The sequence below is a fragment of the Triturus cristatus genome, chromosome 4_2 (genome assembly GCF_964204655.1).
Source record: "Triturus cristatus chromosome 4_2, aTriCri1.1, whole genome shotgun sequence".
Taxonomy (NCBI): domain Eukaryota; kingdom Metazoa; phylum Chordata; class Amphibia; order Caudata; family Salamandridae; genus Triturus; species Triturus cristatus.
In genome coordinates this window covers 959,107,583-959,395,940 of record NC_140586.1, presented here as the reverse complement: position 1 = coordinate 959,395,940, position 288,358 = coordinate 959,107,583, and the positions used below count along the sequence as shown (strand labels likewise).

General features: G+C 48.5%; 1 protein-coding gene across 1 annotated transcript; it reads left to right on the top strand.

The window, feature by feature from the left end:
- The first annotated feature begins 70,655 nt into the window (after positions 1-70,655).
- On the top strand, positions 70,656-273,828 carry LOC146839119 (uncharacterized). Its single transcript, XM_085603120.1, has 7 exons — positions 70,656-70,821; positions 89,481-89,607; positions 101,261-101,371; positions 140,838-140,939; positions 163,731-163,832; positions 207,649-207,759; positions 264,409-273,828. The coding sequence occupies exons 1-7, from the start codon at positions 70,780-70,782 to the stop codon at positions 265,086-265,088; spliced, it is 1,275 nt and encodes a 424-aa protein (XP_085459246.1). The 5' UTR covers positions 70,656-70,779; the 3' UTR covers positions 265,089-273,828.
- The last annotated feature ends 14,530 nt before the right edge of the window (positions 273,829-288,358 follow it).

Here is a 288,358-nt window from a genome sequence, read left to right as displayed (position 1 = left end):
TCTTTTATCGTCTCTTCACTGTCTTTTTCTTTGTTCTTTCCTTGTTCTTTCCTGGAAGATTGTGCTCCTTGTTCAGTTTCTGAGTCTGAACTGGTATCAGAAATCTATAACCTTCTCCTCAGGAAACTACTTCTGGGGACAAAAGTTAAACTTGGTTCTGTTTCCCCCCTTTCAGGGTTTTCTTTGTCTTTTGGCTCTCCGTCATCTGACTCAGTACTGGATTCTGATTCATTAAAATACTCATTTTCTGTGCTGTCTACTGGATTTGGAATTCTCAAAGTATGACTTGCATGGATCCAGTTCTTCAATCCAGCACACTTCACAGCTGTTGTTGTGGTCAAGATGACTTGTCTTGGTTTTCCCCACCTGGGAACCAAACAGTTTCTTCTTCTGTGGACTTTTATCCTTACCCAGTTCCCTGGGCTTAGATCATGGGCTGGCTTCTTTTCAAGGGTGGTGGCATCCACTCCAACCTGATGAAACACAGAATGAACTGCGTCAGCCAGGCTTTTACAGTATTCCAACACCATGTCATCAGTTATAGTCATCAGCTTGTTGACTGGTATAAACACGTGGCGCATGGCTCGTCCCATGATGATTTCATGAAGACTTAACCCTGTAGTTCTGTCTGGAATTGATCTAATAGTCATGAGTACCAGAGGCAAGACATCAGGCCATTTCATACCTGTGGCTAAACACATTTTCCCTATCCTGTTTTTGATAGTACCATTCATCTGTTCCACCACACCAGAAGCCTCTGGTCGGTAGGCAAATGTCGTTTTTGTTGTACATTCAATGCTTCACAAATCAATTTTATGATCTCATTATGAAAATGTCCTCCTTGGTCTGATTCAATTGTCACCGGGAACCCAAATCTAGGGATAAATTCCCTCAAAAGTAATTTTGCCACTGTGATTCCATCATTTGTTCTTGTTGGGAATGCTTCCACCCATCAAGAAAACAAACAGACCATGACTAGAACATACCTCAACCTGTTACAGGGAGGCATCTCAATGAAATCTACTTGCATTCTGGTAAAAGGCCCTCCTTCTCGACCTATTGTTCCTAAACTCACTACTGTCTTTCTTCCTGGATTGTATTGCTGACACATTAGGCATCTCTGACAAAGACTTTCTGCTACAAGTCTGAACTTTGCATTGTACCAGGTTTGTTTAAAGGACCTGATCATAGCGTCTCGCCCTATGTGTCCCTGTCCATGATACATCCGTGCCATGGCAGACATCATGCTATCAGGCATGACTGGTCTTCCATCTCGATAAACCCACACATGATCTTTCTCTCTTGGTGCACATCCTGATTTTACCCACTGCTTCATTTCCTCCTCTCCTGCTTCTTCGTGCAATTTTCTCACTTCTTCCCACGTTCCCACAGTGTTAGTAAACATCAAAGAGCAAAAAAATAACCTCTTTTTCCTTAGCCCGATTAATTGAATTCTGATGTTGTGCACAATATTGTGCCATGTCCTTCGCAAATTAATTTCCAGTAGCGATATAATCACCACTGCGACTATGGGCAGCACACTTTACAACAGCCAATTGCCTAGGCAGCTGTATCACCTCAAGCAACTTTCCAACCTCTTCAGCATTCTTAATGGGAGTTCCACTTGAGGTTAAGAATCCTCTCTGCAGCCATATCTGGCCGAAGTCGTGGACAACTCCATAGCCATACTGGCTATCAGTTATCACAGTCACTCTCACACTTTTCCCAATCTTGCATGCTCTTGTCAAAGCAACAAGTTCAGGTACTTGGGCCGATTTTACTCCTTTCAAATAGGATGCTTCCATTACTGCTGCAACTGTGCATACCGCATATTCTGCACTTAACACTCCATCATCTGTCCTCAAACAAGATCCATCAACAAACATAACAAAATCACTTTCTGGTAAAGGTTCATCTTTTATGTCAGGTCGTGGTTTTGTACAGAAATCAAGTACATCCAAACAGTCATGATCTGCTTCATCTCTTACTTCCACATTCTCTGCATTAGGCAATAATGTTGAAGGATTCACATTCAAGCATCTCACAAGACTTACATTTGTTGCACCTAATATGACCTTTTCATACTTAGTCAGCCGACTATGTGTCATATACTGAGTACGACTCCTTGTTAAAAGGATCGCCACATCATGAGGTACAAACACTTTCACAGGATATCCCATCACAATTCCCTCACTCTGTTCCAAACTTCAACATGTTGCAGTAACTGCTTTCAGACAACCAGGTAGGGCTACAGTTACTGGGTCCAACATTTATGAAAAATATGCAATTGGTCTCCTCAGTTTTCCATGCTTCTGTACTAGAACAGAGAGTGCACATCCATTTCTCTAACTGCAATACAACTCAAATTCTTTCTCATAATCAGGCATACCCAATGCAGGTGCTTCACACAACCCATCTCTCAATCTTTTGAATGCTGCCAATTCCTCTTTGTTCAAATCAATGGGATCTTTCACATCACTTCTTGTCAGTCGTACCAAATGTTTTGCGATCAACGAAAAATTGCTGATCCTTTGACGACAATATCCAACCATTCCCAGAAACATTCTCACTTCTCTTTGGGTCATAGGTGGACTCATTCTTTTTATGATCCTGATTCTGTCTATTGTTATTCTTCTCAGTCCTTTTTCAATGTTATGTCCTAAAGATTGTACTTCTTACTTGCAAAATTGTAATTTTGATGGTGACACTTTTAGTCCTCCATCTGCCAAATGATTCAGCAAGGCTATCGTGTCTACCTCACAAGCTTCACGGGTTTTCGATGCCACAAGTAGGTCATCGATGTATTGAACTAACACTGAATTTTCTGGCATTTCTAGATTTTCCAAGGACTTCTTCAACAGCTGATTAAATATTGAGGGGCTTTCTGTATACCCCTGTGGAATTCGGCACCAAGCCAAAATACGCTCACCGAAATGAAATGCAAAAATTTGCAAAGGAATGGAAAAGAAAGCATGGCATAGATCAATCACTGTATACCATTCTGCGTCATGGGGAATCTGATATAAAATCACAGATGGATTCGGTACAATGGGACAGCAAGACACAACAATTTTGTTTATCTTTCTAAGATCTTGTACTATTCTGAACTTCCCACTAGGCTTTTGCAGTTCCATTATTGGTGAATTACATGGACTACACATTATTTCTCTCAAAATACCTTGTTTTATCATTTTTTCAATCACAGGAGTCACTCCTTCAATTATTTCAGGTGTCAATTTATATTGTGGGACATTTGGATAACTTACTCCTTCTTTTACTGTTATTTTTACTGGATCTACATTTCTCATTAATCCTACATCTTCTCCGGTGAAATCCCAAACTTCTGCTTTAACAGATTGTTTTAATTCTTTAGGTAATTCGTCAGGGTTAAATACAGCATAGGTTTCAGTAACCTCCTTCTCCCTGTTTGCCATTGTCATTTTATACAGCACATCATCATCTGGTGTTTCAAATGCTATTCCATCTGGGGTACAAAATAAAGTGCAGTTCATCTTGCACAACAAATCTCTACCTAACAAATTCACAGGACTGGTGTCGAACACGACAAAGCGGTGCATTTCAGAAAATTTCCCTATGCTAACTTTCACTGGATCTGTAAGGTAAGTTTTAATCTGCCTGTTGGATACACCAACTACTTGGATCGTTTCATCCGAGAGAGGAAGATTCTTAACATCAGCTGATCTAACAGTTGATTGAGTAGCACCAGTATTAACTAGGAAAGTAATATTTTCATTATTAACTTTTCCATCTACAAATGGGCCTGTCTGGTCTACTTCTAGAGTTGCGCCAAGTACGCACTCTTCTTCCTCCCTTCGGCACCGTCAATAACCCTCTTCTGAATCACTCTCATCGCGTTGCAGCCAATACTGCGAAGCAGCGCTAGTGCGCGGCGGTTTATTTACCTGTTCGCCGTTGTAGAATCCCGTTTTATTACTATACTTCTGGGAATTTTTGCTCTGTGGAAAAGGTGGTTTTGGCACCTGATTCTGTTGTGTTACAACCTGCTGCTGTTGATGCGGTTGACCACTCACCTCATTCTGCACCTGTGGATTCAATGATGCATTTTCATCGTTATTACTCGGAGGAAATTTACACTCGGATTTCCAATGCCCTATCCTACCGCAATTATGACACGGAAATTTCTTCTTAGCTTCCTCTATATTTCCTTTACCTTTCCCAGGATTACATTTTTGTCTTGATCCTGTATTATTCGCTTGTTCTGCTAATTGAGCTTCCTGTCTTTCCGCTACCTTTACTTGTGCCCACATAGCCTTTTCTTTCAATTTCCGCTGTTTTGCTTCAATCTCATCACTGAAATATTTAGCATGTCTCAGTACTTCGTCTATTTTCTTATTTTGCCAGTCTACGGTATGCTGTTTTATCATCTCACTAATTTCTGGACGAAGACCATATACAAACCTGTATACAAACCTGTATACAAAATGACTTGGATCCTTTTCACTCAGATTTTCGTCCCCACTAAATTGTTTAAAGGCCAAAATTAACCTCTCATAATATGCATGTATTGACTCTTTACTTAAGTGTCGCGACATACTTATGTCACACTGAATTGGGCTTATCCTATATATCTGACATGATCAGAATTCAACCTATACTTTTGTGGCATAGGGTATGGACGACAAGGGAGTGTGTTATGAATCGGGCTATCCTACAGGATGTTTTAACCCTGGATAATGTGGGTAGATCTGATTGGCTAATTTATGTCAAAAACTTTATGGTTAATATTGGATGCCAACAATATTATGAAGACCCACTTTCAATGGTTAGCATATCTAGAAACCTATTGTCTAAGCTATGTATGGAATACCTCGAAGACATAAGAAGACAAGAGGAAGCGAAGAAAAAGTCAGTAACTTTGCACCTCTGTCTGTTAACTCTTTCCAAAATACAGCCCTACTTAACTTTGCCGTTGTCTAATTATGATAAATTTCTCTTGACTCGTTTTAGATTAAATATTATGTTTAGACTCCTGACCTTCCCAGTAATGAACTTATGGTCGTTTAATCTGCCCCTCTGTCCGTGTGATGACTCATCGTTCCAATCAGATATTCATATTTTATTTTTCTGTAAATTCTATACTCTACCTCGTAGGCAGTTCATTATACCATTTCTCAAAGAACTGAAAATGAATAAATGTCGTCCAGCTTTCTTTCAACGAATGGATACTGTTCTAACTGTTACCGTAATTTTAAGCTTTTTTAAAAATGTTTTTAAACTTCGATTGGGCTTGGATGAAATATAATATGTCCCGTTGTTTTTCTTTTTAACATTTTCCCTGTGTAAATTTGTAATCTGATGTTGTTGCTGTCATGGTTTTTGTTTTTTAAACCGAATAAAGTTTTTCTTGATCTTGATCTTGACTCTTTACTTTCCTGATGTGTTCTGTCAATTTTTACCCAATCTGTCTCTTTAGGAGGTACTTTGTTTTTCAGAAACGCAATAACCTGTTCGTATTTCTTCATTACCTCGGGGTCTGGAGCCCCTGTTTTTGGATCCCTTGGGTATTCTTGGGTCGGCCAATCTATCATGATTTTGCACTCTGTCCATAGATCTGCTGGTACTATTATGTCAAACAGGCTGTATAGATCAATCCACAATACCTTTGACAATTTTACAAATCTGTCCACCTGTCTATACCACTCGACGGGTTTTTCACGTAGTCGAGGGAAGTCATTTGTAAATGACAAAATATCTTGCCTAGTCAATGGGACATGTACATATCCTCCTCCTGGAATTTCTCTCATAGGGCATTCTGTCACGACCTTCTCTTTTTCTCTAACAGGGAAAGCTGAAAGGTTTTATCTGAAACATCATCTCGTTTTCGATACCATTTACTCTTCCATTTGTCCACATCTCCCCACTTTGTCAACAAAATAATTATTTCCTTAATCTGACTCATTCGTCCTGTGGTATTCATATTATCAATGTCCTTTTCAGTGAAATCTACTCGATATGGTTTCTGTAGGGCTTTTACCTTTTCAATATCTATACCCATTTCATTTGCCACTTCTTCTAATCTTTCATGGAGACTTTTTGCTCTCCACGTTATGCTTTTACACAGAAATAACAACTCCTCATCTTGGTAGGTTTTTAACTTCTCCGTAGGGATAGTTCCTACTATTAACTCTTCCAGTACCATTCGTAGTTTGGCCACATCTATTGACTGAGATTCTTTGTCTTTCTTCTGCAAACTTCTCAACCATTCACTTAATTCCTCTGTAGATGGCCCTACTGACTTCTCTACATTTTCTTGTCCAAAATCCTTTTGTGTTTCTAATATTCCACTGTTGTTATACGCCTTTCTGCACAATTCTGGCCTACAAACGGATTATTTGAAACATTTGGTTCAATCATACTTATTGTCTGTCTCCAAGGATTATCATTTTGACTCAGTCTTGGTTGTTCAACCTGTTTATTGCTTTTATAAGGGACCGTCAAACAATGTTCGCTATCTTTCTGTTTATCAAAAATAGGCATTACTGGACCTATCGTTACTGGAACCGTTACAGATTCCAGATTTCTGGTCATTTCTCTTATTTTCTCTGTTAATTCTAGGGTTGTCTTTGCTAGTTCTGCTGAATTTTCATCATTTATTTTACCTCCGGACTTCTTCTCTACCTCTCTAATGGAATTGTTTTTTCCCAAATCTTGGAACTCTGGTTCCGATTTTATGATTCGTACAGTTTCTTTCATTGGGGCACTTCTGGTTCTGACCGATATGGGGGTGGATTTTTATAGAACATGTCATCAAGAACATCATCCTCTGATTCATTCACTCCATACCCTCTCGATTCCACATTATGTCCCTTTTCTACGCATTTTCTTCCTTCATTTTCTACTGCAGTTCTTACGGGAAACAAACCCTCAGTCATACTCGCATTCTGCCACCTTCTCATTTTATCATCATGATTCTCATGTCCATATGACCTTCCAAACATGTACCTATACCTTCCGCCACTTCTCTGTCTTTCTCGGTTGTGCATTTCATCTTCCCATTCTGTCAATGCTTCAAATTGTGTCGGTCTAGGTCTTGGTTCTAAATTCATCATTTTCTCTCTTAAATTTCTCAAAACTGCCAAATTAAATGAACCATGTTCTGGAAAAGCCCACACTCCGTCTTTTTCAGTATACTTGACCCAATTGTCTAACCAAATACAGGTGTGATATCCATATTTCGCAACCATAAAGGATGCAGGGGTTTTCGGTGGAGGAAGTAACTGTCCTTCCCTAGTTACAATCGGTTTGTCCTTCTTAAACCACTTTTTAATTTTACCAAACCATGACTTTTTCTCCTTTTATGGTGGATCGTAATACATTTTCCTGTCTTCCGTGTATCGCTAGTCTCTCCTTACAACTATACCGCTATTCTGTCCAATCGTAGCGCGACTCACACTAACGCACCAATCCGGAGCGTCTACGTCACCCTGTGCTTCTCCACTCCTAGTACGGCGTACACTAACGCACCAATCTGGAGCGTTCTACGTTTCCGACTGACTGGCCAATCCCAGCGCCGTCGTTCTGACATCAGCAGCCGCTGCCGCAGCTCCTGCTCCTGTCTACCTCTCCTTTACAAAATCCGATAAGTTTTGTTTCAAATTTACAATTCTGTTAGTAACAACATAAAAACACCACCATTGTCCGCTTCGCTAACCAAGGAATAGCAATAGACCTTTCTCACGAGAATTCGGTTTTTCCCGAGAGCAGCGCTTACCTCTGCCCTACTATGGAATCGTTACTTCCGTTGATAAAGTAGCACATCCCTCTACCTTACCCTTCTAACATGCATTAGCTAACCATTTCTCTAGAATCAAGACACATAGTTGGAGACCCAATGCTCCTGAGAAATAAAACTAGAGTTTCACAATTAATCCGAATGCCTTCACATTCACGCACTTTCACACGAGAAAATGTAGTACATTCACACAGAATCCTGTCTTTCCCGAGAACAGCGAACAGTCTGTCCTACTACAGAATTATGACATACGTTAACAAAGTAACACTTCCCTCAAGCTCAGAGAACACCTGTTACCTTTCCAGTGATAAGCGTTATCGGAATGCCATTTAGACTCCTGGTACCTAAGACCAAAATTTCACAGGTGACCTTCGCTATCATACACACTTCTCTCACACAGAAAATGTCTCTAATGGCAACACACGATGATGTAACCGAATTGAACCCAGACAATGCGTCGTGCGACTTCAATCGTTACACGTTTCTCCCTGTGTACCTACAGGGCAACAACAATTCCATCTTTCCCGAGAGCAGCGCTTACCTCTGCTCTACTATGGAACCGTTACAAACTTCCGACTTCCTATGGTTCTATTTTCTGGTATGACGAGCAGTGTGCGACCTACTTTGTTTATGTATTTAAGCTCCCTCGAGCGATTTGGGCTGACGAGCCTTGGTTCCGCAACTGCGCGCCGTGAGAGGTATTTTACCTTTAATATTTTGCCAGTCTACTTGGCACCCCACATACCTACCTGCTCCCTGCTGACGAGAGGCAATTACCTCGAAACACGTGTCCAGGGATGACATTATAGTGACATACTCGTGGCATAGGCGTACTCACCGTTGCTACTACATTATCCAGAGTTCTATGGGGCTATTTGCTGGTATGATGAGCAGTGTGCGACCTACTTTGTTTATGTATTTAAGCTCCCTCGAGCGATTTGGGCTGACGAGCCTTGGTTCCGCACCTGCGCGCCGTGAGAGGTATTTTACCTTTAATATTTTGGCAGTCTACTTGGCACCCCACATACCTACCTGCTCCCTGCTGACGAGAGGCAATTACCTCGAAACACGTGTCCAGGGATGGCATTATAGTGACATACTCGTGGCATAGGTGTACTCACTGTTGCTACTACATTATCCAGAGTTCTATGGGGCTATTTGCTGGTATGACGAGCAGTGTGCGACCTACTTTGTTTATGTATTTAAGCTCCCTCGAGCGATTTGGGCTGACGAGCCTTGGTTCCGCACCTGCGCGCCGTGAGAGGTATTTTACCTTTAATATTTTGGCAGTCTACTTGGCACCCCACATACCTACCTGCTCCCTGCTGACGAGAGACAATTACCTTGAAACACGTGTCCAGTGATGGCATTATAGTGACATACTCGTGGCATAGGCGTACTCACCGTTGCTACTACATTATCCAGAGTTCTATGGGGCTATTTGCTGGTATGACGAGCAGTGTGTGACCTACTTTGTTTATGTATTTAAGCTCCCTCGAGCGATTTGGGCTGACGAGCCTTGGTTCCGCACCTGCGCGCCGTGAGAGGTATTTTACCTTTAATATTTTGCCAGTCTACTTGGCACCCCACATACCTACCTGCTCCCTGCTGACGAGAGGCAATTACCTCGAAACACGTGTCCAGGGATGACATTATAGTGACATACTCGTGGCATAGGCGTACTCACCGTTGCTACTACATTATCCAGAGTTCTATGGGGCTATTTGCTGGTATGATGAGCAGTGTGCGACCTACTTTGTTTATGTATTTAAGCTCCCTCGAGCGATTTGGGCTGACGAGCCTTGGTTCCGCACCTGCGCGCCGTGAGAGGTATTTTACCTTTAATATTTTGGCAGTCTACTTGGCACCCCACATACCTACCTGCTCCCTGCTGACGAGAGGCAATTACCTCGAAACACGTGTCCAGGGATGGCATTATAGTGACATACTCGTGGCATAGGTGTACTCACCGTTGCTACTACATTATCCAGAGTTCTATGGGGCTATTTGCTGGAATGACGAGCAGTGTGCGACCTACTTTGTTTATGTATTTAAGCTCCCTCGAGCGATTTGGGCTGACGAGCCTTGGTTCCGCACCTGCGCGCCGTGAGAGGTATTTTACCTTTAATATTTTGGCAGTCTACTTGGCACCCCACATACCTACCTGCTCCCTGCTGACGAGAGGCAATTACCTTGAAACACGTGTCCAGTGATGGCATTATAGTGACATACTCGTGGCATAGGCGTACTCACCGTTGCTACTACATTATCCAGAGTTCTATGGGGCTATTTGCTGGTATGACGAGCAGTGTGCGACCTACTTTGTTTATGTATTTAAGCTCCCTCGAGCGATTTGGGCTGACGAGCCTTGGTTCCGCACCTGCGCGCCGTGAGAGGTATTTTACCTTTAATATTTTGGCAGTCTACTTGGCACCCCACATACCTACCTGCTCCCTGCTGACGAGAGGCAATTACCTCGAAACACGTGTCCAGGGATGGCATTATAGTGACATACTCGTGGCATAGGCGTACTCACCGTTGCTACTACATTATCCAGAGTTCTATGGGGCTATTTGCTGGTATGACGAGCAGTGTGCGACCTACTTTGTTTATGTATTTAAGCTCCCTCGAGTGATTTGGGCTGACGAGCCTTGGTTCCGCACCTGCGCGCCGTGAGAGGTATTTTACCTTTAATATTTTGGCAGTCTACTTGGCACCCCACATACCTACCTGCTCCCTGCTGACGAGAGGCAATTACCTCGAAACACGTGTCCAGGGATGGCATTATAGTGACATACTCGTGGCATAGGCGTACTCACCGTTGCTACTACATTATCCAGAGTTCTATGGGGCTATTTTCTGGTATGACGAGCAGTGTGCGACCTACTTTGTTTATGTATTTAAGCTCCCTCGAGCGATTTGGGCTGACGAGACTTGGTTCCGCACCTGCGCGCCGTGAGAGGTATTTTACCTTTAATATTTTGGCAGTCTACTTGGCACCCCACATACCTACCTGCTCCCTGCTGACGAGAGGCAATTACCTCGAAACACGTGTCCAGGGATGGCATTATAGTGACATACTCGTGGCATAGGCGTACTCACCGTTGCTACTACATTATCCAGAGTTCTATGGGGCTATTTGCTGGTATGACGAGCAGTGTGCGACCTACTTTGTTTATGTATTTAAGCTCCCTCGAGCGATTTGGGCTGACGAGCCTTGGTTCCGCACCTGCGCGCCGTGAGAGGTATTTTACCTTTAATATTTTGGCAGTCTACTTGGCACCCCACATACCTACCTGCTCCCTGCTGACGAGAGGCAATTACCTCGAAACACGTGTCCAGGGATGGCATTATAGTGACATACTCGTGGCATAGGTGTACTCACCGTTGCTACTACATTATCCAGAGTTCTATGGGGCTATTTGCTGGTATGACGAGCAGTGTGCGACCTACTTTGTTTATGTATTTAAGCTCCCTCGAGCGATTTGGGCTGACGAGCCTTGGTTCCGCACCTGCGCGCCGTGAGAGGTATTTTACCTTTAATATTTTGGCAGTCTACTTGGCACCCCACATACCTACCTGCTCCCTGCTGACGAGAGGCAATTACCTCGAAACACGTGTCCAGTGATGGCATTATAGTGACATACTCGTGGCATAGGCGTACTCACCGTTGCTACTACATTATCCAGAGTTCTATGGGGCTATTTGCTGGTATGACGAGCAGTGTGTGACCTACTTTGTTTATGTATTTAAGCTCCCTCGAGCGATTTGGGCTGACGAGCCTTGGTTCCGCACCTGCGCACCGTGAGAGGTATTTTACCTTTAATATTTTGGCAGTCTACTTGGCACCCCACATACCTACCTGCTCCCTGCTAACGAGAGGTAATTACCTCGAAACACGTGTCCAGGGATGGCATTATAGTGACATACTCGTGGCATAGGCGTACTCACCGTTGCTACTACATTATCCAGAGTTCTATGGGGCTATTTGCTGGTATGACGAGCAGTGTGCGACCTACTTTGTTTATGTATTTAAGCTCCCTCGAGCGATTTGGGCTGATGAGCCTTGGTTCCGCACCTGCGCGCCGTGAGAGGTATTTTACCTTTAATATTTTGGCAGTCTACTTGGCACCCCACATACCTACCTGCTCCCTGCTGACGAGAGGCAATTACCTCGAAACACGTGTCCAGGGATGCATTATAGTGACATACTCGTGGCATAGGCGTACTCACCGTTGCTACTACATTATCCAGAGTTCTATGGGGCTATTTGCTGGTATGACGAGCAGTGTGCGACCTACTTTGTTTATGTATTTAAGCTCCCTCGAGCGATTTGGGCTGACGAGCCTTGGTTCCGCACCTGCGCACCGTGAGAGGTATTTTACCTTTAATATTTTGGCAGTCTACTTGGCACCCCACATACCTACCTGCTCCCTGCTGATGAGAGGCAATTACCTCGAAACACGTGTCCAGGGATGGCATTATAGTGACATACTCGTGGCATAGGCGTACTCACCGTTGCTACTACATTATCCAGAGTTCTATGGGGCTATTTGCTGGTATGACGAGCAGTGTGCGACCTACTTTGTTTATGTATTTAAGCTCCCTCGAGCGATTTGGGCTGACGAGCCTTGGTTCCGCACCTGCGCGCCGTGAGAGGTATTTTACCTTTAATATTTTGGCAGTCTACTTGGCACCCCACATACCTACCTGCTCCCTGCTGACGAGAGGCAATTACCTCGAAACACGTGTCCAGGGATGGCATTATAGTGACATACTCGTGGCATAGGCGTACTCACCGTTGCTACTACATTATCCAGAGTTCTATGGGGCTATTTGCTGGTATGACGAGCAGTGTGCGACCTACTTTGTTTATGTATTTAAGCTCCCTCGAGTGATTTGGGCTGACGAGCCTTGGTTCCGCACCTGCGCGCCGTGAGAGGTATTTTACCTTTAATATTTTGGCAGTCTACTTGGCACCCCACATACCTACCTGCTCCCTGCTGACGAGAGGCAATTACCTCGAAACACGTGTCCAGGGATGGCATTATAGTGACATACTCGTGGCATAGGCGTACTCACCGTTGCTACTACATTATCCAGAGTTCTATGGGGCTATTTTCTGGTATGACGAGCAGTGTGCGACCTACTTTGTTTATGTATTTAAGCTCCCTCGAGCGATTTGGGCTGACGAGACTTGGTTCCGCACCTGCGCGCCGTGAGAGGTATTTTACCTTTAATATTTTGGCAGTCTACTTGGCACCCCACATACCTACCTGCTCCCTGCTGACGAGAGGCAATTACCTCGAAACACGTGTCCAGGGATGGCATTATAGTGACATACTCGTGGCATAGGCGTACTCACCGTTGCTACTACATTATCCAGAGTTCTATGGGGCTATTTGCTGGTATGACGAGCAGTGTGCGACCTACTTTGTTTATGTATTTAAGCTCCCTCGAGCGATTTGGGCTGACGAGCCTTGGTTCCGCACCTGCGCGCCGTGAGAGGTATTTTACCTTTAATATTTTGGCAGTCTACTTGGCACCCCACATACCTACCTGCTCCCTGCTGACGAGAGGCAATTACCTCGAAACACGTGTCCAGGGATGGCATTATAGTGACATACTCGTGGCATAGGTGTACTCACCGTTGCTACTACATTATCCAGAGTTCTATGGGGCTATTTGCTGGTATGACGAGCAGTGTGCGACCTACTTTGTTTATGTATTTAAGCTCCCTCGAGCGATTTGGGCTGACGAGCCTTGGTTCCGCACCTGCGCGCCGTGAGAGGTATTTTACCTTTAATATTTTGGCAGTCTACTTGGCACCCCACATACCTACCTGCTCCCTGCTGACGAGAGGCAATTACCTCGAAACACGTGTCCAGTGATGGCATTATAGTGACATACTCGTGGCATAGGCGTACTCACCGTTGCTACTACATTATCCAGAGTTCTATGGGGCTATTTGCTGGTATGACGAGCAGTGTGTGACCTACTTTGTTTATGTATTTAAGCTCCCTCGAGCGATTTGGGCTGACGAGCCTTGGTTCCGCACCTGCGCACCGTGAGAGGTATTTTACCTTTAATATTTTGGCAGTCTACTTGGCACCCCACATACCTACCTGCTCCCTGCTAACGAGAGGTAATTACCTCGAAACACGTGTCCAGGGATGGCATTATAGTGACATACTCGTGGCATAGGCGTACTCACCGTTGCTACTACATTATCCAGAGTTCTATGGGGCTATTTGCTGGTATGACGAGCAGTGTGCGACCTACTTTGTTTATGTATTTAAGCTCCCTCGAGCGATTTGGGCTGATGAGCCTTGGTTCCGCACCTGCGCGCCGTGAGAGGTATTTTACCTTTAATATTTTGGCAGTCTACTTGGCACCCCACATACCTACCTGCTCCCTGCTGACGAGAGGCAATTACCTCGAAACACGTGTCCAGGGATGCATTATAGTGACATACTCGTGGCATAGGCGTACTCACCGTTGCTACTACATTATCCAGAGTTCTATGGGGCTATTTGCTGGTATGACGAGCAGTGTGCGACCTACTTTGTTTATGTATTTAAGCTCCCTCGAGCGATTTGGGCTGACGAGCCTTGGTTCCGCACCTGCGCACCGTGAGAGGTATTTTACCTTTAATATTTTGGCAGTCTACTTGGCACCCCACATACCTACCTGCTCCCTGCTGATGAGAGGCAATTACCTCGAAACACGTGTCCAGGGATGGCATTATAGTGACATACTCGTGGCATAGGCGTACTCACCGTTGCTACTACATTATCCAGAGTTCTATGGGGCTATTTGCTGGTATGACGAGCAGTGTGCGACCTACTTTGTTTATGTATTTAAGCTCCCTCGAGCGATTTGGGCTGACGAGCCTTGGTTCCGCACCTGCGCGCCGTGAGAGGTATTTTACCTTTAATATTTTGGCAGTCTACTTGGCACCCCACATACCTACCTGCTCCCTGCTGACGAGAGGCAATTACCTCGAAACACGTGTCCAGGGATGGCATTATAGTGACATACTCGTGGCATAGGCGTACTCACCGTTGCTACTACATTATCCAGAGTTCTATGGGGCTATTTGCTGGTATGACGAGCAGTGTGCGACCTACTTTGATTACGTTAGATTAAGTCATTGCACTTGCTGGTTCCGGTTTTAAAGACAGTTCTTTGTTTTGTAGTCCTGGCAACTCTCCCAGTACGACCTTGGTTGGTACACCTTTTCTGGGGTCAGGACGAGGCCATTGTTGCTGGCGGTGGCGCAGGCGCTCTTCACCCAAAACCTTGTGGGACTGTAGCAGTCACGTCGTGTGTCTCAGTCGGCCATCTTTACGAAGGCCCAAATGGTCAACTTAAGTAAAACAAACACAAAAACGTAATTAAAACATTGAAATGACTAATAAAATGTTAAACCCTCACTAATTCCCCTATGTGTAAGTAATTATCTAGCATAATAGCGACATTTAAAGCGTTTATATTCACCCAGTGATGTCATCTGGTGCAACTTACAATTACATCGCAAAAGCAACATATATCATGCAATATTCTAATTTTCTACCATTAGTATGCGTACATATATTAGTATACAATTAATTTAGCCATGCAAAATGCAAACCCTACGTGTAATTCTTTTGTTAATATTATTGGTGAGTTATCACTTCAAACGGATTAATAATATTACCATTAATTGATTATTCGGATTAATATAAACATGTAGAATGGGGGGGGTATACAAAATTTTGTACTACCCGCTCCAGCACTACGTCCCAAATAGTCATATGTGGTAAAAAAAAAAACAGTGCTAGGATGTGCTGCATGAAAAGCTATCACGCTGTTTGTCGCTGAAATCACTTGAAATGAGCGTCTCGGCCAATTCAAAATGGCCGGCATGACTCGTCAGGGAAAAGCAATCGATAGCTACATAAGCGCAACCGATCCGTGTGTGAATAGCTTTGGGGTGGCTGTGCTGTTGAAAATAAGCAACATCGATCTCCCCCCATCCTTCCTGCCTGCTTCTGCATAAGCTGCTGTCGGGTTACAGCACTAAAGGCAGGCAGGAGAGAGACTGAAGCTACGCCGACAATACCTCCCCCACCGAAATGGGAGGCAGCTTGAGTTGGCACAACATAACACACCTGCCAAACACAATACAAGAATAGGTTAGACAGCACTATAAGCACTAATGTGCCCGAAAATATTCACTTTGTGAGGTAAAAATGAATAAAGAAGAATAAGCCCATCTGAGGCTGCATGGGAGAAGCAAAGTAAGAGGACTAGCGAATGATGAGGTCTGTTACGTACGTTTGTGAACATTATGATTGGTTGAAGACTATGGTGAGTTCAAAAGAGTATATACACCCATAAAAGGTGTAAATATGTAGTATTGATTTATTGGAACATCCAAGCACCTCCACAGCAAGATCCAGCTGACAACAAACACTGCTTGGAATTTTGAGTATTATATGAACAACAACAAAGCTTAACAAATAGCACACAAGATAATAACATTGCTGTTAGAGAGATCATACAGGTAAGCATAACAAGCGCTGTAATGGAATGTGAATATTGAACAATGCCAGAACGAACACATTGCCCATAGTATAGCTTACTACAAAGACACAGTTGTGATCGTTATGGTTCATTAAACTGCTCACATGTTATGGTTTTACATTGTTGACATGGGATATGTAGTGTTTTTTGTTTTGCTACTGTGAAAAAGGTGAAGAGCGTCTAAAGCATAATAAAATCATTTCTAGCTGACACGTAAAGAATTTTCAATTCTATTAAGGATACGGAGGCCAGGATTATGCTTCTCTTTCTTTACGGAGTAAAAACACAGCTGGCAATTAAACAATTGAAAACTTTAAACCACATATCCGATGAGCCCCAACAGCCCAATGTCTCATCCAGTCATAAGGGCCACGTCTCCCTATGTATATCGTTAACATGAAAGTCCTTCCTCTTTCTTTGCGAACATCAACACAAGGCCTCCATCTTGAGTCCAACAAAACCTTTGGCGAACACTAAAATGCCCCACTTCAGGGGTAGATCCACCTCAATAGACGAAGATAAACTCCCTTCAGAGCCATTCGATCGACCAGTGACTCCTCTGTCAGCTTCTTGTGAATTTATTATCTGTTCCTGATGAAAGAAATATCAAGAATAATATTGAGTCCCTTAAAGGCAGCATGCACATACTCATCCCATGAATGCCTTATGAGTCTCTGTCATTCCTTATTGATTGCAATGTGCGTGAATAATGTGTCTGATTTGCTACCAATGAATTTTTTGTTCTCTATAAAATCTACTAAACTTTATCATCAAAAACAAACGTCAGCATACACAATCTTGGGTGGGAAAGTTCACATTGAATAAATAGTAATGAAGCAGTGCATTTCAGGCAATAGCAATAACATTTTTAAATAACACATATAACGTAAACGGAGTTTAATTTCCGAGTGTGGGATAATCTCGCCTTCGTGTCCTTAATAGAATTGAGATTTGTTTCTTTATCCTATGTCAGGACCGAAGGCTTTGGATAATGCTAGTTTAAAGTTGAGCCACCACCATACTAGATGCAAAATCCACAATAGGTTTATGATAAAATACCTAAACGGTGGAATCAGAAGACCAATCCACCGCAGCCATAATGTCCTCTAAATGAGAACCAGTAAAAAAGGCATTAGAGGTCATTGCCTGCATACAGAATTCGCCCCAAACAGGGATACATTAATTCCAGCCTCTGCCAACATCTACTTAGCCCAGCAGGCCAAAGTGCCAGATGCAACCAGGAGGAAAGTTTCTGTAGCAAAATGAGCAGTTGATCCGCGAAATCTCTCCGACACTCATGGGTACACTCCACATAAGACTTAAGACATTTAACCACACATACATTTTTTGGGATTATGAGGGAAAGTGGGGTAACTAACAGAACTTGATGCAGTTTTAGTCCATCTGGAAATAGAGAAAGACACCCCAGAGGGAGTAACTACTCTACCTGCTAAATCCAGATCCCTCACATCCGAAACACGTCTACATGAAATGAGACAGAAGAAGCTTCAGCTTCACAAACAACTGTTTGAGAGAGAGATCTTCATTTGAGGGCCAAGTTCTGAAAAAGCGCAAAACTATGTCAACATCCCATAACATTGAATATTTCGGCTGAGGGGGTCGAACCAACTGAATACCCCTAAACAATTTGCAGACCAGAGGAAGTTCACCCACTGGTTTGCCGCCCAGATGTGGATGTCTGGTGGAAATAGCAGAATGGAAGTTGTTCATCCTCCAATAAGATAAACCCTGACTACCAAAGCCAAATAAGAAATTCACAATCGGGGGAGGAGCCTAGCGCGCAACCAAGATGGCCGCGTAGGTGCGAGGCTCCCGAGGACCTCCGCAACCTCCCACGTTTATCCTGTCTTCATCCTGAATCGGTTGAGGGGACTGTGTCGGTGAGCCTGAGCCGAGGTGGTACCCGTTTTCCGTTTTCGAATCGGACCCCGGGTGCGGGGTGAGCACCGACTGAAGTTTGCGGCCCACTTCTCTCCTGACCCCGGATTCGAGTTTGGGGGTGACCCAGTGGCGAAGTGAACAACAACGGCGGGCTGGGCCTGGCGAGTCGCGTACCCCACACTTTCACTTTCGCTTTTGAGTCCCCTTGCCATCATCGCAAGTGGGATTACGGCGCTGTTTTGTGTGGGGGTGGCCTCGCTCTGCCGTCCTGGGGTGACCCCCGGGGCTCTCGGCCTTAATTGCTTGCTCTCCACTGCGTGGCTGGTGAGGGTGCGAGACACACGACGATGGCCACGAAGCAGGATGGGGATCGGTTGAAGGCCAAGTCGACCCGGCGTGGCACCGCACATCAGGCCAACATCATGGACCGCTACACCCTCCCGAAGGGGTCTCCCGGCGGATCGCACAAGTCCTCCGAGTGCCCCCCGGATGCCCCGGATTTGCCTACGGATCTGACTTTGCAGGACGTCATGGGCGCCATTGCTGAGATGAAGACCTCAGTGGGCCAGCAATTCGACACCTTGGCACACAAACTCGACGCGGTCCTTATCGATGTCAACCTTGTCAGAGCCGATCTCTCTAAGACAAATGACCGGGTCGATTCTTTGGCCCACACCGCGTCGGGCCTCACGACTGAGGTAGCGGCCCTTCAGACGGAGATGCACCGGCTCCGTCAGGCAAGTGCGCTCATGGATCGGCGCCTGGAGGACTCCGAAAGCAGGGCCCGGAGGAATAATATTCGCATTATCGGAGTGCCCGAGGGACGGGAGGAGTCGGCGGCGGATCTCTTTGTGGAGGACCTGATCTCTACCCATCTCCAGCCTCGAGGACTGAGTAAATTCTTTGCGGTGGAGAGGGCCCATAGAGTTCCCGGTGGCAGGCCGAAGGTCGGAGCTCCTCCGCGGCCTCTTATTGCCCGTATTTTCAACTTTCGGGACAGGGATGCGATTGTGCAAGCTTCTAGACTGCAAGGGCCGATTAAGCTGGAGAACATGGAGGTGAACTTTTATCCTGATTTTACGCAGGCGGTCCAGAAGCAGAGACTGAGTTTCCTGGGCGTCAAGCGGCGGCTTCGAAGCATGAACTTAAAATACGCCATGCTCTTCCCGGCCAGGCTGCGGGTGGAGGCGGATGGTCGCACTCACTTTTTTGACCGTCCTGAAACGGCCGGGGACTGGTTGGACACTTTGTCTGGAGGACATGGTCGGGATGGGGGGGGGCGACGGGAGGAGAGTGCCCACCGGACCGGGTCTGAGGTACTGACACGGGGGCTCGCCCCGGATGATGCCACTTTCGGCCCAGCTTAGGGTCTTTTGACTGTTGTGTCTCGTTTCCCCTCCATTGGGGGTGGTGCGGGGTCTCGAGGAGGTTCTCCTTCCTCCTCTAGGGGGTCTTAGTAGTTTAATTTATATAGGGGCGACAGGCACACTGCAAGTTGGGGGGGCTGTTTGGGCTCATGCAGGGGTGCAGGGAGGGGGGAGTTTTGTTGGGGCTGTTAGGTTGGGGTTGGGTATTGTTTATTTGTACCACAAGGCAGAAGTATTGTTATGCTATTTCTAAAGTGCTCTCTGGGGGGAGATTGATCGATTTCGGCTGTGATGGGGGTAGGGGACTGAGTCTTTTGTCCTGGAATGTTAATGGACTGGGGGACAGGATAAAACGGGGGGTGGTCCTGCAGTTTTTAAAACGAATTTCACCCGATATAGTATTTCTGCAGGAAACACACCTCATTGGCAACTCCTTTCGTGCCATGAACAGACGGGGCTATCGCCTTATAGCCCACTCGGGCTTCACGTCTGGTTCGAGGGGTGTGGGCATTATGGTTAAAACCTCGCTCCCGTTGGAAGTTGATGAGGTGCTCCATGATGACAGGGGACGATATACGGCTCTGGTGGGTAGATTGGAGGGTAGAGTGATTGTTTTCGTCTCTGTTTATGTCCCGCCAGGGTTGCAAACAACGACTTTTGCTGATCTGGGGTGCCTCCTCCTTGGCCTTCCGGAGGGGATTCTAGTGGTTGGGGGGGATTTTAACGCTGTAGTTTCCGGGACTGAGGATCGTCACCCTCCCAGGGATCTCCCCCGTGCCCAAACTTGGTTATCCGGCCTCTTGGATACCTTGGGGCTGGTGGATTGTTGGCAGCTGAAACACCCTACGCAGATACATTACACCTTTCATTCCGGGGCTCATGGCAGTCTTTCGAGGCTTGATTATGTCCTGATGCCAGTGGCACAGGCGGGGAGGGTTGGGGAGGTACGACATTTGGCGCGGGGTATTTCAGACCACTCCCCGCTCCTGTTGCACTTCGACATTGTCCCGAGGGGGGAGGGGAGGGTGGTCCCGATTAATCCCTGGTACCTGCGTGACCCCACAATTCGCGCAGACTTGGTTAAATCTCTTGAGCGATATTTTGAAGACAATGTGGGGTCTGTGTCGTCTGCGGTCTCTCTGTGGGAGGCGTTTAAGACGGTACTCCGGGGGGAGGCCCTATCCCTCATTTCCCATTCCCGGAGGCGCGAGCGGGAGGAGGTGACCCGTATTGAAACTGAGATAACTGAGTTGGAGGGTGATCTGGAGTGTGGGGTGACGGATGATAAATTGCATGCTCTCCGACTCAAGCAGGCGGACTACAAGGCCCTCGTCACGGAGGCAGCCAGGGGCCTCAGTAGAGAGCAACAGGGGAGACTATATGATGTGGGTGATAAGGCTGGTAAACTGATTGCGTGGCTGGATAAAAAGGAGAGAGCGAGTCGAGTTGTCCCGTCGATTTAGAAATTGGATGGTGTGTGTGTCACTGAACCAGGAGAAATTGTTGATTGCTTCGCAGAATATTTCCGTGGGGTGTATTCCCCGGTATCTTCCCGCTCGGAAGAGGATTCCCATGCCCTGCTTAAAGACATTGCGCTGCCTTCCCTTTCGGAGGAGGATAAAGTGTTGTTGGACGCGACCCCGACATCCGAGGAGATTGCCCTCGCCATACGTTCGGTCGCCTCCGGCAAGGCCATGGGTCCTAATGGCCTTCCCATCGAATTGTACAAGCTGCGACCGGATACGCTGGCGCCACATCTCCGTGCTATGTTCCTCGCGGCCCGTTCGGCGGGTTCCCTCCCGCTGGACCAGCGTCTGGCCACTATCGTGGTTATTCATAAGGAGGGGAGGCCGCGGGATCGGGTCACGTCTTACAGGCCCATTTCTCTGTTGAATGCGGAGCCCAAAATTCTCGCCAAGGTGCTGGCTAATCGGCTGGTTAGCGTGGTGTGCGATCTGATTCACCAGGACCAGTCCGGCTTTATCCCTCATCGCAACACCGCGCTTAATCTGCGGCATTTGCATGGGGTGCTCGCACGGGTCCCGTTCATACGAGAGCCGGCCATTTTGGCATCCTTGGACGCCACTATGGCGTTCGACACGCTTGAGTGGCCATATATTTGGGCGACGCTGGCTAAGTTTGGTTTTGGCCCGGGATTCATTGGTTGGGTGAAACTGTTATACTCCGGACCGCTGGCGCAGGTGGCGGTAAACGGTAGAGTGTCGGCTCCGTTTGAGCTGGGCAGGGGCACGCGGCTCCTCTTCGCGCTTGCCTTGGAGCCCCTGGCGGAGTGGCTGCGGTGGCATCCTTCTATTCGTGGTCTCCGATGGACCCCCGAGTATGAGGATCGCGTATCCCTTTACGCGGACGATATTCTTTTATACCTCGCTTCCCCGCGTAAATCGCTGATTGTGCTAGTGGATGTTTTGCATTCATTTGGCCGCAATTCCGGCTTAGTCATCAACTGGGCTAAATCCTGTGTGTATGTCCTCTCCGGGGAGGCTCCTATCCTTCCGCGGGGTTGTCCTATCCGGGTCGCTCCGCAGGGATTTAAGTACCTGGGTATCTTTATTACCCTGGACGCTGAGGCCCGATATAAACAGAACTTGCTCCCCCCCCTCCAGCGCCTGAAGGAGGACGTGGCGCGTTGGAGGCGCTTGCCGCTCTCACCGCTCGGTCGTGCGGCATTGTTTAAGATGATGTCGCTGCCACGTTTCCGATACGCTTTACAGAACACGATGGACGTTGTCCCGGCGCGCTACTTTCGCGAGGTGGAGGGTCTGCAGCGACACCTGTTCTGGGAGGGGAGGCCGCGTATCGCCCTTGCGTAACTGACGCTCCCGTGGTACGACGGGGGGGTCGCCCTCCCAGACATCAAACGGTATTACTGGGCCTCCCAGCTGGCTGCGATAAACCACGGCCTTTATGGGCCCGCTCTTAACCCGGCCTTTGAAATGGATAAACTGTTACTGCCGGGTGGTGACTATAATCGTGCGCTTTATTCTAGATCGCTCGACGCACGTCTGACGGGCCCTACGCGGGTCGCGGTACGGGTGCGGCACGCGGCGAACTTGGCGATGGGGTGGAAAGATCGGTTGACCCGGGCGACGCCACTGTATGCATCTGAGCGGCTGGGCTCCCTGTGGACCTCGAAAGGCTTTGAGAAGTGGGACATGATAGGCATCAGCAAGGTGGGCGATCTCTGGATGAGGGGGGGATTCAAAACGTTCGAGGTGCTGCAGATGGAATTCCAGTTGCAGGATAGGGAGTACTTTCGATATATACAGGTCCGTCACGCGTTGTGCTCCGTATTCTCGGATGTTGCCTCCATCCCGGAGTACTCCCCTCTGGAAGATAGAGTGCTAGATGGGCATGTACCGGTTGGCACGATTTCATTGATTTACAAAAAGCTCATCAACGATCGCTCGGGACTGCTGACTAGCCTTCGTGAGGCGTGGGTCGTCGAGGGATTGGAGCTGGATGACGAAGACTGGGTGTCTGCGGTGGCCTCCCCGAAAGAGGTGGCCATACCGGCCCGCCTTCGCTTCGTCCAGCTCAAAATACTCCATAGGGTCTATGTCACGGGGCCGGGTCTGATGCGTATGGGATATGCCGTGGATGGGTTGTGTAAGCATGGGTGTGGTTCTTTAGGGACCTTCTTCCATATTCTGTGGGAATGCCCGGAGGTGGCGCGATTCTGGCGTGGTGTGCATGCGGTGTTGCAGGCGGTCACGCATGTGACGCTGCTTCCCGAGGCGAGGAGATGTCTGCTGAATGTGTGGGAGCCGACTGACTACTCAGCGCCGCAGACGTGGTGGGTGACTCTGAGATATATGGTAGCCAAGCGTGACATAGCGCAATTGTGGGGCTCCCAGAGGTCGCCAACGGTCTCGGCGTGGAAGGACAACATGGATTGGTGTATGTTTCGGGTAAAGGTAGTGTATGTTGCGAGAGGTAAGCCTGGGAAATGGGTGAAAGTGTGGTGCCCCTGGAACTCCTACCGTGGCGGAATTTGTACCCCGCCACTGACGCCTGAGCTGGCACTGGCCCCGTCTCCCTAGTCTGCTTGTCGCCTTGGTTCTGGGAACTGAGTCCACTTTGTTTCCGCCCCGGCCCTCCCCCCCCCGCTATTCCTGTGGATCGGTAGGGTCCTCCCCAGGGGAGCTCGTACTGCTGCTTTGACTTTTGCTGCCTTGTGGATTTGTTTGTTGTTTCTTATATAAAAATGGAACCGCCATTTGGGGGGTCCGGACGGTGTGGCCGCCAACGCTTCTTTCAACTCCTGTGATCTCTCTCACGCTGCAGAGTGTGTTTACTAACTGTATTTTATGCTCTTACCGTTTGCTAGCGGCCGGCCCGAAGGTTGTAGGCCCATCTTTGTATATCTTTTGCATTCTGTAATAAAGGTTTCAAAAAAAAAAAAAAGAAATTCACAATCATATGGAGATCCACCCAGAGGGATCCACACTCTGCCCAAGACTGTTACAAGAATAACATAGCTTCTTACAAAACTCCTGCCACTTGCCAGCGTCACTGGAAAGTCTCCACACCATGAGGGATAAGCGCTTCTGACTCACCAATGAGACCCATCAGGTCAGCGAGAAGATTCGAGAAGGAGAGAATCTGCACTGGTGGCGCGTAAGACAGTGCCATCGCTACAGGAAACCAAGACTGGGCCTTCCAACAAGGGGTCACTAGGATCAACTTCGCTGCCTGCCAGCTCACCTGACAAAGTACTCTTTGGAGCTTAGAAAAGTGGAGGAACCCATACAGAAGACCCATCAACCAATATTGGGGAAAGGCATCTGAGCTGGATGCAATGGGATTCAGCCTCTACCAGTTGAGCCCAAATCCTCCATGATATAGTTGGAGAAGCAAAGGATCTCCTTAACTCTTTCTTGATACACATCCGTTTCTTTAACAGCAACTGGAGTTGGGCCTTGATATAGTCCACCTGAAAACCTAAGAATTCTAAGGTCTGGGAAGGAATTGTGATTGATTTCTCATGGTTGATGACAAACCCTAGATTGTGAAGAAGCTGGATTGACCAAGAGAGACTCAAACAACTGGTCACCTCACCAACCCTCTCAGAAAGACACTCGCTCGACCCTATCTTCTCAGCAAGCAACAACATCTCTATTAGCCACACCTCCGAGCCACTTTGAACAGACCACCACTGTGTCCACTTCGCCTTCACCAAACCCACCATATGCCACCACGCCCACTGCTATCCCCGCAGAAGCTGGAACAAGGTCACCGAAGACCAGCTCACCACCTCCCTCAGCAAAACCTTACCACCGACATCCACCGACGCCTCAGGACGCAGCCTCCACTGTTGGATCTCCAACTGCGCCAACACACTGGCTCACCCCAGGAAACACTCAGGCAAGCAGCCCTCCAAGAAAGCCAGCTGGGTCTCTCCTGCCCTCCAAGAGTCCAGGCGCACCTGCAGACAGCTCGAGAAAAAATGGAGGTGCAGCAAGATCAAGCAGACCATGCAGCCTTCAAAGCGGCTGTCACCACACACCACCACCTCATCAGAACAAAGAAAGCAGCCATACATGAATGCATCAACGCCAATGCACAAAACAGCAAAGAACTCATCACTGTGGTCAAAGAATTTGTCAAACCCAGCACAGAGACAGCAGACACTCCCCCTCTCAAGACCTCTGCAACAACTTTGCCACCTTCTTCCACCACAAGATCAAGGAGATCTACGACATCTTTGCAACCCAAGATCCACCCACCTCACCTGCAACCACAACACCCAATGACTCCAGACCCTTGCAGACTCTGCATAAATGGACCACCCTCACCTCAAACAACACCCTCAGGATCATGAAGTGCATCCACTCCAGAGCCCCCTCACATCCCTGCCCTCACCTCATCTTCAACAGTGCCAGCACCTCCATCGCACCTGAACTCTGCCACACCATCAACTACTCCATCGAGTCCACCTCCTTCCCTGAAGACTGGAAACACACAGAGATCAATCCCCTGCTGAAGAAACCCTCTGTCAAACTGACAGAGTCCAAGAACTACAGACCCATCTCTCTGCTCGCCTTCCCAGCCAAAGTCATTCAGAAGGCCATCAACGCCCAACTCACCGAGTTAATCTAAACAAACCACATCCTGGACCTCTCCCAATCGGGCTTCAGAAGCAACCACAGCACCAAGACCGCTCTCCTCGTCGCTACAGATGACATCCTCACCCTCCTCAACTGAGGCAAGACTACAGCACTGATCCTCCTGGACTTCTTGGCTGCCTTTGATACCGTGTCCCACAACACCCTTTACGCAAGACTCCACGACGCTGGCATCCGCGACAAAGCCATAGAATGGATCTGCTTCTTCCTTATCGGCCAAACACAGAGTCAGACTTCTAATCAGAACCCACAGAGGTCAGCTGCGGAGTGCCTCAGGGATCTTCCCTGAGCCCCACCCCCCTCTTCAACACTTCTACATGGCCCCGCTTGCAGCCAGCGTCAGAAGCCACGGACTCAACATCGTCTCTTACACTGAACACACCCAGCTTATTCGCTCCCTCACAGATGAACCCACAGCCACCAAGAGCAACTTCCACAACGGGGTGAAGGCGGTTGTCACCTGGATGAAGGACAGCTGCCTCAAGCTCAACTCAGACAAGACCAAAATCCTTATCTTGAGCTCCACCCCCCTCCGCCTACGATGACTCCCTCCTGGTGGCCCGCAGCGTGTTTACAACCCCACCCCCCACCACACCCACGGACAACGCAAGAAACCGCAGCATCATCTGGAACTCCTCGCTCTCAATGACCTGCCAAATCAACACCATCTTGTCCTCCTGCTTCTTCATACTCTGTTTGCTTCAGAAGATCTACGTGAAAAGCATCATCATTGGGTCCTTTCAAGTGCTTTCCTCCACCTTGAGGGACACGTACTGGTGATTACAGTAGTGATCAGAAATAGTGAACGTGTGAATCAAGTGAGTTTAAAGATTCCCTCCATCTCTCAATGATATATTTTATTCTAATGGAGATGGGGCAAGGGTTAAAAAATAGGGCGGTGCGTATCTAGAAGGGCTACTGTTCCATAGCACCTACTTTATAAACGTGGGTGGTCGGTGGCCGACATGTTTCAGCCCCTGCGGTGCCCAAACGGGTGCACGTGACCAAAATGATGGTGTGCGTGGGTAAACTGTTTCACTTACCCTTCTTCTCAGATGTTATGGGTCTAAAGTACCTATAACTTGGGAGAGCAAAAGGAAAAGAAAAAGGAAAAAAGACCAAGTGACAGGATATCACGTTAATTAAACACGAAACATGATCTGTAATGATCAAAATCTGTCTTAAAAAGATGCTGTAGTATTAGCTGATTTATTCTGGAGCCTGTAGTGAGAAAGAGTTGGAAAACACACTATATAGAGCTGTTGGTCCGGGTCATTATCTTGAAATCCTGAGGCTATTGTCTAGGGATACCCGTAGATTGATAGTCTTTGGTACTTCTCGTTTTTTATATGCTGTGTAGATTAGGCGGGGAAAGTTAATGCTCTGGTTTCCTCTTGTGTATGTACGATTCTGTATTAACAGGGAAACGAACTGCTGTATCTTGTATACCGAAAAAAATGTTTGATTGATTTTATCTAATGGTTGTATTCCTTTTTTATGGATTCTGTGTTGTGATGTACTTTTTTGAATCTCTAGATTGTAATAAAAGTTTTAAATGAAAAATGAAATGATCCCGGATTTCTACCAGAGGGGGTGTGGATTGACCAGCTACTCCCAATGTTGCTATGGTTAAGTTTACAATATGCACGGTATTGCAAGGCCTGGAAAAGAACTTATGTGAGTGCCCGGGGGATTTCTACCAAGGGGGAGTGCGGATTGGCCAGCTTCTCCCTCTGTGGATAAAGTTAAGGGAGCAATATGCGTGGTGTTGCAAGGACTGGGAAGGAACTGGTGTGTGTGCCCAGGGGAAACAGTCTAGAAAAGAAGGCGTGCTGCTAGATGGTGCCCTTTGTTATTCGAGGTTCTGGCAATGCGGACTAATGGACTGGCAAATACAGAGGAGGACGGGCATCTGCAGGGCCAATCAGAGACGATTAATTCTCGAGGGAAATAAAGTAAACTAAAACGTGCTCACTCGGCAATGCGCGTGATTGTTAAACCTTCACACAAAGCCGCCAAAGTGCCTGCTCCCGTAATGTGCAGTGTAAGGACAGCGTGATGCTGATCAGCGACAATAAACCTTCTGAAAACATGCACGCTCGTTTTTAAAATACCGTACACTTCTGCTCGTGCGCGTCCTCGTGGGTCCTACATGTAGTGTCCTGCGGGACACATTCTAGTGTTCCGCATGAAGCTGTACTTCCAGCCACTCCTTTGAGGGCTTGACACACTGCACCCCCACACCCATCCATCACGGGTGCCACGAGTGACGTGGCCCCGTCAATAAAAGGGCCCGAGTGCACGTGCTCATGGCCAGTTACTGCACCAGACAGTCCAGTGTCCGTATCAGTTATTCACCCGCCATGTGGGCCTGAGGCCCAACTTTACACTGGCGACGAAGTGGGTCTTATCCCACGCGTGTGACTGCTGCCGCCTCCTGGTTCTTCGGGGAAGAAGTGTCGCCTGCAACCCCTGAGCACGCGCCCGCCAGTCTGCCCCTACGTCCGCCCCCATGCTGACCGGGCGACTGCCCATCATACTGGCTGGCATGGCGGCGACCATTCGGCGGCGGAAAGGGGGCTGCTAAAGCCAGCACCAGGTTCGAGCCGACCGCATGTGCTACAATCGGCACCGCAGGAGGCGAGGTGCTAAAAGCACCACCCGCCCGTGGAGTGATAATTGCGACCATCCCGGGGGTGACAGAAGCCTGGAGCCACCCTGCAACGCTGCCCCCGGTGCCTGCTATCACCCGGACAGTATGAGCTGACAGCCAGCAGTGCGTAACAGAGGCCCATACCCCATACCTGTTAAAGCGCGAGGAAGCTCCTTGCCCGCCGCCACTGCCCCAGCTGATAGAGACATGTCGCCGGTGGTGAGAGCGCGGCAGCGGCTCTAGCGTCCTCCGGGGCCCGCGATTGCAAGGCGGACTGCCGCGGCTGACAGAGTCGCGCACCAGCGCCACCTAACTGCCGGAAGCAGCAATGCGTCTGATCCAGAAAAGAGCACAGCGCACCAGCAAGCAGCACCCTCCATGCGCCCACCTCTCTGGATGCCCACCATGTCGGTAACGCTACCGCTGCATCCAGCATTGAGGGACGCGCTGCCTAGCGGTTGAAAACATACACTGCACCGTAGGGCAGCACAGCGCCACCCGGTAGCCGCATATAGGCGCCAGATCGGCACGGGCACATTACAAGCAGAGGAGACCCACAGTGTCCAGAAGCAGGCAAATGAGGCCCAGACCCTCCAACACGGCACTACCCCCTGGTGTTTGTAGGTGGGACCACACCCTCCTGCAGATACGTGAAGCAGGCTCTAAGGCACGCTCAAGGTCCGCAAAGACATATTGCCCTGACAGGAGCTCCCAGCCTAGGCCTCCACACCACAGGGAGCAGCTGTGTCCGCTGGACCATCGGATTCTCACCAGCCACGCACATCCTGTGGCTGCCACCTGAGAGCATCACCCCTACACCTACCTGCGCTGCGCCACACCGCCAAGGACTCTGCAAAGCCCTGAGGAGTATCAAGGAGAGGAGATCCTAAGTCGAGACAGAGTAGCGTGGGGGACAGTGAGGCACGGCACAGGAACATGCCACCAGGATAGCAAGCCCCGAGAAAAGTACGGGAAGTGTGGTAAATATTTCGTTACCGGTACTATTTTTTATGCGGTAAAGTCTATTAAGAATAACTCAGTAAATATAAGAGGCAGAATCCGTGGTATTAGAGGTTTTAAAAGGCTTTATTCCTATACAAAGGAATACAATTCGAATTGTAGGCATTCTATTCCATCACCACGAAAGTTCAGGAAGGAAGGGCATATATTATTGACAGATAAGCAGTTTTATAGAAAATGCATTACAGTGAAACAGATGCAAGAGGCGTAACAGCTGATAATACAGATAAACTGTGCATACGTAACTAATAGAGGCGTATACATGGGTGTAACTAAAATACGTCATTAAACATGATGTCACAAGTGGGTGGATCCACAGAAGAATCCTGCAATGTCAGCAGAAATATTTGGCAGAGATGCGCGCGCAGCCGCATGACGTGTGATTGACGTGCAACTAGAGGGTGAAGGGGACTTGACATTTAGCTCTACATGTGGAGACAGAAGTCTGGGGTTCATGTCAACCTAATCCCAAATCATATCTAATATCCTATGTTTAAAGAACTGTGTTATCCAAAAGGAAAGGTCTCTAGGATAGAATCTATTCTATACTGACTGTTAGTGCGTGTACAAGCGTCTAAGTGTCTACATGAGATGCGAGGGGGTAGGAATATTCCATGGTAACGGGGCTATGAATTACTTGCATGAGGACAGCGAGGCCTGGCCCTTTGCACGGTAGCTGGAGGAATGTTTACCTAAACTACTAGACAGGAATGCATCGGATGAGGAGCGGAGGAGATAATCTTGAAGGTGAAATACAGTTTTTGGCAGGCGATAGGCTGGATCAGGCACCGTTAGCCGCGCAGGGAGTAGGACAAAGTTCATGGATACAGATGCAGGCTCAGACTGGAGCTTTCAGAGGCAGAAGGCAGGAAAAGGCTTGATGACAGAATTCAGGGCCTACTCGCCTGAATCTGTAAAATGTGGAAAGTGAACCACATAAAGTCGGTGGCCTTTCATACTTAGGAATGGAATATCTGACCCATTCATGGCGGATCTGAAAGAGGACATGTTGACGGTGGACGCACATATATTTGCGTCTTCAAAACTGGAGCAGGAGGGAACATACATGTACTTATAGCATGTACATGGAGCCGTTGGGGTCTACGATAGGGGACATAACTGATCACAAAATTCATATTTCCTCATTCCCTCCTTGTCCCCTACGGACCCTCAGGAGATATCGATCTTCATCAATCCATCGATCTGTTCATATAGCATCATTTGTTCTTCTTTCTTCTTCCGGGATCTTGAATGAAAACGTGGATGTGGGATACACGATGTGGCACACAGACCACAAATCGCTGGCCCGCATTGTAGACATAAGCAGCAACTGGATAGTATGAGAAAGCCAATACCTAGGAAGGATAGGATTCTCCATCCCCAGGCTGACAACACGCCCCAGAACCAACCGGACCAAGTCCAGGTGCCTGGACTCTGGTGTATCTGGCTTATAATCTTATGAAGGCGGGTTATGGCTTTATATACTGACGGCGAATTTTCTGGTATGAAAATGCAACAACTTGATCCGATGACCCTACAAGCTCCGCCCCTATCGGCCAGGATGACGTCAAGGACAAGACGATTTTGAAGCACAACAATCCGCATAGCAGACTGCTCTTCTGTTAAATTGCCTAAAGCGGAAATAGTCTCGTTCACTACTGCTTCAAGGGTTCTGGTTAATCTACGTATCAGCTTACTATTAGTGACTGTACCTATATAGGAAAGAATCCTTTATTGAAATCTGTGTATTTTTCCCATGCTGTTTCAGTGTAATCGACAATTGGGAGATCTCTCTGTTGTCTATTGTGTACTAAATGGGTATTTCTATGATAATCAGGAGGAGCTAGGAAAACAGGTGGCAGAAGGAATGCTATGTAACAAGTACCATCCCAATCTAGAGGTAGACATATATATGCGGTCTGGCCACATATGAAGTAGGAATGATGGGAAGCTCTAAATGTAGACTTGCCTTGATCACTGAATTTTATTACAGTGGTGCATTTACTATGGCCCATGTGTATGGAACCATTCTTTCTTATACATAATTCCCCTTTTACTGGGAATACTGACATGGCGGGCAAGATTGGTGTAGCTTCAGATTCAACGTTCAGGATCATGAGGTTAAGTGTAAAATTACCTAATCCATATACTTCATTTTCTAGATCAGTTCCTGTTCTTTTGGGGAGTCCCTCCTTGTTAGGGTAGCAGACTTTAAGTAAAACTAGGTTCAGGTTTCCCCAAACCCAGTTGTCTTGATAAACTGCGGAATTTGAATCTAGGGAATTAATCAAACTAAACCATGCTCCACAGGAGCCATTGTGTGTGAACGGATAGGGAAAGAGGGGCAAAACTCCTTTATAGTTCTGATAGGGAGGGAGTCGGCCACATATCCAACAATTTGTGGCATTGCTGGTCTGATGGGAATGATGTAACATACTAATGAATGTGTTGTTGCGCAGCGCAAATCTATAGGACAACTCATGCGGAGGTAATTCACTAAAAGAATGTTCTGCAGTTACATTGTAAGCACGCTTAAGAATGGGGTAATACATATGCAATAGTATGCTAAAAATAATGATCAGAAGACTTAGAAAAAACAAAATTAATAATGTTACTGTGCAGTGACTACGAAGTGATTTACAATACACATGCTTTTTGAGCTGCATCTGATGATTTCTTTCTCTATTCCGGTCTAGAGGATACATGTCAGAGACAAATTCAACCGATTCACCTTGGAGAGGACTTAAACAATCAAATTGTCTGACTTACTAGACCTCAATTTTAGTTTATAAAGTTCTGGTTTTGATTTCTCAACCAAGGGGAGCTTTGAGTCTGTCTGTGAGGGAATACAGTGTTGAGTATTCACACTGGATGGTAGTCCATAAAATTTCTTGATATGACTCGAGTGCAACCACCCTTTGCGACCCTCAATCTTCACGGCAGTCCTTGTAGTCAGTAGAACCAACTTAGGCGACTTCCACCTAGGATCCAGTTGGGTCTTCCGGTCGAAATTCCTGACCAAAACCAGGTCACCAGGAACCACGTCATGGGGCTTCCCCTCAGTATTATCGGGAAAAGCTGCGGTTACCTGTGAACGACAAGATTGTAGTGCAGACATCAAGGAAGCCAGGTAATCTGTCAGCATATTACAGTCAACATCAGTTATTTTGCGAGGTATAGGCGTCCCCCACATATTTGGTGGTCTACCGAAGATCACCTCGTACGGGGATAGCCCAGTTCGAGAATGTGCTACCATTCTCATGTAAAAGAGTGCAACTGGTAAGGCTACTATCCAGTCGACACCTTTTTCCCTACATATTTTGGACAATCTAATTTTCAGAGTTTGATTATGGCGTTCCACGAGACCTGCGGCCTCGGGATGCCGGACACAGTGGAATTTCCATTGGTAGCCTAACAAAAGGGAAACGTGTTTCATTAGTTCGGATGAGAACGGCTGGCCGTTATCTGAGTAGACAACACGTGGTAAACCGTACCGTGGGAAGAATTCTCGAACTAACTGTTTGGCAGTAGTCGGAGCAGTGTAATCTGAAACCGGGTATGCTTCTGTCCAACGGGAAAGAGCACAGACAACTACGAGAACATATTTGAATCCTCGACATCGTTCCATCTGGATATAATCCATCTGGAGGACTTCAAAAGCATGATCGGGAGGTTGAAATCCACCCTGCTCTACGGGGATGCTTTTACCTGGATTAAACTGACAACATATCATACAGGTACGAACTTTTTGTTTAGCTGCTGCTCGCAAGTGTTTGTTGAACCAAATGTGTTGAATGCTGTCTAGCATAGCTTTTTCTCCTAGGTGCGCTGGACTATGTATTGTGTTAATGATGACTTGAACCATAGAGTCGGGAAGAAACCATATAGATTTTTCCTTCGTCATCCATCCTTGATCCGTTTGGATCCCTCCTAATTCAGTCCATTTCTTTATTTCTTCTGGTGTAGCATGTGTCTGTATGTCAATTACATCAAGGGCGGGATCCTTAACGGTCATGCAATGTGTTAGTGTCGGAACTATTGTCTTTGTCATGTCAGTTGTGAGAGTCTGATTCTGAGCAGTCTGTTTAGCTGTTCTGTCAGCTAGGTCATTACCCTGAGAAATAATATCGGTAACTTTTGTATGGGCTTTGCATTTCATAATCGATATTGCAGTAGGTAGATGAATTGCGTCTAATAGGGCTTGAATGAGGGGTCCGTGTTGGATGTGGGCACCGTGAGAAGTTAAATAACCTCTCTCTTGCCATAGTACGCCGAAGTCATGGACGACTCCGAATGCATAACGTGAATCTGTGTATATGTTGACTTTCTTATTTTTGGCTTGAATACAGGCTTGTGTCAGAGCGATGAGCTCTGCTGCTTGAGCTGACAAAGTGTTAATACAATTTGTTTCAATGACTTCAGTGTCTGTTGTGACTGCGTAAGCGGCCACTAACTCTCCTGTACTTGTTCTCATACATGACCCATCTACATACAATGTCAAGTCTGGATCTGACAAAGGGATATCTGTCAAGTCTTGTCTGGGTTTCGTCGTGATAGTAATGACTTCGACACAATCATGTGCCAATGGATCTGTTCCGCCCACTGGTAACAGTGTGGCAGGATTTAACGTATTGCAACGTCTGATTTCTATGTGTGGCTGAAATAATGTCAGTTCGTAACCGGTGAGTCTCGCTATAGTCAAGTGTTGTGTTTGTGTGCGGTTCAAGAGAACCTCTAATGCATGTGGTACTTGTACTGTCAATTGATGTCCTAACACTATGGCATCGCTTTGTCTGATTGCTAAAGCTGTTGCTGCCACCGATTTCAGGCACGCAGGAAGAGCCTGAGCTACTGGATCTAATGTACTAGAGAAATAAGCACATGGTTTGTGTGATCCTGCTTGTTCCTGAGTGAGTACTGACAAGGCAGTACCTTCGCGTTCTGTAACAAAGAGTGTAAACTGTTTGCTGTAACATGGTGTTGCTAAAACAGGTGCTTGGCATAAAGCTTTCTTTAAGCTTTCAAAGGCGTGTGTATGTTCTTGAGTCCAAGGGAGGACAGTCGATGTGGCTGCCTCCTGTGTTGTCAACTGGATGAGTGGTTTTGCTAGAAATGCATATTGAGGGATCCACTGCCTACAGTATGAAGTGAGGCCTATAAAAGCCCGTACCTCCTTTTGTGTCTTGGGTGGTGGCATGTTAGCGATTAACTGGATGCGGTCGGGTGTAAGCTGCCTTCCCTCCTTGGACAGCGAGTGCCCAAGGTAAACAACTCGCTGGACACAGAATTGCAGCTTAGAAGGGGACACCTTGTGCCCCTTGTCGGCCAGAAATTTCAAAACCGTCAGTGACGCTTTTTCACATTCAGGTTCGCTTCGAGCGGTGATCAGCAGATCATCGACATATTGAAGCAAGACAGTGTTAACTGGCATGTGGATACTGTCAAGTTCTCGTTTCAGTGCTTGGCTATAGATGCTGGGGCTTTCTGTAAATCCTTGAGGTGCGCGTGTGAATTTAAAACTTCGTCCATTTAAACTGAACCCGAACAAGTATTGACTTTCCGGATCTATTGGGACGCTAAAGAAAGCATTCTTGAGATCGATTACAGTGAAGAACGTTGCTTCTGAGTCAATAGCTGTTAGTAATGAAGAGATATCTGGGACCACAGGGTATTGTGGTACAATACATTTATTTAATTCGCGCAGATCAATAACTAATCGATATACTGGTGGTGTCTTTGGATCCGTTCTTTTAAGAATCGGAATTATCGGGGAATTACATACATTGGAGTCTGTTTCGACAACCACTCCTTGTGCAATGAGCTCGTCAATGATTTGCAGCAAAGCCACAACAGCATCGGGTGGTAACTTATATTGTCGTATTCGTGGTAGTATTACTCCTGTTTTTAGTGTGACACGATATGGTGTAACATTCATGCAACCAACATCAGTGGGGCCTTGTGCCCATAAATGTGTAGGTAAATTCTGCAGTCGGTGATCCATGTCTCTGGACACATAGTGACCTTTAAAATCATGTAAAAATAGTCGTACTCCTTCCGGAGAACAACATATTATAGCTCCTAGAGCTTTCAATGTTTTTATACCTAACAAGTTTTCTGGACATGATTTAGTAAGCAATAAATCTGTAGTACGTGTCAATGGACCAATCGTAAGTGGAAGAGGTTGTGTTACGTCATTTATTATAGGTTTTCCTGAGAATCCAAGGGAAATATTTTGTGAGCCTGAGAGGGGTGCCCCTGGAACTTCACTGCGTCTTATAGTTGTTCTGCTTGCCCCTGTATCAAGTAAAAACTTTCTGTCTTCCCCTAATAGTTCACTATGTACATAAGGTCCCTCTTGGTCTACAGGAACCTCAATAAGGGGTAAGCCAACTTCCCTCTCTAGACTATGTCATGTATATCGCTGATAATTGGGATAATCTGCTTGTGCATACTGATACATCTGTTGTGTTGTTGCTTGTGTTGCAGCCATAGGCTGCGCTTGTGGTGGTGCTATGGTCTGTTGTGGAGCTCCCTGTTGCGGAGCTAGTTGTTGCGGAGCTAACCTAGGTTGTGCATGCTGAGGGATTTGTTGTTGATTCTGATCCTGTCTAGGTGGACGTGGTCTCTCCTGGGTTTTACCTGTAGCAATATTATGTTTCAGGACTGGACAATCGTGTATATAATGACCTGGTTGTTTACAATAATTGCATGTCCCTTTTGTAGGACCTGCGGAATCACCTTTATGATGACCATCGGCTGGAACTGACTGAGCAACAAGCATTTTCATTTTTGTATCTTTCATACGTCTTTGTTCGTGTTCTTGTTCTTCTCTAATTCTATTGTGATGATATTGTAACATCTGTAACATCTGTGATGGGGTATTACCTTGCCAGGTACTTTCGAATTTCAATACTCTATTCTTAACTTGTAGCAGAGAATTTTCAACTAATTTTGTCACAAACAGATGTGGATATGACTCACTACTGGCTTTTATACCACTATTTATACCAAAACATTTTTCAAATCGGGAATAGAAATCACTAGTGTCTTCATCTGGTTTTTGTTTACAGGCTGATATTGCACCCCAGTCTTCCTTTTTCGTAGTTAATAAACGTGGCAGTACCTGTACTAGTAGCCCTGCTAGTGCTGTAGTCTTTTCCCCAAGCCCTGATCCTGCAGCTCGGGCCTTTTCTTCGTTTTCTAATGCTGTCCAATCTATCTTTTGGTCTCCCACCTCCCATTCCTTTTCTTTGAGTTTCTCATAAACACCGGAGGGTAATAGGACTTTTAATATTTTCATAATATCGGGGTAGGTATACTCTCCCATGAGTAACATGTCCTTTATTTCACGGTGGAAACCTGCTGGGTCCTTGTCATGGCTGGGTACTACTTTCTTCATTTCTAATAATTCCAGTTTAGTTATAGGCGTGTACACAAACACGCGTGTAAAGTTATTACCGTCACCTCTGATTGGGTGTACTTCGCGTAACGGGTTCTGTCTATCTATATGATACATTTTTCTTCCCCTGATGGGAACTGGAACGTGTTCTGGGCATACGAAATTTAAATATTGGTTTCGGAATTCTAGAATTTCTTTAATCAAATCAGTACTTGACCCTCTCCATATATTCGTGAGCAGTTCTGTCAATATGTCAGGTAAGGGTCCTGGATCGGAGTGTTGGCTTTTATATAATATAAGGAGGTGTTGAATCATGTATATACTAGCTAAACGCTGTTCGTATGGGTCAAGATTCAGAAACGTGTGTGCAAGTACATCATCATTGTATTCGCTGGGACTGTCAGCCCATTGTACTGCTGACCTAGCTAATTCTTGTTCGTCCATGGAATCGAGCATATGGTACCCCCTTCGATCTCGGAGTAATTTATCAGCGGCTTGGAATAGATGTTCGGGGGATTTTGTATTTAACATAGGATTTGGAAAATGTCTATTATATTCTGGACGTACTGGACGTATCGGGTCGTTAAAGTCTCTAGTATTATTATGGGGTCTTCCTCTACCTACATAAGCTATTGTTTCGACTTGTTCTGATTCTTGCTCCTCCTCCTCTTCTGATTCTACTCTGTCTGTTTCTCGTCTTTCTTTATGTATTCGTTCTACTTCCTTGCGGATCTTTCGACTCATGGCGATTATACACGCCTGTCTATCGTGTTTCTCTTCTGATATGTTCTGACCCCATTTGACAAGTCTTTGCATGGTATCGTGATCTGCCCCGGGCCTGTCTTGATTCCTAATTACACAATTTATGAAAAAACGTAGTAGTTGTCTTTGGACATCCACTTTCTGATATTCCATAGCTTCGTTAATACTTTCTGGACCTCGCCCTGTTTGGACAAAGCGATATATTTCGTCTAGGTGTTCACCCATTCCTGGTATCGTCATTAAATATAATGTAGCTCGTCTTATACGTAGTGATGATATGAGCAATTTATCCTGTCTACCTGGTACTGGGTCGTATCTACAATCCACAAGCTGTTCTTTAAACATGTCGGATGTCGCTAATTGGGGTGTACGTTGGAGTGCTAAATCTCTAAGGGTCTGTTTATTTCGCGGCGGGGTGGCAAACATGTCTGTCGTACCTCCTGTAGCACCATCTGAGGCGCTAGGCACGAAAGGATTCGTTGGACGTAGGATAGAGATTGTAGATGCAGGAAAAACTGCAGAAACGGACGGACCTGTGGGAACTTGTGTAGGAGTTTGTAGTTGCGGGGATACAGACGGATGCTCTTGGTGTTGAACACCATCGGCAAGCGGTATGTGCGGTATGGCATTAGCATACTCGGGAGCTACGTCATCTAAATAGGAGGAAAGGAAAACGTCCTTTGCTGTTTTGGGATATGTTTTGGGATGTGCTTTTATCGGGAGTAATGGAGGAGTTAAATCTTTTGGTATTTCCGGGGTAGCCTTAGGTAACCCTTCGGCCAGAAGAGGATACATACCATTCATAAGAGTGTTTCTTTGTCTATCTATTTGTTCTGATTTTACTCGGGTACCTTCCTCAAGTAATAGATTTTCTCGAGTTTTATTTGAATTCTCTCTACCTTTCTCTTCCTGTCTGAGTGCTTTTTCTGTACGTCGGTATGATTCTTTACGCCATAATTCAATGGCATCTTTCTGTGACTGTCTGGCTTTCTTTTTCCATAATTCTTCTTCTACTCTCATGATGCAATCTGCATCCCAGGTCCCCGCTGCGGGCCATCTCTGATTCTCTGGTAATTCTTTGGTGTAGTCCACCCATAAATCAAGAAATAATACGGCATCTAGACCATGCTTATGATACATAAAGTATCCTGGAGTATCCCTAGGTGGAATGGGAACAGCTTCTTCGAGTACACCTTTTCTAGTTTTGATCTGTCTTAGTTTCGAAAAGAGCGGCATTTTTAGATCTTGTTTCTAGAACACACTTTATACGATGAACACAATAATGAACAGTCATTCACACCACAATGTATAGAACGTATTAAAACATTTAACATTTAACAGTTTTAACGAACAATGATAACTAATAGAAAACTAGTTACTGACATAATACTGACACTAGATAATATTTATTTATATGCAAGACATACTATATATACTGCTAAACAGTACAGATACACTGCTGAAACAGTGCAGACCGGACTTGTGTACCCAAACCCGTCTTGACCGGCACAGACTATGTGCACGTTAAATGCCTCCCCGGTAATGGTACTCACCGGGTAGCTCGGAACGGAAAGCCTCGGAACGGAACTGAAACTGGACCGGACTGGACTCGACTCGACTGGACTCGGAACTTCGGAACCTGGTGGGCCTCTGTATACCTCGGATCTTGCTCTCTCAGCTAGGCTCTGGTCGGGATACTTCTCACTTCTCACCGCCTCGTCTGGGTGTTGATCGCAGCCTCAGTCACCCCCGCTCGGCCGGAGGGAGATACAGGAAATCCTGCGGGTACGCGTTTTTGTCCGTTCAGCTGTGGCAGGAGACCGGGCCTGCAACGCACCGCCGGCGCGTGAGATGAGAAAGTGTCCCTATTCGGGCGCCAATTTATGTGGTAAATATTTCGTTACCGGTACTATTTTTTATGCGGTAAAGTCTATTAAGAATAACTCAGTAGGGAGCCCAATGATTATAACGCGGCTCAGACTCGGTGGGCGGCCCTGGGATACATGATTGCCAAGAGGGATATTGCGCAGCTTTGGGGCTCCCAGCGGCCACCCACCGTGTCAGTATGGAAGGAGAACATGGACTGGTGTATGTTCAGGGAGAAGACTGTGTATGTGGCCCGCGGTAAACCCGGGGCATGGGGTAGAATTTGGGGGCAATGGAACGCGTATCGTGGGGGTATCTGTACGCCCCCCCTAGTGGTCACCGATATTGCCTTGTCCCCCTGACCCTTGATGGTTCCTTGCAACTGGTTGTAATAATCGAATATAGATGTTCCTCTCCCGTTACCCCCCCCCCGATCTTTCAGTACTCCCTCCTGTTGATAGCTAATTGAAGATTTGGAGTAAAGTCCCCCGGATGTAGCCTGACCCACGCTTTTTGCCCTTATGCCTCGCCTTTTGTTTTTAGTTGTTATTTATGTTAAATGTATGTCTCCTGCTTCTTTCGAGCTATCCTGAGCCATTTACGGGGCTGGGCCCCAGGAGTCGCCTACTGCCTTAACTAATGTACGATCCTTTCTGAATCTAGCGGCCGGCCCTGGTGGTTGTAGGCCCATGCTTGTAACTGACTTATTGTTTCAATAAAAAATTTTAAAAAAAAAAAAAAAAAAAAAAAAGAATAACTCAGTAAATATAAGAGGCAGAATCCGTGGTATTAGAGGTTTTAAAAGGCTTTATTCCTATACAAAGGAATACAATTCGAATTGTAGGCATTCTATTCCATCACCACGAAAGTTCAGGAAGGAAGGGCATATATTATTGACAGATAAGCAGTTTTATAGAAAATGCATTACAGTGAAACAGATGCAAGAGGCGTAACAGCTGATAATACAGATAAACTGTGCATACGTAACTAATAGAGGCGTATACATGGGTGTAACTAAAATACGTCATTAAACATGATGTCACAAGTGGGTGGATCCACAGAAGAATCCTGCAATGTCAGCAGAAATATTTGGCAGAGATGCGCGCGCAGCCGCATGACGTGTGATTGACGTGCAACTAGAGGGTGAAGGGGACTTGACATTTAGCTCTACATGTGGAGACAGAAGTCTGGGGTTCATGTCAACCTAATCCCACATCATATCTAATATCCTATGTTTAAAGAACTGTGTTATCCAAAAGGAAAGGTCTCTAGGATAGAATCTATTCTATACTGACTGTTAGTGCGTGTACAAGCGTCTAAGTGTCTACATGAGATGCGAGGGGGTAGGAATATTCCATGGTAACGGGGCTATGAATTACTTGCATGAGGACAGCGAGGCCTGGCCCTTTGCACGGTAGCTGGAGGAATGTTTACCTAAACTACTAGACAGGAATGCATCGGATGAGGAGCGGAGGAGATAATCTTGAAGGTGAAATACAGTTTTTGGCAGGCGATAGGCTGGATCAGGCACCGTTAGCCGCGCAGGGAGTAGGACAAAGTTCATGGATACAGATGCAGGCTCAGACTGGAGCTTTCAGAGGCAGAAGGCAGGAAAAGGCTTGATGACAGAATTCAGGGCCTACTCGCCTGAATCTGTAAAATGTGGAAAGTGAACCACATAAAGTCGGTGGCCTTTCATACTTAGGAATGGAATATCTGACCCATTCATGGCGGATCTGAAAGAGGACATGTTGACGGTGGACGCACATATATTTGCGTCTTCAAAACTGGAGCAGGAGGGAACATACATGTACTTATAGCATGTACATGGAGCCGTTGGGGTCTACGATAGGGGACATAACTGATCACAAAATTCATATTTCCTCAGAAGGCGGGGTGCGGTGCGCGCCACCACAGCAGGCTGCCCACGCCTACCTGCAACTGGGAGAGTAACAAGAGAACCCCTACCTCGCCACCGGCAGGTCACCACAGGAACTACCGCCACTCCCACATCCAGAAGCACCTGGAGGCCCCTCAGCGTGCAACAGGAGAAAGGCTGTCAGTGCCCCAGTGAAAAGGACCTGTGCCATCTAGTAGCCACACACACAGCACACCAGGACCTCCACCCTTTACGGCGCCTGCGAAATGGGAGCAGTAGCAGTATGTGCGAATCCCAGAAAACAGCAACAGCGTCACCTGGCGGCCCCCCAGAAGTAACGTGCTGAGGAAAAGACGTACTACCTGGCCAGAGCAGGCAGCCAGCTGTAACCCGCAACCGTCAATCCAAGCGCCACTATAGACTGAAGGAGAAGCCACGACACCCCACTACCCTGCCAGAAGCGGCAGGATCAGCAAGAGGAGTTCGCAAAGTGATCTTTCCAAGAGGTCTGCATCAGCGTATCCAAAGACCGGTCCAGCAGGCTGACTGCCCACCGCGACCGACGTCAGCAGACCAGTAACAAGCAGCACTGCACTACACCCTACAAGCGAAAGCAGCAAGGAAACCCATCAAGGATCGGCAAATGCCCACCATAGCAGGAGCGCTACGGTGGACTCTGCGCTGCCACGAGACACCAGCAGGCGGAACAGACTGCAACGTCTCAAAGGAGCTGTCCCCCCCTCGACAGCACTAGAAACGAATAGTGCAGAACATGCACCACAGGTGGCTGCCCAACGCTTCCTCCAGGAAGACTGCCTGCCCACGCACAGTTGCTGAGACAGACTGCATTAGGCACTGCAAGTTGGGCCCTCAAAGAAGAAAGCCCATGGAGTGGCCCTCGGCACCCTGCAAGTGAGCCCAGCAGGGACACCATCGAAGACAGTAAAGTCTCCAGGTAGCCGCCACACTCAAGAGCCCCAAGGTGCTCCAAGCTACACCAGTGCAAACCAGCATCATATAGGCAAGAGCCCCACCGGCCACCTCTGCAAAGTACGGGGGGGAGACTGACAAACCACGCAAGGAGCTAGAAGAAACTCAGAGCTATACATAGACAGCCACCACTAGCAAGAACGGACGACCAGCTAAGACAGCGAAGTCTCAAGGGAAGTTGCCCCCAGCAATAACGCAAGGACGACTAGTGCAGGGCACACACCACACGCGGCTGCCCAACGCCACTGCCAGTGAAAAGGTTGCATCACCCACCCCTACTTGTGAACAGGCACAACCGCCAACCACACCACAGGCACCCCAAGTGCCATAAGACAGCGTCCAAGAAGGAGACATCTCAACAAAGAAACACAGCTGAACGCAGCACAGAGAGCGACCACGTCTCCACTGCACCAGCGAAGCCCCGCAGTGGGCCGAAAGCAACACAGGGTCCTCCTCAACACTGCCTCAAGATGGAGTCGGTGGTGACCCACGACAGGCAAGAGAGGAGTCGCACTTGCAGCAGCCCGAAAGCTACACAGTGTCCTCCTCAACACTGCCTCAAGATGGAGTCGGCGGTGACCCACGACAGGCAAGAGAGGAGTCGCACTGCAGCGACCCAAAAGCGACACAGTGTCCTCCTCAACACTGCCTCAAGATGGAGTCGGCGGTGACCCACGGCAGGCAAGAGAGGAGTCGCACATACCACGTGGCAGGCCGCCACAGCAACAGGTGCTCCAGCACCAGCGACACGCGACTGGACGTCACGTCGCCTAGCAAGCAAGGAGTGCGCCGGAGCGAAGGCAGAAGCCGGTGCCATGACAGCACCGCCTCGAGGTCTAAGCGCAACACCCTCGATGAAAGAAGAGTGACAGCCCTGTCACCCTGAAATCAGATAAACACAGGTGGGCTGAACAGACCAGAAAAGGGAGAAGACCGGGGACTCACAGCAAGCCAAGAGCACACCCGGACATACCAGGCAGCCACCAAGGCGGACTGACGTCCCTGGATACAGCTCCACAGGTGAACCGAACATAAGCCGCAGCAAGCACAAACTGCGTCTCATCCCCACGCTTCCCCAGGCGACCGTCCATCCCTAAGCGTCGACAGTCTGAGTCAAGTGGCATCCCTGCTCCTGTCCGTAGATGCCACGGGTGAAGATCAGCTCTGAGTGTCCGTCCTCACACCGCCTCAAGACGGAGTCGGCAGTGGCCCCAAGCCAGGCAAGAGAGGATCCACACACACTACGTGTTAAGCCGCCACAGACATTCAACATCAGCAAGGCGGAGGCACGTGGCTGCCCAGGTCCATCCTGACATCCAAACTCCCCCAGCAAGTCACCACCACCTGTCATTCCGACTCACCACGTGGCTGGCACCCGCCATCACGCCAGCCATCAGCACATGCGTCAAACACCACTCCCTGAGTACCGATGGACTGGAGTCCGAAACCGTTGCCACACAAGCCGACTAAAAGGAACCAGAAGCCACCTGTGAACCTGGTCTACACCGGAACCGCGGCAGCGAGTGCAAGTCTTGACCAAGACTCATCCACCCGTGAGGGTTGTGCATGCGACCAAGCAACGGCTCCTCGGCGGTCCTGCAGCTGCCCCCAGACGGCACACAAGCAGCGGCTCCAGCGCAGCCTTCCTACAGTCCCGCAGCAACCCCGACGACGGGCCTCCCCAGGCGGGAGAGTGAGGAGAGACATTGCCCCACTGACCGGTTACCGGTCCCAGCCAAGTAGTTCAACAGGAACAGTCGGTCCGGCAACACCTCTGTGAACTCTCACGTGAGACTCCATCCATGGTCACGACGCAGCACACTAAAAGGAACTGTTAGAACTCACCACAGACCATCACCGACATCAGCAAAATGGAAACCGTGTAAGACAGCAAGACATGTCATCGTCCGTGAACTGACGGTATGCAGCGGATGTCTCCACGCCAGCGGTCGTGTCCTGAACCCCTCAGGTTAAACTACGAGTGCCTGCCGAGAAGGTCCTGCTGCAAGCCAAGTCACCAGATCCTGTCTGACGTCATCCTGCCACCTGACTCAGAAGACTGATGGACCCTGTGGTATTTAGATAACTGTTTGTTTTGTCCCCACAGGTTGGACTGACGTTTTGTTTGTTCCTAAATAAAGTTGGGGAGGAATGTAATGTCCTGCGGGACACATTCTAGTGTTTCGCAGGAAGCTGTACTTCCAGCCACTCCCTTGAGGGCTGGACACACTGCACCCGACACCCATCCATCACGGGTGCCATGAGTGACGTGGCCCCGTCAATAAAAGGGCCCGAGTGCACGTGCTTGTGGCCAGTTACTGCACCAGACAGTCCAGTGTCCGTATCAGTTATTCACCCGCCATGTGGGCCTGAGGCCCAACTTTACACTGCAGAGGCCCCCCCACTTACTGCAGAACGAGGCACCGAGAGGTGTTTGAATAAACAGCGCTGCTGAGCGTTCCTGTTAATGACCCCCCTATTGATGGAAAATACCTATGGGAGTCAAGGCCTACTCCGTCTGCCGGGCACTGGCGTGACAAAACTCGAGGGGGTCTCGCTGCAAGGCACGTGGAGGGGGCCCCTCTGGGCTCAATCAGGATCTCTGCAGCCAGAGTGCTGTGCTGAGGGGGCCCCCCCCCGCACCGTGTGGGCTGCGGGGGACTGTGTTACGCCCCTGCCACCAGGGTCTCTCAGGCCTCTGCAGGACCCACGAGGAGGACGCACAATAGCAGATTCGTAAGGTATTTAAAAACTATCTGCATGTTTTCATGTGTGTCTCAGGAGAGCAGTCGCCACAGGAAGATGGCCTGGATGGATGACGACAGGAGTCCCACAATCCTGGCTAACTGCCGGAAGGAGATTTTGTCCCACCTCAGGGCATTTCTGAGTTCCTTCTGTATCTTGGAGACCGTGGATGCTGGGATGCTCAGGGATTCCGTGGCTGAGCCGATGAGAAACCCCAGGAAGGTCATCTGTAGGGCTGATAGCTGTTTAGATTTCGGCTCATTAATTACAAAGCCCAGCTCCTGGAGGAGCTCAATAGATGTTCGGATGGCACCTGAGTTGTGATTGAGACTGGTCCACGAGAAGGATGTCGTCCAGATAGATGATCATCCATTGCCCCCTCATGAGCAGGGTCGTAGCAGCTTGGTAAAGCACCATTGGGCCTATGAGAGGCTGAAGGTGAGAGTCCAAAACCCGTAAACTTGTCCCCTCCAAGAGAATTGGAGAATTCTCAGATGAGGTGGGTAGATGGGAACCAAGAGGCAGGCGTCCTTGAGGTCCTGCCTGACTATTCAGTCCCCTGTTAGAAAGATGTCTCTTGGAAGTCAGATGTCCTCCATACTGAAGTGACGGTAGACTAGCCACTTGTTGAATTTCCTCAAGTTTATGACCACCCTGAAGCTCTTGTCCTTCTTCTCTACGAGGAATAGGTTGCTCAAGAACCCATCCGGGTGTAGTACTGACCTGTAAATTGTGCCTTTTTCCAGAAGCTCTGCCTCTTCTGAATCTGTCAGATTAATCTCCTCAGTTGAGAAGAACAGAGGCCTCGGGCGAACCACTTGAACTAGAGATCCACGGAACTCTATGTGATCGCCCCAGAAAGTTTGAAGGACCCACGCGCCTGTGGTACTCTTGTCCCAATTGAGAGCATACTTTAGGAATTTACCCCCTAGATTTTGAGGGAAGAGAGGATATTGCTTTCTGAAATATCCTCCGCTGCCGGCTCAGTTTCCCTTTCCTCTGCCTGTGCCCTTGTTGGGGTAAGGTTCAGCAAGGTTGGCAGGGCAAGATTTGCATCTTATTTTCTTTATGGAATAATTCCAGTCACACAATGGTTCACTTTATAAGGTGTTTATAATGTCGCTCTATCATTAGAGTGAAAGAACAGCAAACACGTGTTTCACCCCTTTACATGGCCATCCGGCCTGGGGCTTCCTAAGGGCGTTTTAAAGTTAAATGCCGATGGATCCGTCTCTGTCTGCGGTTCCTGAATTACTCTTAAAGGGCTCTAATATATCGGGCCTAATGTCGTATCTGCAAGGTCTTCCTGTTGGAGTAGAAGGGTCCCTCCCGACCATCGTTCTAGCCATTATTCCTCTTGAACTGTCCTCTAGATGGGCCTTGTTGGTACGATTGGCTGGAGGAGCGGCCCCTGCCTCGTCCGGCCCCTGCAAAAACCTTCCTGGGAAAGATTTAAAAATATTAATACAGTGATCACGCACATTACACAATCTGAGACTAAATTGGCATCAACCCATTTTTTGACTAGGAAACACAACAAGAAATCTCTACACATTGCTAAACTCTTGTCAAAGCAATGAAGAAAATACATCGTGAGAGAAAATAACTTTTATAATAACATACAGTAAACACATTTCCAAATCATCTTACAATATTGATTTGAACATGATAGTAGTGCGGGGGTATTTGATACTTCCTGTTATTCAGAATATCCATGTTCTAACTAATCATACACAAGATACGATATATTCCCTGTAATCCAGATATTTGGCAGGGTAGGCATATTGTGATATGACATGGGTGGGATAATCCTCGCCTCCTTAATAGAATTAAAACTTTCCTTTATGAGAGCTAGTAAATAGTCCTTCTATGTCAGGACCGGAGGTGAGGATTACCACCAAGGAAGCGGCATCGTATATAGGTTTGAAGTAAAACCTTTTGAAGGTGGACTCTGAGCCTCAATCCGCAACACTCATAATGTCCTCCAGTCTGCCGCCAACCTGTACGGCCTTTGAAGCCATAGCCCCCCTGGCTGAGTGGGCCTAAAAAGGTGAGTATTGATCCTAGCCTCTGCCATAATCCATTTTACCCACCTGGCAATGGAGGTAGAAGAAACGGCCTTGAACAGCTTCTTAATGACAATCAACAGTTGTTTCTCACACGGCGTTCTTACCTTCGCCATCATCTCCTCGTAAGCCTTTAGGCATCAAACCACACAGCGTGTTGGAGAACCCTCAAAAGACGGGTAAGTTACTTTCCTGGTATTAGTTTTGGCCCTTCGTGAAATAGCGAAGGTAGCCCCTTCCGGGGAAAAAGCCCTTGCTGTGATGTCCAATTCCCTGATATCGGAAAAACTCTCTTGCAAGAGATGAGATACAGTAAAATGGCCTATTTTGCGGAAAGATCTTTTGTAGACAGCTACTGATTATCCTGCCAGCCTCTTAAGGGGCACAGTACCAGGTTAACATCCCATAAGCCAGAATACCTATGTTCTGAGGGTCGTGCCATTCTGATACCATTTAGAAGTTTACAGACCCCAGGGATTCTCCCACCGGGACATTGTTGATGGAGGGGTGTCCCACTGAAATCGCTGATTTGAACGAATTTACTGTACAATAAGTGAGCCCCGAGGAAACTCAAGATGTCTGTACTTGCATCCCTTGGGATTCAGGTGTATCTCCATCACCAACTAACCCATCTTCTCCAGGCCGACCTGTATCGCTTGGTTGTCCCTCGGACCCATGATTTCGGGATGAGTCTCTCAGCTTCACCCGAAAGTCTGCCGTACTGCCAACGTCGCCTGAAATCCCCCATGCCATGAGATCGAGGTGCCCTTGCAACACCAGAGGATCTGGACGGCCGTTGGGGTCCTGAAGGATCCCAGGAAATGATGGACATTGTACCGGCTCCATCCACAATAGCTCCAGAAGGGAGGGGAACCAAGACTGAGATTTCCATATCGGAGTCACCAGTACCAATAAAGCTCCCTGATTCCGGACTTGAGCCGCCACTCTGAGGATCAGAAGAAACGGAGGAAACGCATAGGCTTGACCTGCTGTCCAGTCCTGCAGGAAGGCATCCACAGCCAATGCACCCGGGTCTGGTCTCGAACTGACGTACCGAGGAATCTGGGCATTCAGACGTGTTGCAAACAAGTCCACACAGCAGGGACACCACCAGTCCATCAATGCCTGAAAGGTCACTGGGTCCATTTGCCAGTCGCTGGAAACCATGAAGTGCCTGGAATTCCAGTCTGCCACTGAGTTCAGAGAGCCTGGAAGATATTCTGCTGCCACGAAATTTGACGTTGGAGGCAGATGTGCCAAAAGTCCTTGGCCAGTTCCATTAATGCTCTTGATTAGGTACCCCTATCTGATTAATGTATTGGACCACTATAGTATTTAAGCCTATAGTGACCCAAAAACTCAGCTGCGCGCAGTTCCCCAAGCGGGGAGTGTACTTGCTTGTGACTGGTCACAGTGATTTTCAGCACCGGGTGTTTGTCCTGCGCTGGAAAATCACCATGAACGTCATCATGCGCAGTGCAAGAAGGCGCTGCTTCTTTTCTGCCGCTCGCGTAGATTTTTTACCTGAGCGGCAACTTTCTCAAGGCAAACAGAATGTTTTGCAACACGAGCGGTTGCGACTCCCCGTGACCGCCCGCATTGAGAAATATGACTGCCTGTGTTGAGAAATCTCATCAGGAGGAGGATTTTTCTTGCTCGTAATCGCCAAGTTGGCTTTGGGGAGTGTGAGTGGGCAAAAATCTCACTAGGAGGTGCATTTTCCCCGCTCGCGCTCGCCAACTTGATATTGGGGAGCATGAGCGAGGAAAAAAACTATGCTCCGCTATGCCGAGCGAAGTTTTTCGTAACTCTGCATGCTCCGCAGAGCGCAGAGTATGGAAAACTCTGCAAACTGAGTTCACTGCCCGGGCTTAATCGTATTGTCCATTTGCAGGAGGACCCGGCAGGCGACCTTGTCCTTTGTCAGTGATCGAATTGCGAAGGATCCCGAAAGCAGCTCCAGGCAGTTGATATGTAAGTTCAACTCTTCCTCCATCCATCTTCCTCCCATGGTGATTGAACCACATCTGGCACCCCAGCCCTGGCGGCTGGCACCCGACTCTATACCAAGACCGGGAGGGTTCTGAAGATCGCTCATCCATTCCATGCCTCCGTATGGTGTATCCGCCAGTGTAGTTCCGCTCTGGCCCGCCAGTCAGGGTCATGAGTTGTGAGTATGTAAGGCCCCTTCAGAGGTGAGCCACTTTCAAACTCTGTAAAGCTCTGTAATGGAGTGGCCTTGGAAAGTTGGCTTGAATCGATGAAGATAATAAGCCACGTATCCTGGCCAACTGTCTGAGGGAGATCCTGTCCCATCTCAGAAGCTTGGATAACTCCTTCTTGATCTTGTGGATCTTCAATTCTGGGAGACACTGCGTGGCTGAGGTGAAGTTTATGCAAAATCCCAAGAAATTCATGGTTTGAGAATTGATGATGAATCCCAGATCCTGAAGGAGCACAATAGTCGTGTTCAAGTGTGACAACAGTTGGGTGGTGACTGATTCATCAGAAGGATGTGGTTGAGGTTATATTCTGTCTGATGCCTTTCATCCTTAGTGACTCCACCACTGGTCTGAGGAGTTTTGTGAAGCACCAAGGTACAGAGGACAGGTCGAAAGGGAACGATCGGATTTCAAAGATCTGGCCTCTCCACTTGAATTGTAGAAAACGGCACTGAGGGGAGAAAATAAGGACCATGAGGTATACATTCTTGAGGTCTGGACGCACCAACCAGTCATTCTGCAGTAAGAGATCATTCAGAAGGTGTATGCCCTTCATCTTGAAGTGACAGTAAACGGGCCACTAGTTGAAGTCTCCTAGGATTATCACCAGGGGAAAGCTCTTGTCCTTTTTCTCTACTTCAAAAAGATTGCTGAGAAAGCCCCAAGGGTGCAATACTGGTGAGCAGATCCTGTACCTCTGCATCAATCAGTCCCATATCCTGTTCCGAAACAAATGGACGTGGTCTAGTCAATCAGACCGGAGTTCCCTAGAACTCTATGTGATATCCCTGTACTGTTTGTAGGATCCACAGATCCATTATGATTTCTGCCCACCTGTGTGAAAACAATCTTAGCCTCCCCCTAACCTTTGAGGGAAAGAAAGGATACTGATTACCGTTGAAACCTCTGGAAGCGTTAGCCCCCTCACTTCTGGCATTGGTTGGCTCTGCCGTTTCGCCTCCCCTATTGGGGTAAAAGGTCCCTTGCCGGTGGTCGTTCGGCCCGTTGTTCCAGCGGGCTTGAGCTCTGTAGGTGCCTGGCTGGAAAGAACTGCTGAAAGAGCGACCCCTGCCTCATCCAGCCCCGGTGAAAAACTTCCCCTGAAAAATCTTCTTCATCGATGTCTGAACTTTGTCCAGCACCGAGAAGGTGGCAAGAAACATCCCCAGTTCTTTTACAAAGAGTTTTCCGAATAAATTGTCTTTATCCATTGCTCCCGTTTCTGTCAATAAGGAACGTCGTCTCTCTGCCGACAGGGCACAGTTGGCATTGCCCAACAGTCATCTCGCCCTCTGTGCCCAGCCTGCCACTATGTCTGTGGGAAGGAGGTTCCCTGAGTGTTTCTTCTGTTCTGACAGTTTGATCATTTTTGTCAATGGGCCTTCAACGTCAAGCAATTAGTCTTGACACACTCTCCAGGAGCAGTCGATACCCATCCTAGGGTCTTTCATATATTTTGCAAAGAAAGTGCACAGCTTTGGATCTATGTCTGGGTTGGACGCCTTTTCTCCTCCCAAAGCTAGTCTAGAGCAATCTGCCCAAAGGCGGCCTCGAACCTCCTTATTTAGGGGCTGGCAAATTTTACTGGCCACATAATATGCCACCTTTTGATCTTGGAGCCAGACCTCGGGTGGTAAATACCTTCGGGCTCAAACATGTTGATCAAGATGAAATCCCCTTCCAAAGATTCAAAATCCTGTCCATCGTTAGAGAACCCTGCATCGTCCGTGTCACCCCCCTGTCGACCACCCCCGATCGTGGAACCTTTCTTCAGGGTCGAAATTTGGTACTCTTAACACACAAAGGAGAGGAGGAGGTAAGCCACAGTATGCCCTCCTTGAAGACGCAACCAACGCAAATAGGAAGATTACAAGGTCCAGTATTACTACTTAAGGGATGTGGAATTGCTATAGCTCGACGCCCAGGGCATATTGTTTGGGGTCAAGGGCAACACGTTTTCATGTGTATTTAGTTGCAGAACCACATTATGGCTCAGGGAAGGCCACTGTCTGCAGATAAGGTAATATTTTTGTCCATATGTTAATGCTGTTCATACTTTTGTCTATAATTCATTAATGCAAAGCCTTCATTATTAGGGTGAGCGCTCTAAGTAAATGTTGTAAGGTCTAACTGCACTACTGACAGTGGTTCAAGTTTAGCAATATGAGGCTATGTATAATGCTGCCAGAATGCTATCTGATTTGATGCAAATATTTGCAGAAGCTTGAAAGTAAGCTTGATGATTCTTTGCTTCCAAAATAAAATATTCATAAAAAAACCTGAAAGCAGGAAAAAAATATTTAGCTAAACTACTGTAAAACGTCAGGTACCATTCCTTTGCAGCCTCATTTAGTAACATGTGTTGATGCATGCTAGTATTTCCCAAAAATATTCATAATGGAATATCAGTGTAACCAGTTTCAATAAGATTGTGGGAAACAAAAACAAACAAGCATTGGCAAAGCCAGTCGGTCTGAAATTGGTGGTCAGCTTTTTAGTTTTGTCAATGTGTGACTTGTTTTGGCATGGTTTTTGTAAAACCTTATTGGTGTGGGAGCTGCTGGGCCCTCACCATTATAACAAACCTTGGCAAAAGCAAAATGAAATTGGGTCTCAAAAAGCACACACTGCCGCAGTAGTTACTGGCACTGAACAGAACCACTTTGTGTGCTGATATGCTCCTTGTGAAAGAGCAGAATGCTGTCACTCACAGTGGAGCCAGCCGATAAAAGAGTGAGAGAGACAGAGTTTTAATAAACGCAAAAGGTCATGGTCAACGACCAAATTAGGGGCCCAATTATTAAAGAAAGTCTCAAAAGTCCACCCATGGTATATGTCCTTGCGTTAAGTGCACCTATACGGCTTTCATGAATTCCCAAGAATTTACAGAAGTAGGACAAGAAACAGTACTCCCAGAAAATATTTGTGAACTACATTTTAGCATGAGCAAATGTGCATGTGTAGATTTGCTCGTGCAAAAATCTGAGTATTTGCAAGTTCACTTTCCCTCCAACCACTTTTTTCCCAACTGGAAGGAGATTTACGTCTGCCATTGTCAGGAGTAAATTTCCAACATTTCTCAGTATGGGAAATGAATAGAGAAGAGTTGTTGAAAACCCTTAAAACATGAAAGTTAGTAGGTTTGCAGAGACTCAAAAGGGCATTCTAACCCTGGAACTATTGCTTACCACTACCTTTTTTTTTGTTTTAGGTTTTTGATATAGGACGAACTAGATCCGAAGATATCGGGTATCAGAGCGCTTTACATAGCACCAGTTTCGTTACCCATTCATCTTTTTGTCAGGCACAGGGAGATTAAGTGATTTGCCCAGAATCACAGGATGTTGAGAGTCGTTGCTGAGACTTGAACCCGGTTCCCCAGCTTCGACATCGACCACTCTAGCCGTAAGGCTACATCCTCTCCACTTCAGCCCCGGTATGTAGATCTGCAGAAACGTGGCAACATAAGGGGACTGCAAGTATTCAAACACTGCTATGGTATGAGCCCTGGCATAATCAGAGAGGCTATATCAGAGCTCTTATATAATGAAATTGCTGCCATAATTTGTCGACACACCACATGGCACCAAAGGGACAAATGAATTTTGTTACAGGACAAGTAGATTTATGAAGCAACCTGCCCCATGGACAAGTAGATATTTTATTAAATTCCACACCCCTGCAATAGCTAACAAATCAAGGTATGCTCCCAAACCGGTTTCCCTTCAATGTGGGGGTGTCCTGCCGAAAATGCAGAACAGAAATTATTGACCATCCTGTAGGCCTTTTCCCTACTGGCGATATCTGAAAGAAAGTTCACAATCATATGTATACTGGATCCCATGGGATCCACGTGTCGTTCGCCACACCAACAAACCCATCTACGCCAAGCCGATTCATATTGTTTGTGCATAGTGGGAGCCCAGGATTGTGACAAAACAGTGCGTCTTGCGAAACTCCGGACTTGCCACGGTCTTTGGAAAGTCTCCAGGCCAAGAGAGACAAGAGGCCCTGCACCACCAAAGGATGTGGACGGCGCACCGGATCCTGTAATATCTCTGGAAATGACAGAAGACATACCGAGGGAGCACAAGTCAATGTCAACATTACCGGAAACCATGACTGTGCTTTCCAAAATGGGGTGATCAATATTAATACCGCCCCCTGTCGGCAGACTTGTGCCAACACCCTCTGAATCATGGCGAACAGGGGAAAGGCATACAGCGTGCCCGTCGTCCATGTTTGTAAAAATGTGTCTGAGTTGCGCACTTGAGGATCCAGTTGCCAACTGTAGAACTGGGGCAATTGCGTATTCAGCCGTGACACAAATAGATCTATCGAACATGGACCCCATTTCTGATTAAATTGCTGAAACATGCTGGGGTGCAGTCTCCAATCGCTGGAATCCCGTAGAAATCGGGAGTTCCAATGCGCTATCACATTAGAGCTGCCCGGAAGATATTCCACCGTCATGGAGATCTGGTGTTGAAGACAGTAATGCAAAAAATCTTTGGCTATCTCTGCCAACAGTCGCAATCTTGTGCCCCCCCAATCGACTGATGTATCTCACAGCTGACACATTGTCCAGGTGTAGGAGAATGCAACAACTCGATTTCTGAGGCGATAGAGTTCGAATTCCAAAGGAACCCGCTAGGAGCTCCAGACAATTGATATGTAATTGCAGTTCTGCTGGAGACCATCTGCCTCCCGTTTCCATTGATCCTCATCAGGCACTCCAGCCCAAGCAGCTGGCATCCGATTCTATCACCACCTCCGGGCATGATGCAAAAATGGCCCTGGCATTCCAAGCATCCATATGCTCCAGCCACCAGGAATTGTCCGTTCTGTCTTCATCTGATAGTGAAATCTGTTCTGAGTAATTCAGACCTTTGCGCAAATGCATGATCTTTAGTTGCTGCAGCGCCTGGTAATGCAGGGGCCCTGGAAAAATCGCCTGAATAGATGATGCTAGGAGACCTACCAGGTGAACCAATATCCTCAATGACATAGTCTGAGAGGCAAGCGCTCTCCTTAACTCCTTCTTGATAGCTACCCTCTTGTTCAGAGGAAGGAGTATTTGTGTTAATATTGAATTCACCTGAAACCCCAGGAATTCCATCAATTGCCCTGGAATCAGGATCGATTTGTCTGAATTGATGACAAAACCCAGGTCCTGAAGGAGCTGTATCGTCCAAGATAAATGAAGTAGCATCAGGTCTTGGCTCTGTGCCATAATCAGGACATCGTCCAAATAGATAATCAGGCGAACCCCTCTCTCTCTCAGATATTGTACCACTGGTTTCAGTAACTTGGTGAAACACTAAGGGGCGGAGAAGAGACTGAAGGGCATGGCTCTGAACTCGAACCATCAATGTTGCCATTGGAACTGGAGAAACCTCCGATGAGGACGAAAAATAGGAACTGCTAAGTACGAGTCTTTTAAATCGAGGCGCACCGTCCAATCTTTTTCCGATAACAGGTCCCTCAACAAATGTATGCCCTCCATTGTGAAGTGACGATACACTATCCAAGAGTTGAATTCTCTGAGGTTTAGGACCAAACGGAAACCCTGAACTTTCTTTGGCACCAGAAAAATTGTGCTGACAAAACCGTGTGGGTGAGGACTTGACTCAACAATCCTCCCTTTTTTCAATAAAGCTGTCACCTTGTCGTCTATGAAAGACCTCTCTTTTCTGGAAAAATTTAAAGGATAAAGGTGACCAATTTGTTTTGGGGTGAAGTAAAACTCGAGATGAAAACCCTGCCCCGTTTGGAGTGCCCAAGGGTCTTGCGTTATTGTCTCTCAATTCTGAAGAAACAACCCAATTCTTCCTCCCACAGACACCACTTCGGGTTGAATAAGCCTTACCTGCATAAGAGGTCTCGCCGGCGTCGTTGTTGTTGCCGCCTCAATAACCTCCTCAATTTTGTCTGCCTCTTCCACCTCTGTTGCGAGTGGGATAGAAGTTTGATCTGGTCTGTACCCCTCAACCTCTGGAGGCCTGGTAGTATCCTCGGCTGGTCGCTTGACCCCTAACGCCCTCGGCCCTGGTAAAAAAGGCCACTATGGAACACCTTCTTGATTGAAGTTTGGGCCTTACCTAAGGCTGAAAAGGTGGCTAGATACTTTCCTAAGTCATAGACAAATTTGTCGCCGAACAAAAGCCCATTAGCTAAGGAACTTGCCTCCGTAGAAGCCAGCTCTACTAATTGAGGATCAATTCTCATCAAAAAGGATTTCCTGCGTTCGGTAGATAGAGCGCAGTTGGCATTTCCAAGGAAGTATAAAGCTCTCTGCGCCCACTCCAGAATCTCCGTTAGGTCCAAATTAGCACTTGATTCCTTAGCCCTCACTGTTAAATCTAAAATCTTTGTTAGTGGGCCTGTCACGTATAGCAATTTGTCTTGGCACCCTTTCCAAGCTCTATCTAATCCCTTCTTTGGGTCTTTTGCGAACTTCTTTAGAAAAGTCATCATATTCGGATCTAACTCTGGGGTATCAGTAATCTTTTCCAGTAGGGAAGGTCTAGGGCATTCCGATCGTAGAGTGTTGTGCACCTCGCGCTCAAACCTTGCCTCATGTTTTCTTGAACATAATGTGCTACCTCTGCACATGGCACCCACTCAATGGACCTTGGGTGTATAATATTCTTCAGGTTGAATAAGAGGTTTTTATCAGAGGTCTGTGGATTAAGGAAATGGGACATCTTCTTGTGTTGTGACACCGAACGCGTTTTCTTCATGTCTTTATCGGAGTCTGATATGTCATATGTTGATGAGGGAGTGTCATCTACAGCTCCCAGACTAGACTGAGAAGGGTTGTCTCGAGAACCCGATGGGAATGAACTCCCATATCCGTAGTCCATAAGGATCGATGACGCAACCTGTGATAACACCTCTGCTGACGAACTGAAAGCAGGTCTCTCTCTTGCCAAGCTCTGATCACCCAGAAGCAAACTCTGGGCTGGGGACTCTCCCCATGGGACTCTCAGGGCACGTTTCCCATAGTTCTTTAGGGATTTCGTAAAGGGTTGTAAAGCTCTAATCAATGCTCCATTGACTGAGTCTTGAACATGATTGTCAAGGGCTTCCACAGCTGCTCCTCCATTTGGTGCTCGTAAGGCACCTCCTCATTCTCAGCGTATTCATTGAATCGTTAAACTCATCAACCTCTTCGGCGTCTTGCTACAGGAGGTGTGGCGGAGGTTCAGGGGAAGAGTAACCCAGGGGTGAATAGACTGTCCCAGGCCTAAAGCCTCAAGTCAGCAGGCTCTTTAATATACTAATGTTTGAACTTGCCTGCACCATTTAATTAATATCAGTGGAGGGAGCCACTCCAACTCTTCTAGGGCAGAGCCCTATGTATTTCCGCCCCATCCAGCGTTCGCAGGGACGAGGAGACCTTCGCAGCAAGGTGCAGCCGGATGAGTCGATCGGAGGAAGATTCTCTCTCCGATCGGCTATCTGTGCATGCGCATGTCGCGTAGAAATAGAAAGGGGCTGCTCTCCTGAAGACACGATCCAGCGTCCGTCCCGCTCCACATCAGGGAACTGACTATTGTGCCCCAACGCGCCCTCATGCAAATCCACAATCAATATGGCTTTTGATCAGCACAATACCAAAAATCACCGCTTTAAAACATTGCGTAACCAATAAATAATGTAAATGATGATGTACTTATCTTGCTGCTGTAGCAGCAAAGAAAGAGGACGATCTCTGGGGACACTGAGTTATATGCCCTATGGGGAGAGAGGTGATTGGTGGAGACAGGGCACGAAGTGGCCGAGTGTGTCTCCCATTTGTATTGCCCCCCTGACCCTTAAATATTATTGTAGGCCTACCTGCATGTTCCCGACCCTGCCACAGCTGGGACACGACACTGGCGACGAGGGGGGCCGAGACCCTCACTTTGCACCACTGCAGTCGCCTCCGCTGCCTAACCGGCGTGTCCTGAGGCCCCGCGCGGTTCGCCTAAAAGGCCCGCAGTAGATCCTGCAGAGTCTGTAGTGCAGCGTTTGTGTCAGCCATCAAGGGTGAGTGCTACCCCAGGTGCCCGGCTGCCACACACAGACGCCCAGCAACGCACTAAGCCCTCTCCCGTCTCTGCAAACCTGGCCTGCACGCTCGTATGACCGCACCACCTGCTGGTCAACTCCGTCCACCGCGGGGGAGAAGCAGCCCAGTGAGTCGGCGGCCCCACCTGGAGAGTGCATGAACGCCCTTGGAAGGTGAGCGGCAGCAGCTGAAGAGGCCCGCTAAGCTCGTGGGCTCAGCGGAAGCATATGTGGTGCCTGGAGTGCACTGAAGGGGAAAAAAAAGAGAAAATAACACCAGCACAAGAGTGAGTGAGAAGAAAAGTGGATAATTAAATAAATAAAGGGGACACTGAGTGAAGGCATCAGCAGGGACAGTGAACACCCCGTCATACACAAAAAAAAGGAGAGTAACAGACAAGGAAGATACAGACAGGGAAAAAGCCAAGGGAGCAAAAGGAAGGACACCATCCACCAGAAGCATGGCTGATGACGACCAGGCACAAGCCCAACATAGAGCCCCAGTACAACACGCGCTCACTGGAGTGCTGCCACCTTTCAGTGAGCTGGAAGACCCGGCGACAGCATACCCAAGGTGGAAGATCTGGATAGAACGGCTAAACAACTACTTTGTAGCCACAAGGGAGACTGACGGGGCAGTGAAAAGGCTGTTGCTCCTCCACTATGCCGGACACGAAATATTCAAGTTGTTCAAACTCCTGCCAAACACAGGCATCGCCACAGACTACGATGCTGCGGTTGCGGCTCTAAATTCACATTTCGCTCCCCAACACAACCCTGATTTTGAACGATTCAAGCTGCGTCAGGCACGCCAATAGGAAGGGTGGTCGATCAACGCAGTCTATGCTCGCCTGCGCAAGCTGGCCAGCACATACACTGTGTATGATCAGCCGAAGGAAATAAGGGCCCAGATCATCCAAGGGTGCCGGGACAAGACCCTAAGAGGCCTCATCTTGCGCCAACCACAAATCGCCCTAGAGGATATCCTCATAGTGGTGAGGACTCACGACCTGTCCCCTGCAAGAGCACGCGAGTTGGACCAGGCCCTCACGAAGACACAGGAAAGACCAGAGAACATCAAAACGGAGCGTACTGACGCTCTCTGATCAAAGACGTGGAGTGACACACCCAAGAAAACAAGCCCTGAAATGTCCAAGACACGATGCGGATACTGTGGGCATGATCCACATGCGGCAAAGGACTGCCCTGTGCAAGGCAAAACCTGCGCAAATTGTGGGATTCCCAACCACTTCGCAGAGGCGTTTAGGAGATGAAACTGAGCCTGAGACACCAGAGGACGAAGGCCATCCTCACGAGCAGTGTGACAGCTATCCATAGCAGACCCCACACAGCGGGAAGAACCACCCTGAACCAGCCGAAGATACCAAGGGCCGGAAGACTTGTCTACAGAGGAAGATGAAGTGGAGACATACCTCATCTCGTTCACCGGAGAACTCAAGCACCACAGAAGACCGCAACCCACATGCGTAGCCAGGATTGCAGGATCGGAGATGAAAGCGATCATTGACACAGGGGCGTCCGTTAAGGTGATGGCTCTCCAGCAGTACCGGCACCTCCAACCTCGACCACCAATCAACCCGTCCCGGACCAAGATATTCGCCTATGGGAGCCAAACCTCACTGCTACTGAGAGGAAAGATATCCGTCCCGGTCAGGTCGTAAGACCAGGAAGTCATAACTATCATCCATGTCATAGACTGTGAAGACCTTGGTCTGGTATCATTTACCAGGAGTGTCCAAGCGCATCAAGTCAACGAGATACTGGACCAGTTCAAGGAACTCTTCCAAGGACTAGGACACATTAAGTGTGACCCCGTCAAACTAGACATTGACAAGACTATCACCCCCGTGGCACTATGACATCGACAAGTCCCTTTCCAAGTAAGGCCCCTTGTGGAACAAGAACTTGAAAAGTTTGAAAGCAAGGGGTGACCGAGAAGGTCTCGGGCACGACGCCATGGGTGTCCCCGATGGTCATCGTGGAGAAGCCAAAACAGCTGGGAGCTATAAGCCTCTGCATCGATATGAGGCTACCAACCGAGCAATCAAGAGCAAACGCCACATAACACTGACCATGGACGACATAATTGCAGATGTCAACGGATCGAGGTGGTTTTCAAAAATAGATCTTAACGCCAGGTATCACCAACTGCCCTCGGCGGAAGAAAGCTGTTACATTACAACTTTCAGGACCCACCTAGGCTTGCGTCGTTACAAACGACTGAACTTTGGAATATCCTCGGCCACAGAGGTGTTCCAGAACACCATCCGCGAGATGTTGTCTGGATTGCCCGGGGAGATAAACGTCAGCTACGACATCCTGATCCACTCCGCCACTGCTACTGACCATCACAGACATCCGAGGAACACCCTGTGTCGCCTCAGTGAACATGGCACGACACTCCACAAGGAAAAGTGTTTGTTCTTTCAACCATCTCTAGAGTTCTTCAGATACGAGTTCAACCAGGAGGGTATCCAACTGGAACAGAAGAAGGTGCAGGCCATCCGCAACGCCCCAGCTCCAACCATGCCCACCGAAGTGAGGAGTTTTCTTGGCATGGCAACCTATTGCGTGAGGTTCACCCCTGATCTTGCATCCCGCTCCGAGCCGCTGAGGGCTCTCACAAAAGTGGATGTCAAATGGAACTGGGGACGGCGGGAAGAGGAGGCACTTGAGAGCATCCAGGACACACTGCTAGGAGAAGCCACACTCGCCCGGCGAAGCGCACAGAATTACTGGTGGACGCCAGTCTGGTGGGGCTGGGAGCTGTGCTCGCCCAGGAACAGGAGCCAGGCCGGTGGGCAGCTCTGTAATTTGCCAGCAAATCCCTGACCCCCACTGAAGCAAGGTACGCTCAAATCGAGCGAGAGGCGCTCGCGATAAAATGGGCCTGCAATAATTTCCATCTGTACCTGACGGGCCAGCCATTGACAGTGGTGACAGACCACCGACTCTAGTTCCCCTTTTCAAAGGGTTTGCCCCTAACCTGCCTCCCCTAATTGGCCGTACAACTCCAACCCTACCAGATGGAGGTAGTCTACCGACCTGGGGCGAAGACCCAGCTGACTTCCTGTCCCGACACCCATCCCCCAGGGAAGAGACGGATGACCTTGAGGGGTCAGAACAGTACATAAGAATGATTTCTGTTGCGGCATGCCCCCAGGTGATGGAGCTCAAAGACATCAAGAAACACGCTGAGCAAGACCCAATATACACCCGGACTCTTCAAGCAGTCCAAGAAGGGTTATGGAAGACATACCTCCAGTGAGCTAACACGTGGGCGCCGGAGGATCGGGAAGAACTGACAAAAATATGGAGGGTGCAGAGCGAAATGAGCGCCACGTCAAAGGGAATACTCCTGCGAGGCCCGCGACTGGTAATACCTCAAGCTCTGCAGCAACGAGCAACTCAACTGGCCCATGGGGGTCACCAAGGAGTGACAAAAATTAAAGCACGAATGAGAGCAAATGTCTGGTTTCCAGAACTCGAAACAATGGTTGAGGACCTAGTATGTCACTGCCATGCCTGTCAGATGGCAAGCGCACCCGAGCGGCCGACCCCTATAATCACAGAGACCCCTATAATCACAGAAGAGGCCTGCACCATCCCGTGGTCGAAAATAAGCATAGATTTTGGGAGCTTCCCTGGAGGGAAGCACACGCTCGTCCTCATAGATGCGTACTCCAAGTACCCCATAGTGGAACCAGTCTCGTCGACTGCCTTGGCTCAGGTGCCACCTGTCCTGGAGAAAGTGTTTGCCACATTTGAGTTCCCGACTGAGATCCGAAGTGACAACGGACCTCCGTTTTAGGGGACGGAATTTGCCACATTCCTCAATCAGCACGGGATCCATCAACCTCGAATCACCCCACAATGGCCCCAAGCTAATGGAGACATGGAACGGTTCATGAGGACATTGAATAAAGTGCTATGCATTGCCTGTGTGGAACAAGCGGATCCCGAACAGAGTCTCCTCGAGTTTGAGAGAATACAGGAGTACCCCACACTGCACGATGCTCCGGATCCCCTGGGCCCTCAAGTTCAAAGGGCCGCGGAGAGACCGGATCACTACAGGCCCGAGGTGGACACCCCCGCCTCATGACATCCAGGAAACCTAAGCGAGGCGAGAACGGCAGAATCACCAAGCGGGTGTCTGACGCCGCGTCACACCCAGGTCACTTTGGCCAGGAACAACAGTCATACACAAAGAGCGCCGGCCCGGAGGGAAGTTTCAGACCGACAATGAACCAGGCACCTGGACAGTAGTTACCAATAATGGCACCATAGTCACCACCCGGAAAGGGAGCGAGGAAATATCTCGGAATATCTCCTGGTTTAAAGAGGTTCCGTCAGTGTCCTCAGAACTTGCCAAGCCCTGACAGGGGCACCCCATGCCGAATGGAAGAAGAGACCAACAACTCAAATTCTTCTCCATCAGAGGTGCTGCTTCCCGATTCGTTGACAAATGTGCCGCCGCTAGGTCAACCATCCATCTGAGATCACCAACATCGCTACAGCCGGCGACTCAATACCCGACACAGTCGACACCTTCAGAACTTTGCGTGTTGAACTCTCAAAGACTATAATAATAATCCACATTTGTAAAGCGCAAACAATCACCCGTAAGGGTCTCTAGGCGCTGGGGGCCGTCGGGAAGATTAAGCAAGCTATTGCCCAGAGGCACATGGTGCTGGGCTAATCTGCCACCGGCACCGGGGATCGAACCGTGATCCCCAGATTACGGAGTCAGTCGCCCTGGCCGCGACGCCACACCTCTTCCCTGGACTGATGCCAGGGCACCACCAGTGGTGGTTGGACTTTTTTCGAAGCCGAGTTAAAACATCCAAGTTGGGGAGGGATGTAATGGTCAGCGGTCCTGTGCTCCGGCCAGCATGCCTAATGTTATGTGCACATCATCCGCAGGCCAGGCGTGGCCTGCGGGGTAGAATAAAAGGGGAGGACCCGCACGTGGGTCTACTCCCCAGACAAAGTGGCCGAGTGTGTCTCCCATTTGTATTGCCTCCCTGACCCTTAAATGTTGTTGTAGGCCTACCTGCATGTTCCCAACCCTGACACGGCTGGGACAGGACATAAATGTCAGTAAAGAAAAGAGAAGCAGAATAAAAAAAATGTTGCTAGCATTCGCGCCAAGAATTTTCAATTCTATTAAGGACATGGAGGCGAGGATTATGCTTGCTTTCTTTTTACAGCAGCCAATAAAAACATTTTTTACATATTGAAAAACTACATTCCCAGAATGCTTAGAGTAACAACACCAATAACCATAGAGACTAGTCCTATAAATGACTCTCTTCCCCTGAGCACTTCCTCTTTCTTTGCCCAACGAGCAGTGTCCAAGACTCAATTGTCCAAGTCCAAACAACAGCTAGAATTTGCCAAACATCAACAAGAATGTTGTAAACAGGACCGCCGGCCTCGTTGACAAAGACTGTAGAGAACCTTCTCCGAAGTCCAAAGCGAGTGTTCATTCGCCTTTCTGTTCTGCACCTAAAATAAAAATCATACTCGTAATAACTGAAATAGACCTATGTCTCAGGGCGGGAAAACATGACAGTTATCATCAATAAATGCAATTTGGGTGGGATAATCCACGCCTCCAAGTCCTTAATAGAATTGAAAATTCTTGGCGCGAATGCTAGCAAATTTTTTATTCTATTACAGGACCGGAGGCTTCAGATTATGCTAGTTTAATGCTTATCTAGAACCACAGAAGCAACATCGCCCACAGGTTTATAATAGAATTGCTTGACTGTAGAGCTAGACGACCAATCAGCTGCTCTCATTATATCATGTATACTGGTAACTAACATAAAAGATTTTGAGGCCATAGCACCTCTCACAGAGTGCGCTCCAAATAATTCTGTGTCATTGCCTGCCTCTGACATTACATATCTGAGCCACCTGGCAGTTGTAGCAGATGTAACAGGCTTAAAAGGTTTCTGCAAAGCAATCAGCAATCGTGAACAACTGACTGGTCTAAAAGGACGGGTACAGTCTTCATATACCTTGAGACAGTTCACTACATGTAGTTTATCATTCAATGGAAAGACATTGTAGTTAATGGACTTGGAAAAACTTTTAGTGCGAGCTGTAATCATAAAAGACACTCCTTCAGGAGAAAATATCCTACCTTCTGAATCCAAAACTCTAACATCAGAGACACGGTGACATGCAGATAAACAGAGGAGCATAGCTAGCATAGCAGACAATTGTTTTCTTGAGAGTAATTCATTATTAGGCCAATTTTTAAACAAATTTAACACTTTAGACACATCCCATAAAGAAGAATACTTAGCCTTAGGTGGATTCGCTACACGTATTCCTTTTAAGAGTTTACAAACCACCGGATGCATACCCACTGGTCTCCCATCTATGTGTGCATGTCCAGCAGAGATGGCTGATCGGAGTATCGTTTTCTGGTAGAGGGATCCCAGGCTTGTTGGATGAAGCTTGAAGCTTCCTCCGAAAGTCCTGGCAGCGACCACTGCTGCCTGAAAGCCCCCAGGCCATCAGGGAAAGCTGCCCCTCGAGAACTAGAGGGTGCAATTCTCCCTGAGGGCCCTGGAGCATCATAGAGAAACACGGAAGGAGGAGAGGAAAGTCGCATGTCAGCTCCAGCAGGACTGGAAACCAAGGTTGAGACTTCCAGACCGGTGTGTTCAGAACAATCTCTGCTGATTGTAGACAAATGTGATTCGCCACCCTGGGTATCACGACATAAGGGGGAAACACATAATTGAGATTCTTCGACCAGTCCTGCGTGAAGGTATCCGTAACTCTCGCCAGAGGATCTCGTCTCCAACTCAAAAATGACTCCAACTGACGATTCAGTCTAGATGCAAAGAGGTCTATGTGGCACGGACCCCAAATCGACTGAGCCATTTGGAAGAGCGACGGAGAGAGCCTCCAGTCGTTGTATTCCTTCAAATGACGGGAGTTCCAATCTGCTATCATATTGTCTCGACCCGGAAGGTATTTCGCTATTACTGTTATTTGGTGAGCTAGGCAGTAATGCCAGAAGTCCTTGGCGATCTCCGCCAACATCGGGGATCTGGTACCCCCCAGTTTGTTTATATATCTCACCGCGGAGATGTTGTCCATTGTAAGAGTATGCAACAAGATACCTTCCTGGGAGAGAGTGTGTGAATTGCCAGGAGCTCGAGACAATTGATGTGTAACTTCAACTCCTGGAGTGAGCATCTGCCCCCCGTGGTAATCTCCCCACAACGAGCGCCCCAACCCGACCGGCTGGCATCGGATTCTATGATTATCTCCGGGCGAAATCCGAAGATTGCTCGACCGTTCCAGGCATCTACATGGGCTAACCACCATTTGATCTCTTCTCGGACTTCGTCCGTTAGAGGAACCTGATCCGAATATGAGAGACCCTTTTGGAGATGCTGGATCTTGAGACGTTGAAGGGCCCGGTAATGCAACGGCCACGGAAAGATTGCTTGTATGGATGAGGCTAACAGGCCTACTAACCGCGCAATTGCCCATAATGACATAAGCTGTGTGTCTAGAGTCTTCTGCAATTCCTTCTTCAGATCTCTCAGCTTCTGTTTGGGGAGCTGGAGTTGGGCCGTCTGAGAGTTGATTACAAACTCCAAAAACTCCAGTGATTGCACTGGAACCAGAATAGATTTGGTCTTGTTTATTACAAACCCCAGGTTCTCTAACAGTGTCATTGTCATCTGTATATGTTGATTTGCTAGGAGAGCAGAGGGCGCCATTATCAGGATATTGTCTAGATAAATTATCAGACGAATACCCTGCTCCCGGAGATGTGAGACCACCGGTTTCATCAACTTGCTGAAGCACCAGGGAGCCGAGCAAAGACCGACAAGCAGGACCAAATATTCTAGATGCCTGACTCGCCATTGGAACTGCAAGAACCGCCGGTGAGGGGGAAAAATTGGAACCGTGAAGTATGCGTCTTTGAGATCTAGGCGGACCATCCAGTCTCCCTGCCTCAAAATATCCATCAAATGATGGATCCCCTCCATCTTGAAGTGTCTGTACAGGACAAAAAATTGAAGTCTTTCAGATTTAGAACGAGCCTGTAACCCCCGCCTCTCTTCTGGACTAGGAAGATGTTGCTGCAGAACCCCACTGGTTTGTCGTTGCAATAGGCCACCGCGCGTTTCTGCAGCAAGTCTTCTATTTCTTGAACTATAAAAAGTCCGACTTGTTGGGAAAAAGATAGAGCGCGGAAAGACACTCTGCGTGGGTGTTTGAAAGAAATCTATGCCGAACCCTTGTACCGTCTGTAGTACCCAGGCATCCTGAGTAATGACTAACCAATCGTGTAGGAAGTGTCAAACACGACCCCCCCAGAGGACATAGAAATAGAAACATATGTCTCACCTGCTGTAATTTGGGGTTGGAAATTCCCCCTCTGTCCTCCACGGTGGTATCTGCGACGGCTGTAGCGACTTGTGGGGTAAAATGTGCCGCCTCTGGTGGAGTCCTGAAAGTCTCCTCTCCCACAGCCGTATTCTCCTCCAGGAGGGCCCTGATAGTACTGGCGCCCTGGCGAGTGGCCCCTGCCTCGCCCAACCTGACCAAAAAGGCCCGTTTGGAAAACACGTTTGATATTGGCCTGGGCCTTATCCAGAGAGGTGAATGTCCCAACGTATTTGGAGACGTCCTTGAGGAACTTATCACAAACAACATTCCTTCCGCCAAGGGGCCTGGCTCCGCCGACGCCAATTCCGTTAGGTTATTGTCCATTCGCATAAGGAGGGACTTTCTGCTTTTGGAGGAAATGGCACAGTTTGCTTTTCCTAAGAAACAGATGGCGCGCAGTGTCCATCCCGCGAGAATGTCCGGATCAATAGGGGCCCCAGTGTCCTTGGCTACCAAAGCCATCTCCAAAATATTTGCCAGGGGACCAGCAGTATCCAAGAGTTTATCCTGGCGCCCGCGCCAGGCACGGTCAATGCCCTTCTTGGGCTCCTTCGCAAATTTCTTTTAAAAGTTTAGCATATTTGGATCTATGACAGACGTATCTGCCATCCTGTCCGGTACGTCTGGACGGGGGCATTCTGACCGTAATCTGTTCCGAACCTCCCTATCAAAACTGCGCCTCAGGTTTTGGTGCAAATAATCTGCCACCTCTGGTGGAGGGGCCCAATCCAAAAATCGTGGGTGGATAATGTCTTGCGGATTGAAATCAAAGGGAGTTGCGGCTTTGTAAAGGGAAGATTGGGAATCAATAGGCACCCTCTAAGCTTTCTTCTTTTTAGGAGACGCCGTATGCCCCGTCGAATCCGTATCTGTGTCCGTGTCGGTGTTGTAAGCTGTCTTAGAAGACGACGGAACAGGGTCCGGGGTTCCAGAATACTGGTGATCCCCCACAGCAGGCGAAGGTAATTTGGTCAAGGCCTGCGTGTGTGACCAGCTTGACGCCTTGGCTTTCAACACAGCTTTTGCCTCTGAGGACCCCAAGGCTGAATTCGCCCGCTCCTGAGGAAGCATTCTATGTCTCTATTCAAACTTCTCAAGCCGCGTGATGATAGGCTTAAGGGTGGCTGCCAGAGCCTTGTTTACCGTCTGAGGGACCGCCACCTCTACCGCTATATTAACGGACTGATGCACTGATGCGTCTAAGGCATCAACAAGGTTGTCTTTCAGGAGGGGTGCATGTTCCTCCTCGTAATACCCGTATTCATCCTCCTAGAATTAGGCCCAGTCTTCCATCGCAAGTTAGTACACTGCGAGTTAGACAGAGAATGCCAAGGCCAAGCCTTGGAATCAGTCAAGGGGGAGCAACCCTTCGTGCAATGAACAACTTTGGTAAACTGCTCCTCAGCAAAGCTGTAGTCAACGATTATAGCAGCCCACTAGAGGGCGTCAGGAGCCAATTTATATTAAATAATCCTGCACGCGGCTTGGGCCTTCTTGAATGAGCAGCCTAGGAAAGGCGTCAGGTACAGAAGTGGAAACGACAACCAGCACTCCGAACCACGTATAAAAATAGCACGGAGCGAGGAGGAAACGAAACGAGATTGGGTGTCGCATAGCCCAAATGAAGCCCAAAAGCAGCCCAATTGGGCTACGTGATGCTTGGTTCACAGAATAATGCGGGCCCGTATGAGGAAAGGCACCGCGGCCGCAGAATAAGCTTGCGGTCAAATTTGCCCAGGATACAGGTACCCGGTCGGGAGGAGTTGCGTCAGTGAAGCGTTCGCCAAAGTTCGATCACCTGGCACGCTAGTACTGCAGCGTCGCTGCCGCGAGGCAGTCACCTTAAAAATAGAATCGCGCACAGTAACTAAATACATACAGTATTTACGGCAAAAGCGATCAGTGAATAATCATTCTTAGCAAATAGAAAAACACAATATCAACAATCAAGGGATTTAGTGAGGCACTTAATTATATGTCAGGACCGGAGGCTCCGATTATGCTTCTCATTTTCTTTGCTTTATTACAGCAGCCAATATAAAACAATCTTTTTTATTCAACACATTATAGTAAACCACAAATCCCATGAGCACCTTGTACTCTACAACCATAGAGACTGAGCCCATATAATGTTCAACCGAGGCACACACGTCCTCTTTCTTTGCTGCTCCGCAGCCAGTTAAGTGCCTCTCCCTTACTACTTTGGTTGCTCTAGTGGTGTATGGGTTGGGGGCACCGTGCTGTATTTGGCACATTTATGTGTATGTTAGATGCTCTTTGATGCGCTGTGTTGTGTGTTTGATGGTGCATGTGGCGCTTGGTATCGCGGGCTCGCGTACCTGAAGCTGGTGGTACCCTGAAGCTTGTGGTACTCGCAGCTCCGAGCCTGCTCGTCCGCTTTTCCCTTCAGGGCCGCCTCCTTTCGGGGGCGCGATCGGAAGGGAGAGCGTCAGCATCCCCGGCCGGGCGCGAGTCACCCGGGTCTTTGAAAAAGTGGAGCGGGAGTTTGGGGCTCAAAAGACGACGAACTGTTGCATCCTGTTGCGGATGGACAACGTATCGGCGGTTCGATATTTGAACAAGCTGGGAGGTACGAGGTCCCGTATTCTAGCGGAAATTGCCAAGGATTTTTGGCACTACTGTCTGCAACACAGACTGTCGGTGGTAGCGGAGTATCTCCCGAGGCGCAAGAACGAGGTGGCCGATTGGCACTCCCATTACCTACAGGATTACAGCGACTGGTGGTTACACCCTCGAGTTTTCCGGATGCTGAACCTCCCTATGGGGTCCTTGTCAGTTGGACCTATTTGCGTCACATCTGAACAAACAACTTCCGGAGTTCTACAGCTGGCATCCAGATCCGGAGGCTCTGGCCTCGGATGCGTTTCTTCAGACATGGCCGCAAGTCCTTTGTTATGCGTTCCCGCCTTTTGTCATGATCACCAGGGTCCTGGCCCAAACCAGGCGACAACGGGCGGAACTGGTGTTAGTAACACCTTTGTGGAGAGCGCAGGCATGGTTCCCGATGGTGTTGGGAATGTCTTGTGCTGTATCGGTCCTCCTCCCTCAGAGATGGAATCTGTTGCTGGATCCTCACAAGACCCCTCACCCTCTAATGGACGCGGGTCAATTGCCACTAGTGGCGTGGCGAGTTTCCGGGACAGATGGCGCGTCCCTGGCCTTTCGGCGGACGCTGCTGAATTCATCAAACAAGCATGGTCATCTAATACCCACAAGCGGTATTCGTCAGCATGGAACAAATGGTGTAGCTGGTGTGTTCGACGGGATATCGATCTCACTACAGCAGATGTCTCCATGGTAATGAATTTCCTAGCCTCTTTGGCTTCCTCTGGCTCTGTGTATAGGACAGTCAATAACTTTTGGTCAGCGATTTCGGCAGGGCATACTCAGTTTGAGGGCAAACCTGTGGGGGAGCATCCCTTGGTTTGTAAATTACTTAGAGGTATTAGGATGGTCAAACCACCATGTCCAAAATATTCATTCCTGTTGGACGTGTCAGTGGTTCTCCGGTTCTTAGAATCTTGACCTACGAACAAGTATCTATTGCGTAAGCAGCGTTCAGCCAAGATGGCTATGCTTTTATGTCTAGTCTCTTGCAAAAGAGTTTCCGACATCAGAGCTTTAGACCTGGCTGGTCGTCGATTCTCCCCGGAAGGGGTCACTTTTAATATTTCTAGATGCACCAAATGTAATTCTACCTCGGTGTCTTATCCAATGTTCCCAGAGAACCGCAAGTTATGTGTGGTGCAATGACTAAAAGCGTACGAGGTAAGTACCTCTGAATTTCGTTCTGATATGCAAGGTCAACTGTTTATTGCATTGCAAAAGCCTTTCAGGCCAGTGACTCCAGCTACCTTAGCAAGATGGGTGCGTTGGCTTATGAATGAAGCAGGCATTGATATATCTAAATTTGGTGCCCATTCTGTTCGGGGCGCAATGGCCTCTAAATCCTTTTCATTGGGAGTAAGCCTCTCTGACATCATGAATATGGCCGACTGGTCAACGGAATCTACATTTAAATCTTTCTATTACAAACCTATTGTGGATGTGGCATAAGTGGTGGTGGCTCAGCTTTAAACAAGCATAATCATAGCCTCCGGTCCTGACATAGAATTAAAAATTTGCGAACATTCGTGACAAGAATTTTCAATTCTATTAAGGACAACAGAGGCGAGGATTATCCCACCCGGCAGTTCTGGTTTTATCTATGTGATTCATAAATGTGAAAGTACGATTAATGTATGTTTTACGCTCTAATGATATTATGTTGGTTATTTTTCTTTACCCCCCTATTGCATGATTTGCTGTTGGCACATAGTTCGGGGATGACCGTTATTACGGGTTTTTTCTTCTTTTGTTTCAGATTCAAATGGCAAGTGAGGCTCGCTCATGTTGGCTTCAGTCTATCACGGAGAGTGATCCTCTTGCACAAAGGTGGTGTTTCCTCACCAGAGTTATCGAACAGAGCCTGGTCCGTCGTATCCCAAGTTTCCCTGTTGGTCTTCGGGATTTTTGGTACTTCTAAAGTTGTTTCATCACGGTCTGCGTGCAAGGAAGCGCTAAGTGGACAATGTTGGACTATATTAACCTGTTGCAGTTTCGCAAAGAAAGAGGACGTGTGTGCCTCGGTTAGACATTATATGGGCTCAGTCTCTATGGTTGTAGAGTACAAGGTGCTCATGGGATTTAAGGTTTACTATAATGTGTTGAATAAAAAAGATCGTTTTTTATTGGCTGCTGTAATAAAGCAAGGAAAATGAGAAGCTGACAGTGAAGGCTGCAGACACCGACCCTGAGACCCTTCACTCAGAGGCTTCTGAGGACAGCTGCGAACTGTGACCGGTCCCGAGCTGATCTCTGCCCCGGGGCTCAGAGGAGGAGCTGTGTGCCACCATGAGAGGCAGGAGAGAGCTGTGCCAGCAGGCCCCAGGGGAGGTGAGTGCACAGTGTAGGGTGCAGGAGGGTGGATGGGGAAGAGAGAGCTGTGCCAGCAGGCCCCAGGGGAGGTGAGTGCCCTGTGGAGGGTGCAGGAGGATGGGTGGGGAAGAGAGAGCTGTGCCAGCAGGCCCCAGGGGAGGTGAGTGCCCTGTGGAGGGTGCAGGAGGATGGGTGGGGAAGAGAGAGCTGTGCCAGCAGGCCCCAGGGGAGGTGAGTGCACTGTGGAGGGTGCAGGAGGATGGGTGGGGAAGAGAGAGCTGTGCCAGCAGGCCCCAGGGGAGGTGAGTGCACTGTGGAGGGTGCAGGAGGATGGGTGGGGAAGAGAGAGCTGTGCCAGCCGGCCCCAGGGGAGGTGAGTGCACAGTGTAGGGTGCAGGAGGATGGATGGGGAAGAGAGAGCTGTGCCAGCAGGCCTCAGAGGAGGTGAGTGCACTGTGGAGGGTGCAGGAGGATGTGTGGGGAAGAGAGCTGTGCCAGCAGGCCCCAGGGGAGGTGAGTGCAGCAGGATGGGTGGAGAGGAGAGAGCTATGCCAGCAGGCCCCAGGGGAGGTGAGTGCCCTGTGTAGGGTGCAGGAGGATGGGTGGGGAAGAGAGAGCTGTGCCAGCAGGCCCCAGGGGAGGTGAGTGCACTGTGGAGGGTGCAGGAGGATGGGTGGGGAAGAGAGAGCTGTGCCAGCAGGCCCCAGGGGAGGTGAGTGCAGCAGGATGGGTGGAGAGGAGAGAGCTGTGCCAGCAGGCCCCAGGGGAGGTGAGTGCAGCAGGATGGGTGGAGAGGAGAGAGCTGTGCCAGCAGGCCCCAGGGGAGGTGAGTGCCCTGTGGAGGGTGCAGGAGGATGGGTGGGGAAGAGAGAGCTGTGCCAGCAGGCCCCAGGGGAGGTGAGTGCACTGTGGAGGGTGCAGGAGGATGGGTGGGGAAGAGAGAGCTGTGCCAGCAGGCCCCAGGGGAGGTGAGTGCAGCAGGATGGATGGGGAAGAGAGAGCTGTGCCAGCAGACCCCAGGGGAGGTGAGTGCACTGTGGACGTTGCAGGAGGATGGGTGGGGAAGAGAGAGCTGTGCCAGCAGGCCCCAGGGGAGGTGAGTGCACTGTGGACGGTGCAGGAGGATGGGTGGGGAAGAGAGAGCTGTGCCAGCAGGTCCCAGGGGAGGTGAGTGCACTGTGGAGGGTGCAGGAGGATGGGTGGGGAATAGAGAGCTGTGCCAGCAGGCCTCAGAGGAGGTGAGTGCACTGTGGAGGGTGCAGGAGGATGGGTGGGGAAGAGAGCTGTGCCAGCAGGCCTCAGAGGAGGTGAGTGCACTGTGGAGGGTGCAGGAGGATGGGTGGGGAATAGAGAGCTGTGCCAGCAGGCCTCAGAGGAGGTGAGTGCACTGTGGAGGGTGCAGGAGGATGAGTGGGGAAGAGAGCTGTGCCAGCAGGCCGCAGGAGAGGTGAGTGCACTGTGGAGGGTGCAGGAGGATGGGTGGGGAAGAGAGAGATGTGCCAGCAGGCCTCGGAGGAGGAGAGTGCACTGTGGAGGGTGCAGGAGGATGGGTGGGGAAGAGAGAGAAGAGCCAGCAGGCCCCAGGGGAGGTGAGTGCACTGTGGAGGGTGCAGGAGGATGGGTGGGGAAGAGGGAGTTGTGCCAGAGGCTCCAAGGGAGGTGAGTGCAGCAGGATGGGTGGGGAAGAGAGAGCTATGCCAGCATGCCCCAGGGGAGGTGAGTGCACTGTGGACGGTGCAGGAGGATGGGTGGGGAAGAGAGAGCTGTGGCAGCAGGTCCCAGGGGAGGTGAGTACACTGTGGAGGGTGCAGGAGGATGGGTGGGGAATAGAGAGCTGTGCCAGCAGGCCTCAGAGGAGGTGAGTGCACTGTGGAGGGTGCAGGAGGATGGGTGGGGAAGAGAGCTGTGCCAGTAGGCCTCAGAGGAGGTGAGTGCACTGTGGAGGGTGCAGGAGGATGGGTGGGGAATAGAGAGCTGTGCCAGCAGGCCTCAGAGGAGGTGAGTGCACTGTGGAGGGTGCAGGAGGATGGGTGGGGAATAGAGAGCTGTGCCAGCAGGCCTCAGAGGAGGTGAGTGCACTGTGGAGGGTGCAGGAGGATGGGTGGGGAAGAGAGCTGTGCCAGCAGGCCGCAGGAGAGGTGAGTGCACTGTGGAGGGTGCAGGAGGATGGGTGGGGAATAGAGAGCTGTGCCAGCAGGCCTCAGAGGAGGTGAGTGCACTGTGGAGGGTGCAGGAGGATGGGTGGGGAAGAGAGCTGTGCCAGCAGGCCTCAGAGGAGGTGAGTGCACTGTGGAGGGTGCAGGAGGATGGGTGGGGAATAGAGAGCTGTGCCAGCAGGCCTCAGAGGAGGTGAGTGCACTGTGGAGGGTGCAGGAGGATGGGTGGGGAAGAGAGCTGTGCCAGCAGGCCGCAGGAGAGGTGAGTGCACTGTGGAGGGTGCAGGAGGATGGGTGGGGAAGAGAGAGATGTGCCATCAGGCCTCGGAGGAGGAGAGTGCACTGTGGAGGGTGCAGGAGGATGGGTGGGGAAGAGAGAGCTGTGCCAGCAGGCCCCAGGGGAGGTGAGTGCACTGTGGAGGGTGCAGGAGGATGGGTGGGGAAGAGAGAGCTGTGCCAGAGGCTCCAAGGGAGGTGAGTGCAGCAGGATGGGTGGGGAAGAGAGAGCTGTGCCAGCATGCCCCAGGGGAGGTGAGTGCACTGTGGAGGGTGCAGGAGGATGGGTGGGGAAGAGAGAGATGTGCCAGAGGCCCCAGGGGAGGCGATTGCACTGTGGAGGGTGCAGGAGGATGGGTGGGGAAGAGAGAGAGATGTGCCAGAGGCCCCAGGGGAGACGAGTGCAGCAGAATGGGTGGGATCGAGAGAACGGTGTCAGCAGGGCTCAGTGGAGGTGAGTGCACTGTGGAGGGTGCAGGAGGATGGGTGGGGAATAGAGAGCTGTGCCAGCAGGCCTCAGAGGAGGTGAGTGCACTGTGGAGGGTGCAGGAGGATGTGTGGGGAAGAGAGCTGTGCCAGCAGGCCCCAGGGGAGGTGAGTGCAGCAGGATGGATGGAGAGGAGAGAGCTGTGCCAGCAGGCCCCAGGGGAGGTGAGTGCACTGTGGAGGGTGCAGGAGGACGGCCCTTGTGTAGAGGAGAGAGCTGTGTCAGCAGGCCTCAGTGGAGGTGAGTGCACTGTGGAGGGGTGCAGTAAGATGGGCCTTGTGGAGAGGAGAGAGCTGTGCCACCAGGCCTCAGCTGAGGTGTGTGCCCTGTGAAATGGGTACAGGAGGATGCACACTCGTACACACTGAGCATTGTGGAGAGGAGAGAGCTGGGCCAGCAAGCCTCAGAGGAAGAGAGTGCACAGTGAAGGGGCGCCGGAGCATGCACACTCATGTACACTGGGCCTTGCGGATAGTAGAGAGCTGTTGCAGCAGGCCTTGGAAGAGGTGAGTGCACTGTGGAGGGGTGCAGGAAGATGGGCCTTGTGGATAGGAATGAGCTGTATCGCCAGGCCTCGCCTAAGGTGAGTGCACGGTGAAGGGGTGCAGGAGAATGAGCCTTGTGGAGAGGAGAGAGCTGTGCCGCCAGGCCTCAGCTGATGTGAGTGCACTGTGAAGGGGTACAGGAGGATGCACACTCGTACACAGTGAGCATTGTGGAGAGGAGAGAGCTGGCCAGCAGGCCTCAGCTGAGGTGAGTGAACTGTGAAGGGGTGCAGGAGGATGTACACTTGTGCCTACTGGGCCTTGTGGATAGGAGTGAGCTGTATCACCAGGCCTCAGCTGAGGTGAGTGCACTGTGAAGGGGTGCCGGTGGATGCACACTCATGCATACTGGGCCTTGTGGATAGGAGAGAGCTGTATCACCAGGCCTCAGCTGAGGTGAGTGCACTGTGAAGGGGTGCAGGAGGATGTACACTTGTGCAAACTGGGCCTTGTGGATAGGAGAGAGCTGTATCACCAGGCCTCAGCTGAGGTGAGTGCACTGTGAAGGGGTGCAGGTGGATGCACACTCGTGCATACTGGATCTTGTGGATAGGAGAGAGCTGTATCACCAGGCCTCAGCTGAGGTGAGTGCACTGTGAAGGGGTGCAGGTGGATGCACACTCGTGCATACTGGGCCTTGTGGATAGGAGAGAGCTGTATCACCAGGCCTCAGCTGAGGTGACTGCACTGTGAAGGGGTGCAGGAGGATGTACACTTGTGCAAACTGGGCCTTGTGGATAGGAGAGAGCTGTATCACCAGGCCTCAGCTGAGGTGAGTGCACTGTGAAGGGTGCAGGTGGATGCACACTCGTGCATACTGGATCTTGTGGATAGGAGAGAGCTGTATCACCTGGCCTCAGAGGAGGTGAGTGCAATGTGCCTTTCACACCTGTTTTGGAAGGGTGTTCTGGGAAATACTATCAGTCTCCCTTTAAGACATTCTCTGTCAGCGTTTGTACACCTGTACAGAACATTCTGTGTCTTGTAATTCAAGAAGATTTTCTTTCTGACAGTGGTTAAACAAATGTGCAGGACACTTCTCTGTGTGATAATTCCATAAGTCTTTCATTAGGACATACTCTGCCAAGTGTTCATGGAGCTAGACAGGACTTTTCTGTATGATGTTACCACCAGAATCACTTTAGACATTCCTCTGCTACTGTTTATACAGCTGTACAGGACACATTGTGTCTGGTGATTCAAACAGTCTCTGTTTAGGGAATTCTCAGCCAGTGTTTACACAGATGTGCAGGACACCTCTGTGTGATAACGCCAGCAGTCTCAGCCAGTGTTTACACAGATGTGCAGGACACCTCTGTGTGATAACGCCAGCAGTCTCAGCCAGTGTTTACACAGATGTGCAGGACACCTCTGTGTGATAACGCCAGCAGTCTCGGCCAGTGTTTACACAGAAGTGCAGGACACCTCTGTGTGATAACGCCAGCAGTCTCAGCCAGTGTTTACACAGATGTGCAGGACACCTCTGTGTGATAACGCCAGCAGTCTCAGCCAGTGTTTACACAGATGTGCAGGACACCTCTGTGTGATAACGCCAGCAGTCTCAGGCAGTGTTTATACTTCTCAGTGTTTACAGACTCCCTGTGTGATAACGCCAGCAGTCTCCCTTTAGAGCATTCTCTGCCAGTGTTTACACTTCTCTGTGTGATAATTCCAGCAATCTCCCTTTAGGACATTCTCAGCCAGTGTTTACAGACTCCCTGTGTCATAACACCACAATCTCCCTTTAGAACAATTTCCGCCAGTGTTTACACATCTCTGTGTGATAACGCTAGCTATCTCCCTTTAGGACATTATCAGCCAGTTTTTACAGACTCTCTGTGTGATAACGCCAGCAGTCTCCCTTTAGACCATGCTCTGCCAGTGTTTATACATCTCTGTGTGATAACGTCAGCAATCTTCCTTTAGAACATTCTCATCCAGTATTTACACATGTCTGTGGGATAACGCCAGCAGTCTCCCTTTCGGACATTCTTAGCCAGTGCTTACAGACTCCCGGTTTGATATCACCAGCAACCTCCCTTTTGAACATTCTCAGCCAGTGTTTATACATCTCTGTGTGATAACGCTAGCTATCTCCCTTTAGGACATTACCAGCCAGTGTTTACAGACTCCCTGTGTGACAACGCCAGCAGTCTCCCTTTAGAACATTCACAGACAGTATTTACACATCTCTGTGTGATAACACCAGCTATCACCCTTTAGGACATTATTGGCCAGTGTTTACAGACTCCCTGTGTGATAACGCCAGCAGTCTCCCTTTAGACCATGCTCTGCCAGTGTTTACACATCTCTGTGTGATAACAGCAGCAATCTCCCTTTAGAACATTCTCAGCCAGTGTTTACACATCTCCGTGTGATAACACCAGCAGTCTCCCTTTAGAACATTCTCAGCCAGTGTTTACACATCTCTGTGTGATAACACCAGCTATCTCCCTTCAGGACAGTCTCAGCCAGTGTTTACACAGCTGTGCAGGACACCTCTCTGTGTTAACACCGGTAATCTCATTTTAGGACATTCTCTGCCAGTGTTTACACAGCTGTGCAGGATGTGTCTGTGTGGTAACATCAGCAGTCTCCCTTTAGGACATTCTCTGCTACTGTTTACAGAGCTATGCAGAACACCTCTCTGTGTGGTAACATCAGCAATCTCCCTTGACAACATTCTCAGCCACTGTTTACACAGCAGGACACCTCTCTGTGTGATAACTCCAGCAGTCTCCCTTTACAACATTCTCAGCCAGTGTTTACACATCTCTGTGTGATAACACCAGCAGTCTCCCTTTAGAACATTCTCAGCCAGTGTTTACACATCTCTGTGTGATAACACCAGCTATCTCCCGTTAGGACATTCTCAGCCAGTGTTTACAGACTACCTGTGTGATAACACCAGCAATCTCTCTGTAGAACATTCTCAGCTAGTGTCTACACATCTCTGTGTGATAAGGTCGTCAGTCTCCCTTTAGAACATTCTCTGGCAGTTTTAACTCATCTCTGTTTGATAACACCAGCAATATCTCTTTAGAACATTCTCTGCCAGTGTTTACACATCTCTGTGTGATAACGCCAGCAGTCTCCCTTTACAACATTCTCAGCCAGTGTTTACACATCTCTGTGTGATAACACCAGCTGTCTCCCTTTAGGACATCCTCAGCCAGTGATTACAGACTCCCTGTGTGATAACACCAGCAATCTCCCTTTAGGCCACTGTCAGCCAGTATTTACATAGCTGTGCAGTACACCTCTCTGTGTGGTAACATCAGCAATCTCACTTTAGGCCACTGTCAGCCAGTGTTTACCTAGTTGTGCAGGACACTCTCTGTGTGATAATGCCAGCGAACTCCGTTTAGGACATTCTCAGCCAGTCTTTACACATCTCTGTGTGATAGCACCAGCAATCTCCCGTTAGGACATTCTCAGCCAGTGTTTACACTTCTCTGTGTGATAACGACAGCTATCTCCCGTTAGGACATACTCAGTCAGTGTTTACATATCTCTGTGTGATAACACCAGCAATCTCCCTTTAGGACATTCTCAGCCAGTGTTTACACTTCTCTGTGTGATAACACCAGCTATCTCCCGTTAGGACATTCTCAGCCAGTGTTTACACATCTCTGTGTGTATCTACTGACAATGCGGCCACGCACAGGCTGAACCTCAGCAGGGCAACAACATACACATCACCATAAATCTCCTGGCAATGCGGCTACCCACAGGCTGAACCTCAGCAGGGCAACAACATACACATCACCTTAAATCTCCTGGCAGTGTGGCCATGCACAGGCTGAACCTCAGCAGGGCAACAAGGCTCACATCACCTTAAATCTCCTGGCAATGCGGCCACGCACAGGCTGAACCTCAGCAGGGCAACAAGGCTTTCATCACCTTAAATCTCCTGGAAATGCGACCACGCACAGGCTGAACCTCAGCAGGGTAACAAGGCTCACATCACCTTAAATCTCCTGGCAATGCGGCCACGCACAGGCTGAACCTCAGCAGGGCAACAAGGCTTTCATCACCTTAAATCTCCTGGAAATGTGACCACACACAGGCTGAACCTCAGCAGGGCAACAAGGCTTTCATCACCTCAAATCTCCTGGAAATGCGACCACGCACAGGCTGAACCTCAGCAGGGTAACCAGGCTCACATCACCTTAAATCTCCTGGCAATGCAGACATGCACAAGCTGAACCTCAGCAGGGCAACAAGGCACACATCACCTTAAATCTCCTGGCAATGCGGCCACGCACAGGCTGAACCTCAGCAGGGCAACAACGTACACATCACCTTAAATCTCCTGGCAATGCGAACACGCACAGGCTGAACCTCAGCAGGGCAACAAGGCACACATCACCTTAAATCTCCTGGCAATGCGGCCACGCACAGGCTGAACCTCAGCAGGACAACAAGGCACACATAACCTTAAATCTCCTGGAAATGCGACCACGCACAGGCTGAACCTCAGCAGGGCAACAACATACACATCACCATAAATCTCCTGCAATGCGGCCACGCACAGGCTGAACCTCAGCAGGGCAACAAGGCACACATAACCTTAAATCTCCTGGTAATGCGGCCACGCACAGGCTGAACCTCAGCAGGACAACAAGGCACACATAACCTTAAATCTCCTGGAAATGCGACCACGCACAGGCTGAACCTCAGCAGGGCAACAACATACACATCACCATAAATCTCCTGCAATGCGGCCACGCACAGGCTGAACCTCAGCAGGGCAACAAGGCTTTCATCACCTTAAATCTCCTGGAAATGCGGCCACGCACAGGCTGAACCTCAGCAGGGCAACTAGACACACATCACCTTAAATCTCCTGGCAATGCGGCCACACACAGGCTGAACCTCAGCAGGGCAACAAGGCTTTCATCACCTTAAATCTCCTGGAAATGCGGCCACGCACAGGCTGAACCTCAGCAGGGCAATTAGACACACATCAACTTAAATCTCCTGGCAATGCGGCCACCCACAGCCTGAACCTCAGCAGGGCAACAAGGCTTTCATCACCTTAAATCTCCTGGAAATGCGGCCACGCACAGGCTGAACCTCAGCAGGGCAACTAGGCACACATCACCTTAAATCTCCTGGAAATGTGACCACGCACAGGCTGAACCTCAGCAGGGTAACCAGGCTCACATCACCTTAAATCTCCTGGCAGTGCGGCCACACACAGGCTGAACCTCAGCAGGGCAACAAGGCTCACATCACCTTAAATCTCCTGGCAATGCGGCCGCACACAGGCTGATCCTCAGCAGGGCAACAACATACACATCACCATAAATCTACTGACAATGCGGCCACACACAGGCTGAACCTAAGCAGGGCAACAAGGCACACATCACCTTAAATCTCCTGGCAATGCGGCCACACACAGGCTGAACCTAAGCAGGGCAACAAGGCTTTCATCACCTTAAATCTCCTGGAAATGCGGCCACGCACAGGCTGAACCTCAGCAGGGCAACTAGACACACATCACCTTAAACCTCCTGGCAATGCGGCCACGCACAGGCTGAACCTAAGCAGGGCAACAAGGCACACATCACCATAAATCTCCTGGCAATGCAGACATGCACAAGCTGAACCTCAGCAGGGCAACAAGTCTTTCATCACCTTAAATCTCCTGGAAATGCGGCCACGCACAGGCTGAACCTCAGCAGGGCAACTAGACACACATCACCTTAAATCTCCTGGCAATGCGGCCACGCACAGGCTGAACCTCAGCAGGGCAACAAGGCTTTCATCACCTTAAATCTCCTGGAAATGCGGCCACGCACAGGCTGAACCTAAGCAGGGCAACAAGGCACGCATCACCTTAAATCTCCTGGCAATGCGGCCACACACAGGCTGAACCTCAGCAGGGCAACAAGGCTTTCATCACCTTAAATCTCCTGGAAATGTGACCACGCACAGGCTGAACCTCAGCAGGGTAACCAGGCTCACATCACCTTAAATCTCCTGGCAGTGCGGCCACACACAGGCTGAACCTCAGCAGGGCAACAAGGCTCACATCACCTTAAATCTCCTGGCAATGCGGCCGCACACAGGCTGATCCTCAGCAGGGCAACAACATACACATCACCATAAATCTACTGACAATGCGGCCACGCACAGGCTGACCCTCAGCAGGGCAACAACGTACACATCACCATAAATCTCCTGGCAATGCAGACATGCACAAGCTGAACCTCAGCAGGGCAACAAGGCTTTCATCACCTTAAATCTCCTGGAAATGCGGCCACGCACAGGCTGAACCTCAGCAGGGCAACTAGACACACATCACCTTAAATCTCCTGGCAATGCGGCCACGCACAGGCTGAACCTCAGCAGGGCAACAAGGCTCCCATCACCTTAAATTTCCTGGAAATGCGGCCACGCACAGGCTGAACCTCAGCAGGGCAACTAGACACACATCACCTTAAATCCCCTGGCAATGCGGCCACCCACAGCCTGAACCTCAGCAGGGCAACAAGGCTTTCATCACCTTAAATCTCCTGGAAATGCGGCCACGCACAGGCTGAACCTCAGCAGGGCCACAAGGCACACATAACCTTAAATCTCCTGGCAATGCGGACACGCACAGGCTGAACCTCAGCAGGGCAACAAGGCTCCCATCACCTTAAATTTCCTGACAATGCGTCCACGCACAGGCTGAACCTCAGCAGGGAAACAAGGCTCACATCACCTTAAATCTCCTGTCTATGCGGCCACGCACAGGCTGCACCTCAGCAGGATAACAAGGCTCCCATCACCTTAAATCTTCTGGCAATGCGGACACGCACAGGCTGCACCTTAGCAGGACAACAAGGCTCACATCACCTTAAATCTCCTGGCAATGCGGCCACGCACAGGCTGAACCTCAGTAGGGCAACAAGGCTTTCATCACCTTAAATCTCCTGGAAATGCGACCACGCACAGGTAGAACCTCAGCAGGGCAACTAGGCACACATCACCTTAAATCTGGCAATGTGGTTTGGTACCGGCACAATTCTTCAAGGCGTGATGGCTGACTTTAAGCCACAATTCTTTTAGGCTCAATGCCTGATTTCAAACCTCTATCGTTCTGGTCATGGCAGCTATGTTCAAGCAGTGCTTCGTATGGGTACAATGGCTGTACGGGCCCTACAGAGTCAATTCACAGTCCTGACTGGACTTTGGTGATCTTCGGATTGAGTTGTAACAGCAGGAACCGCTGGTGAATATAGGGTACACAGCTGGCTCTCCAGGGTGATGCTGCACTTCACTCCTCCTGGATAGCCCCTGCTCCTGAAGGTTTGGCAGACTCTTTCATCGTCTCAGCACCTGTGCTAAGCTGAACGTCAGGTAGACACCATCTCTGGTTACACAGCAGTCTTCTGAGTACTTCGCAGAGCACTCCCTTCATTGGTCTTAGAGAACATGAAACGAAGAACAAAGCAGAAGCTGATAGGAAATATATATCCACTGTGCACTTTCAGAACCTCTTTGGTGTGATCCTCTTTCTAAATGTGCTTTCTAGGTTTCTGTCCAGAAACAGCCTTTTTGTAGGGCGGGGTTTCTCCAGCCTGGGGCAGCCACAACATAGGAAGAAAGAGGTGTGAGATTTGTATACCTGCCTGTCATGGAAACTGAAAGAGTGATGAGGGAAAGACAACAGGCTGACCTCACCAAAGAGCCCCCTTCATCGTGCACAACAGAGTCTGCAGTCCCACGTTTACCCATGCCATCTACCAGATAGGGTGGTTCAGGAAGACCGATTAGCAGCCCCTGACTCCATAAACCTTTTACAGGGACATGATGTCCTCTTCCCTCACTTCAGTTTCTAGGTCTCCTCCCTTGAGCTGCAGGACTGTCAGTAATACACCTCCACGGACTGGGAAGACAACCATACCTCCCCTCCCTCTTATACAGCTGATCAAGCTTGGGGGGGGTTGAAAATGGATCCCACAAGCCTTTCATTCTCTGGTTCACTCACACACGATGTATGTACCACACAGGCTACATACACAGACACACACAGCATACAGTTGGGATGTTAGCTCTGGGAGCGGGGGAAGTACATGGAAGTGGAACTTTACACAAGTGGGCCTGTAGGCCTCCACTCATTTGCCACAGATAAACAAGCATTGGCAGAGCCTGGAGGTCTCGCGTACGAGCAAGCTGTTGGCTTTGTCAATGTTATTTAGTCATGTTGTATAGCAGCATTAGATGGGCAGCATGACTGAAAAAAAAACAAAAAACACTGTGACATGGGCATGGCTGGCTGCATCGTATCACTTGGCTGGCGAGGGAGGGCTTGGGCAACACAGAGGGAGCGGAAGGATGTCTGGGGAGAGCAACACGGACAGCTGAAGGGGTGGGAAAAAAGTGCTGGCCACATCGTAGTGCTTTTTTATTATTGTGGGATGGGAGGCAACCCAAAGAGAGGGAGAGGCAGCACTGGAGGGAGGGTGAGTTAAAGGACAACACGGACAACGGAAGGTGTGAACGAGGGACTAGGAGAAAGGAGGAATGAAGGGTGGGGTTCAGCAACAACAGATAACAGTAGGAGGGAGGGTTGGCGAGGGTAAGCAACAACACTGACAGCAACAGGGAGGGGTGGGTGGTAGCAAGGAACAACAGAAGAGGGACGGTGGGTGAGGGTAAGCAACAACACTTACAACAACAGGGGGGTGGGGGGGATCAAGGAGCAACGGAAGGGGGAGGGTGGGTGAGGGCAAGCAACAACACTGACAACAACAGAAAGGGTGGGGCGAATGTGGCAAAGTAACTAGGGAAGGAGGGGGATTGGGTGGGGGCAAGCAACACAGACAAGGGAGGGAAGGAGACAGTGGGGGAGATGTGCACGAGGGTGGCATCTGAAAAAGATGCACTCTGATAGAGTGCTCAAACACACAAAAAGAAGTAGCACCTAAAAAATGAGCAGTGGAAAGACACGTGTAATGCATCCATGCTCTGAGAAAGTGAAAACACACAGAGGAAGAGGGCCTATGGCAGCTGAGCAAAATAAATGCAAATGAGAGTGACAAGGAAGCTAGCTATTGGTAAGCAATGGACGGGCTGTAAGGCCACTGATCAAAAACAAAAGGCCTCGAAGAGCAGAGCACGCGTTGTCTAGAAAATATGTTAAAAAGATCTAGTCACAACTATTAGGCCTTGAAAAATCTGAAAAGGTTTACCAAACCTGCTGGTCTAGTGACATGAATAATCTACTCAACCTAACCGTAATGCGCTTGACCCATAAAGTCATCTCAAAATAGTATGATTCTAGGCAAATATTTTATGGCACGAGTTGCCTTTTTCTTCATTATCAAATACAAGAGCTCCTTTAAACATGTGACTTCTGCATGTCTGCTGTACAAAACGCTTTTTTTTATTTGATAGACTATATTTTTGCCCCATGTATAAACAAAATGGAGCCCTCATACAGGGTGCTCTTGACCCCTGACTTAGCTCTTAGTTCACTAATAGCATTGCCATCGGAGTGGACCAAGAACGTCTCTCAGTTCATATTTAAAAACTCTCACTTTCAATAAATATGTTTCAACAAACTTTGCTACGCATATGCATTTTTACTTATAAAACAAATGATAATGTGTGAAAATTGGGTTTCAGGAAATACTTGTAATTTGCACATCACCAAATAAAATATTTTGATTTGTTTTGATCATATTAAAATGTTTGTTTACATCTCACTACAAAATTGCAAATAAGTGTTTTCCTGACTTCTGAAATATATATTGAAACATTTGTACAGTTCATTTGCAAGCTGTTTAAATGTTATAAAAACCTCTAACCTTCCAGTCAGAGAAAGAAAAGTAAATACCGAACTACAGGATTAAAAAAAGCAGCAACTTGTCAGAAAATATAAGCTGGCATTTGACCTCTGTCTTTGCACGCACAGCAAATGTGACAAGATAAAAACAAGATTTGAAGGCCTTTTCACTGTTCATTCACTTTCTAGATGAACAGAACACCTGTTCTTTGCCAGCTTGAGCTCTCTACCCAGACTACGTCACGAGGCCCTAATAATAGTGCGCCCTGATAAAAACGGACTCGCCATAACGCGTGGCACGTAGATTTGTCGCTGCCTGGCTATAAGAGTCCTAAGATACGGTTCTATGCCACCACCGTTATACATGCTACCTTCATGGCAGTCTACGGTCTGCCAACGAGCGTTAGTTTGGTGAACTCTTCCAGGTGCAGGACCTCTCTCATGTCAAGGGACACGCCTAGGCATCTGTGCACACACTAGATTTGCAGGAAACTATTGCCACAGCCAAAAACCAGGATGCCATGTACACATAGTTGGTCACCAGCTGGGCAACAGGTCTCGCACAGCTTTGCATCTGGTTAATGTGGCTTAATTGAGTACGCCAAGGAAAAGACAGTCTGGGCCCAAGAAAACCACACCCACAGAGCATCAATGTCTCCCATTTAGAAGGAAAGGAGGCCTTACCCGCAGAGCATCAGTGTCTCCCATTTAGAAGAAGGAAAGGAAGCCACACCCGCAGAGCATCATTGTGTCTCCCATGTAGAAGAAGGAAAGGAAGCCACACCCGCAGAGCATCACTGTGTCCCCCGTGTAGAAGAAGGAAAGGAAGCCACAGCCGCAGAGCATCATTGTGTCTCCCATGTAGAAGACGGAAAGGAAGCCACACCCGCAGAGCGTCATTCTGTCTCACATGTAGAAGACGGAAAGGAAGCCACAGTCGCAGAGCATCATTGTGTCTCCCATGTAGAAGACGGAAAGGAAGCCACACCCGCAGAGCATCATTGTGGCTCCCGTGTAGAAGAAGGAAAGGAAGCCACACCTGCAGAGCGTCATTCTGTCTCCCATGTAGAAGAAAGAAAGGAAGCCACACCCGCAGAGCGTCATTCTGTCTCACATGTAGAAGACGGAAAGGAAGTCACACCCGCAGAGCATCCTTGTGTCTCCCATGTAGAAGAAGGAAAGGAAGCCACACCCGCAGAGCGTCACTGTGTCTCCCATGTAGAAGAAGGAAAGGAAGCCACACCCGCAGAGCATCACTGTGTCCCCCGTGTAGAAGAAGGAAAGGAAGCCACAGCCGCAGAGCATCATTGTGTCTCCCATGTAGAAGACGGAAAGGAAGTCACACCCGCAGAGCATCATTGTGTCTACCGTGTAGAAGAAGGAAAGGAAGCCACACCCGCAGAGCATCATTGTGGCTCCCGTGTAGAAGAAGGAAAGGAAGCCACACCTGCAGAGCGTCATTCTGTCTCCCATGTAGAAGAAAGAAAGGAAGCTACACCCGCAGAGCGTCATTCTGTCTCACATGTAGAAGACGGAAAGGAAGCCACAGTCGCAGAGCATCATTGTGTCTCCCATGTAGAAGACGGAAAGGAAGCCACACCCGCAGAGCATCATTGTGGCTCCCGTGTAGAAGAAGGAAAGGAAGCCACACCTGCAGAGCGTCATTCTGTCTCCCATGTAGAAGAAAGAAAGGAAGCCACACCCGCAGAGCGTCATTCTGTCTCACATGTAGAAGACGGAAAGGAAGTCACACCCGCAGAGCATCCTTGTGTCTCCCATGTAGAAGACGGAAAGGAAGTCACACCCGCAGAGCATCATTGTGTCTACCGTGTAAAAGAAGGAAAGGAAGCCACACCCGCAGAGCATCATTGTGGCTACCGTGTGGAAGAAGAAGGAAAGGAAGCCACAGCCGCAGAGCGTCATTCTGTCTCCCATGTAGAAGAAGGAAAGGAAGCTCCAACTGCAGAGCATCACTGTGTCTCCCATGTAGAAGACGGAAAGGAAGCCACGCCAGCAGAGCATCATTGTGTCTCCCATGTAGAAGACGGAAAGGAAGCCACGCCAGCAGAGCATCATTGTGTCTCCAAAGTAGAAGAAGGATAGGAAGCCACACCCGCAGAGCGTCATTCTGTCTCCCATGTAGAAGAAGGAAAGGAAGCCAAACCCGCAGAGCGTCATTCTGTCTCCCATGTAGAAGACAGAAAGGAAGTCACACCCGCAGAGCATCATTGTGTCTACCGTGTAAAAGAAGGAAAGGAAGCCACACCCGCAGAGCATCATTGTGGCTCCCGTGTAGAAAAAGGAAAGGAAGCCACAGCCGCAGAGCATCATTATGTCTCCCGTGTAGAAGAAGGAAAGGAAGCCACAGCCGCAGAGCATCAGTGTCTCCCATTTAGAAAAAGGAAAGGAAGCCACACCCGCAGAGCATCATTGTTTCTCCCATGTAGAAGAAGGAAAAGAAGCCACACCCACAGAGCATCACTGTGTCCCCCATGTAGAAGAAGGAAAGGAAGCCCCACCTGCAGAGCATCACTGTGTCGCCCGTGTAGAAGAAGGAAAGGAAGCCACACCCGCAGAGCATCACTGTGTCTCCCGTGTAGAAGAAGGAAAGGAAACCCCACCTGCAGATCATCACTGTGTTCCCGTGTAGAAGAAGGGAAGGAAGCTTCACCCGCAGAGCATCAGTGTCTCCCATTTAGAAGAAGGGAAGGAAGCCACACCCGCATAGCATCAGTGTCTTCCATTTAGAAGAAGGAAAGGAAGCCACACCCGTAGATCATCACTGTGTCCCCCGTGTAGAAGAAGGAAAGGAAGCCACACCCGCAGAGCATCATTGTGGCTCCCGTGTAGAAAAAGGAAAGGAAGCCACAGCCGCAGAGCATCATTCTGTCTCCCGTGTAGAAGAAGTAAAGGAAGCCACACCCGCAGAGCATCATTGTGGCTCCCGTGTAGAAGAAGGAAAGGAAGCCACACCTGGAGAGCGTCATTCTGTCTCCCATGTAGAAGAAAGAAAGGAAGCCACACCCGCAGAGCGTCATTCTGTCTCACATGTAGAAGACAGAAAGGAAGCCACAGTCGCAGAGCATCATTGTGTCTCCCATGTAGAAGACGGAAAGGAAGCCACACCCGCAGAGCATCATTGTGGCTCCCGTGTAGAAGAAGGAAAGGAAGCCACACCTGCAGAGCGTCATTCTGTCTCCCATGTAGAAGAAAGAAAGGAAGCCACACCCGCAGAGCGTCATTCTGTCTCACATGTAGAAGACGGAAAGGAAGTCACACCCGCAGAGCATCCTTGTGTCTCCCATGTAGAAGACGGAAAGGAAGTCACACCCGCAGAGCATCATTGTGTCTACCGTGTAAAAGAAGGAAAGGAAGCCACACCCGCAGAGCATCATTGTGGCTACCGTGTGGAAGAAGAAGGAAAGGAAGCCACAGCCGCAGAGCGTCATTCTGTCTCCCATGTAGAAGTAGGAAAGGAAGCCACACCCGCAGAGCGTCATTCTGTCTCCCATGTAGAAGAAGGAAAGGAAGCCCCACCTGCAGAGCATCATTGTGTCTCCCATGTAGAAGACGGAAAGAAAGCCACGCCCACAGAGCATCATTGTGTCTCCCATGTAGAAGACGGAAAGGAAGCCACGCCAGCAGAGCATCATTGTGTCTCCAATGTAGAAGAAGGATAGGAAGCCACACCCGCAGAGCGTCATTCTGTCTCCCATGTAGAAGAAGGAAAGGAAGCCAAACCCGCAGAGCGTCATTCTGTCTCCCATGTAGAAGACAGAAAGGAAGTCACACCCGCAGAGCATCATTGTGTCTACCGTGTAGAAGAAGGAAAGGAAGCCACACCCGCAACGCATCATTGTGGCTCCCGTGTAGAAAAAGGAAAGGAAGCCACAGCCGCAGAGCATCATTATGTCTCCCGTGTAGAAGAAGGAAAGGAAGCCACAGCCGCAGAGCATCAGTGTCTCCCATTTAGAAAAAGGAAAGGAAGCCACACCCGCAGAGCATCATTGTTTCTCCCATGTAGAAGAAGGAAAGGAAGCCACACCCGCAGAGCATCACTGTGTCTCCCGTGTAGAAGAAGGAAAGGAAACCCCACCCGCAGAGCATCACTGTGTCGCCCGTGTAGAAGAAGGAAAGGAAGCCACACCCGCAGAGCATCACTGTGTCTCCCGTGTAGAAGAAGGAAAGGAAACCCCACCCGCAGAGCATTACTGTGTCTCCCGTGTAGAAGAAGGAAAGGAAGCCACACCCGCAGAGCGTCATTCTGTCTCCCGTGTAGAAGAAGGAAAGGAAGCCACCCCCGCAGAGCATCATTGTGTCTCTTGTGTAGAAGGAAAGGAAACCACACCCGCAGAGCATCACTGTGTCTCTCGTGTAGAAGAAGGAAAGGAAGCCACACCCGCAGAGCATCACTGTGTCTCTCGTGTCGAAGAAGGAAAGGAAGCCACACCAGCAGAGCATCATTCTGTCTCCCATTTAGAAGGAGCGTTTTCTCAAGTGCCTTCTGATCCAATATAGGAATAGTTTCTTTAAAAAGCTGGCTGCTTGTGGAATACTGCTGTCGTTTGCTACAGCCTTGTCCAGAAATGCATTCCAATCACAGCTTTACCGTTCCCATTTTTCCTCTTTTAGCTGCTGGTGAGCAGCCCTCCGTAACTTCGGCTGACATATGGGTTGGGAGTGGGAGTCTCATGGTGCTCTGGTATCGTCCTGTTATTTATTGGCAAGTGGTTGAACTGGTGACTTAGTTCATCGACTTTACACTGTCTGCAAGACATCTGTGTGGAAGAACAAAGGTGTGCTCTAGCCTCAAACCTCTCTCGTTCTGTTGACTAAGCGGCCCATGCCATGTTTAATCCCAATATATAATCCTCGAATGTTAGTCCTTTAAGGAGGAAGGGCCCAATACTTTCCACCGAGGCCACTCTGGCTACTTGACCATCACCGAGAGCCACTTCTTCTTCACTGTTCTTTCAGCGAGGTTTGTGGAATGTAAATGCCGCATACATATTTATTTAAAATGTGGTCAGAAAGAATGGGGAATAGCTAAAACAGCTAAAGAAGCTTTAAAAATATAAAATCATTACCCGTATTGGAGTAGTGTTTCTTTCCAGTAATTATGTGATTGTGATTTACTGGACATTTGTTTGTGATGTGAAGGGATTCCAAAATGTTCTAAAATGAGGTTCTGTTTGCTGAATACTTGTGTAGTCCTGTGTTCTGTTTTAAGTGGTTCTGGATCTCTCAAGTTACCGCTGACGGGCTGAAGGCCTTAATCTGGACTTGGAGATGCTTCAAAGTGGGGCAGTACGGTCTTCTTTTGGTATCTTTTGAAACTGCGAAGACTTGCAAACGCTAGTCTGTGTGACAGAAATATCCTACCTATGGTGTGCTAGACTGAACTCTGTGCTCTGATCCTTCTCTTCCAGGCCCCGCTGACGTTCTGCGATGTCGCCGCTTGTTTCTCTGACGAGGAGTGGGAGCTGCTCCAGCGCTGGCAGAAGGAGCTCTACAAGAAGGTCATGAAGGAGATCCAGCTGGCCTTCAGCTCTCTGGGTGAGATGACGCGGGCACGCTTAGGGTACCAGTAGGTACTGTACGAAGGTCATGAAGGAGATCCAGCTGGCCTTCAGCTCTCTGGGTGAGATGACGCGGGCACGCTTAGGGTACCAGTAGGTACTGTACGAAGGTCATGAAGGAGATCCAGCTGGCCTTCAGCTCTCTGGGTGAGATGACGCGGGCACGCTTAGGGTACCAGTAGGTACTGTACGAAAGTCATGAAGGAGATCCATCTGGCCTTCAGCTCTCTGGGTGAGATGACGCTGGCACGCTTAGGGTACCGGTAGATACTGTACGAAGGTCATGAAGGAGATCCACCTGGCCTTCAGCTCTCTGGGTGAGATGACGCTGGCACGCTTAGGGTACCAGTAGGTACTGTACGAATGTCATGAAGGAGATCCAGCTGGCCTTCAGCTCTCTGGGTGAGATGACGCGGGCACGCTTAGGGTACCAGTGTGTCCTGTACGAAGAGCCCTGCCCAAGATGTGCGGACATTCTGTGTTTTTCATAAGAATAGTTTACTTTATCCTCTGTCATCATTCTGTTTCATGGATTCACCGTTTATCATATTTAGATGAGGTGTATCCAGACTTCTTTTACATAGTTAAGCCAAAGATCTGGCATGGCTCTTGCCCTCGTTGACCTACGTACTTAGAAATCTCAAAAGAAATGGCCCTCAAGACCTGGCTGTTTGTTTAAGCCTCTGGGGCCTGCAAGCGCCTGGATTCCCTATCGGGTGATTAGCCGCGCTTTATAAATCCTGATTGATTGATTGAAATATATTTCCTTTTCTATGGGCTAACCTGGGGCTAAATTGATTCATATTCCAACACTTTGTGAAAGTCTTACCAGTTGCAGCAGGTTAGTGTCCTGCCTCCTCAAAGGAGCTTGCCACAATGTTTGCTCAGCTTGCTTATTTCCTTCTGTTCCTCCCTGGACGATGCAGACTGCACACCCAGCCGCTTGTGCTTTCTGCTGCTGTGCTGTCACCTGTATGTAGTGAAGCAAGAGATGAGCCGCGAGGGGGTCTTTGATATCCCCAGCACCTCCACCGCCTGTCTGACCCTTCCAGCTCCAGCATGCCCTTGTCCTTCCAAGGGTCATATCCGAGTGCCCCTACTCCTGATCAACAGGTGTTCATTCTTCTATCACCTGAGCTTGAGCCGCCCATCACCCCATTCGCATCTTCGCCCCACTGCCTGCCCAGCTTTGCCTTCTCCCACTCATATGTTGCCCCACCCCACTTCTTCACTGATGGGAGCACACCTCTGGACCATGTAATGGGTGTCAGCCTAAGAAAGTGACCCGCTTCTTACTTTGTCACCCGTGTTTGATCAGCCACGTTCATCTAGCAAGAAAAGGTTAATAACTAATGAGCATTTTAATGATGCAGGAACTAGACTGTGCTGCTTCTATTTGGACACAACATCACACGTGATTATCGCTGTAAGAGAAGCACCTGCCACCTTTGTTTAAGGACCTTTCTTTGCTAAGCACTTTTACTGACCCCCTGAGCCATTTCTGCATACTAGCCTAACCTACACCCCCATATAACTACTCTTATCAGGAAAAACCTTACACTTGTAAATCCTTTCACTTACGAACAGGTTCATCCCTCAATGGAGTGATCTTCCTCAAAAGTAAATCCCTCCATTGCGGAGCTGAATGAGCGAGTCAGGGAGGGAACGCCCAAAAGCAGAGGCTCTGGAGCTCGTTGGTGTTATAAACCTTTTTCAGATGTATTTCTACTATGAGCGTGGTAGAAAGTGAACACCCACAGAACTGGTGGTGTGGAATAGAGGAGGTTTCTCTAGCATGAAAAATAATTTTCCCAGTGAGAAAACAAACACTCAAATGAATAATATAAAATACACAGCTATGAAAAGGCAATTGCCTCTCTCTATATGCTATTTAGCGTAATGTACAGTTAAGCTTACAGAAATTACTCTCTGTGGAAACATTCTTAAGACTGTCCCATAATTGCTCTTTGAAAGCCTTGTGAATCCTATTCGTTTGTTAATCTTCATCGTTGTAAGATAGTAAAACTATGGATGCAGATTTCTACATGGTTTTGTAAATCCAGCCTCAGTTCTTTACAGTGTGCCTGTCTGTTAGCTAGCACTTGTAGAGCAAACCTCATTGTGGGAAATAAATATATCCCTGTGAAACATACTGTTTACAGTGTCAAACCTAAGTGTCCATGGGACTTTAGTGCTAACAGTTTAGTGAGTCTTGTAGTAAGGTTCTGTGGTGGCTAGCAGCTTCTCAAACTGTGCTTGCATTCTCATCAACCCAAACCATCAAGTCAATAGGTTCTAGAACCACTAACATGCTCCTGCCCTGGTTTGTTTCATGTGGCTTGTGTGAGAAAGTGGCGCTGTATATACTGTTCCCAAATAGGTACAGGGTGTACACAGTCCACAGTCCCCAGAGGTTTGGCAGAGGCTAAAGTTAGATATAACCTTACTCTCTAAAGTGGTAGCTTGGTCGAGCAGTAAGGCAGTATCGGTGGACAGTGTAAAGCATTTGTTGTACACACTCAGTCAGCAAAATGGTTTCACACACTCAATAACTGAACTCTAGGCCAATGGTTTATATAAAAAATATATGTTTGTTTTATTTTAGAACCGACAATAGGTATTAAAATATACTTTCTCAGAATGAGATGCTTTGTATAAATACTTTTGCAATATGCAATTGGCTTTTGTAGAAAGTTACAAGTTGTTGCAATAGCCAACACAATTTTAAACACAATAATGCATTGAGTTCAATGGAAGTTTCAAGTTATTTGCAATAGATTACTTTCAGGATTACTTTTGTGATTCCAGGACTGGATCCTAGATTCAGTCCTGGGACAGTTCTTAGAAACAAGTGATAAAAGTCAACTTAGTTACTACTAGGATTTTTAAGTAATATTTTGCTATTTTAAAAGTTGCCAGGAGAAATTTCATAGAAAACAGTCAATGATTCCCTATGGAAGAAAATTCAAGTTGCAGGTAGAGTATGTTCTCGTTACTTTTGTAGTCCAGTACTGGGTGCCTAGACTCAGTACTGGGACCTTTATTCAAAACAGTTAAGTAATTACGTTTTCAGAATTTGTACGATTTTTAAAGAATATTTAAAGTTTGCAGAAATCAACACTTAAGAAGAAATTTCACAGAAAAACAGTCAATGATTTCCTATGGAAGAAAATTGGGTTACTGGTAAGTACAGTTGTGAATATTTTTCAGAGTCAGTGCTGGGCACCAAGATCCAGCACTGAGAGCTCACCTAATAGCAGGTGAGTATTTTCGTTTTCGTTACTCGGCTGATTTTTGGTGAATATTTTAAGTTTTGAAAACTCCACACTTTGAAATTTCAGAAGAAACCAGTCAATGTTACCCTATGGAGAAAATTGAGTTATCGGCTTTAAGGTAAGTACCCGACTGGCAGAGTTAAGGTTCTGGGCATAGACTCCGGGGTCTCCCAGGGTCAGGTAGGTACAGTTGTTACACCCTCAGCGGCACAGGGGCAGCCGGGTGCAGAGAGAGTTAGGCCCAATGTTATCCTCTGGGAGGCAGGGGGGCCTTGGATGGTGGCTGCTGACTAGCAGGTCACGCGGCTGTGGGAGCTGGGCTCCTGGTCACTTGCTCAGGGCAAATGGGGAAGTAGATGGGTGTAGAGGTTACACTGTCAGGGCCACTTGGGCGGCTGGGTGCAGGGTGCTTTTGAGCCTTCGGGCGCTCAATTGATTTCAATGGGAAAGCTCCGGTTTAGAAAAAGACTGCAAGCTCGGGGACGAAGATTCTTCAGGTGCCACCACCACTTCGACAGGTAAGTTGGGTAGTTGGAGGATAGGTAGGTACCCCGGAGTTGGACACAGGGGGCCACAGGGCGCCGGGGTGCCTTTTGGTGTCGGGAAATCTTACCCTCTGTTGATCGCGGTTGGGGGGGTACCTAGTTCTGAGGCTGCAGGCGTCGTCCGGAGCATCGAGGGAAGTCCTTGGGTGCCGGACTCGGGGTCACAGTCGCCGTGGGGTCGTCCTCGTGGTCTTTGTTCACTCCGGCACAGGCCAGGCTTGGCGGGTGCAGAGTATGAAGGGTTCGCGGTTCCGGGCTGATGCCAGGGGTTAGAAGCAGATTTTGAGTAGAGGCTCTACTCATGGGAGTACCAGGTGCTCAGAGCCAAAAGGTAGCCAGGTCCTCCGGGGTTTGTGAGGTTGCTGGCCACAAGAGGTGCCGGGTTGTAGCAGGTTTGAGGGTCGACAGGCCGGTAGGGCTGGGGCCAAAGAAATTGGTGTCTTCCTCTTCTTAGCAGCTGCAGGGCAGGTCTTCTTTCTTCTTGCTCTTCTTTGTATTTCGGAATCTGGAATCTGGGGAAGGAAGGTTCGGGGTGCCCCTAAATACTAGATTCAGGGGCGTTACAGGTAGGCGAAGGGCAGGGACCAATGGGTCCCTGTCCTGGGGTGGGTACACCCCCTATTCTGCCACTCTCCTGTGGGAGGGGGGCAGTAGCCTAGTCCTGATTGGGTAGGGCCTCCCATCTTCAAGATGGCGAGTGCCCGGAGATGTGCTTCACCTCGCCTCCCCCACCTGAGGGCCGGGTTTGGCAGGCTGGCACATCCCCTGTCCTTATTTGGGGTTTCCGGCCAAGCTTCCCGCCAGAGTGGGGGTTGCAAGTGGCCTGGGGAAGCTCACAGAGGCGGCATGCCTTTGAAGCGTCCCCCTGCCCATCCTGGGGGAGGAGATCTAGCACCTCGCCCAGGATGTGCATTGTTGCAGGCCCAGGAGAGCAGGGGCTCTCCTACCCAGGGGTCCAGCAACATGTCTGCTGTGTGGCAGCCTAGGCAGCTTCTCAGACCAGACGTGGATTGTAGGTTAGGTTTCAGGGGGCATCTCTAAGATGCCCTCTGTGGAGCTTGGTACATTAAATCCCACACTGGCATCAGTGTGGGTTTAATGTGCTGAGCAGTTTGATACCAAACTTCTCAGTCTTCAGTGTTGCCATTATGGTGCTGTGGAGTTCGTGTTTGACAAGCTTCCAGCACCATGTACTCTTAAATGGCAGCACTGCACGTACAGGGCCCAGGAATGGACCTGGGTACTGTAGGGGCACAGGGCTCACGCTCCTGTGCCCACACCACTGGCATAGGGCACCCAGCTAGAGGGGTGGCTGACGTATGCCAGGGCAGTGTAGGTTGTGGGCATGGCACACAGGGATGTGTGCCATGTCGACTCTCTGTTTTGTCCTGTACCCAGACACTCAGCCTGCAAGGGTAGTGTGTGTGTGTTATGGTACAGGGCCTCTAAGTGTGGCACAATGAGTGCTGCAGCCCATAGAGGCCTTCCCTGGTCACAAGGCCCTGGGTACCTAGGGTACCATTTACCAGGGGCTGACATGTGGCCAGGGTTTGCCAATTTGGGTTGGAGGTTTTGGTTTAGGGAAGGAATATAGGCCCTGGGCACCTGATTGGCAGGAGCCCAGGGCACACTCAGTCAAAGTACAGTCAGCAATTCAGCAAAAAGTGGGGGCATACCATGCAAGAAAGATGGCACTTTCTGACAGCTTGCTACTATTTCTCTTCTCTTTTAAAGAGGCCAGGTTGGGGTGTCAAGATGGCTATGTGAGTAATCCAGTTCGCCCAGCCATTGACTAGCAGCACCCCAAAAGACAGCTGACCCCCTCACACACTCACCACTGAAATACTTAGAGACCCCAGAAGCATTGGAGAACACAAGCAAAGGACCGCTCACTCGTGCATGAGATGGGAGTAGATTGCTGGAGCGGCCTGCACCACTGAGTCTGAAAAGGGCGGCCGCAGAGCTTGCCGCAGGAGAGACGCACTGCAGTTACAAAATAGAGAGTGACACCAGCCGGGATCTCTCAGTAGGGGGCTCACTCCTCTCTACTTCAATCTTGAGCCCTCCAAGGGAAAGGGGGCCTGCTCGAGGTGAGCCTGACATCCCTTTGGTGCAGACGTCTCATGTCAAACATCTCCTGTCAGACATCTGCTGGTAAAAACATATCCAAACCACAAGACAAGCGATGAATCTGACTCTTTCCAGGAGATACTGGAGAACCTGGCAGCTCAGCCCCCCTTCAGTGTGAGAAACATCATATTGGTTACTTGGGTATTAAAATAACACAAAAGGTGAACGACCTGATGGAGTGAAACATCAGCCTGCTACTGCAGAACACGGGAAAGATCTGCAGTCATGTCACGCCAGGGGCTATCCTGGCTGGGTTGGAGAGCATCAGTAAAGATGACAACCCTCCTAGAGTCCTGTACCTATCCATATAATCCTACTCCCACTCCTTCGTACGAAATACAATTTAGAATTGGTGACTTTATTTGTGATAGGAAGGGTTCCAGACAGACGCCGCTTCTATATGCCCACCGAAACATGCAGGACTAAGAGTCCCACATACCCAAGACACCTGAGGTAGGTTGTTTTGTTTGTTTGTAGCCCTGAGGAAGTCAGTGGTGACTGTACCATGAGACGAAACACGAGTTGGCTACTTGTTTGACCACCTTGGTCTGTCCAGACTTGTGGATATACATCAGCTGAATAAAGGAGCTCGCTGTACTGAGGAGTTCCTAAGAATGGACTTTCATTCAATTTTGATGCTCAGGAATCTGTGTATTTAGATAAGCAGTGGTGCTTTGTGGACCGGATAATCTATGGCATTGGAAGGTACCAGGGCTTGTAAGGAAGCACGGAACCTGGGGATTATATCCTTCATCAGTCACCAGAACCACCCCAAGAGTGTGGCATGAAATAGCAGTTAAGGAAGGGCTTGATGATGTTCCCTTCACCTCTCATCCAATAGTCAACAAGGGCAAGAGACAGAACATTCAAAGCCTGGACAAACATGAGGTACATCAGAATTTGTGACCTCTTTGGTGGAGGAAAATCAAAGATTTCAATTCACATGCAGATCCTAGCGATCCTAGCGGTCCTAGCGGTGGACCTCTATGTCATTAGCAGATTTGGAACTGGGTAATAGAGCCAGAAATTCACCAGGTGCCACCCATACCCGGACAGACTTGGAGAAGTGCCTTTTACTAAAAAAAGACATGAGGAGCTGGTGTTTAACAGCTACAAAATCCAATCAGAGACAAGCAGGAGATACCAATCTCCCGGCAACTCAGATGGGAAAAAGAAATAAGACACGCTTTCTCCGACAGCGACTGGAGATATATACATGTTGGAGCTCTAACACCACTCAAATAAACACACATAACAAAACAGCTTCAAACCTAATTAGCTATTCATATCGCTCTCCAGTTAACCTTCATGAATGGAATTCAAGAACCTCGAACAAATGCTGGGGGGTTGCGACTCAGCAGGGAACTTGATTTATTTGCTACAGACTTGCACAAAAACTCAGATCTGGTGGGGAAAAGTTCTCAACACGACTGACAAACTCTTTCAAAACAAAATTACCAGACTTTCCACATATATGATGCTAGGCTAACTGGAAAAAATACTTTCCTCTTACTGTCCCACAGGGATAAGCAAATCTCGCTGGCATTACTATCAGAGAATAATATGGCGATAGCACAGTAGGGGGGAAGAAAATGCCCTCAACGCAGGATTGGCTGCATAGGTTACAGCATAATTTGGCAAGGGTAAAAATAGCACTCACTCTCTCTTATGCCACTGTATGCTTGTACGCTCTCTGACAACCCTTCCTAGACTATCCGTATTGTTCAGGTCAGGTCAAATAACTTTATTTCGGCCACCAGGGCCATAAAAGTACCAACAGAATTAAAATAAACAATAATAAATAGAAACATAGTTAAACAATGTACAAACAATTGCTAATTTAAAAAACAGATTACAACAATTAAAACAGTCATTTACAAAACATGCATATAGATAAAACAGCAAAGTGGCACAGAGTAAATAATACAAACAATTTCAGACAACTACAGGGAGGGAAAGCACATCCCTTCTGATCACCCACATAGCACCCACAAATTTGGCAACAGCTGGACGGCAGTCTGCCCTGAGAATGCGAAGTGCAGCAGAGTTGTTGCGTACACTTAGCCGCCTGCATATGGGAGCTAGCCAGCTCCTACGGGCGGAGGCATAGGCTGAACACACAAAACATGTGTGGAACATTCTCCTCGGCAGAACTACGGGTCAGTCACAGAGTCTTCCCCCCCCCCCAACTCGTATGTAAGTCCTCACAAATACTGAAAACAGTAGCCACACAAAGTCCCAGTTAAGGCAGAAAAGTCCCAGGCCTCTTTGAATATAGAGAGACACAAATGACGCTCAATAACGATGCACAAACAGTCCATTTCATCAGGAATCAACATTTCCCTCAGGCATAATATATTGGGTTTTTAGGTCTCTCCTAGCGACGCAGCGCGAAAGCGCTGTCGCTAGTGAGATCTATTGTTACTGACTTGCTTCGGAAGGGAGACAGGAGATGTGCACGCGCAGGCCGGAACACGCACGTACAGACACGCAATGTGCACATCTCCTGTCCCCTACTCCGTAGGCGTGCACATCTCCTATCCCCGCATGAACACAGCGCGCCATGGCTTGCTTTCACTTTCCCCCTCCCCCAGACGCATAGCATGCTACTTCACGGGAACTCACTGCGCGCTGCACACGCGCTTGTTCTCTTTGGGGGCACGAAAGTCAGAACACACTTATACCCGATACCGGCTGCTGGCTTGTGACTTGAAGGGCGGGCTGGCCAACTCCAGAGCTGCAGCTGCAAACCGAGCTGTGTAATCCCTGGAGGCAAGGCCCTAGCAGCCGGGCGACACAGAATCATAGTAGGAAACAACTGTTACAACCCGGATGACACAGACGTATGGGCAGCGCTACAGGAAGGAGCCATAACATCGCCATATTAATGTGCTGAGACCCATGCTACTGACAATTACAGGCATGTAAATGTCACTCTACTCCCTTGCAAGTAGAATAAGAGGGGACTAAACAGAGGAGGACTACTGAGCTTTCCTTATACTCCCAACAGCGGATTGAAGACCAGAAGTCCAGGCAGAGACCAAAGGAACTAAAGCTGGGTGAGGGACAAAAGCAGGACACAGGCTGTTGAGCCCGCCACACTGACTATCCAGGAAAAGAAACACAGCGTAAACTGATTACTCATAGGGGCGACAGTGTATAGAATAGTGCCTGTAGAACGCCAAGGGTCTTCTCAATCACTAAAATAAAGGATGCCAACTAAAGCAGAGAGGACAGACAGAAAAGAAACCAAGATGGCGACAGATTTGAAACCCGATAATAAATACCTATGCTTTGGGTACGGGTAGTCTGACACTCACCTGGGGCTTGCAACCGGGCGTCACACTTTCTCCTCCCGGCCCAGGTGGGGCATCGGAGTCCGCCCCACCCGCCACAACCCCTAGGTCCCGGCGCCCGCCAACTTTAGTCCTGCTTCTTCTGTGAAGACTGCTGGTCACACTGGCATTTCCTACCCAGGGGAGGGGCAAGCAGCGGGGGTGCTCCAGGCCAGACAATACGTGGTGACAGGAAAAGATGTGAACTGGATTGGTGGGGGGCCAGGCTGCACCGTCGCGCAGCCTCACGGGGGCGATACGGGCACCATGAGCGTCAAGGCCACCCGAGAGAAGCAATACTGGAGGGGAAGGCGCGCGCGCGAGACGCATTGAAGCGCGCGCCTGGCCGGGGAGGTGGGTCTCTTGCAGCCAGACTCGGTGTACTGCCCGGAGGTGGGACCGGCGCGCGCTCGTACAGCGGCCGGAGCCTGCATGTTTCCCTTCCAAGCCAGAGAAAACCGGGAAGGAGGGGCCTCCTGGGGTCCCGATCTGTACTGGGGTGAATGTATGACATTGTTCTGAATTCTGTCCATCAACTGTTGTTTCTGCATTTGTCACCCCGAGTGGGACGGGTATGCTCAGACGTGAGTCCCGTGCTCTCCATGCCACTGGAATCAAGCTATCCTGGCTGATGAGGGCTGAAAGCCCGAAACCGGTCCTAGGATGCTTGTTTCCAGTCCAGGGAGGAGCTGGCTTGGCAGTTCGGGCTGGACTGTTCCCATGGGGCCCAGGGTCAAGACTGATTTGCATATGGCTAGGTTCAAACTGGAATGGCATGGTGAGAAAAAAAACGATGGATTTAGGCCCAGATCCCTGTACTGGGGTGAATGTATGACATTGTTCTGCATTCTGTCCATCAACTGTTGTTTTTGCACCTGCAAAGGAATATTCAGATGGCTGTAGTTTCCTTAAGGAAACGATCCGAACACCACCGTGACCCGCCTTCCCCCGTTACAGATGTCGCAGAGAATACCAACCCCTTAAGCAAGGTTAAACAAAAAGCAGGGACCCTATTATGCGTGTCACAAAAGAATGCTAGGATTCTCTCATTTTAACCATTCTGGTGTCGCAGAGAACAGTAATCTTCCTCATATGTGAGGCTCACAAACAGTGCATCATTTTGTCACATATCACGGAAAATAGAATCAGCCCCCATAATATACCCCGCTGCCTTGGAACTGATAAGAAAATGATTGTGCCCTTTTAAGAACAAGCATTTGCAATGCAATAGGTCTCGCATTTACGCGAGTTTGACCTATTGGCATTGTAAATGACAATAGCTTTTATTTATGTTTCAAAAACCAAAACATAAATAAAAGGCAATATCATTTACAATAAAAATAGCTCAAACTCTCATAAATGTGAGGCCTATTGCATTGCAAATGCTTGTTATTTATACCAACTCCTAAAATGACTTTTTGACTCGATACCAAATAGCTGTTCAGAAGGGCCGTGCTGTAATTGTCCCTCACAAATACTGATTCCGTACGAGATGTATTAATGTTTTGTAACAAATCATTGCAAAACATCGAAAAATGACTCCTGAGGTTGGATGGAAATGTATTCTCAAAAGGGAAGTAGTCCCCTTGGAACCCTTTCTTGTTTATGATTGTGAAATAAAAGTTTGTTTAGTAGTAGGCAGTAGTCCATCGGAGGACTAAAAACTCTCAAACATATTTAGTTCACACTAAAACCTTCTTTTTTTAAACACTGCAGTTCCAGAGGTGATCACAGACATGGTGGTTTGCTGACCCTACCAGTGCTCCATCCCTGTGATGGCCACCTATCGGAGTGAGTCGCAATTTTCAGTCTATTCAATAATAAACGTTCATGAGTCGGATTGCGACCCACTCCAAATTAGAATTTAGCAAACTGGCCTAGTTGTATATTAGTCGGTTCACTGCATTCTTTACTGGTCGTAAAAATACTGGTCTCAGCTTTGTGATTAGTAAGCCAGGCCCTTAAGTCAGCCGCTTCTCTCTAGCATCTGAAGGTGGGAGTTGGTGGCCTTGAACGCTAGTGGGCCCACCTTGTGTGTGCTTTCTCTGACTTTGGGTTGGCAGATGTTTAAGAAATGACTGCAGCTAAGGTTAGATGGCAGGATGCGCTGTGGTGCCAGATTATTAACGCTGGCAGAGTTGGCCGGTAGCGTCGCTAACCTAGGGACTGGCCCAGGAAGTACAGTTTGTGGCCTGTACTTTCTTCCCCCCCTTTATCACATCACCCGTGGTACATTTCTTTTCATTATACTTTGGAAACCTTCGAGTTCCTTCATAGCAATGCTTCTGTTGTATTTTGGCGCTTCACAAAAGCATGAACTATTAATATTTTTATTTCCATTACAGGCCCCCTGATCGCCAATTCTGTTTTTTCATTAAGACCAAGGGAAAAAGAAGACTTGTGCTCTAAAGATTTTGAAGATGTAGAGAAAATCATCAATGTTGACCTGCCCACAAGTGAGTAGCAAAGAAAGAAACTTTGTGGTCTTTAAGAAATAGTTCATTTTATTTTCTATGGATCTCAGCGTTTTGTCTACATGAATTGTGGCACCTACCAAATCGACAAAGTGGCAAGAAATGGGATGGGCAGAATTTTGACAACTTTGCATCACTGTGGATGCAGCTTTTGTGAACACACTTCTGTTGGCATGGATGGGTGGTTTTCATTATCCTCCCTCTCACCTGCTGATGTTAATGTTTAGCACCTGTTGGTGCAATCCCTCTGCCCAAGTGCACATTCTTGTTCATTGTTCCGATGTGTGCAGTAAGAGCATGCCTCCCTTTGTTGTTCTATGTGCATTCACCGTCTACTGCGTTGTGACCATGGCTCGCTCTCTCTGTTACGCTGCGAGTGTGCCTCCCCTTGCTGGTCTGTGCGCATGCCTCCCTCTGCTGGTCTGTGCGCATGCCACCCTCTGCTGGTCTGTGCGCATGCCACCCTCTGCTGGTCTGTGCGCATGCCATCCTCTGCTGGTCTGTGCACATGCCACCCTCTGCTGGTCTGTGCGCATGCCACCCTCTGCTGGTCTATGCGCATGCCTCCCCCTGCTGGTCCGTGCGCATGCCTCCCTCTGCTGGTCTGTGCCCCCCCATGCTGGTCTGTGCACACGCCCCCCCTCGCTGGTCTGTGCACATGCCCCCCATGCTGGTCTGTGCATACTGTGCATATGCCTCTCCCTGCTGGTCTGTGCGCATGCCTCCCCTGCTGGTCTGTGCACATGCCTCTCTCTGCTGGTCTGTGCGCGTGCCTCCCTCTGCTGGTCTGTGCCCCCCCCATGCTGGTCTGTGCACACGCCCCTCCTCGCTGGTCTGTGCACATGCCCCCCATGCTGGTCTGTGCATATGCCACCCTCTGCTGGTCTGTGCGCATGCCACCCTCTGCTGGTCTGTGCGCATGCCACCCTCAGCTGGTCTGTGCGCATGCCACCCTCTGCTGGTCTGTGCGCATGCCTCCCCCTGCTGGTCTGTGCGCGTGCCTCCCTCTGCTGGTCTGTGCCCCCCCCCCATGCTGGTCTGTGCACACGCCCCCCCTCGCTGGTCTGTGCATATGCCTCCCCTGCTGGTCTGTGCGCATGCCTCCCCTGCTGGTCTGTGCACATGCCTCTCTCTGCTGGTCTGTGCGCATGTTCATTGTTCCGATGTGTGCAGTAAGAGCATGCCTCCCTTTGTTGTTCTATGTGCATTCACCGTCTACTGCGTTGTGACCATGGCTCGCTCTCTCTGTTACGCTGCGAGTGTGCCTCCCCTTGCTGGTCTGTGCGCATGCCTCCCTCTGCTGGTCTGTGCGCATGCCACCCTCTGCTGGTCTGTGCACATGCCACCCTCTGCTGGTCTGTGCGCATGCCACCCTCTGCTGGTCTATGCGCATGCCTCCCCCTGCTGGTCCGTGCGCATGCCTCCCTCTGCTGGTCTGTGCCCCCCCATGCTGGTCTGTGCACACGCCCCCCCTCGCTGGTCTGTGCACATGCCCCCCATGCTGGTCTGTGCATACTGTGCATATGCCTCTCCCTGCTGGTCTGTGCGCATGCCTCCCCTGCTGGTCTGTGCACATGCCTCTCTCTGCTGGTCTGTGCGCGTGCCTCCCTCTGCTGGTCTGTGCCCCCCCCATGCTGGTCTGTGCACACGCCCCTCCTCGCTGGTCTGTGCACATGCCCCCCATGCTGGTCTGTGCATATGCCACCCTCTGCTGGTCTGTGCGCATGCCACCCTCTGCTGGTCTGTGCGCATGCCACCCTCAGCTGGTCTGTGCGCATGCCACCCTCAGCTGGTCTGTGCGCATGCCACCCTCTGCTGGTCTGTGCGCATGCCTCCCCCTGCTGGTCTGTGCGCGTGCCTCCCTCTGCTGGTCTGTGCCCCCCCCCATGCTGGTCTGTGCACACGCCCCCCCTCGCTGGTCTGTGCATATGCCTCCCCTGCTGGTCTGTGCGCATGCCTCCCCTGCTGGTCTGTGCACATGCCTCTCTCTGCTGGTCTGTGCGCATGCCTCTCTCTGCTGGTCTGTGCGCATGCCTCTCTCTGCTGGTCTGTGCACATGCCTCTCTCTGCTGGTCTGTGCGCATACCTCCCCCTGCTGGTCTGTGTGCATGCCTACCTGATTTTTATTTTCAAAAAACATATTTTATTGAGTTTTGAAGCATAAACACATCAGCAAGAAATTGTACTTGCACTACTCCGCACACCGTTTTCACCCACCCCTCCATGTACATAGGTCGTATCACATTAAACAATTTCACGCCTCCAGATAGTTTTGAAAGACCATAGTAGTCCCCCTATTTGCCCCAAATCTTGGCAAAGGGACGGAGACAGCCCCATGCAACGCAAATCAGTTGCTCCTGCTTGGCACACCGTCCATATCAGTACTCCATTCTGACATTGTTGGGGTTTTTGGCATCTCCACTTGCATGCGCTGTCTCCTTTTGCAATCACAGTTACTAGGCCCACAAGCATTCAATCCCCCCGGCCTCCCCGAATCTCATCTAAAAGACCCAGCAGTGCCAGTTTTGGCTTCAATATAATCGTCCTGTCCAACACTAGAGATAAAGACTGAGCTGTGCGCCTCCAATAATGTGCCACAGGCGGACATTGACACAGGTCGTGCAGTTGTATCAGTCGCAGGCATGTTGGTATAGCGATCTCGCTGGAGGCCATGCAGACCTCGCACCATTCAGCATCCTCTAAATCCTCCGCCCACTGCTCCCATCGGTGTTGGAGCGTTTCAAGAGTCTCTGGGGTATTACACAACAAAGAGCGGTAGATCTGAGCAATGCCACCCAGGCGGCCCATCAGCAGCTTCGCCTCCAGTCGGCTGAACTCACGCAGTGCATTAAACTCAGCACGGTATACAGTGAGTGCATGTCCTAGTTGCAGATACTATGGAATTGCATATGTGAGAATGTAAAGGTTAACTGAAGATCTTGAAATTAACATATGCGTGACCTGCTCCATACATCTCCCAGTGTTGCAACCCTGATCAAGACCCAGCCCCGGAAGCCCTCCAGCCGCACCGTATGACTAAGCCTTCGACCACTCCATGGAGGTGTTTGTTGGGTTAACTTCTTGTCCCAGCCTATTAACCTGTTGGCCGCCCTTCCGGTGAGAAAGATCGTCTTGGTGACTACTATAGTCCGATGGGATGGGACGGTCATATAAGGAGTTCGTCACGTTATTGAGCTCAAGGTGGGCGAGCTCAAGTTGGTATGTTGGGTCGCTCCAACCCCGTTCATCCAGTCACTTATCACTAGGAGCTGGGACAACCAATAATATAATTAGATATTCGCCGCCCCAGCCCTCCACCTTAAACCCATCTGCGGCATTTTTCAAAGGTGATATGGGGAGGCAGACCCCCTCAGAGAAACGAGCGGAAGAGTGCCGTGAACTCAGCGGACCATGGGTTAGGGTTGTAGAGCAGAAAGTTCCTCAATATGTTTAGGAAACGTGGGACAATCATCCTTTTAATGAGTGCAGCCCGTCCCAGTCTGTTCAGGAAGGGGGGTTTGGTAGTAATGGGGTGAGATTCAAGTTGCGGTTAAGCAATGGTACATGGCAATATGTTCACCCAAGTATTTAAATCTGAGGTGGCGACCAGAATGTCTGATTGCCAGGAGAATGTGATGTCACAGCGCCCCGGAAAAAGGAGCAATTGTGTTGCTTTATATGGAGGCCAGAGGCCTCTTCATACACCCTAAGAATGCCCAGCACTCCAGGGCCAGATTCTCGAGGATTTGCCAGGAAAACAAGAACATCGTCCGCATATAGCGTGAGCCTGTCCTCCCGCTCTTCAATCCAGTCCCACCCCCTCACCCGGAAGTCGCAGTGTATAATTCTGTCCAAAGGTTCTATGGCCCGAGCAAAAAGGAGAGGGAAGAGAGGGCACCCCTGTCTAGTACCGCGTTTAATTGGGAAGGTACAAGACAGTACTCCAGTTGTTGACGTATGGAGTCGGGCATATCGGTGGGTATTTAAAATCTCTAGGTGTGAAATACAGGTTTCAAGCTCCATGATGTGGCAGAGTTTGTCTCATTCTGCATGTTTGAGGAATGTTTTGGCCACACTCTAAAGCGTGGCTTTATCAACCGCCCACACAGTACCCATTTTATCGACCAATCTTGTATTCATCTCGAAGTACACAAACCGGCCATCAGTAAGGAACCAGGCTTTTAGTAGCCAGAGTGGTTGTTTACATAGCCTAAGGGGTCCCCATGTAAAGCATAAGTAGTGAGTGATCTAAGATCCCACGCAGAAGAATGTCTGCAGTTGTCCTGTGTGTCACATCAGTTTCAGGAAGGAAAAGGCGATCAATGCAGGAGAGGGGTATGGTAGCTTCGGATGTGTGTGTATATGATGGTGCCAAATGCGCCAGGCATCACACACAACCATGGAGTCACTCCAAAAAGCAAATCCCTGGGACAGCATTTGGCAGTGCCCTGATGGAGGATCCGAGACATCTAGGTCAGGATTCAGAGTTGCGTTGAAATACCCTCCCTCCCCCACCCCCCCTCCTACAGAATCACCACCTCTGACGGCAGGTTGGCGAGCACTTAGGTGAGTTCAGCAAGGGTCTGTTTCTCACATTGTGGGGGAACATAAATACTAAACATGTTGTGAGGCTTCCCTTAGAGTGTCCCGACCACCCCAATATAGCAGCTGTGACGGTCCTGGATGACCAGTGTGACTACTAAGGGGGAACATCTGTGGAACAACCTGACCTCTCTGTCGCCGTGATTATATCCAGAGTGAAAGACATGATTGTATCTGAATCTGCAGAACAAAGGCCAGTTAGAGCCCATGAGATGGGTGCTTTGTTACACTCGGTAAGTGTCCCTTGGTGAAGCGAAGCGCAGCCGTATGTTTGGCAGTGGTGGGTGTGCTTGTGTACATAAAGGTCGACCAAATAAGAATTCATACAAAACAAAAACAATCCATCCCCCCGACCGATAACACCCACCAGCTGCACTTCCAGCCCAGAAGCATCTGCCGCCCCAACATCCTCAACAACAAACATAGTATACATTGTAGGGTATTCGAGGTAAACCTCCTCCAAAACAGGATCAGATGTCAGCATTTATAAAGCGTCCTGATCCCAGGGCCAGCAGCCAGATGTGAGATTGGTCTAGAAACATTTTATGAGTGTTGCTATCCTCTCTCCGGGGACCCAAAGCCGCCAGCAGTCTCAGCATGTACGAAGTCTAAGTCCTCAATGGGAGGCTGGACAGCAGGGTATCTCTCCCCTCCTCAACTGGAACCTTCAGGTTCGATATCTGAGAATTTGGTTGAACGTTTGTATGAGCTCCGTCCATGTATGGATTTGGTTCGTTGGCGAGGTAGGGGCGGCGCTCATGTGACAGTAGGCGGCTCTGGACCATCTCCAGAGGCCGCACTAGGAGGATTTTTACATGCAAGTGCCCTTTTCTCTGCCACCCATTCCCAGGCCTTCGCCGGTGTGTGAAAAAAGTAGGTACAACATTGGAAGATCATTCTTAGTTTCACGCCCTCAAACGATTTACGTTGTTACTGTACTGCCCTCGTGTAATTCGGGAAGATCATAATAGGGGTTGACTGAAATGTGATCTTCCCCTGGGTACACATGTGGCGTATAATGATATCCCTGTCCCTGTAGTTTTGGATTCTTGCTATGATGGGCTGCGGCGGTTCACCCGGTGGGGGTCTTTGAAAAAGGGCTCGGTGACCTTGCTCCACCACAATCCAGGGGAAAAGAACCCCACCTGGAACGCAGGACATGATACAAGTTTCTATATTAAGGGCAGGAAAGGGGGATTCAGCTTTTTCCAGGAACCCCAGAAGGCAACGGTTGTTCCACCTAGAGTGGTTCTGCATCTTATGCCCTTGCCTCCAGAATGCGGGTTGTGGTGGTCAGTGCAGCCACTTTCAACTTTAGGTTGCCAGTATCATCTTTGATATTAGAGACTCCGCTCTCCACCTCGGTGACCCTCCCTGCTACATTTCGGAGATCTTGGTAAAGAAGAGCAACATCCATTCTTACCTCACCAATCTTTGTTTAAAGCGCTTTGCAGGAGGTCTGGATGTCCTAATGAATTTGTGCCACATCTGTTACGCATCAGTGCTTAGTGTCTGTGGGGGCAGGAACCCTGCTGTCTTGCAGACTCGGGGACCCGTGTGAAGTATATCAGTCTTTGGTTTGGCATCCAGCAAGGGGCCCTTGTCTTTCTCCATGGCAGCCACACACAGCGCCATGTTGCCTGGCTATACGACCGCTGCCACCTTTCCAACGCTGCTCCAAAGTGTCAAGCGAGGGTCAGCAGCTGAAGGCCCAAGAGAGGGGTGCACCACACATCCGCTGCGCTGATTAGGACCTCAAGTGCCAGTCCATACCTCCAGGATTATTCCGGATTGCGGAGGAGGTCCGGGAGCGATCTCAAATTGCGTCCACCATCTTGGCTGTGTTCGCCACGCCCCCCTTCCTGATCTTTTTGTATGTGGGGAAAAAAATCAAGGCCACTCTAAGTGGTAGGAGAACAGATTCATGCACTGAGGGGACAGGCATTGATAATAAATATCTCAACAAAACCCTTGTCCAAAATTCAAATGGAAGTTCTAAATAGACGCCTAACCTTCTGCCCCTACATGAGATTGGTTTCACAGGGCCCAGGACTGACGCACTTAAATTTGTAAGAAAATTAAAACTACTCAATGTTTCGCCACACAGACTGACAAAAAACATGAATTATATTATTTCATTGTCTAAACTCCGTGGAAATTATATTTCGGATCTTGAAGCAATTGGCAACAAGTAGTGAAACATTAACTCTGGATGAGAGAGGTGCGGCGTTGGGAGCAGATGCTCAGCATTCTGAGCCAAAAACAGACGCGGAGAGCTCCGCGGAGGAGAATATACTATGATGTGAAACGATGGGCTCTGTCACTGACACAACAGCAAGGGAGCGGACTTCAACCTACAGCTGCCAATGGGCAGCAAAATCAACATATTCCATGAGTTAGGAGGACGATCAATGTGATCAAAGGATGGAAGTATTCTGAAAATCGAAATTTGAATGCCTCTGAATGGAAGGAACTGGAGGCACTCAAAAATGATGAAACTCTAATGATTAAGCCCGCGGACAAAGGGGGTAATGTTGCCAAAAGGGACAAGAAAAAATGTGTACAAGAAGCACACTGTTAGTTAAAAAATGGTAATCATTATGAGAAATGAAAACTAACCCACTTGAGGAATTAAAAAAAAACTATTTCATGGCATGCCAACTATCGGGAGCAACATGGCCTATTGGAGTTTGTGTACCTTAAAGTATATAATCCTGTTATTCACACAATTTACTTCCTCCTGAAAATTCAGAAGGATCTGGAGCATACACCAGGAAGACCTAATATGAGTTCCGTTGGCTCCTTCTTAGAAAATGGATTTAAAGACAATTTTCTCATTGAATTTGTGCCAATGCTACCATTATACATTAGAAGTTCCTCTGATTTCCTGCTGAAGATTCACAACATACCTTGTGAGAGTAGTTATCTGATGGTTACTCTTGATGTTGTATCATTTTACACGTCAGTACGACACAAATGGGGCATCAAAGCCTGCCGGCATTTTTTGGAAGAAAGATCGATCAGTCTTCTACAAAACACACATGTTTTTGTAAATGTAAAGCTTTTGTTTGGAGCACAAAATCTTATGTATGACAACTCTCTCTACCTTCATAGGCAAGGCACAGCCATGGGCATCTCCTTTGGCCCAACTTGTGCAAATCTTTTCATGTACAAGTGGAAGAGGAATGTGGCCTGGGCGGAGCATAACCAGGACAAGATGCTACATGTAGTGTTTTGGTTGAATTGTTTAGATGACCTATTCTTTATCTAGGACAACACTGAATCTTCACTGAAAGATCATATTAGGAGGTTAAATAGCGGTGACTACAACATCAGATTAAAAAGCAACATGAGCAGGGATACTATGGACTCATTTAATGTTACATTGTTTATCGGTAATGGAGAATTGTGCACAAAGATTCATCGAAAAGCAACGGCTAGCAACTGTATTCTGCATGCTAACAGTGGGCATCTGAAGGCTGTCACATGGAACATTCCTTATGGGACGCTTCTCAGATGAGGACTATTGAAATAGAGGCTGAGGGGGTGATAAGTCGTTTTAGATCTAGAGTTATGTTGCAGCGGTTTTGGAGGATCCACTGGTCAGAGCTTGAACACAAAATAGAGTAATCCCACTGCTGTCAACAATGGAAAAAGCAACAAGGGGCCGCTTAATAGGCAAAGATGTGTGCAGATTCATAACAGAGTTTTCAACTTGTAATCAGAAAGTCCGAGATGGTTTCACCAATCACTGGAACCTCCTCAGAAGTGATGAACATCTGAATGAAGTCATTGACGCATATCACCAAATCAGTTATTGGAAAACAGCTTCACGTGGAGAAATTTTTACCTCTAGTCACATGAATTCGGGTGTGACGAGAGGGACTCAGAGGAGGGCGGAGAATGAAGAGGAAGGAGTTTGGGGATGAACTTCATGTAAGGCTTGTTCAAAGGGTGTAATTCTGAAACAATACACCACTTTTAAGGAGTAAAGAAAAATATCGCAAAACGGATTACATGTCAGACTGATTGTGTGGTATATGTCTTGAAATGTGAATGTCAAGGACGTTATATGGGCAGCACAACAAATAAACTGAAGCTGAGAATCCTGCAGCATTTAAGGGCGGTCAAAAACAAAGACATAAGTTATCCTGTTATCAAGCATTGTTGGGAGTATCACTGTCTCATCTTCTATGGTATTCAGCACATCAAGATGAACTTACGTGGCGGGAAGAGACCTTAAGGAAAGAAGAGTCTAAAATTATATTACTGCGAGGAAGTTAAACACTGTGGGACCATAACCAGGATACCGAACTACCTTTACGTTCATAGAAAAACTTGTTTTTCTAAACAAATGCTCAGCCAATGGCTAACAGTGTATATATATTGGGAAACTGTTAAAGGGATGAGTTCTCCATGGTGCCTTGCAGCTTAGCAGAAATGATTGAAAAGTAAAAGAAAACAGTGCAAAATATAATTAAAAAAATAATTGTGGATAAGACAACCCTGGCAAAAGTGTGAAGAACACGGCAACCTTGATATTTGACAGAGACACGTTAGTGATAGATTCCTTACCTTAGAATATCCCCAGGCGTCAGACTGGATCCAGAAAGTTTTCGTCAGCAGTACCCCTGCGCGTCGGAAGGTGGTGTCATTTGGCTCCGCATCCGTCGCTGGCGTCGTATGCGCTGAGATGACGTCACGGAGACTACTTAGGCACCACCCATGCACGCTGACGTCAGTTCTTTCTTTTTCCGCGCCAGCAAGCGCAGATCCGGTTAGAGCACGTACCTTAGTCACTTTTTGACTAACTTTTTAGACTTTTTGTCTTTCAATTTTGAGTCTTTGACTCCTGGTGCCACGTAGGGATGCCTGGGTTTAAATCCTGCGGTGCCTGTCGCCGCATGATGTCGGTGGCCGACCCCGATGGCATCTGTCTCTACTGTCTGGAGTGCGACCATGACTCCCGGTCATGTTCTGACTGTCTGGCCATGGCTTCGAAAGCCTCACGGGAGCGGTCCCGTAAGCTGCTGGAGGCCCGGCAGTCGTCTCTGCGCCGTTCGAGGTCCAGGGGTCTATCGAGGGGCCGACCACGGAGCCATCATCATCGCTCCTCAGGGTTGAAGTCTTCACACTCTGAATCAGGTAAGAGGCGTCATAAGACGTCGAAGAAGTGGTGTCGGTATCCGACGTCCCCCTGTCGGTCTCCGGACGTGGCCGAGGGTGCCGAGGGTACCTCCCCCGTGGCTCCTTTGGAGCCTGTGAGTCCCGCGGCCTACCCACCTTATCTGGGTCCATTGGCGACTCCTGCCCAGGTGCAAGCTTCCCTTGCTGCCATGGACTGCCTTTTCAGGCCTAGGGCTCCTGCCGGTGCGCCTTCGGGCCCCGCGGTCCCAGCTGAGGGCCCTCCCTTGCTGTCTGTGGCCGGCGGCTCCGGTCCCAGCGCCGCAAGATCATCCGCCGGTGGCTCAGTTCCCAGCACCGCAGTGGGTTCCGTTCGTTCCACCACCGCCCTTGCCCGCTTTCCCGAACAATTTTGTCCCTAGTTTGGACCCTAATTGGGACACGGAGCTGGACCGGCGCCGTTCAACCCTTTTTATTCCCCTGTCCCTCCCCTGCCGCCGCAGCCTGTTCCACTGGCAGTGTAGGACAGGGTTGACTGGGAGGGGTCTGAGGATCCTCTCGCATGGCAGTGCGGGTCCAAACAGGAATGGACAGAAGAGTTGGAGGATGCAGGTGGCCTTGACCTCTCCTCTGAACCTGGTTTTCTTTCCCCTCCTTCTGTGGCTATGGAGGAGGGCGCCACATACACTATGGTGCTCCGTAGAGCGGCTGAGGCCCTTGACCTGCTTACGGTGACCCTCAAAACTAATCTCCTCACTGAAGTACTTCAGTCGGCGGCAAGCTCTATGGAGCCCCTGCTGCCATTCAATGAGGCGTTAACTGACGTTTTGATGGGCACCTGGTCTAGACCAGCAATGCGGGTTCCCTTGAATAAAAACGTAGCCAGGCGTCATCGCCCGGCCCCGGGTGACCCTGCTTTTTTGACAACCCACCCAACTCCGGAGAGCCTGGTCATCCAGGCCTCCACTTCCCAATGCGCATTCCCAACCAGATAAGGAATCCAAGAAGCTGGAACAGTTGGTCAAGAAACTGTTTTCTTCTGCCAGCTTGGGGCTGCGGTCGGTGAACACGCATGCCTCTTGGGCCGCTACCCCCACGCTGTGTGGGACACGGTTGCGCAGGTGCTGCCTCAGTGTCCGGCGGAGGTCCGGATAGTGCTTTCCCAAGCTGTTGCTGTGGGGAAAGATGCAGCAAAGTTCGCCATCGGGTGTGGACTGAACACTGCGGACTCACTGGGTATGGCGATTTCCACAACAGTGACCCGCCGTCGCCACGCCTGGTTGCGGTCCACTGGGTTTTCAGGGGATGTTCAGAGTTCTCTTATGGAAATGCCCTTTGATGGTACTCGCCTGTTTGGTGATAAGGCAGCAAGGACTGGCTGGATATTTAAATGAGGATATTTAAATGAGATAATTTGGCGCTCTCGTGAATCTGCCAAAAACTGTTGTGTCAGCCCGTGAACAAGGTGCCGGAGCACTGAAACGCGTAGGGCTTTTTGAAAGGAGTTTGGAAAGGAATTCCGGTTTTGCTCAATTAAAGGACTCTGTTACAAATGATGGGGTCCGGCTTGTTTATTGAGTGCGTCTCCAAGCAAGGGATGAAAACAGTTGGAGGACATTTTTTACGGCCAGTCCTTGGTCGGGGAGATTGCACCGCCATTGAAGGTTTATGGGCTGCTGCGAGGTATATGAATCTCAGCATTAGCAGAAGGACAAGTTTCAACAGCGTTATTTTAAACCGGATTCCTTCCTAAAGACCCACTGGAGGGTAAGAAAAGATTGCATAAATGAACTTTTGATGGCAGAGTCCACTGAAGGACGAGCGCACACGAGAGAATACTCCAAGTTCCAGCATGCCTTTCTATCGTTTGCACCGAAGCCAGCCCACTAGGGGGCAGGTAATGGATATTTAAATGAGGTAATTTGGCGCTCTCGTGAATCTGCCAAAAACTGTTGTGCCAGCCCGTGAACAAGGTGCAGGAGCACTGAAACGCGTAGGGCTTTTTGAAAGGAGTTTGGAAAGGAATGCCGGTTTTGCTCAATTAAAGGACTCTGTTACAAATGATGGGGTCCGGCTTGTTTATTGAGTGCGTCTCCAAGCAAGGGATGAAAACAGTTGGAGGACATATATATATATATATATATATATATATATATATATATATATATATATATATATATATATATACATTTTTACTTTAAATTATATTATTTTTATTTTTAAAAAGATTTAAAGTGTATTATTTATGTTTGTGTGTGTGTGTGTGTGTGTGTATATATATATATATATATTCACTTAAAAAACCATAGGTTTCACACATGTTATAGTTAGCTGGACATTTCCCTCGTAAAAAACCAATGAAATTCCCCCGTTATAGTTAGTGCAGGCAACTATAACTCACGTGACCGCAATCCTCTGCTGATGACGTCAGATATTACATCACTGTATTTAGACACTTATTTACCCATGTCTTATTCCATTAATCTTTAGCTATACATATATTACAAATATTTATTTTTCAGAAAGACACATATGTCATCAGTGATGTAATATCTGACGTCATCAGCAGAGGATTGCGGTCGCGTGAGTTATAGTTGCCTGCACTAACTATAACGGGGGAATTTCATTGGTTTTTTACGAGGGAAATGTCCAGCTAACTATAACATGTGTGAAACCTATGGTTTTTTAAGTGAATTTGCAAGGTTTTTTAAATGCTATTTCGTAACTATAACGTGTGTGAAACCTATGGTTTTTTCAGTGACGCACGGTGGGCACGCAGAGCGCTACGCGCACCGCGCGCCCACGTTACGCTTAATGGGCCATGTACGCACGGTGCACTTCGCGCTCCGTCCGCACAAGGAGGACACATGATACGCATTGTTAGGAAGGGTTGTGGTATACTTTGTTACTAATTGTATTGTATTGTATTGTATTGTATTAGCTGCGCACAGCTTGTGCACACGGGGGGGTTGATATAGCAATATTATTTTAAAACATATATAAAGTGCGCGCACGCTGCGCGAACCTCGCGGAATTTTTGTCATTTCGATAGTGCGCGCACGCTTCACGCACTCTGCGATTTTCCGAAAAAAATTAATTTTTTTAAATTGCCCTAGGGGGACCTCCTGGGACCCCTTGACCCCTGCTAGGGGGTCAGGAACTGTTCAGCTTGCCCCCTTTACATGTTTTTCTCCTTTATGTTTCAACACCCTCTCAGTGCGAGAGACAAAATGGCGACCGACACTTCCTGGTTTCGACCGATTCGAATGTTTACTAAGATGTACCAACCAATCAGAAGTGCGCTCGCGGACGGCCGAGTGCGCGCACTCTGCGCGCACGCTGCGCGCGTACAGATATATATATTGATTTAAATGCTATTTTCTCAGAAAATACTGAACAGATTTACACCAAACCTGCTAAAGGCACCAAACGGACCTTATGGCTACCTCTCTGCCAAAACCGTTCGGGCTGTAGCTGCGACTAAAGTCCCTATGGAAAAATCCATGGGGAAAACGTGTTTTGGGACCCCCCTTTTTTCTCGGCCCCCGCTTGACGAATCACCCCGAGACTTTCAGGGTAGGAGCGGAGCGGAGCGCCCCATTAGTTTTGAAAATTTAGCGAAGATTCGTCAATCGGCGCCAAAGTTATTCAAAATAGAATTTTGAGATTTCCTATGGAAACTCGGTCCTAACTATAACTATCTACTGGCGACCGCCAGTAGATAATATATATATATATATATATATATATATATATATATATATATATATATATATATATATATATATATATATATATATATATATATATATATATATATATATATATATATATATAAAAAAAATTTACAACAATTTTATTGACCGCTATTTCTTTCTTTATTTTTATCATTTACATTATAGGTATAGGAAACCGAAAATTTTTAAGTCGATATTTTTGTAGCACAATATCAGTGTTGTCGATATTGGGCGTCATTATGATGACAGCATCGCAGCGGGAATGAGACCGCCCAACAAGGATTCGGCAGTCCCACCCGCCATATTTCGATCAGACCATGCTGCGGCCCGTAACAGGGCCGCAGCACAAGCCTTAGTACAAAAAGGCATTTTTCAGACAAAGTGCCGGGCACACGATGCATGGATGTTTGGGGGGGCAGTGCATTTTCCCCACTGGCCACTTAGCAGTGGTTCATAGGGGATTGCCGTCTTGCTTGGGGCCCCTAAAGCTCCTTTCCAGCTGCCTTTCCATGGCGGTGGGACCGCCATGAAAAGTCAGTCAGAGAGTGACATGCTAATTTTTACGGCAGTGCCTGTGCAGGCACCACCTTCATAGTAGGAATAGAAGTCCAACCGCCACCCTGATGGGTTCCTTGAGCCTGTCGGAGACGGTGGTCTATGCCCCTGACTTCATCGCTCTGACCGCCGGTATTGGAATCCAGCGGTCGGACCAATGGCCTGGATGTCGGGCAGAGCGCCACCGACGGCCTGTTTGTGGAGTTCCGCCCAACATCAAAATTAGGACCATTATGTCCTTGAACCGTCTGCTCCCATACCCTCTCAAAATGGTCCCACAGTTTGCTAGATCACTCTCTATTCTCCAACTGAGAACAGATTTTTACTTCTGGCTTGTTTTCAACAGATCCCTGGTTCTTTTTGCTAGGAGATTTGCCCTGCAGGCTTCAATCCTCATTTTTTTTACCTGGGTTTTCTGTTACACCCCTGTGTACTTTGTTTAAAAAAAATGCAAGTCTTCGGGTTTCAAGATCTTAAAAGCTGACTGTTCCACATTGAAAGCACAGTGTTTGAGGCCAGATCAATCAATCAATCAATCAATCAATCAAGGTACTTGTAAAGCGCGTTACTTACCTGTGAGGGTCTCAAGGCGCTGAGGGGGGGTGCCTCTACTGCTCGAAGAGCCATGTCTTGAGGAGTCTTCTGAAGGCGAGTAGATCTTGGGTCTGCCGTAGGTGGGTTGGGAGGGTGTTCCAGGTCTTGGCAGCGAGGTAGGAGAAGGATCTGCCGCCGTAGGTCGTTCGTTGGATGCGGGGGACAGCTGCGAGGGCGCGGCTGGCGGAGCGGAGCTGGCGGGTGGGGGTGTAGAAGCTGAGTCTGCTGTTCAGGTAGGCTGGTCCGTCGTTGTGGAGTGCTTTGTGTGCATGGGTGAGGAGCTTGAAGGTGATCCTCTTGTCGATGGGGAGCCAGTGCAGGTCTCTCATGAGGGGGGTGATATCGCTGCGGCGGGGGGCGTTGACGATCAGTCGGGCGGAGGCGTTTTGGATGCGTTGTAGACGTCATAGGTTTTTGGCTGGGATTCCTGCGTAGAGTGCGTTGCCGTAGTCCAGTCTGCTGCTGACGAGGGCCTGTGTCACTGTTCTTCTTGTTTCGGTCGGGATCCACTTGTAGATCCGGCGGAGCGTGCGTAGGGTGTTGTAGCAGGAGGAGGAGACGGCATTGACCTGTTTGGACATGGAGAGGGAGGAGTCGAGGATGAATCCTAGGTTGCGTGCATGGTCGGTGGGTGTCGGTGCAGTCCCCAGTGTGGTCGGCCACCAGGAGTTGTCCCATTCTGAGGGGGAGGGTCCGAGGATGAGGATCTCTGTCTTGTCCGAGTTCAGTTTCAGACGGCTGCTCCTCATCCAGTCGGCGATGGCCTTCATTCCCTCGTGGATGTTGGTTTTGGCGGGGTGCGGGTCCTTGGTGAGGGAGAGGATGAGCTGGGTGTCGTCGGCGTAGGAGATGATTTCGAGGTTGTGGTGGCGGGCCACTTGTGCGAGGGGGGCCATGTAGATGTTGAACAGCGTCGGGCTGAGGGATGAGCCCTGGGGGACACGGCAGATGATGTCGGTGGCTTCTGACCGGAAGGGTGGGAGGCGGACGCTCTGAGTTCTGCCGGAGAGAAAGGACGTGGTCAAGTCAAGGGCCTTCTCTTGGATTCCGGCTTCTTGGAGGCGTGTCTTTAGGGTGCGGTGGCAGACCGTGTCGAAGGCGGCTGACAGGTCCAGGAGGATGAGGGCTGATGTTTCGCCGTTGTCCAGTTGGCGCCTGATGTCGTCTGTGGCGGCAATGAGGGCTGTCTCGGTGCTGTGGTTTCGCCTAAATCCGGACTGGGTTGGGTCCAGGATGTTGTTGTCTTAGAGGTGGCGTGCCAGTTTCATGTTGACTATTTTCTCGATGACCTTCGCCGGGAACAGGAGCAGGGAGATGGCCCGGAAGTCCTTGAGGTCCTTGGGGTCCGCCTTGGGCTTTATGAGGAGGGCGTTGATGTCGGCGTGCTTCCAGCTTTCCGGAAATGTCGTTGTTTCGAAGGAGATGTTGATGACCTTCCGTAGTTGGGGTGCGATGGCTGCGTCTGCTTTGTTGAATACGTGGTGTGGGCATGGGTCTGATGGAGATCCTGAGTGGATGGAGTTCATGATCTTGCGTGTCTCGTCGTCGTTGATGTTGGCCCAGGAGGTCAGGCGGTTGGCGCTGTTGTTGTTCGCAGGGGAGGTGGGGTCTGGCATAGTCGGTGCGGGCGTGGTGTAGAAGCTGTCGTGGATGTCAGCGATCTTGCGGTGGAAGAAGATGGCTAGTGAGTCGCACAATTCTTGTGAGGGCGGGATGTCGTTGGCGTCGGGATTGGAGAGTTCTTTTACTTTGCCGTTGTGTGCGTTGTTATCCAGGCGGTCTTTGAAGGAGGATTTCTTGGCTAGTCTGATGAGGTGGTGATGTCTGCGGGTGGCGTCCTTGTGGGCTGCGTGGTTTTCTGGCCTTCGTTTGTGGAGCCATTTCTTCACCAGCTTCCGGCAGGCGCGCTTGGAGGTCTGGAGTTCGTCGGAGAACCAGGTGGCTTTCTTGCTGACGTGGCTGTTGGAGGGTCTCTTGAGTGGGGCGAGGGTGTTGGCGCAGACGTTGATCCACTGTCTGAGGTTGCGGGCTGCGGCGTCAGGGCAGGTGGGGTCGATAGGTGGTTTCTGGGCGAGGGTGGTGATCAGCTGGTCTTCGGTGACTTTGTTCCAGCAGCGGCGAGGCAGCTGTTGGGTGCGATGGTGCGTGGTTGGTTTTTTGAAGGTGAAGTGGATGCAGCGGTGGTCGGTCCAGTGGGGTTCGGTGGTGTGGTCGAAGGCGACGTGGGTGCTTGTGGAGACGACAGCGTCCAGCGTGTGGCCTGCGGCGTGGGTGGGTGCGGTGACGAGTTGTCTGAGGCCGAGGTTGGTGAGGTTTATCGATCAGTGGTGGAGTTGGCGTCGTTGTTGTTCTCGAGGTGGAAGTTCAGGTCCCCGAGGAGGATGTAGTCCGTGGAGGCGAGAGCGTGGGTGCTGGCGAGGTCGGCGATGAGTCGCTGAACTGAGCCCGGGGTCCGGGGTCCGGGGTCTGTAGATGAGTGTTCCTCTGAGGGTGGTGTTGGGGTCGGTGGGGATCTGGAAGTGCAGGTTGTGAGAAGTTGGCCTGATATGTAGTGCTCACTATTCTAGTGATCACTGTGTATCATTCCAAACGACCCTTATTGATGATTGGTTGTAAGTCAACCTTTTAGACCAGCTATCCTAGTAGCGCGGATACGAGCAGTCTTAGGCTAAACTCTAGAGGGCGTGTTAAGCCAGCTGTTTACCATCACATATACCCCTTGAACACCAAGTGAAAGGACACCACACAAGTTGTTATGAAAATAAAAGGTTATTTATTTATAACAAGACTACCCTGGCTCTTTATGAGTCAGGGAGCTAAGCACACTACAAAACTCTTAGGAAAATACTTCAGTTGCACAATTTACACAAATGCCCGAGGGGCACGAGAAACCATCTACACTAACAGTGCAATGCGAATGGTTAGAGTCTGGAGGTACTGATTCCGGAGTGATCCAATCAGTGGGACTAAACGAAAAAGGAACTGGACACTTGTAGAGCGAACCTGCGATGGAGCACCGAGATGCTCGAGTTACCTAGCCCGGAGGCTGCGGCTGCGTGAAGTTCGGCAAGATGTCGGGAGTCCTCATGTAGTCTCAGGAGCCTGAAAGAAGAAGTTGCTGGCAGGCGACCAGTGACGATGTTCAGAGCGATCCAAGCCTGGATCGGTGATGAAGGAAACCTGAAAGCAGAGGGGACTCAGTTCTCAACCGCTAGCCAGCGATCGTGTGGGTACCAGGAGGGTACCGGCTGAAGTCACCTCGACCAGGTGAGTGGGTGACGTCGGACTCGGCTGTTCCTCGGACCAGGAGGCGCGGCGGCGACCAGGATGGAGGGCGAGCTGTCCCGCGAAGGTGTCTGCTGTCGATGAGGCTGGGCCCAGGAAGGGGCAGCGGATCTTGGCAGTGGCAACCCAAGCGGGGGAGTCAAGATGGCGTCGGGAGTGGACCAGGAGGGTCCGTGGTACTCCTCTGTTGAAGGGGAGCAAGAGCCAGTCTGGAGCAACCAGACTAGTGATGAAACAAAACGTGGTGCGTCGTGAAGAGGGCCACAAGCCGGTCGGCCAGTGGTCGGACAACGCGGTGAACAGCAAGGAGCGGAAGGGCCCCCACGCAGATCTCGTGGATGCTGGGGAGACAGACTTCGATGCTGGAGCTGCTCAGGGTTTAGGGTTTCTCAAACCCTAGGTGCACTCACTCGAGGGTCCCTCGGTGGGCGTGCTAGATAAGCGTCGTGCAGGTTCTGAAGATATCCGGTCCCGCAGGTCTCGTCACACCTACGACTCTCAGCTGGGCTGATGAGGTAGGTAAAAGGTCAGAGATGGCAGGGAACTTGGGTCTCGTCGAGCTGGGCAGTCTTGATCCGTAGGAGACGTACAGCAAACCGCAAGCGCTTAGGTGGTGCCTGCTGGTGCAGGGTGGCTACTCCTTAGCCACAAGGGAGAGTCTTCAGAAATAGTCAAGAGTTCCTTTCGTGGAAAGTGGTTCGTGATTCGGAGTTAACCGATTATCTGATTATCCAATTTGGGAAGGGGACTCGCTCCTACCTTTATTCTAAGAAAAGGGGCTGGCCCGTGACTAGGTTCTACCTATGGGTGGAGCCAGGAGGGGGGTGGTTACACCCCTATCCTTTGTCCGGCTTCGCGCCAGCTCAGGGGCTGGTGTGCCCCCGAAACTGGTTTGAGCCGGGCTATGCACAGTGAGCACCGGGGTGCCACTTGCAATCACCTTCCTTTCAGCCCTGCCTACCTGGGATACACAAACCCTGTCTGGGACGGTGCTAACACCGCCCTTGACAGGAAACCCTTTGTCCAAGCTCCCCTTGCTGGAAGGTCCCCCAGCAGCAGGAGGTCAGACTTGTGTCTGGTGGCAGCATCCATTTTGTGATGCTGAGGCTTGAGTCAACTTTAACCGGGGTTCAAGGTTACTTCCATGTCGTGTCCCTCTAAAAGGGGGGAATGCTAACCCCGTCACCAGGACTGGCGAGGGGTTCGTATTCCCATTCGTATGACACCTTACTCGACATGTATAGGTGAGGTGAGGCCAAAGTTAGCAATTGCATTAAAAGTAGTTGGCCCGCGTCACCATGGAACGGCTATTAGGACTTGGTTCCGCAAGCCGTCGACGGGCTCAGCTCGCGCCAGAGCACCGTCCCACATGATTCCCTGCACTCTGCCTTCAGGATTGATAAGGCCTGCTATAGGAGTGACTGATAGGAATCCATGTGTCCATTTTAGGGTTTAGGTGTAGGAATACTACACCTACAGCAACGGGTGATTACACCACGTGGCCCCAGCTGTCGTGCAGCCAGTTGTGTCAGATTTGGGCGGCCATTCCAGGGGTGGCATAATACATGCTTCAGCCCCTGGTAGGCCCTGGGTACACCGATGCCCTGGATACCTGTGGTATGCTGAGACAGGGACTGACAAGGCGGCCCAGTTCCAATTAGTGGATGCACCTAATGTACATGTGTGTTAATTTCGAGAGAGAACAGCTAGGCTGTGGGTCTGATTGGCAGGCCCACAGCCGGGGAAAGTCGTAAACCAATGAAGCAAAAGCAAAAAATCTGGGTGATCATAGGATTGCAGACCCTACTCTCCTACATGACCCCCCCCCCAAACTTTGGGACAATAAGCTAACCTTGACCAGGTGAGTCTTCTTGCTCTAAGTGGAAATACCTGGAGAGCCCATCTGCATTGCCATGATCAGTGCCAGGTCTATGCTCCACTGTGAAGTCCATCCCCTGTAGGGAAATGGACCACCTAAGTAGTTTGGGGTTTTCACCCTTCATTTGATTTAGCCACAAGAGGGGCTTATGGTCGGTCTGAATCTTGAAGTGAGTGCCAAACAAGTATGGCCTCAACTTCTTCAGGGCCCAAACCACAGCAAAGGCCTCCCTCTCAATAGCTGACCAATTCTTCTCTCTGGGGGTCAGCCTCCTGCTAATAAAAGCTATGGGCTGGTCATGACCATCAAAATTCAGTTGCGATAGAACAGCTCCCACACCCAGCTCCGAAGCGTCTGTTTGGACAATGAATGGTTTGGAGTAGTCTGGACTCTTTAGGATAGGTGCTGTGCACATGGCCTGCTTTAGGTCATCGAATGCCTTCTGACAGCTTGCTGTCCACTGAACTTTTTTTGGCATCTTTTTACTTGTCAGGTCGTTTAGCGGGGTCACAATGGATCCATAATTTCTGACAAATTTCCGGTAATAACCAGTCAGGCCCAAGAAAGCTCGAACCTGAGTCTGGGTGGTTGGAGGAGCCCAGTCCTGGATGGCCTGTATTTTGCTCTCCAATGGTTGAACCTGGCCTCCACCTACAAGGTGGCCCAGGTATACAACCTGTGTCTGCCCTATCTGGCACTTGGTGGCCTTGATAGTGAGGCCTGCCTTCTGCAGGGCCTCTAACACTTTCCTCAGGTGGACCAGGTGATCCTCCCAGGTGGAGCTAAAGACAGCGATATCGTCCAGATACGCCGCACAGAAGTCGTCCAACCCAGTGAGAACTCGATTCACCAGCCTTTGGAAGGTGGCAGGTGCATTTTTCAAACCAAAGGGCATTACCACGAACTGATAATGCCCACCCGGGGTAGAAAATGCTGTTTTGGGCTTGGCCTCCTCAGCTAACCTGATTTGCCAATACCCAGCTGTCAGGTCAAACGTACTTAAGTAGTTGGCCGAGGCCAACCGGTCGATAAGTTCGTCTGCTCTTGGTATCGGGTGGGCGTCGGTCTTAGTGACCGCATTGAGACCTCTGTAGTCCACGCAAAACCTCATCTCTTTCTTACCGCCCTGGGTGTGAGGTTTCGGCACGAGCACTACGGGACTAGCCCAGGGGCTGTCCAAGGGTTCAATGACTCCCAGCTCCAACATTTTCTGCACCTCTGTCTTGATGCAGTCTCTGACATGATCAGGTTGCCGATAGATTTTACTCTTTACGGGCAGACTGTCCCCAGTGTCGACCTCATGGGTACACCACTTGGTCTGACTGGGTGTCAGAGAGAACATATGTCGAAAGGATTGAAGAACCTGTTTACAATCCTCTTGTTGATGTCCAGAGAGGCTGCCACAAAAGACAACACCATCTACTGATCCATCGTCAGGGTTCTGAGAGAGCAGGTCGTGGAGAGGGTCACTCTCCTCCTCCTGTCCCTCATCTGTGGCCATGAGCAAGCCCATGCCCTCCCTGTCGACATATGCCTTGAGCCTGTTTACATGGAGCACCCGGTGGGGGCTCCGGGGAGTTCCCAGGTCTACCAAGTAGGTGACCTCTCCCTTTTGCTCAATGATCGTGTGGGGCCCAGACCATTTGTCTTTGAGTGCTGCTGGGGCCACTGGCTCCAGCACCCACACCTTCTGTCCAGGCTGGTACACAGTCAGAACAGCCTTTTGGTCGTGCCAAGCTTTCTGTAATTCTTGGCTCGCCTCCAGGTTTTTAGACGCCTTTTCCATGTACTCCGCCATCCGCGAGCGGAGACCGAGCACATAGTCCACAATGTTTGATGCCGGCTTCCTGAGAGGTCTCTCCCATCCTTCCTTTACCAAACAAAGGGGTCCCCTTACAGGATGTCCGAACAGAAGCTCAAAAGGGCTGTAGCCAACCCCCTTCTGCGGGACCTCTCTGTAGGCGAACAAGAGGCAGGGTATCAGGACATCCCATCTTCGCCGAAGCTTTTCAGGTAGTCCGTGAATCATCCCTTTTAGGGTCCTGTTGAATCTCTCAACAAGCCCATTGCATTGTGGGTGATAGGGTGTGGTGAACTTGTAGTTGACACCACATTCCTTCCACATAGCAGTCAGATATCCCGACATGAAGTTTGCACCTCTGTCTGAGACGACCTCCTTAGGGAAGTGTAACGTCCTGAACGTCTCAGGATCGTTTAACAGACACGACAATGAGGACGCAACCACTTGTGAAGGGTTAGTTCTTTTAATGAAGGCAAATAAAATACAAAGAACAAACAAAAGTTATAGTCACTGGAATCCTCCAGGCTAAGTACGTTACCAGCCCACAGCACGGATGGTCCTAACCGTCCTCTGCATATACGCCGATCCCGGCGTATGCCAACAGAGGGCAGAAATGAAATGGCCGACAATGCCAATCGGTAGGCTGTGAGGGGCACGAAGAGTGTTGGGGAGAATCGAGGAGTCAGGGAAACACCCAGCCGGGGTCTCTACCTGAAGGGAGCAGCCTGCTCAACCTCTTCCTCAGACTGCACCGGGACGCGGAGTCACCTCCTGGTGATGCATCACCGATACCCCAATCACAAGCAAGAAGACTGAACCGAGAGCAGCCGCTCGATCGATCCTGTGGACTTCCGAGTCTGTAACGCGGCAAACACCTCCTGGTGTGCGTTACAGCTGGCAGTCCCTGTGTCTCTGGTTGGGCTGGGAGTTACGACTCCAACCAGCAAAAGCGCCACTGCGCTTGGACTCAGCCGAGTCAAAAAGCGAAGCTCAATGGTTGACCGGTAGAGCTTCCGGGTCCTTCACAGGTGACGATGGGGCAAGACACGGCCCAGGGAGTAACGACTCGACCTACCTCCGTTCTTGCCTTACTGGAGCACCACTCCGGAACACTGCTCTTCACGAAGCAGGTACGTCGGTGTAAACACAATATCCGACAGCCTTGTACCTCCCGGTTCCTCCCTTTATAGGGCGTGTTTTCCTTGAGTTATGTAACAGCTCTCCTGTTTACATAAGGGCGTGTTTCCCTTGAGTTATGTAACAGCTCTCCTGTTTACATAAGGGCGTGTTTCCCTTGAGTTATGTAACAGCTCTCCTGTTTACATAAGGGCGTGTTTCCCTTGAGTTATGTAACAGCTCTCCTGTTTACATAAGGGCGTGTTTCCCTTGAGTTATGTAACAGCTCTCCTGTTTACATAACCTCTCAACCGCTAAGCATCCTGGGAGATGTAGTCCGTTTTCGCTGGTTACCGTTTTCCTCCCCTCGTATGACAGGAATTCTTGACAGGAAGCCCACTCTGGAGAACACTCCAAGTAGGGTCCGTGCCACCACAGGTGCTGTAGTGGTCCTAAGGGGAATAGCTTCAGGATACCTGGTGGCGTGGTCCACCACCACCAGTATAAACTTGTGCCCTGATGCTGTCTGGGGTTCCATTGGTCCGACAATGTCGATCCCCACTCGTTCAAAGGGTACCCCCACCACTGGTAGTGGTATGAGGGGGGCCTTTGTCGTGCCACCTGACTTACCACTGGCTTGGCAAGTGACACAGGAGCGGCAAAACTCCTTCGTATCTTCGGACATGTGGGGCCAGTGAAAGTGTGGAACAATTCTGTCCCAAGTCTTATTCTGGCCTAAGTGACCTGCAAGGGGAATCTCGTGGGCCAAGGTGAGAAGGAAACCTCTCAGAGACAAGGGGATGACCAGCCTCCTGGTCGCACCAGGTTTGGGGTCTCTTGCCTCGGAGTACAGGAGTCCATCGTCCCAGTACACTTTGTGGGTACCTGTGGCGTTCCCTGCAGCCTCAGCAGCGGCCTGCTGTCTGAGGGGTTCAAGTGAGGGGCAGTCTAACTGTGCCTTCCCCAGGTCTTCCCTGGAGGGTCCCCCTGAGCCCAGAAACTCAACCTGACCAGGTTCAAGCTCTTGCGGCTCAGTTTCCCTCAGTTCTTTAAGGTCAGCCTCCTCGGAGACTTGATCCACGACCTGGGGCAAGGGGGAAGGCGAAGCCTTACCCTTACTGCTCCTTTTCTTGGAAGGTGTCTGGTCCGTTCTTCCAGGATCCAGCACCTGTTCAGTGGGGCATCTTTTGGCCTGTGACCTGGTCACAGCAAGGACATGTGCTGGCAAGCCTAACATCTCCATGTGAGTCCTCTGCTCCACTTCTGACCATTGTGACGTTTCCAAATCATTGCCCAACAGACATTCTACGGGGAGGTCTGAACTAACCACAACCTTTTTCGGGCCACTTACCCCTCCCCATGAGAAATCAACAACTGCCATACTGTGATTGGTAGTGACGTTGCTGGCATTGGTCACTAGGTAACTGGTACCTAGCATGATCTGTCCAGGGTCCACGAAGTTAGGCGTCACCATGGTGACACTGGCACGCGTGTCCCTGTAGGCCTGAGCCACTTTTCCATTTATCAAAGGTGTCTGTCTGTATTTGCCCAAAGTATTGGGACTGGCGTCAGGGGACATATCCATATCCCCTGTACAGACAAGGACGGCCTGAGTGAGCGTGCCGACTAAGTCGTCACTCCCCTCGGTTCCCAAGGTTAACCCAACTAATGCCTTGGGAGGCGCACTACCACTGCTGACTGTACTAGGGGGCGCAGGTGCCTTAGGGGCTGCAGTGGTAGGAGTTTGCCCTCCTTTCTTGGTGCACTCACTAAACCAGTGAGTCTTACTTTTACAGTATTGGCACCACCTTTTTGACTGGCCTTCTTGAGTCTTCTTCTTCTGTGAAGCCTGACCCCCACCCTCTTTGGTTTGTTGGGGACCTGTCGAAGACTTCTGGTCATTTTGTTCGTTCTTGTTACCCTTTTGGTCTGCTTTCTTCTGACCACCCTGGTTCTGATTCTGGTTCTGCTTGACCCTTGTTCTGACCCATCTGTCTGCCTTCTTTCCCAATTCTTGGGGAGAGGTCAGATCCGAGTCGACAAGGTGCTGATGCAACAATTGGTTCTGACAGTTGTTTAAAATCTGTTCTCGCATGATAAGATTGTACAATCCTGTGTAATCAGTAACCTTGCTACCCAGCAACCAGCCTTCCAAAGCCTTAGTGGCACAATCGACAAAGTCAGCCCAATCCTGAGACTGAATTTTCTGGGTGTCCCGGAACAGCACCCGGTACTGTTCCGTGGTTAAGCCGAACCCTTCAATCAGTGTGTTCTTCAGGACTTGGTAGTTGTTAGCATCCTCAGCTCTTGTAGTGAGGAGCTTGTCCCTTCCTTTACCTTCAAAGGAAAGCCACAGTATAGCTGCCCACTGACTTGGGGGGACGCACTGGACAGTGCAGGCCCTCTCCAAGGCAGTTATCCACTTGTGGATGTCGTCCCCTTGTTTAAAGGGGGGCACTATTTTACTCAGGTGTCTAGTGTCTATACCCCTGTCTTTCTCTCTATTGAGAATGCTGCCACCAGTGGGATCTAACCCACTTAATTTCTGCTCTCGGGCCAGGGCAAGTCTTTCTTTGGCGAGGGCAAGTTCTTCCCGCTCGATCCTCAGATTGACCTCCCGCATCTTTGCTTCATGCTCCCTCCTCTGAGGGGAAGTCATTCCTCTCTGAGAAGATGCCTGAGAGACATGCGTATGAACCGATCTGCCAAAGCCGCTGGAGAGAGACCTAGCTCGTCCGTTCCCAAGGTTAAGCCTGCTTGAGCGTGGGCCCGGGGCTCCCCCAGTTCCATTCTCATGCCTGCTTAAGTTGGTCCTTGTAAGCCTGCCGACTACCACTGGACCTTTGTCTGCCTCATCTCCCGATAACTCGTCCTCGTCCTCCTCCTCTGTGTGGAGGTCGAGGTCTGGGTCACCGAGGGTTCCCTCTAAGGGCGGCATGTTCCCATCTGCACTGGGGGGACCTGTGTTAGAGGACCTCCTAGCATCGTACGCCTCTAAGAGACCTATCAGAATTGCGATGGTAGGGTTAGAACCCTGGTTTAGCTTCCTGGAGGCACACAGTTGTCGCATCTCCTTGAAGCTAAGAGTTGCATATCGTGACATGACCTGTGGAGGGTCACTGACCACTAAGGGAGTCTGCGAAGACTCTCCGTGGATCGACATGCTTTTCTAGTGAGGTGTAAGTGTTGCACCTACCTACACTATGGGTTTACCTACTGATCCCTTGCTAGGAGTTGTAGTCAGGGTGTGCTAAGCCCTGTTACACTACAACAGCCGATTCAGTAGAACTCGGAGTATTCTAAGTTAAGTTATATGTACCTGGGTACTTATGTGATCTTTCACTGCGATATTCTTAGGATACGTGTGTGGTAAAACAACAGCAAGCTCAAATCCCAACCGCTGCTCACCAATGTGAGAAGTTGGCCTGATATGTAGTGCTCACTATTCTAGTGATCACTGTGTATCATTCCAAACGACCCTTATTGATGATTGGTTGTAAGTCAACCTTTTAGACCAGCTATCCTAGTAGCGCGGATACGAGCAGTCTTAGGCTAAACTCTAGAGGGCGTGTTAAGCCAGCTGTTTACCATCACATATACCCCTTGAACACCAAGTGAAAGGACACCACACAAGTTGTTATGAAAATAAAAGGTTATTTATTTATAACAAGACTACCCTGGCTCTTTATGAGTCAGGGAGCTAAGCACACTACAAAACTCTTAGGAAAATACTTCAGTTGCACAATTTACACAAATGCCCGAGGGGCACGAGAAACCATCTACACTAACAGTGTAATGCGAATGGTTAGAGTCTGGAGGTACTGATTCCGGAGTGATCCGATCAGTGGGACTAAACGAAAAAGGAACTGGACACTTGTAGAGCGAACCTGCGATGGAGCACCGAGATGCTCGAGTTACCTAGCCCGGAGGCTGCGGCTGCGTGATGTTCGGCAAGATGTCGGGAGTCCTCGTGTAGTCTCAGGAGCCTGAAAGAAGAAGTTGCTGGCAGGCGACCAGTGACGATGTTCAGAGCGATCCAAGCCTGGATCGGTGATGAAGGAAACCTGAAAGCAGAGGGGACTCAGTTCTCAACCGCTAGCCAGCGATCGTGTGGGTACCAGGAGGGTACCGGCTGAAGTCACCTCGACCAGGTGAGTGGGTGACGTCGGACTCGGCTGTTCCTCGGACCAGGAGGCGCGGCGGCGACCAGGATGGAGGGCGAGCTGTCCCGCGAAGGTGTCTGCTGTCGATGAGGCTGGGCCCAGGAAGGGGCAGCGGATCTTGGCAGTGGCAACCCAAGCGGGGGAGTCAAGATGGCGTCGGGAGTGGACCAGGAGGGTCCGTGGTACTCCTCTGTTGAAGGGGAGCAAGAGCCAGTCTGGAGCAACCAGACTAGTGATGAAACAAAACGTGGTGCGTCGTGAAGAGGGCCACAAGCCGGTCGGCCAGTGGTCGGACAACGCGGTGAACAGCAAGGAGCGGAAGGGCCCCCACGCAGATCTCGTGGATGCTGGGGAGACAGACTTCGATGCTGGAGCTGCTCAGGGTTTAGGGTTTCTCAAACCCTAGGTGCACTCACTCGAGGGTCCCTCGGTGGGCGTGCTAGATAAGCGTCGTGCAGGTTCTGAAGATATCCGGTCCCGCAGGTCTCGTCACACCTACGACTCTCAGCTGGGCTGATGAGGTAGGTAAAAGGTCAGAGATGGCAGGGAACTCGGGTCTCGTCGAGCTGGGCAGTCTTGATCCGTAGGAGACGTACAGCAAACCGCAAGCGCTTAGGTGGTGCCTGCTGGTGCAGGGTGGCTACTCCTTAGCCACAAGGGAGAGTCTTCAGAAATAGTCAAGAGTTCCTTTCGTGGAAAGTGGTTCGTGATTCGGAGTTATCCGATTATCTGATTATCCAATTTGGGAAGGGGACTCGCTCCTACCTTTATTCTAAGAAAAGGGGCTGGCCCGTGACTAGGTTCTACCTATGGGTGGAGCCAGGAGGGGGATGGTTACACCCCTATCCTTTGTCCGGCTTCGCGCCAGCTCAGGGGCTGGTGTGCCCCCAAAACTGGTTTGAGCCGGGCTATGCACAGTGAGCACCGGGGTGCCACTTGCAATCACCTTCCTTTCAGCCCTGCCTACCTGGGATACACAAACCCTGTCTGGGACGGTGCTAACACCGCCCTTGACAGGAAACCCTTTGTCCAAGCTCCCCTTGCTGGAAGGTCCCCCAGCAGCAGACTTGTGTCTGGTGGCAGCATCCATTTTGTGATGCTGAGGCTTGAGTCAACTTTAACCGGGGTTCAAGGTTACTTCCATGTCGTGTCCCTCTAAAAGGGGGGAATGCTAACCCCGTCACCAGGACTGGCGAGGGGTTCGTATTCCCATTCGTATGACACCTTACTCGACATGTATAGGTGAGGTGAGGCCAAAGTTAGCAATTGCATTAAAAGTAGTTGGCCCGCGTCACCATGGAACGGCTATTAGGACTTGGTTCCGCAAGCCGTCGACGGGCTCAGCTCGCGCCAGAGCACCGTCCCACATGATTCCCTGCACTCTGCCTTCAGGATTGATAAGGCCTGCTATAGGAGTGACTGATAGGAATCCATGTGTCCATTTTAGGGTTTAGGTGTAGGAATACTACACCTACAGCAACGGGTGATTACACCACGTGGCCCCAGCTGTCGTGCAGCCAGTTGTGTCAGATTTGGGCGGCCATTCCAGGGGTGGCATAATACATGCTTCAGCCCCTGGTAGGCCCTGGGTACACCGATGCCCTGGATACCTGTGGTATGCTGAGACAGGGACTGACAAGGCGGCCCAGTTCCAATTAGTGGATGCACCTAATGTACATGTGTGTTAATTTCGAGAGAGAACAGCTAGGCTGTGGGTCTGATTGGCAGGCCCACAGCCGGGGAAAGTCGTAAACCAATGAAGCAAAAGCAAAAAATCTGGGTGATCATAGGATTGCAGACCCTACTCTCCTACACAGGTGTTCGGCGGTGCTGAGGGTGTTGTCTGCGTGGGTGGTGACCTTGAGGGTGGACTTGTGGATGATGGCTATTCCTCCTCCGATTCCGTTGGCGCGATCCCTGCGGGTGATCTTGTAGCCGAGGAGTCGTTCCACCAGGTCTCGGTGAGGAAGGCCACGTCTGGGGCGGAGATGTCGAGCAGGTCCCAGAGCTCGACTGCGTGTTTGCGTGCGGAGCGGGTGTTGAGCAGAATGCAGCGGAGGTGGTTGGGTCCAGTCCTTGGAGGTTTGGTGGGTCTGTCGCAGGTGAAGCTGCAGGTGCGGCAGGAGAAGGGTCCGTGGGTCCATTTCGGTGCGGCCTGGAAGCAGGTGTTGTGTCGGCCAACGTTGAGTGCGTGGAGGGAGTCGGCGTCGTATCTGAGTCTGGCGCCGTGGCGAGCGCGGGGTCCAGGGTTTCTGGCGCTGGGCGTGGTCCAGGCGCGGACGGGCGCAGACGGGCTTGCCTTTGGCGCGCGGCCTCCATAAGAGGGGCTGAGGAAGGGTGGGGCACCTGGGAAGCGGCAGTGGGGTGGTGAATGGGATGCTCGGGGGGCAGGGCCTCAGGGGAGCAGCGGCGGGAAACCAGGCAAACAAGGGAAGGGGGACGGGAACCAAGGCAATCAGGGGAAGGGGAGCGGGAAATCAAGGCGATCAGGGGAGCGGGAAACCAAGGCAATCAGGCAACGGACGAATCCTGAGCAGGCACACAGGGGGGCAGCGCAGTGGCTGGGGAGCGACCTAGCAGGGCAAGGTGCGCTGCACACTGCATACATGATCTTTGCAAGTAGATCAAGCCATAATAAACTTTATTAATGGACAAACATTACTGAAGTCGAAGTTCCAGGACTTCACCACACATAAAAGATAAACAAACTTCTACTTTCTGGCCCTAGATAGAATGATCTGTATGTTTTAGTTATGATACCAAAATACTGTGGAACCAATGGAGCAATAATTCTTTAAACAATATTCAGAACATGTCCCCCCCGCCTTTTTTGGTAGGCTCAATAGGATGCTGCGGGATTTTGTTTGGGGCACTGCCAGGCACAGGTTGGCGCTTGCAAAGCTCATCCTCCCGACGGACAGGGGTGGTCTGGCGGCTCCATGTTTTGAGCACTACTACCTGGCAGCCCAGCTACAATGGGTTGCCCGCTGGTTGGCTGATAGAGGCAGGGATGATACAGCCACGGTGGCGGCCCCTTACTCGCTGGAACGTGTGACCGGTCTTTTTCACCCCTTGGCCGCGGTTGCGGGACCGCTGCCGCTCCTCCTGGCTGTGGCGCATAGGTGCTTTCGGAGGGCCTAGTACCTCACGCGCGCTGTTGTTCCGTACGTGCCGGCAATACCTCTAGAGGGTTCCCCTGGAGGTGGGGGGATACTTGCGGCCCCCACACTGACGGGCTGGTGGGAGGCGGATGTGCACACACTGGGAGACATATACAGGGACGGTGAGCTGATACCGTATGAGACCTTAGTGTCGGAGGACGGGCTCCCATCCGGCGGGTTCCTTACGCACCGCTCACTACTGGCGAGCTTGACCGCCAAATGGGGAAGCATGGCTACGGAGCCTGGCCAGCACCTAACTATGCAATACCTGCACGTCATGAGGAGTGGCGGGCACCTGGTCCGCTGGTTCGCCGCCTCGTTACGGGAGCACACAGCGGTTGGTCTGGGCCCGCTCCGCGGCCAATGGGAGCTAGACCTGGGGAGGCCACTGGCAGACAAGGAGTGGGAGAGGGTCCTTAAAAGCCCAGTGCGTATCCCCCGAAATATGCGGCTCCGCCAAATCCAGCTGTTCATAGTTCACAGGGCCTACCTCACTCCTGAGTTGTTTAATAGGTACTTTCACCGCAACGACGCGCTCTGCCCTCAGTGCCGGGAGCTGGGGGCGGGGTTTCTGCACATGCTGTGGAGCTGCCCGGCGTTGTGCACCTATTGGAGGGCGGTCAGTGGGCTGTTACAGGGGAGTGTGGGTCGTAGCATCCCCTTAGACTGGCCTGAACACATCTTACACCAATTTACAAGATCGCCCAAAGACAAGGTAGCGTCCCGATTCTTGGACCTGGGGCTCGTAGTAGCAAAGCGCCTCATCACCAGGAGATTGAAGGCGCATGATCCACCTTATACACGGGCCTGGAGCTCCTCATTCCAGGCATGGGCCAGGGCGGAGGGGACTGCCTTCCGTAGGGAGGACACTCTGGGGCTGCGGAGGGAGCCCATGGCGGACCGCTGGGATCAGTTACTTGCTGAGCTCCGGTGCTTGGATGGGGAGGGTACCACGGGCTGCATAGGGGCGGTCGGACACGACAGCGCAAGCGGCGGCGCAGTGCAGGCAGCCTCGCTGACGGGATAGCATAGCCCCCATTATCTCTGGCCTAAGGACGGGGCGTCTGCGGACACTTGGGGGGGGGGGGGCGATCCAGGGGGTGGGGGGGGGGGGAGTCGGGGTAGGAAGGGGAAAGGAGCAAACTTTGTGTACCACTGTTCACGCTGCCTCTGTTATGGGTTTTTCTTTTGTACTGTACGTAACTCCTCTGTGTTTGACTCCTAAGTTGTGTGGGCGATATAAGTTTCCATGTACGGCTCAGTGGCTGGTATGCGGTGGCGATGGCCCCTTCTCAAGTGACGACACCAGAACTGATAAGGACAATGTAGCCGGCTCTTAAGCGGGTGGTGGTTGGCGCATAACCCGACAGCAGGTTATATTCTCTTGACTGCAGGCATGGCTTACCATTCTGCATATGCTTATGAATCTCTGTGTGTAAAGTATGCTGCCGTAACATGTATTCTTTTACCAAAACTACAAAACAATAAAAACAGATTTGCAAAAAAAAAAACAATATTTAGAACACAATATTTCTGTCAACAATACTCTGACATACTACAATTTTTTTCAGTACAGACTGTCCTGACTAGAGAATGACTCTTGCAGCAAGTGTTGACCATTTCCGTAACTGGCCTACAGATAGCAACCCTGAGTTGTCCATAAAACCTCACACCACATCTCTCCCAGAGGTGACATTTCTGTCTTTAATTTGCTGCATAAGCCTGCCACCATCCAATGATAAAATTCAGGTTTCAATTATGGGTGTCAATCACTGGCACAGCATACATGTAGTAACTCACAGACACACATTCCTGCAGTTTGTGCCTTGATGCATTGGGAATCTGTGGAAACTAATAATAAACATTAGATTAGCAATAACACTTCCCTGGCCTCAGTATCATTCACTGACATGTTATTATAGATTATGTGCAATTCAGTACATGAACTGTCCTTGTAACAGTTCCATTTAGCAAGCAGAGACAGAGTAATTTACCCTTGGCTTAACACCTCCTGGACTGTCAGTTTGTGTTGTCCTCCGAGAGTTCCTGCACTGTTTTATGAGCCTGTATAACACAAGTCGAGACTCGGGCTTGTTGAAGACATTACTGACCAGGCGACCAGTGTTGCAGCGGACTCTCATGATGGGTCTTCCTGTCGACTGCTGCAGGCTCTTTCTTTGAGCTGCTTAGATCGACGTCTCTGGTGCAATCAGGATTCAGGCTTAGTGATTTTTCCACATGCTCCTAAGGCACTTCGTTCCTCAATAATTCTTCTAGGACTTCTGTGTAATGTTGGTCAGACTTCTACAGCACAGGCCTAAGTGTGTCCCACACCCCAAATGGGCTGCAGGGGTTTTTCAGTCTTAGCGTTATGCATCACAATGTCACATATTTTGATCCGACCAAATGAAAACCTTACACACTTTCAGAGATTTGATCTCAGGGGAGCTGAAATCTACAGACCTATCCCTTATGGGAAAAGGAATTGTCAATTACTTTTCCCTCAACAGCTAGAAAACACTCTAATCTAGACATAATCACAGATCACATCCATATCAAATCCTGATTATTGATTGGATTGCAAATTTTTTACGAATACCAGCTTGGTTCTTACTTATGTTACTGCCTTGTATATTCTTTGTAAATACCTTATGCAAAAACGTTATCCTGTAAATATGTAATACTTATTCACTAGTACTAAGTACACTGTATTAATGTGTGTTTTTGATTCCTATATGCAACGTCTTTGGTGACGCCGTTCTCCCAAATGGCAGCTTCACTGTATCAAGTGCTAGAATGTTTACAAGCATTATCTAAAACCTAATTTAGACTTTTGTCTGTCAATCTTACTGATTCAGTAAAGAGGTAAGGCAAGTAGATTTATTTGCAGGGCAAGTATATTTTTGTGCCATTTTGTCCCTTAGACAAGTAGATTTTTTAAACAATTTAATATTCTTACCATTGTTAAAAACTCTGTTTGAGATCACAAATGTCTTAATTTTTTAGACGGGGAACTTTTACCTCTTGATGTTTGTCTAGAAACATTTACTAGAGAAAAGTTTTCCTTTGGCAAGATACAGGACCTTTATGTTTGAGTTTAAGAATTAGAGTCATGGGGAAACTATATGTGGCAGTAAGGGGAGCCTCAGTTGTAAGTTGGGTATACCACAGAACCTTGGGGATTACCCTGAATCCCAACAGTGTAGAACAGGTATTATAGATTGATGATGAAGGTAAGGACGTGTCTTCTTTTGTGCAAGAGTCCCTGAAGTTTGCACTGGAAAGTTTGAGAATTGAAGGGGTTTACTCACAAGATCACCTTGAATGAAGATGCCAAACCGAGGAGTTTACCTTTTAGTGTGAGAGATGAGGTCAGTAATGAATAAAACAGACTTTTTGAACATGGAATAATTGAACCTATGACGTTGACTGAGTGGTTGGCTCCATCGACCTCACCTCAGCCTATCGTCAGGTTCGTTTGCACCCTGATAGCAGGAATTATACTGCTTAAATTGCCCCTTTTCTTTATCATTTTGTAAGAAAGCTATTTGGCCTATCGTCTGCCGCTGCTGTAGTCCAGCGGTTGATGCATCACATTTTTAAAGACCACTGGAATTGTATATTTTCAAGATGATATTTATATTGGTGATGGGTAAAACAGAAGGGAACATGATGATACGCTGCACATTATGTTGAAACATAGGGAGTTGACAGCAGAGTTTAAAAATGTGCATTTGCTGTGAAATATGTGACATACCGTGGGCCTGAAGTGAGTGAACTGGAATCACACCTAAAAAAAAATCTTGTGGTCCATCAAGAATTCACCTGCACCAGCCTCAAAGGATGAAGTCTGAACCTTTCTGGGGTTGTCGGAATTTTGTTTTGTAAACAACTTTGCGTGCAAGACCAATGGAATGAGACAATTGCTTAAGGATCGTACTTAGTTTGTTTATAATGATCAGTTGCAAAGAGAATTTACTGCAGTCAAAGATTATTATGCCAAGCCATGTAATTATAATGTCGAATACTTTCCTGGCATACAAAGCAAGGTGGCGGTCTCAGTTGATCATTGATGAACATAAAGTAGGAGAATGAAAGGACCATAGCGTAGGCTTTTCTTCGGTGGATGAAGCATGTGCCATTTCTGTGGATGATTGGAAATGTGAATACAAAGAGGATAGAGTTTTATGTACAACCAAAGAGTGCTGTCTAAATGGTTTGGCTAAGTAAGAACTTTCTGGATGAGATTCCAAAAAAGATTTTGGGAAGTAAGGAATGAGTTGTCAGTTGATAACAGGGGTACTTGCTTCGAGGAGATAGGATAATACCGCTTGTATCCTTGAGGTCCAGGTGCTTGGCCATCATACATGAAGGCCCTTTGGGAATTATCAAACCTAACATACAAGTTAAAATGTTCTTTTGGTGACCTGGTGTTGATGTGGAAAGATATGTGAGGAATTGTATGTCCTGTGCTAATGTGGACAAGTCCCAGACCACTTTCAAACCACCCCTAGGAGTTTTGAGTATTCCCGAGGGTCCTTGGAAAGAGTTAGCCATTGATATTCTAGTGACGGGTCTTGATTGTACTGGAGTTCCAAAATACTTTATAGTCATTTTGGATTTGTCTTTTAAGTGGCCAGACATATGTGTAAACCAAGGTTAATTCTCGTGCAATTATTGTTATTTGCTTTTTTTAAAGGGTGGTCCTCCGAGAGGGAATACCTAAGACATTGTTGACTGATAATGGACCACAATTTGTGTCAGAGTTGTTGGAGCAATTCTCGTCCACTCTGTTACCTGCTAGCAATGGTTAAGTGGACCGCTTCAATAGGGTGATTATGGACAGTATACAAATTGCCATTCAGAATGATAAGTGCTGGGAAAAAGAGTTGGACAAGTTGATTTGGTCTTACAGAATTGCCCCTACCATGATAGAGTGCAGCCTGTTTCGATTATCAACGAGTTGAGAACCATTTACGAAGGACAATGCTGCTTGGTTGTCTGGAGATCGACATGAAGAGTGGTCTTCCTCTGTGATCATGAGTAACATCAGGAGAGCCTAAGAGGTGTATAAAGAGTACTTTGATCAGAAACATGGTGTTAAGAATGTGGTGTTGAAGTCAGGTGTTTGGGTGCAAGTTAAAATGGGTGTGAAAGTTAAGAAAGGTCAAAGAAAAATAAGACATTCCCCTTAAGGTGATCACACTTTTATCTAATTCTGCTAAATTAAGTGATGGTAAGACTTTGCATTGCAGTAAATTATCCTAATGTAACAAAATTATTGTGTGGAAGGAAGAGAAGGTGAGTCCAGAAGGTGATGTGGAAACAGGGAATGGTTGGTTGTAGGATGATGAGGGCGAAAATGTAAGCCTTGAGTCTGATGACAACAGTGTAAATCGTGAGAGTTGTTGTAGGGGGGGAAGTGATGAGAATGTTGTCAAGATGGGTGAACAAGGGGACACCCCTGCATGCAACAGTATGGAGAAGCCTGGTACGGTTCCTGCACAATCTTCCCACACAAATAAGCGTGGAAGAGACATTATACAACCAGAAAAAAATGTAAGATTTTGTTATGATTTAACAGAGAGGATTGTCATGTTGTTGCTGACATTATATTGTATTCTGCTCCTTGCGCAAGGAACATATTGTATTTATAATTGTTATGTGTATTTTTTATTGACTGTTTTAGGGTTATAACTTATTAGTTTATTAGATTATTTTTGTGTCACATTCGCGTTCGCAAGCCATGCCCCACAAATGAGGTACCATGTTTATCAGGAGAAGTGTGGGACACAGATTAGTGCAACAGTTGTTATTATGAATGTAAGCGAGTGTGCATGAAAGATCACATTTAGCAATTTACCCTCTGAATCACATGATGGTGTGTGCAACCTAAGCTCCGGCTTTTCCCAGTAACCACTATCCCTGGAATTAGTATCTAGCTCACATTTAAAAAATGCCTAAATGTTGCTTATTTTTCTTTCATTGCTTTTCCCGTATGAATTGATGCATGGTGGGTACACACTGATATATCATTATAAGCTGCAGCTTAAATGTTGGGACAAACAACAAACTCTAAATAAACCTGCAACCACAAGGGTGTAACAGACATAACAGTGTATTGCTTTAGTAAATTAGCCATTCAGGCAAAAAATTACAGATGAAAACGTGAGCTATTTCTATTTTTTCGCGCATGCGTTGCTCTGGCGAGACATTTAGTAAGTGGGCTTTTAAAAGTCCGACCACATGCTTTTGCTGGCCTCAAGCTTGCGGTTACGCGCAGAGCCGCCATCTGGCTTTCTGTCATGGCTCATTAAACCTTACAACCCTTACAGCGCGCAAATCACTTTTATTGCTATGCTCCTCCACCCCCTGCTCTCGGCTCTCACTACCCCCTCCCTTCTCCCCCTCCCTCCTCGTCAGTTACCGGGCTACAGCTTGTTCTCTTTCCAGAAAGTGTATTGAAGCTCTTTACGTGAGCACCAGTTACATTTTGCAAGGCCATATTCATTCATGTGTTAGGCTTGGGGACCTGAAGTGATTTGCCCAGAATTGCAGGATGTTGAGCCAAAGCCCAGACTGGAACCACAGTCTGCAGCTCTGCTCATTGCGCTACATCTTCTCCCCGGAGAAGAGGGTTGTTTTTCGTTTTGGCACGCACCTCTCCCTTCTTTTCTTTTTTGCAGGTTTATATTTTACTTTTATTTCTTCCGGGGAGGACACATGTGCTTGTCAGTGTGCAGTGGGACACCGCTGGTGTGCTGTGCAGTCTGCGGGAAGAAATATGGTGCATTTCAGTCCACGGCACACGTGTACTGCACTTTACTTCGTTGTTCTTGTACTTAAGTTCATTGATACTGGGATGGTTTAACTAGTAGATGTTGTCACCAGATTAATAGTACTTGAATTACCCACTGCAGAAGGTTGTAAGGCTTTAGTGTGCCTTACTAGGAATAGACCCCATAACCACCAGAACACCACCTTTTGTCAGGGCGATCGATCAACTCACTAAGCCATCCGCTGGAGCATACTTTTTGTTAATTCACCCATTCTTTCGCTCAATAATGGAGCTTTAAACCAAAATCAAACTTTACTATTTGTTCTATATAACGGGAACTGAATAAAATCACAAACAATCTCAAACTGTTTCCAATGGCTATAATTTGTTTGTAGCTATGTACGTTTCATTGGTTATAAGCTATGTTGAGTGGCAGAGCAGGGGCATGTTGGCACTAGAAAATTTACATAGACAAATGAATTAATAACGTCTTTTGTTAACTTGAAAATACCTGGCACGATATGCTGGAGGCCTTCTGCCTTGTGTGCACTTTAACAAGTGACTGCCATAGATGTATTTGTGATTACATTTAATGCACAATGGATACTTTTTGGCTTCTGAGGCTAGAAAGCTCAGCGAGCGGATACGCCGCTTTTCCCTTTTCAGCTACGAGTCTCTGTTTCAAAGTGCGCATGCCCGCAGGTGCTGACTGTGCTTTGATCGTGGGGTGAAATCCCATCGATGGAATGGCTGAATGAAAGCTGCGCAGACTATTTCTTGATACTTGTACTAATGTAGAGACGTAATTTAAGGTGTCCCCAATTTACAGAGATGTTTTAGGCACCCATGAACCCTGTGCATGTCTTAAATCTGCCGTACCAAGCGGTATCCTCCCATCCAATACATGTTAAGTTTATGGCTCATATGAGGAAGGCGGTTATGGAATAGAGTGCAAAAGAATAACATGACATTGTCTCGGGTTCTGTTGACGATGACACAAACAAAGTTACGTCTATCAGAGCCTTCCCAACATCCATTCTTAGATGCTCGATGTCGTGGGGCTGACAGGCAGCTTCTCCTATAACGAGTATTGGCAAAGCCATTTGGTTTTGCCTATGCAAAATGTATTGGCTTTATCAAAGTTTTTTTTTTACATGTTACACAGCAGTTGAGCTTCTGTGCAGGGTGGCTTAAAGTAAAAAAACAAAAACAAAAAAGCGATATGACGCCATATTAAGCCATGCTTCACAAAATCTCAACCGCTGTGCAACATGTAAAACAGAAATTGACAAAGCCAATAGATTTTGCATAGTCGAAATCTATAGGCTTTGCAAATGCTTGTTTCTTTTTCGTTAATCACTCCATCAGAGTGCATGTGATTTCTAGATGTCTTTTGTGTACTTATCTCCCCCAGCTCCCCAATCCATGTCGCTGAAGTGCTCGCACTTGTGTGCTTCTCCACACTAATTACTTTCTGGCCCATGTGCTTCTCCACCTCAGCTTCACGTTTCTCACTTTGCATGCTTTGTTTTCACTCCCACCCCCTGTGCTCCACATTGCTCTTTCCGTGTTTGCTTCTCCCACCCATGCCCTCCGTGTTGCGTCCCTCAACAAGCATCTTCTGTGTTGCTTTCTCTAACCCTGTGTTGCTTCCGCTCTCTGCAGTAATTCTTCCCACCAGATTTAAGAAAACAAAAAAAAAGAGTGCATTTTTTTCTTTGTATTTCCAAATCCAACTTGACTAGCGCAAATAAAAAGAAAAAAAGGGGCTGTGTCGTTTGTAGGCGCTCGCATACTTGATATGAGTGCCTACAAAGTGACGCAGTCGGCCACATCATAGGCTCTTTTCCATCTTATTTAGTCATGCTGGACAACATAGCTAAACAAGCATTGGCATAGCCAATAGGTCTCACCTTTGGGACCTTATAAGTGTTTGGCCATGCAACAGTTGGTGTTGTTGCAAAAAGGATATTGTGCTGCATAATTAAATACTTATAAGGCCCCAAAGGCGAGACCTATTGGCTATGCCAATGCTTGTTTTTTTTAATGACTGGTTACTTTGGAGAGATCATGAGTTGTCTACAAAAAATACTTGTTGCTGAATTTGGAATGTTGTCTAGTTTTCAGAAATGTATAGCTTTCCGTGTTCACAAATGGCCTTCACACCCTTCTCCACCGCAAACTGCAAGTAGGTTGAAACCACAAAAACAGGGAAAATCGGCTATCACTTAGAGAAATTAACATACTGTGGTATTTTTTTTCATAACTTTGGTTGTAGCTTAAAGCTGGGAAGTTAGGGATCTTAGCACTTCAAACCTTTGGTTGATGCCCCTTGTTGCAGGGGGACATGTTTGGAAGGCTTAAGTGTGAAGTTCCCAAAACATAAGTGAAATGACTTGGCACAAGGGAGAAAATACTTAGCTGCAAAGGGGATAAACGCTAAATCAACCCATGTTTGTTTTCCCATATGAAGTATTTATTGTTTTTATATCATTGACTTATCGAGTGAACACATTCCTGCGTAATATAATTTAAATAAAGAATATTGATAAATTAATTTTTGCAGATAGGTTAAAGGATTTAAAGGGCCTCAAATTATTTCATGGAATCTTACACGCAAGTGTTAAGCATGGCTGTTGTCTTACTTTGACAGATCATGTGACTGCTGATTCTGATGTGTTATTAATTGGAAACGAGTTTATGAAGGATACGCAAGTTACATCCGTGAAGGAGCAAGGCGACAGTCCCGGCACAGGTGAGAGAAAGTGATGAAAATGTGTGTCACCTGCAGAGTGCATTCATGCTAAGATTAAGGTGCTACCAGAAGATCCTTCTGGGCCCACCGGAGACAAAGATATATCTCAGAGCCCCTGCAGAGCTGAGAGAAGGAGGACAAGTCCTGTAGCCTCTCCCTATATATAAAGAACACTTATATATAAAGTTGCACTCAGCAGATTCTAGTTTATGAGGTAGGGGTCATTGGTCACTGAAACAAAGACGTACATGCAATGGAGTCTTTTAGATGCTGTTCACCGAGGGGTAAATTTATTGGCAAGATAGCTGCTAATGACTGAACAGGAAGCCGTAATCTATGACGAGGTATGGAGTAAAAATGGATGTTAATTTTTATCTCCTGAAAGCGACACTACAACTCTGATCATACTGCAGTACTTCACGTAATGAACTATCAGATACGAATTGTCAAATCCAAGGGAATTTACGACGTCAGAAGAGGCCCATTATGTCTTACAGATGTGGTGATTGAGTGCACCGCTGTTAAAGGTGATCGTTTGGGGCTGGTCCCTTAAGAACCTGGCCCCATACATAGTGAGTATAAATCAACATCCTTAGGAAAAGGTAGGATGTTGGCTCTTGAGAAGGACGAGCCTGTTTCCACTCAAGCAGATCAGGTGCGCTGCGGAGAAACTCAGCGGATGCGGACAGGAGAAGTGTATGATGAAATTTATGACTGATGAACCAAGTAAGGGATCCAGTGAGCTGTTCAGGGCATTTAACACATTATGATAACTGGATTTCTGTTGGACTGGACCATCTACTTAGAACAAGCATTGGCATAGCCAATAGGTCTCGCCTTTGGAACCTTATAAGTGTTTAGTTATCCAGCACAATATCCTTGGTGCAACAACATCAAGTGGTGCATGGCTAAACACTTATAAGGTCCCAAAGGCGAGACCTATTGGCTGTGCCAATGCTTGTTGGTGAAGTAAGACGTATCAGATTATTCAATTTAAGCGTTCAAGGTGAGAAACATGTATTCCAGATCCAAGTCACCACGAGGTTAAGATTTTAAAGCTTTGTTTTAAAGGAAGAAATGTTAACATAACAATGGTGACCGGGTGTTAAGCTCCATTTCCGTCTGTAGGACCCTTGAGGGTGAGAAGGTGTAAGACAATGCTGGGAGAGGCACATTTATTTATTGAGCAAGATGTGAGCTGCATGGCTCTGCAGACTGCGGATTTTCAATGTAGTCAGAGCCTCGCTGACAATCTTCCTTACACCGATTTGAAAGATAATGTGCACGAAAACCCTTAAAATTGCAATTCCTCCGGATCTCCACGACAGTGGCAGAAAATAGCAGAAATCCTTCTGAAATCGATTTAAAAATAGCACATCTCTCTTGACTCAATTAATACTTAAATCAAGATTAGGAAAACTGACTCGTGTGGAATATTTCCCATGTTCAGTTTGCACACCTAATCATTAACAATAATATGTGTAGTGCTTGCTCATAACACTACTAGTAGTAGCTGTCATTGTTACCCAACTTAAAGCTACTATTTTTTGGACCCGAGGGAGATGGAAGGCAAAGCAAGAGTAGGGTGGATATGAACCCAAGACTTGCAGGTTGCACACTGATTTCAGTAGTGAACTCTTAACTCGCTGAGCTAGATTCCGAGCGTCTCTGCTCCATCATTTCAAGCTCGTTGTCCTGGACGCTTTCCATGTTATGTGCGTATGAGTTGATTTGTGCCGCCTGTAAATACTGCATAAATAGGGATGCTGCTCATCATTTCAGGCTGCTTGTGCTTGTTTTGTATACTTTATGTTCGCGTGAGCTGTTTTGCACGGTCCTTACCTTTCGTTCGTCCTCTAAATGAAAAATGTAAGTATGACATTACATGTCCTGACGCATACATAGACAAACATTTTTTTTTGTTTTTTTACTTTTTTAACAACCTTTATTTATCACATAATGGTCATACACAGCAGGATGCCTACAACCAGACTTGGCCGGCAGCGTGTGGTAGCAAGGAAAGGGTAGAATTGTACACATAGAATTGCCAACAACCCAAAAGGGCAGGCCGCGTTCAACAGCAAAAATAGGTGTCGGTCTTTTGCTTTCCCTTTTATCATTGTTTGTCCCCCTCCCCTCGTCTAGGGGGTAGGACTTAGGAACTCGGTCCCTAATAGGATCAAGCAACCGTTAAAAGAGAGGAACTCCTATCAACTTGTCTCACGGTGGAGGCGGTTTGCAAGGGCACCACAACATCCCGCCCAGAAAGCCGTCTGCACATCATGATTCTTATGGTAGTGCGCAGTCATTATAGTGGGGTTCTCCAAGGGCCACTCAATTCTCACATATTCCAATGGCCTGCCCTTCGCCTCCCTCAGCAAGCAGTGCTTCACCCTCCAGATCTCTGAGTTCCTAGCCAAGCCCCACCAAGACCCAGAGCCGCCAGGCCTCGAGGGCAGTCGCCCGCTACTCCTTCCACAGCCCTCACCCCGCAAGTTCTCCAACACATTGCCCGGGGGAAAAGGCCGTAGTCGCCGCGTCTGATGTCTGCGGGGGAAGCAGTAGGTATGTTTGCAGTGGGCTCCATATGTCTCGGGCCGAGAGTTAGACGGAAGGAGGTCCGAGTATAAGGCAAGTTGCTCCTGCCAGCGAATCAGCGTCTCAAGCCATTCCTTGAACTTAGGAGCCCTCCCTCTACCCCATCTACAAGCCACCTTCCATTTAGCAAGGAGAAAACAGAAGGAGGCAAACTTCCTGTGCGCCATCGGGAGTCCCTCTGTGTACCCCAAAATGCCGATCAGCGGAGAGGGCGGGATCACAGTGTCCAACATTTTCCCAACCGCTTCGAATATCCGTTCCCAATACTCCTGGAGGGCCGGGCAGCTCCAGGCCAAGTGTAGCAAGTCTGCATTATCAGCCCGACATCTACCACATCTGGCATCCTCCTTTAGGCCGTATCGATGCAGGCGGGCGGGCGTGTAGTAGTAGCGTTGCAAGTATTTATAGTGCGTAATACGCAGCCTGTAGCTGGCCGCCACCTTCTCCGTCTGCGCACAGCAATAATGCCACTCTCGATCTGAGATATCCTGTCCCAGTTCGTGTGACCATTTAGCACGAACAGCGCTCTGCAGCACATCTGGTTCGTCGTATAGCGATCTATAGAGGATGGAGACCAAATGAGATGGAGTCTTTGCCGTCAGAAGCGTATGCATCTGCGGAAGCACCCGCGGTTCACGCGGATACTCCGGGGTGCAGGCCCGCATTCCCTCCCGGAGGCGGGCGTAAAGGAACATTTCCATCCCCGTCGGCGGAGAGTCGCCACATAGCTGCTGTAGCGTAGCAAATTTCCCATTTTTATATAGGTCTCCCCAAGTATGGATTCCTCACTGCCGTTTGAATTTTTTGAAAATACCCTCCTGCAAGAGGGTCAGGTGGGGATGATACTCCAGTGGCAAGCGGGAAGAATAGATCATTGGAGCCTTCTGTTTGCGGACAATCCATCCCCAGGCACGCACCGTGCAGCCCACAGTCGTGCACATTCTGCAACACCGTTCCCTCTATCGGGACAGGGTCTGCCAACCAATGCTCCGTGGCCAGATGGGCAGTGTATTTCGGGCCACTAAACCAGTAGTACGCATAGTGCGCCTGGGCGCACATGTAATATAGTTCTGCTTCACCTGTATATATTTCTTCCTCTCTTCCTGGACAGCTATCGTGAAATCAGGGTAAATGGAGAACGCATTGCCTTCAAACTGTAGCTCCGGCATGTCTCGCGCCTTTCGTAAGGCCACATCCCGGTCTCGATAGTTAAGCAGTCGCGCCACTATTGGTCTCGGTGGTGCCCCAACCGGTGGTCGCGGGCCAAGCGACCTATGAGCTCACTCGATTGTCAGATGCGCTGAAAAGGAGTCCGCACCCAACACGGAGGTAAGCAGCCGCTCCACGTAATCCTCCATGCGACCCGTGGCGGTGGATTCCGGGATCCCTATTAAGCGTATGTTATTTCGTCGGCTGCGCGCTTCAAGATCCTCGTTCTTGGCCGCGATAACTTTGAGCAGCTTGTCCATTTGTGACATTTGCTTGGCCATGCCCGCAGCGTTATCCTCCGTGTCAGAGATTCTCCTCTCAGCCTCTTTAAGCTGCTCTTCATGTTTGTCGACCTTTAGAACCAAGAAATCAAGGCGAGTGTTCATGGTGTCCATTTTCCCTGAGAGAGCGTTCAAACTTTGCTGCATCACTGTGAGCATGGTCTTCAGTTCTTCGTTACGGGAGGTTTCAGAAGAGGCCCGCTGCGTTGTGGCCGAATCTCCCTGTTCCTCGGCGGAGGAGCGCGTGGCAGTTTTCTTCTGCTCGAACGGCAGCTTGGACTGGCGCGCGTCCGTTTTCCCCCTTAGTGGCGTCCAGGAAGACTGCAGCAAGTGGCAGCTGCGGGAACACTTGTTGCACGATCGAGAAGAGGGTGCGCAAGTTATGGGAAGTGGACCTCCCGGGAATGAGCCCCGCCTGGTCCGGTAGAATCAGTTTGTCCATGAGGAGGTTTAGTCGGTTCGCCAGCAGCTTAGTGAGGATTTTACTATCTACGTTGATGAGGGATAGGGGCCGATATGAGTCGCACTTGTTGGCTGGTTTACCCGGCTTTAGGATGGACATGATTAGGGCCTCTCTCATGGTGGGCGGCAATTCCTGACTCTCCAAGGCCTCCGCGTAAACCTCCTGTTAAATAGGGGCCAGCTGGTCCAGGTATAGTTTATAAAAGTCGCTCGGAAGGCCGTCCGGGCCCGGCGCTTTCCCGGACCGCAGCTGGAGAACCGCCTCCCGGAGTTCGTCGTTCGTGAAAGGCGCGCACAGAAACTCCCTCTAATTGTCCTCCAGATATCCCAGCATGATATCCCCAAAGAAATACGGGAAGTCAGTTGAATTAGTCCCCTTCGATCTGTATAGCTCAGCATAGAAGTCCGTAAAGGCCTGCAATATCTGGGCACTGTCCTTGTGGCAGGTGCCGCTCTCATCCTCAACTTCAAGGATGTAGTTGGCATATCTGGGCAATCTGATGTTCTGAGCTAGTGCTCTCCCAGGCCTACCGCCCTCCCCATACCTCCGCGCCTGGGCATATTTCCCTCTGAATTTGGTTTCACGCTCTGCCGTCTCCAAATAATCAGTAAGTGTCTCTCTCAGGTTAGCTTTCCCCTCCACCGTCTCCTCTAGGGTCTTAAGTTCCCCTTCTAGCCTAAGAAGCCGCCGGCGGATGTCTCGCAGGACGCCAAAACTTTTAGCCATACAAATCCCTCGCATAGTAACTTTAAATGCCTCCCAGAGAGTCCCTACCCGCTCAACCGACCCCTTATTCTGTTCCAAAAAAGCTGTTATAGCCTCTCCCACCTCTGTCTTAAATACTTCTTCCAGCAGTGCCTCCGGGACAAGCCTCCAGCACCTTTGGCCTGTGCTCAGACTGGGGACAGCCAGAGCTATACACACCGGGGCGTGGTCAGACAGCGTACGGGCCAAATGGGTCGCCTCCTGTACCCACGGACAAATCCCACGGGAACCAAGCCAATAGTCCAGTCTCGACCAGGACTCGTGTATCGATGAGTGGAAGGTGCCCTCGCGTCGCTCCATGTGTCTGTGTCTCCATAGATCAACTAAACTTCCTTCTTCCAATAATCCCCTCAGCGCGCCCTGACTATGTGTGTAGTGTTGCGGCAGGTGTGAAGATCGGTCTCTCGTGGGGTCGCAGACCGTATTGAAATCCCCTCCCCACAAGACGTGAGTGGCGCCAATGTCCAGTATCTGTCCCCATAGTGCAGTCAAAGTATCCGGGCTATCAAAGTTGGGGCCATAATAGCTAATGATGACCACCGAATGAGCTCCTAACAAGCCCCACATCATGCAGAATCTGCCCTCTTTGTCATCGCGTGCTCCACCAAAACGAAAAGGTGTGCCTTTCTTGACCAGGATTGCTGTGCCCCGGGCATACGTAGACGAGAATACTCTGTAAGATGCCCATCTGCTTCCGAAGGCCGAGGGATTCCTAGGGTCAGTATGCGTCTCCTGCAATGTCGCTATGCTAATGTCGTGGCGGTCCAGGTATGAGAGAATCTGTCTCTGCTTCCTAGGATCTCGCAGACCCCTAACATTCCACGACAGGAGCTTCACCACATCTCGTCCCTTCCCCTCCATGCATGCATCCTAATATGGGCCTGCAGGTTAGCGCAAGCGCGACCAAAACTATTGTCTTTATGTGTCCTATAGTGCAGTGTAGTGCCTACTGTCTCCAAGCGGTAATGCGAAGCCGTGTCAGTAACCCAAACATCGGTCATGTTGAACCTTGCCCCCACTCCCTCCCGGGGCCTTTCCCCAACCATCCTTCCCAAACTGCCCACCCACATCAGCACCCCAATTGTGCTGGGATCCCAGAGCCCTCCCTCCCTCCCCGCAATCAAAAACATGCGCCCAGCTCTAACCTCCAACATCGAGTAGGCACACACCAATCAAACAACAAAAATAATAAAAAGGTGTCTTCAAAAACTGACTATCCGTAGGTAGTGGGGACCACCCGTGATGGGGCGTAGGTGTGCCTCCTAAACCCTCGTGTCCCTCAAGTTATCAGGACTCCCCAGGCCCTCCCCAGTTGATCTGGGGGGCTAGAGGGTCAGGGAAGAGGGTGCCTGGCCCACCTTAGATGGGCCCCTTCAAGCCCGCACATTTAATACAGTTCAAGCGAGGCTATGTATATGAAACAGTTCGAGCCACCCTGTACGGGGTCTTCCCGCTCTAGCGTTTATCAAATTAAATCTGATCTTGCCTTATGTGATCATCTGTCAGCAGGTGTGTCCCCTTCAGGCCTCGCTGCCACCATCAGCGTCCGTATGTTTCAATGCTCGAGACCACCTTCGATAAAATTCCATCATGCCATCCCCATCGCGGACCAGGCCAGGTCAGCTGCTGCCGTCGCATGACCCAAGCCTATCAATCGTGCACAAGAAGCTCCAGCCTCGACATTTGTGCGCTCGGTGTACCAGGTGCAATGGCCCTCACACGGGTGATTGAGATCTCGATTGTCCCCCAGCACTCTCGTGCACCGGGAAGAGCTCTTTAGGGACCTGAGGAAGTCCTCCGCTTGTTGTGGGTTGGTGCAGACAATCGTGCGGTCTCGGTGGCGTATCCGCAGCTTGGCCGGGTATAGGAGAGCATACTCAATGTTTGCCTTACGCAGCTTCTGCTTCACCTGTATATATTTCTTCCTCTCTTCCTGGACAGCTATCGTGAAATCAGGGTAAATGGAGAACGCATTGCCTTCAAACTGTAGCTCCGGCATGTCTCGCGCCTTTCGTAAGGCCACATCCCGGTCTCGATAGTTAAGCAGTCGCGCCACTATTGGTCTCGGTGGTGCCCCAACCGGTGGTCGCGGGCCAAGCGACCTATGAGCTCACTCGATTGTCAGATGCGCTGAAAAGGAGTCCGCACCCAACACGGAGGTAAGCAGCCGCTCCACGTAATCCTCCATGCGACCCGTGGCGGTGGATTCCGGGATCCCTATTAAGCGTATGTTATTTCGTCGGCTGCGCGCTTCAAGATCCTCGTTCTTGGCCGCAATAACTTTGAGCAGCTTGTCCATTTGTGACATTTGCTTGGCCATGCCCGCAGTGTTATCCTCCGTGTCAGAGATTCTCCTCTCAGCCTCTTTAAGCTGTTCTTCATGTTTGTCGACCTTTAGAACCAAGAAATCAAGGCGAGTGTTCATGGTGTCCATTTTCCCTGAGAGAGCGTTCAAACTTTGCTGCATCACTGTGAGCATGGTCTTCAGTTCTTCGTTACGGGAGGTTTCAGGAGGGGCCCGCTGCGATGTGGCCGAATCTCCCTGTTCCTCGGCGGAGGAGCGCGTGGCAGTTTTCTTCTGCTCGAACGGCAGCTTGGACTGGCGCGCGTCCGTTTTCCCCATGATGGGTCCTCTCTGAGCGTATGTTCGGTCAAGCGCCGTCGGGGCCCGCTTCAGGTCAGTATGCGCCTCCAGGCGTCACAGCACTCCAGTCGTGGCCCGCTCCGTGCTCTGCGCCCCCGGCCCCGGTATCGCCGGCTGCGCCCAGACTCCTCTCGAATACACGGATCTTTGTACCGGCCCCCTGCGCTGCCGGCGCCTCACACAACACAGGCCCCCGGCCGCAGCGCGCTGAGCAGTGGTTCTCCCTATGAAGTTCCCATGGTGTATGCAAGCGTGTTCTCAGACCATGCTCTGCGCGTGTACTCCTCTCACAGGCAGCCAGGTGCGTACCAGCGAAACCGCAGCCTCTGCCGGCCCCCCGGCCAAGCGCCAGGCCGGGCGCTCACTTCTCAGCAGGCAATCTCAGGGACAGTCCAACAGTCCCCGGCAGGCCGGGCAGTCGTCTCTGTCCTCCGCAGCTGCCAGCCACTGCCAGGGCCGCCCTCCCAGTCACGCATCCACTCCCTCTCTGCCCCTCCGGAATGTCGCCTCGGGGCAGGGGAGGACAGCGATTCCGTACCTTTCAGTGATCGTCACGCCCCACCGGACACCAGGGGTTCTAGCCCGCTGCACGGCTGCCTCCAGTGGCTGCGGTCGCAGGCCAAGCGGCGCAGCCTCAGCCCCCGGCCGACACACTTTCAGGGGCACCGTCCTCCAGTTCTCGCTCTGGGCGTCCACACAACCCAGAGGGAGGGGGTCAGCAGCGTCCGCGCATAGGGGGGGGACCTCCAAGCGCCTCTACGACGGTCGCGTCCAGCAGGCGCCGGCCGCAGGGGCCCCGCAGCGGGCCACGGGCCGCCTCACTCCTCCGCCGCTCCGAGGCCTATCACCGCATGGCCGCACCGGCACTCGCGCAGCAGCGGTGTCCACAACACGCCTCCAGCCGGGACACACACCAGTACCGCTGACAGTCGCCTCCGCAGATATCTTCACCACTGTGGCATATGGCAACCCCAAAGTAGCAGCGAGTGTTCACCTCCGCATGAGGCTCATCTTCAGCCTAGTATCGCCTGCGGGCGAGGGGTCTGAAAGCAGATAAATGCAGGATATTCGGGTCAGGCAGCCAGAGCCTCACGCCGACGCGGCCATCTTGGTCCGGCGCCACCTAGCGCCCCCCATACATAGACAAACATGCAGAAATAAATAATGCGTGGGTGCAATAGCACATTAAAGGTAAACGATTGGCTTTGCCGACAAGGGAAGCGCTGTAACGCTGTTCCCATCCCAACTCCCGTTGGCTAGTTAAAAGATGAAGGGAAGGAGGGCGTTGACTCATGGCAGCAACATGTGAGGAAACAGTGGAAAGGACAAGGGTACGAGGGGAGGAATACCAGACCGGTGCGAGGAAAGAGGCCAACAGCGAAGAGAAAGAGACGCGCCGATAGGAAGGCAGAGATTCCTAATGGTGAGTGTAGGATGGAAAGTAGGAGGGCGTCTGTGAGAACAGGAGGCACTGTTGAAAGAAGAGCAGCGACACAGAGTGACAGGAATGGAGAACGCAGTCCATCCTTAGCAGCAAGAGCACAGTGAGGAGGAGGTGGAAAGATCCTCCGGGAGAAAGGAACGGAGCAGGGAGAGGGGGTACTGCCACATTGCTCCGAGCGGAGAAGTGCGAAGACGGGGACTTTGGAGGGGCAAGTGGAAAGGAGGAGGGAATGGAGCGCCCCTAGTATTGCCGCCTAACATCTTCATACCTGCCACGGAGAAAAGACAGATGGCGGCTGCGCGCGTTCACGCGCACTTGCACGCAAGCATGAGGCCAGCAAAAAGCCTCTGGTAGTACTTTGAAAACCCCCTTATTAAAAGTCGAGCAAGCAGCGCATGCGCTGCTCTAGACTCGACCTAAAAAGTAAAGGTGGCAGGAAGGGATACTAAACCGCCTGATAACCTACTGTTTGACAGTGAAGCTCATGACTGTCATAGAAACAAAAGGCTCCAGGTTCAGGATGATAAATGCTGCATCCTCTGCATCCAAGCCTTTTCATATATTTATTGCTGACGTGCACCTATTATTTAGGGCCTTAATTAGCCATTATCCTCACCTAAATCTGCTCCTCAGTCCAGCATTACGTCAAATTGCATTTTACAACTGTTGGAAAGCAGTGCAACCTTGTTGGTGGCTTGCTTCATCATTCGAGTCTCCCCCGAGGCACCTAGCGTGTCAAGAGTGTGCCTTCGACGCCCTGTTACAGCGGAGCAGGGTTTTATTTTGGGAGGGGGGGGGGGAGTTGATTATCTCAAATGAGAAAAAGAGGTAAATTAAAATTGTCTTTAGAATTACCCACCAGTGTGGTGTACTTTAATAATGGCCACCTTAGCCAAGGATTAAAAGCAGTTTTGGATGCATTGTGAGAAACCAATGTACTCTCTCATTCTTGGTATGGGTCAATATGATTTTTGGGCTTTGCTCCAAGATGGCCGACTGTTAGAGAGCTCCCAGGGCTAGGGATTGCCATCGACCGCAAATCCTGCCGAAAGCCCAGCATCGCCCCCCCACTCACAAGAACGAGGGATAAACATAGGTGTCAACGCAATTGGGATATAGCACCCCCAGCGGGATCGAGGACAGAAGAAAGAGCCACAAAGCTTACCAGGACCTGCAACCCACTCCACCTGCTCAGCCTGCCTCACGATCGACCCCCACCTCACACTGGGCAGTACCTAGGTGGTTCTGTGGGGACATTGGCACAACACCTTGCGCTGCATTGCACACCTCGGCGTGGTCTGCTTCTGTGCATGGCTCGTGACGATCGGGAGTCCCGTGGTCTGACTTCCAGGGGAGAGTGCGGTCCCCGGTCCTCCAGACACTGCTGCACCATGTGCTGCTGGGCAGGCTCGGGTGAACATGTGCCCTCGCTTTGCAAAACAAAGGTGGGCAGTGGACCTCAACAGATTGCCGCACCCACACCGTTTAACTCCTAAAGTAAGCCAATTTGGAAAATATATTTCATACAGTGTGCACTACCCCATATGCACCCTCTGCCCAAAAGGATGCTCTCCTCTCATAGGGAAATCTTTTCAAACATTACAAACATAGGTGCACCACATGCAAAGAATTCAAATTGATTACAGGAATTTTGAAAATTAGTAACAACGAATTTCATGAATCCAATGATGTTCTTCTTTTTTTGAGGCTCTATAAGATACTGATAAAGCCAGCAAACCTGTTTAGTCCAACATACAATGGACTTCTTCAGGGCGAAATGCAGTGAAGCAAATAAGTAACGTCTGGTCTTGTTATCAAGCGTATAAAAACTGTCTGATAGAGGACATTAATTTCCAAAGAACAATGTCCTCCTGATCTCCGACGGGCTTACTTCCATCGAGCGCACGTCGGAGATCGGCAGGAATTCTCCCGTTCGGAATGTTACTCTGCTGTTTGACTTCCTATTGCCCTGTTATTCGGACGTTGTTCTTTGGAAATTAATGTCCTCTATCAGACAGTTTTTATACTCTTGAAAACAAGATCAGACGTTACTCAAGTGCCATCGCTTCGACTGCAGCGATCTTCTGGGGCTACCTCCTGAGTGACCTCGCCTCGACGATCCTGTGAAGACATCTACTGGGTGGCCATCGGTCCCTCTGTGTCGTGAAGGGACTGCTGAGTGGGCTGCTTCTCAACGTTACCAACTGCACACTGGGACATGTAGTCCCAAGAGAATTGTTAACCTTGAAACGCGTAGGGCATCCCTGCCGTGGAGAAGAGCACCATCTTTGCAGAAAGAGGCTGAGGTTGGTAACGATATCCGGACCTGCACAGCACAGCAATCCACACACTACTAAGACTTTTGCCTTGCTAATCGTCCGCCTACTATAGGATGCAAAAGCTTTTAAATATTTGGCGCTTTGAACCCACTGAGGGTAATTAACAATTCTCTTGGGACTACATGTCCCAGTGTGCAGTTGGTAACGCTCTTAGCGGAATGCACGCATATAAAGAGACGTCAGATGCGCCATGACAAGAAGCCAGTCCCTGAGGAAGAGGTCAATAACCTTGAAACGCGTAGGGCTTGAACTTACAATTATCGGAATGGCAAGGCAATGAAAAACGCAGGAATGCAGGAACGCATGAATGCGGGCGAGCTGCTCGTGTGCCTTCTCAAAGCTTGGGACTTTGGTGAAATATATATATATATATATATATATATATATATATATATGATTCGGTCTGGCCCAAGGTCGGAGGCTTCCGGGTTCTCTCAGGCGGTGCACGCGAGGCGCAGCAGGACCCGCTGCGAAATAAAGGATTCAGTTTTTTCCGTGGGGAAAGTTTGTTCCTCGTGCACTCCCGTGTATATAGTTCAAGGAAAGTACCACCAGGTATTCGTTCGAATTTCCAAAACGTTTATTACAGCATCCAGCAAAGGAAAACCTTACGCGTTTCGGTCTCTACGGGGACCTTGCTCACAGGTAAAGTATATGATTGTGATTTGGCTTTTTTTTAAATTAAAAAAACCCCGCGAAAAAGCCCAATCGGGTTACATCACTTCCTGTCAACTATACAGGCATTATGGGACATGTAGTTTTTCAACTAAATACAAAAACTTTGTGCAAACAATAATTGTTAACATACAATGCTCTCTTTTGTTTGATAATCCCATATTTCACTTGAGCATTAATTCACCCACGTTACGCAGTTCGCGGAATTTTTCCGTTTCTACCGTACGCGCACGGTACGCGTACTCCGCGATTTTTCGCAAAAAAATTAAAGCAAATTTTGGCCCTTGGGGGTCCGTCTGGGACCCCCTGACTAAGGCTAGGGGGTCAGGAACTATCCACCCTGCCCCCTTTTCACGTTCTCCACTTTTGTTTTTCACCCCCTCAGACTGCGAGAGACAAAATAGCGGCCGACACTTCCTGGTTTCGACCGATTCGAATGTTTACTAAGATCTAACAACCAATCAGAATCGCGCTCGCGTGCGCTTACTGTAAGTTTTACCGTACGCGCACGGTGCGCGCTTATAGATATATATATATGCTTTTAAATGCTATTTTCTCAGGAAATACTGAACAGATTTACACCAGACCTGCAAAAGGCACATCCCTGACCTGAGGACTACCTCTCTGCCAAATTTCAAGTAATTCTGTTCAGCCGTTCGGGCTGTAGCTTGGACTAAAGGTCCTATGGAAAAACGCGTTTTGGGACCCCCTCCTTTTTCTCAGCCCCCGCTTGACGAATCCACCCGAGACTTTCAGGGAAGGAGCGGAGCAGAGCGCCCCACCTATTTTGAAAATTTCGCGAGGATTCGTCAATCGGCGCCAAAGTTATTCCAAATAGAATGTTGCGGATTTCCTATGGAAACACGATCCTAACTATAACTATCTACTGGCGACCGCCAGTAGATAATATATAAATATATATATATATATATATATATATATATATATATATATATATATATATATATATATATATATATATATACATATACATATATATATATATATATATATATATATATATATATACACAATGTGGTCGAATCGCCAGAGCGCTCAGCAGCGGGTGCAGACTACGGGCCGGACCAGTGGTCAAAGTCAATTTTTGCATGTGACAACAGCCGTGCAGGCTGAAACGCGTCGGTTGACAGACTGGCTCTGTTTATGAATAAATAACTTAAGAACCAGAAGGATTCGTGTGTGCGTCTAAAAATTTGTGAGAAAAAATAAATAAATATATATGTATATATATATATATATATATATTACCTACTGGCGGTCGCCAGTAGGTAGTTATAGTTAGGACCCTGTTTCCATAGGAAAACCGCAACATTCTATTTGGAATAACTTTGGCGCCGGTCGACGAATCCTCGCGAAATTTTCAAAACTAATGGGGCGCTACGCTCCGCTCCTACCCTAAAAGTCTCGGGGGGATTCGTCAAGCGGGGGCTGAGAAAAAAGGGGGGTCCCAAAACGCGTTTTTCCCACGCATTTTTCCATAGGACCTTTAGACACAGCTACAGCCCGAACGGCTGAACAGAGTTACTTGAAATTTGGCAGAGAGGTAGTCCTCAGGTCAAGGAAGTGCCTTTTGTAGGTCTGGTGTAAATCTGTTCAGTAGTTCCTGAGAAAATAGCATTTAAATCAATATATATATCTGTGGCAGCTTACGGTGCGCTTACGGTAAGCTTACGGTAAGCTTACCGTACGTGTACGGTGCCGTGCGCGAGTGCGAATCTGATTGGCTGTTAGATCTTAGTAAACATTCGAATCGGTCGAAACCAGGAAGTTGCGTCCGCCATTTTCTCTCTCGCACTCTGAGAGGGGGTTGAAAAACAAAGGGCAAAAACATGTAAAGGGGCTGTTTAGACCGCTCCCAAGCACCTAGCCCTGTTGAGTGAGTCCCCAAAGATCCCCAAGGCCAAAAAAAGAATTTTAATTTTTTCGAAAATTTCGCCGATTACGCTTACCGTACGCGTACGGTAAAAAATATTTTAAAAAAAATAAATATCCACACTCTCCCCACCCCATGTGCAAATGGATCCCGAAGCATAAACAACATCGGCCTCACCCAACTAGTCACCAGCCCCACACATAACTCAGGGCACACTCTTGACCCCATCTTCACGCCCAGCGACAGAGAAGTACAGTCAAGTCACCGAGCTCACCTGGACAGATCAAGCCCTTGTCAACTCCGTCATCCCCAGTCCCCCCCGTCACCGCCCCTAGAGCTACCTAGTGCTCGCCACGGCAGCTGGAGGTAAGAGTCAGAGAGCCAGTGGACCGACGCCCTCAACACCTCCTACCCTGACACCGCACCCAACCTGGAACAGGCTGTCAAGAACTTCACCATGTGGAACACCGGCTGTGCTGACAGTCGCCACCATCAATCCCAGCAAATGCTAAAAGATCCACCAAACAGGCCAGATGGTACGCCATGGAGCTAAGAACCGCGAAATTCAACTGCAAGCAAGTATAAAGAAAATTGGGCACCAGCAAGGAATCCGCAGACAGACCCACTATCAAGACAGCCCTCAACCAAAAACACCAGCTCCTGAAGGAGACAAAATAGAATGCCCTAGTGGACCTCATCCAAGCCAGCTCCAACCACAGCAGAGAACTCTTCAACATCGTTAGGGAGCTCTCCAACCCCTCAGCCACCGAAAATATCATTACCCCTTCCCAGGAACTTTGCAACAGGCTGGCAGACTTCTTCTACGACAAGATCTTCACCTTCTACAAGAACTTTGAACTCAAGCCTCCTCCCCAACCTCTTTGGCCACCTCGCTCCCCCAGAAGCAATCCTCAACCACCTACTCACCAGCTGAGACTAGCTTACCACAAAGAACGCCACAGCAATCTTGAACTCCGTCCACTCAGGAGCCCCCACGAACCCCTGTCCTCACCACATTTTCCAGAATGATCAAGAAGATCAGCTGCAAGCTCACTCAACGCCTCTATCACCATGGCCACCTTACTGAAGAATTGAAACACGCAGATGTCAAAGCCCTTCTCAAGAAACAGCCCGCCGACCCCAGCGAACTCAAAAACTATCACCCCATCTCTCTGCTCCCCTCTGAAAGGCAACAACTGCCAACTTCCAGAACACCTGGAGAACAACCATCTTCTGGACACCTCCCTGTCTGAATTCTGCACCAACCACAGCCCCAAAACCTCCCCGATCGCTGCCACGGACGACTTCAGAACCCTTCTTGACCAGGGAAAAAACCTCAGTCCTGATCCTCCTCAACCTCTTGGCAGCATTCGACACCGTATCCCACTACACTCTGATCAAAAGACTACATTGCATCAGAATTCAAGGAGACGCCCTCAAGTGGATCGCCGCCTTCCTCACTCAGAGAGTCCTCCTACCACTGTTCACCTCAAAACCCAAGAACTTCATCTGCGGCGTTCCTCAAGACTGATCCCTCAGCCCCACTCTGTTTAACACCTGCATGACCCCCTTGGCCAACATCGTCAGAGCCCATAGATTAATCATCATATCCTATGCAGACAACACTCAGCTAATCCTCTCGCTCTCAGAAGACGTCACTACCATGAGAGCCAACTTCCGCAGGTGTATGACGCAGGCCCAAACAGACCCACATCACACCTCATCTCAAGAAACTCCACTGGCTCCACATACAGAAGAGATGTCAATTCATGATGCTGATTCACGCCTACAAAGTTCTGCACAAGCAAGGACCATCCTAAATCACCCACCACCTGAACTTCCACCAACCCTCCAGACACCTGTGCTCCATCTTCCTCTCCATCGGGCTTCCCCGCCACATCCGCTGGAGCAACAGTGGAGGACACTTCTTCTACCTCGCGACTAAATCCTGTAACAACCTCCCCTACACCTCCTGACCACCACTTGTCACCTAGAATTCCGGAAGGCACTCAAGACTTGGCTGTTCAACTGAAGCAGCAAGACCCTTAGCGCCCGATACCCTCACGGGTGATTAGCCATGCTTTATAAATCCTGCTTGATTGATAGATTGATTAAACTATTCTTTTTTTTAAAAAGATAAGCACTGAATTGGACAACTGATTATTGCGGTTCTGGGTGATAGTTGAGTTCGTAGCTTGAAGCCTACTCTACCTCCCTGACCAGCCTTTGACTAGTATCCATGGCTACCACTGACAGTCAAGTGCTGACGTGGTTGTACTTGTTCCAGTTTTAAGAGCCAAAGATAGATCCAGGGACATTAGACCCAAAAACCCCAAGCTCCACTGCTGATGCCCAGGTTCCCCGGTTTGTCCTGTGACCCCTGAATGGGGTCTGACAATATTTGTTTATACAGTGAGCCCCTCCACAAAAGATCTTGAAAAAGAGTTTTCCAATGATTACACAATATGACGTTTTTTATTGCAGTGCCCATTGGTAGCATGTGCAATAGACTGTGTGCTCAGTCTTTCTGTATCGATGTAGATATCTATTCATCTCACTCACCTACTGACTCACTCTCACTCACGTGCTTCTGTTTTTACCTGGACAGTGCTCTACTGGCTCTCTGGCCTGGTTTGCCCTATGCAATAAGACATACTATGCAATAAGACATGGTATGCAATAGGACACACTATGCAATAGCACATGCCATGCGATAGCACATACTATGCAGTAACGCATACTAATCAATAAGAGATACTATGCAATAAGACATACTATGCAATAGCACATACTTAAATAAATGTGTACATGACAGTTTGCCTCTCACTCTCCTATCTCAGTTCCTCACATGTACACTACCTCTTGCTCTTTCTCTCACATGCACACTGCCTCTCAGCCTCTCTTTCTCACATGTGCACTGTCGCTCTTACATGTGCACTGCTTTACTCTCACATTCACACTGCCTCTCACAATCTTACACGACCAATTTATAAAAACCAAAGTTAAAGTCAAGTATCCTTCAGTGAACATAAAGCAGAGAAACCCCTGAAATTCACTGGTTATGGTATGGAATGTGCTGTGCACTGCATAACTCAGGCCTGCCTTGTTTTGCTGTTGGTAGATAGCCTATCATTTTACACGTGTGTTTGGCACAGGATTGTTTTAAGTGTGGTGTGGGCCTGAGAAATGCAGTGTGTTGCACAGTGCTTTCCACAACTGGAATATTTCAGGAGTTTCTCAGTTTGGTGCTCACTCAACCATAACTAATCGTAAACCTTTTTTTCAGTGAATTTATGCTTTTTAATGATATTATGCATTCAGCTGTCATGGACCAGTGTTGACGCTCTCATTTAACTTTACTCCCCTGTCTGATCTCCATCAGAGATCATATTCTTGGACTGGACTTAAGTTACTGTCTGCCAAACTTCATACAGATTCATGCTGCAGTTATTAGTAAATAAAACCTTTATTGCACCCCTTTCATGTTTGCCTCTTTCCCACCTAAACCCGACTGACGCCTGACCCCCTCCAGGTCTGCTCAAACTTTGATATGCCAACAGAAAGTTAACCCTACTTAATATCTGCCAAATATCTTGATGGTTCATCAAATGTATTATCAAATGAACACATAATTGAACCCCACCCCAATAAAGCTGTAACCCTCCCCCACCCGTCCTAATTTGCAAACCTCCTGCCTCCGCCATTGCATCTGTGAAATACTTGCACTTGAGTGTAATTTGTTAACTCCCTGCTACATTTTTTGTGTATATTTATCAAACTACGACAATGTATTGGCAAATGAAAACGTATTTGTGTCTCTAACTTTTTCGCCACTTGATGGATTAGTGCAAACTTTGACACATTCAAAACAGAGGAGCTGAGAGGGTAAAGAAAATAGGAGTGCCCTCCACTCAATCAATTCAGCACAAAAAAAACCCCTATTTTACACACCTTACTTTAAACTGTTACTATGGCCATGCCAGCTAGCACCTTCTGCTAACAGCAAAGAGATTGACCATTCCGTATTTTATTTCAAAAAATGGTGCTATATCTTCAATCAAAATCAACGTATGTGATGCGAGGGACTGGGAGACGCCTCGTGGGAGCAACCACCAAATGCCTGATGGTTACCAAATCCAACCAGCAGGTCTTCTCTTCGTTGGTGTACTCTTGTGCACGCATAGCCTTGGGCCTTGGAGTTAAGATGTATGTGTTTCAGTACCGGCAGCAGGTCTGCCGCAGGTCTTCTCATCCTTGGTGCACTCCTGTGCACGAGGCGTCTTGGGTCTTGGAGTTAAGATGTATGTGTTTCAGTACCAGCAGCAGGTCTGCCGCAGGTCTTCTCATCCTTGGTGCACTCCTATGCACGGAGGGACTTGGGTCTTGGAATTAAGATGTATGTGTTTCAGTACCAGCAGCAGGTCTGCAGCAGGTCTTCTCATCCTTGGTGCTCTCCTATGCATGAGGGTCTTGGGGCTTGGAGTTAAGATGTATGTGTTTCAGTACCAGCAGCAGGTCTGCAGCAGGTCTTCTCATCTTTGGAGTACTCCTATGCATGCAGGTCTTGGGGCATGGAGTGAAGATGTATGTGTTTCGGTACCAGCAGCAGGTCTTCTCATCCTGGGTGCACTCCTGTGCACGCATAGCCTTGGGGCTTGGAGTTAAGATGTATGTGTTTCAGTACCAGCAGCAGGTCTTCTCATCCTTGGTGCTCTCCTATGCATGAGGGTCTTGGGGCTTGGAGTTAAGATGTATGTGTTTCAGTACCTGCAGCAGGTCTTCTCATCCTTGGTGCTCTTCTATTCATGAGGATCTGGTGACTTGGAGTTAAGATGTATGTGTTTCAGTACCAGCAGCAGGTCTGCAGCAGGTCTTCTCATCTTTGGAGTACTCCTATGCATGCAGGTCTTGGGGCATGGAGTGAAGATGTATGTGTTTCGGTACCAGCAGCAGGTCTTCTCATCCTGGGTGCACTCCTGTGCACGCATAGCCTTGGGGCTTGGAGTTAAGATGTATGTGTTTCAGTACCAGCAGTAGGTCTTCTCATCCTTGGTGCTCTTCTATGCATGAGTGTCTTGGGGCTTGGAGTTAAGATGTATGTGTTTCTACCTGCAGCAGGTCTGCAGCAGGTCTTCTCATCCTTGGTGCTCTTCTATTCATGAGGATCTTGTGGCTTGGAGTTAAGATGCATGTGTTTCAGTACCAGCAGCAGGTCTTCTCATCCTGGGTGCACTCCTGTGCACGCATAGCTTTGGGGCTTGGAGTTAAGATGTATGTGTTTCGGTACCAGCAGCAGGTCTGCAGCAGGTCTTCTCATCCTTGGTGCACTCCTGTGCACGCATAGCCTTGGGGCTTGGAGTTAAGATGTATGTGTTTCAGTACCTGCAGCAGGTCTGCAGCAGGTCTTCTCATCCTTGGTGTTCTCTTATGCATGAGGGTCTTGGAGCTTGGAGTTAAGATGTATGTGTTTCAGTACCTGCAGCAGGTCTTCTCATCCTTGGTGCTCTCCTATGCATGAGGGTCTTGGAGCTTGGAGTTAAGAAGTATGTTTTTCAGTACCAGCAGCAGGTCTGCAGCAGCTCTTCTCATCCTTGGTGCACTCCCGTGCATGCAGGGGCTTGGAGTTAAGATGTATGTGTTTCAGTATCTGCTGCAGGTCTTCTCATCCTTGGTGCTCTCCTGTTCACGCTGGGTCTTGGGGCTTGGAGTTAAGATGTATGTGTTTCAGTACCAGCAGCAGGTCTGCAGCAGGTCTTCTCATCCTTGGTGCACTCCTGTGCATGCAGGGGCTTGGAGTTAAGATTTATGTGTTTCAGTATCTGCCGCAGGTCTTCTCATCCTTGGTGCTCTCCTGTGCACGCATGGTCTTGGGGTTTGGAGTTAAGATGCTAGCAGGAGGGACTGGGTTGCAGTGCAAAGGCTGCAAGGCCTTTGAAGCTGCTCAGCCCTTCCTGACCTATGGGGGGTGTGAGGACCTCCGCACAGGAAAGGCTTTATTTCTGGACTCAGAGAGCGCGGGCTCTCACCCCAGAGGTCCAGAAACCTGTCTCGTGGTGACAGGCTGGTATTTACCAGTCAGGAAACCCACCAGTGGCTGGTATGGTTTGGGGGTCTCCTCTAGAAGGTACCCCTGAGTGCAAGGGTTAATAAATCTGACACTGGAATCAGTGCAGGTTTATTATGTAGAAATGTTTGATACTAAACATCCCAGGATTCAGTAAATCCATTATGATGCTGTGATACTCATAATTGCAAGTTTACAGACCATATACGTTTATATGACTTTACTGCACTTATAATATCTAAGAATGGACTAGAGGTATAGTGCACCCTGCCTTAAGGGACACTTAGCTATGCCTCATGCAGTGACTGGTAGGCATGGCACATAGGACGGTGTGCCATGTCGACTCTGCACTTTTAGCTGCACCAAAACAAGTAGGCTGCAATGGTAGTGGGTCCTGTTTGTGGTGAGAGATCTCGAGGGTGGCGTAATACATGCTGCAGTCCTCAGAGGCTTTTATCTGGCTACCATGCCCATGGCACCATAGGTACCCCTTACAAGGGACTTACAGGTAGGCAAGAATTGGGCCAATTGTGGGAACAATGGTGCAGGTTAGGGAAGGAACACAGACCCTGGGAATCTGAGTGGCAGGGACCCAGGGCACACTCAGTCAAAGTGCATCAGAAATTTGGCAAAAAGTGGGGGGTTACTGCAACTGAAACCCACTTTCCTACACATACACATCTTTCTCTGTTATTGGCCTTTTTTCTGACATATTCTGCTTTGGGAAGATATGAATATTCTGCATTTTGTTAGTGCCCTGCTCGACTACTACCATGACACCACCAAGACACAGTTGCATTCATTTTGCGTAATATTGCCCATAAAAATTGAAAAATATTTACGTTTCTTTACTGAAACCAGCAAGTCGAACGCCCCAACGTGTTCTTCCCTGACAGAGGATCACATTTTGGATTCTGAGAAAGTTTTGAGGGTGGATGCAGTCAAAGGTTCTGATTTGATGTGGCATTGTGGAGTTGGTCCTTGAGGCTGGTAAGGTTCACAATGGTGGTCTTTTCTGTGCTCTGGGTGAAAATATATTTTATGGCACAAAGTGAACCTAGAGAGAGGGAATGAGGAAGAGGAGGAGAATGGCAGAAGCAGGGCTTTAAGTGGGCTGGGTCTTGCTGGTGCTCAGCACCGGCAGTTCTAAAAAGCCGGTGCTGGGACAGGTCTCTTTCGGGGTCTCCATTTTTGCCCTCACCCTCAGGGTTTAAAAAGAAATCTTAACTCTGCAGCAGTGCCACCCTTCACTGCTTTTGATGTAACTTCAAAGAGACTCGTTATAGTTCTTTCACAGTCTCATTTCAGAACCAAATCATTTTCAATATTCTATACAGTGAAGCCATAGTTGTTGCTTATTTATCCTATGAAACTAACAACCATTGTCAAAGCCAATAGTCCTGGCTTGTTGTAGGTGCAATGTTACTTGCTGTATTATATATCTGGATGCAATGACAGAAGAAGCAAAATACCAGTCGGTGGCACACTATTCTAAGAACAGGTTTTTAGCTTAGCAGTTTTTAAGCCACATTCTTAATTAGATAGACGATGCCCCTTTGAGAGACATCCCCCAGTTATTTAATCCCACTTAAAGCTCTGGGAAGAAGAATAGTGTGGGTGGAAGTGTGGAGCCATGAGAGGATAGAGGAGGGTTAGAGACAATGAGAAGAGATTGAGGTGGTTTTCTGATGCCTCTGTTATCATGGATATTAATACCACAATTTAAATAGTCATTCAAATGTGGTGTTTACCAGGTGCCATATTTGCTCCTCATTCTCAATTTTGACAGGTTTTCCCTGGCAAGATTGGGCACAAACAAATGACGCACTGTACTTTTGCAGATGCTGCAGTCCTAATTTTGACAGAAATGCATGTCTGCAGATGAGTAGGGAGACCTGTCCAAATTAGAATGAGGGTTTAAGAGGGAAATGTTTCATGTTTCCAGCTTTGAATAGTTCACATTTATGTTGGTAGCTGGGAGTCTCCTTTCACCTGGCTCTATATCATTGCAAATGAAACCATACGTGCAGTGAGAAGGTTTGGGCCATCTACGGACACCGCCATTTGTATGTTAAAGACTTTTAGACTGTTATGAAGAATTATTGGCATCAGATATAATTCCCATTAGCATAGCCATTTCTATCCCATGATCAACCTTGTTCTCTCTTTTCTTTATCCGATCTTTAAAGTAGATGTCTTGGGACAATAGTGCTGCATTATTTCTTAAAAATACCACCGATATAAAATAAATAATTGTTGGGGTGAAAGATCAACATTTCCCTTTAATGGATCTTCCAACACTGATTATTTTTCTTTGTTTATAATTATGTTTAACAAATGGAAGAATAAAGAGAACCTGTTTCTCCCATCCATTCATTTGTGCTGTCCTGTCCTTTTTTATTACTGGGTTTGCAGATTTTGCATCAATTGGTTCACCAAAAATTAAAACGGAGGATGACTCGTATTCTATCTGCCACCTCAACTTCGAGAGAAGAGAGCTCATACCCAGCAGTGCAGGTGAGTGAATTCATCTATATGGATGCTCCAAAGTGAAAAGTATTGAAAAGCAATAAAAGAAGATTCAATATTTATACTAATATTGGTAATAGGGCAAGATTAGTATGCCCTGGAGTGTGTCCCTGTTATAGCGCTGAAGGCGATCACCAGGGACTGAGTACATAATACCAGATGTCTACAAAACGTCCTGGGTCAAGACATGGTGGGGAGAGATCTGAGAAACAATAGCAATGAGGCTAACGTATGAAATGGATAAAATGCCAATATTGTATCAACAAATTGAATGTAACACATGGAACAACTTCAGCTTCGATGCAGAATCTCAGTTCTATTTCTGACAATTGCACTAAAAGACTGAAGTAGAGACTTAATGTAGGAAACCCCAATTTTCGTTTGTCCTTGTATGAGTCAAGGGTAAGTGATAGTTTTATTGATGCCTTTTAGGTTCTGCAGTACCCCTACCATTTTCTAGCTCTTTATCGATTCAGTTTTGCTTGATGTTATGCATCATTTTATGCTGCTCTGTTTGGTTGATATATAGTGTGCTCAAAGAGTCTCTGCTGTATCAAGAACATCTTGTCTTTTATCCATCTCCTGTTTTGTCATAGTCTGACCGGAATTACTCTGTATTTGAAACAGATTCTGCTCATGCACAGAACTATGCGCAGGAAACCAGGACCTCAGTGAATTGTGGTGTACCAAAAACTCACCCCAGAACCCCTATCCGACCAGCATCAGTGTCCCATTCGTTATCCGTATTATCACGGAGGTCCCAATGTATAGACAAGCCAGAACATGCGACTAAGAGTACTCTCAGGAATGGTGGGAATCAGAAATACCTGTTCGTTATTATTCCCATATCAGTCCAAAACAAGAGTAATCGGAGACACGGTAAAGTTTCAAGAGTTTATTTTATAAACCTCGTGTCCTAAGATGCAGTACTTTGGCTAACATAAGCAGGCAAACGATTCAAATCAAAACCATCAGCATTGTTACAATACCATAGAAAATGAAAGGAGAGATCATATTACAAATGACAGTCGAATACAGCCACCTTCCTTTCGCTAGTAAACTAATATTATTATACTAATAAAAGGTCTCTAGGCTTGAATGGGGAACCCCATACCGTAAAGATCAGCTTAGTTGAATCACATCACAGGATCAGGTGTGCTCTGCTCCTGGGAAAGCTCTTCTTCCGAATGTGTTAAAGGCATGCAGACTGCAATATTAAAAGCTCTCGACTCTCAGGTATTTGCAGCTGTGTGCGTGTTATGGCTAAATAGTGGGCCGATCAACCTGAACTCAAAAACATGCATTGTCTGGCGACCCAGACTGTTTCTTTACACAATGTTCAGACCAAGGTCGCAGCTCATGGCTAGGGATGTTCTCATGTGAAGAAAAGGCAAGCAAGCAGTTTTCAAATAATAACATGTAACTGCAGTGTCGTGTGCAAAAGCAGCAAACGTGGTAAGATGGCTTTCTAACATCTAACGCGGTTATGCTAACTTAGCAATGTATGTATATAAATTGCAGCCCTCACTACAATTTCTTACACATGAATATGGACTCTGAGTCATTTAAATTCTGAATTGATCACTGAATTTTTTCAATGTTTAAGAACTCTTCTATGTAAGAATAGCGTTCAGGCTACAAGGTCATTTTTCTGTGTGCAGTTTGAATTACACTGTTGTATTCCTGGTTAGCGAATATTATATCTCGTCTTCGATCTTACAATCAACCTGTAATTTACTCCAGAGTTGCTGGAATAGTTCAGACGTTTTTTAGAGAAAGTCAAGCAGGCTTAAGTATAGATGGACCCAGAGGAACTAGAAGATCTTCATTTAAAGACCTTTCTAATTTGACAACATTGATTGAATTTCAGCCAACAAGCTAATTTTGTTCTAACGAAGGAATTACAGGTGAATGTTATCAAAGTGTGTCCTGGCTCGACCATTTCTGGAGGAAGCGTGGGTCGGATACAGAAACAAGGTTTGTCCGGTTGAAATATTTACCTTTCTCTGAAATGGAAATCAAAAATGCTCAGTGGGACAAGACTGCAGGCTGTACCCACAGAGAGCTCCACGGCATTGGATAGCTGCTGGACAAGGTCCAGGGGAAGCCGGTGCCTTTTGGCTGTAAATCTCAGACCCACAGAAATTTGAATTCCGCACCCAGTGAAGCTCCGTTGCCAGCCGGATACTTTTAGCGCCTTCGCACCGTGAAGATTTCTATGTTCTGACGTAGTCACTTTTTTGGAGCTTGGATTCTTCCAGCGAGACAAGGCTGCAGTCTCTAGCTGAAAAGTGTTCCACAAGTCCAGATACCATCCCCACAACACTCTGCTGAACTGGATTTCCTGCTGCAGAGGTTTTCCAAGTGGGAACAACCTGCACCCTAAGGCCAGCTGGAATGCTCTTTCGTTGAAACAGCTTGACAGGTTGGTCCCGGGCCCTCGGATGTCTTTGGATCCAAGAGGTTTTTGTGTTCAAGTTTTCAGGATATGTTAGGTACACTTTGACAAAACCAAGGGTCCCAGGATAGACCTTGGGGTTCAAGACTCACTCCAGCAGAAGCTACCAGCACGGACCAGGGCAGGTCCAGTTGGAACTGGTCAGCTGGGCAGTAGCCGCTTGTAGCTTTTCATGTCCCTGTAGCTTGAACAGTAGGTCAGGTTCTTTGTCCTGGATTCAAGAGGGACAATAGGTTCAGTCTTCTATGCTCTTCTTTGTTCCCATACTGCAAGTTCAGTCCTCTTCTGATCTTCCATATGTCCAGTAGTGTTCTGATAATAGGCATTTATGCCGGGCAAATCACCTAATCAATCAATCAATCATAGGCATTTATAGAGCGCTCTACTTACCCGGAGGGTCTCAAGGCGCTGGGGAGGGGGGTGCTGCTACTACCCGAACAGCCAGGTCTTGAGCTTCTTCCTGAAGGCGAGGTGGTCTTGGGTCAGGCGCAGGTCGGTCGGGAGGGAGTTCCAGGTCTTGGCGGCCTGGTAGGAGAAGGACCTTCCTCCTGTTGTCGTTCTTCGGATGCGGGGGACGGCGGCGAGGGCGTGACTGGCTGATCGGAGGTGTCGTTTGGGAGCGTAGAAGTTGATGCGGTTGTTGAGGTAGCTCGGGCCTTGGTCGTGAAGAGCTTTGTGTGCGTGGGTGAGGAGACGGATGGTGATTCTCTTGTTGACCGGGAGCCAGTGCAGGTCTCTTAGGTGTCCGGAGATGTGGCTGTGTCGTGGGATGTCGAGGATGAGTCTGGCTGAGGCGTTCTGGATCCGTTGGAGTCTCTTCTGGAGCTTGGCGGTGGTTCCGGCGTAGAGGGCGTTGCCGTAGTCCAGTCGGCTGGTGACGAGTGCCTGGGTGACATTCTTCCTGGTCTCGGTGGGGATCCACCGGAAGATCTTCCGTAGCATGCGCAGGGTGTTGAAGCATGACGAGGAGACGGCGTTGACTTGCTTGGTCATGGAGAGGGAGGAGTCCAGGATGAAGCCCAGGTTGCGTGCGTGGTCTGTCGGTTTGGGTGCGGTGCCCAGGGCGGGGGGCCACCAGGAGTCATCCCAGGCGGAGGGCGAGGATCCCAGGATGAGGACTTCCGTCTTGTCCGAGTTCAGCTTCAGACGGCTGGTCGACATCCACTCGGCTACCTCTTTCATTCCTTCGTGAAGGTTGGCTCTGGCGGCGGCGGGGTCGTTGGTCAGGGAGAGGATCAGCTGGGTATCGTCGGCGTAGGATATGATGTTGAGGTTGTGTTGGCGTGCGATGGCCGCGAGGGGGCTCATGTAGACGTTGAAGAGGGTTGGGCTCAGCGAGGATCCTTGAGGGACGCCGCAGATGACTTTGGTGGCCTCTGACTTGTACGGTGGTAGACGGACTCTCTGTGTTCTTCCGTCGAGGAAGGAGATGATCCATTCCAGTGCCTTCTCCTGGATTCCGACGTTGCTGAGGCGCTGCACTAGGGTGCGGTGGCAGACGGTGTCGAAGGCCGCGGAGAGGTCTAGTAGGATGAGGGCCGCTGTTTCTCCGTTGTCCATCAGGGTTTGGATGTCATCGGTGGCAGCGATGAGGGCGGTCTCGGTGCTGTGGTTGGCTCGGAAGCCAGACTGTGAGGGGTCGAGGGATCCGTTCGTCTCGAGGAAGGCGGCCAGTTGCTTGTTGACGGTCTTCTCGATGACTTTGGCTGGGAACGGGAGCAGCGAGATGGGGCGGTAATTCTTGAGTTCGGTGGGGTCCGCTGTTGGTTTCTTGAGTAGAGCGCTGAGTTCGACATGCTTCCAGCTCTCAGGGAAGGTGGCGGTGGTGAAGGAGGTGTTGATGATGTCCCGCAGGTGGGGTGCGATGACGGCGTCTGCTTTGTTGAAGACGTGGTGAGGGCAGGGGTCGGTCGGAGATCCGGAGTGGATGGAGTTCATCATGCGGACGGTTTCTTCGGTGCAGATCGGGGTCCAGGCGCGGAGGGTGGAGGTGGGGGGCGGTGGTTCGGTCGAGTTGGACGTGGCGTTCGTCGGTAGGGTGTTGAAGCTGTTGTGTATGTCCGCGATCTTGTTGTGGAAGTAGGAGGCGAGGGAGTTGCAGAGTTCTTGCGATGGGGTGATGTCGTTGTTTCCGGCGTTGGGGTTGGAGAGCTCTTTTACGATGTTGAAGAGTTCCTTGCTGTTGTGTGCGTTGTTATCCAACCGGTCCTTGAATGCAGTTTTCTTGGTGTCGCGGATCAGTTGGTGGTGCTTCCGGGTGGCAAGCTTGAGGGTGGTCATGTTGTCCGGAGTTGGACCCCTTCTCCAGGCTTTCTCGAGGGCTCGGCAGTTCTTCTTGGAGCTCTTGAGTTCGTCGGTGAACCATGGGGCCTTCCTGCTGCCGGGTCTGCTGGACGGGGTCCTCAGTGGGGCGAGTTCGTCCGCGCAGTTGCTGATCCACTTCGTGAGGTTGTCGGCGGCCTGGCTGGGGTTCGCTGAGCTGGCGGGAGGGTGCTGGCTCAGGGAAGCGGCGAGCTGGTCGGCTGTGATCTTGCTCCAGCTTCTGCGGGCGACCTGTTGCTGGTGGTGGTGGGTCGTCGTTCTTTTGAAGGTGAAGTGGACGCAGCTGTGGTCCGTCCCGTGGAGTCCTGTGGCGTGGCTGAAGGCGATGTCTTAGCTGGAGGAGAAGACGGCGTCGAGTGTGTGTCCGGCGAGGTGGGTGGGGGCGGTCACCAGTTGCTTGAGTCCGTGGTTGGCGAGGTTGTCGAGCAGGGTGGTGGTGTTGTGGTCGTTGTTGTTCTCCAGGTGGAAGTTGAGGTCCCCCAGGAGGATGTAGTCAGCGGAGGGGAGGGCATGCGGGCTGACGAAGTCGGCGATGTCCTCGCTGAATTGTGTGTGTGGTCCCGGGGGTCGGTAGATCAGGGTGCCTCTGAGGGTGGTCTTCGGGTCGGTGTGGATCTGGAAGTGTAGGTGTTCGGCGGTAGTCAGGATGTCGTCGGTGTAGGTCGTGATGCGGATGGTGTTCCTGTGGATGATGGCGATGCCTCCTCCTATCTGGTTGGCGGTGATCTTGTAGCCCTCTGGGATGGCGATGGCGATGTCGGGCGCTGAAGAGGCGTTCATCCAGGTCTCCGTGAGGAAGGCAACGTCAGGAGCAGTGGTGTCGATGAGGTTCCAGAGTTCAATGGCGTGTCTGTGGACTGAGCGGGTGTTGAGCAGGATGCACTTGAGGTGGTTGCTGCTGGTGTTCGGCTTGGCGGGTGCTGGTGTGGGGCGGGTCCGGATGCAGGTGAACTTGCAGGTGTGGCAGCTGAAGGGTCCATGGGTGCGTCTCGGGGTGGCACGGTAGCATCCCGGGACTCGTCCGTCGTTGAGTGCGATGAGGGTGGCGGCGTCGTAGGTCCGGCGGGTGGGCTGGGGTCTGCGGGGGCCAGGGGTCCTGGCACTGGGCGGGGGCCAGGGGGCCATGGGCCGGGGCTGAGGGGACCGCCATCCAGAGGGAGGAAACACTGGGCCTGCGGAGGGAACCCATGGCAGACCGCTGGAAGCAGCTGTTGGGGAAGCTCAGACGCCTAGGCGCGGAGGGTCGCGCGGAGTTGCAGGAGGTGGCCGACGGAGCTGGCGTGGGTGGGGGTGGATCGGGGGATGCCCCTCTGTCGAGATGATATGCCCCTGCCTGCTTCCTCCCTTGGTGCCACGACACCCACACTTGCATAGCGATGTTCACAGCCGAGGCACACACATGGGGGACCCTCGGGGGGGTGTGGAGGGGCGGGGGGTTACTGACCGCTGGGAGGGTATTGAGCCTGCATGTACAGTCTATGCTGCCATTGTTAAGGTTTTGTTCTGTATAATCTTTGGGACTTGCGGGTATTTTGCCTGTTCTTCACTACCCGAATGGGGCGGGAGACACCCGCGCACAGACACGGAGCCTGGCTGAGGTACGGTTAATACCGTCACTTCTGATGTGACTACACCGGGACTGTCAAAGAGACTGTAGCTGGCTCCGCTGTGGACAGTGATCACAAATTAGCCTGATTGCATGTCATGAAGTAGTAGTTATTGATCCTGATGCGGGGTGATACCCCACCTATGTTTCCAACTCTCTGCTTATCTATTGTGTCAAATGCCAAGGAATGTTCTTGTTTAAAACAATAAAAATAGATTTACAAAAAAAAAAAAATTGATTGCATGTACTTTAGGTACACTCCAGATTGGATTCTGGGGTACCCTTGTGAGTCCCTAGTATATAGTATACTATGTCCCCAGGGCATAGGTACCCCAGAGGCCTACCAAGGGCTGAAGCATGTATTGTGCCACCCCTGGAAAGCCATGCTAAAGGACACCACAGGTCTGCTACAGCAGCCTGGGTAAGCTGGTGCATGCACCCCTTACTGAGGTATAGGTTCACTATACTTCACCTATCACTGCACATACAAACCTATCAGACACCCCTATGGCAGGCCTTATCAATCCTGAAGGCATGGTGCTTGGTTATATGTGAGAGGGTGCCCAGGCATGAGCTGAGCCCCTCTGCAGCCTTAGGAATCTCTTCTCCGGGGTTGTCAGTGGTGCAGCCTGACCATATACTCTTAAGTGCATTATATCTTAAACTGTTAATGCTAACTATGGACTGACTGCACGGAAACATGTCGTGTTTGGTGTCAAACGCCTTGGAAGAATCCCCACACATCAGTTCTTGATGTGAGGATATGATCCCTCCCTTCTAGAGGGAGAGACATGGCAGTACTGGTATACCCGGTAGAAATCACAAAATGGATGCTGCAGCCACAGACACGGGTTTGGCCTCCTGCTGCTGACCGAAACTCCGGCAGGGGAGACCTGGACAATAGGCTTCCTGTCACAGGGAGGTGTAACCACCTCCCAGACAGGCTTATGTGTATTGGGGCTGGGTGGGATCACTCTCAGAGTTCTTTGAAGTCCTGCACTGGGGGCACATTTGGTGTCCCTGTGCATAGTCCAGCTCAAACCGGTTCAGGGGCTTCTAGCCCCTGCTCTGGTGCGAAACTGGACAAAGGAAATGGGTGTAGCCACCCCTCTTTCCAAACCCTCCCATAGGTGGGTCCCCAGATCTAGTCCAACACCTTCCTTAGGTATAAGTAAGGAACCTCTGTAACTAGAACTTTAGATATCCCTGGACAAAACTCTGAAGCTGAATCCTGAACTTCGACGCTCTACTAATGACTAGGGGACTGAAGAAATCTCCCTTGGGGTCAAGGAGTGACTCCCCTGCTTGGCAGGCACCAACGAAGCAATTTAGCCGGTCTGCACCTACGAAGCTCCCGCCGGACTCCGAAGTAATTGCAGCCCAGGAAGAGGATTTCCAGACATCTCAGAGGCCGACCCGAGTCCCCAGCAAAGCTGAGACCCGCAGCCCTCGTGAGTAGCGTGGAACCGGAACTCCTAGTCACGTGCACTTTCGCAAGTGCATTGACTTCTCGACGTCTCTTGAAGTCGTGCTTGGGTTTGCTTGTAGCCCCCACCTCGAGCAGAAGATCCACTGAAGATTGTCGGCCTAGTCACCCAGAGTGAACCGTGGGCCGCCATTTTGTGTTTCCTCTCGATGTCCCTTCATGATCCCTGGTCCGTCGACTGGTGGGTCCCTGAGGGGGTAACTTTGATTTTCTTTGGGCTTCCCCGGTTGCTCCAGATGTGCCCTGACTCCCAACCAAGTGGTGAGTCCCCCAGACCTTGCTGGTCTGCACTGAAGCATCTTTCTCCTTTCTGCGTTGGTTGCTGTTGCCAAGGCTTGTTGTGTCCAATCCGGGCACTGACGCTGCAGCACTCGACATCCTTCGTGGGGCAGCTCAAATCCAGCTCCTGGTCATCCTCGACGCCTCCTGGTGCTCATGACTGAAGAGTCAAGCTTCACCTTCTTCACCTGAAATCACCCGACATCGGTGGGTATCCGCCTATCGTCCTCCTGGTCACTGGCAAGTGACCCAGACTCTGTCCCCTCTGCTTTCAGGTTCTTCTCATCTTTGATCCAGGCTTGGATCTCTTCGGACTCTTCGCATCTTCCCGGCAGCAGCACTTCTTTGCCAGCTCCCATTGAAATCGACGACGTGACCTGACACCATTTAACACCTATGCACCTGGCTCCCCTGGGTGAGGTAACACGAGTACTCCGGTGCTCCAGTGGGTGTTGGCCCTAGAACTTCCTAAGTCCCAAAGGGTTTGGTCTTGACTCACTTCTAAGTGTCCCTAATCTTTAAAAATCTAACCACGACTTTCCCCATAGAAGCTAACGGGAGCCCGTGGCTGTGTTCTCACACTGCACATGGCCCCCGTGGGTCCCCTGTGTCACTACCTTGGGTGGATCCTTGGGGTCCCAGCGATTCTACAGGCTCTAGGCCTTGTTTCTAGTTAAGTCGTGGTTCTTATACCACTATTTTAGTATATGGTTTGGCTCGCCCCTAGGGTCATAATTGAAGTGTAACTTATGTGTTTTGACCTCTAGTCTCATAAAGAGACTATGAGAGTGTGTTTAGTAATAAATACATATACACCTGGTGTGGTTGTCTTTCATTTAGGCACTCAAGAGATTATAGACTGGTAAAACAAGCTGCTTTACATTCCTTCAAGACTTAGCCTGAAGGCTGCTCTCCATAGCTACCACTAGGATAGCTTTCAATAAAGGTTGTCTTTAACCTATAACCAATAAGGGGTTGTTTGGACTGGTACAGAGTGCCCACTATAATTAGTGGACAGCATATACCAGGCCAACTTCTCACATCTACCATTAAATCAGATTTGAAATACGTACTAAAGGGCATTTAAATTAGATTTCTAGCTGTTTCTTAACTGAAATTAGCATTATTAAATGTAATAATGTAATTCAGTGTCTAACTATGGGGTGTGGTGTGGTAAATATTTCGTTACCGGTACTATTTTTTATGCGGTAAAGTCTATTAAGAATAACTCAGTAAATATAAGAGGCAGAATCCGTGGTATTAGAGGTTTTAAAAAGCTTTATTCCTATACAAAGGAATACAATTCGAATTGTAGGCATTCTATTCCATCACCACGAAAGTTCAGGAAGGAAGGGCATATATTATTGACAGATAGGCAGTTTTATAGAAAATACATTACAGTGAAACAGATGCAAGAGGCGTAACAGCTGATAATACAGATAAACTGTGCATACGTAGCTAATAGAGGCGTATACATGGGCGTAATTTAATAAACGTCATCATACATGATGTCACAAGTGGGTGGATCCATAAGAGAATCCTGCAATGTCAGCAGAAATAGTTGGCAGAGATGCGCGCGCAGCCGCATGACGTGTGATTGACGTGCAACTAGAGGGAGAAGGGGACTTGACATTTAGCTCTACATGTGGAGACAGAAGTCTGGGGTTATGTCAACCTAATCCCAAATCATATCTAATATCCTATGTTTAAAGAACTGTGTTATCCAAAAGGAGAGGTCTCTTAGGATAGAATCTTATTCTATACTGACTATACTGACTGTTAGTGCGTGTACAAGCGTCTAAGTGTCTACACTAGATGCGAGGGGGTAGGAATATTCCATAGTAACAGGGCTATGAATTACTTGCATGAGGACAGCGAGGCCTGGCCCTTTGCGCGGTAGCTGGAGGAATGTTTACCTAAACTACTAGACAGGAATGCATCGGATGAGGAGCGGAGGAGATAATCTTGAAGGTGAAATACAGTTTTTGGCAGGCGACTGGCTGGATCAGGCACCGTTAGCCGCGCAGGGAGTAGGACAAAGTTCATGGTCACAGATGCAGGCTCAGACTGGAGCTTTCAGAGGCAGAAGGCAGGAAAAAGGCTTGATGACAGAATTTGGGCCTACTCGCCTGAATCTGTAAAATGTGGAAAGTGAACCACATAAAGTCGTTGGCCTTTCATACTTAGGAATGGAATATCTGACCCATTCATGGCGGATCTGAAAGAGGACATGTTGACGGTGGACGCACATATATTTGCGTCTTCAAAACTGGAGCAGGAGGGAACATACATGTACTTATAGCATGTACATGGAGCCGTTGGGGTCTACGATAGGGGACATAACTGATCACAAAATTCATATTTCCTCATTCCCTCCTTGTCCCCTACGGACCCTCAGGAGATATCGATCTTCATCAATCCATCGATCTGTTCATATAGCATCATTTGTTCTTCTTTCTTCTTCCGGGATTTTGAACGAAAACTTGGATGTGGGATACACGAGGTGGCACACAGACCACAAATCGCTGGCCCACATTGTAGACATAAGCAGCAACTGAATAGTATGAGAAAGCTAATACCTAGGAAGGATAGGATTCTCCATCCCCAGGCTGACAACACGCCCCAGAACCAACCGGACCAAGTCCAGGTGCCTGGACTCTGGTGTATCTGGCTTACAATCTTATGAAGGCGAGTTATGGCTTTATATACTGACGGCGAATTTTCTGGTATGAAAATGCAGCAACTTGATCCGATGACCCTACAAGCTCCGCCCCTATCGGCCAGGATGACGTCAAGGACAAGACGATTTTGAAGCACAACAATCCGCATAGCAGACTGCTCTTCTGTTAAATTGCCTAAGGCGGAAATAGTTTCGTTCACTACTGCTTCAAGGGTTCTGGTTAATCTACGTATCAGCTTACTATTAGTGACTGTACCTATATAGGGAAAGAAACCTTTATTGAAATCTGTGTATTTTTCCCATGCTGTTTCAGTGTAATCGACAATTGGGAGATCTCTCTGCTGTCTATTGTGTACTAAATGGGTATTTCTATGATAATCAGGAGGAGCTAGGAAAACAGGTGGCAGAAGGAACGCTATGTAACAGGTACCATCCCAATCTAGAGGTAAACGTATATATGCGGTCTGGCCACATATAAAATAGGAATGGCGAGAAGCTCTAAATGTAGACTTGCCTTGATCACTGAATTTTATTACAGTGGTGCATTTACTATGGCCCATGTGTATGGAGCCATTCTTTCTTACACATAATTCCCCTTTTACTGGGAATACTGACATGGCGGGCAAGATTGGTGTAGCTTCAGATTCAACGTTCAGGATCATAAGGTTAAGTGTAAAATTACCTAATCCATATACTTCATTTTCTAGATCAGTTCCTGTTCTTTTGGGAAGTCCCTCCTTGTTAGGGTAGCAGACTTTAAGCAAAACTAAGTTCAGGTTTCCCCATACCCAGTTGTCTTGATAAACTGCGGAATTTGAATCTAGGGAATTAATCAAACTAAACCATGCTCCACAGGAGCCATTGTGTGTGAACGGATAGGGAAAGAGGGGCAAAACTCCCTTATAGTTCTGATAGGGAGGGAGTCGGCCACATATCCAACAATTAGTGGCATTGCTGGTTTGATGGGAATGATGTAACATACTAATGAATGTGTTGTTGCGCAGCGCAAATCTATAGGACAATTCATGCGGAGGTAATTCGCTAAAAGAATGTTCTGCAGTTATATTGTAAGCACGTTTAAGAATAGGGTAATACATGTGTAATAGTATGCTGACAATGATGATCAGAAGACTTAGAAAAAACAAAATTAATAATGTTACTGTGCAGTGACTACGAAATGATTTACAATACGCATGCTTCTTGAGCTGCATCTGATGATTTCTTTCTCTATTCCGGTCTAGAGGATACATGTCAGAGACAAATTCAACCGATTCACCTTGGAGAGGACTTAAACAATCAAATTGTCTGACTTACTAGACCTCAATTTTAGTTTGTAAAGTTCTGGTTTTGTTAATTCAGCCAAGGGGAGCTTTGAGTCTGTCTGTGAGGGAATGCAGGGTTGAGTATCTACACTGGATGGTAGTCCATAAAATTTCTTGATATGACTCGAGTGCAACCACCCTTTCCGTCCCTCGATTTTCACGGCTGTCCTTGTGGTGAGTAGAACCAACTTCGGTGACTTCCACCTAGGATCCAGTTGGGTCTTCCGGTCAAAATTCCTGACCAGCACCAGGTCCCCAGGAACCACGTCATGGGGCTTCACCTCAGTATTGTCGGGAAAAGCTGCGGATACCTGTGAACGACAAGATTGTAGTGCAGACATCAAGGAAGCCAGGTAATCTGTCAGCATATTACAGTCAACATCAGTGATTTTGCGAGGTATAGGCGTCCCCCACATATTTGGTGGTCTACCGAAGATCACCTCGTACGGGGATAGCCCTGTTCGAGAATGTGCTACCATTCTCATGTAAAAGAGCGCAACTGGTAAGGCTACTATCCAATCGACTCCTTTTTCCCTACATATTTTGGACAATCTAATTTTCAGAGTTTGATTATGGCGTTCCACGAGACCTGCCGCCTCGGGATGTCGGACACAGTGGAATTTCCATTGGTAGCCTAATAAAAGGGAAACGTGTTTCATTAGTTCGGATGAGAACGGCTGGCCGTTATCTGAGTAGACAACACGTGGTAAACCGTACCGTGGGAAGAATTCTCGAACTAACTGTTTGGCAGTAGTCGCGGCAGTGTAATCTGAAACCGGGTATGCTTCTGTCCAACGGGAAAGAGCACAGACAACTACGAGAACATATTTGAATCCTCGACATCGTTCCATCTGGATATAATCCATCTGGAGGACTTCAAAAGCATGATCGGGAGTTTGAAATCCACCCTGCTCTACGGGGATGCTTTTACCTGGATTAAACTGACAACATATCATACAAGTACGAACTTTTTGTTTAGCTGCGGCTCGTAAATGTTTGTTGAACCAAATGTGTTGAATGCTGTCTAGCATAGCTTTTTCTCCTAGGTGTGCTGGACTATGTATAGTGTTAATGATGACTTGGACCATTGAGTCGGGAAGAAACCATATAGATTTTTCCTTCGTCATCCATCCTTGATCTGTTTGGATCCCTCCTAATTCAGTCCATTTCTTTATTTCTTCTGGTGTAGCATGTGTCTGTATGTCAATTACATCAAGGGCGGGATCCTTAACTGTCATGCAATGTGTTGGTGTCAGGACTATTGTCTTTGTCATGTCAGTTGTGTGAGTCTGATTCTGAGCAGTCTGTTTAGCTGTTCTGTCAGCTAGGTCATTACCCTGAGAAATGATATCGGTAACCTTTGTGTGGGCTTTACATTTCATAATCGATATTGCAGTAGGTAGATGAATCGCGTCTAATAGGGCTTGAATGAGGGGTCCGTGTTGGATGTGGGCACCGTGAGAAGTTAAGTAACCTCTCTCTCGCCACAGTACGCCGAAGTCATGGACGACTCCGAATGCATAACGTGAATCTGTGTATATGTTGACTTTTTTATTTGTGGCTTGAATACAGGCTTGTGTCAGAGCGATGAGCTCTGCTGCTTGAGCTGACAAAGTATTAATACAATTTGTTTCAATGACTTCAGTGTCTGTTGTGACTGCATAAGCGGCCACTAACTCTCCTGTACTTGTTCTCATACATGACCCATCTACATACAATGTCAAGTCTGGATCTGACAAAGGGATATCTGTCAAGTCTTGTCTGGGTTTCGTCGTGATAGTAATGACTTCGACACAATCATGTGCCAATGGATCTGTTCCGCCTACTGGTAACAGTGTGGCAGGATTTAACGTATTACAACGTCTGATTTCTATGTGTGGCTGAAACAATGTCAATTCGTAACCGGTGAGTCTCGCTATAGTCAAATGTTGTGTTTGTGTGCGGTTCAAGAGAACCTCTACTGCGTGTGGTACTTGTACTGTCAATTGATGTCCTAGCACTATGGCATCGCTTTGTCTGATTGCTAAAGCTGTTGCTGCCACCGATTTCAGGCACGCTGGAAGTGCCTGAGCTACTGGATCTAATGTACTAGAGAAATAAGCACATGGTTTGTGTGATCCTGCTTGTTCCTGAGTGAGTACTGACAAGGCAGTACCTTCGCGTTCTGTAACAAAGAGTGTAAACTGTTTGCTGTAACATGGTGTTGCTAGGACAGGTGCTTGGCATAAAGCTTTCTTTAAGCTTTCAAAAGCGTGTGTATGTTCTGGAGTCCAAGGGAGGACAGTCGATGTGGCTGCCTCCTGTGTTGTCAACTGGATGAGTGGTTTTGCTAGAAATGCATATTGAGGGATCCACTGCCTACAGTATGAAGTGAGGCCTATAAAAGCCCGCACCTCCTTTTGTGTCTTGGGTGGTGGCATGTTAGCAATTAACTGGATGCGGTCGGGTGTAAGCTGCCTTCCCTCCTTGGACAGCGAGTGCCCAAGGTAAACAACTCGCTGGACACAGAATTGCAGCTTAGAAGGGGACACCTTGTGCCCCTTGTCGGCCAAAAATTTCAAAACCGTCAGTGACGCTTTTTCACATTCATGTTCGCTTCGGGCGGTGATCAGCAGATCATCGACATATTGAAGCAAGGCAGTGTTAACTGGCATGTGGATACTGTCAAGTTCTCGTTTCAGTGCTTGGCTATAGATGCTGGGGCTTTCTGTAAATCCTTGAGGTGCGTGTGTGAATTTAAAACTTCGTCCATTTAAACTGAATCCGAACAGATATTGACTTTCCGGATCGATTGGGACACTAAAGAAAGCATTCTTGAGATCAATTACAGTGAAGAACGTTGCTTCTGAGTCAATAGCTGTGAGTAATGAAGAGATATCTGGGACCACAGGGTATTGTGGTACAATACATTTATTTAATTCGCGCAGATCAATAACTAATCGATATACTGGTGGTGCTTTTGGATCCGTTCTTTTAAGAATCGGAATTATCGGGGAGTTACATACATTGGAGTCTGTTTCGACAACCACTCCTTGTGCAATGAGCTCGTCAATGATTTGCAGTAAAGCCACTACAGCATCTGGTGGTAACTTGTATTGTCGCATTCGTGGTAGTACTATTCCTGTTTTCAGTGTGACTCGATATGGTGTAATGTTCATGCAACCAACATCAGTGGGGCCTTGTGCCCATAAATGTGTAGGTAAATTCTGCAGTCGGTGATCCATGTCTCTGGATACGTAGTGACCTTTAAAGTCACGTAAAAATAGTCGTACTCCTTCCGGAGAACAACATATTATGGCTCCTAGAGCTTTCAATGTTTTTATACCTAACAAGTTTTCTGGACATGATTTAGTAAGCAATAAATCTGTAGTACGTGTCAATGGACCGACTGTAAGTGGAAGAGGTTGTGTTACGTCATTGATTATAGGTTTTCCTGAGAATCCAAGGGAAATATTCTGTGAGCCTGAGAGGGGTGCCCCTGGAACTTCACTGCGCCTTATAGTTGTTCTGCTTGCCCCTGTATCAAGTAAAAACTTTCTGTCTTCCCCTAATAGTTCACTATGTACATAAGGTCCCTCTTGGTCTACAGGAACCTCAATAAGGGGTAAGCCAACTTCCCTCTCTAGGCTATCTCATGAGTATCGCTGATAATCGGGATAATCTGTTTGTGCGTACTGATACATTTGTTGTGTCGTTGCTTGTGTTGCAGCAATAGGCTGCGCTTGTGGTGGTGCTACAATCTGTTGTGGAGCTGCCTGTTGCGGAGCTAATTGTTGCGGAGCTAACCTAGGTTGTGCATTCTGAGGGATTTGTTGTTGATTCTGATCCTGTCTAGGTGGACGTGGTCTCTCATGCGTTCTACCTGTGGCTATATTATGTTTCAGGACTGGACAATCGTGTATATAATGACCTGGTTGTTTACAATAGTTGCATGTCCCTTTCGCAGGACCTGCGGAATCACCCTTTTGATGACTATCGGCTGGAACTGACTGTGCAACAAGCATTTTCATTTTTGTATCTTTCATACGTCTTTGTTCGTGTTCTTGTTCTTCTCTAATTCTATTGTGATGATATTGCAACATCTGTAACATCTGTGATGGAGTATTACCTTGCCAGGTACTTTCGAATTTCAATACTCTATTCTTGACTTGTAGCAGAGAATTTTCAACTAATTTTGTCACAAACAGATGTGGATATGACTCGCTACTTGCTTTTATGCCACTATTTATACTAAAACATTTTTCAAATCGGGAATAGAAATCGCTAGTGTCTTCATCTGGTTTTTGTTTACAGGCTGAGATTGCACCCCAGTCTTCCTTTTTCGTAGTTAATAAACGTGGCAGTACCTGTATTAGTAATCCTGCTAGTGCTGTAGTCTTTTCCCCAAGCCCTGCTCCTGCAGCTCTGGCCTTTTCTTCGTTTTCTAATGCTGTCCAATCTATCTTTTGGTCTCCCACCTCCCATTCCTTTTCTTTGAGTTTCTCATAAACACCGGAGGGTAATAGGACTTTTAATATTTTCATAATATCGGGGTAGGTATACTCTCCCATGAGTAACATGTCTTTTATCTCACGGTGGAAACCTGCTGGGTCCTTGTCATGGCTGGGTACTACTTTCTTCATTTCTAATAATTCCAATTTAGTTATAGGTGTGTACACAAACACGCGTGTAAAATTATCACCGGCACCTCTTATTGGGTGCACTTCGCGTAACGGGTTCTGTCTATCTATGTGATACATTTTTCTTCCCATGATGGGAACTGGAACGTGTTCTGGGCATACGAAATTTAAATATTGGTTTCGGGATTCTAGAATTTCCTTAATCAAATCAGTACCTGACCCTCTCCATATATTCGTGAGTAGTTCTGTCAATATGTCAGGTAAGGGTCCTGGATCGGAGTGTTGGCTTTTATATAATATAAGGAGGTGTTGAATCATGTATATACTAGCTAAGCGCTGTTCGTATGGGTCAAGATTCAGAAACGTGTGTGCAAGTATATCATCATTGTATTCGCCGGGACTGTCAGCCCATTGTACTGCTGACCTGGCTAATTCTTGTTCGTCCATGGAATCGAGCATGTGGTACCCCCTTCGATCTCGGAGTAATTTATCAGCGGCTTGGAATAGGTGTTCAGGGGATTTTGTATTTAACATAGGGTTTGGAAAATGTCTATTATATTCTGGACGTATTGGACGTATCGGGTCGTTAAAACCTCTGTTATTATTATGGGGTCTTCCTCTACCTACATAAGCTATCGTATCTAATTGCTCTGATTCTTGCTCCTCCTCTTCTTCTGATTCTACTCTGTCGGTTTCTCGTCTTTCTTTATGTATTCGTTCTACTTCCTTGCGGATCTTTCGGCACATGGCGATTATACACGCCTGTCTATCATGTTTCTCTTCTGATATATTCTGACCCCATTTGGCAAGTCTTTGCATGGTATCGTGATCTGCCCCAGGCCTGTCTTGATTCCTAATTACACAATTTATGAAAAAACGTAGTAGTTGTCTTTGGACATCCACTTTCTGGTATTCCATAGCTTCGTTAATACTTTCCGGACCTTGCCCTGTTTGGACAAAGCGATATATTTCGTCTAGGTGTTCACCCATTCCTGGTATTGTCATTAAATATAATGTAGCTCGTCTTATACGTAGTGATGATATGAGCAATTTATCCTGTCTACCTGGTACTGGGTCGTATCTACAATCCACAAGCTGTTCTTTAAACATGTCGGATGTCGCTAGTTGGGGTGTACGTTGGAGTGCTAAATCTCTAAGGGTCTGTTTATTTCGCGGCGGTGTGGCAAACATGTCTGTCGTACCTCCTGTAGCACCCTCTGAGGTGCTAGGCACGAAAGGATTCGTTGGGCGTAGGATAGAAATTGTAGATGCGGGAAAAACTGTAGAAACGGACGGGCCTGTTTGAACTTGTGTAGGAGTTTGTAGTTGCGGGGATACAGACGGATGCTCTTGGTGTTGAACACCATCGGCAAGCGGTGTGTGTGGTATGGCATTAGCATACTCGGGAGCTGCGTCATCTAAATAGGAGGAAAGGAAAACGTCTTTTGCTGTTTTGGGATGTGCTTTGGGATGTGCTTTTATCGGGAGCAATGAAGGAGTTAAGTCTTTTGGTATTTCCGGGGTAGCCTTAGGTAACCCTTCGGCCAGAAGAGGATACATACCATTCATAAGAGTGTTTCTTTGTCTATCTACTTGTTCTGATTTTACTCGGGTACCTTCCTCAAGTAATAGATTTTCTCGTGTTTTGTTTGAATTCTCTCTACCTTTCTCTTCCTGTCTGAGTGCTTTTTCTGTACGTCTATATGATTCTTTACGCCATAATTCAATGGCATCTTTCTGTGACTGTCTGGCTTTCTTTTTCCATAATTCTTCTTCTACTCTCATGATGCAATCTGCATCCCAGGTCCCCGCTGCGGGCCATCTCTGACTCTCTGGTAATTCTTTGGTGTAGTCCACCCATAAATCAAGAAATAATACGGCATCTAGGCCATGCTTATGATACATAAAGTACCCTGGAGTGTCCCTCGGTGGGATGGGAACAGCTTCTTCGAGTACACCTTTTCTAGTTTTGATCTGTCTTAGTTTCGAAAAGAGCGGCATTTTTAGACCTTATTACTAGAACACACTTTATACAAGAAAACACAATAATGAACAGTCATTCACACCACAATATATAGAACGTACTTAAAACATTTAACACTTAAAAGTTTTACGAACAATGATAACTAATAGAAAACTAGTTACTGACATAATACTGACACTAGATAGTACTTATTTATATGCAAGACATACTATATATACTGCTAAACAGTACAGATACACTGCTAAAACAGTGCAGACCGGATTTGTGTACCCAAACCCGTCTTGACCGGCACAGACTATGTGCACGTTAAATGCCTCCCCGGTAATGGTACTCACCGGGTAGCTCGGAACGGAAGGCCTCGGAACGGAACTGAAACTGGACCGGACTGGACTGGACTCGACTGGACTCGGAACTTCGGAACCTGGGGGGACTCTGTATACCTCGGATCTTGCTCTCTCAGCTAGGCTCTGGTCGGGATACTTCGCACTTCTCACCGCCTCGTCTGGGTGTTGATCGCAGCCTCAGTCGTCCCCGCTTGGCCGGAGGGAGATACAGGAAATCCTGCAGATACGCGTTTTTTGTCCGTTCAGCTGTGGCAGGAGACCGGGCCTGCAACGCACCGCCGGCGCGTGAGATGAGAAAGTGTCCCTGTTCGGGCGCCAATTTATGTGGTAAATATTTCGTTACCGGTACTATTTTTTATGCGGTAAAGTCTATTAAGAATAACTCAGTAAATATAAGAGGCAGAATCCGTGGTATTAGAGGTTTTAAAAGGCTTTATTCCTATACAAAGGAATACAATTCGAATTGTAGGCATTCTATTCCATCACCACGAAAGTTCAGGAAGGAAGGGCATATATTATTGACAGATAGGCAGTTTTATAGAAAATACATTACAGTGAAACAGATTCAAGAGGCGTAACAGCTGATAATACAGATAAACTGTGCATACGTAGCTAATAGAGGCGTATACATGGGCGTAATTTAATAAACGTCATCATACATGATGTCACAAGTGGGTGGATCCATAAGAGAATCCTGCAATGTCAGCAGAAATAGTTGGCAGAGATGCGCGCGCAGCCGCATGACGTGTGATTGACGTGCAACTAGAGGGAGAAGGGGACTTGACATTTAGCTCTACATGTGGAGACAGAAGTCTGGGGTTATGTCAACCTAATCCCAAATCATATCTAATATCCTATGTTTAAAGAACTGTGTTATCCAAAAGGAGAGGTCTCTTAGGATAGAATCTTATTCTATACTGACTATACTGACTGTTAGTGCGTGTACAAGCGTCTAAGTGTCTACACTAGATGCGAGGGGGTAGGAATATTCCATGGTAACAGGGCTATGAATTACTTGCATGAGGACAGCGAGGCCTGGCCCTTTGCGCGGTAGCTGGAGGAATGTTTACCTAAACTACTAGACAGGAATGCATCGGATGAGGAGCGGAGGAGATAATCTTGAAGGTGAAATACAGTTTTTGGCAGGCGACTGGCTGGATCAGGCACCGTTAGCCGCGCAGGGAGTAGGACAAAGTTCATGGTCACAGATGCAGGCTCAGACTGGAGCTTTCAGAGGCAGAAGGCAGGAAAAAGGCTTGATGACAGAATTCGGGCCTACTCGCCTGAATCTGTAAAATGTGGAAAGTGAACCACATAAAGTCGTTGGCCTTTCATACTTAGGAATGGAATATCTGACCCATTCATGGCGGATCTGAAAGAGGACATGTTGACGGTGGACGCACATATATTTGCGTCTTCAAAACTGGAGCAGGAGGGAACATACATGTACTTATAGCATGTACATGGAGCCGTTGGGGTCTACGATAGGGGACATAACTGATCACAAAATTCATATTTCCTCAGTGGCCAAGGAGGCCAAGATGGCGGACATGGATTCGATGAGCTCTGCGGCGCGATCCCATAATCTGCTTTTTTATCCTCAACCAACCCGACGGTCATCGACTCCTCTGATTGACCGCAGAAGCTGTCTTTGGAGCTGGGGTGCGGGCTTCAGCACGAGCGGCCTGCGTTGGGCCCGCGGATGGTTAGCTCTCAACAGCAGCCCTCTCTGAAGGCACGTGGCCCATTGGTACCTGGGGAGGCGCACAGCCTGGTTAGACTGCCGCAGGGCTCGGTGCCTCCCACCTCGCAACTCCCTGCTCTGCACTCTCCCTGTGTTCGTCCACAGAAGAAAACTTGCTGAATATTGTTCAGGGTCCCAAGGCCTCTGGAGCAGCGACTGCCACGGCCTGAGCCATTCGCCCCATGCGGTAATTACCGCAAAGTGAGGAACACCCCCTATATGAGCAGCATACATCCCTCTGAACCAGTAGGACCTTTCATCGCGGCTCCAGGTGAGTGGCTAATGCAATTGTTTGAATCACCCGGTCTGCGCTTTGGCTGACAGTAGGTCTGGAGGCCTGTATTATGGGACAGCACAGATTGTAGGCAGGAAGCCCTGCATGACTCAGGGTTCATCCTGGCCAAACGGCCCATGCTACATAGACTCCTGAGGCACATGGAAGCTCGGCTTTACCTGATTTTTCTTCATTGGGGCTCCCTTCTGGTGCATACCTTCTGCAGGGGTGTACTAGTGTCTTTTACCGACCACTGTGGAATACACTGATGGACCACTCCGAGGTGCCTGACAGGGACCTGACTGCCCTCAACCAAATATTGCGGGAGTCTTAACCTCATGACACTGGCTGGAGGCCGCTGCTGTTTTTACCTTCCCCAGAAGGCACATTACCAGGCTTTGTCCAGGTACTGTTGTGGCATACCTACCTGTTTCTCCCCTGACACCACCTGCCACACTGGGCTTCTCGTGCTGTGGGGTGTCGCTGCCTGAGCTGGTACCCACAAGCAAGCTAAATCCGGAATACGCCACAGAACCTTTAAGCAAATTTGAAACTGCAGATCCAAAGATGTAACACCTCAGATCCGGTACCCAGCCCACACACTCATGACCACTGACGCCGCTGTTGGGTGTTCAGCAGGCTGCAGACTCTGTGGACCATTCCTCCAATCCTGCCTCAGTTGTAGGTAAACTTGTGGTGCTTGCAGCAATAGATCCCTGAAAAATAAAAGAGATGCTGTAGCTACAGATCTCAGACTACTGAGGGATTATCATCGGAAACTCTCACACAGGGTTCACTTAAAGGAACAGTCACTGGCAACTATCCAACCGCAAACACAGAGCATGCAATCCCACCTGCGTACACTGTGCGAGGACGTATGCACCCTTGAGGAGAGTGCGGTATATGAAGAGGGCAGGTCTCGGCGAAACAACATTAGACTGGTGGGCCAAACCTGAGAACATGGAGGGCGGAGATGTAGAGTCATATCTTGAAACCTGGATTCGCAGGTTTGTTCCCTTAGAGGCACTTTCACAATTCTTCTCAAGGAGTGGGCTCACAGGGTCCTGCCATGGAGACCCCCACTGGGCTCCCCTTCTAGACCACTGGTGGCACGCCTTATGCTCTACAGACACAGAGATGTGGTCTTGACCGACGCCCGCAAACAGAACATCTTGACTATTGACAATGCCAAAGTGGTGATCTTCCCAGACTACACACTGGCAGTCCAACGCAAACGTAATACGTTCCTTGCAGTCAAGTGTAAGTTGCGAGAACTCAACATCCAGTACTCACTCCTCTTCACGGCCTGTCTCCAGGCAGATAGCAAAACACATGTCTTTACTGTCCCCAACGATGCATTGTCCTTGATGGAAAGTCTTGGGCCAGCAGGAATTGATCATGGATCTGGTGTTCTGGGGTGGAACGCCGCCCACGTGTGGAAACTGCTAGAGACGCAAAAAGAGGGACTCATCAACTGCTCTCCACATGTCCTACTCTCTGAACTTGGAGGAGGTCAACCAGGAGCGCCAGAGAGCGCTGCAGGAAGCAACGGAGTTCCGCAGCCCCACTCCGCCCTCTAATGCAGACAAGAACGACTCCAAATCCTCAGGAGATGAAGAGTCTTTGATAAAGTACAACAGAGGGACCCTGAGTACATTAATAAGTGAGGAAGGGCTCAGGGAAAATAACAATTGAAAAACAAAACTTCCTACACTGTATCACTTAAGTTGAAGACAATATGTCCATACAATGAAATGATACCCACAGTAAACGGTATATAAAACTGTATTATTTCATTTATTAATTGCTTTTATCATTTTTTTATATATATATCATTTTTTTTTAACAATTTTTGTGTTATAGTACATATAATGTGATTCACATCAAACTCTAGAAGCACAATTTGTAATTAATTGTACAACCATTATACAAATAGCAAAACATATATACCACATGTAGACACACAATAAAAGACAATAAATCTGCAACAATAAACAGTTAAAAATCATGGGTTGTAGATTGTGACCATAGGACCAACGCCTACGCGCGTTTCGGAGCTCAAGGATGATCTTAACAGGCTCCTTCTTCAGGGCGTGTAACTGTGGTCTTTCAGAAGAAAAAAAAAGGCTTCAAGAACTAGTTTGATGTCCAGTACTCCTATATAACAGTTAAACCAAAATATTTTTTACAGCCGTTGGTCTGTGGGTATAAAAAATCACAATGAGTGATTGAGAATTTTATTTAACTACCTTTACATTTATTTAAGGCTAAAATGGAGCAGGAGTCATAGAAAAAGAAAAGGATAAAGACCACTATTTATGTCCGTGTTGATGCAAACACCCAAAGACAGAGGTTGATGTACTTTAGCAGTGACCGCCTTTTCAAAAACTCCCACTTCTGGGCCGACTTGGTCCAGGGTGGGTGTGAAAATGGATTTAGGTCTGAGTCCTGTAGAGTTGTCATTAGTCTGAATAGGATTATCCTCAAAAAATCTTTTAAGTCGGATTTTACGAAAGAATGATTGAATATCTATCATCAACTTAAACCGATCAAGATTTTTAATATCCATACAGATTTTCTAGTGTCTATGGACATCGAAGCCTTATACACTAATATTCCACAGCTAGGGGCCCTAGAAGCGGTTAAACACACTCTGGAGAAAAATAACATCATGGTTGATCGATTATTCCTACTAGAATGTCTAGCAGTCGTACTAAAAGAAAACTATTTTGAATTTAACGGACAAATCTTCAAACAGATACTTGGAGTAAGCATGGGCACGGCCTGTGCACCCAATGTAGCGAATATATATATGGGTGAATTTGAAAATAAGTTTAATAAAATTCTCAATCACTCATTTTGGTTTAACTGTTATATAGGAGTACTGGACATCAAACTAGTTCTTGAAGCCTTTTTTTTTCTTCTGAAAGACCACAGTTACACGCCCTGAAGAAGGAGCCTGTTAAGATCATCCTTGAGCTCCGAAACGCGCGTAGGCGTTGGTCCTATGGTCACAATCTACAACCCATGATTTTTAACTGTTTATTGTTGCAGATTTATTGTCTTTTATTGTGTGTCTACATGTGGTATATATGTTTTGCTATTTGTATAATGGTTGTACAATTAATTACAAATTGTGCTTCTAGAGTTTGATGTGAATCACATTATATGTACTATAACACAAAAATTGTTAAAAAAAATGATATATATATAAAAAAATGATAAAAGCAATTAATAAATGAAATAATACAGTTTTATATACCGTTTACTGTGGGTATCATTTCATTGTATGGACATATTGTCTTCAACTTAAGTGATACAGTGTAGGAAGTTTTGTTTTTCAATTGATGAAGAGTCTTTGACCTCAGTTCTCTTCCCCTGGGCTCTGATATGCTTCCCACAGTAACTCCCCAAAAGGCGGACGATATCCTTTAACTTAATTGCTGGTATGCTATGCTCGTTCATGCTTACTGCTGAAGCTTTCAGACATAGTGAACCCCCCTGATTTCTCTGTCTGGTGAACTTATTGCCAACCTTTGGAGACAATGGGAAGCAACCTCGAACTGTTCGGTGGCCTGAGACATGGCCAATATCCATATGTCGGACTTGAGGCACCACTGAGGCCACCCCACCTGGGGTGAGGGATGCGAATAGACATGCTGTATTCTTACTTTTCTAGTTCCTGTTTGCTCGGCCATGACCCCTCACAAGAAGGCACAGACTGAAACGCCCACATGGGTAGATTTTGCCTAACTGTACTACACTGTGGTAACCCCTGGGCATGATGCCCGGACTGTTCAGAGTGTGCAGTAATCTCACACACGTCACTGAACTGGATGGTGCGGACACACTACTTCCCCCTCCCCCCCGAAACCTCCTTTTCCCTCTCCCCCATAATAATGCTGCAGATGAGCCTCTGCTGCCCCTCCCCCCAGGAGTCCAGACCATTTCCCATCCTCTGACTCCCGTAACCCCCACCACTTTGCATGGGAAGTCTGGTGGCTGCCAGGACCGTTTACACCTCTGCCTCACACAGGATGTGGCCATTGCTTGACCCTCACCCATCACTGCCCACCCCCTAGAACCGGCCCCTTCACACTGTTCTTTCTCTTTCTAAATGTTTGAGCAGGTACCCGTTGCACCCCTGCACCCTTAGCACAGTATTGCATATTATATGCTTGGTTTCTTTTTATTTGTTGTTATGACCTGCACTCACTTTGTTTCTGCCGCTCAGGGTGGGGCTGGGGCTGGTGCTATCCCACTGGGGAGGTCAGGGCTCCGTCTCTTCAAAACTCTACACGATGACTGCCACTAATAACATAACATGGAATGTCTGGGGAATACACCCCCTCTCCTAGCATTACGCTGTGTATTCATACTTATGCCGCAGACAGGCACATATAATGTTTCTACTGCAACCTCATGTTATAGAACTAGAGACTCTACAATTGCAGAAGCGATGAGGGGCAATTGTATTCCACTAACTACTCCACCGATGGCCTGGGGGTGCAGGTGTGGATTAAGGCGTGGGTCCAGGGCTTAATTTGTGCCGGTGCTTGCCGGTGCTTAGCACCGGCACTTTCTTGACAGGGCCGGTTCTACACTCTTGCACTGCGCACTGTATATGAAATAAATGACACAGACTCGACTCTCCACTCGTGCCGCCCCTGCCGCAGCGTGGTTTTCGCACGCTCACACTGTGTGTATTATTTATATAAATAAACTTAACTCGAGTTATCATGTTTGTCTTCTTCATGGCGCCGATGGCGGCAATGCGCGCAACATCATCGGCACTGTGCGCGCCGCGGAGGCCTTCGCCACTTACTTGCTGCTGTGGGCGGGCCGGAGGAGGACACTGGTTTGGGCGTTTTTGGGCTGGATTTTGGTTATGCAATGGCGGCTGTGTGCGGCAACGTGCGTAGATTTTTTAAATGTTGCTGCCACGCCCCAGCATAACCAACACCTGACCACCGCATGACCGCGCAGCGGCAGCGCGCAACAGGCAGCTGAACTCGCTCAAGTCACCGGCCGGCGGCACGAGGAGTCAGTCATCATCGCGTAAGTCGGCCCCGGCTCCCGCCGCCAGAGGCACGACCCTGCCAGTCCTAAGTAAGTTCAAGTTTCGAAGCAGGTCGAGCGGTCGTGCCAACTCGCAGAGCGGCCTGCGAGTTGGCACGACCGCTCGACCTGCTTCACCTTCACTCTGCCTCGCCTCCTAAGCATCAGAGACCGGTGGTGGCTGTGGCAACTCGCTCCTTGACTGCCCCTCTCGCTGCCTCGCAGCTACTTTTCCCCCCCTAGGCCCAGTGAGAGGGGAGTCTTTGCAGCTCTAGGGTTTCGATGCCGCTCTCTGTAGTGACGACTGACGTGTTGGTGAGCACGCGATGGAGTATGGTGGGAGCAGGGCTGTAGCAGAGTGGAGCCGAGCCGCAGCGACCTGCCGACAGGAGATCCATGGCATGCGGCATGCCATGGCATGGCAGGCAGCACTCGGGTAATTTACCTGAGTGTAGTGTCCTCCGACGTGGGGTAGTGGTATAGTCTACCCGCGTCGGAGGTGAGGGGCGAGCGCTGACGCATGACGTCATGCGCTGAGTACAAATAAAGGGGCGTGGCCCGCAAACGGCAGTCGGGACCACGCTGGAAACCATATCGTGTGTCCGAGTGAATTACTGCGCGTTGCAGCGCGCTAGCCACGAGGCCTCTGGCTTATAGGCCATCACACTGGCGACGAGGGGCAGAAACGACCCCATGCTATGGTGCTGACAGCCATCTCCTCGTGCACCACTGCTGTGCCCTCGACCCTGGCCCCTTGCTGTCTCGCCTGGGTGCAGCTCGCCTGCGATGTGCCCTAGGCAGGTTGGGAGACCCCACGCTCGGCCCATCTCCTCGAGTTTGTGCCTGCTGATGGGTGTGTGCCTCGCACGTGGCCGGCGGAGCCTACGGAGATACGCGCCCGGCACCCTGGTGGGCGGAGGACCCCGCTGCGAGGCCTGACCCAGCCAGGACACTGAAGAGGCCCTAAGGGTGTTCATCCTGACCTCAGCCAGGCGGCTGTCACTGTCCCAGGAAGGTAGGCAGCGCACGTGCTGCGGAGTGTCTCTGCGACTGCGCCAAGATGGCGTCGATTCCCGCCATTAAGCCGTTTGTGGTCGACGGAACTTCCTCCTCTCTTGCCCCACGATGGAGAGACTGGACCGATCGTCTCCAGATCTACTTCGAAGGGGCGGGCATAGCCCGAGAGCGGCGCAGGGCCCTACTTCTCCACCTGGGAGGCAAGGACATCCATCGCATTTACAAGACATTGGTGGAGGCAACACCTAAGACCTACCACACGCTTCTCAATGCCCTGAATGCGCACTTCGAGCCGATGGCGAACAGGGACTACGAATGGTTCATATTTCGCCAGGCCAAGCAGGAAGCAGAAGAATCGCTGGACGCATTCCATGGGCGCCTGAAGGAACTGGCCAGCACGTGTGGTTTTCGCGACGAACAGGAGGAGATCCGAGGCCAGATTATTCAAGGATGCTACTCGTCCAAACTCAGAGTCAACATTCTTCAGGAGGACGGCAAGCCCCTGGCGGACATCCTCACTCTGGGCCGGTCGAAAGAATTGTCGCAAGCCAGGGCGTCGCACATGGAGACGGCGCTCCACCGCCCTGTCAAGACGGAGCAAGTCAACGCGGTGGACACGACCAACGTGGTAAGGCCCAAATCGCGCCAAAACGCAGGGAGAAAGCCGCAAGACAGGAAAAAGGGATGCGGATACTGCGGAGGCGCGCCCCATCGCCTGCAAGACTGCCCAGCAAGAGGGAAAAGATGCAGTGCATGCGGGTGGATGAACCATTTTGCGGCAGTCTGCCGATCCACAAAGTCACGGAAGGAGGCAGCCCAGACGGTGGCGGAAGAGCAAGACGGAGAGGACATGGATGACGACGCAGGGGACTACCCGGTCCACTACGTGTTCGCGGTAGACCAGCCACGACCGAAGAGACGACGACTCCCAAGGTGCAAAGTCAAGATTCACAACCTGGACGTGAGAGCCACCATAGACACGGGGGCGTCGATCGAGCTCATGGCGGCCAATGTGTATGAACAACTGAATCCCAGCCCCCCACTGAGCAAAGCAAGAATCAGAGTGTTTGCGTATGGGCAGAAGACACCAATCCCACTCTTGGGGTGTTTCAAGACGGAGATATGCCACAACGACATCAAGATACCCACCACAGTATACGTGACCCCTGAAGGAAATGGAATGCTGATCAGTGGGCAGTCAGCGGAAGAGCTGAGGCTGATATCGTTCGCCCTGGCGGTGCAGGAGGAAGAGTTTGAGGCCATCCTGGAGGAGTTCGACGACGTCTTCAAGGGCATCGGATGCCTCAAAGGTAAAGAAGTATCCCTCCACATCGACCAGTCGGTCCAACCGGTGGCGCTGAGGCACAGGCGCATTGCATTCCATTTGCGCAAGAAGGTGGAGGACGAGCTAGAGGCACTGGAGAGACAGGGGATTATTGAGAAGGTCAGCGGACACACCCCGTGGGTGTCCCCGATCGTAGTGGCGAGAAAACCGAAGCAGCCGGGGCAGGTCCGCATCTGCGTGGACATGCGCCTCCCCAACGCCGCGGTGAAGAGGGAGCGTCACCTAACTCCCACCATTGATGACATCCTGGGAGAACTGAACGGTGCCAGATGGTTTTCAAAGATGGACCTTAGGTCCGGATATCACCAACTGCCGCTGCACCCAGACTCTCGCTACGTCACTACCTTCTCGACACACGTCGGCCTCAGGCGGTACCGACGCCTCAACTTCGGAATCTCAAGCGCCGCGGAGGTGTTCCAAAACGCTATCCGAGAAGTCCTCAGCGGGCTGCCAGGGGTCCTGAACGTAAGCGATGATCTCCTGGTGTACGCCTCATCGATAGAAGACCACCACCGGAGGCTGCGAGGGGTCCTCCAGAGGATCAAAGAATCCGGACTGACCCTACACAGGGAGAAGTGCCAATTCCTAAAGAAGAAGATCAGTTTCTTTGGGTACACATTCTCCGACCAAGGAGTCGCCCCGGACCCGGACAAGGTCAAAGATGTGCAAGACGCTCCAGCACCTTCCAACATCTCGGAAATAAGGAGTTTCCTGGGGATGGTGAACTTCTGCGGCCGGTTTGTCCCGGACTTGTCAAACCTCACGAAGCCCCTCAGGGAACTGACAAAGTCCACCACCCCGTGGCAATGGGGACCAGAACAGGAGCAAGCCTTTAAGGACACCAAGGCGGCGTTGTCGGCTGATACCACCCTAGTATACTTCAATCCGGCACGGTCCACCAACGTGGCAGTGGACGCCAGCCCGTATGGGCTAGGGGCAGTGCTCGCGCAGCTGCAGGAGAATGGTGAGTGGGCCCCAATAGCCTATGCGAGCCGCTCTTTGACGGACACAGTACAGAGGTACTCGCAGATCGAGCGAGAAGCGATTGCCATCCATTGGGCCTGCCGACATTTTCACATCTACGTGTACGGCAGTCCATTCACCGTGTCCACGGACCACAAACCCCTCATCCCCCTGTTTCAGGGATCGGCATCAAAACCCCCACCGTGGATCGAAAAGTGGATCCTTCAGCTACAGGAGTACGACTACACAGTAGAGTATAAGCCAGGCTCCTCGAATCCCGCGGACTATCTCTCAAGACATCCCAGAGTAGCCACTAAAGCGGAAGAAGAGGATGCTGAAGACACAGAAGAATATGTCCGGATGGTATCAGAGAGATCCCGGCCATTGCCCATGAGCCTCGACACGATCGTAGCAGCCACCCAGGAGGACGAATGTCTGCAACTGGTCCTGACGGCCGTCCAATCACATGACTGGCGCCCCATCCAGTCATCCATGGCCAGACGAACGCTGCATTGCAAGGCCATCCTGGAGTCGCTCACGCGGGTCGACACCAGCGGGTGTCTTCTTCGGGGCCCGCGACTGGTGATCCCATCCAGTCTGACCCAGCAAGCAGTGGACCTGGCACACCGGGGCCATCAAGGCATGGTGAAAACAAAGAGTAGGCTGAGAGCCAAGGTATGGTTCCCGGGGATGGACCCTATGGTGGAGCGAACGGTCCGAACATGCTCCTGGTGCCAGGCGTCAGGTCAGCCGGAGCATCCCCACCCCGTCATCACCGAGGAAAACCCGCAACGACCATGGGAGAAGGTGAGCGCAGATTTTGGGCACCTCCCAGATGGACGCTATGCCCTGGTGATCATCGACGACTACACAAAGTACCCGGAGGTCGAGGTGGTGGGAAGCCAGACCGCCGCGGAGGTCATCACAAAGTTCGAGAAGACTATCGCCACGCACGGAATATTTGAAGTGGTCAAGACGGACAACGGCCCACCCTTCCAAGGGCAAGAATTTGCGGACTATCTAAAGGAGTGGGGAATCCACCACCGGAAAGTGACCCCGCGCTGGCCTCAAGCCAATGGGGAAGCGGAGAGGTTCATGCGGACCCTCAACAAAGTGGTACGCATTGCGCACGCCGAAGGGTCGCCGCTCGAGAGGGCCATCTACAGCTTCCTGAGAGAATATCGGCTGACGCCTCATCTCACGACAGAGACAGACCCGGGAACGGCGAGCATGGGCCGAATAGTGCGAGACACCATCCCGCATCACCCAAGCTGGATTCCGCCTCAGATCGACGCGGGGAAGGTCCTAGCCAATAGGACCCACGCCAATGAACAGGCCAGTGCCGACCGGGGAGCCCGGATGTCAACCATTCAAGTTAGAGACAGAGTCTATCTCAAGGACAGGTATCCGGGGAGCAAATTCCGGCTCCCCTTTGAACACAAACCTTGGACAGTAGTCCGCCGAACTGGAACTCTGGTCACCGCGAGGAGAGGGACCGAGGAGGTCACCAGGAACATATCGTTCTTCAAAAGAGTGCACCCCGGGACCTCAGACCAGCGTCCGTCGGAACGCCAGGGCGACTGGCCGAGTCAGCCGCCAGCGGATGGAGGTTCAGAAGGGAGTCAGGGGTCCACCCCCACCGATCACGAGGATCACCCAGACCAGAGTGCGACGTCGCCGCCAGGAACACCAGGCGGGAGGTCGCCCAGCCCTCAGGAGAGGTCCCCAGGGGGCGCAGCCTCGCAAGGAGTGGTCCCGACAACACCATCAGTGCGGGGACAGCAGTCCGGATACAGCCTGAGAAGAAATCCGGCGCCGTCCTCTCAGCTGGCTGACTTCTTGGTGTGACGGACCTGGGACTGGAATTCCAGTGACTGGTAACAGACCTACTAGGTCAAAAATGTTTATTGTTTGTTTTGATAAAGGTTAGAAGGAATGTAGTGTCCTCCGACGTGGGGTAGCGGTATAGTCTACCCGCGTAGGAGGTGAGGGGCGAGCGCTGACGCATGACGTCATGCGCTGAGTACAAATAAAGGGGCGTGGCCCGCAAACGGCAGTCGGGACCACGCTGGAAACCATATCGTGTGTCCGAGTGAATTACTGCGCGTTGCAGCGCGCTAGCCACGAGGCCTCTGGCTTATAGGCCATCACACTGAGCACCGACCAAACCGCACTCAACTGACCCAGAGTGACAGTCAGGGCCGGCTTTAGGGCGGTGCGACAGGTGCCACCGCACCGGGTGCTCGCTTCCGGGGGGCACCGTGTTTGAAAGTTTATTATGCTTTTGAAGCACCTGCTGCAGCGTTTCTTTCCCCCAGCAATTACCAGGCCTCACATAAATGTCAAGATAACTCGTGTGATTAATTATCGCCCTGGAGAGAGATCAGCATTTTGTATAGTTGAGGTTTTGGCTTATGTGAAGTTAGTACAGAGGGTTAATATGCCTGCTGCAAAGAACGTGTACCAAGTAGATTACAGCGTGCGTATGATGTAAACAGATCAGCAGGTTACTGCTTTCAAAAGAGACATCCTTTTGTTACTTGCAATTTATAACTTAAAGTCCTAATATAGAATAGTGAGCTATTAACTTTCATCTTAGAACTGCATACACACTGCACAGTATACATTATTAGATCATTGATTAATGTTGCAAAAAGGGTTAATTTGGCTCGAAATAGATTATTATTAAAGAAAACTCCCAACTATGCTGTTTCTTTTTCGACTCTGAGTTTGTGCTTCTCCGCACCAAGCACTCTTAAACTATACTGCCTACTAGTATGGATGAGTCCTACACTTTTAGTCCTTTGGCTTATGTAACATTACCTATACACTGATTTACACACATATGATTTGATTGTCTCTGTGTAATGTGCATGTGATGTAAAGTGCTCGGACACCCTACACTGGTATGAGTGGCGCTATAGAACTAATTCAATGCATCTGAGAGAGCGTGGTTATGGAGACTTGGTCACTGTTAAAGGGTGCTAGTGAGAGAATCCGTGGTGGAGGTGGTCATTGGTGGGCGCCAACAAACATCGTCGCACAGGGCACCACCAGCGCTAAAGCCGGCCCTGGTGACAGTGGGGGTACGACGGCATTGGGGGTGGAGCTCATGAGAATTGCAGATTCCAAGAGCCTATAATGCTCCGTAATAATCACCCGCTCCAGCGAGACGGCTAAGGTGTGACCGACTGACCGTCACCTAAGTGTAAATATTTACATCACTGTCTACTGAGGAATCGGATCTATTTAGCTCGAACTATGGTGTTGCGATCTAGAAGAAAATTGTTCCAAACCTGTAATCTCAGTGTCTAATGGAATCAACGATCGTCGTTTTTTCCTGTCATCATTGAATGCAGCACAGCAGCCTTTATTTTGGGGATTCTGCTATTTATAACCTGTTTACCTCATACCTGTCTCTACTTACTGGTGCACGTCAGACCTTCCCCTAAAGCAGTTAGCACTGGTGACGAGAGGGATAACCAGGCATAAAGGAACCAGGACTTCTGTAGGAGTCTAACTATAAACTTAACATTGTAACACAAAAGAACCCTGGGGAGAGCAGGATAGACCCCTACCACGCTTAGACAGAAGCTACCGCCTTACATCAGCAAGGCTCGCCTCTCTGGAAAATTACATAGGGGATATTACTAAGTGATACTGAGGTAGGAGCTGTGAATCTTCTATCATAATCAGACACAGGGATTATAAACCAGACCCAGTATTCATTGCCCGAAGGCAGAGCCTGAAGGTCCTATTCAAATTGGAAGGAAACTCAAAAACACATTCTCAGATTATATAGATGTATTTTGGTGGGTGAAAGACTTGATGATTACTAACACTCACTTTACAGGATGATGTCCCTGCCAATTGGGGTACACAGGAGCGTAGGATATTTCACATGGCCTAGGAAAAGGAATGCTGGTATATGTAGTACTCACTGAGGAATGATGTGATCGAGGGCGGGCACGTTACAAAAGAAGTCTGTGGTTTGGTGCACGTCATTAATTATCTGATTTGGGGTGGGGACCTATGGTCATTTTGCACTTCTAGTTATGACTTGAAATGCGTAGATTCAAACTGCTCAGCCACTACCTATTCTTATGGTCTAGGTACCTCAAGGACTTTTTTGGGGAGATTACATTTTTCTGTGCTTTGAGTTAAAATACAAATCTTTAATTAAAACATCAGATTTGGAATACATGCCTCTTTTCTAATCTCTGTCTTGTCTGTGTGATACAGAAGTAGTTTCATATTTTTTACTATTCTGAATGTCTAATAAATGTAGATATAGCTTCAGGGGAGTAAGTTATAGCAACAAGCCCAATTATTATTCATCTTTTATTTTTTATTTTTATTGTTTCTTTCAAAGTAATAGCTTTAACGGAATACTCCACTATTTAGGAACCGGCCTCATTCACGTGTATTGCATGATTTCATTCAGTTTATCTGTTTAGAGAGTTTACAGAACATTTTGGTTTATTTTTGTCACATAAGCTATGTATAAGTTTAATCTTTGAACTCTTAGACTCTGTTATTAATGGTATTGTCCGTTCCAGAAATCGGCTAATACAGCACTGGAATTGTCCCTTTCAATGCATTAGTGATTTTAGCTAATTTATTACAAAATTGAGCTTTTAATGCACTTTTGGTTTAATCTTTTTCAAAATGTTCACAGGGCAGGGGAACCTCCTCTCAAAACCTTAATTTCAGCAGGGGAGCCTTCCTCATAGTAAGATCGATTGGGTATTACATCTGACTTTTAGCAGTGCCAGTTGAGGATGTGGGTGGAGCTAATATAGTGGGTGGAGCCAGTGGAGGAAGTGGGTGGAGCCGAAGAAATGTAGGTGTGGCCTCCAAAAAACATTTGAGAACCTGCACTTCATATTTTACAAATTAAGCACTGCGTGGGTCCCTTTCACTACCACAAACAAGGTCCTAGACCATGAGGGCAATACGTTTTAGTGGAAGGTCGCTTGGATGGCCGCTAAGTGTGCCTTGGAGCAATATATGCACCCAACACTAAAAAGCCTCTGTTCCTAAGCTCTTTGTCCACAATACTGGCACCTCCAATAGTGCTGGTATAATGGAATACTTTGACATAAACACTAATACCGCTACCTCCAGGCTGACTGAATGAGATGCCTTCAAGGTTTCCATTAGAGGACACTGCCTGGGCAAAACACTCAACATGCGCCGTCATCTTGACGGCGAAATCTCCCACTTGGAACGGCCGCTACTCACACTTGCGGAACTGGCGAGGTCCTCAGAGACAGGCTGTGTACAGATAAACAAGAATCGGCAAAACCACGCTGTATTGCTGGAGAGGTTGCGTTGCCCCAAATATGCAGCGCACGCTGCTAATACGCATGCCGAAACCAACAGACCAGGAGCATTGCTGGTGCGGCTGATATGACAAGAGTTACAGCGGTGATCCATATTGGCCGTTCGGTTTGATGCGGGGGTTCTAGTACACACACAAAGGAAAATCCATGTCCCATTTAAATGCCACTATGTGACGCTTTACACGTCGCTGACACTGTCCTGCCTCAGGCTTCGATCGAACACAGAGAGGAACTTAATGGGGATATTACGATCTTCAAGATAAAGGAGGGTAAACGTTCACTTGCCACGGGCAAGACTCCCAGGCCTGATGGATTGCTGTCTGAATTTTATAGAGCTTATGCCCCCTTGTTGGCACCACATTTAACAAGCATTGGCAAAGCCAATAGGTTTCACCTATGCGAAATCTATTGGCTTTGTTAACGTTTTTTTAATGTGCAACTGTTGAGCTTCTGTGCAATATGCCTGAAAGTAAGAAAATTAAAACGCTACGACGCGGTCAATGTTGCGAGGCAGTGAGACTCGACTGCAAAGATATGCACTCTCGAAGAGGGCATGTACAAAATTAAATAAAAAAATAATCTGGAAGAAGCCTGTGGCCAGTGGAAGGATACTGGCCACAGACAGGAAACTGTACTTGGTCACTCCTTGGCAGACAGGAGGTCGGGGAGAGGTTCACTCTCCTCTTCCACCCCATCATCAGTAGCCAAGAGCATGGCTAACTCAGACCTCTCAAAATGGGGGTTGAGGCGGTTCATGTGCAGGACCCTCAAGGGGTTCCTAGGAGTCCACATGTCCACCAGGTAGGTGACATAACTCTTGCACCCCTTCCCACCATAAGGGCCAGACCACTTGTCTTGTACAGCATGGGGATCTTCTGGCTCCATCATCCACACTTTCTGACCAGGCTGAAACTCAACTAGAGTGGTATTCTGGTCATACCAGCATTTCATATCCTCCTGGCTTGCTTCCAGGTTCACCTGAGCGAGTTTCCTGAAGCAGGTTGTCTGGTTTCAGAAGGCCACCATATAGCTAAATATATCCAGGGGGGCTTCCTGGTAGCTTCCTCCCAGCCCTCCTTGACCAAACAGAGGTCCTCCCACAGGGTTCCTGTACAGCAGCTCAAAGGTGCTAAAGCCAACCCCTTTCTGCGATACCTCCCTGTAGGCAAAGAGAAGGCATATCAAGAGGACATCCCACTTATGCCTCATTGGTTCTGACAGACCCCCAATCATGCCTTTCAGGGTACGGTTTAATCTCTCAACCAACCCATTACTTTGTGGGTGATAAGAAGTGGTGAATTTGTAGTTCACCCCGCACTCTTTCCACATGGCCTTAATGTACAGTGACATAAAGTTGGTACCCCGGTCAGATACCACCTCCTTGGGGATACCCACACAGGTACCCATGATTGCCCGGACCATGACAGGCACCTTCACTGGATAGCTTCCAGGTACCAGGTGGCATGGTCCACCAAGACCTGGATAAACCTGTTGCCCATGGTTGTCTTGGGATCCAGAGGCCCCACAAAGTTGATACCCACCTGCTCCAAAGGGGTACTAACAAAAGGGAACGGTTGGAGGGGAGCCTTACACTTCCCCCCACTCTTGCCACTTTCCTGGCAAGTTTGACAAGACCTACAAAATGCATTTGACTGCCTTCGCATTTGGGGCCAGTAAAAGAGGGTGACAAGCCTGTCAAAGGTCTTGCCCTGCCCCAACTGCCTGCCAAAGGCACATCATGAGCCAACCCCAGTAGGAAGTTTTTTAAGCACAGGTGTACCTCCAGCACATGGGCTGCCCTAGGCTCAGCAACCTTAGGCTTGCTATAAAGGAGACCATTCTCCCAGTAAATCAAATGTGACCAGGCCTCTTTGCCAGCTGTCTGGTCCTCGGCCTGCTGCTTAAGACCCGCAAGAGTAGGTCATGCCTTCTGCTCTGCGCAGAACTCTTCCCTGATGGGACCCCTTTCTTGCTGCCAATGGGTCAGCTCAGGTAAGTCTCGCAGTCAGTTCACCTACCTCTGTAGGTACCGGGGCAACCCTGCAGGTTCAGCCCACGCCCTCTGCCCCACAGTATCAGACTCCAGTTCCTCTTGATTACCCTGGGCTCTCATGGACCGTGTGGTCATGCAGGTCCACTCAGGCAAACCTAACATCTCCAAGGGCGACCTGAGCTCTACCTCCTTCCAGACAGAATGCTCCAGGTAGTTCCCAGCAGACAATCCACAGGCATGGATGGGCTCACAGCTACTCACAAGGAACCTGAGACCCCCCCCCCCCACTCAAAGGGAACCTGGACCACTTTACAAACGCACTCACTGTTGTCTACTGTCACAACTTGGAGAAGTAAATCAAGGACTACTTCCTCAACTTCCTCTTCAGACACTAGGTGACACCTGATAGTAATCACACTGTCTGCTGTGTCTCCGAGTCTCTACCCTCTGTCCTTTGGTGGTCTCACACTCTGCCTGTACTTCTTAGTGTTATCAGGCATTAAGTTTCTCTGGGCCATCTCACTGTTTCCTAGTGAGACAAGGCTTATCCCAGCTGGGTCACCACACCCTCCTGGGACCAACTCCTCGCCAAGCGCTACACTAGCATCACCCTTGTCTGCCCACCGGTGGGGGCTGTGCCCACTTGGGGTGACCCCACTTGGGGTGGACCCTCCTGATCACAAGCTTAACATTACCGGGGACCCCTCTCTCCAGGCTTCCCTGAAGAGTTCCATGGTTTCTTATTACCTGGGGGCTGGGAATCTTTACCCTGGGAACAAGTTGGACCTTGGTACTGAGCCAGCGGTCTGCCTCCATAACAAGCTTCCTGAGGTCAGTAAGTTTACTATCAGTCAAGTACTGGCGCAGCTCTGGAAAACTCAGACTAGACAAGTGCTCCTGTGCAATCAAATTATAAAGCACTTGAAAATCTGTCACTCCACTGTCCTTCACCCAAACACCCAGTGCTCTGCAAAATGTACCAGTACACTCCAACCAGATATGGGACTCCAGCTTCTTATTCTCCCTTAGCGTGACCCCGTACCTCTCAGGAGTAAGGCAATACCTCTTGATCAGGACTTCTTTAATCTTTGGGTAGACATTCGCCTCTGGTGACCTGAGTGCCAACAAAGAACTCTGACCCTCTGTTGAAAAATGCTTTCACAGATGCACCCTCAAATCTCTCTTAGGAACCTGATGCATCTGTAAGGCTGCCTCACAACCCTTAAACCACAGATCTATGTCTATCTCCTTGCTGTAATCCTGTGTCAAGCTCTTAGGGATGTACACTGTTTGCTCCACCTGGACTGAATTAACACTGCCACCATCTAGGCTGGACTTGGACTTCAAATCCAGAGCCCTTAAATTCATTTCTAGATCCAACATCATCTTTTTGTGCTCTATTTTGAGCCTGGTCTGCTCCACCTGGAGTTTCCTATCTATTTTGAGCTTTTCCATTTCCAACTCATGCCTCCTGGCCACACATGTCCTCCAGCTCCTCTGGGGACGTACCCTTAGCTGAGACACTTCTTCCTGCACTGGAGATCTCCTTTCCTTCAGGCAGATCATGAACCATCAGTATATCCTCATGCAAGTTTTGTTCCTCAATCCCCTCAACCGTTCTTCAGAGTGACCCCTGGCATTCCTGGCAGCTACCCAGGCCCTCAGCGCCTTTTGTAGCTCCTCCTTTTTGGTGAGGCGTTTGATCTGAACCTTGCGTTCCCTGGAGATTTGCTTAATTCTTCACATTGTAGGACTCCAACCTGTCCTCCTCAAAAATGAAATCTGCAGAGGCAATTGACGATTCTCTAGACTTCGACATGGTTGTAGAAGAAAGCTCAAAAAGTGTCCAAACTCAAGAAGGTAAAAAGAAAAAACTGTGTGGTTGCATAATGGTCTGCTATCTGATAGTAGTGCACACCAATCACTGTATGTCAAGTACAAACACAAGTCCTATCCTTAACGCCGACCCCCAATGTTAGAAATGGGGGTCTCTAATTGGCAGTGGCTTGCACCTTGTCCAGGTAGGGACCCTTGTTCTAGTCCGTGTAAGGGGATTACACAGCTAAGATGTCCCGGCTCACCCGCTTGGTAGCTTGGCACGACCAGTCAGACTTATCTCAGAGGCAATGTGTAAAGCATTTGTACATATACACCCAGTAACACAGTGAAAACACAACTAATGGACACCACACCAGTTTAGAAAAATAACCAATCTTTACCTAAATAAAACAAGACCAAAACGACAAAAATCCAACATACATAAGCAAAGTTATCACTTTTAGAAGTTTCCAACAGTTCGGTTCATAGTAAACTGCGGATGCTTCACTTTTTAGTGCAAAGGACCTGGGATGAAACAAAATCAAAAGATGAAAACAGGCGCAGGGGAGATGAGGCTTTGAAAACAAACGTAAATGACGACAATGTTGCCAATGTGCACTCAAAATAAAATCTATATGAAAAAATTCAGCTCAATTCTTCAGTCTGTGTGCGTCCTTGCCAAGGCGCTGTGTCCCAAGGCGTCGGTGTGACTAACGAAGGAATCAACGCATCACCTCCTCTGCATCGCAGCAAGGAATCGACTCATCTCCTCCTCTGGCAGTAAGGAATCGACGCATCACCCCCTCTGGCAGTAAGGAATCGACTCATCACCCCCTCTGGCAGTAAGGAATCGACGCATCACCCCCTCTGGCAGTAAGGAATCGACGCATCACCCCCTCTGGCAGTAAGGAATCGACGCATCACCTCCTCTGGCAGTAAGGAATCGACGCATCACCTCCTCTGCATCGCAGCAAGGAATCGACGCATCACCTCCTCTGCATCGCAGCAAGGAATCAACTCCTCACCCCCTCTGGCAGTAAGGAATCGATGCATCACCCCCTCTGGCAGTAAGGAATCGACGCATCACCTCCTCTGGCAGTAAGAAATCGACGCATCACCTCCTCTGGCAGTAAGAAATCGACGCATCACCTCCTCTGCATCGCAGCAAGGAATCGACGCATCACCTCCTCTGCATCGCAGCAAGGAATCGACTCATCACCCCCTCTGGCAGTAAGAAATCGATGCATCACCCCCTCTGGCAGTAAGGAATCGACGCATCACCTCCTCTGGCAGTAAGGAATCGACGCATCACCTCCTCTGCATCGCAGTAAGGAATCGACGCATCACCTCCTCTGCATCGCAGCAAGGAATCGACGCATCACCTCCTCTGCATCGCAGCAAGGAATCGACGCATCACCCCCTCTGGCAGTAAGGAATCGACGCATCACCCCCTCTGGCAGTAAGGAATCGACGCATCACCTCCTCTGAGAGTAAGAAATCAACGTATTGCTTTGTTTCCAACGCAGACAAGAGTGCTGGAGGTAACACCCTCCTAGCTGGCAGGAGCACGTTTGTGATAACAATGGAGATTGTTATAAACTTATTATCATTAAATTTCAAGAAGATAATACACTTTGGGTAGAGTTTGCTGTATCACTTTCTGCTTTAATTTCTTTGTTGTTCGTTGCCAACGTCAAAATAAATTCCTGTTTCCATGTACATCACAATATATTCAATCCAAGGAATATTCATATATACCCAATGCATTTCGGTCGGAACATGACCCTTCATCAGGGGTCCTTTAACAGTGGTTCTAGAAATGAAACGAAACAGACGATTTAGGCATCAGACAGCCCACAAATGTATAACATTGATACAAAGTGCCTTTCCTTCAACTGGTAAAAATCATGCGCATAAGCTGGTGAAAATGTAAGACCTGACTTAACCGAATATCTGAAGTGAGTCTGATCATCAAAAGAAAAACCAAATGTGCTACAACATAAGTGGCCAGTTATCGTGACAAAAGAGGTGAATAAACAAAACCAGAATGTCTACGACGTGTGCTTTCACCATTAAGGTAAAGCACCATTGTAACAATAGTACACGCTATACTAGATATTTTACTGTGACCGCAAAATGTGATCACTCAAAGAAGAATAAGCATGCAACTATACCTCATACGCGATGGCGTGAGTGACCCGTTATCGTCAAAAGTGCGGTGAACATACCCGAAACTGTCTGTGATATGCACCAATAAAACAATACCTGCACGCCATACGTAAGGTTTTTACCGTGACCGCAATGTGTAAAACAATCATCCTCATGCAGCTTAAATGCACAAACCGTAACCTCATTCATCAGCGGAAAGGTACAAAAGTGAGAGCCAACAACCCTACACTAAGCATGATTGTTCTTACCGGACTAACGCCGACCTGCTACCCACGTTGGTCAGCGAGGTTAGTACGTGACGTGAATTGGGCCAGAGGTTAAATACACGCTACGAGTGAGACGTGTTAACAGGACCGTAGCTGATCAAGCTAACATTACAAAAAAACGAAACAAAACAATCCAAAACTGCTGCCAACAAAGTTGTACAGAGTTAACTATGTTGCTGACCTTCCTGAAACATGTTGAATCTAAATACATGTATCGAATCAAAGGTTCATTGTGTATCGGAAAAACAGCATGTTAAGAATGCATTGTTCAGTCATATGTGAAAATCCTAACCAATAACGTTTTTGTTGAAAGGTCAGAGCTTGGGCAGTGCTCTGTGGATGAACTGGTAAGGGATCTTTGCCTACACGTTTCCTCATCTCCTCCTATTCTGTTTGTGGTGAGGAAGACAACCATGATTCTGATCTCAGCTAGAGATATCCATTTTTCCACCTGAGGAGCTCCTCAACAGGCCAAACCTACTTCCTCAAGCCCAATGCAAAGTCTGGCACCCACACCTCAGCCGCCTCGATCTAGTGATTTGGCTCATGAGGTCCTAGAGTTCGGTTACCTTGGTCTGCTGCAGGAGGGCATGAACATTCTAAGAGAGGCTCGTAGGCTCACCACACACTTGCTACACTGCGAAGTGGAGGTGTTTTGTGCACTACTGTACACCAAACAACATCAATCTGCCAACCCCTCCAGTGACATTGTTTGCTACTGCCTACATCTTCAAAGGACAAATTTTGCTTGAACATCCATCAGGCTACATCTAGCTACCATTGCTGATATATGCAGAACAGAAAATATTCTTTCCTCTTCAAAATCCCTGCTATGAAAGCATTCATGGAGGAGGGCCTTAAGTGTGCAATTTCATCGTGGGTGCTCCATTGTCCTGGTTTGGCACCTTAAAATTTTCCTTACTAGACTCCCGGGACTCTCTTTCGAGCCACTGCATACTTGCCCCCTTCAGTTCCTCTCCTGGAAGATTGCCTTCCTCATATCAATCACGCCACCTATGCGTGTCAGTGAGTTGCAGGCTCTCATTCTTCAAGAATCTTTTTTCCAACTCCATAAAGACAAAGTGGTTCTTAGAACTAATCATAAGGTTTTGTCCAAAGTGGTCTTCCTTTTCCACCTTAATTAGTCTATAATACTCCCAGTGTTTTTCCCTCAACCTGACTCTGTAGCTGAAAGGGCACTCCACACACTTGACGTTAAGCATGCTCAGGACCAAATCGCTGCTTGTATGTTTTTCCCAGCCTGATAATTCCATCCCATTTCAAAGGCAGCAATTGCCAGGTGGATCGTCAAATTCATCCAGACGTGCTATGCAGATGCTAAAAGTGCCTGACCTTCCCGCCCCAAGTCACACTCCACTCGCAAACAGGGAGCTACTACGGCGTTCTTGGGCCATATACCCATTGCTGATATTGTAGAGCTGCTCTGTGGTCCACTCCACATAAATTTACAAAACACTGTGGACGTTCAGGCAAAAGAGCAGGCCAGAGTTGGTCAAGCTGTCCTCAAGACTTTGTTTCAGCCCTTTGCACCAACCACTGTATAGCCACTGCTTAAGGGTGTACTGCTCTACAGTCTTTGCACAGTATGTGTTTCTACAGCCACTCATGCAATGAATAGAATATGTGCTTGCCCTGTAAGCATCTGTTCGATGCTTGTAGTGCTTTAGATTCACAAGTGCCCACCTTCCTTCCCGGAAGCCAGTGTGTGCTGCAGATATTTTTTACTTTTAATTTCTTTCTTTTCAACTTGCACGGTCACTTAACTTCTATACGCACTACTCCATACATACTCTCACCTGCTGGGCGAAAAGTAATTTAACAATGGAGTTAGTGACATGTCGGTGAGTGGCGCATTTACCGCCAGAGGAGGAGTTACTGACACCTCAGGACTCGAAAGCCTTCATTCAAGAGAAACAACTTGCAACGTACGACCCCAACACCAAATGGCAGGAGTATGTCCAGCATGGGAATCTACAGCAATACATGCAGCGAACAGGTGCGTACAGGGTAAGTTGCATTTTCTTTTATGTATGTTACCCATATTTAAAAATACAGAAAGGAAACTTGATGGTTTTCTGTCCATATTTATGTGTAAAAATGAGTACAAACTGAAAATTGGGACCCCTAGTTATAATTATAATCCACAATGATTGGGTTTATGCCTCTCTGGGATATTCACATATACCTGTATTCTTTTTTATAATCAGCAGTTATTGGCATTATGACTCTGCAATATTCACACATGTAAACACACACGCAAACACACACACACACGGGCATACACACACATACACTTTGATCCGTTTTATAATCAGGAGTAAGTGGGTTTAAGACTGCAATACACACACACACACACACACACACACACTTAGCTCTGTGTTATATTCAGCATTAAAGGGTGTTCATGACTACGATATTCACACACACATTGATTTGTTTTATATTCAGCAGGATAGTGGTTTATGACTGCGATTGTCACACACACATGTGCACACACACACTTTAATCTGTTTTATAATTATCAGTGATAAGCAGAAGTGCTCGTGTTTTTGCGTCTGTGGCATGTTCAGCTACTCTTCAAACCATTGTATAACCAGCACATGGAAGGGTTTCTGTCACATGATGAGCAGTTGTAGTGTTTATGCCTAACTGGAATACTTGCCTACACTTAGAACTGTTTTCTCATTTCAGAGCTTGGAGTCGCCACTAAAGGAGCACCGGCTGGTGTTAATGCTGATGAAGAGACGCACACCAATGCGATCCAGGCCTATCGAAGAAGAGAAAGCTGGAGCAGTCCTTCAGGTGCAGACATTGTGCTGTTTAGTATTGATTCAATAATCTGTGGACAAGACAAATTGGAAGTGCTTTAAATCTCTTATAGTGAGTGAGAACCTAGGTGTTTAATTGGACTACCCTTTTTAGTTCATACTTTTTTAAGGTGACTGGTTCTGATTCTCATACATCAGCCATTAGGAACGACCCGCTTTTTAGTACCAGTGCTACTATATATGAGAGGTTTAGTTAAGTGACAGAGGAGCTAGGGGCCAGCTTATAATTCCAACAGATTGCAGGTAGGTTTACAATTGTCTGGATACCTCATACAGGAAGAACAATTGGAGACATGTTCCAGTCTCCTGGATGTGACATCAGTGGTTTGTGCAGAAGGGTTGTGTGTGCACCTGATAGTTTGAGCGCTGCAATGTGAACGCAATTGGTGGTTAATCTCTTTCTGTTAAAAAGCAGGCATTAAAACTCTGTGTAATTATCCTAGGTGCTGTACTACATCGAGGTGTCCAATGTTGGTCTGCCTAGGCCAGACCTAACCCACATTTTTAAATCATAATGAGGATATTACGGAAATCTGGCATGGATTCAGCCCTCGCGGATCAATGCTGCACACCCCTCCTTTAGCTACAGGTGAAGGTCACTGCTGAGAGGCGGGTGACGCGTTCTAGTTAGAAGAGATGATTTCCTGCTTTGTCCATCCTCACATGGATACTTCTGCAGGAGGGTTCTTCATGATTTTTTTTTTTGAATATTTTTATTAATTACTAATACGTTCTCTTTATAATTTTCCAAAACAACATTTCAATTGTCTGACATCAATGAGTATCACTTGCTATTCTCCATAAACTTAGAATCATGTTTAACCATAGCGCTTGAATACTCTTCCAGTAGCTAAGTCTCTAGGGCATTAACCGCCCGTACATTCTAGCATCTCCAACCGGGCGCAGGGATGGAAGCTTTTAATGTACCCATTGCCGACTGTAGTTTAGGGTGCAACAGAGCTCAGGCCATGCAGTCATTATACTAAACAGGAAATATTCCGCTCTTGCCTGAGAAGACCGTGCTTTGCAAAGCTCAGCCGTTAAGGTATATCTCAAAACAGCCCTACCACAGCTAGAGCTATATATGCCCTGAGATGTCCCCTCTGTTTGCTTATTATTTTCGTTTGTGTGTCTTATAATATTCAACACGTAAAAAGAAAAAGAAATATTTTCCAACATCTAACAATAAACTCAACTAATAAATGATGTCAATGTGCTATAGTAATGTACGAAGTAAGTGGTGCGTCTACCATCTATAAATAGCCGTGTCTCTATTGATATGCTATTGGGGGGTGTGGGCTGCCACCACTATTGTTCTAGGTGTATAGCTGTCAGGGCCATGTCCACTTACATTTAATATACTTAGGGAATGCCAGGTGTCGGTCTGTGTCAGTCAATCTGGGTGAGGTAGCATATAGGTGCAGCGCCTCCTCTGCTATTTGATGGCGTATCAAGCGTTAGGCCCCCCCTGTTGTGCAGGCGTCGGCTGTTGCGGGATATCGGAGCACATTAGCTTTTTGAGCCTGTCATCCCAAGCCTGTGCAATGGGGTGCTTTCTCAACCCCGCTGTCTCCTCTCTGTGTAGGGTGGTGCTCTCCGCCTGCGCCCACACCTCTAACGACTTCCTCCAGTGCGATATCTCTGGTGGTTCCTTATGTTTCCATCTTTTGGTTATGAGTCTTTTCGCCGTTATGAGTCCCAGGTCCTGGAATCGGAAACTTGCTCTATGTGTTTTATGTCTTCTATAGAGCCCCAGAATACAAACTTCCCAGTTAACTTGCACTTCTGTGCTTGTGCATGTAGTGAGCGTTGCTAATATCGCACGCCAGTAGGTGTGGAGCCTGGGGCAAGACCACAGCATATGTAGCAGGTTGGCATCCTGGAGACGGCACCGCGGGCATTCGGAGGTATTAACGTTAAAATGCCTATTAATTTTATCTGGGGATAGATATGCCCTATGTAGTATGTATGTCTGTATTAACTTGAATCTTGAGTTACGTGGGATATGGGTGGCGCTGACCAGCACCTGCTCCCATTCCTTGTCCGTCATGGGGCGGCCTCTATCTCCAGTCCAGCTAGCCCGAAGCCTGTGTAACGGCGTCTCTGTATGGCTTCGAAGGGCCTGCACCAACCAGTGAATTATATGCGACCCATCACATGCAAATACTGCAGTAATAGATGCATTGGCGGCTCTTGTGTAATGTCACCCCACGCTAGAGCAAGCGTCCGTTTTATGGCTGCATACGTGAGGAATTGGCCCCCCGGCAGTCCAATATCTGTCGTTAGTGCCTCAAACGTCATCAGTGTGCCTTCCATATACAAATCCCCAAGTGTTTCCACTCCCGCCTCCAGCCAAGGCATTAATGTCGCGTCAGCTATGTATTCTCTACCCCTAGGTGTCCCCAGTAGAGGTAATGTTGGTGCATATGGAAGTGTTGCTTTCGTTAAGTAAAGGCTCCTCTTGTAACATCTATGCGCCAGTTCGATGTGCATTTGCGTTGGTCGGGGAATATTTGCCAACGGGTGAAACAGTCTGCAGATCTGATTCTGCGTCCAGGTTTCTGTGTCTGTCGCAGTGTCCATGAGATTTTTCCCACTTAGCCACTTCGTCACCCATTGCAATTGCGCGGCCAAGTAGTAAAGTTCCAGGTTGGGCACTGCCAATGCCCCACTTTCCGGGGGCGCATACAGTTTCTGTAGCGCAATGCGGGGGCGCCCTGCGTTCCAAATCAGGCCTCGGATTAACCCCTCCAGTTCTCTAAATAACCGAACCGGTACGTATACAGGGAGATTCGCAAAGTGGTACAGGAGCCTAGGCAGCACTATCATTTTCGTCAAGGTGACGCGGCTCATCACATTCAGCGGCAGCGTCCTCCAGAATTGCATCTGCGTTTTGATAGAGGAAATGGCTCTAACTAGATTACCTTCCAGCAAATCTCTTGGGGATCAATATATATATACACCTAGGTACCGGAACCTGATTGGATACCAATTTAGTGCAGTCCCATTAATTACTATATCTACCTCTGCCACATCTGCGCGGAAAGAATAGGCGCCCGACTTGGCCCAGTTTACCCTAAGACCTGATATTGCCTCAAAGCTACTAAATAGTGCTGAGATCCCCGGCGGTACAGCGTGTAAGTCTCTTATGTATAATAACAAATCATCGGCATATAGTGATACCGCGTGTACTCCGTCATTTAAAGGGATGCCCCAATCCTCGCCATCCCCACGAAGGAGAGCGGCCAATGGTTCCATAGCTAGGGAAAAGAGCAGTGGCGACAGGGGGCATCCCTGCCTAGTGCCTCGTCTCACCCTAATCTCCTCCGACAGCAGCTTGCCCTGACGAACTCTCTCTGTTGGGCGTTGGTACAACAATTGCACCAACTGTAGATATTCATCACCTAGATCGAATTTGCGCAGGACCGCTGCTAGATAAGGCCATTCCAACGAGTCAAATGCCTTTTCCAGATCTAATATCCGGCATCCGGATCGAGGCCAGGTCCCCGTTGCATACCTCTGAACTTTAAACAGCCTGCGGATATTATATGAAGTGCTTCTATTAGGAACAAACCCGCTCTGATCCTCATGTACCAGAGACAGCACAAACAGGGCTATACGTCTAGCAAGAGTGGAGGCCAAGATCTTGTAGTCTGTGTTTAACAGAGCTAACGGGCGATATGAGCATAATGCTACCGGGTTTCTGCCAGGTTTTAGTAATGAGACCAGCGTGGCCTCATTTTGTGTGGGTGTGAGAGTCGCACAGTCTAGCGCCGCCCCATACACACGCAGCAGTTCTGGTATTAGCACGTCCGAGTATGCCTTGTAGAACTCGGCCGGCAGTCCGTCTGGGCCTGGTGTTTTGCCATTGGATAGTGCATAAATGCTATCTCTTATTTCATCCGATTGTAGAGGGGTGCTCAAGTCCTTTCTCTGCTGATCTGTTAGCTGCGGCAGGGTTGCAGTTGCTAGGAAGTCCTGTACTTCGGCGGCCGTGGTTACCGAGTAGGACCTATACACTGCAGCGTAGTGTTCCACAAAGGCGCTATGTATGTCGTTCTGGGCATACACTTCCACCCCTTGTATTGTTTGTAGTGCCGTCACAGGTGTCGTCTTATCATCCTGGCGTATCAGCCACATCAGCAATCTACCTGGCTTATCACCCATATGGTGTGTGCGCGCAGAGTGTGCTGCGTAGTTTAAGTTACGCAGCCGATCCAGCAATCCCGATTGTTCTACCCTGAGGTCTTCTAGTGGCACCGCGTTACCTGCCAGCGCTGTGTCCTCCTCTCGGAGCAATACATTTTCCAGTCGTGTCAGATCCGCCTCCAGTTGACTCTGCATGCCCGCCTGTGCTCCTAGGCAACTCCCCCTGACAACAACTTTGAATGCATCCCACTCTATCTGAGGGGTCGTGGCCGTGCCGGTATTATCCTCGAAGTATTGAGCAACCGTAGCCGCTAACAGATTACGGAAAGGTGCATCTAATAACAGGTCCGGCTGTAATCGCCAGGTCGGAACTGGTGGGCGTGTTTGTTCCCAGAGTAGCTCTATTATATGTGGATTGTGGTCGGAGTGTGTCCTGTCCATGTAGTAAGTCGCCGATATGTGAGGGAGTAATGTAGCTGTGAGCATGTATCTATCGAGGCGTACATGTAAGTCATGAGCCCCAGAATAATAGGAGTATATCCTGTCCTGGGGGTGCTGGTGCCTCCAAGCGTCTGTCAGACGCCACTGCGTTGCCCAACTGGTCAGTGCCTTCATGGCCAGATGTGTGCTGGTGCCTGGGAGGGGCGGGAATGAGCGATCAAGTGAGATGTCAAGCACACTGTTGTAATCGCCCCCTAATAACATTGGGATGTCATGCCATTGTGCCAGGAGATGGGATATCTTATCAAAAAATACAGCCTGCTCTTTGTTTGGGGCATATAGCGATGCAATCACTATATCTCGGGCATCCAGTGTACCCTTAAGTATCACATATCGCCCCTCTTGGTCTATCAGTGACTGCGTAACTTGAAGAGGAACCCCCGATCTCACCCATATTAACGCACCTCGCGCATAAGCTGAATACCCCGTAACAAATAACTGCCCTCGCCATCGGCGACACAATCGTTGTGTCTCCCCTGTAGTCATGTGCGTTTCCTGCAATAAAGCTATTTGCACGCGATGTCTGGTGAGGTATGAATAAATCTGATATCTACGTGATGGTTTGTGCAGCCCCATCACATTCCACGTATTTATCTTAACTGTAGACATAACCCCTACGACATGTCCAGCCAGCATGCTCTAGTAGCAGCCCCACCAACTCCCACAAGAAGCACAACAGTATTCGGCGCTCCCCAGCCTGCACACTAAATGTTCTCGCCTGATGGAGACATTGCGCAGTTCCACACAGAACCTTCGACATCATATAAAGAACACAATTACATAAAAATGCAAACATTACTAATACCAAAAGGGCAAAAATGTAAACGGCAATCGCCCAAACGTCCGATTGGAAATAACAGTCAAATCAATCCAGGGGGGTGCACGCCGTGGTACTCTACTGGAGTGTCCACAGTATTTACTTCTGTTCCCCGGCAGCCGGCAAATTAGCCACGGGAGCAAAGCAGGCCACCTACTATCTCACAGAGGCACTCCTCCAGTGGGGGCGTCTGTGCATTTGCCCTCCACCGCTGTTGTGTATGTTCGAAACCCAGTGGAGCCCCATTCACCTCCACACTAACAATCCCCGCAAACAGAACCGCCCAGGCCCCCGCGCCTCCCCTTACAATGACTCGCATTCCATTTCCTGGCTTACCCCCATCAAGTCCCCCAGATACCTCAACGCACTTATCAGCTGCGGGCTGAGTTCTGTAATGTTCAGATAAGGAGATCCGCCGTCTGTGGGGTGACATCCGGTTGTTCAACTGAGTCCTGTGATTCCGGTATTCCATATATCTGCTCATCATCGCTGGATAAATCCCTCTGACTGGAGCCAGATACACTACCCACTGTCATCGAGCCGCCGATCTCCGCCGCCTGCAGGGCGTCTCTCTGTCCACTCAGAATCAACTCTGGGAGGGGCCCCATTGGCGGGGGCTTTGGCCCCCTTCTTCCCTTGGGCCTGCGGTCACCTCTGCGGCGACGAAGCGGATCCCTCCGTTTTGGCTGCTGCGCCGCTGCATCGCCATCTTGAGACCCCCCTCCCTCAAATGCGTCCAACCAGTCCCCCGCCTCCTCGGGTGTATCAAAAAAGTGTGTTTTTTCGTTGGCGACCACTCGCAGGCGGGCCGGGAATAACAGGGAGTACTTCAATTCCTTTTGCCGGAGACGTCGTTTCACTGCCAGAAATGAAAGTCGCTGCCGCTGCACACGTATAGTATAATCCGGAAAGAACATTATTTTATGATTGTCAATTTGGATCTCCTGTAGCTTCCGGGCCTCCTGCAATATGGAGTCTCGATCTCGATAATTTAGCACTCGAAGAAGCAGGGGCCGCGGACCCGATCCCGCAGGGGGGGGGCCTCGCCGGAACCCTATGAGCGCGTTCTATGACGAAGTGCGGCGAAAGAGATCCCTCTGGCAACAGCTCCCTGAGCCAAGCCTCCACACGCAGCGCCGGCTCTCTCCCTTCCCAGCGTTCCGGAACCCCCACCACTCATACATTGTTGCGTCGCGCTCGACCTTCGGAGACTTCGGCTCTGCTCTCCAGGAATTCCACCCGGCGCAGCAAGTCCTGCATCACCTGTGGTTTGACTTCAGTGAGCGTGGATTCCACGGCTGTGGTGCGATCTGTCAACTTCCGGTGATCCGCATGTAAGTGGGTGAGGTCTATGGCCACCTTGTCTATTTTAGATTCCAAGGAGGTTCGGGTCTGAGATATAGTTTCTTCCAACCGCTCCACAGCCGCGAGTACCGCATCCAGTTTGTTCACCGTCTGATCCGGGTTTCCCTGCTTCGCCATCTTGGACTTAGTTGACGGCGGCAGAGTCTGCGCGCCCCCCGCTCCGGTCCGCGCCCGGGTGCCTCCCGACATCAGCCGCAGCGGTAGCGCACCCCGGTAATCCTACACCTGATGTGGTCTCACCGCACTGTCCCTCCAACTCGGCTGGGATTACAGTCCACAGTATATGTGTAGCAAATTATGCTGCTCCGCTGGCCAAGTGATCCTGCCGATCTTTCACCAGGGGCCACTCAGCCGATCAAGTCAATGACTCTCAGACGGCCATCCACAGTCCCCAGATCTCAGACAGGACACATCCTCTTGGTGGGCCATATATGTTGTAGGTCACCTCATTCCAGCGCCATCGCCACCCACGCAGGTCGTCTCACTGCCCCCCGGCGTTGTGGGTATCTCCAACAGCGCACAGACGGCAGCTCCAGAAAATCAGGGGAATTGCCAAATGTCAGTCCGGGCAACACGTCTCCAGCTCTGCCGCCTCAAAGGTCGGGGGGTCACGGATTCCAGCGGTAGCCTCACGAATATCCCGGTCTCATTTCTGCCGAGATCACTGCAACTCGGGGACTTCCCCCCCCAATATATTCGCCACACTCCGTTCCCCGCCTTCAGTGTGCCCAGCAGTAGACAGGCTCGGATCTCAGCAGGGCGGCAGGCAGGGCATTGAACCAGGATCTCCGATAGGGCACCAGACGACCAGCCGCCGGACAGCAGCCACCCCCCACGTCAACCGCTGCTCCTCCTTCGCGGCTGTGCCGCCTTCAATAGCCTCAAGGGCGGCGCGCCACCATGCCGTCCCCCGCTGAGCGCAAGGCCTCTCCAATCCCAACGTGTGCAGCAGGCCACAGGCCAGCCAGTTTTCACCACTTCACCTCTGGCCAATTCGTCGAGATCATCCCCCTCCCCGCCCCCCCCCCCATGGCAGCGGGGGGGCTCCTCATGGATGACAACAAGGGTCTCTGTCCCTCAGCCTTTTGTGGCCGGCACGACAATTCTAGCGCCTCGCACTAGGAAGGGCGCTGCGAGTGGCGTAGGAGAGGCAGCCCCCACTGCTGCATCCAGCAAAGGCCTACTCCCGCCGGAGGCACCCAGCAACCCCAGTCGGGCTCCCGGGCATGCAGAAGCAGCTGCGACTTAAATGGGCAACAGCGCCTCAGCGTTTCCAGCGAGGCGAAGACGGCACCAGTTCGGGCGGTCCCCGCTTAATATCACCTGTCCACTCCGGGCCCGCCGCTCGTAGGAAGAGCTCTGGCGTGGGACAGCCAGGGTCCCAGGCCTGTTCCTCAATTGCTGTGTTGGCTCCCTAATTCTGCCATTAGAGCCCTCGCCGATGGGGGGGGGGCCGTAGCAGAAGTCCCCAATCCCAGTTTTCCCTGAGCTGCCCACGAGTCGCGGCCCTGTGGGCGGGGACCAGCCGCGGGCTCCCGTACTCCGCCTCGCCCGTTCTGTATCCCCCAGCCAGGCAGGTCACTCACGGGGCAGCCTCGGTGCGGCGGTCCGGGTCCGGGCGGGGCAGGGACTTCAGCGGAGGTGCAGGATGTTCCCGCACAGGCGCCAGTTCGTTCTGGGGCGTTGTAGACGGAGCTTTGTGCCTGGCAAGGGGAGCCTCCGTCAGAGCCTTACACCAACACGTCCGCAGCCATTGCGGCCGTAGCCACGCCCCCCAGGAGGGTTCTTCATGATGACAAGGACGCCTGTGAGGTATGGTCTTATTTCTTTACCCATAATAAGTGAGTTTTGACGTTTGTGAGCATTCTTGAACATAACTGAGAATTCCAGTGGTTTTCCACGTTTGAGCCTCGAACACAACTTACCTTTTAACTGTGTTTTTTTTAAGTGAGCATAAATATATGCACAAAGCTAGGATCCTTTGACAACAACCGCGCTCCCTCCAAGGTGCTCAGTTAATTTATTAGTGCCCATTCACTATCCAATTTGGTGATTGCACTATGGCCTTGGTCATGGATAACATTGGCAAACAATACGTCACCATATATATTTACCCCTATGTAAAATATTAGAAACAGACTATGTGTCCATCACACGATCAACCAGGGCTCCATCTTGGAGTGTCCCTGATTCACAGCGCCAGATTACTTCTCTCCATCTGGGAGTGATCAGCGTTCATGTTCCCATACATTTCCACTGCATACTAATTTTGGTTAAAAGGAGGACTACTGCCAAATCAGTCAATGCATTAATAGATCTGCCTTGTTGAGTACAGGGATGCCTCCTATCGTGCCACAGTGGGCCAAGTCTGCTGCCATTCTTGTAGGCGAAACATATGTTAATCACAACCTAATGGATTCAATGCCAGTCCACACTGTTTGCTCAATATATATATATATATATATATATTCACTGAAAAAACCATAGGTTTCACACACGTTATAGTTAGGAATTAGCATTTAAAAAACCTTAGAAATTCAGTGAAAAAACCATAGGTTTCACACATGTTATAGTTAGCTGGACATTTTACTCGTAACAAACCAATGAAATTGCCCCGTTATAGTTAGTTCAGCTAACTATAACTCGCGCGCCCGCAATGCACTGCTGATGACGTCACATATTACATCACTCATGACATGGTCAGTGACATCACTCATGACATCACTGATGACATCTCAAATGACATCACTGATGACATCACTGATGACATCATCCAGTGAATGTGTGTTTTTCTGAAAATTAAATATGTTTTATATATGTGTATCTCAAGGTCGATGGAAGAATAAATGGGTATATAAGTGTCTAAATGGATGATTTGTTTTTGAAAAATTGATTGTGTTACTGACTGATTAAGTGTATCTCTCACTTTGTGTATAAGTGGCTGCATGGGTTGGTGAGTAGCTACATGGGTGTCTATATAGGTTATTAGTTGTTTTTTTGAGTATCAGTCTGAGTGTCTGTATGGTACGGTGGGGGGTATTACGTAGTGCATAGATGCATGAATGAGTGACTCACTGTTTGTATGTGTTGAAGACAGCATGTGTGCAGGACTGTATGTGTGGATGAGTGTGTGTATGGGTGTGTTATTGAGTGAATGACTGTCTCAATAGTGTCTTCAGGAGTAACTACATATGTTTTTAACTAGTATATGTGACTATTGGTGTATATATGTGAGTATATGTGAGAGGGAGAGATTGAAAGAGTTCCTGTATGAATAAGTATGTGTTTCTATAAGTGATTGTTTAAAAGACTAAGTATGTGTAAGTTTCCGTAGAAGTAAGTATGGTGGTGTGTGTATTACTGTATATGCAAGTAAATGTATGTTTTATTCTTTATTAGCATGAGTGACTATGTGTGTGAGTAACTCTATGGATGAGTGGCATTGTGTAACAGGATGTATAGATGTATGAGTACATATGATGAGTGAGTACATGTATGAGTGACTGTATAGGACTGTTGGTGAATGAGTGGATGTGTATGTGGATCTTAGAATTACTGAAGAGGTTGTTGTAACTGGTATTGGTATGTCCATTGTTTTGAAATTTTTAGTCTCTATTTTTGAATGTGTGTATCAAAGCTTATATTAAGGTGAGAGGAGGTCTGCCACTCTATCACAAGGATGATGTCATCAGTGATGTCATCAGTGATGTCATTTGAGATGTCATCAGTGATGTCATGAGTGATGTCACTGACCATGTCATGAGTGATGTAATATGTGACGTCATCAGCAGTGCATTGCGGGCGCGCGAGTTATAGTTAGCTGAACTAACTATAACGGGGCAATTTCATTGGTTTGTTACGAGTAAAATGTCCAGCTAACTATAACATGTGTGAAACCTATGGTTTTTTCACTGAATTTCTAAGGTTTTTTAAATGCTAATTCCTAACTATAACGTGTGTGAAACCTATGGTTTTTTCAGTGAATTTCTAAGGTTTTTTAAATGCTAATTCCTAACTATAACGTGTGTGAAACCCATGGTTTTTTCAGTGAATTTGCAAGGTTTTTTAAATGCTAATTCCTAAATATAACGTGTGTGAAACCCATGGTTTTTTCAGTGAATTTGCAAGGTTTTTTAAATGCTATTTTTTTTTTTATTCTTCATTTTTTTCAAACATATTTTTAATTTAATTTTCTTATCTTTTATAAAGACTATGCTTAAATTTTTAAAATCCTTAAATATTTTTTTTATATATATTTTTTAAAATAAACATGTAAAATTTATTTCCAGTTTTTTTATTTATTTTTTTTTATTTTTTTTTATAGTACGCGTACCGTAAGCTCACGGTAAGCGTACGGTTTACGCAACGCCCGTAATCTATCTACGCTGCTTGCGTATAGTTCCGTACTTTGCGTAGCCGCGCGTACTGCGCGTGGGACGCGTGCGCGCTTACGCAACACGCGCACGTTACGCGGAAGTGCCGGGGAGTGACTGTTATGCGCATGCGCGCAAGCGCGTGTCTTTTTTACGCGCACGCGTACTTTTTGCCGTAAGCGTACCGTAAGCGTACCGTAAGCGTACGGTAGGTCATGTGATCTTGAAACACAATTTTTGATTGGTTGAAACTACTTTCAGTTCTAGAACTCTCCTACACCACACCCATTCCCCTCATTTCTGCTTGTGATCCCTTGGGAGAAGGAGCTGGTTTGTCTTTGGGATACGATGGCAGAACAGCAGAGCTCTTCTGAGAGTGAGGCTAGCACCAGCAGCACTGTCTTGAGGCAGAGAGCGAGGAAAGTAAAGCCTTCTTACGTTTGGGAGTATTTTACTTTTCCAGAAGGCCAGCAAAAGGTGAATGCACCCTTAGTTACTTGCAAGCTGTGTAAGCGTGTACTTTCTAGAGGTAATCCTAACAGGAAGTATTCCTTTGGGAATCACACCATGAAGAGACACCTCCAGGAAGTACACAGAAGGACACATGGTCATCTTTTTGGAGGTAACTCTTCAGAAAGACGAGCCAGTACATCCACAGCAGCTCAGCCTGGACCATCATCTGCAGGGCAGACTCCTTCTTCTGCAGGTCAGGTGAGCCCTTCATCTGTGGGGGGAGAATCTCCTTTTGCTGGCCCTCTGGAAATTAACCCTCGGTTTGCGAGGGTTGAAGTACGGTGCGCCACTTGTCACGATCTAATTACTTATAGGGAGACCAGTGTTTCCCTGGTGAACAGTAAAATAGATCAGCACACTTGTCGTACCGTCTAATATTCCCAATCTTTCTTTCCTCTGTCCCTGCATGAACACAACGGTTCTTTTAAGAGCCAACCTTATCTTTCATCTTTTTTTTTCTTTTTTTTTAAAAACTTTTTTTTTTTTTTTACCGTACGCGTACGGTAAGCGTACCTTTTTTTTATTTTTTAAAAAAAAACACTAAAAATCATTTATCTCATTACAAAGTCCTTGAGAGACTACAATTTTTATTTTTAACTTGCCATACTCACTCAAAAAAATATTTATTCATTTGTTTTTTTAAAAAATAGTTTTTAAAATGGTTGTAGTTTCCGAAAATTTTCTATATCGATCTGAAAATAAAGAAAAAAGTATTAATATTTTTTATCCATTTTATAATACAATACACATATTTACATTTTTTACAAAAAAATATTTTTGCCTTATTTTTGCTGTTTTCAGAATATATTGCATTTCACTATTAATTGTGAAAGCAATTGCATTCATCATTTTACAGCGGGCAAAAAAAATTAACAATCACAAAGATTGTATTAAAAAAGCCCAGAATGTCTTCTCACTTAAACTTATCATTACAGAAATGCATATTATTCTAAAAAAATATCATCTAAAAACAATACTTTTTTCTTTAAAATACCGTCTGATATGTTTGTTTCAGAAGTATAATCACAATATTATATCTCAAATAACTCCAAAATACATCTGATTTTATTTCCTTTAGGCCAAATAGTATTTTTTTTTTTTCCTGGAATAAATTTCCAAGGGAAAACCATTAAAATTCTAAAGTTTAATCTGTCCAGATCTCACCAATTCTCTGTAACATTTTGGTTCACGAAAATTTTTTGAATAATTTATTTAGTCCACAATAGAATTGCTTACTTTTCCACATGGCCAAATAGTAATTTTTTAAATCATTTTTGAAAAAATTTCCAATGGCAGTCCAATAGCATTCCATAATTTAAAATGTGCAGAAGTTACCGATTATCTCTAAATTATTGGTTTTTGAAAATTGCATTAAAATTTAAAAAAGTCCACATTACAATTGGTTATCTTTCCTTTAGGCCAAATGATAATTTTAAAAATCTTTTTTCTACAAAATTGCAATGGTAATCCAGTAAAATGGTAAAATTATTTTGTCCAGATCTTGCCAAATCTCTCTAAAATTTAGGTTTCAGGAAGATTAGATAGGAATTTGCTAAATCAAAAGGCAAACGTTGTTTGAAAATCAATTGGGAATCATTACACAGTGTCCAGCCTTTTTCACATTTTAGATAAACTGTGTAATGTCCAGAAGTAACAGTAGGTCCATCATGGAAAATTATTGCAACAGTTACAAAAGTTTTTCCTGAAATTGATAATTGCTGTCCTGTAAACTTCTTTATTAAAGTATCCAATTTTGATCCATCAGCTCTACATCGTTGCATCATTAAAATTACATACTGTCCGTATTCCCTTAAAATTAATGTTGAAAACATGTCAGAATTACACTCACCACATTTCATGCTATGATTAGCATCTTTAACTAATTTTGCAAAAGTGACTGTTTTACTCTCTGGCAATGTCAAATAAATAAACCTTTCATTATCAACAATAGAGCCACATATATTATAACAATTATCACAACTATGTTCCCATTTATAAGAGAGACCAAAAAAAATGTCAATGGGAACTCCTTCTTCTTCCACTACCTGAAGAAAATACATCAAAAATTCGTGTGCATCTTGCTGTTCATTTTGAGAAAACTGTGTTCGTCCTGAACATACATCTAAAAGTTTTCTAATTTCAGTAGCACTTTCTATTTGAGTTTTATCTTTACTCAGCTTTTGAAAAAGGAGACTGAGCTCTGAACAGAATCTTTTTCCCTGATTTACTATTATCTGCTCTTGCAAACTTTCCAGATAAAATGCAACATTCAGCACTACATTAGCGTAGCAGTTGACACCAGAGCTATTTTCAAAATGACATCCTACAACCTGTTCTTCATTTTCCTTATTCTTTTTGCTTGCAATTACATCACTCCTCTTTTTTTTCCTCTTCTCTACATCTTCATTACAGATATTCTCATTTCTCCTTTTACGAGAAACTACACGTTTCTCCAACACAGGATAATGACCTAAATGAGGAGCATAGCTTCTTCTTAATCTATTATACTCCTTTACACAGTTTGTATCAGCACTAACTTTTGAGTCATCAAAGTCTATCATGAATAAACCTGATAATGTTTTGACTCGTGACAAAGCTACATATGCCATACCTTCTTTGAACACAGTTGAACCAATGTTCACAAATGCACAATCTACAGTCAATCCTTGAGACTTGTGGATAGTTACAGCATATGCTAGTGAAAACGGAAACTGCTTCCTACGTACATATAAGTCTTTCACAAGCATGAAACGAACTGAACAACGACAAATGTCTTTAACTTCCTCTATCTGATCAAATTTTATCTGTAAACATTCAATTCCTTCTTTTTTCTGATAATTAATAAAACCCACAACTCTTCCCATCGCTCCATTCACTAAGCCTTTCTCAACATCCAAATTTCTCCTTAAAAACACTCTACAGTTCATGCAAACATAAAGATTTTTTTCTAATCCTGCTGTTTTGGAGATGTTCTTCTCTAGTGAGTCCAATTTATTTTTCAGTTTGCCTGTTACTGTGACTGTAATTCTTCCATCCTCAATTTTGTCCACTGCTTCCAATTTCCTGATGTCTTCCTTTTCCAATTTCAAAAGCTCCTCATTAAATATTGAGCATTCACATAGAGTTGGCATTAAGCAGATGACACTTTTGTTTTCTGCAATATTCTTGTATATTTTCTCTGCAACTATTTCTTCCTTTGGAAATAAATTATGTAGCAGCCGACTCTGTAATGCTTTTTTCCCAACATCTGTGAGTAGTCCAATCCTGATATCTTTCAGAATACTTCCATATTCTTCATCGTTTGCTTGCCTCATATTAGTTGTAAGTTCCTTGTACTCAAAGAAGGACCAAATATTTGTATTTCCAATGCTTCCCAATGACTTCTTTGTGTCTTCATGTGTCACAGTATTAAACACTGGTTGTCCTTTAACTGGAGTAAGTTGCAAAAGATCCCCAAAAACTATGACGTGTTTTCCACCAAATAACACGTCATAGTCTGTCTTCAAAATTTGCTGCATTCTTAAATGCACAAAGGCAAGCATTAAGTTTGATACCATGCTCACCTCATCAATAATGAGAACTTGCATCTTCTTCAATACTCGTGAAACTTCCAAGGATGCTTCTCCAGTTAGCTTGTTGAATTGTATTTTGTTCTCATGCTCCACTGGTAACATTAGCAAACGATGTAAGGTGATTCCTTTTATGTTATATGCTGCTAACCCAGTTGGAGCAGTAACCACACAAGACAAAGTAGAATCCGTTTTTTGCTTTAGGTAGCTTCTGATGACTTTAATTAGGAAACTTTTTCCAGTGCCAGCTTGTCCGCTTACATACATCCTGATTGGATGAAATGATGTGCATGAGCACTCTTTTTTGATATGTAGAAATCCGTGATCAATTTTGTTTTTGATCTCTTCATAAATTTGTTGCTGCTCTTGATTCAGTTGTCTTTCCAAATTTTCTAAGTCTATAAATTCTTCTTGAGCTTGATTCATAGCCGTTTCCACTTCATTCATGGCTATTGATGCTTCATTTTCAACGATTGGTTGTCCTAGGGGATCTTGACTGTGTGTTCCTGAACTTTGGCTGTCCTGAGAACTGTCTCTAGCTATTTCTGCTGCAATTGTAGTTTCCTGTTCAATTTCTTCATTTAACATTTGCAGATAAGTTGAGAATGTACTGCATTGTATGCTGTCTTTGCAAGCATTAAAAGAATCTTCATAGCTCTGGAATTCTCCCAGTAGTTCATCCTCTGTACGCCATGGTTTAAACAACTGTAAAAGAGCCAAGTAGTAAAATTCTTTCTTGTCGGTAGTGTCGCAACTCAGCTTCCGGTGATTTATCAAACTTCCTTTGGTTTGCTTCACCAAACATCCTTCTTCACCAACAACTTTATATTTTCCACTGTTGATGTCTTCTGCAGCTTTCCGTGAATAAATGTAGTTCTGTAACACTTCATAGAGACACATGTTCTCCAGATGATGACTTCTCTTGGGATAATATGTGTCCAACATGTTTGTTTTCAATATGTCTGTACTTTCTGGGTCATTCTCAGCCAAATATTCAATTTCTCCAACAGATTTCAGTACCCGATTTCTCATTGCTGCAAGGCCTAAACTTGCCCAAATTATTCTTCTTGACTTCGAGTAGAGACTTGCAGAAGATAACCTATCTGAACATTCGTAGGATCCAATTTCTCGATGCGATAACATCTTCAAACTGAAACTGTACAGCTTCTTACTGACAGTCTTCTCGTGAGAAATCTCTTCCCACATTTCCTTCAATTCTGTTTTTTCTGATTTCGTAATGTAAGACGTTACATATCGAGCAACAGCAATGGAATTGTCAGCAACATACTGTATATCCATGTTAGCGTTCCACATGGATAAAATGACTGGGTTGTAGTCATTTATATTTTTTGATTCTTCTTTTCTTTTAAGGTTGTAGGTATTCTTAGGTGATTTTCTTGTGATAGTATGTCTCACAGCTGACATAAAACTGTTGACTCTTCCATTTGTAAGAACAGGTCTAGGAAATCCAAATCGACATTTAGTGTAGTATTTTTCTTTGCTCTTGTATTTCCGTCGACAGTATTTTCCACACCGATGACTTTGGAAACGTAGAACTTGCTCCTTTAACTTGTTCTCTTCTGTGCTTTTAGGTATAGCACATGTTGCATATTCTTCAATGTAAGATAACACTGCTTCATCAGTATCTGTTCCAAACTTTGGGGCATCCTTGATCCACAGCAGCATATGAATATGAGGAGCACCTCTTGCCTGGTACTCTTTTCTCCAAAAGAAATCCACTACTTCTCCAAGGGGTGGATTTTTTTTATTGCAGATGAAGGACATCATAGCCTCAAATCTATGATTGAAATATCTGCAAACATTAACCGGATCCAATGAGCACAGTTCTCCTGCTGTCTTGTATTCGATGTTTTTAATGTTTGAATTGGCCTCTCGTAGAAAATCCAGTAAATCATCCCAAGCGTACTCGGCACAGCTTAGGGTAAGGAACCATGTTGGTGTTCCTAAATTGCGTAACATGCATTTTAGTTCACCATGGCGTCGGTACCAATATTCATTTGTCCCACGCTGACAAGCCATCAGATTGATCAGTTGTGTTTCCAAATGATCATCTCGGTGCTGCACTTTCTCCATAAAATCCTTAGCAGACACATTTTGTAAATGTACTCCACTTTTTAAAATGTGATTTACTGCATAAGACAGTGCAGACAAGTCGCTTTCAAATAAAAGATGGAACAAATAAGGAATACTTTGTCGAAATCTGGGATCTTCAGCATATAGTCTTGTAGTTCGATACTCTGAAGCTGGAATCTGTTCTGGACGTTCATCGTATCGTCCTCCTTTTCCTTTAGGAAACAGCTGGGGAAAACATCGAGCTTCCAAGCTCTCCTCCCATACACTCACGGGATTTCCTTTTGCTTTCTTCATCTGAAAGAGATCAATATTGTCTCCCATAACTTCTTTCGAATGGAGAGGATGTATGCTAAAATGTTCATAAATTTCTTCTTCCTTTGACTTGTCCACTTTTTCAATTTGTCCAGTTGGTGTTTCTGTGTCTCCTTGTAAATCTTCTTCTTCTTCTTCTTCTTCTTCTATATAAATTGATTCATACCATTTGTTATTTTTTTTCAAATACAAATTTGCTCTTTGTACTTTCCGCACATCTACCAGCTCCTGCCAAATCTTCTTATTCTTTGTAGGTACACCATTAACCAGAATAATTAATGGTTCAGTTTCCAAAGTATCCGCATCAATAGTTTCCATATTTTTTTTCAAATCCAAGGGCAAATACACCACTCTACCTTTTAAACCTCTCAGTAAATCTGAAGGAGGTAATTTACCAGTTTTGGGCTCCATACGTACTATGGTCTGGAACGGATGAACACATTGAATGAGTATAGACTCATATGTATTTAATTCAGAAAGTTCAGCAGGAATAGCATCCAATTCTAAATTATTATGTACAGCTCTGGTCGGCATTCTATTTTCCTCTAACTTGTTGTAGCAGTATTTACAAATACGCTGATCTTCACCCAATTCAAAACAATTTTCAAGAAATATATATGTGGCAAAATCCATCCACTTATAATTATCTTCATTTTCACTCTTTCTGTAGAGATCAACATTCCTAGTTTGTTTTCTATAATGAGTTCTGCGGCAACAAATACAAGTAACATTTGGTCTTTCATTAGAGATTATTGCAAATTTTGTTATGTGATCATTAAATGTCTTACTTACACAAGGTTCTACATTCTCTTCCACTTCTGCCTCATTTACTGTGTCCTTCTCTGCACTGTTTTGTTCAGGACCAAAGTAACAAAACTGAATTTCATCAACAACCTTCTCTACATCTGATACCGTTCCTCGGAACAGAGCCCTATTCAATTCATTTAACTTTATTGCTGGACTTTTGGCAAAATACAACCGTCTCACAAACTTTCTCATTTCAGTATGATGAACAGCCAGCATCCTAAAATGATGGAAAACACTATTGCACACTTTTCTAGATAGACAAGCAAGAGAATGACCCTGCAAACCAGTATTCTCTCTCACTCTGCATGGATCCAGACTTTGAAGCACCTTAATCTTTTGTTTTACACTTTTTTTACTATATTCTCTTAGAAACTCTCGAAATCTGTCAATAGATTCCTGACGCACAGTGCAAATACTACTACAATTCCAAGTGTACACTGGGGCTTTAGGACGTCTCCCCATTGCCTCATCTGCCATCACTTGTACCTCATCTCTTGGAACCATTATCTCCTTCTCCATTATGCAACCATTTTTTACTTCGTATGAACGACCTCTGGTGTCAACTGCATGCAGCAAACTATTACTTTGAAAATAGCTCTCTTCATTAAAAAAAGGTTCACTACTTGAACTATGCATCCACTTTCCTAAAAAAACTTTACAAAAGTTTGTTCTGTTCACTACTCTTTTGCTTTTGCTTTGTGATTTCAGTACATTAACCATTTTATCTAATGTACGCATCCTATTCAAAATTAAAATGAATAGTTTCCTTTTTAATTCTAATGCCTTTGCTGCAATGGCTTCAATTTCTTTTTTTCTCTTGTAATATTTTGCCTTTTGCTTATATTTCTTTATATCCTTTATCAAATTGGACATAACTCTTCTCTGAAACATTTTTCTACGTATCTCTTTAAATGCTGTTTTTCTGTTTATGTTAAACTTTTCAATTGCAGAAGGTATATTTGCATTAACTAAATTCTCAATTTTTTGCTGTTCTCTATTTTTTGTTACATTTTTCCGAGAACAGACATTTTGTACATTTTTCTTTGTTTTGAATATTTTGTTTAGAAATTGTTTTTTTTGCTTACCAGAAGATTTTTTCTTTTTCCCAACATCAGCATCTTCTACTAACTTTGGTCCTCCAGTTGTCTTCAAATATAGTTTTTTTTTTAGCGTTTTTTGAACTCGAGATTTTGTAGGCATCTTAAATTTTGTTCACTGTTCTTCAGCAATACCTGAAAAAAACTAAAAAAAAAATCCGTTATTGTATTTAAATATATTACTAAATTTCTTTTCACAATAGTCACAAAACGAAATTTCTTTGCCAATTTGAATTCACACAAACTGCTCTTTTTTTTGGGCAAGTGAAAATCTCTTTTACAAACTGTCACATTATGAAACCACTTTTCAGATTTTTTAAAAAGCCCATGTCCACAGTGCTACACTCCACCAAGGGCAACCAGCCTTAGTGATGCTGAATGTATTTGCATTACAGACTTAAACCTGAAAACCCCACTAGCTTGTACATACTGTGCATGACTATACACGGCAAGGACATGGGTGTGTGCTAAGCCTCTGCTTCTTCCCCAAAAAATTCGCTCCCCCTTTCCATCTAATGCAACTGTGAAATCACCAGAGCAAGACGCAATAAATCTCTGTCTATAATTCTTCTATGCACACAGAGTCATGTTTTCACATTAGTGCCAAAACGAAATTTCTTTGCCAATTTCAAAGCACACTTACTGCTCTTTTATTTTTTCAGGGGCAAGTGAAAATCTCTTTTTACAATTTGAAATCACTTTTACAGACTGACACATTATGAATCCACTATTTTTGCTTTATTTAATTGCACGTGTCCAAGCTGTTTTTTTTTCAGACCACCACCATGTGCATTCTCTGTGACTGCCTACACTCCACCAAGGGCAACCAGCCTTAGTGATGCTGAATGTATTTGCATTACAGACTTAAACCTGAAAACCCCACTGGCTTGTACATACTGTGCATGACTATACACGGCAAGGACATGGGTGTGTGCTAAGCCTCTGCTTCTTCCCCCAAAAATTCGCTCCCCCTTTCCATCTAATGCAACTGTGAAATCACCAGAGCAAGACGCAATAAATCTCTGTCTATAATTCTTCTATGCACACAGAGTCATGTTTTCACATTAGTGCCAAAACGAAATTTCTTTGCCAATTTCAAAGCACACTTACTGCTCTTTTATTTTTTCAGGGGCAAGTGAAAATCTCTTTTTACAATTTGAAATCACTTTTACAGACTGACACATTATGAATCCACTATTTTTGCTTTATTTAATTGCACGTGTCCAAGCTGTTTTTTTTTCAGACCACCACCATGTGCATTCTCTGTGACTGCCTACACTCCACCAAGGGCAACCAGCCTTAGTGATGCTGAATGTATTTGCATTACAGACTTAAACCTGAAAACCCCACTGGCTTGTACATACTGTGCATGACTATACACGGCAAGGACATGGGTGTGTGCTAAGCCTCTGCTTCTTCCCCCAAAAATTCGCTCCCCCTTTCCATCTAATGCAACTGTGAAATCACCAGAGCAAGACGCAATAAATCTCTGTCTATAATTCTTCTATGCACACAGAGTCATGTTTTCACATTAGTGCCAAAACGAAATTTCTTTGCCAATTTCAAAGCACACTTACTGCTCTTTTATTTTTTCAGGGGCAAGTGAAAATCTCTTTTTACAATTTGAAATCACTTTTACAGACTGACACATTATGAAACCACTATTTTTGCTTTATTTAATTGCACGTGTCCAAGCTGTTTTTTTTTCAGACCACCACCATGTGCATTCTCTGTGACTGCCTACACTCCACCAAGGGCAACCAGCCTTAGTGATGCTGAATGTATTTGCATTACAGACTTAAACCTGAAAACCCCACTGGCTTGTACATACTGTGCATGACTATACACGGCAAGGACATGGGTGTGTGCTAAGCCTCTGCTTCTTCCCCCAAAAATTCGCTCCCCCTTTCCATCTAATGCAACTGTGAAATCACCAGAGCAAGACGCAATAAATCTCTGTCTATAATTCTTCTATGCACACAGAGTCATGTTTTCACATTAGTGCCAAAACGAAATTTCTTTGCCAATTTCAAAGCACACTTACTGCTCTTTTATTTTTTCAGGGGCAAGTGAAAATCTCTTTTTACAATTTGAAATCACTTTTACAGACTGACACATTATGAAACCACTATTTTTGCTTTATTTAATTGCACGTGTCCAAGCTGTTTTTTTTTCAGACCACCACCATGTGCATTCTCTGTGACTGCCTACACTCCACCAAGGGCAACCAGCCTTAGTGATGCTGAATGTATTTGCATTACAGACTTAAACCTGAAAACCCCACTGGCTTGTACATACTGTGCATGACTATACACGGCAAGGACATGGGTGTGTGCTAAGCCTCTGCTTCTTCCCCCAAAAATTCGCTCCCCCTTTCCATCTAATGCAACTGTGAAATCACCAGAGCAAGACGCAATAAATCTCTGTCTATAATTCTTCTATGCACACAGAGTCATGTTTTCACATTAGTGCCAAAACGAAATTTCTTTGCCAATTTCAAAGCACACTTACTGCTCTTTTATTTTTTCAGGGGCAAGTGAAAATCTCTTTTTACAATTTGAAATCACTTTTACAGACTGACACATTATGAAACCACTATTTTTGCTTTATTTAATTGCACGTGTCCAAGCTGTTTTTTTTTCAGACCACCACCATGTGCATTCTCTGTGACTGCCTACACTCCACCAAGGGCAACCAGCCTTAGTGATGCTGAATGTATTTGCATTACAGACTTAAACCTGAAAACCCCACTGGCTTGTACATACTGTGCATGACTATACACGGCAAGGACATGGGTGTGTGCTAAGCCTCTGCTTCTTCCCCCAAAAATTCGCTCCCCCTTTCCATCTAATGCAACTGTGAAATCACCAGAGCAAGACGCAATAAATCTCTGTCTATAATTCTTCTATGCACACAGAGTCATGTTTTCACATTAGTGCCAAAACGAAATTTCTTTGCCAATTTCAAAGCACACTTACTGCTCTTTTATTTTTTCAGGGGCAAGTGAAAATCTCTTTTTACAATTTGAAATCACTTTTACAGACTGACACATTATGAAACCACTATTTTTGCTTTATTTAATTGCACGTGTCCAAGCTGTTTTTTTTTCAGACCACCACCATGTGCATTCTCTGTGACTGCCTACACTCCACCAAGGGCAACCAGCCTTAGTGATGCTGAATGTATTTGCATTACAGACTTAAACCTGAAAACCCCACTGGCTTGTACATACTGTGCATGACTATACACGGCAAGGACATGGGTGTGTGCTAAGCCTCTGCTTCTTCCCCCAAAAATTCGCTCCCCCTTTCCATCTAATGCAACTGTGAAATCACCAGAGCAAGACGCAATAAATCTCTGTCTATAATTCTTCTATGCACACAGAGTCATGTTTTCACATTAGTGCCAAAACGAAATTTCTTTGCCAATTTCAAAGCACACTTACTGCTCTTTTATTTTTTCAGGGGCAAGTGAAAATCTCTTTTTACAATTTGAAATCACTTTTACAGACTGACACATTATGAAACCACTATTTTTGCTTTATTTAATTGCACGTGTCCAAGCTGTTTTTTTTTCAGACCACCACCATGTGCATTCTCTGTGACTGCCTACACTCCACCAAGGGCAACCAGCCTTAGTGATGCTGAATGTATTTGCATTACAGACTTAAACCTGAAAACCCCACTGGCTTGTACATACTGTGCATGACTATACACGGCAAGGACATGGGTGTGTGCTAAGCCTCTGCTTCTTCCCCCAAAAATTCGCTCCCCCTTTCCATCTAATGCAACTGTGAAATCACCAGAGCAAGACGCAATAAATCTCTGTCTATAATTCTTCTATGCACACAGAGTCATGTTTTCACATTAGTGCCAAAACGAAATTTCTTTGCCAATTTCAAAGCACACTTACTGCTCTTTTATTTTTTCAGGGGCAAGTGAAAATCTCTTTTTACAATTTGAAATCACTTTTACAGACTGACACATTATGAAACCACTATTTTTGCTTTATTTAATTGCACGTGTCCAAGCTGTTTTTTTTTCAGACCACCACCATGTGCATTCTCTGTGACTGCCTACACTCCACCAAGGGCAACCAGCCTTAGTGATGCTGAATGTATTTGCATTACAGACTTAAACCTGAAAACCCCACTGGCTTGTACATACTGTGCATGACTATACACGGCAAGGACATGGGTGTGTGCTAAGCCTCTGCTTCTTCCCCCAAAAATTCGCTCCCCCTTTCCATCTAATGCAACTGTGAAATCACCAGAGCAAGACGCAATAAATCTCTGTCTATAATTCTTCTATGCACACAGAGTCATGTTTTCACATTAGTGCCAAAACGAAATTTCTTTGCCAATTTCAAAGCACACTTACTGCTCTTTTATTTTTTCAGGGGCAAATGTAAATCACTTTTACACACTGACACATTATGAAACCACCATGTGTAACTACAACAAAAACAATTCCCATTTCTATTATTCATTTCTTAAGTTACCACATACATACCCTCTCAAACTGTAAACTCACCTTTAAAATTAGTTAGTTCTGAAAGAAATGTGACACTCAAACAGCAGATTATCAGAGCCAGGATCTCTGTTGTGTTCACCTGTCTCCTCTCAGCAGAACCAGATAATGGCAAACTTTCCCTCTATTTTTCCACACATATACATGTAAGTTTCAAATCTCAGTGCTTCCCCCTTTTTTTTAAATGTAATCACACATTTCTATTGGTTGAAAACCAACCCTTTTCCAAAAGTACCCTGCCCCCAACTTGACTTCTGCCTAGTACCCTTCCCCCAACTTGACTTCTGCCTGCTACCATAGCAACAGCTCATGGAACACTGCTGTGTGCAGTTAGGTCAGAAGTTCGACACACAATGTTTCAATTCCACAGAGCAAGAGTGCTTGACTTTTCAAACCTAAAAGCAAATCCATAGTACTGTTCTTTGGTTACACATTTTTTTGTACCAATACAAAACATGCTTCTATTAATTTTCACATACAGCCTAGTTTTTATTCTGGAATGGTTTGAAACAGCCAATCAGTTCTTTTTAATTTGTCAAAAATATGTATGCCTCCATTTCCAAACTGTCTTTCTTTTCTTATTGCCATTCTACTGAAAGACACCTCCTGAGTGCATCCAGTTCTCCTTTGAAGATGTTCACAGTGTGGATTGTAGGGCACAGCTATGTCTTCTGGAGTGAAAAGTATGCAGAGAAAACAGATATGGTGAGAGACCTTGCTTTGCCAAATGTAGACATTAAATGGATTGGTCAGAGAGGGTTAAAGTGGCACCAATTGATGCCATTGGTAAAATCCTTCATTCAAATCCAACACCCTGACCTCATAATAGTGCACTGTGGTGGCAATGACCTAGGCACTTTGACTGGGGTAGGTCTGGAAATGCTTATGAAGGACACCTTTGCACAACTGTTTACACTTTTCCCTAAAACTGCCTTTGTGTTTTCCAACATATGCCAAAGGCAAAAATGGAACTGGTCCAATCATTTCTGTCCGCAGATTGACAAAGCAAGAAAGCACGTCAACAAATCTGTTTCTGCTTTCCTCCGTGACTATGGTATGGGTGCCATTTACCACAACAACTTGCGTTATGACATGCAAGACATTTATAGAGGAGATGGTGTGCACTTCAATGATGAAGGGAACAGAGTCTTCCTCTTGAACCTTAGACTCTGCATCGGTATTACTTGTAGGTACCACTAAAAAAATGACTTCATAAACACAACAGCTCTTTTTAGAGCTCCCTAATTTCTAAACTCTTAAATCTGCTTTTCATTTATTTATTTTTATTTTTTTTACCGTACGCTTACCGTAAGCTTACCGTACGCGTACCCCGTGATTTTTTTTAAAATCAATAAATGTTTTTATTGTACTTTTCTGTCCTTCTTTGACCCCCTTACAAATGTTAGGGGGTCTGTAACTCTCCTCATTGCCCCCTTTCCTTGTTTTCACTCTTTTTTTTCAGAGTGAAATACACAAAATGGCGGCCGCCGCTTCCTGGTTTCGGCCGATTCGAATGTTTACTAAGATCTATGGGCCAATCAGAATCGCGCTCGCGCACGCCACCGTACGCTTACCGTAAGCGTACGGTAAGCGTACCGTAAGCGGGCTCAGATATATATATTGATTTAAAGGCTATTTTCTCAGAATCTACTGAACAGATTTACACCAAACCTACAAAAGGCACTTCCTTGACCTAGGGACTACCTCTCTGCCAAATTTTGAGTAATTCTGTTCAGCCATTCGGGCTGTAGCTCGTTCTAAAGGTCCTATGGAAAAATGCATGGGAAAAACGCGTTTTGGGACCCCCCTTTTATCTCAGCCCCCGCTTGATGAATCCCCCCGAGACTTTCAGGGTAGGAGCGGAGCATAGCGCCCCACCTATTTTGAGAAATTCGCGAGGATTCGTCGACCGGCGCCAAAGTTATTCAAAATAGAATGTTGAGGTTTTCCTATGGAAACGTGGTCCTAACTATAACTACCTACTGGCGACCGCCAGTAGGTAATATATATATATATATATATATATATGTGTCAACATATCAACAAGGCATCTCCATTTTACTGGGGGCCCCCGGTCCTGCAGGGCGAGCTCTCAAAGCCAGGAATGGAGATCCTGGTAACTCGGTACTTCCACCACCACAGATTAGAGCCCAACACCGACTGATTGACAGGCTTGACTTTTATTCGTCATGGAAAGCGGAAATAAAACACCCATTCCTTACGAGTTTCAGCCGTTAGGCCTTGGTCACAGGTGAGTGTAATGTTCATTGTAGTCCCCAGTGGTCACGTGGCTTGTATTCTAACTGCAAGCCCCAAAATGCAATGTTCTTTTCATTTGAGACACAGCATAATTTGGAATATTGTGAAATTTGCGTACATTTGTAATGTCCCAATTATTGCTCCAAATCATCTCAGCATAGTGCAGATTTTTCCACTGACCCAAAATACTTGCTTGTCATCCGGTGCCGTCAGAGAAAGAGTAATCCTTCCCTTCTCCCTTTCTCGAGCTGAATGCTACCACATAGCAACGGTGGTCCTTTTGCTGGCGCTTTCACGAGCAGACCATGCCCCCTCAGTTAACATCAACAAGGCATCTCCATTTTACTGGGGGCCCCCGGTCCTGCAGGGCCAGCTCTCAAAGCCAGGAATGGAGATCCTGGTAACTCGGTACTTCCACCACCACAGATTAGAGCCCAACACTGATTGATTGACAGGCTTGACTTTTATTCGTCATGAAAAGCTGAAATAAAACACCCAATCCTTATGCGTTTCAGCCGTTAGGCCTTGGTCACAGATGAGTGTAATATATATATGTGTGTATATATATATTCACTTAAAAAGCCATAGGTTTCACACATGTTATAGTTAGCTGTACATTTCACTCGTAAAAAACCAATGAAAGTCCACGCTATAGTTAGATCAGGTAACTATAACTTGCGCGCCCACAATAAACTGCTGATGACGTCACATATTACATCACTCATGACATGGTCAGTGACATCACTCATGACATCAATGATGACATCTGAAATTACACATTGTGGATTGCGGTCGCGCAAGTTATAGTTACCTGATCTAACTATAACGTGGAATTTCATTGGTTTTTTACGAGTGAAATGTACAGCTAACTATAACATGTGTGAAACCTATAGTTTTTTAAGTGAATTTGCAAGGTTTTGTAAATGATAATTCCTAACTATAACGTGTGTGAAACCTATGGTTTTTTCAGTGAATTTGTACGGTTTTTTAAATGCTAAGTTATGTATTTATTTTTTATTTTTTTTTCTGGTTTTTCACTGTGCGCACACCCTGCGCGCACAGTGCGCTTCGCACATCGTGCGCGCGCTGTGGGCACTCGGTGCGCTTCGCGCACCGAGCACCCACGTTGCGCAGTCCATGCCGTGCGCGCCTCCCCTTTTTTTACACAGTAACATTTGTTTTTTTCTCCCTTGTGGGTCCTTTAATTTATTTAATAAATGTGATTGTTACTTCTTTATTTTTTATTTTTATTTTTTTTTCCCCGTGCGCGTACGGTAAGCTTACCGTACGCGCACTCCGCGATTTTTTTTTTAAATTATTAAATGTATTTTTCGTACTTTTGGGTCCTTCTTGGACCCCCTGACAAACACTAGGGGGTCTGCAACTCTCTTCGTTGCCCCCTTTTCACGTTCCCCACCTTTGTTTGTCAGTGCGAGAGACAGAAAATGGCGGCCGACACTTCCTGATTTCGACCGATTCGAATGGTTACAGTCATGTAACCACCAATCAGAATTGAGCTCGCGAACGGCACCGTACGCGTACGGTAAGCTTACGGTAAGCGCACGGAGCGCGCTTACAGATATATATATTGATTTAAATGCTATTTTCTCAGGACCTACTGAACAGATTTACACCAGACCTACAAAAGGCACATCCTTGACCTGAGGGCTACCTCTCTGCCAAATTTCAAGTAATTCTGTTCAGCCGTTCGGGCTGTAGCTCGGACTAAAGGTCCTATGGGAAAATGCATGGGGAAAACGCGTTTTGGGACCCCCATTTTTTCTCAGCCCCCGCTTGACGAATCCCCCCGAGACTTTCAGGGTAGGAGCGGAGCGTAGCGCCCCATTAGTTTTGAAAGTTTCGCGAGGATTCGTCGACTGGCGCCAAAGTTATTCCAAATAGAATGTTGCGGATTTCCTATGGAAACACGGTCCTAACTATAACTATCTACTGGCGACCGCCAGTAGATAATATATATATATATATATTTTCACTGAAAAAAACATAGGTTTCAGGGCTGTTATAGTTAGCTGGACATTTCACTCGTACAAAACCATTAAAATTCCTCTGTGATCCAGAATGCGGCCGCAAGGCTGCTTCTTGGTATCGCCAGAAGTAGTTGTGTACGTGTTCATCTTCGTGCCCTGCATTGGCTACCCATGGCTAAGAGGGTTAAGTTTAAAGCCTTGGTCATTGCCCACAGGGCCCTTCACAATCTGGGTCCCATTTATCTGCAGAGGCGGTTCGTCAGCTCTTTTGTTGGCCAGGGTTCCGCGCTTCTCCCGGTCCAGGGTGGGGGGCAGCTCGCTTGCGGTTAAAGCCTCCCTGCCCTGGAATGCTCTCCCATTTTTCCTGCGTAATACTCAGGACCCGCTTTGTTTCAAGAGACTCCTCAAAACTCATCTGTTCCCATAGTCTTCTACTTCTGTTATCTCTTCGCTTGGCTCCGCGCTGGGACACTCTTTGGAGTAACTATTGCGCGCAATAAAAATATCTAACGTAACATATCTAACATAACATGCAGTCTTAACCTCACATACCTACTGAATCAACTATTCACACATCTTTGGGCAGTCACACACCCCCCTTTGAACCACACACACATTCACTCTCCCATACAAATACTCAGTTAACTAATGAATAACTAATATAGACTTTCACGTAGCTAGTAACCAACCAGTGCAGCAGTTTACACAACAACTGACAAATTGACACAGATATTCACACAGTTTAGTCACTATCCAATATATTTAGTGAGACACTATAAATTAGTCAAGTAAACCGTCTATCACACTGCTACTAAATCCTCCATCCAGATATTTATATATCCACTCATTCTTCAATGCAGATTGCTATATATATAATACATACAATAACAAACCAAACCACATTCACTGGATGATGTCAATTGAGATGTCATCAGTGATGTCATCAGTGATGTCACTGACCATGTCATGAATGATGTAATATGTGACATCATCAGCAGTGGATTGCGGGCACGCGAGTTATAGTTAGCAGAACTAACTATAACGGAGGAATTTCAATGGTTTTGTACGAGTGAAATGTCCAGCTAAGTATAACAGCCCTGAAACCTATGGTTTTTTCAGTGAATTTCTAAGGTTTTTTAAATGATAATTTTTAAATGTAATAATAGTTATATGTATTTTTTTATACTGATTTTCTAGTTTTTTAACTGTTTATTTTTACATATTTTAGTTTTTAAATTACGTTATATATTTTTAATATAAATGGAAATAAAAATGTTTTTAAAATATTGAAACTGAAATTTTGTTTTTTGGCAGGGTCGCGTGATGTGTACTTGGGTACTGACTGAATGATTAGAGTACTGCAAGGAGAGTGCCTGGGTGAATTTATAAGTGGTTGGGTTTTGGCGCAGTGAATGGATTAGTACCTGGTGCTGAATGGGTCACTAGAGGGGTGCAAGGGGAGTGACAGGGTGTTTGCTGGAAGTGTATGAATACTGACTGGAGAATTGAAAGTGTGAAAGACAAGTGTGTAGGTGGTTAGGTGGTTAAAGGACTGCATGCATAGTAGATAGGCGTTTGAAGCAGTCCAAATGCTAAGGCCTGGCTCACTACATAAGTACTTGGGTGCTGACTGAATGATTAGAGTACTGCAAGGAGAGTGCCTGGGTGAATTTATAAGTGTTTGGGTTTTGGTGCAGTTTTTCCAATTTTTTCAGATGGGTACTAGTTGTAACTGACTCTGACTAACCAGTCCTAGAGCCAGTGCTATGCTAAAAGACACTTAGAATACAGTTAAAACACCTACATACACTAGGGAACACTATGCGTTGGACTACCCCAGTGATTAGAATGACATCCTCTGTAAGCCCCTAGTACATAATAGGGCAGGGGGATTAAAACTACCTCTTAAAATGCGCGTTTGCACATTGGTGGGGGGAAATGAGCTGACGTGTGAAAACACGCCCTGTGGCCGTTTTAATTTGGTAGATTAAGTCCCCTTGAATCCTGAGTGTCCCTAGGGTCCAAGTAGCCCACTAGGTACCTCCAGTAAGCGCCACAGAGCTGCGTTGCAGAGAGGTGTAAAAAGGGGCACGGCCTGGGCCACCTCTCTGAAACACAGCGCAGGGGCGCTTACTGGAAGCACCTTGTGGACTAGTTGGCCCCCAGGGTCCCTCAGGATTGAAGGGGAATTATTTCCCCATCTTAAAACCCGCCACAGGGCGTGTTTGCACATGTCACCTCAGGCCTCATCCCCTCCCTTCACCACTGTGTAAACGCGCCCTGTGTCCGTTTTAATTTGGGATATTAAGTCCCCTTGAATCCTGAGTGTCCCTAGGGTCCAAGTAGCCCACTAGGTACCCCCAGGAAGCTCCGCAGAGCTGCGTTGCGGAGAGGTGTAAAAAGGGGCGTGGTCTCTGAACACCTGTCTGCATATTGGAGGTACCTGGTGGGCTAGTTGCCCTCAGGGACCCTCAGTATTGAAAGATAATTAATTCCCCAACTTACAACTCGCCACGGGGCGCGTTTGCACAATGGTGAAGGAAGGGGGCGTGGCCTGAGGTGACATGTCTGCAAACACGCCCTGTGGCGCGTTTTAAGTTGGAGAATTAATTCCTCCTCAATCCCGAGCGTCCCTGGGGACCAACTAGCCCACCAGGTACCTCCAGTATGCGCCAGAGAGCTGCGTTAATGGCCCCCCATTGCTATAATATATTGCCCCCGGGACTTGGCCCCCCTGGGGGCTAATTAGAAACGAAGCGCGGGAGGCCGCGTTTCGTTTTTTTTTTTCGAGGCGGGATGCATGGATCCTACACGCATCCCACGATTTAAAAAAAAAAATGGTTTTGGGGCCTTGGGTGTCCTTGTGGAACCCCCTGAGCAGGCCTAGGGGGTCAGGGTGTTTCTACCCTGCCCCCTTTTTGCGTTTTGCGTGAACCGAGGCACAAGATGGCTGCCAACACTTCCTGGTTTGAAGTGTTGACAGCCAATTAGCATAAAGCTCGTGCTCGGGTGGATCCGCGGCCCTAGATATATATGTTTTTACTTTTGAATTTCTCAGCAACTACTGAACGGATGTACACCATTTAACAAAAAGGCATGCCTCTGAACCAAGGGCTACCTCTTTGCCAAATTTGGTGTAATTCCGTTCAGCAGTTCGGGCTGTAGCTGCAGCTAAAGTTTCCTATGGGAAATTGCATGAGAAAAACATGTTTTGGGACCCCTCTTTTTTCTCGGCCCCCGCTTGACGAATCACCGTGAAACTTTCAGGAGAGGAGTGGACCGGAGCGCCCCACGAGTTTTGAAAATTTCGCGAAGATTCGTCAACCGGCGCCAAAGTTATTGGGAATAGAATATTGCGGATTTCCTATGGAAAATAGGTCCTAACTATAACTACCTACTGGCGACCGCCAGTAGGTAATATAAATATATATATGTTTTCCCAACAAGTGCCCTGTAATTGAAGACGCACTCACAGTAGATGTGTTCATCACGAACTTTAATTTCCAAAACCGGCATTTTTCTTCCCAATAAATCTTGTAGCCTGACGCGTTTCAGAGCTCTTGCTCCTTCCTCAAAGGCATGCTGGCAGTCCACGAATGCCTCACATACCCTCTCTTCTCTTCTGCATTTTATATAAACAACGTTTTATTAATTTTAGAAGGGTCGCAACAGACACAGTACACAGCTTATTTGCCTACAACCATATAGGCCGGCAGCCAATAGACTCAGATATCAAAGCGCAAAGGCCCAGGAAATCAGAGGTGCATGTCATATCCCAAGTGCAGGTGCATATGCAATTTCAAAAATGGACACACTCCCCCGCCCAGGAAACTCGATGTCCAACAATACCCTCATATCATAAGAACGGGTACAGGCAATTGCAGTAGTGCCAGCGAGCAATAGCATACGAAAAAGGCTCCAACCGCGCCCAACTAGGGCCCCCTTCCCTGTAGGGTGCATAGTTCTGGAATGGCATCGTGATGTCTAAACCTTTTGTACAGCAACTTTAATTGCGCCTGGTCCTATGTCTTCCTAAGTGCAGCAGCGCACGACCGGAACGAGCAGCACGCCCCCCCAGGAGGCCCCCACCCACGTGAACAGCCCCCGGGGAAGCGCCCCACCACACCCCCATCCCACCCCGCAGCTCATGCCCCCACAATCATCCGTCAGGGACACTTAAGGCATAAAATGACTCCACCGTCACTAGACTAACCATGGCAAGGTGAGAACATGCAGCAAGGCGCTCCAGTCGTACCCCAATACAGCAGTGTGCGAACCCTCCAGAACAGTCTCTGAATAATTAACCAACTGAAAAGAAACAAGGTGAAAGAGGGAACGGGGAAAGGGGACTGGAAGGGGTGGGCGGGTTCGGCGAGGGGGAAGGATTATCAGCCACACTATCACTAGCCGATGGAGGCTGGGAGAGCCCAGCGTTTCAGAGTCAGGTCTCTCCCCCCGCAAGGTGGGTGGCAGTGGCTGTCACACACTATCTACTATCAGTCGATCCCCAAAAGCCCCCTGGATCCGCAGGGCATACTACATCATCGAAGAGCCTCAGGGCCCAAAGTCGTGGTGGCTGCAATCGAGCATGTTCCAGACGCCCTAGATGATCCACCAAAGGTTTCCAGAGTTTCCCAAATTGAGTATCGCGGAACTGAAGACGTGCCGTGAGCAGCTCCATCACCACCACATGCCCCAAGCGAGTGAACCATACGTTTATGGAGGGCGTCTCCGCCTTCTTCCAATACAGTGCCACCGTCTGTTTGGCAGCACACAGCATGTGAAGGCTAAGGTGCCGGTCGCGACCCGTCATGGCTCGCGCAGTCGCTGGTCTGAAGCCCAGAACAACCACCAGCGGATCCGCAGGCAGGGGGTACCCCAGAACCCGTTTGATATGGCTAAGGACCTCTTTCCAAAAGATAGCCAGGAGGGAACACGTCCACCAAATATGAATAAAGTCACCCAGCGCCTGCGTACAGCGCCAACATAAGGAAGATGTCTTAGGAAACATTTTCTGAAGCCTGGCGGGGGTGTAGTACCATTGAGTCATCGCCTTGTAAGCTGACTCCTGCTGGGGAACGCTACGTAGAATTTTCGGGATGTCTCTCCAGAGCCTGGCCCACTGAGGAGGGGTAACACCTGAGCCGGAAACGTTCTGCCATCGCAGTTGGTATGGGTGAGGGTCCGGGCACTGCGATCGCTGCAGTACCCCGTAGATGCGGGAGATCAGCCCCTTATACGCGCCGAATGTACGAGCTAGCTGTTCGAACGCAGTGAAGGGTCGTGTGGCTGCCTGGATCAAGGAGAAGCCCTGGATCCAGTGCCGAAGTTGAATATACTGGAATTTGTCACTGTCCTTCAGCCCAAATTCTTGCTGGCATTGGGCAAAGGATTTAAGACTACGGCCCGCGAAGAGGTTCCCGATCGTCCGATAACCAGCTTCCGTCCAGTTCGCAAAATAGGGCGGACGGCACGCCGGGGGAACTGCGGGTTGCGTGCAATCGGTGTGTGAGGGGACGGGAAGGTGGTAAGTCCCCTGCGAACTGCCACCCTATCCCAGATCTCAAGAACCGTCTTGGTGGGTACAGCCAGATAGGCGCTCCGATGACGCGCCTCCCGGGGCAACCAGGCATGGTCCCACAATGGACGGCAGGTGACTGCCCGGTCCATGTGGAACCACACCTTTTCGCTCTCCCATGCTCCCCACTCCAGGACATAGCGGAGGTGTGACGCCCAGTAATAATCGAGAAGGTTCGGGCAGGCAAGGCCACCCCTATCACGAGGGAGCTTCAAGATTTTATTAGAGAAGCGTGGCTTCTTTCCTCCCCATATAAAGGTAACAAGTTTGCGTTGGAGCCCCTGAATCTGATGTTCCGGAATAGGTGTCGGCAACGTTTGAAAAAGGTAGAGGATCTTCGGCAAAATCGACATTTTCACCGTGTTAAGTCGCCCGAGCCAGGAAAGTGGTAGGGCCTTCCACACGCGCAGGTCCGTCTGGACTGAGAGCTTGTACTCCTGCCAATTAGCCTGCGACCAGGTGGCCAAATCTGGGGTCAGGTTGAGGCCCTGGTAGCGCACCGACCTAGGCGCCCATTGATAGGGGACGCAGGCTTGGAGCGACCGGAGTTCCTCGTCCGGGATCGAAATATTGAGGGCCCAAGATTTCGCGTGATTGATTTTAAGCCCGGAAGCGCGCTCAAAATCTTGGAGCAGCCGGTGTATTGCCGGTAGCGAGCACAACGGGTCAGATAAAGTAAGAAGGAGGTCATCCGCGAAGAGAGCGATCTTATGCTCCACCCCTCGAAGCGAAATACCCCGGACATCGGGAGACCGACGTATCACGATGGCAAGGGGTTCCACTACAAGCGCGAACAGCAGGGGCGACAAGGGGTAGCCCTGTCGGGTGCCCCTACAGATGGGGAAGGCCTGTGTGAGCTGACCATTTACGCGCACTCTAGCCACTGGCGAGATATAGGGGGCCATAATGCGCGCCACCATCCTCGGGCCCAGACCCACCTTCCGTAGAACCGCACGAAGGAACGACCAATCCACTCGATCGAACGCTTTGTCCGCGTCGAGCGAAAGCAAGCAGGCTGGTATCCCCCAATGTTTAGCTTTCCCGACTATGTGCGCTATCCGACGCACATTGTCTCCCCCTTGACGGTGCTGGATAGACCCCACCTGATCCGGCTCAATGAAGTTGGGCATGTGGACACTAAGCCTCTTGGCCAAGAGCTTAGTGTACAGCTTAAGATCCGTATTTAACAAGGCAATGGGCCGATAGGAAGAGCAAAGAGTATGGTCTTTCCCGGGCTTCGGTATGAGGGCTATTTCAGCCATCGCCATATCCGGCGAGGGCTCCACCAGCTCGTCGAACGATATAAAAAGCCGGAGAAGATACGGTTGTAGTTGTGGCCAAAAGGCGCGATAGAAGGATACCGGCAGCCCATCCGGGCCTGGTGCCTTACCCAGCGGAAGATCGCTCAAGGCACCAGCCATTTCCACCGAAGTGATGGAGGCCTCCAGAAGCCCAGACTGACTCTCGCTCAACGATTCCCAATTACAGACGCCCATGGTAGATGATATCAAGTCCGCCCTCGGCGGGTCGGCCGTATATAAGGTCGCATAAAAATTCTGAAACTCTTGTAGCTTAGCTGATTCCGTGGTAGCCCACGACCCGTCCGCCCTCCGCAGCTTCGCGATATGGGCCTTGGCCGCCCGTGTACGCAGGCATCGTGCCAGCACCGTGCCCACCTTATCGCCCCCGGCGTAATATCGCTGCTTAAGCGCCAGCAAGGCACGCTCCGCCTTGTTCGTCCGATGTGCCCGGAGCTGGCCTCGAAGGACCACCAGGCGTCTTTTGTGCGCTGCCAACGGACGCTCCTGGTCCATCTTCTCAAGCGTCTGGACCTCCCGTGTGAGCTTGTTCTCATATAGCTGCGCCTCCCGTGCTCTCGCAGCAGCGATGGCAGTGAGGGTACCCCGTATGGTAGCCTTGAAAGCGTCCCACAGTAGGGGAAGGGGGGTCCCCGGAAGATCGTTTGCCTCGAAATATGCCAGAATAGCCACCTGAATTTCCTCCTTGTCCACCGGATCCCGAAGGACGTGGTCCGGAAACCGCCATCTACAGGAGCGTGGAGGACCATTGCGGCGCTCGCGTAAACACAGTTCCACGTGTGCATGATCGGATATGGAGATGGCAGAGTGTGCCACCGCTACCGTATCCCCGAGCAGGGCATCCGAGACCAGCAGCAAGTCTATACGAGAGTAAGAGCGGTGTGCATGCGAATAATATGTGTAGTCGCGCCGGCCCGGTGAGTGATAGCGCCAGACATCCACCAGGTTCAAAGCACCTAGGGCGCTCTTCACCGCCGCGGACATGGCCCCCACCCCGTGAATGGCCCCCCCACAGCGATCCAGCTCCGCGTCCCACACCAAGTTGAAATCACCGCCTACTATGAGGTCCGTGTTCACCGGCTCAAGGTGTTCCCTGATCAGCCTGCGTAAAAAGGCATCCTGACCCTGATTGGGAGCATAGATGTTGCATATGGTGAGCGTGCGATGTTCCCTCCCGACCTCAACCTTCAAGAACCATCCCTCGCCATCTCATCACTTTAGCAGCCCCTGGAGTGATCCCCGCCGTCTTAGTGGCTGCCGAGGCCCAGAACTGCCGAGGAAAGCGGGGGTGAGCCATGCAAGTGACATCAGCCCTAAGGAGGTGGGTCTCCTGGAGGAGAATTAGGTCAGGGTTCTGGAGCAGCAGATACCGCCATATTTGGCTACGCTTGTTGGGCGAGTTTAGCCCCTTCACGTTAAGGGAGAGAATTTCCCAGCAAGGGTCAGAAGTCACAGGTTGATAACTGAGGCATCCTTAGAGTCCGCCGGGGGCACCTTCCCTGCTTTCGTGCGGGTCATGCTGTGGACGTAGCAATGCTGGTCCCCTCTTGTAGGCCCAGGCCCCCCCGAGGGCAGACTCGCCTTTCGGGCAGTCGCAGCAGGTCGTACAGGCCCAAACGGAGACCCAGAAGCCCAAGGCTAGCTGACGCGCGTTCTCGTGGGCCTCGCCACTGACCACCGCCCTGCCCTTTCCAGTCAGCTGAACCTCCGCCACAGCTCCCCAAAGCCCACATGGGTGTCTCAACTCACGGGCCCACCAAGCCAAGAGCGCCACAGAGTCCCGCATCTTCTTTCAGGGATCCACCACACCACAGGGCAGGCCCCCGCCCAGGTCAAGCACGGCCAGTACTTGAGGGAGCTGCAGGCAACCCCCGCTGAAGACGGCGTTGTCGCCTAACGCTGCCCCCGGCTCTCCAAGGGCTCCTGCCAGGCTCTGACCGGTCCCCAGGGGCGAGGCGGGCGAAGCAGGAGCAAGCGAGCATGTCCCAGGGCCCCAGAGCCCCCAACGGTCACCAGTGAGTGTGCAGGTAGTCCCCAGTCGTCGTATGGGCAGGACCACGCTCCGCAACAGAGGGCGCCAGCAGGGGCCTCAGAGCCAGCCCCTCCGCGAACCCAGGGCCCAAGCGCACGGCAAACAGGCCACTAACATCCAGTCTCGGGCCCCTCTCCTCAGCAGCTGTCACTCACCCGGGGCTTCCACCAGCGCCGTCCACACCACCAGGCTCCAGCCGCGTCCAGCACCCAAGATGGCGGCCAGCCTCCTTTCCACCGTTCACAGTCGCTCAGGCTCAAGCTGGGAAGCGCCGTGTGGGGTCCGCAGCCCGGATCTCCCCCCGGTGCAGCAGCCGCCGCCACCCAGCCGCCTCCGCCGCCGTTTCCTACCGGTCTTTGGCACCTCTGCCAGCCGCCTCCGCGCCTCACGCTCTCCTCCGTTCGCTGCCCGCCAGGACCCGGCCAGGGGGAAATGGCAGCCGCCGCTCCTTCCCCGATGTCCCCAGGGTCAACGGCCCCGGCCGCTCAAGGTCCGCTGTGGTTGAGGGCACTCCAGGTGACACCAGCTCAACCCCCGTGGCTGCAGGCTCTCCCCTTCACGGAGGAGACAGGCGCCCGGGCCGCAGACGGGCGGCGGGCAAAATGGCGGGCAGCGCGGCAACCCTCAAGCCCTCCGCACTCGTCGATGCGGATGGCAGCTCTCTCAGCGGTCACAGGTCGATTTGAAGCCCCTCGGCGGGAGCCCTCCGCCGTCCGCTGCAGGTGGGCGCCGATCCGGACCCAGCCGCTGCCGCTACACCGCAGTTAAAAGAAATTTATCGCTGCGGAAGCCCGGAGCAGAAGCGTCTCACTCCATGCCCGGCGAGACCACGCCCCCTCTTCTGCATTTTAAATAGATAATTACCCTCCGGTGGGTCTCTCTGATGATTTGTGCTTTTGCTGCATGCTGGGATTCGAAGTATGTGCAAAGTAATTCTCACCCTCCAGTGGGTTCCGTGATTTCTGCCACAATAAAGCATATTAAAACAACTCTTTTAGCCCTCCAGTGGGCCTCAGGAATCAAAATCCGGTTTGTATTTCAAAAACATACACTGTGCTTTTCTTGCGCACTGAAAAGTTCAAAGCCTCAAGTCCCATATTTCTTTTGATGGTGGTGCAGTCTTCCACAGCCTGGCTGCCGTGTTAATTGTTTTCCCAACAAGTGCCCCGCAATAAAAGCACAGTGGATTTTTTTTAAATACAAACCAGATTTTGATTCCTGAGGCTCACTGGAGGGCTAAAAGAGTTGTTTTAATATGCTTTATTGTCCCGGGGCCAATAAAGGCCTCAGGAGGGGGGCCGCGTGGCCCCCCTCCAAAAAACCAGAAAAGGTTGGCCAGGCCCTGGGGGATGGGGTCCCCAGGGCCCCAAAAAATAGTATGATAAGGGGGGCCACACAGCCCCCCTTCTAAAAAAACCAAAAAGAAGAAAAGCCGCCATGTCGCCGGAGGCGCCGCCCCCTCCCTGCACCACTCTGCAAACGCGCCCCCTGTCGCGTTCTAAGTTGGTGGATTAAGTCCCCTTCATTCCTGAGGGTCCCTGGGGGCCAACTAGCCCACCAGGTACCTCCAGTAAGCCTCACACAGTGGGATTGCTGAGAGGAGGTCCGAGGCCACGCCCCTTTTTACACCACTCTGCAAACACCCCTCTCGGTGCACTGGTAGTGGGGCGATGAGGTCCTCTTGTGTTCTGAGGACTTCAGGACACAAGTGGACTTTATCCCCTAAGCAGCAGTGCGCCAGAAGTGTTTGCAGAGTGGTGTAAAAAGGGTGTGTGGGCTTTGAGCACTCTCAGCAATTTAGCTGTATGGGGCTTACTGGAGGTAACAGGAGGGCTAGTTGGCCCCCAGGGACCCTCAGGAGGAAAGGGGACTTCATCCCCCAACCAAGAGCACACCAGGAGGCGCATTTGCAGAGTGGTGGAGACAGGGGGCGTGGCCTGTGTCCACCTCTCAGCTATCCCACTGTGTGGGGCTTACTGGAGGTAAGAGGTAGGTTAGATGGCCCCAAAGGACCCCCAGCAGCGAAGGGAACTTCAATCCCCATCCAAGAGCGCGCCAGGGAGCGCGTTTGCAGAGTGGTGGGCAAAGAGGGCTTGGCCTGCTATGAGAATTTAGCAATCCTGCTGTGTGGGACTTACTGGAGGTAATAGGAGGGGTAGTTGCCATGCCCCCTTTCTCCACCACTCTGCAAACGCACCTCCAGGCAGACTACGGGATGGGGGATGAAGTCCACTTTACTCCTGAGGGATTTTGGGGGCTAAGAAGCCCTCCTGGTACCTCCTGTAAGTCCTAAGCAGCGGAATACCTGAGCGCTGGCCGGAGGCCCAGCACCTTTTCTCCACCACTCTGCAAACGCGACTACCAGTTAAAGAAGCATGTGTAATGTAATAGGTTTCGCATTTGCGAGAGTTAAAGCTATTAAAGTTATAAATTTAAAAGTTTTTTTACTAATTTTTTTGGTGTAGAGTGGATGTACGTTGTGTGTAGTGGAATTATGTGGTATGTTGTGCAGTGAAATCACGTGAATAGAAAGTATGTGTTATTTAGTTTATAGGAATTTTGTGGAGTAGGATTATGTGTTTTGAAGAGTAATTATGTGGTATTGTAGTCTGTTGTGGAGTGGTAACCTCGGGTTTAGTCTTCCTCGCTTCCATAGAAGCTCAACTATAAACTCAATGAGACACAATAAAAGAAGGAACCACTGAGGAGCACTTCTGGACCTAGTCGGAGGTATGAGCAGGGCCACTGGAATTATGTGACTGTTCAGCTGCACCAATTTTCACATAATTAAACATTTTCCGCATTTGCCAAATATTCCATCATCTGCTGCCCAATCTGCAGATTTGAACAAAAAAAGCCTTGTTCAAACGGCTCAAATGCACCCAAAAATGCAGAGTCATGTGTTACAGCATGGTGGAAGGCCCTTTGAAGAGCTGGAATGGTCACTGTTAGAAATGGCGATTTCTGGTTGGCTAGGGCTTGCGCCAAAGCCAGGCAGAAACCACCACTCTAGTCAGGGCTGGGGAGTTACACGCCAAAGATAACCCCTGCTCACCCCCTTGGTAGCTTGGCACGAGCAGTCAGGCTTATCCCGGAGGCAATGTGTAAAGCGTTTGCGCGCGCACCCAGCAACAACACCCAAGGCCCACCACAAAAGAAACTCCACACAAGGTATTATATAAAAATAGCCTTTGTATTATACAAAAACACATTAGATAATATTCACACAATTTACACTGTGCCAACTGGCACTGGGCAGAATTTTACAAGGGATTATATGTACAGGGGACAGGGCCACATGGACCACTGTCAGGAATTAGCACTTTTAGAACTTAGCACTTAGAACATAGGATATAAAATTACTGTAGCACAAAATAACACATGTAGTACACAACCAGTAACTACTGGTAACAGGTAAGTACCACCTACGCAACCCTAACCACCTTAGGAGAATATTGCGCAGGGAACCAGGACCTCACTAGCACCACCTGTACTAGGAGACAAACAACCACCTAAGTATCACAATACCTGTAGGGGTCTAAGCACATTACACATGATGCATCAAAACACATTCAGAGGTGTAGGGAAGGAAACACATGATGCATAGCATACATTCAGCGGTGTAAAACAAGGCACATGACGCATAAAAACACATTCAGAGGTGCAGGATAGGAACAATAGCGCAAAACTCACATTAGCCACCACCTGTGGCAGTCCCTAGGCCAACTGGCCTCGTAGGGGGCTAGGACGCCCTGTGTCCCAATGTCAGGGGGGGCCTAAACGTGGCAGCTGTCCACTAAGTGCTGGGCAGCTGGGAAGAGGCTTGGGCCAACGTTGGAGCCTTCCAGGGCTCTGGATACACAACACTCGTGGCCCCCTGAGCCCCTCTGGGCTCTAAACCAAGGACTGGCCCCTTGGAGCCTCGCTGGGCTCACACAACAAGAAATGCCCCCTAGAGCCTCCGTGGCTCTGCACAACTCTGTGGGGCAAGGTGGGAGGGACCCGCTGCCTTCTGGGGCCGCTCTACCACTGAGCAGCTGGTGCCCCCTCGTTGGAGCGTACTTGCGCTCTGAAACAATTACTACTGGCTGCGGTGGAGCCTCACAGGCTCTACATAACAATGTGCCATCGTTGGAGTCCCTCTGGACTCTGAGCAATAAATAATGCCCCCCGGGGTTGGAGTCCCGCTTCGGGGAACTCGCGAGCCTCGCAGGCTCTTAAAACAATGTGCCCCTTCGTTGGAGCGCCACTCGCGCTCTAGAACACTAAAGAATAATGCCCCCAGAAGCTGGAGCCACGTAGGCTCTGCACAATGATGCGCCCCGCGTTGGAGCGAACCGGCACCCACAGCACGCGCACGGAGTCCCCCAGCCCTGCTTAACTCACCGGGCTGTTGCTCTGGGGGCTCCCGCGTCGTCTCTGCTCTCTGCTGCCGGTAGCACTCCGGCGGGGCAGCAGCGCCTCGCGGCCTCGCCTGGACTTCGTTCTGGGCTTGTTTGCAGTTTCCTCCGTCACCGGAGCGCGGGGTAGGCTCCCGTCTGCTTCCGGGTTGAGGCCCCGCCCACGTCTCAGTCAGCGCTGCCTGACTTCCTGGGCTTCCCCGGCCGCGGCGGTGATTCTCTGGCCATAAGAGGGGTAGGCTCCCTCGTAATCAACACAAATAAGCGGGGTGGGCACCCGCCAACTAAATAATTAAATAAGCGGGGTAGGCACCCGCGTGGTGCACGTCATAATCAGCGGGGTGGGCTCCCGCTCGATCTCGGCCTACGTCAGGGTTCCCCCCGTGAATTATCGTAGCGCTGCTGGCCACAATGACGGCGCTCTTCGGGGAAAGCGCTTCTCGATGCTGGGGCCACAAATAAAGCGCTCCTAGCGCTATAAGTGAAATAAAAGCGCTTCCAGGTGCTTTAGGGGAGAAAGAAAGTCCAGCATAGTTCTCCTCTGTCTGCAGTAATGCAGGGGGGGGGGCAAGGCTGGGCCCAGAGCCAGCTCACTGGGCCTCCAGGCAGGGAGGTAGTCCAAGTGGCAGTCCTCTGGCCCAGCAACAGCAGCAGCCCCCTCAGGCAGGATCCTGGAAGAGAACATTTTACATGGGGTCACAGCCCCTTCTCATACACAGGTTCACATTTGTTTCAAGGTGCAGCGAAGGGGCGAACCAGTTACAACTGGTTCCTGAGCACTTTGTTTTGCTCAGCCCCTCTCCCTATTCAGAGAGCAGGCCAGGGTCATCAGTCGCACCACAGGGGGCGGAGCCAGCATTGTGTGGGGAAAGCCCAGCCCTATTCAGGTCCTAGGTGTACTCCTCCCACCCATCTGGCTGCTGATCTCCCTATTCACCACTGGATGACTCCTCCTGACTCTGGGGATTCCCTAGCCCATCACATGACCTCAGTCAGCCAATCACGCGACAGGCAGTCCCTGCACATTTATGCCAGCCTCTAGAAGTGGCACTTCCATACTAGCTACATGGACACCGCACACATCATCGCGCAGCATTTCATCATACGAGTCCGCACATACCAAACTCACACCTGCACTCCCCATGCATCAGGAACTACCAGGGACACATACATTCCCCCATGCATTCCTATGGGAGGGCAGGCCAACCTCACCACATGCACTCAGAGTGCGCATGCACTTTACTCTGGGACTCAGGGAAAGTGCGCAGAAACCAAAAATCACTACACCAGGTCACCATACAAAGCAAAAAGTTTTAGGGGTGAACCTGCCAGAAGGGCCAAGTCCAACACAACCCCCTTCCAGCCAAAACGCAGGGTAGACCAATCACCACCGTGATGGTCTTCCCTGCTTGGGGCGATAAAACACGGACGCAGGCCCGCAACGGCAGGGACACTCTCCGGTTTTACGCCACTCTGAATTCACGTGGTTCCTTCTGAAACTCGGCGGACCAACTGGGCTACTCCACTGGTACTCCTCAGCTGTCCGCGGCCAGGACCAGGCCCTAGGCCACCCAGATACCACTGGTCCTTGCCTAACCACAGAGTGGGGGGTAGTAACCCCTGGCACATAGCAACCATTCTCCACTCTACCCCTCATCAGGGCAGTTCTAAACTGCCACTGATCCTCCAGCCTAGGGTCTGTACCCTCAAGCTGACCAAAAGTCATGGGCGAGGCTCTCCTCCCCCTACCTCTTCTTCTAGGGTTCTGTCCTCTCTTCCTCTGAGAGGCGACCCCGTAATGCCATTCACCCACCAGCTCAGGACCTCTCCCTGAGAACTGTTCTCCCAACCTAGGGTTTAACCCCTCAGGTTGCACCGGGGTCAGAGGTGGGCTCTCCCACCCTCTGCACCCCCTTCCAGACTCCTGCTCCCTACCAACCGGGGCGGTACCTCTGGAAGAAGAACCGGTGTGGACACTGGTTACAGTCGTCCTACCCTTCAGGTCAGGCTGATCCTGAACCTGGCCTCCCAACCTCTGGTCTAGAACCTTGGGTGGAAGAATTGCCTGGCACTCCAGGCCTTCTGGGGACTTACACGCCATCCCCCCGAGAGTAACATATTCCTCATATGTTACGTGACAGTCTACCTGGCGCAGATCTCCCGTCCCCTGTCCACCTGACAGTGCGCGAGGATCCCCCAGGACAGACGTGTGGTCACCATGGTCACCTCTAGGAGACTCAGCCCTCCCGGCTGGTCCCTGGCCCACTGGCCCACCACCGGGGAACACAGCCCCATGCCACTCCTCTCGCTGGACTTCTGTACCCTCCCTACTGGAGCGGCACTGCCATACACCGGAACCACTGAAGCTCTACCTACAGATGCTCCAGGTTCTCCATACACTAGGTGATCCTCCTCAAGGGACTAACAGGACAGCCTAGGCCCCCAACCTGGTGTTCCCTGAAGAAACCATCCAGGCTCTGAGACTGGGCTTCGGGCCTCTGGGGACTCGAAGTCACCCACTCACTCCTACTCCACTGAGCTAGGCCGTGAGCCCCTACACCCCTCTCACTACTCTGGGACCTAGCTGGGCTACTCGGAGCCTCTTCCTCAATACTGGACTGGAAGCTACTTGAGTCACTACTGTTAGAAGTACTCTCCCATGCCTCGGCAAAACCTTGGACCCTTTCCCATCGGTCTGCTTCCTTTGCCAGGGTCCAAGGGCAAAAGGAGTTATACCTCAACAGGTGTTGGCGCAACCCGGGATAACAACTACTGAGCAGCTGCTCTTTCATAATCAGATCAAACAAGGGGGAATAACCACGTTCCGGGTTAAGCATCACCCAATCGGTCAGTGCAGCATCACACTCATCCGCAAACTTATCCCAAGACTGGTGAGACAGCTACCTACTGCCCCTGAATTTCAACCAGTACTCCTCCTCTTGGGAAACTGGTACCATACTCGGGGAACTGGGAATGGGACGTCCTGCACTGGACTCTACCCTCCCTGGGGAGCCCAGAAAACTAAGACTGCGCGCAGGGGATAGTCTACTCTCCAGAGCTGATTTCTCCCTGGTGAAGGCCCTCTCAGCCTCCTCTATCCTCTCCTGCGCTAAGACCCTCTCGGTGTCCAGCTTTTTCTCCTCTATATTCAGCTGCGCCATCTCCCGGGCATGCTCTAACCGGAGCTTCTCCATGGTCAGCTGTTGCTCCCTTTCTTCCCTCCTATCTACCCACTCCTCTGGGGACAGGGAAAGGGATGGGGTGCTGCTCCTGACACTGGACCCAGCAAGGGACTCCCTATCTATGGGGTCTTTACTATCTACTGGCGTCCCTGTCAGGTCACTTTCTTCCTCCTCTTCAGATTCCTCAGGGCTCCCCTCAGACCCACCACCCTCTTGGTGTGTGGCCCGGGCCCTATCTTCCTCACTCCGCTCACGTTCCCATTCATCCTTTTGCCATAGGATCAGGTTGTCCCTCAGTTTGGACTGGGTGTCTGACTCACCCACCTCTATGTCTCTCTCTTCACAGAACCTGACCAACTCTAACATAATGTATCTAAATAGACCACAGAAATTAAAAGCTGGCTCCATTTTGGCGGACGTTCTTGAGAAAAGATTAACACAGGGAACCTAGGGGTCTGAGCTTAACACAGGAGTACACCATTCACAAAGGATTCAGCAAGCTCTCTATCCCAGAGAACTCACACTCACTGTCTAGTGCCACACACCATTCATCCACACACAACCCCCCCCTCGGACTGGTAAGGCAGTTTCTACCACCCCTGATTCCTCAACCTAACCACACGTGACACAGGTACCAAACTCTGGGCGCAGGGCGGGGGACAAATGTACTGGACACAATTACACAATGATACCTTCAGGAGAAGAAATAATGGAACTTCAAAAACAATAATCCCCAAAATGTGTTTATCTAAATGCAGAGTTTTGTAGTGCAGCCAGTCGTCGCTGCGGTACTGCGCAAACGCAAGTCCTAATCCCACCGCTGATCACCAATGTTAGAAATGGCGATTTCTGGTTGGCTAGGGCTTGCGCCAAAGCCAGGCAGAAACCTCCACTCTAGTCAGGGCTGGGGAGTTACACGCCAAGGATAACCCCTGCTCACCCCCTTGGTAGCTTGGCACGAGCAGTCAGGCTTATCCCGGAGGCAATGTGTAAAGCGTTTGCACGCGCACCCAGCAACAACACCCAAGGCCCACCACAAAAGAAATTCCACACAAGGTATTATATAAAAATAGCCTTTGTATTATACCAAAACACATTAGATAATATTCACACAATTTACACTGTGCCAACTGGCACTGGGCAGAATTTTACAAGGCATTATATGTACAGGGGACAGGGCCACATGGACCACTGTCAGGAATTGGCACTTTTAGAACTTAGCACTTAGAACATAGGATATAAAATTACTGTAGCACAAAATAACACATGTAGTACACAACCAGTAACTACTGGTAACAGGTAAGTACCACCTACGCAACCCTAACCACCTTAGGAGAATATTGCGCAGGGAACCAGGACCTCACTAGCACCACCTGTACTAGGAGACAAACAACCACCTAAGTATCACAATACCTGTAGGGGTCTAAGCACATTACACATGATGCATCACAACACATTCAGAGGTGTAGGGAAGGAAAACACATGATGTATAACATACATTCAGCGGTGTAAAACAAGGCACATGACGCATAAAAACACATTCAGAGGTGCAGGTTAGGAACAATAGCGCAAAACTCACATTAGCCACCACCTGTGGCAGTCCCTAGGCCAACTGGCCTCGTAGGGGGCTAGGACGCCCTGTGTCCCAATGTCAGGGGGGGCCTAAACGTGGCAGCTGTCCACTAAGTGCTGGGCAGCTGGGAAGAGGCTGGGGCCAACGTTGGAGCCTTCCAGGGCTCTGAATACACAACACTCGTGGCCCCCTGAGCCCCTCTGGGCTCTAAACCAAGGACTGGCCCCTTGGAGCCTCGCTGGGCTCAAACAACAAGAAATGCCCGCTAGAGCCTCCGTGGCTCTGCACAACTCTGTGGGGCAAGGTGGGAGGGACCCGCTGCCTTCTGGGGCCGCTCTACCACTGAGCAGCTGGTGCCCCCTCGTTGGAGCGTACTTGCGCTCTGAAACAATTACTACTGGCTGCGGTGGAGCCTCACAGGCTCTACATAACAATGTGCCATCGTTGGAGTCCCTCTGGACTCTGAGCAATAAATAATGCCCCCCGGGGTTGGAGTCCCGCTTCGTGGAACTTGCGAGCCTCGCAGGTTCTTAAAACAATGTGCCCCTGCGTTGGAGCGCCACTCGCGCTCTAGAACACTAAAGAATAATGCCCCCAGAAGCTGGAGCCACGTAGGCTCTGCACAATGATGCGCCCCGCGTTGGAGCGAACCGGCACCCACAGCACGCGCACGGAGTCCCCCAGCCCTGCTTAACTCACCGGGCTGTTGCTCTGGGGGCTCCCGCGTCGTCTCTGCTCTCTGCTGCCGGTAGCACTCCGGCGGGGCAGCAGCGCATCGCGGCCTCGCCTGGACTTCGTTCTGGGCTTGTTTGCAGTTCCTCCGTCACCGGAGCGCGGGGTAGGCTCCCGTCTGCTTCCGGGTTGAGGCCCCGCCCACGTCTCAGTCAGCGCTGCCTGACTTCCTGGGCTTCCCCGGCCGCGGCGGCGATTCTCTGGCCATAAGAGGGGTAGGCTCCCTCGTAATCAACACAAATAAGCGGGGTGGGCACCCGCCAACTAAATAATTAAATAAGCGGGGTAGGCACCCGCGTGGTGCACGGCATAATCAGCGGGGTGGGCTCCCGCTCGATCTCGGCCAAAACGGGGGAATCCCTACGTCGGGGTTCCCCCCGTGAATTATTGTAGCGCTGCTAGCCACAATGACGGCGCTCTTCGGGGAAAGCGCTTCTCGATGCTGGGGCCACAAATAAAGCGCTCCTAGCGCTATAAGTGAAATAAAAGTGCTTCCAGGCGCTTTAGGGGAGAAAGAAAGTCCAGCAAAGTTCTCCTCTGTCTGCCGTAATGCAGGGGGGGGCAAGGCTGGGCCCAGAGCCAGCTCTCTGGGCCTCCAGGCAGGGAGGTAGTCCAAGTGGCGGTCCTCTGGCCCAGCAACAGCAGCAGCCCCCTCAGGCAGGATCCTGGAAGAGAACATTTTACATGGGGTCACAGCCCCTTCTTATACACAGGTTCACCTTTGTTTCAAGGTGCAGGGAAGGGGCAAACCAGTTACAACTGGTTCCTGAGCATTTTGTTTTGCTCAGCCCCTCTCCCTATTCAGAGAGCAGGCCAGGGTCATCAGTCGCACCACAGGGGGCGGAGCCAGCATTGTGTGGGGAAAGCCCAGCCCTATTCAGGTCCTAGGTGTACTCCTCCCACCCATCTGGCTGCTGATCTCCCTATTCACCACTGGGTGACTCCTCCTGACTCTGGGGATCCCTAGCCCATCACATGACCTCAGTCAGCCAATCACGCGACAGGCAGTCCCTGCACATTTATGCCAGCGTCTAGAAGTGGCACTTCCATACTAGCTACATGGACACCGCACACATCATCGCGCAGCATTTCATCATACGAGTCCGCACATACCAAACTCGCACCTGCACTCCCCACGCATCAGGAACCACCAGGGACACATACATTCCCCCATGCATTCCTATGGGAGGGCAGGCCAACCTCACCACATGCACTCAGAGTGCGCACGCACTTTACTCTGGGACTCAGGGAAAGTGCACAGAAACCAAAAATCACTACACCAGGTCACCATACAAAGCAAAAAGTTTTAGGGGTGAACCTGCCAGAAGTGCCAAGTCCAACAGTCACATGTTACTTATTGCAAAATGTGGGTGTTAAACTGGTACTAATGATGCACAAACCTCTCTTCCTTCTCTACCTCTATTGCCTTTTTCTGCATTTCTCTTGCTTCTTTCTGTACCTTTCTTCTTCTTTCTGCATCTCACTGTCTTCTTTCTGTAGTTCACCTGCCTCTTTCTGCACTTCTCTTGCCTCTTTCAGCACCTCTCTTGTTTTTTTTCTGTAGATCGCTTGCCTCTTTCTGCAGTGCCTCTTTCTGCACCTCTTGCCTCTTTCTGCACCTCACTTGCTTCTTTCTACACTTCTCTTGGTTCTTTCTACACCTCTCTTGCCTCTTTCTGCTCCTCTCTTGCCTCTTTCTGCATTTCTCTAGCATGTTTCTGCAGTTCATTGCCTCTTTCTGTACTTCTCTTGCCTCTTTCTGTACCTCACTTGCCTCTTTCTGCACCTCACTTGCCTCTTGCTGCACCTCTCTCTTCCTTCTGCACCTCACTCTCTTCCTTCTGCACCACTCTTGCCTCTTTCTGCACCCTGTTCCCTCTTTCTGCACATTTCCTGCCTGTTCCTGCACCTCTCTTGCCTCTTTCTATACCTCACCTGCCTCTTTCTGTATTTCTCTTGGTTCTTTCTACACCTTTCTTGCCTCTTTCTGCTCCTCTCTTGCCTCGATCTAAATTTCTCTTGCCTGTTGCTGCAGATCCATTGCCTCTTTCTGTACCTCTCTTGCCTCTTTCTGTACCTCACTTACCTCTTTCTGCACCTCACTTGTCTCTTTCTGCACCTCACTCTCTTCCTTCTGCACCTCTCTTGCCTCTTTCTGCACTTCTCTTCCTTCTTTCTGCACCCTTCCTGCCTCTTTCTGTACCTCTATTGCCTCTTTGTCCACCTCTCCTACCTCTTTTTCACCCTTCTTGCCTCTAATGCACCTCTGTTGGTTCTTTCTGCACTGCTCTTGCTTCTTTCTGTACCTCACGTGCCTCTTTCTGCACTTCACTTGCTTCTTTCTATACCTCTGTTGCTTCTTTCAGCAATTCTCTTACCTCTTTCTGCACTTCTCTTGCTTGTTTCTGCACCTCTTGCATCTTTCTGCACCACTGTTGCCTCTCTGCACTTCACTTGCTTCTTTCTGCACCCCTCCTGCCTCTTTCTGCACTTCTCTTGCTTCTTTCTACACCTCCCATGCCTCTTTCTGCTCCTTTATTGTCTCTTTGTGCATTTCTATTGCCTGTTTCTGCTCCTCTCTTGCCTCTTTCTGTACCTTTTCCGCCTCTTTCTGCACTCCTTTTGCCTCTTTTTGCACCTCTCTTGCTTCTTTCAGCACCCGTCTTCCCTTGTTTGCATCCCTCTTGCCTCTTTCTGCTGTTCTCTTGCCATTTTCTGCACCCCTTTCCTCTTTCTGCACCTCACTTGCCTCTTTCTGCACTTCTCTTGCTTCTTTCCACACCTCTGTTGCTTCTTTCAGCAATTCTTTTGCCTCTTTCTGCACTTCTTTTGCTTGTTTCTGCGCCTCTCTTGCGTCTTTATGCACCTCTCACCTCTTTTGCCTCATTCTACACCTCACTTGCTTGTTTCTGAACCCCTCTTGCCTCTTACTGCACCCCTCTTTTCTCTTTCTGCACCTCTCTTCCCTCTTTCTGTACCTCTCTTACCTCTTTCTGAATCCCTGTTCCCTCTTTCTGCACCTTTCCTGCCTGTTTCTGCTTCTCTCTTGCCTCTTTCTGTATCTCTGTTGGTTCTTTCTGCACATCTCTTCCTTCTTTCTGCAATCCTGCCTCTTTTTGTACCTCTCTTGCCTCTTTGTGCACCTCTTCTACCTTTTTCTTTATCGCTCTTGCTTCTTTTTGCACCTCTGTTGGTTCTTTCTGCCCGGCTCTTGCTTCTTTTACACCTCACTTACCTCTTTTTGCACTTCTCTTGCTTCTTTCTACACCTCTGTTGCTTCTTTAAGCAATTCTTTTGCCTCTTTCTGCACTTCTCTTCCTTCTTTCTTCACCCCTCCAGCCTCTTTCTGTACCTTTCTTGCTTCTTAATGCACCTCTCCTACCTCTTTCTGCACTCCTCTTGCCTCTTTCAGCACCTCTGTTGCTTCGTTCTACACGTCTCTTCCTTCTTTTTGCACCCCTCCTGCCTCTTTCTGTACCTCTCTTGCCTGTTTGTGCACCTCTCCTACCTTTTTCTGTACCGCTCGTACTTCTTTTTGCACCTCTGTTGGTTCTTTCTGCACTGCTCTTGCTTCTTTCTGCAACTTACTTGTCTCTTTCTGCACTTCTCTTGCTTCTTTCCACACCTCTGTTGCTTCTTTCAGCAATTCTTTTGCCTCTTTTTGCATATTTCTTCCTTCTTTCTGCACCCCTCTGCCTCTTTCTGTACCTCTCTTGCCTTTGTGCACCTCTCCTACCTCTTTCTGCACTCCTCTTGCTTCTTTTTGCACCTCTGTTGGTTCATTCTGCACTCCTCTTGTTTCTTTCTACACCCCTCATCCCTCTTTCTGCTCTCTTCTTTTCTCTTTATGTACCTCTGTTGGTGCTTTCTGCACTTCTCTTGCTCTTTCTGCACCCTTCGCGCCTCTTTCAGCACCTCTGTTTCTTCTTTCTGCACTTCTCTTCCTTCTTTCTGCACCCCTCCTACCTCTTTCTGCACCCCTCTTGCCTCTTTTTGCACTTCTGTTGGTTCTTTCTGCACCTCTGTTGGCTCTTTCTGCACTGCTCTTGCTTCTTTCTGCACCTCACTTGCTTGTTTCTGAACCCCTCTTGCCTCTTACTGCACCCCTCTTTTCTCTTTCTGCACCTCTCTTCCCTCTTTCTGTACCTCTCTTACCTCTTTCTGAATCCCTGTTCCCTCTTTCTGCACCTTTCCTGCCTGTTTCTGCTTCTCTCGTGCCTCTTTCTGTATCTCTGTTGGTTCTTTCTGCACATCTCTTCCTTCTTTCTGCAATCCTGCCTCTTTCTGTACCTCTCTTGCCTCTTTGTGCACCTCTTCTACCTTTTTCTTTATCGCTCTTGCTTCTTTTTGCACCTCTGTTGGTTCTTTCTACCCGGATCTTGCTTCTTTCTACACCTCACTTACCTCTTTTTGCACTTCTCTTGCTTCTTTCTACACCTCTTGCTACTTTCAGCAATTCTCTTGCCTCTTTCTGCACTTCTCTTCCTTCTTTCCGCTCCCCTCCTGCCTCTTTCTGTACCTCTCTTGCCTCTTTGTGCACCTCTTCTACCTTTTTCTGTACCGCTCTTGCTTCTTTTTGCACCTCTGTTGGTTCTTTCTGCCCGGCTCTTGTTTCTTTCTGCACCTCACTTACCTCTTTTTGCACTTCTCTTGCTTCTTTCTACACCTCTGTTGCTTTTTTCAGCAATTCTTTTGCCTCTTTTTGCATATTTCTTCCTTCTTTCTGCACCCCTCTGCCTCTATCTGTACCTCTCTTGCCTCTTTGTGCACCTCTCCTACCTCTTTCTGCACTCCTCTTGCTTCTTTTTGCACCTCTGTTGGTTCATTCTGCACTCCTCTTGTTTCTTTCTACACCCCTTATCCCTCTTTCTGCTCTCCTCTTGCCTCTTTCTGTACCTCTGTTGGTTCTTTCTGCACTTCTTTTGCTCTTTCTGCACCCTTCGCGCCTCTTTCAGCACCTCTGTTGCTTCTTTCTGCACTTCTCTTCCTTCTTTCTGCATCCCTCCTGCCTCTTTCTGCACCTCTCTTGCCTCTTTATGTACCTCTGTTGGTGCTTTCTGCACTTCTCTTGCTCTTTCTGCACCCTTTGTGCCTCTTTCAGCACCTCTGTTGCTTCTTTCTGCACTTCTCTTCCTTCTTTCTGTACCCCTCCTGCCTCTTTCTGCACCCCTCGTGCCTCTTTTTGCACTTCTGTTTGTTCTTTCTGCACCTCTGTTGGCTCTTTCTGCACTGCTCTTGCTTCTTTCTGCACCTCACTTGCCTCTTTCTGCACTTCTCTTGACTCTTTCTGCACTTCACTTGCTTCTTTCTACACATCTGTTGTTTCAGCAATTCATTTGCCTCTTTCTGTACTTCTCTTCCTTCTTTCTGCACCCCTCCTGCCTCTTTCAGTACCTCTCTTGCCTCTTTGTGCACCTCTCCTACCTCTTTCTGCAGTCCTCTTGCCTTTTTTTGCACCTTTGTTGGGTCATTCTGCACTGCTCTTGCTTCTTTCTGCACCCTTCTTTTCTCTTTCTGCACCTCTTGTGCCTCTTTCTGCACCCTGTTCCCTCTTTCTGCACCTTTCCTGCCTGTTTCTGCACCTCTCTTACCTCTTTCTATACCTCTGTTGGTTCTTCTTGCACTTCTCTTGCTCCTTTCTGAACTTTTCTTTCTTCTTTCTGCTCCCCTCCTGCCTCTTCCTGTACCTCTCTTGCCTCTTTGTGCACCTCTTCTACCTTTTTCTGTACCATTCTTGCTTCTTTTTGCACCTCTGTTGGTTCTTTCTGCACTGCTCTTGTTTCTTTCCACACCTCACTTGCTTCTTTCTGCACTTCTCTTGCTTCTTTTTGCACCTCTGTTGGTTCATTCTGTACTCCTCTTGTTTCTTTCTGCACCCCTCTTGCCTCTTTCTGCACTACTCTTTTCTCTTCCTGCACCTCTCTTGCCTCTTTCTGCACCCTATTCCCTCTTTCTGCACCTTTCCTGCACCTCTCTTGCCCCTTTCTGTACCTCTGTTGGTTCTTTCTGCACTTCTCTTGCTCTTTCTGCACCCTTTGTACCTCTTTCAGCTCCTCTGTTTCTGCATTTCTCTTCCTTCTTTCTGCTCCCCTCCTGCCTCTTTCTGTACCTCTCTTGCCTCTTTGTGTTCCTCTCCTACCTTTTTCTGTGCCCCTCTTGCCTCTTTTTGCACCTCTATTGTTTTTTTCTGTGCTGCTTTTGCTTCTTTCTGTACCTCACTTGCCTCTTTCTGCACTTCGCTTGCTTCTTTCTACACCTCTGTTGCCTCTTTCAGCTATTCTCTTGCCTCTTTCTGCCCTTCATTCCTTTTTTCTGCACCCTCCAGCCTCTTTCTGCATCTCTGTTGCCTATTTCTGCACCTCTCTTGCCTCTTTCTGTACTTCACTTGCTTCTTTCTGCACCTTTCTTGCCTGTTTCTGATCCTCTGCTGCTTCTTTCTGCACTTCTCTTGCCTCTTTCTGCACCTCTGACTTAGTTGTAATCCCCCTGCCCTATTATGTACTAGGGCCTTACAGAGGAGGTCATGCTAATCACAGTGGTACCTCAACCCATAGTGTACCCTAGTGTATGTAGGTGTTTTCACTGTATTCTAAGTGTCTTTCAGCATAGCACTGGCTCCGGGCCTGGTTAGTTCCCACCAGTACCAGTCAGCAAAAAGTTGGGGGCACAGGATGACTTTGCAAGAAGGCCTCTTTTTGCACCTCTGTTGGTTCTTTCCTGCATATCTTTTGCTTCTTTCTGCACCTTTCTTAGTCTTTCTGGACTTCTGTTGCCTCTTTCTGCATTTCTCTAGCTTCTTTCTGCTCTTTTCTTTCTCTTCTTGCAAATGCCCTACCTCTGTAGGCATAGTTAGAAATTAGCATTTAAAAAACCTTTGAAATTCACAAAACAAAACATAGGTTTCAGGGAAGTTATAGATGGGAATTAGCATTTAAAAAACCTTTGAAATTCACAAAAAAAACATAGGTTTCAGGGACTTTATAGTTAGAAATTAGCAGTTAAAAAACCTTTGAAATTCACTGAAAAACCACAGGGACATTATAGTTAGTTGGACATTTCACTTGTACAAATGCAGAGAAATTTGGCCGTTATAGTTAGTGGAGCTCAACACCCCCCCCGCAATGCACTGCTGATGACGTCCCATGTTACATTACTCATGACATAGTGACATCACTGATGACATCTCAAATGACATCACTCATGACATCATACAGTGACTAAGCGTTTCTGAAAAGTTTAAGAATGTTATCTATATATACGCCAAGGTGTATTGAAGAATGAGTGGGTGTATGAGTGTCTGTATAGATGACTTTGTGGGTGTCTGACTGACTGTATAAGTGTGTGATTAAACGTGTCTTAGTGAGTGCATGGGTGAATGACTAATATGTGTGAATTTCTGTATCAGTCTGTCAGTTGGTGTGTAAGTGGCTGCATAGGTTGGCGAGTAGCTACATGATATGGGTGCCTGACTATAACGTCCCTGAAACCTGCGGTTTTTTTCAGTGAATTTCCAAGGTTTTTTAAACCAAGTTTGGTGGAAATTTGTTTCTGGGGAAAAAGTGAAAGGGGGGAATGAGAGTGGGGTGAAAGGTAGAGCAAAAGCAGCTGAAGAGTTTTACACCAAACTTGACATGTAAATAGAACTTTGCATTAAAAGTGTACTTTGTTAATTTGGTGTCAATCCGCCCAGTAGTTTTTGAGATGTTTGCATTTTAAAAAGGTGCTAGTTAGCATTTGAAGTGTCACCACTTTTGTATATATTAGCTATAACTTAGCAGTTACAATTCTTGAATCAGTGACATCTTTTTGAATATGTAACAAAATGTAATTGGCTGGATTAGGGCTGAAAACATTTCTTTTTCAGCCACTTTAAAACTTGTGATTTAGCTCTGCCTCAGGAGTCACATCTGTGGAAAAACAAATACCACAGCAATGGGAGGGCCAATCCGAAAGGTGGCAAAACTCAGGGCAGTGGTGAGGTATACCTAGGCATGTGGAAAATGTAAGACACTCCTGAGAAAAATGTGCCTATCTTCAGGGAGTTACAAAGGCCATTCTAAGTGTCAGAGTCGACAGACATTTTGGGCCTAATTCATAACTTCACTTTGTAGTATCTTTTGTAGCACTACAGTAGTTTTAGTAATCTTACTACAAAGTGCTATTCACAAACTGCACTTTTGTAGTAACTTACACTTGTGTACTAAGTCCGGACCTCTATTATTTTCTATGGAAGGGTGTGCAGTACCGGTGGTTGGATATGTGTAGTGCTGGACTTTCTGCAAAAATGTAAGCTACTACAAAAGTGTGAATACTGAAAAGTAGTACACTTATTCAAAAGTGTAAACGTACTCACAAGTGTAAGTTACCTTTGTGAATTAGGCTGTATATCTCTGACTCTAGTCGGGGCAAACTCAGGAGTTTTATGGAGTGATTTGAAAAAAGCACAAGCAGAGTCAAACACTAAAATGAATGTGTGGCTTTGTTTAGAAGACGGGGTTGGTTGAGGTGCAGCGGGGTTTGACGGCCCAAGTTGATTGGGCTTGGATTGTCTGAGTGGTTTGTTCTGTCTGCACATTAAAGGGCAGTAATGGTTTGTTCTATGTGGCCTATTTGGGTGTCTCATTGTGTTTGCGTGTCACAAGGTGGCAAAGGCTTCCTCTGGGTGGCCTGTTTGATTGGCTTGTTCTGCAGTTCTGCCCCTTACGTGGCAGCAGTGGTTCTCTCTTGGTGGCTCATTCAGTCTGCATGTTACAAGGAGGCACAGGCTCTCCCTGGGAAGTTCATTCGGTGGGCGTGCACTTTACAAGGTGGCAATGGTTCTCTTGAGGTGGCTCATTCTTCCTGCACATTACAAGGTGGCAGTGGTCCTCTCTCGGCACCTATCTAGGTGCTTAGTTCTGCGGATCTGCACATGTTAGAAGATGTCAATAGCTCTTTCTGGATGGCTTGTCTCTCCACGTTACAAGGTGGTTGTGGTTCTCTCGCTGGTCTGTCTCAGTGGTTCCTTCTGCAAGTCCGCACATGTGAGAAGGTGGTGATGGTTCGCTCCAAATAGCCTGTCTGGGTAGCTTGTTTTGTTGTCTGCTCATGTTAGACTGTGGCCTTCATCGAGGGCTGAACTCTTACCCATTTCCCAGCTTCTTTTCACAGTCTATGGCTGCCTCCAGACAAAGTATTGTACTCTCTCAGGAGCCATGCTGTTATTTTCTCAACACAAAGAATGCCTAATGTATTCACTGTTTACCCTTACAACTCTTTGATCAGTCAGTCAATCGCGTTTCTGCCACCTGGTATCCATGGTCCAGCCACAAAGTGCTTTGTTGTGCAATCAGAGCTTGCGCTCTTGCAGCCTTTCGATACACTCCTGCTGTGGAAATAATTGATGCACCATTTCCCTTCTAGAAAGCTAACATTCATTTATTTCAATCTTACAGGAAATGGATCGATGAAGAGGAACATGAGTACCTCTTTTCAATATCATGAAAAACCAACAATTTTCAAATCTGTGGCACAAAAGAGGAAAGTAAACCTGATCCAGAACGTTTATGCGAAAAGACATTCCAATAGCCAGATGCCACCAGCGAATACTCAAGAACAAGGAGGAGAGAAAAGTGCAGATTGGCAAAGAGTTTGCAGTGCTCTGCAGAAGCCAACACCCTATGAGTGGAGATTAAACCAGAGCTGTGAGAGTACAGTGAAAAACAACAGTGTTCTCTGTGAATCAACTACACCGCAAAGCAGCAAACCATACACACATGCTGACAGTGGGCAAACCAGTCCGAAGAGCAGCTATGTACAATATCATCAAGCACACAACTTAAACGGAAGATATGCATGTACTGAATGTGGCAAAAGCTTTGGTGCGATGTCAAATTTGCTCATACATAGGAGAATACACACAGGGGAGAGACCTTATCAGTGTACCGTGTGTGGAAAGAGCTTCAATCAGATAGGAGCTTTCCATAGGCACCAAAAAATGCACACAGGGGAAAGACTGCATCGGTGCACTGTATGCGGAAAAGGATTCAACCGAAAGGACCATCTGCAGGTCCACCAGAAAATACATTCAAAAATGGGAGACGATTGTGAGTTCCATCTAGTGGAATTTATGTAAATACCAAAGTGTGGACCATAGCTAATTAGAGAGCACATGGAGTTGTTATCGTCCTTTTACCAATGCATAAAAAAGAGTTATAAGAGACATCCACATAGAATTAAAGACAACTACACATATATGGCACAGAAGAAGACATTTTATTGCAACTAATTGTCAAGTCTTCCCCACAAAGAGTGAGAGGAATAAGGATGGCCAGTGATGATTGCAGCATCTGGTTTAAACCGTGAAGTGTGTAAATCGTTCTAGATGTGTTGTGGCACATTACGTTGATTTTGTGACCGAACGTAGAAATTGAGTCTATGAAAGGGACTGGGTATGAACCCCATAAAGAAGCTAAGTTTGACACATTGTTAACAATAATCTGGAATTAGTTTGAGAGAATAGTAACAACCCCTGTCTCTTGATGAAGGTCCTGACCTGGTATACAAAAGAAAGAAGCTGAGTGTAGAGTTGCCATCCCAAGACTACGGTGTGTGTTAGATGAACATCACCAGAAAAACGTCAGGAAGGAGGTGGGTGGAATATTATAGGTATACCTAAAAACTAAGAAAGCAGATATACATCTTTTCATTTACAAAAACACAGTGAGTATAGGTCCATGATTGTAGGTTTGGAAACAGGCTTTTACGCATCAAAGAGTGAAATGCTCAGTCAATTTTACAGCATTGAGTAAAAAGAACGGACAGTGCACCGCTCCGCTTAAAAACCTTGAAAAGACGTCTACTTGACTCCTTCCTGGGAGGTTATGGCTCTTTTATTCCAGTATCAAACAAGGTACCAGATATCTTTAAACCCACTAATGCAATCCATCTTCACGCAATAGCCAGACCACACTCTTAGCATAGGTATTAAGGGGTCTGTCTGCAGCTGTTCTGCAGGGCTGAATCTATCCACAGACTGCCACGACCGCTGGCTAAAGTGTAGACACTAGAAATGGCCGCCTGCCACTCCTTATAGCACTAGAAACTCCTGGAAACAAAGCTAATAGCTACGGCAGTTGCCCTGTCCACTCACACGTGTCCAGCCTTTATGTGGTGGTCCTAGAAGGTTAAACACTTACTGCTTTAGGACATGTGCATTGTTTTAGGGCAGTGGACCAGGGAAATAGAGCTTCCGTCCAGCTGTTGGACCTAGCTGGAGCCACCAATTCAACTGAGGCAGCTCCTATAGCCATGTTAACCAAATTGCCGTAAATCGAGGACAGTGGAAGATATCAGTTGGTGTTGCCTTGGTATCTTAAAGCTGGATTTGAAATCAGATTGATGGAGTCTAGTGACCTGCTGCTGAGATATGTCAGGGGCACAATCTTTCCCAAACAGGAAGGTCAACTCCATTCAATAGGCCTCTAGTTTAATGAAGATCTTGGTAGTAGGAGAAAGTCTTCTCATCTGGTGATTACTTGGCAGAGGACAAAGCCCACAGATGTGGTCCAGGAACTAAGTGATGCCTTAAAGAGCATGTGGGGGTCAAAAAGAATTGTTTGTGAAGTAGAATTGATGTGGCAGGGAACATACCAGGGACAGTGTATGAAGCGGTGCAGATTATGTGACCTCAAGTTGTCTTTGAGAGGAGAGGCGCTGTGCACAACACCTTGAATTCATTTTTAATCTCCAAAAACCTCAACATTCAATCCAATATTGCTGCAAAAACAACTGAACAGACTGTATAGTAATTATCCCCTCCCTGAAGCGTGCTGCTGTTCCTCAGCCCTTTACAGACCAGCAATGACCACCTCCTCTTAACGAGATCCAGTTTAGAGCCCATGGTGTCAATGAGGATAGCTTACCAGGAGGCGCCGCTGTTTTATTGAATGTTGTAGCAAGGCACCATTGGTGGAACCTTAGGACCGATTGAAGAACCAGAAATCTGGAGTCCATCAATACTGAGGCGAAGATATTGTTGGTCTGCGCTTGTGAGCACTCCCATGTCCAAGCAAATGGAGGGCTGTCCATGCAGGTTACATTTCATCTTTCTGGGCCTTTGACTGCCCTGATCATGTCTTCCATTTTGGCCCGGCTCTGCAAGTTGAGCCTTGTCTGGTTTTGTTGTTTCTTGTGGTGCATTTAAAGTGGTGAGTTTGGTTTGTATATTTTTGATCTTCACTGCTACCCATCAGTCATGGAATCCGCGAGGGTTCACTCAGGTAACCATTGTTATTTAGTTTTAACATCAGTTCATTAAAGGATCTGTTTAGATACCAAATGCCTAATTTCCATTCATAAATTAACAAACTCATTTGCGGATCAAGGGCCCTTAGGATAACCTTCTGGTAGAAAATGCATTTCTAAGTTCAGCAGGGAACCCTTAACACTCGGGAGGCCATAGCCACATCTTGGTTCTCGCACCTTCTTACAAAGGGTGGGAGAATCGCTGCGTTTCTGCTGTGGGGCCTCTTCCAGCTCCACCTTTGGAATCTCTTTGCTTGTAGTCCTTCCGCCCCAGAATAGGCAGCTCAACAGGGTCTGAAGATCCACTGTTTGTCGAATGGATCTCCTGCCAGTTGTGTATGTGCAAGCCATGATGGTCAGGAATAAGAAATATGGGTAAGTGTCCCCCTGTGCTAAGAGGAAACTCCTGGCGCCTCTGGCTTTTTGTTAATTGTTTTACAGAAATAACTCCCCATTTTCCAGTGTTTTTTATGTAAAACAAAATAAAAATTTCTGATGGATACTTTTAGCTGCAGATTCCTTGCCTCTGAAAAACATCCAAGCATCAGACTGTATCTGGAGAATTCTTCCAGCAATGCTCCTGTGCATCAGTAGGTGGCGCAGTGTGGCACTGCGGTGATTCTAAACCGCCCTATAACTGACAGAGCGAAACAGCATATATGTGCCACTCCTGCGCACGGACGATTGTTCCTTTCGTTCTGCACCCTTTGGCTCGGATCTGGAGCTCCACTCCAGACAGCCTTCCAGCAGTCACAGTGAGCAAGGGAACAAAGTCCCCACTGAACACACAGACTGCGGGAAGCAGATGTCTGACATGGACCTGCACAAGCTACGTCTGTGGTGCTTGGGCTCTGATCATGAAATTAAGTCACTTGACAAGGGTCCCTTTATGCACCCAAAGGTGAATCGGAAGCTGAAGCGATACTATAAGAAGAGGTTGAGTTAATGCATTGGTCCTGCTTCCACTGCAAATCGCGGGCCTGATGGATGTAGATGAATGTATCGACTGAGATCCTTCAGCCAGGGCCAGCGTCATCGGAGCTGTTCTTGAAGCGCTTACAGATGCTCGTCTTGCTCATGTTCTTAGCCATCCTCGTGCCTGTCAGTCGTTTGACCGAACCAAGCACCTTAAACCAGAAAGCTTGATTGTCAAACTTTAAAAGACAAGGTTAATCAAAATTCCTTTACAACCAATCGTGCCGAGAGGTAATCCAAAAACATTGATGCATTCAGAAAGAGAATATTTTCTTCAGCTAATCTAGCACCCAGCTGTATCAATCTAGTTTGCTATCTTGGTACGTACACCCAAGCCTTATGGGACATGGCTAGTGCAATCTTGATGGCTGTCCCAGAAGACCTCTGCCTTGTTAGCCGATGATGGTCAGAACGCAGGCAAGTATGCTTTCTGGTCTCACCTGGACACTAGAGAGCGCAATGGCAGAGTCATGGGAGCTAGAGTCATGGGAGCTAGCACCATGCTCAGAAGGTACGCCAGAATGAGGTTTTTGCAGACGTGCAGCATCCCTATTTGACATGTTCTTCGATAGCTCTGGGCTTTTCAGAGACAGGGCTTATTCTGCTCTGGTGTGATTCAAAGACAGTTGTGCAGCAGCACAATCCCTGGGGTTATTGATACCAGCTAAACAGTCCCCCACCATTAGTGAAAATTCAGAGGCTATGCCTGGGGGGCTCGCTTACAGATAATGGCAGACCTCCCAGTCTGCACTGCAACAGCCGTCCCAGCCCTGTCAATGTCATGGGTGTGGACCTGGCAAAAACCACTCGAACCAGGAGGGACAGAAATCCTCCAGTTCTTCTTTGTTTGCTGAGGCGGCTACCAAGCTGCTTTAGTTTGTCCTCACAGGCTCCTGCATAGCTGACCAGTAGAAGGCAGAATACATAATTTCCTCCCTGACTGGAACCCCATCATGTCAGAGAGCTGGGTTTTACAAATTGTTCAAAGAGGCTGAGCCCTACCTTCCATTTCCTCCCCTCCATCTTCTTCCAACACCAGGGCAACTTTTGGAACAGCACTCCACAGTCCTGATTCAGGAAGTCAATCTTCTGTCATCTAAGAATGCCATTGAGTGGGTAGCGGACGCAGAGATGGGAGAAGGATACTGTTACTTCCACATTCCAATGAAAGATTAAGGCCTCAAACCCATAGTGGATCTCTGCCCTCTGGATGCTAACTGGTTCAGAAACTTCCAGCTCTGGACTCCAGATACTAGACGGTGTCTTTAGACTTACAAGACATATATTTTCACATACCCGTCCCGCATTCTCACTGGCGTTACCTGTGGTTCAAGGTGGGCCAGGAGCATTTCATTATACTGTGCTCCCCTTCAGCCTTACCTTGGTACCTCGGGGGTTCATGAAAGTGATAGTAGTGGGAACTTCCCATCTTCCAATGTCAGGAGTACACATATTCCCATGCCTCAAAAGCTGGTTGCTAAAGGCAAACTCAACACAGTCAATCGTAGACCACCTACGGACAATGGTCAAACTCCTCACTTTGTTGGGTTTCACTGACAATGAGTCGAAGTCCCTCCTGAGCCCTAAGCAGAAAATTCCATTCATTGGGGGCAGTTCTGCAGACAGTGGCATTTAAAGCCCTTCCACTGCAGCAGGGAGGCCAGGGCATTCAGGATATGAACCCGACCTTTTGGGATCAGTTCTGGGTTTTAGTGAGGATGGTTCTGAGGTTCCTTGTGTATCCTCCTCCTGAACGCCGGGTGGCACTTATGGGTCCTGTAGGTACATACTGGCTTTATTTTATTTGCCACTGTCAAGAAATTAGTGGCAGCAAATCTATTCATTGCAGTCCTGACAAGATACTCTGTAGTATTCCAGCTGCTATGAAAGGAAGGGCATCTAGATGTATTTACACCTCTACTGCTCTTGCCTCAAATTCTGAGGAAGATCAAGACAGACCCGACCCATGTCACTCTCATCGCCCAGAGCTGGGATCGGAGAGTGTGGTACCCAGAGCTCCTGAGTCTGAGTATTTGTCCTCTGATACGGCTTCCGCTTCGGGAGGACCTCCTGTCTCAGCAACAGGACAGGGTCCTGCATCAGAGTCTCCACGACTGGCACCTCCGGAGATTGATCTGCAGTGGCAGCTTGCGTTTGATTTGCCAACCAAGGTATTTGATGTCATTCTTGTGGCCAAATGCTATTCTACAAAGTCTATCTATGCGGTGCACTGGGAAGAAAGAGTTGCTTGGTGCGGTGCCTGAAACATTGGCCCCTTCTAAATTGGTGGGTGTTCTCTTGCTTGTTTGTTCATTAGTCCAGCAAGGCCTTGAGGTGGGCACAGTGAAAGATCGTCTGTCGGCTCTTTTACGCTTTCTCTGTTTACTTGACCAACCATCGTTAATTCACTGGTTGTTATGCGTTTTATAAATGGTTTGATTCATGCTTCCCCAAATCATTTGTTAAGCCTCACGGGACCCAAACTTAGCCTTGGCTCCTGTGGCCAACCTGCCAAGCCCTTAATCATATCGAATAAGAAAATAGCATGAGTGAAATGTAAATCAATAATCACAAATGCGAGCAATAAATGGGCAGGTCAGACCCAAACCATTATTCATCTATGTGGCTTAAAAAGTACCAGCCTTCAGACGTCCAGGACACCAACTGTACATGTAGATTATGGAAGTACCAGCCTTCAGACGTCCAGCGGAGAGGCTGTAACAGCCCCACGGGGGAGAACAAGGACACCAACTGTACAAGTAGATTATGGAAGTACCAGCCTACAGACATCCAGCGGAGAGGCTGTAACAGCCCCACGGGGGAGAACAAGGACACCAACTGTAAATGTAGATTATGGAAGAACCAGCCTTCAGACGTCCAGCGGAGAGGCTCTAACAGCCCATCGGATAGAACAAGGACACCAACTGTACATGTAGATTATGGAAGTACCAGCCTTCAGACGTCCAGCATAGAGGCTGTAACAGCCCTATGGGAGAGAACAAGGACACCAACTGTACATGTAGATGATGGAAGTACCAGACTACAGACGTCCAGCGGAGAGGCTGTAACAGCCCCACGGGGGAGAACAAGGACACCAACTGTACATGTAGATTATGGAAGTACCAGCCTTCAGACGTCCAGCAGAGAGGCTGTAACAGCCCATCGGAGAGAACAAGGACACCAACTGTACATGTAGATGATGGAAGTACCAGCCTTCAGACGTCTAGCAGAGAGGTTGTAACAGCCCATCGGAGAGAACAAGGACACCAACTGTACATGTAGATGATGGAAGTACCAGACTACAGACGTCCAGCAGAGAGGCTGTAACAGCCCCACGGGGGAGAACAAGGACACCAATTGTACATGTAGATTATGGAAGTACCAGCCTACAGACGTCCAGCAGAGAGGCTGTAACAGCCCCACGGGGGAGAACAAGGACACCAACTGTACATGTAGAAGATGGAAGTACCAGCCTTCAGACGTCCAGCGGAGAGGCTGTAACAGCCCCACGGGGGAGAACAAGGACACCAACTGTACATGTAGATGATGGAAGTACCAGACTACAGACGTCCAGCGGAGAGGCTGTAACAGCCCCACGGGGGAGAACAAGGACACCAACTGTACATGTAGATGATGGAAGTACCAGCCTTCAGACATCCAGCAGAGAGGCTGTAACAGCCCATCGGAGAGAACAAGGACACCAACTGTACATGTAGATGATGGAAGTACCAGCCTACAGACATCCAGCGGAGAGGCTGTAACAGCCCCACGGGGGAGAACAAGGACACCAACTGTACATGTAGATTATGGAAGTACCAGCCTACAGACATCCAGCGGAGAGGCTGTAACAGCCCATCGGAGAGAACAAGGACACCAACTGTACATGTAGATGATGGAAGAACCAGCCTTCAGACGTCCAGCAGAGAGGCTGTAACAGCCCATCGGAGAGAACAAGGACACCAACTGTACATGTAGATGATGGAAGTACCAGCCTTCAGACGTCCAGCAGAGAGGCTGTAACAGCCCCACGGGGGAGAACAAGGACACCAACTGTACATGTAGATGATGGAAGTACCAGCCTACAGACGTCCAGCGGAGAGGCTGTAACAGCCCACGGGGGAGAACAAGGACACCAACTGTACATGTAGATGATGGAAGTACCAGCCTTCAGACGTCCAGCAGAGAGGCTGTAACAGCCCTATGGGAGAGAACAAGGACACCAACTGTACATGTAGATGATGGAAGTACCAGCCTTCAGACGTCCAGCAGAGAGGCTGTAACAGCCCCACGGGGGAGAACAAGGACACCAACTGTACATGTAGATGATGGAAGTACCAGCCTACAGACGTCCAGCGGAGAGGCTGTAACAGCCCACGGGGGAGAACAAGGACACCAACTGTACATGTAGAAGATGGAAGTACCAGCCTTCAGATGTCCAGCGGAGAGGCTGTAACAGCCCCACGGGGGAGAACAAGGACACCAACTGTACATGTAGATGATGGAAGTTCCAGCCTACAGACATCCAGCGGAGAGGCTGTAACAGCCCCACGGGGGAGAACAAGGACACCAACTGTATATGTAGATTATAGAATATTCCGGAAGTGGAAAAGATTGCTTTCTTGCTAACAGCGAATCCTCTGAGGTTTGGCACATTATGGGTCCCTTTTCTAGGTTCTCTCGCCACAGAGTTCAGGGAACTTACACCCCCTGAAATCTCAGAGAGCTTAGAATCATCCCAACACAATTCACTTAAACTATACGGGTGAGAGGCATGGTCTAGCTACAGTGAGCTCTCGGAACATGAATGCATAGAGAGGAAACCCGTAGATGCAATTAAACTGTAAGAGAGCGATTCGACAGAGGTGGGGAAACAGAAGAACGGGTGTTATTCAGGTTAGAAACAAGTGGAGGAGGAAAGATCTTCTTTCATTGCACGACAAAAGCCAGTTATTGATGACAATTTTACGTCAGCCTCTGGGTTGTAGGCATTTAAGCTGTACTTTTATATACTGATTTGTTATATAAAGATCCTGCAGAGGTGGTTAAATAAAACAACACTTAGTCCCCAACATGAGAAAATTGTGTTAACATTACCAAAGTGTGTTAGCATCTCTAGTTCACTGGAAGAGGCCGCTCTTCAGTAGCAGGAATCCATACACAGAGCCTACCAGTTATCACTGCAAAGGTGTTGCTCGGGTAGACTCACCGGCCAACTTGGCTCAGCTTCACATTTTTTAAAACTATAAACACTTTCGTAGATTCTTGTGACTCGTCAAGTCATTTAGCATACTTTATGGAGTGCAATATTATTCTATTGCAGATTGATATGCTTTTGATATCTAAGTACAATAGCTTAATAAATTATTTTATATTCAGATATAGAGGGTCTGGCATCTGAAAATTATTTCTCCAGTGGATTTAATGTGTTGCTTCGCTTGTCTGATTGAGAAGTCTTGTACTCAGATTCTAAGCGGTTCAAGACCTGGTAACTTTAACGAAGTAATTCTTTATAGTTTGTGTGTGGTTTTTATGAGAGGAATTTTAGTCCCGAACCATAGCAAGAACTAGAAGTAACCATCTCATTCTCCTCTGGACCACAGAAGTAAACCCATCAGACAATCTGAAATTGAAATCAACTTTACTCTTTCTGTGTGCTCAAAGAACCACCATATCTTTATTAAAACAGACCACATACATTTTAAAAACCTTCTTCAGTCTTTTATTTCCCATTGCAGGCTTGGAAAATTTCCTATTCAGACCCAACAATGTATTTTCTTTCAGGCAATTAACTTCTTATGGGAAAATGCATGAATACGCAGTCACTGGCTCAGCAGATTTAAAGCGCTAGTCTGCTGCATTTAATCTACCTGGTGATCATTTTCAAATCACCACATCATTACAAGAGAAGTTGTAGGAGGCTGGCTTGGTATGTGGTGCACACTTATTCAAGTATAGCACCCTGCACCAATGCAGACAACCCTTATGGTGTTTGTAGTGGTTTAGACAACCTTAGAAAGCTCTCTAAGTGGTAGCTGTGGAGGGCAGCCTTAGTCTAGGAAGAGTGTAAAGCAACTTGTTTCACCAGTATCTAATCTTATAGTGCAGCTTAATTAAAAAAGAACCACACAGTGTAGTTAAAAAAATAGTTATTTATTACAGACACTCACTTCGAGTATACGACAGGCAAATAGCACTAAAATACAGTGGGCTCCAGGGGGAGACCAAACGATATATAAAAATAGTGGAATGCGACTAACGACCAAAGTCGGGAGTGGACCCAGAAGACTTAGGAGTGCTGGGGGACCAAGGAATCACCAGGGGGCACGGTAGTCTAGTGACCACCAGTGTCTGCTGTTGCAGGAGAGTTGACGGTGCCCTTGTCTCTGCAGCTACGTGGACCAGGTGATACAGAGGACGACCAGGAATGGTGTACGAGCTGTCCCACATGGGTTGTCGATATCCAGGGGGTCGGTGTCCGGCGGAAGCACCAACAGGCTTTGGCAACAGCAGCACGTGGATGAAGACAAAAACGTACAGTGTCGGGACCAGCAAGGTCCAAGAGACTCACCACGTTCAAGTAAGTCAGAGTAGGCCCCGAGCAAGCAGGGGAGGCTACTGGAATCAAAGAAGACCCTCGACGGGGCCCGAAGATCTCTGGAAACAAGAGTCGCACATACTTAACAACGGCCAGCCGACACAGGGACTCCGTTTCGGCGGTGTCGACGAGGGATCCTGGCCTCAGACTCGGTTTGAAGACAGTGCGGTGCTCGAGGAAGTTGTAGAACAATAAACTGTGTTACCGACCCAGTTGGAGACCAGGATCAGCAATCAGTCAGCTGTGTTGTGGTCCCTGCGGATGCATGGAGGTGACTCCTTCACTCCAAGGGAGATTCCTTTGGGTGTCGTTAGATGTCCATAGGACCTGGAAGGGACCTATAAGGAGCACGGACACTGGCAGTGCAGCGGGCTTGCAGAACGAAGAGATCAGAAGCCGATGGAGTCTTCCCAGGTGCAGTCTTCGTTCCAAAGGCGAAGTTCGATGTGGTCAGTCCGACGCGGTCAGAATATCCGGATGGTTGAAGAGGACGTGGAGTGTGATCTGAATCGAAGCCCACGATGAATCTAGTGACCCACCCTCAGGTAAGCTCTTAAGTACCCCAAGGAATGGGTTGGGATGATTCAGGGTCTCTCCCAGAGGAGGGGTTGGCCAGTGGGAAGAATATTCCCATGTCCTTTGTCCAGTTTCGCGTGGGAGCCAATGGCTCCCCGAACTGGTTTGAGCTGTGGTATGCAAGGAGGGCACCAAAGGTGCCCCTCAAGCAGTCTGAGTGGCGCTGGCAGGCACCCCTACCCTGTCCCAATACACTAAACCCTGCCTGGGAGGTGGTCACACCTTCCTGTGACAGGATATCTATTGTTCTGCCTTCCCCTGCTCGAGCTTGCCTCAGCAGCAAGAGGGCAGAATCATGTCTCAGCTTGCTGTTCGGTTCTGGAAGACTCCTGACTCCCTACAACCATGAGACTCTCTGAGTTCTCCCTCCTGCCTCCCCGCACCCATAAGACCCCCTGTGGCCTGCCCTCCAGAGTCCCTGCACCCATGAGTCTCCCTGCGGCCTGCCCACCTGACTCCCTGCACCCATGAGACTTCCTGCACCAGTGAGACTCTCTGCTCCCAGGAGACTCACTGCTGCCTACCCTCCTGACTCTCTGCACCCATGAGTCTCCCTGCACCCAAGAGACTCCCTGCAGCCTTCCCTCCTGACTCACTGAACCCATGAGACTCCCTGTAGCCTGCCCTCTTGACTCCTTGCACCCATGATACTCCCTGCACCCATGAGACTCCCTGCTGGTTGCCCTCCTGACTCACTGCACCCATAAGACTCCCTGCGGCCTGCCCTCTTGACTCCCTGCAGGTATGAGACTCCCTGTACCCGTGAGACTCCCTGGGGTCTGCCCTCCTGACTCTCAGCGCCCATGAAACTCCCTGCGGCCTGCCCTCCTGACTCCCTGCACCCACGAGACTCCTTGCGCCATTAAAACTCCCTGTTGCCTGCCCTCCTGAGTCTCTGCACCCAGGAGACTCCCTGCGGCCTACCCTCTTGACTCCCTGCACATACGAGTCTCCCTGCACCCAAGAGACTCCCTGGGCCTGCCATCCTGACTCCCCGCACCAATGAGACTCCCTTCGGCTTGCCCTCCTAAGTCCCTGCACCCAGGAGACTCCCGGCGGCCTGCCATCCCGACTCCCCGAAACTCATTAGTGACTCCCTGCATCCAGGAGACTCCATGAGGGCTGCCCTCCTGACTCCCTGCACTTGTGATACTCCCTCCGTCCTGCCCTCCTGACTCCCTACCCTCCTGACTCCCTGCACCCATGAGACTCCCTCCGGCTCGCCCTCCTGACCCTGCTGCTTACCCTCCTGATTCCCTGCACCCATAGGACTCCCTGCGGCCTGCCCTACTGAATCCCTACACCCATGAGACTCCCTACACCCATAAGACTCCTTTCAGCATGCTCTCCTGACTCCCTGCACCCATGAGGCTCCCTGTGGCCTGTCCTCCTGACTCCCTGCACCAATGAGACACCTTGCGGCCTTCCCTCCTGACACCTTGCACAAATGACACGTCCTGAGGCCGACCCTCCTGACTCAGTACACCCATGAGACTTCTTTCAGCCTGCTCTCCTGACACTGCACCCATGGCACTCCCTGCGGCCTGCCCTCCTGACTTCTTGCACCCATGAGAATCACTGCACCCATGGAACTCCCTTCAGCCTAATATCCTGAACCCCTACACCCAGTAAAATCCCTTCACCCAGTAGACTCCTTGCACCCAGGAGACTCCCTGAGGCCTGCCCTTCTGACTCCCTGTACCAAAGAGACTCCCTGCAGCCTGCCCTCTTAACTCCCTGCACCCATGAGACTCCCTCTGCAAATGAGACTTCCTGTACCCATGAGACTCTCTAAGGCCTGCTCTCCTGACTCACTGCACCCATGAGTCTACCTGCGGCCTGCCCTTCTGAGTCCCTGCACCAATGAGACTCACTGCAGCCTGCCCTCCTGACTCCCTGAAACTCATGAGTGACTCCCTGCATCTATGGGACTCCCTGCGGCCTGGCCATCTGAGTCCCTGCACCCATGAGACTCCCTGCAGCCTGCCCTCCTCACTCACTGACCCAAGAGACTCCCTGCAGCCTGCCCTCCTCATTCACTGCACCCATGAGACTCCCTGCACCCATGATACTCCCTGGGGCCTGCCCTCCTGATTCCCTGTACCCATGAGACTCCCTACGGCTTGCCCTCCTAAGTCCCTGCAGACTCCCTGCGGTCTGCGATCCTGACTCCCCGAAACTCATTAGTGACTTCCTGCACCCAGGAGACTCCATGAGGGCTGCCCTCCTTGCTCCCTGCACTTGTGATACTCACTCCGTCCTGCCCTCCTGACTCCCTGCACCCATGAGACTCCCTCCGTCCTGCCCTCCTGACTCCCTGCTGCCTACCCTTCTGACTTCCTGCACCCATAAGACTCCCTGCGGCCTGCCCTCCTGACTTCTTGCACCCATGAGACTCAATGCACGCATGGAACTCCCTTCGGCCTGCCATCCTGACCTCCTGCACCCATGAGACTCCCTATGGCATGCCCTCCTGACTCCTGGAACCCAACACTCCCTGCGGACTACCCTCCTGACTCCCTGCGGCCGCCCTTCTGAATCCTTACACCCATGAGACGCCCTACACCCATAAGACTCCTTTCAGCCTGCTCTCCTGACTCCCTGCACCCATGAGACACCCTGCGGCCTTGCCTCCTGACTCCCTGCACATATGAGACGTACTGAGGCCGACCCTCCTGACTCCCTACACCCATGAAACTTCTTGCAGCCAGCCCTCCTGACTCCCTACACCCATGAGACTCCTTTCAGCCTGCTCTCCTGGCCCTGCACCCATGGAACTCCCTGCGGCCTGCCCTCCTGACTTCTTGCACAGATGAGACTCACTGCACCCATGGAACTCCCTTCGGCCTGCTATCCTGAACCCCTACACCAAGTAGACTCCCTTCACCCAGTAGACTCCTTGCACCCAGGAGACTTCCTGAGGCCTGCCCTCTTAACTCCCTGCACCCATGAGATTCCCTCAGCAAATGAGACTTCCTGCACCCATGAAACTCACTGCGGCCTGCCCTCCTGACTCCCTGAAACTCATGAGTGACTCCCTGCATCTATGGGACTCCCTACGGCCTGCCCTTCTGAGTCCCTGCACCATGAGACTCCCTGCAGCCTGCCCTCCTGACTCACTGCACCCATGAGACTCCCTGCGGCCTGGCCTGCCCTCTTGATTCCTGCTTCCATGATACTCCCTACACCTATGACACTCCCTGCGGCGTGCCCTCCTGAGTCCCTGCACCCATGAGACTCCCGCCAGCCTGCCCTCCTCACTCACTGCACCCATGAGACTCCCTGCGGCCTGCCCTCTTGACTCCCTGCACCCATGTGACTCCCTGCACCCATGAGACTCCCTGGGGCCTGCCCTCATGACTCCCTGCATCCATGAAGCTCTGTGCGGCCTGCCCTCCTGAGTCCCTGCACCCAGGAGACTCCCTGCGGCCTTCCCTCCTGACTCCCTACACCCATGAGTCTTCCTGCACCCAAGAGACTCCCTGGGCCCTGCACTTCTGACTCCCTGCACCCAGGAGAATCCGTGCGGCCTTCCTTCCTGACTCCCCGAAACTCATTAGTGACTCCCTGCACCCAGGAGACTCCATGAGGGCTGCTCTCCTGATTCCCTGCACTTGTGATTCTCCCTACAGCCTGCCCTCCTGACTCCCTGACTCCCTGCTGCCTGCCCTCCTGACTCCCTGCACCCATGAGACTCCCTGCACCCATGAGACTACCTGAGTCCTACCCTCCTGACTCCCTACACCCATGAGACTCCTTTCAGCCTGCTCTCCTGACTCCCTGCACCCATGAGTCTCCCTGTGGCCTGCCCACCTGATTCCCTGCACCCATTACACATCATCCTGCAGCAATGAGACTCTGCACCCAGGAGACTCACTGCAGCCTGCCCTCCTGACTCCCTGCACCCATGAGACTCCCTGCGGCCTGCCCTCCTGAGTCCCTGCACATATGGGACGTCCTGAGGCCAACCCTCCTGATGCTCTGCACCCATGAAACTTTCTGCACCCATGAGACTCCCTACGGCCTGCCTCTAGGAGAGTAGGATCTGCTTCACATGTTTACCCCCACTTTTTGCTGGTGTTTCACTGTTTTTCGACTTTAGTCTGGCTGGGACCCTGCTATTCAGAGCCCCAGCCTAGCTGCTTCCTCTCTAAAATGATTCGATGTACTTTAAGTACATTACAGATTGGATCTGATGTGCCCTTATAAGTCCCTAGTGTATGATATACTATGTACCCAGGGCATAGGTACCCCAGAGGCCTACCAGGGGCTGAAGCATGTATTATGCCACCCCTGGAAAGCCACCCAAAATGACACCACTGGTCTGCTACTGCAGCCTGAGTAAGGTGTTGCATGCACCCCTTACTGAGATATAGGTTCACTATATCTCACCATATACTGCACATACAAACCTATCAGTCACCCCTCTGACAGGCCTTATCAATCCTGAAGGCAGGGTGCTTGGTTATATGTGAGGGGGTGCGCAGGCATGAGCTGAGCCCCTCTGCAGCCTTCAGAATCTCTTCTCCGGGGTTGTCAGTAGTGCAGCCTGACCATATACTATTAAGTGCATTATAACCAAACAGTGAATGCTAACTTTGGACTGGCTGCACGGAAACATGTCGTGTTTGGTGTCAAACACCTTGGAATCATACCCCCACACCAATAACTGTTGTGGGAGTATGATCCCACTCTTCTAGAGGGAGAGACATGACAGCACTGGTATACCCGATAGAAAGTTAATAGAGCCCAGGCATCACAAAATGGATGCTGCAGCCACAGACACGTGTCTGGCCTCCTGCTGCTGACCAAAACTCCGGCAGGGGAGGCCTGGACAATAGGTTTCCTGTCACAGGGAGGTGTAACCACCTCCCAGACAGACTTATGTGTATTGGGGCTGGGTGGGAGCACACTCTGAGTGCTTTGAAGTCCTGCACTGGGGCCACATTTGGTGTCCCTGTGCATAGTCCAGCTGAAACCGGTTCAGGGGATTCTAGCCCCTGCTCTGGTGTGAAACTGGACAAAGGAACTGGGTGTAGCCACCCCTCTTTCCAAACCCTCCCATAGGTGGGTCCCCAGAGTATGTCCAACCCCCTACCTTAGTATAAGTATGGGACCCCAGTCCTTAGGACTTTAGATTACCCTGGATGAAACTCTGAAGCTGAATCCTGGACCTTCGACGCTCTGCTCAAGATCAGAGGACTGAAGAAATCTACCTTAAGGTCAAGGAGTGACTCCCCTCCTTGGCAGGCACCAACGAAGCAATTTGCCGGTCTGCATTATCAAAGCTCCCGCCGGAGTCCGAAGTATTTGCAGCCCAGGAAGAGGATTCCCAGACATCTCAGAGGCCGACCCGAGTCCCCAGCAAAGCTGAGACCCGCAGCCCTCGTGAGTAGCGTGGAACCGGAACTCATGGTCACCGTGCACTTTTGCAAGTGCATTGACTTCTTGACGTCTCTTGAAGTCGTGCTTGGGCTAACTTGTAGCCCCCACCTCGAGCACTGAATCCACCGAAGATTGTCGGCCTGGTCATTCCGAGTGACCCGTGGGCTGCCATTTTTAGGTCTCGGCTCGAAGGCTGCGCTTGCGCAGTCTCGATCCGAGATTTAATGACTTGGAGAAGAGGGGCTTGAACCCGCCCCTCTTCTCCCCTGTTCTCCATTGGCTGGCCTCTTGAATGCTGACCAGCCATTGGAGAAGAGGTCCGTCACTCTGAACAGGCCCCGTCCTTTTCGGATTCGGGGGCGTGTTTTTTTCAAGAAGTCTAATTATCTCCTCCAGCCAATGGCAAGAGGAGAGTAAAGGAAAACACGCCCCCGAATTCGAAACCGCCACTGCGTTTCTCCGAGGCATTTCTGCTCTGCCTCGGAGAAAGGCAGTGGTGTGCTTGCCTTTTGCTCTGCCTTGTTTGGGTTGTCACATTATCTCAGTACGGTCTTGAGGGTACGCCAGCACTGCCGCTTTAAGAACAGTCCTGTTTTACCTCTGCAGAAGTTTGGAAACCATGGGTGAAAATCGAGTTGCGTCTGCTGCTTTAAAGTATGCCCTCAAATATCGTCCACGCTGAGCACTGTAAAACCACAGAGCGTACATGGGCACTGAACATAGTACAGGCTTTGGGCATCCTGGATTAATGGTGCCTAGAACCTCAATACACTAACCGCCATCCCCTTCCTGCTCCCAGGCCCTCTTGGCAAACAGCGAAGGGAAGGGGCGAGCGGTTATAGAGGAACCTGGGGCTTGTAGTCCTCCTCGCACTTGAAGACGTTCTGTGGCATCACGCCGTCGCTACCCATGGGACTACAGCTCCCAGCGTGCGCTCGGGCCAGTGCTACGCAGGCGCTCTGGTGTTCGAAGGAGCGCGTCTGTTATGCTGCTTCGGCGAGGATAAAAAATAAAGAACAGCAACTGGAGGGAGCGCGAGGCACGCGGCCGGGGGTGCAAGTAATCTATGTGTGTCCGTGCAGCCTTTGTGCGCCGCAACAATGTAACAAAGTGCCGCCCGGGCATCCTTGGGCGCCACTGCGCCGTCTCCACCGCTCCCGGGGCTGCGCAGGCCGTGGCGGTAGGGGCGGGGATGGGGGGAGGTTCTCCGTGCATGGCTCCCAGAACTGCAGGAAGAAGAGCGTTGCTCACGGGAGGGAATTTTTTTTCTTCCCTGCCCGCCATCTTTTGAAGGTGAAAATGAGAGGAGGGAAGGAGGGGTAGTAGGAGGGCTCTAGCTGGGGAAGCTTTGTGAATGTATGAGCTGGGCACGGAAGGGGTGGCCATGGGATGCGGTTGCCAGGCGGGCGAGGGGGTACCCTTGAACGTGTGACGGGAAAGGGGGTGTGGGGCGTGATGGTTCCAGAGTGGAAGGGACGTGTATCTCCTAGTGGGTGTTACCAAGAGACCAGGTCTTCGCTGTGATGCTCGGCTGTGGGGGGAGCTTCAACTACCTGGCACCCTTTTTAGGCTTCTCGTGCCTTAAACACTGTTAAATGATTTATTGCTAATCTCGTCACAGGTGCTGGAAGGTTTGTGGAAGCCACTGTGTGTGTGTGTGTGGCTCTGTGAGTGTGGCTCTGTGTATGTGGCTCTGTGTGTGTGGCTGTGTGTCTGGCTCTATGCGTGGTGGCTCTGTCTGTGTGTGGGTAACTGTGTGTGTAGGTGGCTCTGTGGGTGGCTCTATTTGTGTGTGGGTTGCTCTGTGTGTGTGGGTGGCTCTGTGTTTGGGTGGCTGTGTGTGTGTGGCTCTGTGTGTGAGTGCAAATGCAATAGGTCTCGCATTGGAGAGTGATTAAGCTATTAACATTGTAAATAACAATGCTGTTTCTTTAAATGTTTTAAAAACAAAAACAAGAATAATGTCATGAGCAATGCCAACAGCTCTAACTTTAACAATGCCGAGACCATTGCATTGTAAATGCTTGTTTGTTTAGTCTCGAGGTTTCTTCGCGATCCCTGGTCCGTTGACTGGTGGGTCCAGGAGAGGGTAACTTTGCATTTCCTTGGGCTTTTCTGGTTGCTCCAGACGTGCCCTGACTCCCAACCAAGTGGTGAGTCCCACAAACCTTGCTGGTCTGCACCGAAGCATCTTACTCGTTCCTGCCTGGGTTGCTGTTGCCAAGGCTTGTTGTGTCCAATCCGGGCACCGATGCTGTAGCACTCAACATCCTTTGTGGGACAGCTCGAATCCAGCTCCTGGTAGTCCTTGACGCCTCCTGGTCCTCGTGGCTGAAGAGTCAAGCTTAACCTCTTTCAACCGGAAATCACCCGACATCTGCGGGCATCTGCTCATTGCCTTTCTGGTCACTGGCTAGTGACCCAGACTCTGTCCCCGCTGCTTTCAGGTTATTCTCATCTTTGATCCAGGCTTGCATCTCTTCGGACACTTCGCATCTTCACGGCAGCAGCACTTCTTCGCCAGCTCCCATTGAAATCGACGACGCGACCTGACACCAAAGACACCTATGCACCCGGCTTCCCTGGGTGAGGTAAGAAGAGTACTCCGGTGCTCCCGTGGGTGCTAGCCCTAGAACTTCCTAAGTCCAAAAAGGTTTGGTCCTGACTCATTTCTAAGTGTCCCTAGTCTTTAAAAATCTAACCGCGACTTTCCGCATAAAATCTAACGGGAGCTCGCAGCTGTGTTCACACACTGCACACGGCCCCCGTGGGTCCCCTGTGTCACTAACTTGGGTGGTTCCTTGGGGTCCCAGCGATTCTACAGGCTCTAGGCCTAGTGTCTAGTTAAGTCGTGGTTCTTATACCACTATTTTAGTACATGGTTTGGCTCGCCCCTAGGGCCTGACGTGTATTTGTGCAATTTTACTGTGATTATTGAAGTGTAACTTATGTGTTTTGACCTCTAGTCTCATAAAGAGACTAGGAGGGTGTGTTTAGTAATAAATACATATATTTTATATATATACCTGGTTGTATATCTTTCATTTAGTGACTCAAGAGATTATAGACTGGTAAAACAAGCGGCTTTACATTCCATCAAGACTTAGCCTGAAGGCTGCTCTCCATAGCTACCACTAGGGTAGCTTTCAATAAAGGTTGCCTTTAACCTATAACCAATAAGGGGTTGTTTGGACTGATACAAGGTGCCCACTATAACTAGTGGACAGGATATATCAGGCCAACTTCTGACAGTGGTGGCAGCGTGTGGGATTCCAGCTTGCTATTGTTTTACCAGATAATCTCAATTGAGTAACTAACTGAAAACCACTAATAGTACCCTAGGTACATATAAATCAAGCTTTAGAATACAGTAAGTTCTACTGAACTTAGAGTTGTGTGTTAAGGGATAGCACACCCTTTCTACAACTGAAGAGAGTTTAGTAGGCCACACTAGAGTAGGTAGTGCAATACACCACACCACACTAGTAATGTATTCAAGGCCAGGAAACAGTAGGTCCTTGTCAGAAGCCAATGGGCTTCAAGATTCCCAGTATGACGGAGTCCCATTCATGGAACTGAGAGCATTATGTACAACTAGGAAACTGAAGACAGGCAAAGGTCCAACCACCCAGCACCTCATAGAGGTACTCAGGCTGGATGACCTTAGCAGATCTTTAGGATCTGAAGGGTTAGGCAGAGTGGGTGCGACAGCTCACGAGGAAAGGTCTAGGGGTGTAACTCCCCATTACCTGACCTCTGAGGCTGGCCAGGCAGATGACAATGATCTGGACCTGGGAAATCCAATTCCCCTAGACAGTGATGGAGAGGACCAAAATGGACCCCTCTTTGTCCCTCCTGGGAGAGTTGGTGGTGGGCCAAGAAGGTCAAGATCTTCCTCCAGGGAGTCTAACCATTCTAACTCATCAGTAGAATAGAATACATTTTATTGTTTAGTTAATAAAAGCCGTAACAATATAACATTTGTTAACAATGCACAATACCAATAAAATCAATTTAAAAAGTATTGTAAAACCTGTTACTTTTTTCATAAAATGTTTGGGCCGTTTCCTTGTACAGATAGCCAATGTAACAATAAAATTAGGCTAATACCTAAGATTAATTCTGAAAATACCATCGTGCTGTTACCTTGTTCTTAAAACATACGCGTTTACAATTTAGTTATAGATGGTATAAATTGTGTGCAAAAATTGAAGTATTAAGAAAACCATGTATAGCGTTTGTGTACAACAACAAAGAGGTGAGCAGGCAAGTTCTTAGTTCATTCAAAAGGGGCTCTCTTATGACTGGGTTTGTAGCGAATCGACCGCGCCCCACAACACTGTCTAAGCTGGTTCCATGTAGGTGCTTGGTGTGGCATAATCCCATTGTGAATAGATGTTGAGACCATGGAGTCCGACTAAGACGGATCAAGTCCCCTTCAGAATGTCCAGGAACATTGATGATTCTTTAATCAATAACCACGTTATTTAGCCGTTTTTGTTCAGCAAGCGTTAGAAATTTTACTAGGCGGCAATTTAGCTGAGTGTTTTTTCGGAGTTAAAACAGGCTAGTACCGCTTGTCTCCTAGTTCGGATACCCTTTGAGTTGAATAGGTTTTTTCGGACTTTCTGCCGATCTTGAGCCATATTTTTGCATAGGCAGATTAAGTGTAGTATATCGCCTTGCTTAGCTTTGCATAAGCTGCAATAGTCTTGTGCTGTCCGCCGTTGCCATGGCGGAAGGTGCTGGTCACAAGGCAGAATTCCTAATCTGAACCTCATAAAACTCATTTTTACTGCTTTAGAATAACCCTGATTGAAATATACTTGAGGGGTCAATGTCTTATATGTGTTCAGAGTCATCCAGGCATGGGCTCTATTGGAGAAAGTTGCCTTATCTTCGATCAGTGACGCTTGTTTAATGACCTTCCAGGCCAATTTTTTAAATGCGTAGTATCCGGTTTGGGCTTCCCAAAGTTCCTGTAATTTAGTGTGTTCCAGGGCTGAGTGGAGGTAATCTCTGGCTTGATACGTGTCTCTGTGCTGCAGATCTTGCCATAGCAGGCTGTTGAGCATATGGGACGGAGAGCTTTTAATCTTAAACCAACAGATAATATATGCACCCTGTCTGGCGAGATCTTGTCGTAGAAGCCCGAACTCCAACCTAACCTGGGCTGGAGAGGTATAGTTCGGAAGGCGGAACATTTGTTTGTAAGCTTTGACCTGAAGGTTGTCTAGTTCCTTAGCATCTCTGCCCCGCATAGCTTCACTGCCGGATGTAATTGTGGGAAGAAGTTTCGCCTGGGCTACCCTTAGTAAGGGGGTCAGGACCGGCCCCGTAAGTTTGTGTGCAAGATTTTTCAGTGTTATGGCCATTAACATGCCCTTTCTTCTTTCCCCCTTCATCTGAGATTTAAACAAGCCTCCTTTGTCTATTAATACTCCTAGGTATCTATATTCGTCTGCCACATCAATTTTTCTGTCACCGAGGAACCAGTTTCTCTGGCGTGTTGTTTTGTTATTATGGATTGTCATCGTCCGTGTTTTTTGCAGATTTATCCTTAGGTTGTTCTCTTCGGCATAGTTCTGCATTGCCGTCAGGAGTTTCTGTAGTCCGACATATGTGTGGCTAAGCAGGACTACATCGTCTGCATACATTAAGTTGGACAGTGCAATCCCACCTAACCGCGGGGAATGAGAGTTACAGGCGTTGAGTACTTTTGGCAGATCAGCCAGATATAGATTAAACAGGGTTGGTGCAAGCACACAACCCTGTTTCAAGCCTTTTGAGGTGTAAATTTTCTTGGAAATGTGGGTACCATCACCTAGTTTCACCTGCACCCAAGTGTTTGTGTGTAAAAGCTTCAGCATATTTACAGTAGGCTCTGGTGCACCCCATTGATCCAATTTCCTCCATAGTCTGCCTCTGTCCACGTTGTCAAAGGCAGCACTAAAGTCAATATAGCACAGATGTAATGGTTGCTTAGAGACTTTAGCTGCGTCGATTATTAAGGATATTGTGAGGATGTTAGTGGTGGTACTTGTTGATTTACGGAACCCAGTCTGATTCCACGGTATAATAAGACTAGCCTCTGCCCAAGTTGTTAGATCTTCAAGTATTGTGCCTGAAAAATATTTTGCCTCATTATCTATCAAAGCTATTAGGCGATAGTTGTTAGGATCCGCCTTGTCCCCTTTTTTGTGGATTGGTGCTATAATTGACCCTTTCCAGAGTTCTGGTATTATTTCCAGCCGCCTGATGTCCGTGAATAAAGAATGACAAATTTCCACCCAGGCATCGGTCTTAGCCTTATAGAGTGCCGGGGGAATGCCATTCGGGCCTGGTGCTCCTTCTCTCCTTCCTCTTGCGATTTGTTTTCTAATTGTTGTCGGGGGGAGATAACTGATGGCAACTAGTCGGCTGTTTTCATTATATTCACGTTCTTGATTGCTCGGCTCAATCAAGGTTTGGCTGACATATACTTGCGGCATAAAAATGCTTGTTTGATAATTGCCAGGTGTTTCAGTAGTGTTATTGAAGTGACTTGACAGGTAGTTCACCCATGTTAATTCTGTTATGTTTGACCCAATTCCGATGTGGTATGGGCAGATAATTCCGTTGACTGTTTTCCAAAAACGACTACGTTGTTACATTTTATGTCGCTTAGCAGTTTTGCCCAGTGATCATTCTCCCAGTCTCTTTTGATATGCCATTTCTTCAATTTTGCCCTTTGCTCCTTTAAGTTTGTTCGAAGAAGAATATTCCACAGTGAGTGTCTTAGGTTACGCAGAGCTGCATTTATTGTTTTTTTAAGAGACTGTTTCTCTACTCGAATTCTTTTCGAGGTATTGTTCTTATTGTGTGTGGTCTGTAGCTTCCGCTTGTTATTGTTGTTTTCTGTTTGTCGACTTATAAGTGTATCGGTGAATTTTTCCCAAATTTCTATTTGATTTCCTGGGCTTTCAGCTAGTTTATTGAAGAGTTGAATTGCAGCATCAGCTTTAGTAGCTGTGTTTGTTGTGCAATTAATCCTCCGTAAATTGGAGGTATAAATAGTCTCCTGGGTTGCTTCCGGCTTGATCGTTTTTGATGCTATGCAAGTTATATGAAATTCTTGTGGACGGTGGTCGCTGTCTCCTTTATCCCCCATTCTAAATCCACCGATATGTTCAAAAAGTGCAAAGTTTGCGAAGGAATAGTCCAGGATTGAACTGGTTGTTGAAGAGTAATATGAGGCGACAGGTGGAATGTCATCTGGGAATCTGCCATATAATGCACGCAGGTTTAAGTGTTCCAGGTCATCTAATAGATGATTATTACTTCGATTCTTCTTCTTCTGCCGTGGAACATATTGTATAGGTATGTTCTATAGACCTGTTAGCAGCTCTACCTCGTGTCCCTGGGCCGAGCCTAAAAGATATTGATTAAAATCCCCTGTCAAAATTATCAGTGGGTTCGCCGGCGCCGTAGAGATTTCTGTCACATGTTTCACTATCTCTGTAGCGTCCTTTATTTTACGTTTAGGATGAATGTATGAGTTTATCCAGATCACCTCTGTTTCTTTATCT

Coding starts and splice junctions, on each gene's coding strand:
- LOC146839119 (XM_085603120.1), top strand. CDS start 70,780: ATGAGAGGCAGGAGAGAGCTGTGCCAGCAGGCCCCAGGGGAG. Junction 101,372..140,837: donor CAATGTTGACCTGCCCACAA/GTGAGTAGCAAA, acceptor TTACTTTGACAG/ATCATGTGACTGCTGATTCT. Junction 140,940..163,730: donor AGGCGACAGTCCCGGCACAG/GTGAGAGAAAGT, acceptor CTGGGTTTGCAG/ATTTTGCATCAATTGGTTCA.